Consider the following 288,358-nt stretch of genomic DNA (forward strand, 5'->3'; position numbering starts at 1 on the left):
AGAGAGGGGGATGGGGAGAGGGAACTGGAATAAATAGGGAGAGAGGGGAAGGCTAGGGTCTAGGCCCTAAACGTCAGCTTTTGTGCTCCTGAGATGCTGCTTGGCCTGCTGTGTTCATCCAGCTCCACACTTTGTTATCTTAGTTCAGTTGGCTCCTCTGATAGTCCCTAAACCATCCTGGAAGACTTCTGGGTATAGGTAGTTCTGCTATAATTTGTGTTTCATGAACGTGAATTGGCTGTAATGCTATTGATGGGCAGCAGATGCTGTTTGTATAATGTGAACTTTCTGCTGTACAGGTAGAGCGATTTTTTGTAGTGATTTCCCTATAATGTGATTTTCTATGGCAATTTTCTATAACACAAGGCCACACAAGAATGCAGCTATCATGTTATAGGAGATGGTCAGAAATCACAAGACACCGGGTTACAGTCCAACAGGTTTATTTGAAAACACAAGCTTTGGGAGCCTCGCTCCTTTTTCAGGCATTAGTGAGAGAGACGGTATCAGACACAGAATTTATAAATAAAAGATCAAAAGCTCACACTACTGATGAGGATGTACTAAACAAACCTGAGATGCTTTTAAATCTTTAATCAGTTAGAAGGTTTTATTTGATTAATATGTCTGAGTCAACTCCCGAATTCCTTTCAAGTCAAAGTCCCGAGAGATCTAAAAGGTTTTATCAGTGTAGAGAAGAGGTGACGTTTTAAGTTTGACAATGCATGTTAGGTGTGAGACCTTGTTTAGAATATGTTTGTGTTTTGGTTTGGAGTCAGACTGCTTTTATTTCTAAAGTAGGAATTTATAAAACACCATTTTGACTGACTTGCCTATAAATTGCGTGTTTTTTGAACAAAATAAAATGTATCTGCAAATACAATTTCACATGGGAAAGGTTAGGTAAACCTTGGACTTGGTTACACATTGACTATGCAGGTTCTTTCTTGCGCTTAATGTTCTGAATCATTGTAGATGCCCAACCAAAATGGTTGGATGCGTATAGAGTTCATTCATCAAAGATGGAAATTACAAAAGAAAAAGAGAATGCATCTTTTTCAATATATGTACTCCTGGAAGTGTTTGCCTCTGATAATGGGCTATTGTTTGCCTGCAGGAATTTGAGTCTTTCCTAAAGTAAAATGGTTTTCACCATATTTGGATAGCTCCATATCCAAACCATCCATCATCCAATGGCCTGGCAGAAAGAGCAGGCTAATTTTTCAAGGCAGGTTCAAGCCCGCAGCTTCCCTGTCACAGTTCTTATTTGATTATGGGAGCTACTACAATTGCAGGGTCAGCACCTGCTCATGGGTAGAAGACCCCATACCTGGTTAAATCTGACCTTGGGTGGAGAGTGAAATGGTAGCAGAAATGCCACATGGACACATGGTTCTGTTAAGCAAGAGAAACGGTTGGCTTCAGGGTCAAGGTCTGGTGTAAGAGTCATAGGAATAGCTCTGCTTGGGTAAGAGGCATGGTCAACACCAGCGATGTATAAAACTCATGTCAGTGCACTGGTCCTGTACAAGCACATAGACCATATGAAAGCTACGGCACAGGAGCAAAACATGCTGTGCTCCTCGGAACAGTTGGAAAGGCTGCCTGAGTCCATAGGTTCACCCTCCCCATCAAATGTTGATGAGACTTCTGAATCTGAGATGGACATGACGGATGTAGCTGCATTGATGCCTTTGCCGGCAGAAGAAGAGAGTGAAATTCTACTTAGGCACTTCTGGCAGTAAGAGGCAAGCTCCTGTTTATGTCCTCGAACTTGAGGGGCTTGTGGGAGGGATGTAGTGATTGAAATAAGTCAGCCAGTTGGACCTCAGAATGAGTTCCCTGATTGGGCTGTTAATCTGGTCCAGTCAGACTGATAAAAAGAAACCCACTGCCTACAATGTTGCTCTGGGCCCATCTGGCTATGTACAATTATAAAGGTCATTTGATTTATTTAATCTCTCACATCCTACCTGCATATATTGCAATTGCACAGTAAATATCATACGCTAGATTACAATCTCAAAAGATCATCATGACAGCTGTCATCTCTGCTTACACAGAGAACAAAACAAAATTTCACCATGGCTCTCAATTTACATATCCTGGTTATATCTATCACAACCTCCTTTCCACATACATATAATTATATCTGTAGTAAAGTTCACATGCTGGTCACTTCTTTCAATGTCTCTCATTACTGAGGAATAAGAGATCATTCATTTATAATGGACATTAACTGTCGTCTTCAATTACTGAGAAGCTAGCTTTTGGTCTTTCCCAGTCTACTTGTTCCTTCCGTGATGAAGAAACTGCCCATTCATCTGCTTCTACATGAACAGGGATGGGCCATTCAGCCAAACATTTGATATTTCATTCGATGATGACTGATCTCAACTGCACTTGAACCCTTCTGCTCTGTGTTATTTGGCAGCATTAGCTAACAAAAGTGTTGATGTTACCAGTTGATTCCATGCCTGCAGCTTTTCAAAGCCAGCCTTGTATGGTGTGCCTGGTGATCAGAAACAATATTGATTGTAACACAGTAGAAAGATTTCACTCGTATCATCCTGCATAACTTGATGGCAGGTTTATTGTATTTCACTGATTTATATTCAAGCATTAACATGAGAAGGGACACAGATTGACCTCTATTGGAAAAATGGATGGGACTTCCATGAATTTTGACAAGCCAGCCAATCAAATGATGATCAAAATCGAAAAAAAGCCAATTAGCCGCAAAAAATTAGAATTATCACTGTACTATCGTGTATATCTGACAGATCAAAGCTTAAGACAAAGGTTAACTTCAAGAGGGGGAGAAGAAAGGTAAAGTCACCATACCCCTATTCCACTATTCTCTTACTGGAGAGAGACAACCGTTGATGGTTTAACCTGAGGTTCACCAGGCCTCAGGTGAGTGGAGAGAACGAGAATGAACGAGAACGAGAAGAGTCCTTCATAGTAACCTCAACCAGTGCAGGAATTGAACCATGATGTTGGTATCATAAGCCTGCCATCCAGCCAACTGAGCTGACTGACCGCCCCCCCCAATCAAAATGAAATACGTGCTAAAGCAATAAATCTCAAAGGACATCATCGTCAACATTCATGCCAAAGGAATAATGGATGAAGCTTAGATAGCAAGGTATAGAGCTGGATGAACACAGCAGGCCAAGCAGCATGATGAAGCTTGTCTTGAAAGTGTGACTGAGGATTGTTTAGATTTTCCAACCAATAGGGAATTATGCAAAGAAAAATGTCGTCTCATCTGGGACATGTTCAGATCACACCTTGACCATGATGTTGTTTGTGAATTTAGATTGCAAAACTGTCATTTGCAGTGATTGCCAGTAGTCCAAGGAGCCACTGACATAGCAGTAACATTTTCTTTTAATTCACTCCCAGGATGAGGGCATCACTGGCCAGGCAGCATTTATTGCCCAGAGGACAATTAAGAGGCAATCACATTGCTATGGCTATGGAATCACATGTAGACCAGACCAAGTAAGGATGGCAGACATTATTGAACCAGATGGGTATTTCCAAAAATCAACAATGGATTCATGGTCATTATTAGACACTTAAGTCCAGATGTTTATTCAATTTATGAATTAAAATTCCACCTTCTGCCATGCCAGGGTTCGAACCTGGGTTCTGAGAACATTAGAGATAACAAGGTGAAGAGCTGGATGAACACAGCAGGCCAAGCAACATCAGAGGAGCATGAAAGCTGATGTTTCAGGCCTAGTCTTCCTGCTCCTCTGATGCTGCTTGGCCTGCTGTGCTCACCCAGCTCTTTATCTTGTTATCTCAGATTCTCCAGCATCTGCAGTTCCTAATATCCCGAGAGCATTATCTGGGTCTCTGGGTTAACAGTCCAGCAGTAATACCACTAAGCGATTGCCTCCCCCATCATTGAATATGTAATTAAGAGCCATGGCTAATGTTCTGTCAACAAAGCCAACAGAAAAAAATTCAGTTCAACAAACTACTGGTGATTAAATGTCAGTTGTCATCCAAGCCCATCTGGTTCACTAAAACTTTTTATAGTCATAGAATCATACAGCATGGAAACAGGGCCTTTGGTCCAAGTTTCCCAAACTAAACTAATCACACATGCCTCCATTCAGCACATATCCCTTAAAAAAGCTTTCCGATTCAGGTACCCACCCAAATGCCTTTGAAATGTTGGAATTGTATCTGAATCTAACATTTCCTTTGGCAGCTCATTCCACATACGAACCACCCTCTATGAAAAGGTTGCCCCTCAGGACCCTTTTAAAGCTTTCTCTCTCACCTTAAAAATATGCCCTCTAGCTTTGAACTCCCCTACCCCAGAAAAATAGATCACCTTATCTATTCCCCTCAATTTTATAAACCTCTATAAGGTCACTCCTCCTACTCCTACTCTCCAGTGAAAAATGTCCCAGCCTATCCAACCTCTCCCTATAACTCCGGCCCCAGCAACATCCTGGTAAATCTTTTTTGAAACTTCTCTATTTAATAATATCCTTCCTGTAGTAGGGCAATCAGAACTGTACTTAACTCTAAAAGTGGCCTTATTAATATCCTGTACAACCTCAAAATGACGTCCTAACTCAATGGCTCTTCAGGGAAGGAAATCTGTTGCAGTGAACTGGCCTGGTTAAGATGTGACTCCAGACTTCCAAAAATATGGTTGACTCAATTGTCCAGACTGAACCATCACTAATCCTGGTGTGTCCTTTCCCAAGCATAATCATAACTTCTAGAGGTAGCAGCATACAATTGGGAGGCAGTTGCATTTGGAGTCCTCAGCATTGACTCTAAACTCATGAATTCTCATGGCATCAGGCCAACCATGGACAAGGAAACTTCCTATTGAATTCAACCTACTGCACCCTTAGCTGATGAGTCAGTACTCTCACATGTTGAAAAACGACTGCAAGAAGCATTAAGGCTGGAAAGGGTAGAGAATGTAGTCTGGCAAGGGACTTCAATGTCCACCATCAAAAGTGGCTTGTTAGCATCATTGTTTACTGGTCTGCTTATGTCTTAAAGGGCAATAGCTGTGAGACCAGTCAGTGATAGCTGGTGAGCTAACCATAAGAGGGAAAACCCTTTGTACTGGGGATACCCTCCATTGTGTTGTGTAGTACTACCTCATACAAAACAGATGACTTTGAACAGACCTAGAAGCTCAAAATTGGGCAACCGCAACAACAGAATTGTATGCAGCCACAATATGTAACTTTATAACCTGGGATAACATCCCACCATGATTACTTCCAAGTACTGAAATCAACCCGATTCAAAATGAGAGTGAAGAAAGGTAGGCCAGGAGTGGTACCCAAGTATACCTAACAATAAGATATCAGCCTTGTGAAGCTACAAGACTGGATCATTCCAAACAAAATAAGCAGCAAGTGATAGACAGCACTAAGTCATCCCATAGTCAATGGATTAGATCCAAGCTCTGCAGTCCTGCAACATGCAGTCATTAATTCTGATGGACAATTAAACAACTAAACAGGATGAGGAGGATCTGCAAACATCTCTAGCCACAATGATGGGCAATCACCACATCAGAGCAAGAGATAAGGCTAACGCATTTGCTTCTACCTTCAGATAGTAGTGTAGAGTTGATATTTACCTTGGCAACCTCCTGACATCCCCAAAAATCACAGATACCCAAAACATCAGCTTTTGTGCTCCTCTGATGCTGCTTGGCCTGCTGTGTTCATCCAGCTCCTCACTTTGTTATCTCAGATTCTCCAGCATCTGCAGTTCCCATTATCTCTGATACCAGTCACCCACCAATTTGAATAACTGCATATGATATCAAGAGATGGCTGAAAGCATTAATATTTTAACCCAGTTGGGAAAGTGCACTGACAAACAAAAACAAAATTGGCTTTATGTGCCAAGGGGAAAATAAAAACTGCAAAACTGAGTTTGATAGCACAAGCCTATAGGGTCCATTGAGGTATTCCTTCTGGCTTGCCAGGATGTTATGTTCTTCAATCTCCTTTCTCTAGATTCTTTCACCTGTCTGTAAGAAGCACAAAGCATTTGGTATGCTAACATAAAACCTACTAATTACTGGTTAAAGGCAGCAATTTACAGCAACTGATAAAAAAAAACTGACTTTCTCCAGGATTCATGCATTTTTACCCCAGGGATGTACATGCACAACCTAATCTTCCAACAGTCCAAAGATTTGTCCCAATATCATTCACACCCACAAGCTGTTCATCAGCTGCCCAGAAACCATTCAGAGAATTGTTGTCAGGTTGATAGCATTTTGCATCCACAATTAGTCACAATTGCAAAACAATCAATTACTTGTTGCCAGCCAAATCTCACACAGTATATGTCCCACCCTGATTTACCTTATCAAAATGCAACACCTCACATTTATCTAAATTAAACTCCGTCTGTCACTTCTCAGCTGATTGGCCCATCTGATCATGATGTTGTTGTTCTCTGAGGTAACATTCTTGACTGTCCACTGCATCATCAATTTTGGCATCATTTGCAAATCAACTAAGCATGCCTTCTACATTCACATCCAAATCTTTGACTTAAATGAGAAAAAAGCAGTGTTTTGCCCAGAAGGTGCAAAACAGTTTCTAACCAGCCAATTATTGCCTATCATTATATTCTCAATAATCAGCAGTGATTTAATTTGACTGGATTTGATTTATTATTGTTACATGTACCAAGATACAGTGAAAAATATTGTTTTGCTTGCCAACCAGGCAAATTATTCCTTGCATAAGCACATCAGGGTAATAGAATAGAAGGCAGAATATAGTGCTACATCTACGGAAAAGATGCAAAGAAAGATCAGCTCTAATATATCAGATGTTTGCTTATAAGTTTGATAACAGCAAGGAAGAAGATGTTTTTGAATCTGTTGGTATGTGTTTTCAAACTCTTGTGTCTTCTCCCTGATGGAAGAGAGTATAACTCAGGTGAAGGAACCTTCACTTATGCTGGCTGCTCTCCCAAGGCCGTAGGAAATGTAAACAGTCAATGGATAGTATTTTTGTTTTTGTGATGGACTGGGCAGCATTCACAACTCTCTGTAACTTCTTGTTGTCTTGGGCAGATCAGTTGCCACACCAAGATGTGATGCATGCAGAGAGGATGCTTTCTATGGTCAGAAATCACATGACATCAGGTATAGTCCAATAGTTTTATTTGCAAACACAAATTTTCAACGTGTAGCCCCATCAAGGGAAGGGGCTACACTCCAAAAGTTTGTGTTTTCAAATAAACCTGTTGGACTATAACAGGATGTAGTGCGATTTCTGACCTCGTCCTCTCCAGTCAACACTGGGGCTTCCACTTCATGGCATCTATAAAATTTGGTAAGAGCCATTGTGGACTTGCCAAACTTCTTTAGCTTTCTGATAATTGACGGTGCAACAAAAATCATTTGATTGGACATAATCTGACGCTGGATTTGTGTGCTGCCATTTAACTGCTGATCTTATTGTCGTCTTTTTCTAAACATGGATAAAAAGGCTAACTTAAAGAGCAACGTGAGAGTAACTGAATATTGGCACCAAGACATTCGAACGAAACTGGAATTAATGAGTCAAGACGAAACCATACCACTGATGGGATTCATACCTGGCACAAAGGAAGATGATTGTAGTTGTTGGAGTTCCTTAAAGTTGTGTTCTAAGCCCCACTATCTTCAGCTACATCAACAATAACCTTCCCTCCATCAAAAGGTCAGAAGCAATGTTCACTTATGATTTCACATAGTGCAGCACCATTCATGACTCTTCAGATACTGAAGCATCCTGTGTCCATAGGCAGCAAGACCTACACAATGTCTAGGTTTGGTCTGATAAATGACAAATAATTTTGATGTGACACAGTGTTGAGCAATGGCCATCTCCAAGAAGACAAAATCATCTAACCATCTTTGCTTATTGTTCCATGCTATTTCTATGACTGAACCTGCCTCTTACAACACATTTTGGGATTACCATTGACCAGAAACTAAATTGGACCAGCAATTTAAATACTGTGGCTACAAGAGCATGTCAGAGGTGAGAAATTCTGTGGTGACTAACTCTTCTATTGTTCCTAAAGTCTATCCAACATTCTCAATATACAGGTTTGGTAGCGTGATGGAATATTCTCCATTGCCTGGATGAGTGCTGCTTCAACAACAATCAAGGAGCCCAATACTATCCGTGACAAAGCAACCTACTTTATCGACACTTCATTTGCTATCATAGCATTTACTCCCTCCAACACTGATGTAGTGTATAAGCAGCGCGTACCATCTATAAGATGCACTACAGCAATTCACCCAAACACCGTCAACAGGATCTTCTACAAATCTATAAACTCTACACCAGATATATACACATCTGCCATGGGAATACTGTCACTTGCAAGGTTCCTCCAAATCACACACCATCCTGCCCTCAAACCAAATGCGTCCACCCACTGTTGTTGTGCCAATGTCCGGGAGTGCCCTTCTTAACAGCAACAATGATGTATCGACAGTGAAAGGATTGTGGTGATTCAAGAAGGCAATTCATCTTCAGCTTTTCTGGGGCTATTAGAGTTGGTCAATCAATGCTGGTCCAATCTGCAGGATGGAGGAGTCACTTCTTACTGAGTCATTTGTCAAGAATGAGAATGAATTGTTTCTATTTAGGTTCAAAAGGTTCTGAGGTTGTTCGATCTGCAGTCTGGCATATTTGGAGTAGCAGCATTGTGGAATGTACAAACAAGGAACAGGGGGTAAACCATTCAATTCCTTGAGCTTGCACTGCTATTTAATAAGATCATTATTGATCTGATAGTAACCTCAAATCCACATTCCTGCCTACTTCAAATAACGTTGAACTCTCTTGTTACCAAGAGTTTATGTAGCTCTGCCTCCTCCCCACAGCTGTCATGGTCTCTCAGGATCTTTTATTTCAATCACATCATCCCTTTCTCTTCAAAACCTCAGCATATACAAGCCAGACCTATCCAAATGTTCCTCATAAGGCATTCACTCAATCCAAGTGTAAATCTGGCAAACTTTTTCTGACCTGCTACCAACAGAATTTACATCCTTCCTTAAAAGAGGTGATCAATACTGTGTATAATACTATAGACATGGTCTCATCATTGCCTGTATAACTTTTGTATTCAGTTCCCCTCACAATAGGTTTTATTAGCTATATTAATTACTTACAGCTCCTGCATATTAATATTTTGCAATTTATTTACAGAGGCACCCAGTCCCTCTGCATTTCGGAGCATTGCAGTTTTTCGCCCTTTGCCATAGGTAGTGTTTCTAGAGCTGTGTAATTGAGTTGTTTGGAGTTTTGTGCACTTTCTGCTTTTACACTTACTTCAAGAGTTTTTCACCTTGCATTTGTCTTACTTTTGGTTTTGAGTGATTTATGAATTAACACTGTACAGATTGACTTAGGCAATCAAACAATTGAATAATTTCCTTTCTAACCACCAGATGTGGAAGCTAGTGGTATTTTTTATTTCCAAATAAAGTGGTACATCTTTATTACTCAATAAGCAATAGTACATTCTCATAATGACACTAGTGGCTTAGAAATCCCAGAATCCAACTTCTGCCTCAACTGGTCGAGTTATCACTAGATGCCTTAAAGCGATTTCAGATCGAGTGACCAAACTGCTCCAGACAACTGCAGAATTGAGCCCTTTTTCCCCCAACGTCTTTTAAACCCCTTCTCTTGCTTGTCAAACTGGGTAATACTTGCTCTGGTCCATTTCATTGGTTTTCTATTCCATCACTGTCCCGTTCAAAGTCATCTCCAGACGTGGTCTTCCTGACCCTCCATTCAACGTCATCAATGGATGAAGAGTCATTTAGACTCGAACCTTTAGCTTGCTCTCACTCCATGGATGCTGTGTGACTTGCTGTGATCTCCAACGTCTGTTGTTTTCAGTGACTTAGAAGGAAGTTTTTTTAGTTTGGTTTGGGATAGTTCACAGAAATCTTGGCTGAAGCGGCATGTATAGAAGAGCGGCACCTGAGAAAGGAAGGTTGATTTAGGACTTTTAAGAAAGAGGCTAGCTCTATGTAAGGAATTTAGTTTAAAGTTCTTGAGCAGAAATATTTGGGTAAAAATCTGGAAGACTTGTGTGAAGCTGAGATGGATAAAACTGAAAGGACTGCGGATGCTGTAAATCAAGAACACTGAGATGGACTGCTCAGTCATACAATGACAAATCAAAGAAACCACTATCAGATTCTTACCACTGGGAACAGAAGCCACAGCAAAGTCAATCCCTATGTGGGATAGAGAAGGGTCTCTCTCTCTCTCTCTCTCTCTCTCTCTCTCTCTCTCTCTCTCTCTCTCTCTCTCTCTCTCTCTCTCTCTCTCTCAGGTATGAGTAATAGAAAGGAGTGCTCTTGGAATTAATTTTACTATGTGTTCTGGAAACTCGAAATTGTGTTTCATGGAAATAGTAATTGCTGGAAAAGCTTATCAGGTCTGGCAGCATTCATACAGAGAAATCAGAGTTAATGTTTCAGGTCCTCAATAATTCTGAGGAAGGGTCACTCAACCTGAAACTTAAACTCTGATTTCTCTCCACAGATGCTGCCAGACGCGCTGAGTTTTTTCAGCAATTTCTGTCTTTGATTCTGATTTACAGCAATCGCAGTTCTTTCAACTTTTATTCATATCAATGGTTTGATTTGTTCTATTTTGTCATTTTGGTCCTTAATAATCTTCCGCTTTATTGTTAAAACCTAAGAGTGCAGCATTGCCTGTTTGTGTTTCAGTGAAAAGGTCTTTCTCTGAAACACAAACTAAAAAATACAAAATATCATCAATCAAGCCAGATTTCGGTCTGGGTCTGACTTATCCAGCAACAACATCATTTGGAATTATTTCAAAGTCTACAAAAGAGATTTATTTTGGAAATATTACCAAACGCAATCTAACTAAGAATGCCCACACCCTTTCTCCAGAAGTTTTTTGAATGAGATTAAGTCTTATATGAGAACATTATTTCATCCACCCAAACTGGGCACTATTCAGTCATTGGAGTCAAAGAGTCTGACTAAAGTATCTCAAACCTGTTTATCAATAACTTAACAAATGAGAAACCAGTTTGTGTGGGATTTTCATACGGTGATTTAGCTCCATGAAGAGACAGGATAACTATCTAATTTCATTAAGTCTGCTATCTAATTTATGTTGCTTAATGAAAGCTGTCAATGTTGCGAACAAAAATGCACAATTCATTTCTTTAGTTATTTGTGTCTGTGTTACGCAATCACCTTGATGTTTGTAGTATGACTGGAAATTGTATTCAATATGCGGAAACAGTCTTTGCAAAAATGCTTTGCTTTTACAAAGATGACGAAACACAACATGCTTTTTCAGTAACTCTGCTTCAGTAATAAATACATATCAAGAATGCCCATAGTCATTCTCCACAGTATTTTCGTTGATTTTGTATGATGAACCCTATTGAATCTGATCTAATGCCAACCAGGAAATAGAGGCAGTAGTATAAGCCATACTATTACAAACATACATGTTTCTATGGATAGCAAGGTATAGAGCTGGATGAACACAGCAGGCCAAGCAGCTTCAGAGGAGCAGGAAAGCTGACGTTTCGGTGACAGCTGAAATGTCAGCTTCCCTGCTCCTCTGACGCTGCTTGTCCTGCCGTGTTCATCCAGCTCTGCACCTTGTTATCTCAGATTCTCCAGGATCGGCAGTTCCTACTATCTCTGTTTCTATACATATCAATGTAATGAGGTTAGTCAATCTATAGTGGCAAAGAATTCTTACAAGGCCAGTATTCGTAGCCTATCCCTAACTCCACTTGATATGAATGGGCTACTACATCACTTCACAAGATGGTTAATAGTCATGAACATTGCCAGAGGCCTGGGGTCACATGTTGTCCAGATGTTGTAAAGATTTCTTTCCCTAAAATACATGACCAAACCAGTTGGGATTTTATGACAATTTATGATAGTTTCATGGTTGCCATTACTGAACTACCTTTCAATTCTTGAACAGAGATAATGGGAACTGCAGATGCTGGAGAATCTAAGATAACAAAGTGTGGGGCTGGATCAACACAGCAGGCCAAGCAGCATCTTAGGAGCACAAAAGCTGACCTTCATCAGGGGTCTAGGCCCGAAACATCAGCTTTTGTGCTCCTAAGATGCTACTTGGCCTGCTGTGTTCACCCAGCCCCACACTTTGTTACCTTTCAATTCTTCATCATTTAATCCCCTTTCCACCACATTCATATCTAACTTCCCCTTAAATGCAACTAGAAATTTCAGCTCAACCAAGATTTTGGATGTAAATCTTTACATCCAAAGGAAGCAAGCTCCACATTCTCATTATTTTTTGGATTTTCATCAGAATTTCTGATTTGATTACTTGGTGGCCATTTTATATGAATGGATTCCAGCTTTGCTCTTCCCTACAAATGCAATAATTAAAGGCTGAATTATCAGGTTGGGCTGGAACTGGGCATGGATATGAAACAAATGGATGTATGCTACTCCTATTCCTTATTCATGCACTTAGTCTGGGTAACAGTAACTCAAAATTACCAAATCTACACCCACAAGCAAATTTATTTGGTACTTCCATCGTATTAATCCTACAAGCATTACCTTCAAGCATCCACATGGGTTGTTTGCATGGACTGTTTGACAGTTGGGTTGGAGTAGACAATCAGTTCTCCTTTAATCTGGCCTCTAAACAGATGAGTAGGCTACCATTTCTCAAGAGCTTCAGTTATCACACTGGGGTGCCTTCTCAGATCCCCAGTTTAAGTTTGCAGCCTGCTTGGTCAGTTCTTGGTTGGTCATCTCATTGTCCAGTTCTCAGTGATTGGTCATTTGACAACAAACGTCACATCCTTCAGAACAACAGGATGGAATTGAGACTTTAACAGTAATAGCTCATCAGCGAATAAGGGGTTCTTGGAAAGAATAGCAATCAAAAATGGCTCGGTGGCTCAGTGGTTAGCACTGCTACCTCACAGCATCAGGGTCCTGAGTTCAATTCCAACCTCAGGCAACTGTATGTTTGGAGTTTGCACATTTTCCCTGTCTCTTTGTGAGCTTACTCCAGGTGCTCTGGTTTCCTCCCACAGACCAAAAATGTGCAGAGTAGGTGGATTATCCATGGTATAGTGCCCAGGGATGTTTGGGTTAGACATAGGAATATCAGGGGAATGGGTCGAGGTTGGATGCTTTTTCGAGGGCAGTGTAGACTTGGTGGGCTGAATGGCCTGTTTCAACCCTGTAGGGATTAGTAATAAAAAAAATTACATCAACAGTCTAATTGATCCTTGCCAACATATTATGGGATAGTACATCATAGTAGGAACCACTTCAGCTCATTAAGTCCAGGCTGACTTTTTCAGTCCAGTTAATTCCACTTGCCTTCACTTCCATCTCCAGCCCTGTTTAACCATACACAAAAAAAGTTAATGAGCTTTGAGAAGATTTGTAGCTCAGGTTGAGGTTCTGGATGTGAGTTTGCATATATACACCAACTCATATGGTTGTAGAAGTGGCATAAAAGTACGGGGGAAGCCATTTAATTGCAGCAATCTATAGGATTCACTGAGGTGCTGTTTTGCTTTTTCCAAGAACTTCTGTTCTTCAATCTCCTTATTTCCAATGTTTTTCAGTTCAATGCTTAAGTCACAGACTGGTTCACACACTAATTGTGCAGTCTTTTGTATTGAAAGAAGAATTGTAGGTGGATCCCTGAGTAGGACTGGAACAAGGAATGTTCCACAAACCCCACAAAGAGACAGCCATATCTGGAACACATACGTGCACCTGTAGCATGCCTTTGATTTGGAGAAAGTGAGATGAGTTGAAGGAGAAGTTGTGCAAAGTGAGAACAAGCTCAGCCAGGTGAATGAGGGTTTTAGTGGGTGCTTGCTGTTCAGGCATGCTTTCAAGGAAGAAGCAGAGACCATCCTGATTGGAGATGAATGTGCAGACGGTGTGCACGAGTATGGAGAGGAGGAGACGATTATGACCAAAAAGCAAAAAATTGTGGAACCAATGTAAAGAATTAACAGAATCACAAGCATAAGTGGGGAGGAACTGAACACAGGGGAAGAAATAGAGAGTCAAGATAAGAAGGAATAAGTTCCATGGGGCAGGAACAGTTTGAAATCATGGGTGTTATACTGCAGTCCTGTTTGTGGATTTAGAAAGAAGGTTGAAGTGGACTATGCAGGGTTAGGGGACTATGAGGTGGAAAGTTGTGGAGGTGAAAGCTCCACATGAGATGAGTCACTGTCTTGGAATAACAGCTCAATGTTCAGAGATAGAACAATGAGACCATCAGATATACGAGCAGAATTAGGCCATTTGGCCCATCAGGTCTACTCTGCTATTTTATCATGGCTGATATGTTTCTCAAGCACATTCTTCCATCTTCTCCCCGTAACCCTTGATTGTCTTACTAACCAGGTACGGTCATGATCTGGGAGGATAGAACTAAGTGTCTGACAGTTAGTGCTCAGCATCTGCAAAGTAAATGAAAGCAAACCAGGAGACGACCTTGCAAAGCAAGATTTATAATAAACTCAAGATTAGGCCTGAGAGAGTGCAGTGCAGCATGGGGGGTTGCGGGGGTGGGCAAAGGATTGGAATGTATGAGTGGAGCAGAGAAACCAAAGCAGCCAATGTTGTGGCTGCAATTTTCAATGAAGAGATCAAGTGTCGACCAAAGGGGCCAGAGAGAGAGAGAGAGGTCTAAGTGGAGGGATTGCTTGGAGATGATTGAAAAGGCCTGTGTGGCAGAGAGAGGACTCCTGTCCAAAGATGTGGGCATGGAGGTGAAGATGACAGAAGAAGAATTCAGCATCAGGTGGTGCCCAAACTTCATTGAGGTGGGGGCATAAAGGGACAAAGTTAAATCCTTTGTTGACCACAGGTCGCTCAGTATCAGAGTCGGGGGGGGGGGGGTGGGGGGGAAGATCGAATGGCATTGTGAAAACATGGTAAGAAAAGGGATTAGATGAAGCGATGGAGCCAGAGGAAGTGGAGCAGAGGAAGGATTCAGAAGGGCCTTCAGTTTTTAGAGTTTTTTAATAGCTGAAAGGAAGAGAAAATTTTCCGAATTGAAGTATTGAACAAGACAAAATTTGAAATAGAACTAGGATCAGGGCAGCTTTGAGATGGTGTGAGGTGGTGCTGATAGTGATAATGGTTGAGAGTGAACCTGTGACAACATATGGCATTGAATGTGCATATCAAGCTGCAGTAAGCAAATGAAGGTGTAGTATTGCTCACAGAAATGTGCCATTTTGGTTAGGCTTAAGCCATGTAAGATAAAACTTCAGTTGGTATCTGGGTAAGCACCTTTGTCATGGTTTCCTTTCAGAGCAGTTTTCAGAGCTAGAAAGCAGTAAGGCTAGCTATTAAAATAACACGAAATAATTCCTTATTAGAAACTGCCATTAGTGGAAGTTGGCAGGCACCCAAATCTGACAGAGCCCCATTGGACATGTATTTAAGATCCAGATGCCATTTTGGAAAGTTGGCTGGCGGTATTCACAAGACGATGAGCTGTTACAAATGTTCTCCCATGAATCGATGGAAAATTAACTTGCCAGCACTGTTTCCTTCTCTAAATCTGTAAACACTTAGACCTACAACTTTGGCTCTATATCACAGCATATATTGCATTTACACAGCACTACATCAGAGAAAGACCTATCTTGTTCTTTTTAAAAATTTGTGAAGTCACCCCTTTGGCAAAGATGGCTCTCAACTCTAGCTCAGGTTTTCAATTTATAAACTTTTCATGCATAGTGTAGGTTAGTAGTAGCATAGACTCGGCCAGCATGAATGCCAAAACACGTCTGGATTTACTAATTAAAGTTTTCCATCTTGCACTCATCAGGACTAGGGCACAAGAAACCAGACTGGAAAAATGAGACATCATCTTATATAACTTGAGAAGAGGCAGTTCATTGATTGGCAATCGTTAGCTTGGACGTTTAGCAGGAACAGTTAAGCTTCAATCTTAGTTCTACCAGGAATTCAATGCTATGGAAATTCAGCAGAAATACGGAGTCCTCATGACTCATATTTTCCCAATGAATGTCCAATGCACATACGAAATATTTTTGTCAACCTAAATCTTACCTTCACATCTGACCGACCAAGCAGCTAACCTGCACAGCTGTTGAGTGTGAAGTTACAAGCATCTCGAGAAATTGGAATTCTGTCCAGGAAAACTAAACAGCAAACTCCACAGCTGACCCTGGACAGAGCTCATTATTGAAACTATTCACAGTTGGGAGTGTCAGGATTTCATTGATTAACTAAGTTTTTGTTTTCAAGATTTATAAAACTTATCAATCTTGACTTTTTTTTGTAAATCTATAATAGTGAGTAGGGTGAGGATATTTTTTTCTATATGTTTTACTGAGATCTGTCTCTTGATTAAATTTTTCAATATAAAACCTTAATGTTTAGTTATCCTAGATAAGTAAGACTGTGCTATTTTGTGGATTTGTGGATGAAGGTGTAGAGATAGCCTTTAACAGAGTAATGTGCTCTGCCTGTCAGATGTGGAAAGTTAGGGAGAGTTTCAATGTTCCTGACGATTATGTCTGCACAATGCGTGTTTGATAGCAAATCCTATTGGATCATATGGATTGGTTGGAATGGCAGCTAAACGCTTTGAGAAATGTACAGGAACCAGGGGATGTGATGGATGGCAGTCGCAGGAAGGTAGAAAAACAGCAGATAAAGTTACCTCTAGAAAGGGTAACCTAGGAGAGGTAGGCAGGCAGTGCAGGAGTCTTCTATGGCTATTCCCATCTCAAAAAAGTATGCTGTTTGGGAAAATGAAGGGGGTTATGGGCTCTCAGGGGAATGTAGTTCTGACAGCCAGGTTTCTGGGACCAAGACTGGCTCTGCTGTAACGAGGTGTATGTCAGGTTCCAAGTGGTGATAAGGGACTCTCTAGTCAGGGGCACAGTTAGATGTTTCTGTGGCCGACAGTAGGACATTAGAATCGGATGTTGCCTTCTTGGATGCAAGGGTCAAGTATGTCTTGGACAGGGTACAGAATATTCACAAACAGGAGCAGCAGGAGGCCATTGTATACATTGATACCAATGACATAAGAAGAGAAAGGAACAAGGTTCTGAAGATAGTATACAAGAAACTAGGCAGAAGGTTAAAATGCAGGTCCTCAAGGATAGTAATCTGGATGACTTCTGGTGCCAGGTGCTAGTGAGAGTAGGAATAGGAGGATAGAGAAGATCAATGCATGGATGAGGAGCTGGTGCAGGCAGTAGGGAGTTGCACTTTTGGATCATTGGGATCTCTTCTGGTGTCACAGTGACTTGTATAAGAAGGATGATTTCCACTGAATCCAAGAGGTTCAATATCCTGGCGCGGAGTTTTGCTAGTGCTACTCAAGATGATTTAAACTACTGGGGGGACACAAAGAGATAGTGAGAAAAGAGATAAGTCCAAGGTTTGCGCAGTTGAGAAGAGGAAGAAGTAAAATGTTCAAGGCAGGCAAGAAGAAGATAGAGAAGCAGGTAAGACTGATAAATTAAACTGCATTTATTTTAATGCAAGTGGCTTGATAGGTAAAACAGATGAATTCAGTTCATGGTTGGGAACCATGAGACTGGGATATCATAGCTATTACACAAGCATGGCTCAGGGAAGGGCAGGACTGGAAACTTAATGTTCCAGGGTGTAAATGCTATAGGAAGGATAGAAAGGGGGTAAAGAGAGGAGGTGGAGGTGTGTTCTTAGTTAGGGATAACATTATGGCTGCATTTAGGGAAGATATTCCTGGGAGGATGTATAGTGAAGTTATTTGGGCGGAATGGATGAATAAGAAGGGGATGATCATCTTATTGGGATTGTACCATACACCCTTCAATAGTCAGCAGGAAATTGAGAATCAAATTTGCAGGGAGATCTCAGATATCCGCCAGAATGTTTTGGGATTTAACTTTCCAAACATTGACTGGGACTGAAATCGTGTTAAGGGCTTGGATGGGGAGGAATTTGTTAAATGTGTAAATGAAAATGTTCTTATTCAATCTGTGGATGAACTACAGGAGAAGGGGCAAAACTTGACCTTCTTTAGGGAAATAAGGCAGGGCAAGTAACTGAGGTGTGAGTGGCAGAGCACCTTAGGATAAAGCTGATTTAAAAGTGAAAGCTCTAAATTGAAGTAAGACCAATTTTGATGGTATTAGGCATCAATTTTGAAAAGCTGTTTGGGAAAGGCTATTTGTAGGTAGAGGGGCGGTTGTAAAATAAGATAACAAGAGTCCAGAAGCAGTATTTTCCTATTAATGTGAAGGGCAAGGCTAGTAGGTATAGGGAATGCTGGATGTCTAGAGAAATTAAGGCTCAGGTCAAGAAAAAAGGAGGTATATGTCAGGTCTGGACAGTTGGGAACGAATTAATCCCTTGGAGTACCTGGGCAGTAGGAGTATGATTTAAGGGGGAATCAGGAGGGCAAAAAGGGGACATGAGATAACGTTGGCAAATAGGGTTTAAGGGAATCCAAAGAAATTCTACAAATACATCAAGGGCAAAAGAGTAACTAGGGAGAGAATAGGATCGCTTAAACATCTACAACACTGTCTATGTGGGGAACTACAGGAGACAGGTGAGATTCTAGAAGAGTATTTCTGTCTTAGTGTTTCCTGTGGAGAAGGAAATGGAAGTTAGAGAACTTGGAACAATAAATTCCAATATTTTGAAAGTTGTCCGTATCACATAGGAGGAGATGCTAGAAATCCTGAAATGCATAAAGGTGGATGAATCCCTGAGACCTGGTCGGGTGTAACACCAAACTTTGTGAGAAGCAAGGAAGCCTTCCATCTGAGGAAGGGTCACTGGACCCAAAACGTTAACTCTGTTTCTCCTCCACAGATGCTGCCAGACCTGCTGAGCTTTTCTAGCAACTGTGTTTTTCTTCCTGATTTACAGCATTCGCAGTTCCTTTGGTTTTTGTTTAGTGATTGCCAGGTCCTTTGTTGAAATTTTTGTATCATCGATAGCCATGGATGAGGTGCCAGAAGACTGGAGGGTGGCTAATGTGGTGCCAATATTTAAGAAAGGTAGTAAGGAAAAGCCAGGGAACCACTGAGCGATGAACCTGATGTCAGAAGTAAGTAAGTTGTTCTGAAGGAAAGGACCTGCATACATTTGGAAAGACAAGGACTCATTAGAAATAGTCAACATGGCTTTGTGCGTAGGAAATCGTATCTCACTAACTTGATTGAGTATTTTGAAGAAGTGACAAAGAAGATTGATGAAGGCAGGGTGGTAAACTTCTTCTTATATGGACTTCAGCAAGGCATTGGACAAGGCTCGGCATGTTAGACCAGTTAGCTAGGTTCGATCACATGAAATCCGGGGAGAGTTAGCCATTTGGATACAAAATTGACTTGAAGGTAGGAAACAGAGTGCAATGGTGGAGGGCTGTTTATCGGACTGGAGGCCTGTGACCAGTGGTGTGCCACAAGGATCAGTGCTAGGTCCACTGCTTTTTGGCATTTACATAAATCATTTGGGTACGGATATCGGTGGAATGGTTAGCAAGGTTGCAGATGACACCAAAATTGGTGGTGTAGTGGACAGTGAAGAAGGCATCTCAGAGTACAACAGGACTTTGATCAGATGGACAAATGGGCCGTGAAGTGGCAGATGGAGTTTAATTTAGATAAACGTGAGGGGTTGCATTTTAGTAAGGCAAATCAATGGAGGGCTTATACACTGAATGGGGATGTCCTGGTGAATGTTGCTGAACAAAGAGACCTTGGAGTGCAAGTTCACAGGTCCTTGAAAGTGGAGTCACAGGTAGATAGGATAGTGAAGAAGGTGTTTGATATGCTTGCCTTTAATGGTCAAGATGTGGAAGCATCCTCCAAGGCAGCCTTCGAGATACAGAACACTGCAGATTCACTGAGCGGAAACTGATAGCCAAGTTTGAACACATGATGACAGCCTCAACCATGATCTTGCATTCATGTTGTGCTACATGTGACTCCATCATACTGTTCTGCAGCGATAGAATCTTCCTTGCTGTCCTGTTTTGACACCATCATCTTGATAAATTGTTATGATACCTGTAAATTAATTAGTTTGTACAGTTTTGGATTACTTATTACATTGGTTAGCTCCTCAGCATGTGACTCATACCTGAGATAACAAGGTGTGAAGCTGGATGAACACAGCAGGCCAAGCAGCGTCTTAGGAACAAGAAAGCTGACGTGTCGGGCCTAGACCCTTCATTCATTTCTGATGCAGGGTCTTGGCCCGAAACGTCAGCTTTCCTGCTCCTAAGATGCTGCTTGGCCTGCTGTGTCTATCCAGCTCCACACCTTGTTATCTCAGATTCTTCAGCATCTGCAATCCCTAGTATCGCTCTCCCATGTGACTCATACCTATCATGTTATTCCAGCCATTTGGGTTGTCTCTAGCATCACTTTATTTTTAATTTTTTGTAATTATCTGTCTCATTTCAGCTACTTAAAGGTCATTCCTTTGTTTGTTATTCAGCTGTTGACACCATACTCACAGCACCTGGCACTTTTGATCACATGCAGAGACCCATTTTTCAGCCTGTCGATACAGCATTTGTGTGATCTTTTGAACTCTCTGCCCATTGATCTCTCTGCCTATAAATTCTGTGCCTGTGAGCACCTCTCTCACTTCACCTGATGAACAGGCAATGCTCTGAAAGCTTGTGATTTCAAATAAATCTGTTGGACTATAACCTGGTGTTGCCTGATTTCTGACTTTACTGTCAGAGCATTAGGTTTCAGGAGTCGGGATGTCATGTCGCGGCCATACAGGGCATTAGTTAGGCCACTTTTGGAGTACTGCATTAAATTTTGGTCTCCCTGCTTTAGGAAAGAAGGTGTTAAACTTGAAAGCATGTAGGATAAATTTATAGAATGTAGACAAGGATGCTGCTGGGGTTGGAGGGTTGAACTATAAGGAAACGCTGAATAGACTGGGGCTATTTTCTCTGGAGTGTCGGAAGTTGAGGGGTGACCTTATAGAGGTTTATAAAATCATGGGGGGCATAGATAGGATGAATGGCCAAGGTCTCTTTTCCAGGGTAGGGGAGTCCAAAGCTAGCGAACACAGGTTTAAGAGGGGAAAAATATAAAATGGACCTAAGGGGCAACATTTTCATGCAGAGGGTGTTGCATGTATAGAATGAGCTGCCAGAGGAGGTGGTGGAGGCTGGTACAATAACAACATTTAAAAGGCATCTGGATGGGTATATGAATAGGAAGGGTTCAGAGAGAAATGGACCAAATGCTGACGAACAGGACTAGAAAAATTTAGGATATCTGGTTGGCACAGACAAATTGGACTTAATGGTTTGTTTCAGTGCTGTGCAACTCTACGACTCAATGACACCAAAACAATTTTCTAATGCGTGTTTGAGTTGTGTACTACGCAGCAATTATTGATTGAATATCATTTCAAGATTCTTTTGCTATTAATCTTTGATTAATCTTTAGTGTGAAGCTGGAGGAACACAGCAGGCCAGGCAGCATTAGAGGATTTTCTGAAGAAAGGTCTTGACCCAAAACGTCAACTTTCGTGCTCCCCGATGCTGACTGGTCTGCTGTGTTCATCCAGCTCCACACTGTGTTATCTGTACATAGAATGCCAACAGACTTTCGTTTCTTTGATTTGTTAGATAGTTGGTTAATTAACTCTGAGCACATTTTTTCTGAGTCTCAAATTGCTGTATAAAAAGTTCACTTGTCTAATGGGGAAAGCACAACGCTTTACAAAGTGGATGAAAATGTTGGACAGAGGCTGTGTCTGGTACATAGACTAAGTGGATCACTTGCTGGAATTTGTCACCATCAAGCTGTGGTTTTGAACCCCACACTGGGCAATCGATTTTTTTCTAAAGAAATATTACATGCAGAATATATTATCATCAATTTTTACCAACTCATTAACATTTATAAATTAGAACATAGAACATTACAGCACAGTACAGACCCTTCGGCCCTCGATGTTGTGCCGACCTTTCATATCGATCTCAAGCCCATCTAACCTACACTATTCCATGTACGTCCATATGCTTATCCAATGACGACTTAAATGTACCTAAAGTTGGCGAATCTACTACCGTTGCAGGCAAAGCGTTCCATTCCATTACTATTCTCTGAGTAAAGAAACTACCTCTGACATCTGTCCGATATCTTTCATCCCTCAATTTAAAGCTATGCCCCCTCGTGCTCGCCGTCACCATCCTAGGAAAAAGGCTTTCCCTATCCACCCTATCTAACCCTCTGATTATTTGCAAGTATTGCAAGTATGAAGTGGAGTTGAGAACTCACTTTGCTAGTATCAGCTCCAAAATCAAACTAGATTTGCTTCAAGATACCTTCTTATTGATTTTAATAACTTCATTGTTTGTTTTTAAATATAATTCCACTACACACACATTTTTTCCCCAACAGAGCTGCCCCTTTTATTTTATTCTTAAAGAACTAGGGAAATAATTACCTAATCCAGTCAGGTAGAAAGCTGCTGACAATGGTGTCATTGATGGCATTTGTGCATTTTCACAGAATCAACACATACGCATGCTAATACTTCTTAAAAAATTAATTTATTCCCAAAATTGTGCTTTGAAATCACAATGCTGGAAATAAAAGTCCCATTATTGATTAACTTATAGCTATGTTGTGCAGGAGAGCTCTTACATACAATCACTGATGTATTCCAAGAATTAAGGAAAACATTTTTAATCAGTGCTTCATTTGCAACGATTTCCCTCTCTGTTCTTAGTGTTGGCATTCCTCAACGAGTTATTCTTAGCTCCCTATTATTTTTCATTGACATTAACTCCAACGCATTAACATTTGAAAGGACTGCATCAGTTTTCACATGCATTTCACATTCACATGCCACACCTCAGCTCCATCAACTCAACTCCTCCATTGTCTCTAATTATCAGACACCTTGTCTGAAATTGAGGCCCATAAGAGGGCAATTCATACCTACGTAATGGTTTCACGCCATCACTGCTGGACTTCATAAGACATGGAAAAAGCATCTGCCAGCCTGGCAGATTCTTTGCTCACCTAGTGTAGCTCACCTAATGAATAAGAAGCATATTTTCTAAATGTCGAGCAATTGCAGAGTTCTGAGGTAAAGAGATAGCTGGGTGTCCTACAGTATGAATTGCAAAAGTTTAGTTTACAAGTACAATAAGCCATGATAAAAGCTAATAGAATATAATGATTTATTGCAGGGTGATTTGACTACAAACGTGGGCAGATTGTTCTTCAGCTGTTCAGGGCATCGGTGAGACTTCATCTGGAGTACAGTATTGGTCTTTTTATTTAAGAAAGAATACAACTGTGCTGCAAGTAGTTCAAAGAAGCTTTATGAAATGAAAACCTGCAATGGTTGGGTTGTCTTATAAGGAAAGGTCGAATGAACTCGACATGTATTTGCTGGGGTTTCTCATAGAATTGTTACAATGCAGAAAAAAGTCAATTTGCTACATAGTGCCTGCACTGGCTTTTCAATGATGACTATGAGTTAGTGCCATTTGCCTGTCTTCCTCCATACCTTGAACACTGAATAATTATTTGAATAGAAACAATGTCCTCTTGAATACTTCAATTTACCCTGCCTGTACCAGACAACCAGGTAGTGCATTCCGGGCCAAAAGTATCTGTTATGTGAAAAAGGTTTTTCTCACATATTTCCATTTTTTACAAATCACTTTAAATCTGTGCCCTCTCATTCTTGGTGCTTTTATGAGCCAGAACAGTTTCTCCCTGTTTAATCTAACCAGCATCCTCACGATTTTGGAAACATCGATTGGATTTCCGCTTAGTTTCTTCTTTTCAAGGAGAACACCTCTCCGATCCAACTGAAGCTCCTCATTCCTGAAACTAGCTGTGTAAATCTCTTCAGCATTCTTTCAAATGTCATTACAACCTTCCTATTGTGTTGCACCCACGCTCTACACAATAATCCTACTGCGTTCTAAGAAGTCTCGCTCTGTCCTTATTAATAAAGCCCACAATACTATCTGCCTTATTAACTCCAGCTATCTTGCCACCTACAATGATCTATACACAAATACACCTAGGTCCCTCTGCTCCAGCACCGTCTTCAAAAATTGTACCCCATACTTTATATTGTCTCTTCATATTCTTTGTACCAAAATGCCAATTCTCACACTTCTCAAAATTAAACCTCGTCTAGAAACAGAGGAAAAGGAGTATGTCTATAAAACCTGCTTCACAATTTATTACGAGCATGGTTAATTGAGCACTTCTATGCCTTTTATCCTCTCTGTTCCTAAAAAGATTTATGGCAATGGTAATCAGAAATCTATTGATTTCTACTTTAGACTTAACATCCACAGTCCTCTAAGGTAAGATATCGTTAAATATATTGTCAATTTGGTCCTAAATTACATTTGCCTTATTTTTAAATTGCGTCTCCCTGATTCTCACCTCACTTAACTGGGGCAATATCTTACCTGCATCTACCCTGTCTACTTCTTTATGTACTTTATTGGTTTTAATAAAATCATCATGTCTGGGAACAAGTCTGGTGAATCTTCACTGCACTTCCTTTATGGTAAGAAGATCTTTCCTAGAGTAAGGAGACTAAAATTGAAGACAGTTCTCCAGGTATGGTCTATACAAACTTCTATACAAGTGAAACAAGACTTCACTACCCATGTAATAATCCTCTTGTAGTAAACACGAAGGTTCATACGGTTTCCTAACAGCTTGCTGTACCTACATGTTAGCCTTCTGTGACATATTGGCAAGGACACTAAGGTTCCTTTGCACGTTTATACTTTCCAACATCTTACCATTTACTTTGCATCTGTTCTTCCTAGAATCATAGAATGAACTTGGCCCATCAAGTCTGCTCCAACCCTGCAAAGAGCATCCCACCCAGACCCACCATACCCATGTCCATAACCCCAAATTTACAATGGCACTCCACCTAACCTGCACATTCCTGGACACTACAGGGCAATTTAGGATGTTCAATCCTCTTAACCTGTACATCCTTGGATTGTGGGAGGAACCAGAGCACCCAATGGAAACTCACAGAGACACAGGGAGAACATGCAAACTCCACTCGGGCAGTCACCCAAGGCTGGAATTGAATCCAGATCCCTGGTACTGTGAGGCAGCAGTGCTAACTAACATGCCACCATGCAACTTTTTCTTGTAAATCATGAACTTTTTTTAAAGGTCCAGATTTCACTCAGCCTGCCTCTGCAGCCAGCAACTTATATTTGTTTCATGTATGCCTAGCCTAACGTCCAGAAAATCTGGCCATTCTGGAATTAAGACTCCATCTCTGAGTCACTTATCCTGATTGTGAATGCAAATCTAGGAAATGTTCTGATACTAGATTCCTGATATGAGAGCAAAAATTCAGTCCCAAACTGAAGTCAGTGATGTCATGTTGACTATTAGAAAAATGCTTTTTTATTGTGTTCATCATATGCTCATCACTAACGGTCAGCATCTGTTAAAGTTACACAATACTGAAAGAGTTGTTCTATATTCTAAGAATTTTTTGGTTAATTTCAGAATTCCAACATCTGCAAGTTTTCTGAATCTTTTTTTTTGCACTTTATTACTTTCTAAATAACATTCAAGTAGAAATTATTGCACAAAATCATGTTGCTTTGATGATTTATTCAATGTGGTTGTCACACTGATACTTCATTCACAGCCTACATCACAGAAGAAAATCAGTTTAACATGCTCCCACCTCTGACTTAATGACATTCTAATATACCCTGGCCAGTTTTCAGGAGATATGTGGCTCTGAAAATAGCTCTGAGTCACGATCAAGAGCAAATAAATTAAAAATTTCCTTACCCTTCACACAAATCTTGTTTTTAACCTGTAATCAAAGAGGATTTGTATTTCACGATAACATCAGGCAGAAACTGTACTTTTAAAAAAACATCAGAAAGACAAACTCTATTGTCAGGCATCCACATCTTTGGGCTCCCTGAGTTTCACCAGTTTGGGTTTTCTGTCCCCCAACTGCTCCCCTCAACCTGTTCACATGAGGTGGTATTATAGAAAATTGGTAAGCCCTTTCCTCCACCCTCATGACTGAGTATATGGATATAAATGTATGGGTATCCTTGAGTGCTTCTGTGGCACTGTTCCTTGATTTAGCCATCTTGTTGTTTCTAATCAACTCAAACAAAAGCACAGATCAGGGAAAGCAACTTGAATGACTGGATCAGGGTAGATGGGAGAGTGGGAACGATATGTGTAGACTGGGAAAAAGTAGTTACAAAATAGAGACATGAAGTAACAGAAGGAAATTTATTGCCAATTGCCCTTTTTTTCCTGGAGAATTCCTGTTTGGTTATTTTCTGCCAGTCTGACTTGAACAGGGTACACTGATTCCAATATTCTTGCCATTATTTTGCAAAACCAGAAACAGTGGCTTTAGAGCCTTATTGTTCCAACCAGCTGAAGTCCTGGTTAAAAACGATAGAAGGATTTACAGTTCCTCAATTTGCTGCTCTGTGGTTTGCTCTTCTGCTTGCACAGCCTCCTGCACATAGACAATGAACTCGGATGTTTCTTCGCCCTGAGTGTAAACAGTCACTGTCTCAATCCCTTCCACATCATCAGAAGAGACTACAACTTGCTCTACCAGATGATGACCCTCTCCGAGCTCCACTGAAGCTTGCTCCAAGGCCTGCTGGATCATCATTGCATGACTGCCTGCTGCTTCATCCTCAGCCTGAGGGTAAGAAACCAACCAAAAAGGAAAGAATTAGAGAAATTTCCCTACTGAATTTCCAACTTCAGAGATATCTTACCACAGAATGCTATACTGTTTAATGTCCCCCCCGACTCTTCCAATTTTGTTTCTTCCTCTCCAAAACATGCTGGCTTTTTACGTAAAACTTCAATGACAATAAATGAATGTTCTTCCTGAGTGAGCCAAGGTTGTGAAAGGTAAATTGTCAATCATAGTTGTTACCGCAAGACTACACATGGAACTGCCATGGGTAACTGACTGCGAAGATTGTGTGCAATGAGTGAAACATAACTTCTTGAGGAAGCTCTTAACTCAGGCATGTGCAATGCATGATGGGCCCCACTAAAATTCAAGAATAATGGTATTGTTACCTCACCTTCCTCCTGACAGTGGCAGATTGCTTGCTTATTTGCAATAATATATTAGATAGTCAGGGGATTGCATTAAGTTAATCAGCAATCTCCCTTCCTGCAACTTGACCTTATGCTTTTCCTGGAGATTCCCCAGAAACATCAAAATAAAATTACTTTGCTTTAAGGTTTCCTCAAGTCCTTCAATTTGTGACAGCATATAGTAATATCACTATTTCCAGCCAGATGGACTTGGCTGAGTAATTCCATCATTAATTTAGCCTTGAAATTGCTATAAAGGACTGGGATAGACTGTACCCATATTATTTGTATAATCCTCCACTCAGTGAATATTGCTGGGCAAATAGTTGTCATTTTATCAGAAGCATTTGAGGCAGTTTCAGATATGGGGCTATTTGCTGTGCTGCTTTTTAAATAGATTTTATACGCTGAGTTAATAGACTGTTTGAGGAAGTTTTATCCAGTTTCCAAACCATTCGCTGACACAATGCAAATAATTCAATTCAAATCAAATAAATCTCAGTTTTCTCTCCTTGCACAACCTGAGGGCAAGGTAGAAATCCAGGAGGAGAAGAGGGATATATTGTGACTCTCCAGTGACCGATATGTTAATGACCACTGACAATGTGTATGTACCTGACTCAGTAGGTCTCATTCTAGGTAACTACAGATGTCTGTGTGTGACGTGTCATAATTGCTGATGACTATACAATGGTTAGTATTATTCCTGCCTGTTCAATGACTTAAATTGTCCGTGTCCAAATTCCAAGACCAGGACAATATCCGGGCTAATAGATGCTAATAATTTTCAAGTTCTGAGTTCTGAGCAAGGGTCACTTGACTCAAAATGTTAACTCTGATTCCTCACTACAGATGCTGCCAGGCCTGCTGAGCTTTTCCAGCAACTTTGGTTTCTGTTGCAAAGAATGTTCAAGCCACGCAAGTGACAGGTAATGACAATCTCCAACAAAAGAGAATCAAACCATTTCCATTTGACATTCGATGGCATTACCAATGCTCTGGAGCTTACCTTTGGCCTGAAATTGAACTGGACCAATCATGTAAGTATTGTGGCTAAAAGGGCAGATCAGTGGCTGGGAATTCTGAGGTTAGTAACTCACTTCCCAACTCCCTAATGTCTGTTCCCTAGCTACAAGGCAGAAGTTGAATAGTCTCTTTGTTGGCACCCCATTCGCCAAAGTAAATATTTGCTCCCTCTACTATGATTCATGGTAGCTGCAGTATGCACCATATGTTAGATGAACTGCAGCAATTCACCAAGGCTCCTTTAAATGGAACCCCCAAACCTAAGCCCTCTAACCACCTGGAAGGCAAAATGCAGTACATGCATGAGGAAACCAACAACTGCAAGTTCCTCTTTAAGCCACACAGCATCCTGATTTGGAACGATATTACAAATCCATCAGTGTCACTGGGTAAAATCCTGGGACTCCCTTCCGAATAGCAAATCTTCACCAAATGGACTGTAATGGTTCTAGGTAGCACACTACCACATTCCAAGAGCAATTAGCAGTCGGCAATAAATGTTGATACATTCAAAATAAACACATCTCATAAAAGCTTTAAAAAAATGCAGAATTTTAACTTAGCAAGCCTGCTTCTTCCTACATACCATTAACCAGCTGTCATGATTCAATCTACTGTGTGGTATAAGCAGACCACAACTAGCCTGGTCCGGCTACATCATACTATCTTCCAACTATCAAGATCCATGGAGTCAAAGATGTGTTTGTACCCACCCCAAAAATGCAGTATCCCCACTGATTGTGGAAATCTCTTGCTTGAGACTGTTCAAGTTGGAAAAGACACAGCTGCAGAGGTGCTAATCATTTTTAGTAACTCCACAATTGTAGATCAAGTACAAATAATATGTGTCCAAACACCTGAGTGTCCCAACTACCTGCTGCTTCAAACACCACCTGCACTGTGTGTGGCAAATTGTGTGGATTCAGTTTTGAACAACTTGGCCACCAAAGGACTAAAAATTTCAGAGTGGGGGGAAAAAGGACAGAGACACTGCCCAAGGAAACAATGCTGCTCCTTTCTTGTTGTTCATCACAGTTTCAGGGTAAAGATACATAAGCTGTTTCCTACTATGATTTAGGCTGGTAACTGTGAAGAACAGCAAGGGAACTGGAGTGCAAGAAAAGTGAAATGACTTCAGAGGACTTCATAATCAGTTGTCCACAAGTGAAAGTACACATTGAGAAGGGGTGCTGTGAACAGCAATTTCTCACCTGGTTACTATGATTCAGTTTCAATTGTCAAAGCCATTCTAGCCTGTCAGTTTTAATCAAGCAACAGATCTTGTCATGCACTCGTTATTGGTGATCCCAGAAAATCCTCAATGTTTAGATGAATTCCATGATGATTGGCTTCTAAAGCTAACAATTTATTTGTTAAGAAGCGATAGGGAGGCACAGCATTCCAATATAACCAAGACTGATGAAAATACAGTCAATTGTCTTTCTCTCTGTTGACCAGTTCAATCAAATTCTGGCTCTAGAGGTTATAAGTCAACAGTGCAAAGCTACAATACTAACCAATGGACAATTAGAATCATTGTTGTGAATGGAAATACAGTAGAAGGAGTCTTCTGAACTTGATTCCACCTTAGACTTTATAATGTTTAAAGGGAATGGAAACTTACTTGTTCTACAACTGTTAATGTGCCAGGTGCCATGGTAACCACAGAAGCAACAGCACCATCATGGTGTTCTGGAGCTAAACCGATAATTTGCTGAAGAATATTCACTGCTGTTGAATCCATCCTATCTCCTGGGAATAAAACATACAAAATTAGCAATATGTTTTTCCCAATTTTCCCTTTAACTTCAGGCATTTTGAATCTATTTCGCAATTCCACAGGTTTCAACAGTATTTAAGTACTATTTTAAACGTCAGTAGCTAAACACTGAATACATCTTGGCCATAAAATCACAGCTAAACCAGACTCTGTCATCATCCATCATCCACACATATGCTTTGACATAAGTGCGTATTTACATTGGATAATGATCAAGAGCTGGTTCTGATTTTGTTCTCTAGTTCGAGGGAGGTTGGGCCAATAATAGCAGCACAGTTGCACCATACAATTGAAATATGCAAGTCAGCTTGGGAACCTTAGTATAGGATACCTCTGTTTACTGAGACACCAGGAGGCTGAATCAATATTTGCTAATTATCAAGTATGATACCTGGGAGAATTTCATTTTCAGAAATAGCACATTACATACGGAGTAGTATGATATAAGGTTATACTGTACCAAAACATTAAGCTTGCAAATGTTGTATGTTTGCAGCATTTTATGCTTTCAAGTAAAGTGGGGAATTTTCTGTTGTCTTGCACACACTAAATGAATACTACTTTATCGTTCAGGAGCATAACCTCAGACAGTGTATTTAAATACTCAATTCACACTGTCACCTACAAGTATACCTTGACAGATATGAATGCAAAATATTGTCATTGCAATTTACAATGGTATGTGTTGATAGACAATTCTGAACAGGGATTCATAATTTGCTGAATATGCATGTGCTGCCAGGACAAAGTTGTTAAAAAGAAAGAAATCTAATTTTAAAAGAGTTCCAGATATAATAATGTTCTTTATTACCCCGTTAAGTTATTAGCATTATATAGTATCCTTGTACCCAAGTTGGGTTCAAATTGAAGCAAAGTAAGCTATTTCACAACAACTCACCAATTTACTTTTCTGATACGAAGAGGGAATTAAAGCCATTACAAGAAGTACCCACAACTGGTACTCCCTCACTTACCATTCTCTGAGTTGTACCGTAGGTCCTGAAGAGCTGCAACAGCTGCCTGAGTGCCCTGAGCATCCTCTTCGCTCTCTGTTATGTGAAAGTACTGTGTTTGAGTCTGCTCTGGAGAAGCTTCAAGAACCTGAATACAAACAGAAATACACCCTCAATCATTTAGTGTACTTTACATTTATTGTTCTTTTGTCCAATGAAAGCAAAACTGAATTTCTTGTGGTTAGTAGGGCAGGCAACATTGTTTTGTTTTGTGCATCTGCGATATAGGGGCTGCTCGCAAGGGCAGCACTTTCTCAAGCCCATTTCCTTTTGAGAAGGATCAGCTGCCTCCTTGAACCACTGCAGTCCATATGCTGTGAGTATATCCATTGTATCATTATGTAGGGAGCTCTAGGATTTTGACTCAATGAAATTCAACCAAACATTTTTACAGAGATAGTAGGACCTGCAGATGCTGGAGAATCTGAGGTAATAAGGTATAGAGCTGGATGAAAACAGCCGGCCAAGCAGCATCAGAGGAGCAGAAATGGCTGAAGAGATTATGAAAGAGTTGCAATGGGAGAGAGATCCACTGAGGTTTTTCCGGAGGGGCAAGGGTAACTTCAGAAATTTCTGAAGAAAGGTCTAGGCCTGAAACATCAGTCTTCCTGCTCCTCTGATGCTGCTTGGCCTGCTGTGTTCATCCAACTTTACACTTTGTTATCTCAGATTCTCCAGCATCTGCAGTTCCTACCATCTGTGAAACAATTTTAACCGCACTGCGAAGCATCTTCTAAGGATGCCTACCCTGAAGAAGTTACCCATCCCCCCTCTGGAAAAACATTCTTACTTGTTTTAATACATAGCATTTGCATCAATTATTTGAAAGGACAATGGCTGCATAAGACTGGCAGTTCCCATTATCTCTAAGACTGGCTAATATTTTGTTTTAAAAATAATCATTGAATATTGCAGCCACCTTGAAGCTACTGACTGAAACTTCTCATCTTATCTAATAACGCTATACCTCTTCTGGTTTTCCTTTCAGGCTGATATTTGAATACCAAATCAACATCACTACCTGCACTCCTTATTCACACTTCAAAATTCATCTATTTTGAATCATTCATGAATGAATTCTACAAGCAACAGAGCCAGGGATTCCTGGTTGTAGGGCGAGCGTGGGTCCAGCACAGGACTTGGCATTGGTGAGGTGAGCTTGGCAATGAAGTGATGGCACCTGAAGAGTAGCAGCTCCTACACTGTTGGTACACGTAGGTGGTGGCGAGGCAGTGTAGGAGGAGTGGAGGTACAGTTGTCGTTGGTGAGTTGGCTCAGCACCAATGGCAGAGATGGTGGAACAAAGATAGACTCTCTTTCAGCTTTATCTTTCTATTCTTAATTATTCAAAATGGCGCTGGATAATGACAACAGTTGAAGCTTTTCCCTGCATATTACTCTATCAGACACTGTAAAATACAAGTGACAATAAATCACCATTTAAGTTCTTGTATTGGCATCAATCTAATTCAAATTAGGTACCACACATTCACAACCTTCTCCACTCTATTACAACAATATAACCCAGAAGTAAATAACTTACTACCTTATTCTGATCCTGTTCATAATTTCAGTCCCATCGTCTGTATGAAATTGCAACCGCATGCAAAATTGCCCCTTGTTTCTTCTTTACAGTATCCTTGCTTCCACTAAAGCCTAGTTGAGTGGAGACTTGGCAAATCAAAATATGAAGATATGTACACAAGGTCTCAGAGGTTCGTGAATAATATTTTAACCAATTCCTCATGCATTCTTGTTACTTTTTTTTTTCCCCTGTGCTCTCTATCCCATCAGCAACATTTTCAAAGCTGGAAAATATTCTAACTCATAACTCAAATTACTTCAATTTCATCATGCTAGTTGATGATTTTTTTAAAAAAAATGTCAGTTATAAATAAATCAGGAACAAAAAACTAGTGTCATTATTGATGATCGTGTAAGTACCAGATTTCCGTAAAAACATGTGGTCCATGAATGCCCGTTTGGAAATTAAATCTGCTACCGTTACCAGGTCTGATCCGTATGTGGCTACACCCATAGAAATGTAAATAGAGGAATGGGCAAAGTGGTGACCCCAAAACAGGCAATCAGCATCACCTAGAGAGGGGGGTGTTCTAAGAAGTGGTAAACTACGTAAGAGGGGAGCAGACTTTAAACAGGGCAAGAGAAGAGTCTGCATGAGGAGTGACCTCATAGCTTGGCTCTTACTTCTTTAGAGTAGAAGAAGCTAAGTGGTGAGTACTGGAAAACTTTTCTACTATTCTAATTGCAATAAATAGTTTTTAAAGTTATAAAATGGCAGGTCAACTTGGTCAAGTAGATTGTACAATCTGTGGTATGTGTGAACTCGTAGTATTCATTCATACTTCTGCCATTTCCTGGTTCCCTATTATTATTTCCCAGGCCTTGCACTATAAGAGGCCGTTATTCATCAAGTCTGTCTTTTCCTTTTTATATATTTAAATGAGCTCTTACTATTTGATTTTATATTAATTGTTAGTTTGTCCTCATAGTTTATTTTCTCCCTTTTCTTTAGCCATCGACTGTTGGCTTTCAAACATCCCTGATCACCTGATTTACCACTAATCTTTGCCGTGTTATAATATCTTTTTCAAGTTGTTGTTACCCTTAACTTTCAACTGTTTATCCCCCACCTTAAAGTCCCATTTCCTCGCTGGGATATATCTGGGCTGTGAGTCATGAACCATTTTCTTAAATGATTGAGGAAAATGGCAATCATCTTTTTCTGCTAAACTCCTTTCCCAGTCTGCTTCAACCAGCTCAGCACTCCATCCCTACAAAATCACCCACAGTTTTGGAACAGTTGTTTGCAACCCAAGTTTCTCTCTGTTTTTGTGAGCGCTACATTCTGCAATGTTATGATCGCAGTTTCCTGAGCGAATTTTTTACACTGAGATATTTTTGAAACCTGCCTCATTAAACAGCAGCGTCTCCAAAATGGCCTGATCCCTGGATGAATCAACAACGTATTACTCAATAAAACTTTTCTGAAAATACTCTATGAATGTTTCCACAAGGCTGTCTCTGCTAATTTGATTTTCCCTGGACCCCACCCCAAAGCCTCCTACCCTCCCTCGACCTCTTCAGTTCTAACTGCTGTTGCGACAATTGATCAACCTCTCCACCCCGCTCACCCACTCCAACCTCCGTCTGATAGAATGTGCAGCCCTCCATTCCAATCCCAACCTCACCATAAAACCCACGGACAAGGAAGGCGCAGCTGTAGTATAGCACACACACCTTTACATCACCGAGGCTAGACGCCAGTTATCTGACACCTCCTCCTACCGCCCCCTTGATCATGACCCCACCCCTGACACCAAAACATCATCTCCCAAACCACGCACAATCTCTTCAATTCAAGTGACCTCCCACCCACAGCCTCTAACCTCATCGTTCCCCAACCCCGCACCGCCCGCTTCTATCTCCCCAAAACCCAGAAACCTGCCTGCCCTGGTTGACCCATTGTCTTCGCCTGGTCCTGCCCCATCGATCTCATCTCCACTTATCTCAACTCCGTTTTCTCCTCCTTGGTCCAGGAACTCCCTACTGACGTCTGTGACATCACCCATGCCCTCCACCTCCTCCAAAACTTCCGATTCGCTGGTCTCCAACACCTCATCTTTACCATGGGTGTCCAGTCCCTATACACTTGCATTCCCCATGCAGAGGCCTAAAGGCCCTCCACTTCTTCTTATCCGACAGGCCCAACCAGTCCCCCTCCACTGACACCCTCCTCTGCTTAGCTGAATTCTTCCTCATCTTTAACAACTTCTCCTTCAATTCCTCCCACTTTCTACAGAAAAAGGGGATGGCCTTGGGAACCCGCATGGGCCCAAGCTATGCCTGCCTCTTTGTAGGTTCCTTGGAACAATCCCTCTTCCAAAGCTACACTGGCCCTAACTCTTCCTCCATTAGATCAATGACTGTATCGGTGCCACCTCGTGTACCCACGAGGAGCTCAAATAGTTCATCCACTTTACTAACACCTTCCACCCCAACCTTAAGTTCACCTGGACCATGTCGGATACCTCCCTCTCCTTCCTGGAACTCTCTGTCTCTATCTCTGGCATCCACCTGGAAACCGATATCCATTTCAAGCCTACCGACTCCCACAATGGCCTAGAATACACCTCCTCCCACCCACCTTCCTGCAAAAAGACCATCCCCTATTCCCAATTCCTTTGCCTCCACCGCATCTGTTCCCAAGATGAGGCATTCTACTCCCTGACATCTCACATATCCTCGTTTTTCAAGGACCGCAACTTCTCCTCCACAGTGGTTGAAAACGCCTTCGACCTTGTATCTCGCATTTTCCACAACTCATCGCTCACATCCCCTACTCACAATAACAACCAAAACAGAATCCCCCTTATCCTCACGTACCACCCCACCAACCTCCAAATCCAATGCATCATCCTCCGACACTTCTGCCATCTGCAATCTGACCCCACAACCAAAGACATTCTTTCCTCCACACCCTTATCTGCTTTCCGGAGGGCCCACTCTCTCTGTGACTCCCTTGTCCACTCAACACTCCCAACCAGCCCCAACACCCCAAGTACTTTTCCCTGCAACCGCAGGAAGTGCTACACCTGCCACTATACCTCCCCCCTCACCTCCATCCCTGGCCCTAAGAAGACCTTCCACATCAAACAGATGGTCACCTGCACATCTGCTAATGTGGTATACTGTGTCCGCTGTACCCGATGTGGTCTCCTCTACATCAGGGAAATCAAGCAGAGGCTTAGTGACCGCTTTGTGGAAGGCCTATGCTCGGTTCGCAACAAACAACTATACCTTCCAGTCGCAAACCATTTTAACTCCCCCTCTCACTCCTTGGACAGCGGGTCCATCCTGGGCCTCCTGCATTGCCACAATGATGCCACCCGAAGGCTGCAGGAACAGCACCTCATATTCTGCTTGGGAAACCTGCAGCCCAATGGTATCAACATGGACTTCACAAGCTTCAAAATCTCCCCTCCCCTGACCGCATCACAAAACCAGCCCAGTTCGTCCCCACCTCCCTAACTATTCCTCCAGTTCTCAAGCCCCACCCCCATCTCCGACCCACTAAGCTCATCCCACCTCCTTGACCTGTCCATCCTCCCTGGACTGACTTATCCCCTCCCTAGCTCCCCACTGACATTCACCTTTACTGTCTCCAATCCAGCCTCTTTGACCTGTCTGTCTCCTCTTTACCTACCTCTACTTTTTCCATCTCCTATCCACCTCACCCTCTCTCCCTTTTTATTTCAGAATCCCCTTCCCCTCCCCCATTTCTGAAGAAGGGTCTTGACCCGAAATGTCAGCTTTCATGCTCCTCTGATGCTGCTTGGCCTGCTGGGTTCATCCAGCTCTACACCTTGTTATCTCACCTTATTTCGCTTCTTGCCAGCGTTTTCAGAAGTTTACATACCCCTGAATATTTAGTTCCCAGCTTTGATCTACCCGTAACAAAGTCTTTGTAATGACTAGAAGATCATACCCATCAGCTTATATTTATGCTGTTAATTCATTTATTTTGTTGCAAACATCATGCACATTTATGTAAAGTGCCATTAACTTACATTTTTAACCTTTTGTAACCGCTTTGACCATATTTGCTACCTTTTTAATGTCTGTAAACTTTACCCCTTTCCATCCTACTGGGTGTAATTATCAAACTAGTTGCCTCTGAAGTGCTGACAAATCTTTTTGCTTTCTAGCCTCCATATTTTCTCATTTGAATCCCTACCCTTCCACTCTAATTAGTTAGATGCAACGTTGAGCTGGCACCATCTGAAACAGCATTCCTGTAAGGTTTAGTACATTTGATGAAGAGTTAGTTACCTGTTCTATGGCTTCCCCTTCTATGCTGCCCACAATCTTCAGTCCATGTTTGTTTTTCAAGTGTCTGTTCAGTTCCCACTTGGTACCATAGACAAAACTGCATACTGGACATTTTACACCACCTGTAAAATAAAAAGGGCAAGGGGTCAGAAAGTCAGCTCAGAGCCGAGCAGGATGCCAAAGTTGTGAATAGCTTGGTTCAACAACAACAACAACACAAAAATGACTCATATTTATACAGCATCTTCAACATATTAAAATGTATCAGGAGACTTATAAAGCAAAGGAGGACTCTGAGCCACCTGAGGGGATATTAGGTCAAATACATTGTTGTAAAGAAGAAAATCAAGGTTAAGAGAAGAAGTGTAGTGAATGTATTTCAGAACTTTGGATCCAGGCAACTAAAGGCATGCCCACCAATAATGCAGTGATTAAAGTTAGGGATGTATAAGAGTAGAGGAATGCAAATATTGTAGGGCTAATGGAGATTACTGAGTTAGGAGGAGGCAAGGCAAAGAAGGGATTTGGAAATAAGGGTGGCAATTTTAAAATCAAGATGTTGCTTGTTTGGGAATCAATATATTTCAGCGAGGAAGGGGTGAAGAGGGACTGATGCAAGTTAAGACATGGACAGCAGAGTTTTGAAATGTCTCAAGTTTCTGGAGAGTAGAATGTGGAAGAGTGGAAGGAATGTACAGATAAAGTCAAGACTAGAGGTAATGAAGAGCTGAATGTGGGTTTCATTAGTAGACAAGATAAAAACAGGGGAAACGTCAGGTGGATGCTATGAAGGTATAAATAGGTAGGCTTGATGATGGCATGAAGATGATGGTGGAAGTTTATTTCATGGTAAAATGTGACATCAATGATCAGCCTGAGTCACTACAGAGGAGTGGTCTGGAATCAGTGGCAAAAGTGTTGAGTTTCAGGAATTGGCTAACGATGATGGCTTTGTCAGCTTTATTGATAATTACCTGGTGGAAACTGTAGTTCGTTCAAACTCGAATGCCAGAGAATCAGTCAGAAAATGCTGTCGTGAAGGGACTGTGACAAGTTATGCACTGTTACATGAGCATGTATCATCACCTTGCCCTGGTTCAACAATTATAATCTTTTGCATTTGCACATTTGACATTAAGATGACAAAATTGTAAAAGTTGAGCTGAAGAGGAAAACAGAAAGATCAAATTAAAATGAAGTGAAGATTCTTGATGATGATGGTAAAAGGAGGAAAAAATTGAGTACTGAATTTCAAAGAGTTTATTGGCTGAGTATGTGGCTATCAACGGTGGAGCAGGAGGGAGTGAAGGAAGCTTGAAGTGAGAAAAGTAAAAAGCAGGGATTGAGTGTGCAGACAAATTAACTTTTGAGGTATAGCTGCTCTGTCACATCATAGTTTTTTGATGAAGGTTCATACTTAAAACATTGACATGTCTATTCTCACAACAGATAATGATGGACTTTTTGAGAGTTTCTAGCATTTTCTATTTAGTCAGGGATTTCCATCATCTGTAGCAATGTTTGTTTTTTGAAGATACAAGGTATTGTATATCAGTCAACTGAACTTTTAAACAGCACCTTGCATCTGAGGGAACACATGATTTCCCAGAAAATGCTTCTGATTGTCAATTACTTTTGAAGTATAAACATGGGAGGTTTGTTTTTTATTTTGTAAGATGCCATACTGCTTTAGGAATTGATGTTAATTATAGGTTTCATGCAACAGTTCAAAACAAATCTCTTAATACCTTGCTGTGTCACACTCTCTTGAGCTAGTACACCAGTTCCAGCATTGACATATTCATCATTGGGATGTTTCTTGTGGTAATGTCTCTTCAGTGATCCAGCCATATTACAGGAATAGTGGCACAGTGCACATCGGAAAGGCTGAAGTAAATAAGGAGAACATTACTAATAACAGCAACTATATCAGTCACACAAAAACACTAAATAGGATCAACATCTTCACCAATAACAGGGATGTAAACAACAATCAAACCGACAGCAAGGACAGCGGCAATTTTTGCAGCAAAAATAGGGATAGCATGAACATCTGCACCAATAATTGGGATAGCAGTAACATTTGCACCAACAACAGGGATAGCAGCAACATCTACACCATCAATAGGGATAACAGCAACACCTGCTTCAACAGTAGGGACAACAGTAACATCTGTATCAACAGTAGGGATAGCTTCACCATATGCACCAACAATGGGAACAGCAGCAACATCTGCACTGACAACAGGGATAATGTAAAGATCTGCAGCAAAAACAGGGATAGCAGTGACATCTGCATCAACAACAAGGATAGCAGCAATGTCTGCACAATAGTAAGGATAGCAGCAATGTCTGCACCAATAATAATAGGGATAGCAGCAAACTCAGCACCGACAATTGGAATAACAGCAATATCTGCGCTGTCAACAGAATAACAGAAACCTGTACACCAACAATTTAGGGAGGTGTCAGTGTAGTGGTAAGGTCACTCAGGTAATGCAGAGACCCAAACTCATGTTCTGGATGCTTGGGTTCAAATCTCTCCATTGTAGCTTGTGACATTTGAATTAATTAAAATCTGGAATTAAAAATTACTCTAATAGTGACCATGCAACTACTGTCAATTGTTATAAAAACCCCATGTGGTTCACATAAGTCCTTTACAGAAAGAAATCTGCCACTTGGTCTGTTCTACATGTGACTTCAGGCCTACAGTGACATGGTTAATTCTTAACTGCCTTCTAAAATGGCTTTGAAAGCCAATCAATTCAAGGGCATTTAAGGATGGGCAACAAATACCAGCCTCGCTACCGACAACCACATCCCATACAACAATATAAACATGCATAATAATGACATCTGTATCAACAATAAGGGATGGACCAACATCTACACAAACAGCAATGATAGGAGTAGCAACCACAAAAGAAACATGGAAAAACTGCATCTGGACTTTTTGTTTTTAAAATCCATTCAGAGAGTATGAGCATCTTAGTTAGATCTTTTATTGCCTTTCCTATTTGCCCAGAGGGCTAAGGGGAAGGTAAATTAGGTCACTTGTTTTGGTTGTCTGGGACATCACCACCATTGTTTTAGAAGTTGCTAGGACCTCTAATCTTCATATTTTCCCACTCACCCGTGGCTACTCATATCATCCAAGTCAATTTATAATCCCCATCACCCCACCATTGTCCCACATGCCTACATATCTTGGATGCCAACTTAATGTTAGCATGATTGTACCCAATCCCTAAGGTCCTTTATATCCCCATCCAGTAGCTAGCATATGTAGACTTTGGGAGCCAAATGAAGATGAAAAATAATAAACTTGTAAGAACTTAATATAGATTTCTGTTCTACATATTTGACAAATGTTAATTTCATAAAAAAAAGCTATTCAAAGCTTTCAAATCTCAAATAATTAATCTCTTATCAAAAATAAAAGTTACATTTGGCTTCATTTCATAGACAGCTATTCCTTTGATATACTATTAAATTGGAAGTTAAAATGTGAACCAGAATTTTCTGTTAGTTCGATTGTAGTTTTGAAACCCAACCAAGCATTCAGAATGACTAAATGACAGTCCATGGAAAAATGTTAAGAAAAACTCTATTAAAAATGTTAATACTTTCTTCCAATTTATGTCTGTCAATTAAAACAGTCTGGCAGAGGTTGCTTTTTAAAAAAAAACTCACACTGCTAGTTGTAGCCCTTTGTTTTAAAGAGCAGAGTATTAAAAAAAACTTCAGATCATTTTTAGTTGTACAGGACTCATCCATCATTCAAGGTCATTTATGCAACTCCTAAACTACTGGTTAAGACCATTTCAACAGCAAAAATGTACTCTGTTACAACTTAGCATAGAGTTAAATGGCTTTGTAGAATTCACATTTCCTCCTGTGTGAATTACGCTCTATCCTCTTTCCTTCTCGGCAAAAATTCAATTTGTTGCAAAGGGCGCGGGGACTTCTGTATCTGGCTCCTGTCTGTCATTTTTAAAAGATCCAGATTCTCCCAACTCCAGGTGTATCTCATCTGTTAAATCTCTTAGCCACGATCGCAGTTCTATTTCTTTTTATACTGGACTTTTTCGTACTTTGTTTCATTTATGTTCCAAGTACAGTAAGTTACATGCTTTTTCTTTCCTAGCATTTTCATTGTTTGTCAGAAGCCTGCCCCAGAGCTGGTGGTGTGCTGGCAGGGTGACCTCGGGAATAACGTATAACCGTGGCTCAACATTGCATGATAGGTCTCATTTCAACAGTGGTGAGCTGCTGTCACCTGTTGCTTTTCCATGGGTTAATCTGCTCATTTCACAAAATAAATTTTAGGCTGCTTGACTTGTCGGCGTTATGTGGTCCCAAACTTTGTCCTTAACACACTCAATTTTCATCTGTAAAAGGTACCATTCCTATCTCAGGTGTGCTCAATTTTAATTAATTATTTTCCAAAAGTCAACACTCATGCAACCTTCAGGCCCGCTGCTCTCATATAATCTTTGCTCAATTAGTTTGGCATTATCAAACTATTGTTTTATGATTATATTTTACTTATGACTATTTTCAAACTGAGGTGTATTCTGCATGATGAAATATGATTCCGTAAAAAAATGATCTTTCCATCAGAGGTGGAAATCTGGAGAAAGAACCAATCTTGTATCATATTCCTGCCTCTGCTACATACAGGATCCAGATTTTTTGAGAGTTTAGGCCCTTGATAACCCTAGGGATACACAATTAGCAGCAGTGTGGTCAAGGAGATAGGTTGGCAGGGAAGTGAGCGATTTTCTAGTCTGAATTGGTAGCCATTGCCGTGGCTTCTGGCTCTGCATGGCGATTCAATAAAACAAAAGGATTTCTGCATTCACAGAGTCTAGGACAAATAGACAGCATGGCCCTAGGTGAGGGCAGTGGATTGTTGAGTACTAAAGCTTCTACTACTCCTCAGTATTTTTACATTTGAAACATTTACTTGTTCACTAAATAAAAACTATAGACCGCTTAGCCTGGTATTTTAGGTGATCAAGCTGTTGGAGGGTAATCTGAGGGACAGGATCTACATGTATTTGGAAAGGCAAGGACTGATTAAGGATCGTCAACAAGGCTTTGTGGTGGGAAATCGTGGCTCACTTACTTGATCGAGATTTTTAAAGAAGTATCGAAGAGGATTGATGAGGGCAGAGTGGTAGACATGATCCATATGGACTTCAGTAAGATGTTCCTCATTGTAGACTGGTTAGCAAGATAAGATCACATCAAATACAGGGAGAACAAGCCATACAGATATAGAACTGGCTCGACCGCAGAAGACAGGTGGTGGTGGTGAAGGATCGGTTTTCAGACTGGAGGTCTGTGGCCAGTGGTGTGCCACAAGGTTCGGTTCTGGGTCCACTGTTTTTCGTCATACATATAAATGATTTGGATGTGAACAAACAGCGTATGGTTAGTAAGTTTGCAGTTGACACTAAAATTGGATGTATAGTGGACAGAAAAGTAAATTACCTCAGAGTAAAGCAGGATCTTGATCAGATTAGTCAATGGGCCAAGGAGTGGCAGGTTGAGTTTAATTTAGCTAAATGAGGTGCTGCTTTTTGGAAAGGCAAGCCAGGAAGGGACTTTTAAATTTAAAGGTAAGGCCCTGTGTTGCTGAACAAAGAGACTTTGAAATGCAGTTTCATAGTTCCTTGCAAGTGGAGTCGCAGATAGATAGGGTAGTGAAGAAGGTGTTTGGTATGCTTGCCTTTATTGGACAGAGCAACGAGTATAAGAATTGGGAGGTCACGTTTCAGCTGTACAGGACATTGGTTAAGACATTGGAGAGACAGAATAGAATAGAGCTATTTTCCCTGGAGCATCAGAGTCTGAGGGGTGACCTTATAGAGGTTTACAAAATCATGTGGGCCATGGAGAGGATTATTAAACAAGGTCTTTACCCTGAGGTGGGTGGAAGGCATTGGTTTAAGGTAAGAGGCAAAAGGTTCAAAAGGGACATGAAGGGTTAACTTTTTCACACATAGGGTGATATGTGTAGCGAATGAGCAGTCAGAAGACGTGGTGGTCTTGTACAGTTACAACATTTATAAGGCTTCTGGATGGATATGAATAGGAAAGATTTAGTGGGCTATGGGTTAAATGCTAGCAAATGGGACTAGCTCTATTTCAGATATCTGTTTGGCATGGATGAGTTAGACCAAAGGATCTGTTTCTATACTGTATACCTCTATGACTCTACAAAATTCTATGTGCTGTTTCTGCCCTGTTCTTGTCAAGTTGCAGATTGTCAGCTTCAGAGTGCTTCTAGAGACTGACCAGCTTCATAAAAATCATGGAGGTTCAATAAATGAGCTCTACCAAGATCCCTAATGACCTTAAGCTACCCAGCTAATGAGACAAGCAACTTCATATTTCCATCTTTTCCCATAAGACCATTAGACATAGGAGCAGAAATTAGGCCATTCAGCCCATCGAGTCTTGGCTGCCTTTCAATCATGGCAGATAAGTTTCTCAACCCCATTGTCTTGCTTTCTCCCCATAACCCTTGATCCACTTGACAATCGAGAACCAATCTATCTCCATCTTAAATATACTCAATGACCTGGCCTCCACAGCCTTCTGTGGCAGTGAATTCCATAGGTTCACCACTCTCCGGCTGAAGAAGTTTCTCCTTACCTCCATTCTAAAAGGTCTTCCCTTTACTCTAAAGCTGGGCCCTCGGGTCCTAATCTCTTCTACCAATGGAAACAACTTCCCAACATTCACTCTGTTCAGGTCATTCAGTATTATGTAATTTTCAATTAGATCCTGTCCTTGTCCTTTTAAACTCCATGAGTATAGACCCAAATCCTCAAACGTTCCTCATATGTTAAGTTTTTCAGTCCTGGGACCATTCTTGTCAACCTCCTTTGAAACTGCTTTAGGGCCAGTACATCTTTGGGACCCAAAACTGTCCACAATTTTTCGGATCACTCTACAGCCTTGCCCCTGTCCTTTGTAAAGTTAGGGAAGTTAGGCAAGTTAGGAATGGGGGCAGCAGATCAGCGTGCGGGACATATTTCTTTTCTTTCCCACCTTTGTTACTTCCTGATTGGAGACGGAAAGTCTCAAGTTCTGCCAAGTATAACAGCAATCATTATATCAAGAGTAACAGCAACAAATGCAACGTTACTATGCTTTCTTCAAAAAAAATACCTCACAATTACAGTTACACCCTTTTAGTTTAGGGCCATAAATCAATAGATTTCTTTGATGTTAGTGTCAGGAATGATGCTGAACCAAAGAGCAACAGGACAAGGATCTGGCCATAGCAATCTCCTGTTTCTGATCATTCTATTTTAAGTAGTTGCTGAATATTCATGGGTTCACCATAAGAAAAGACAGCACACAACAGGCCCTTCCAGGCCTCTTTGACGTGCTTCTTGGATTGGAAAAGCTTTCTTTTTAGAGAAAGACGTGCAATGGCGGTTGAGTCAATAATTCACGTAGGGTGAGAATGCACAACCTTCAAACATGATAGTGAAATGTGCCTTCATTCACAAACCTTTTGACAGTCACTGATAATACTTGATTTCTTGATAATCAACAACTTCATTTACTAGCGATGATTCTATATCCTGATTGATAACCTTGGTTAGGTTCCCCAATAATAGCCTCCTCTGAAGGTAATGCCAAACTATCAATGTTTGTACAGTATGCATTTCATAAGATTTTATTACAGGCAAATAATTCTTGCCTTGAAAGCAGCATGCTGTTCCATATGTCGAAGGAGGTTTGGCTTTTGTGCAGCGGTGTAATCACATACCGTACATTTATATTGTTTACCTGGAGGGTAAGAAAATAACTAATATGAGGAAGGAAATATCATCAATAATGGTTGCAATGAAATTATCACACAGAAAATAGCATGTAAATGATGTTTATCTATTCAATAATAAAAACAATAGAAATGAACACAGAGTCAAATAATGTAATTGCTTAAAATAGTTTTCAGCTCTAGCAATGCAAGTCAAAAGTCAAGCAAATAAAAATAATTTGAAATGCAGGTAAATGTTCATTAATGGAAACAAGTTGTTTAACATTTGAGGCATAGAGTGTATCCACAGATTGCAAAATAAATTTTAACAGACCATAAGATCATAAGATATAGAAGTAGAATTAGTGCGGGTTCATTGAGTTTGCTATGCCATTTGATCATGGTTGGTATGTTTCACAAACCCATTCTCCTGCCTTCTCCCCATAATCTTTGATCCTCTTACTAATCCAGAACCTATATATGTTTAATAGTATGGTTATAAACTGGTATGTATTGAATCCATTATTCTATTCTAATATTCAAACTATGCAGAGTGCCAAACTAGTGTAGATGGCCTGTGTCTAATCTGCCATAGTACTTTTTATTCCCAGTTCTTCATAAATGCCTGGATGAGGCTTTAAATCATATATGTGTAAGTTAATGGATTAATACCTGTTTAATACCAGTAAAACTAGTTGCTGGTCATGGGATAGGAAACAGGATTCTTCAGTAGATCCCACAGGCATTGATTTCAGTTAAATTCAGAAACAAAAAGCCCTCCTCTCTGGTCATACCAAAGGTAGTAATGATGACCCAAAATTGATACATGCTTGGAGGAGCCTCTCTGGTCATACCAAGGGTAGTAATGATGACCCAAAATTGATACATGCTTGGAGGAGCCTCTCTGGACATACCAAGGGTAGTAATGATGACCCAAAATTGATACATGCTTGGAGGAGCCTCTCTGGTCATACCAAGGGTAGTAATGATGACCCAAAATTGATACATGCTTGGAGGAGCCTCTCTGGACATACCAAGGGTAGTAATGATGACCCAAAATTGATACATGCTTGGAGGAGCCTCTCTGGACATACCAAGGGTAGTAATGATGACCCAAAATTGATACATGCTTGGAGGAGCCTCTCTGGACATACCAAGGGTAGTAATGATGACCCAAAATTGATACATGCTTGGAGGAGCCTCTCTGGACATACCAAGGGTAGTAATGATGACCCAAAATTGATACATGCTTGGAGGAGCTGCATGTGGAGGTACAACCACCAATGGCAGTTCACATAAACTACACTAATACAAATTGACCTTTTAAAGTCTCGGCTTATTGTAAGTCGAGATATCTAAATAGAGGTATTTTTGGATGCCAAATAACATTACATTTGAACATTCAATACAACTTGCCAGTGACCTTATTGATTCAGAAACACCAGACTGTAAAAGGTTCTGCTGTGTAACATAACTCACCATCAGCAGTGTGCAACAGCTTATGGCTCTTCAGACTGCCCTTTGATTTGAATTTCTTTCCACACAAATCACAGAGGTGTGTCTTCTCAGTGCTGTGACGATTCATGTGAGCTCTCAAATTGCTCTTACTGCGTGTGGCATATTCACAAACTGAACACTTGAATGGCTTCACTCCTGGAAATGAGAAAAAAATGTAAGCACCATTTAATACCTGTGCCAAATAAAGTGAAATATAAAGCTCACAAATTTTCCATGTTTATTTGCATGCTCGAACACAATCTTGTTTGCCAGCCAAAAGTCTTTCAACTTGGATATCATGGGCTTACATTGGACCAAGACGTTAGAAGATCAGTGATAATGGGAACTGCTGATGCTGGAGAATCCAAGATAACAAGGTGTGGTGCTAGATGAACACAGCAGGCCAAGCAGCATCTCAGGAGCACAAAAGCTGACGTTTCGGGCCTAGACCCTTCATCAGAGAGGGGGATGGGGAGAAGGAACTGGAATAAATAGGGAGAGAGGGGGAGGCGGACCGAAGATGGAGGGAAAACAAGATAGGTAGAGAGGAGAATATAGGTGAGGATGTAGCGGGGGGATAGGTCAGTCCAGGGAAGACGGACAGGTCAAGGAAGCGGGATGAGGTGATAGGTAAGAAATGGAGGTGCGGCTTGAGGTGGGAGGAAGGGATGGGTGAGAGGAAGAACAGGTTAGGGAAGCAGAGACAGGCTGAGCTGGTTTTGGGATGCAGTGGGGGGAGGGGACGAGCTGGGCTGGTTTTGTGATGCAGTGGGGGGAGGGGAAGAACTGGGCTAGTTTTGGGATGCAGTGGGGGAAAGGGAGATTTTGAAGCTTGTGACGTCTACATTGATACCATTGGGCTGCAGGGTTCCCAAGTGGAATATGAGTCGCTGTTCCTGCAACCTTCAGGTGGCACCATTGTGGCACTGCAGGAGGCCCATGATGGACATGTCATCTAAAGAATGGGAGGGGGAGTGGAAATGGTTTGCGACTGAGAGGTGCAGTTGTTTGTTGCGAACGGAGTGGAGGTGTTCTGCAAAGCGGTCCCCAAGCCTCCGCATGGTTTCCCTAATGTAGCGGAAGCCACACCGGGTACAGTGGGTACAATATACCACATTGGCAGATGTGCAGGTGAACATCTGTTTGATATGGAAGGTCATCCTGGGGCCTGGGATGGGGGTGAGGGAGGAGGTGTGGGGGCAAGTGTAGCACTTCCTGCTGTTGCAGGAGAAGGTGCCGGGTATGGTGGGGTTGGAGGGCAGTGTGGAGCGGACAAGGGAGTCGTGGAGAGAGTGGTCTCTCCGGAAGGCAGACAAGGGTGGGGATGGAAAAATAGCTTGGGTGGTGTGGTCGGATTGTAGATGGCGGAAGTGTCAGAGGATGATGCATTGTATCCAGAGGTTGGTGGGGTGGTATGTGAGAACGAGGGGGATCCTCTGGGGGCGGTGTGGTGGGGGCAGGGTGTGAGGGATGTGTTGCGGGAAATGCGGGAGACGCGATCAAGGGCGTTCTCGACCACTGTGGGGGGGAAGTTGTGGTCCTTGAAGAACGTGCACAACTGGGATGCGCAGGAGTGGAATGCCTCATCCTGGCAGCAGATGCGGTGGAGGTGCAGGAATTGGGAATAGGGGATGGAATTTTTGCAGGAGGGTGGGTGGGAGGAGGTGTATTCTAGGTAGCTGTGGGAGTCAGTGGGCTTGAAATGGACATCAGTTTCTAGCTGGTTACCTGAGATGGAGACTGAGAGGTCCAGGAAGGTGAGGGATGTGTTGGAGAATACACCTCCTCCCACCTTCTATACTCAATGAAGTGACCAATAAAGGCAAGCACACCAAATGCCTTTTTCACTATCTTATCTATCTGCGACTCTACTTTCAAGGAACTATGAACCTGCACACTAAGGTCTCTTTGTTCAGCAAAGATCCCCAGAACCTTACCATTAGGTGTAAAAGTCCTTTCTTGATTTACCTTTCCAAAATGCAGCAGCTTGCATTTATCTAAATTAAACTCCATCTGCCCCATTGGCCAATCTGACCAAGATCCCATTGTACTTTCGTCCACTACAACTTCAATTTTGATATCATCTGCATACTAACTATACCTTCTATGTTCATATCCAAATTATTTATATAAAAAAAAGCAATGGACCCAGCACTGATCCTTGTAGCACGCCCCTGGTCACAGGCCTCCAGTCTGAAAAACAACTCTCCACCACCACCCTCTGACTTCTACTTTTCAACCAGTTCTGTATCCACATAGTTAGTTCTCCTTGCATTCCATATGATCTAACCTCGCTAACCAGCCTACTATGAGGAACCTTGTCAGACACCTTAACGAAGTCCATAGGGATCACATCCACGTCTCTGCTCTCATCAATCCTCTTTGTTGGCTAATTCACTTCAGTTTCTGGTCAGTTGCAGCCTCTGGGATATTGATAGTAGCAGGTTAAATGACGGTAATGCCATTGAATGTCATGTGACAATGATTGGAATCTCTTCTGTTGGAGATGATAATCACCTGACCTTTGTATGATGCAAATGTTGCTTGCTACTTTTCAGCATAAGCCTGGATATTGTACAGGTCTCACTACCTTTGGACATGGACTGCTTCAGTGTCTGCAGAGTCACAAATGATGCAGAACAACGTGTAAATATCAGTGAATATCCGCCGTTCTGACTTTATAAGTGAGATAAACTCATTGATGAGGAAACTGAAGATGGTTGGGTTAGGATGGTACCCTGAAGAACATCTGCAAGATGCCCTGGAATTGACATGAGTGACATCCAACCATCTTCCTTTCTACCAGAAATGATTCCAACCATTGGAGGGTTGCTGTGAACAAATGCAACTGGCTGGCAACAAGAAGTCAAATGGTAGCTTGTTATTAATCAATGGACCAATGACAGAAGCCTTTTGCCTGTCAACTATCATGTAATTGGTTCTCAGGTAACTGAATAGCTTGGGGATTAGAACAAGTCACAGAGGCAAGTGTTTTAGTCTTCACCAGCACAGGTGCTGCTTCTCTGTTCTCTGCAGTAAAATGCTAACTTAAACCTGACAAAAACCAGCTCACCTTTCCTTCAGCTGCACTTGTAAGCTGTGACTTTTAACAGAAAAACCAGCCACCTTGTGTCTCTTACAAACTGTTGAAGCATCGAAGAAAGACAATGAAAACCAATGTTCAGACCAGCACAAGAATCATAAGCATCACCTCAACAAGCTGTGTACAGGAATCATAGAACTACCTCTCGGCTATCCATCACCCATTACTTGATTCTCCTTGTCTGTGCATGTGTAAGGGGGAGTTTCATAGGATAAAGCTTTTAATTTGTATTGTTATATGCTGTTGGTGTTTCTAACATTTTAACTCTACAGTCTAATTACTTGTAATAAATAGTAATTCTTGTTAAGTACAGAAACAAGTCCTACTTTCTAACAACTTAACTATGAAAATCAGGTAAACTGTGTATTTTATACATTTATTTTAAAATCTTTGGCTCTGCCCAGTCTGCTTCATTGCGAGGGTATCTGCAGGCCATTCTTCCTAGTCAGGAAAAGACATTGCCCTGCCTCTAATGCTCATATCTCATGAATTATTTTAAAAAACACGCTGTGCTTGGATTGTAATGCCATTCCTACGGCAACCTCCTGGAATTCCTTACCTAATGCTATTATGGGAGCAGTATCATCAAAAGATCCAAGCAAAGTCAAAAGCCATCTTCACAGGGCATTAGAAATTAGTAGCTTTACGTATATCTGAAGATCTGTAGTAACAAAAAATGCCTGTTTAATCAAACTAGGGAACTGATTAAGTTGTAGTCTTGCGAAGCTAGAAGGACCACAAGGCATGATGGGTTGGACAACTCAGCTAATATTATTTTATAAGGTAATGTACTTTAGTTAATTTCACATACAGCGTTATTCATTGTCTGCCCTCCCATTGATAATATGGGGCATGTTAGATAGCAGAGTGGCTTTGGGAGAAAGAATACAATTAAGATATATGCTCAGTGTGTTTGTATTCATACCTTCATGTGCCCAAATATGACGCTGCAAATCTGTACCATTCTTCCGGAAATAGCAGTCACAATAAGGACATTTCACTGCTCGCTTTCCAATCAATCCTTTTAGTTGTACTCGTTTCCCCAAAATCTCTGAGATAGTGCTCATTGGGACCTCTGCAATTAGATGTTACAGTGATTAAACTGAAAGTGAATTCATGGCCTGTTGGGCAACATCAACAGCCTTTGAATTAGAACACTGTGTGGCATGAGGCAGATAAACATCAAACACGAAATTTAACTAATGGGGAATTATTGAAAATTTATGGAAGGCCCTTGCTGTCAATTTAAAGGGTTTCAGACGTGAGGAAGCAGAACAGTCTAAATTGGCATGGAAATGGTCTGGTGACGATATTAGAAAACAGATCTATTTTACCTGAACATAAATTTAGAAAGTAACAGCAAATCAGACTTCAAATGAAAACTTATCAGACATATCCTTTTATTTCATACAAAAGAAAGGCTGTTAGATTTTAAATTCATAGAATCATACAGTACAGAAGAGGGTCTTCAGCCCATCAAGTCTGTTCCACCAAAAATATACTACTACTCACATTGGTCCCACTTACTTGCATGAGACCCATAGCCTTGAATATTATGATATTTCAAATGTTTATCCAAGTACTTTTTTAAAGGTTGAGGTTACTCACTTCAACTACCCTTCTAGACAATGCATACCAAATATTCTTCAGATACTTTCTGGGTGAAAAACGTTTTCCTCAAATTCCCTCTAAACCTCCTGCCTTTCAATTTAAAAGGATGCCCACTTATTCTTGACCCATTGACTAAGGGGAACAGCTGTTTTCTATTCACCTATCCATGCCTCTCATAATCTTATATATGCCTGTCAGGTCACTCCGCAACTTTTTCTGTTCCAAAGAAGACAAGTTAAGCCAGTATCTCTTCATAGCTTGATCTATCTCCGGCAAAAACCTGGTGAGAGTCCTTTGCATCCCATTAATGCAATCACATCTTTACTATAGAAGGTGGCCAGAACTGCATCCAGTACCGCAGCTGTAGCCTACCTAAAGTTCTGTACACCTCCAACATAACCTCCTTGTTATAATAATCTATGCCTTGGCTAGCAAAGGTATATGTTCGGTATGCCTTCTTAAGTACCCTACTGATCTGTCCAGCCACTTTGATGAATCTGTGGACAAATACCCCAAGATTCCTCTGAGCTTCCTCGTGTCCTGCCATCCCTTGCCTTGTTACTTCTTTGCCTTACATTTATCAGGGATAAATTCTATCCACCAACCAGTCTATATCTTCCTGTAACAAAAGAGCTTCTTCCTATAAACCACTGAGCCAATCTTTATGTCATCTGAAAACTTAATTATCATGCCCCCATATTCTCATCTATATCATTTAAGAATCTCACAAACAATAATGGACCAGCACTGATCCCTGTGGAATGCCACTGGAAACTGGCATCCAGTAACGCAAGCAGCCTTCTACTACCACTCTCTGTCTCCTATCGCTAAGCCAATTTTGGATCCAACTGTCAAGCTACTGTGGATCTCATGAGTTTCCCATGTGGGACTTTGTCAAAGGTCCTGCTAAAAATTAATATAAATTATATCAACAGCCCTACACACATCTATACGTTTGGTCACCTTGAAAAAGTCAAGTAAATTCTAGGCACAATCTCCCTTTGATAAAACCATGCTGACTATCACTGATGAAAACTTGTCTCTCTAAATGAAGATTAATTTTCTCTTCCTATTTTCTCCAATTGTTTCTTTACCACTGATGTGAGACTCACTGGTTTATTGTTACCCGGTCTATCTCTACCGCTCTTCTTGTAAAGTGAAATCACATTTGCTGTCCTTCAGTCCTCTGGCACCTTCCCTGAGAGCAAAGACAATTTAAGAATCGAAATACAATACAGACCATTGGAACTCTTGAACTGGAGCTGACCTTGTACTAGTAGGAATTAGAAATTCAGGTGCAGAATATGAGCCTTGACTCTCTGCATTCAAATGCCTAGGGCATTCATAATATTCAGACGGGGCTGGGGTGTAATTGCTGACAAAGAGGAAGAAAAGGTAGTGGCTAGATTGGCAGGTACGAAAAACAATTAATAGTTGGGTCAAGTAGTGGCTGGCTTGGGGTAAATAGTAACTGGCAGGGTAGGAAGGATAAAGAGAGGGTGGTTGGGGCATAATCTTTTCTATGCTTCCATGCGCTCTTCCTTCTGGTGACCATCATCTTGAGTTATGAAAGTGGTGTGAAAAATGCTCATGCATTCTTGGAACCAGAAAAATATTCAAGTCTAATGCTCTTCAGAAGATGAACTTGCCATCCTTACAAGATCTAGTTTACAGGTGATTCTACAGAAATATGGTTGACTTTTAACCGCCCTGTGAAGTGATACAGAAAGCCATTCAATTTTAGCAAACTCTATGGAATCAAGGGCTATGGGTGTACTGAAACTAAATGGTGGTTGAAAATAGTGGCTCATCACCTTCTCCTCAAGGGTAATTAGGGATGAATACTAAATGCTGACCTTGGCAGTACTGCTCATATCTCATGAATTAATTTAGAAAAATCACACTATTTTGGCTTGGATTATGCGAGTCTTTCAATGTTGCACAGCAAATTCCTGGAATTCCCTACCTAATGCTATTGAGGGAGTACTATTGTCAGAAGATCCATATGAGGTCAAAGGAGAAGTGATCATCTCGTGGTATTATCTCTAGATTATTAATCCATAGACCCATGCAATGCTTCATAGCAGTTGGTGGAATTTGAATTCAATAAGAATTTGAAATTAAGAGTCTAATGATGATCATAAAACCATTGTTGACAGTCAGGAAAAAAAAACACCTGGTTCACTAATGTCCTTTAGGAAATTGCTATGCTTACCTCATCTGGCCTACATGTGACTCCAGGCCCACTGTAATGTGATTGATGCTTGGCTGCCTTCTGGGCAATTAAGGATGGGTAATAAATGCTGACTTGGCCAGTGATGCCCACTTCACATGAAGGTATTTGAAAAAACATGATTTTATTGATTCCCTGATGCAACAAAGATGGTACTGAGTTCAGACGCTCTCCCCCAACTCCTTGGGAATTACACAAGAAATGGTTCCTGACTGGGGAAACCTTATTGGTTTGCTGTGATTTTAGTGCTTGAACCCAACACTGCCTCACCACAGCTCAGAACCTAAGGTCATGATCTTGCTGTATGCCGCATGGTGATTAGCTTTTGTAAATGGCATGTAGTAAAGGTGATAAGTTTGAATTTGAAGCCTGCAATCTACCTTCAAATGTGGCTGCTCTTTTTCTGGGGGGCATGGGGAAACAACAAGGGGAGAGATTTTTGTTAAATTAACACTTTTACAATCAATGTGGGTGTAAATGAATAAAGAAAGGGATCTAGATCATCAGTTCTCACCCAATAAGGAAGTCTTAGTGCAACTATACAGGAGCCTGGCGAGACAACAACTGGAATACTGAGGGCAGTTTTGGTCCCTTTATTTAAGGAATGATACTGTTTCATTGAAGGTAGTTCAGAGAAGGTTTTCTAGGATGATTCCTGGAATGGAGGATTGTCGTAAGAGGCTAAACAGGGTTGGACTCTACACACTGGAATTTCGAAGAATGAGAGGTGATCTCATTGAAATGTATAGAATATGTAAGGGGATCAAGAAATTTTCCCCTCATGAGAGGGCCCAGATCCAGGTGGCATAGTCTCATAACAAAGGGGCACCAATTTAAGACTGAGATGAGGAGAAATCTATTCTCTCGCAGGACTGAAAGTCTTTAGAAATTCTTGCCACAGAAAGCCAAGGGGACAAAGTCCTTGTGTATATTTAAAGCTGAGAGAGATAGATTTTTAATCACTAGGGGAATCAGAGGTTACCAGGAAATGCAGGGAAGTGGATGTGAGGAATATCAGATCAGCCACAATTCTATTCAACTGTGCAGCAGGCTTGAAGGGTTGAATCGCCCCATCTGTTCCTATTTTGTATGGTCTTATGGAAGCCCGACAGTTTGTGGTTGCTATCTGGAACCATAACACATTTTGCAGCCTCACTAGATGACAGGTTCTATTAGCAATAGCAATATAGATTCTTCAGTTAAATTGTTTGATGTTGTTAATTATCTTTCGCTCTTGTTGTCACGCTATGTGTACTCTTGACTGATTATAGGTAATACTGAGTCATTAACATTTAGAGTGATATAATTTTTATTGGCTGACAATTGTTGAGGTGAGTGAGTCACTGGAATTCCTCTAGCCCATAGTTTTAAAGGATATGATCAATGTAGGGGTATAGTTTGAAGGTCTCAGAACTCTGCTGACATCCAAGTAGCCATGCTTCATGAGTGAACCTAGCCCTTGACTTAAATTATTTAGATCCAAACCCAAATGTTCCTAACCATATTCATACATTTGCATTTTCAGTATATGGGAAAGTGGGAAAATTATTTTCCCTTCTTTAGTGTCAAGATACTGAAGAATAAACCAGCATCTCAATCATTGCATCAGAATGAGGTGATGAATTAACTGTTAACAAAGCATGAGTATTACCTCTTCACATCACAGATTATAGTTTATAGGCTTTACCAATGAAGTTGATGAATTATGAAGTTGACTTGTTAATAATCTGATTATTAAAGAAGAATTTAGCAAGTGTCACTCAGCTTTTAATCTTGGAATTATATGTAATTCAAAACACAAGAGTTTTTGCTCTTGGGTTATTAAGCTGGACTTGAATTTATAAAATAAGAGCCAAAAGAGATAAATTAACTTCATTCAGCTGAAATGTCAAGACTTATCTGTGGTACAGATGTGGCAACTTACCTGGGTGATATGAGGTGATGTGAGACTTGATAAGACGATCATCTGAAAAGGATTTTTCACATACTGGGCAAGTATATGTTTTCCTCTCCTGAAAGAAAGTATTGCAAAACAAGAAATCAGAACCATCTCAACATTTTGTTTACATACATATAACCACATACAAGAAATGTATTGCAACTACTGTGCATTTTGTGTCCTGTTAATCTGTTTTACCTATGTCGGTTGAAGGACATATATCTCTCATGTGACAAGTCACAAACCATCCTGATTTGAAAACCTATATTTGTTGCATTGTCACTAAGTCACAATTCCAAAAATCCATACCAAATAGCATTGTTTGAACCGCAGGGGTCTGCAGGAGTTCAGGAAGGTCCACCACTACCTTCTCAAACGCAACTGTGGTTTGGTAACAGATACCAATCAGAATTTTCAGGAGGCCCACCTCCTGAAAATTCATAATCATCATAGATCATAGAATCCCTATATCTATAACCCTGTGTAAAGAGGCCCTACAGCCCAACAAGTCCATGCCCACCCTCAGAGAATCCCACCCAGATTCATCCTCATTTAACCCACCTAATCTACAAATCCCTGGACCCTATGGGCAATTTAGCATGGCAATCCATCTAGCCTGTACATCTTTGGACTGTGGGAGGAAACGGGAGTACCCAGAGGAAAACCACGCAAACACAGGGAGAATGTGCAAACTCCACACAGATAGTCACCCGAGGGTGGAATCGAACACGAGTCACTGGTGGTGAGAGGCAGCAGTGCTAACCACTGAACCATCGTGCTGCCCCAGAAATAATGAAACTGTTATATGAAACGCAGGATGTGCAGACTGCATAACAACATAACAGATTAAGTCTGGCCTTTGGCACAAGTTGTTCTTTTACTTATGAGTGTGGCAGTTAAGATCGAGATTTATTGCTCTCCCCCTTATATTTGACTGGCCTAAGAGGACAGTTACAGTTAACCATATTATTATGGAGTTGGGGTCACAGACCGGCCAGGCAAAATAATGGCAGCAAATTTCTTCCTGTAAAGCAGATGAGTTTTTGATGACAATTCAGTAGGTTCATCATCACCACTGCTGATACACGCTTATTTCTTAATTCCAGATTTAATCAATTTAGTTTGAATTCCCCAGTGCTAGAGTGAGATTGAAACTTATTTTCTGGGGCCAGTAATTGAAATCTTCATTTCACTAGTGTACCCACAAAACACCACTATGCTGCCATACTCAACAAATCCAGAAGCTGCAAGTCCTCCACATTGATAAATTGCTCTGGCAGTTTATGGAAATTTCTGCCAACATCTAATTGGACCCAGCCAGTGGAATAAGTAATAATAAATTGAATCATTGGCTAATGAATAATTAGTTGAAAATCCATGAAGACCAGCATCCCTTATTTAGGTATCATCTTTAAAAACGTGTTGTGCATCCAGACAAGCTCTCATATTCTGAAGTGGCCCTGCTCCTTGAAGGATTAGAGAAAGATGGCACCATGTTTCTCTGACAAAGAGCTGGAGATCCTGGTGGATGGTCGATCCAGAGGAGAAGTGTCTTTTTCCTGGAGAGCCAGCAGAGGAGGCTGTGAAGCCAGGCCATGGTTTGACATAAACCACCTAGATCAGTGCTGTTCCCATGGTGTAGATGAATGGCTTGCTAATGCAAGCTGTGTGGTTCTTGTTAGCTACATATAGCAATCATGCAAGGAAGCAGTCAAACAAGTTAACATGGTTTTTGCCACACAATAAATGACTGTGGATTAATCATCTTCTGCAATTCCCTTACCTATTTTCTGGGTTTAGCCAGCTGGAAATTAGTAGCTGTAGGGCTGCTACATAACATCAGATTGTACATTAGTCATCGTGTAAACCTTGTATTGCAATTGACGATGTCACCTAAATAAATATCCCAACCATTAATAGTCAGATAAAATGTCTTAAATGTAATCAGACAGCTCCTGACAAGGAATGTTTTTTGTCTCGTTCTACTCATTATTTCTGAATAGCAATTCTGTTGTACTCACATTTAGTGCTAACATCCCCTTCGACAAGCAGACAGCATCTTGGTGTAGCCTTAGCAAAAGGAACTTAGCACATTTCATAACTGAAGCCCTATTGCCAAAAACTAATCAAAATGCAAGATTGCAGCTTATTTCATTATCATGTGCCTATAAGGAGCAAAGATTATGGTCAAATTTCTCACATTAACTGTATTTTGTATGCTTACAAATGGACTACAGCACCATTAGAGCTGTTACAAAGTTCAAGATGAGACTTTTCAAAAGCTCTCTCCTCTTGAATAGCTGTTTTTCTTTGGGAGGATATTCATTTGAATTTCAGGAAGATCAAGTGAATCATTTGGTAAAGGATCACCTGAATTGTTGAGGAAAGGAAAGTAAAGGACAGCTTTTGACTGAAAGTTTTCTATCTGGATTATTAGATGTGCCATGTCTTCATGTAAAGACGATTTAACAATTTTGATAATCAGAAAGGAAATTAGCCATTTACCAGTCAAATTAGGCCCCATGTTCATGTGAAAAGTTTGTGAGTTGGAGTGTAAAATAGAAGGTAATGTAGAATGTATTCAGTCAAAAGGAAAGCATGGTAAACTACATTATCAGGGAGACCCTTATAAACAAGTCATGTGTATAGATTTCAGCAATGATATGACGCCAGGTACATAAGACATCAATCTCAAAAACTGGCGATAGTATCCAACAGCACGATGTTTTGTAGGAACAAATTACTGCAGATACTGGAATCTATACTGAAAAGAAAACATGCTGGAAATCATTGGGGTCACACAGCATTCATGGAAAGACAGCAATCTAATGTTTCAGTCTAGATGACTCTTCATCAGAGCTGATGCGAAATGTGGAGGGGGCAGCATTTATACAATAGTTGTGGGTGAAGTGTTGAGGGAGAGAAGGGGTGCAAATTGTGCATATTAAGTGATTGGAATGTTAGAATAGCAGAACTGCCAAACTGGAAATAACAGCTGCTCCCACGAGATCAAGAGTTTGGGTTGGAGGGGTGGGGGGTGGGGAGGGAGGGAGAGAGAGAGGGAAAGGGGGAGAGAGAGAGAGAGCGCGAGAGTGAGAGAGAGTGTGGTGGTGGTGGTGGTGGCGTGGGGGGGAACATAGTGACAAGAGAATACAATAAGATGAAGTAAAGGGAAGAAATGGGAGTGAGTTCACAATCTGAAGGCATTCAACTCAATATTAAGCCAGAAGATTGCAAGTGCCTAGTCTGAAGATGAGATGAGTTTTCTCCAGTTTTCACTGTGATCCAATGGATCTTTGTAGCATGTTGAGGACGGACAAGTTGGCATCTGAACATGACACTGTGCTAAAATGACCGGTTATGGGAAGGTCGGAGTCATGCGGGGCCAGAGATGTTCTGCAAAGTGATCACCCAGTCTGTGTTTGGTTTCTCCAATACAGCACGAACCACATTGGATGCAGAGAATGCAATAGACCAGGTTGGAGGAGGTACAGGTGAAATTTTGCTTCATCTGGAAAGGCTGGGAAGAGATGAGGGGGCAGGTGTCACACCTTCTGCAATTACGGAGGAAGATGCCATGGGAAAGGGAGGTGGTGTTGGTGGTCATCGGGGAATGGGCTAGGGTGACCCAGAGGGAAGGGTCCCTGTAAAATACAGATGGGGGAGTGAGGAGAAGATGTATCAGAGTTAATAGGAACTGCAGAAGCTGCAGAACTCGAGATAACAAGGTAAAGAGCTGGATGAACACAACAGGCCAAGCAGCATCTTAGGAGCAGGAAAGCTGACGTTTTGGGCCTAGACCCTTCATCAAAAATAGGGGAGGGGAAGAGGGTTCTGAAATAAATAGGAAGAGAAGGGGAGGTGGACCAAGGATGGATAGAGGATAAGATAGGTGGAGAGGAGATAGACAAGTTAAAGAGGCGGGGATGGAGCCAGTAAAGGTAAGTGTAGGTGAGGAGGTAGAGAGGAGATAGGTCAGTCCAGGGAGGATGGACAGGTCAAGAGGGCGGGATGAGGATAGTAGGCAGGAAATGGGGGTGCGGCTTGAGGTGGGAGGAGGGGATAGGTGAGAGGAAGAACAGGTTAGGGAGGCGGGGATGAGCTGGGTTGGTTTTGGGATGCGGTAGCAGGAGGGGAGATTTTGAAGCTTGTGAAATCCACTTTGATACCATTGGGATGCAGGGTTCCCAAGCAGAATATGAATTGCTATTTCTGCAACCTTCGGGTGGCATTGTTGTGGCACTGCAGGAGGCCCAGGATGGACATGTTGCCTGAGGAATGGCAGGGGGAGTTGAAATGGTTCGCGGCTGGGAGGTGCAGTTGTTCATTGTGAGCCGAGCATAGGTGTTCTACAAAGTAGTCCTGAAGCCTCTGCTTGGTTTCCCCGATGCAGAGGGGTCCACAACGGGTACAGCGGATGCAGTATACCACATTAGCAGATGTGCAGGTGAACATCTGCTACCCTGCAACCGCAGGAAGTGCTACACCTGCCCCTACACCTCCTCTCTCACCCCCATCCCAGGCCCCAAGAAGACTTTCCACATCAAGCATTAGTTCACCTGCACATCTGCTAATGTGGTATACTGTATCCAGTGTACCAGTTGTAGCCTCCTCTACATCGCGTAAACCAAGCGGAGGCTTGGGGACCGCTTTACAGAACACCTACGCTCGGTTTGCAACAAACAACTGCACCTCCCAGTCGCGAACCATTTCAATGTCCCCTCCCATTCCTCAGACGACATGTCCATCCTGGGCATCCTGCAGTGCCCAACGATGCCACCCGAAGGTTGCAGGAACAGCAACTGGTCTAGGCCCAAAACGTCAGCTTTTGTGCTCCTAAGATGCTGCTTGGCCTGCTGTGTACATCCAGCTTCACACTTTGTTACCTTCCGCTTAGGAACCCTGCAGCCTAATGATATCAATGTGGATTTCACAAGCTATAAAATCTGCACCCCAACACCGCATCCCAAAACCAGCCCAGCTTGTCCCCGCCTCCCAAACCTGTTCTTCCTCTCACCTGTCCCCTCCTCCCACCTCAAGCTACACCCCATTTCCTACCTACTTACTTCATCCCGTCCCTTTGACCTGTCCATCCTCCCTGGACTGACAAATCTCCTCCTTACCTCCCCACCTACACTCACCTTTACTGGCTCCATCCCTGCTTCTTTAACTTGTCTGTCTCCTCTCCACCTATCTTCTCCTCTTTCCATCTATGATCCGCTTCCCCCTCTCTCCCTATTTATTTCAGAACCCTCTTCCCCTTCCCCATTTCTGATGAAGGGTCTAGGCCCGAAATGTCAGCTTTCCTGCTCCTAAGATTCTGCTTGGCCTGCTGTGTTCGTCCAGCTCAGCAACTTGTCATCTAGGAGAAGATGTGTTTCGTGTTGGCATTCTGCTGGAGTTATCTGAAATAGTGGAGGGTGATTCTTTGAATGGGGAGGCTGGTAGGGTGAAAAGTGAGGATAAGGGGGACCAATCATGCTGTGGAAAGTGATGGGAAGGTACAAGGGTGGAAGCATGGGTGATTGGTTGGATGCGATTGAGGGCGGTAAACTGTGATTATGGAGAAAGGAAGCCACGTCAACGGTGACATAATCCAAACAGATACAATGTTTTCAGCGTGATGCTTTAGCTATTCACATTAAGCACGGTCTTGACTTTATCCACCCTGACAATGTTTCCAAGAATTTCAAAAGAATGTCTAACATTAGATGGTTCTGCAATTGGACATTTGTTACATAATCCTGAATGTGCAATGAATTACATGATAACCAGTTAGGATTATTATAGAGTCATACTGCAGGGAAACAGACTCTTCAGTCCAACCAAGCCATGCCGAACATAAATACCAAACTAAACTCATTCCACAGCCTGCACCTGGTCCATATCCCTCTAAACCTTCCCTATTCATGTATCCATCCAAATGTCTTTTAAACATTGTAACTGTACCCTCATCCACCACTTCATCAGGAAGTTCATTCCACAGGTGAATCACCCTGGTAAAAAAAATTGCCTCTTAAGTCTTTTTTAAATCTCTCTCCTCTCATCTTAATAATGTGCCCCTTAGTCTTGAAATTCCCCATCCTAGGGAAAAGACAACTACCAACAGCTCTATTTATACCTGTCAATATTTTATAAACTTTTATCAGGTCACCTCTCAACCACCTTTGCTCCAATGAAAAATGCCCAGCCTATCCAGCCTTCCCTCATAATTCAAATCTTCCATATCCAGCATCATCCTGGTAAATCTCTTCTGAACCCTGTCCAACTTGATAATATCCTTCTTATAACTGGCACGGTATTCCAGAAGAGGCCTTACCAATGTCCTGTACAACCTCAACATAATGTCTGAACCCCTATTCTCAAAGGACTAATTTGCATACATTGGAATAAGGTTCATCATGCCGCAGGGGCATGTAGAGGTATTTTGTGGCCTTCCTTGATGGAATCTTCCTGTACTGCTGTTCTGTTTCTGGTATTTCCCACATGGGCTCATTGAAAGCATGGCCCCAAGTTTCTAGCCACATTGCGTTGCTGTCACTGTGGCTGCAAGGCAATGAAAGCAAAGACAAATTGAGGAAGAAAAATGCACTGCAGTTGCAGAATAAGGAGGTCTCCTCAGTATGTGGAGGTAGCCCAGGAACCCAGAGACTAACACCCTTGGTACTATTTCCTTCAGATGAGAGCCACCATATACTGAGGATGTCTTACGTCATAGAGGTCTACAACACGGAAAAAGGCCATTTGGCCCTTCAAGCCTGCACTGATTAAAACCAAGCACCTAATTTTTCTAAGAGATAGTAGGAACTGCAGATGCTGGGGAATCTGAGATAACAAGGTGTACAGCTGGATGAACACAGATGGGTTTAGGCTCGAAAAGTCAGCTTTCCTGCTCCTCTGATGCTGCTTGGCCTGTTGTATTCATCGATCTCCATACCTTGTTATCTCACCTAATTATTCTAATCCTCTTTTCCAATTCTTGTCACACAGCCCAGAATGCTTTGGCATAGCAATTTGCACATCTAAATACTTCTTAAATGTTTTGAGGGTTTCTGCCTCTACCACCTTTAGAAGCAGTGTCCTGAGACATAATCATATAACTTGGTTCATATGCTTGAGTAGGTCTGTACTTACATTGCATTTGGAATGCCACATCATAACAAGGCAGGCTTCCTCAACAGAAAACATTTTTACTCAGTAAACATACAAGTCATCTGTGATAATCGGTACTGCAATGATAGAACTGTACAGCATGGAAACAGACCCTAAGGTCCAACTCGTCCATATCCTAAGTTCATTTAGTCCCATTTATCAGCATTTGGCCTATATTCCTCTAAACCTTACCTAATCATGTACCCATCCAGATGCCTTTAAATGTTGTCAAAGTACCAGCCTCCACTACTGCTTCTAGCAGCTCATTCCAAACACACACTATCCTCTGTATGAAAACTTTGCTCCTTAGGTCCCTTTTAAATCTTTCTCTTCTCACCATAAACCTAAGCCCTTGGACTCTCAATCCCTGGGAAAAAGACCTTGGTTATTCACCCTATCCATGCCCCTCATGATTTTATAAACATTCATAAGTTAACCCTCAACCTCTGACATTCCAGAGAAAATAATCCCCGCGGCACAGTGGCTTGGTGGTTAGCACTGCTACCTCAGTGCCAGGGATCCTGCTATGATTCCATCCTTGGCAACTAACTATGTAGAGTTTGTACATTCTCCCCGTGGATGCATGGGTTACCTCTGCGTTCCTCCCACAGTCCAAAGATGTGTAGGTTTAGTGGATTAGCCATACTAATTTTGCTCATAGTGTCCAAGGATATTCACGGTAGTTGGGTTAGCCATGGGAAATGTAGGGCTACAGGGATACAGTGGATCTGGGTGGGATGCCCTTCAGAGGGTTGGTGTGAACTTGATGGGCCAAATGGCCGGCTTCCTCACCGGAATTCTATTCTGTTCTATTCAGCCTCTCCCTATAGCTCAAACCCTCCAACCCCCAGCCTCATCCTTGAGAGGAAGAACAGGTTAGGGAAGCAGAGTGGTTAACGAGGAGCTAGATGAAGGCAAAATGGTGGACATTGACCACATGGACTTTGTCAATGCATGTAACAAGGTCCTGCATGGTAAGTTGGTTAGTAAAGTTAGATCACATGGGATCCAGGAAGAGATAGCAATTCCATACAAAATTGGCTTGATGGTAGGAAACAGCGTGGTGGTAGAGGGTTGTTTTGTGGAGTGGATGTCTATAACTAATAGTATGTCACAAGGATCTGTTCTGTGTTCACTGTTGTTCATCATTAATATCAGATTTGGATGAGAATTTTGGAGATTTGATTAGTAAGTTTGTGGATTACACCCAAATTGATGGTATAGTGGACTTTGAAGGAGGTTATCTAAAAATACAATGAGATCTTGATCAGATGGGCCAATGGGCAGTGAAGTGGCAGATGGAAACAATTAGATAAATGCAAGATGTTGCATTTTGGTAAGGCAAATCAAGGCAGGTCTTATACAGTTAATGGTAGGGCCCTGGGGAATGGTGTTGAACAGAGGGGCCTAGGTGTGTCGGTTCACAGTTTCTTGAAAGTGGAGTCACAGATTGACAGGGGAGTGAAAAAGGCGTTTGGCACACTTGTCTTCATTAGTCAGAGCATTCAGTAAAAGAGTTGGGACATCATATTGTGGCTGTGCTAGATATTAGGGATGCCACTTTTAGAAAAACTACATACAATTCTGATTGCCTTGCTATCGGAAGGATATTATTAAACATGAAAGGGTACAGAAAACAATTACAACAATGTTGCCAGGACTGGAGTATTTCAGTTATAAAGAGAGGCTGGATAGGCTAATAGTTTCTTCCCTGAAGCTGAGGGGTGACCTTAAAGATGTTTATAAAATCATGAGGGGCATAGGTAAGATGAGTAGCCAAGGTGTTTTTCTGAGGGTAGGGGAGTCTAAAACCAGATGGCATAGATCTAACGTGAGAGGGGAAATATTTAAAAGGGACCTGAGAGGCAACTTCTTCATACAGAGGGTGTTGTGTGTATGGAATGAGATGCCAGAGGAAGTGTTGAGACAGGTACAATTACAACATTTAAAAGCCATTCGGACAGGCACATGAGTTGTGAACGTTTAGAAAGATATGGGGCAAAAATAGGCCAACGGCACTGGTTCGGTTTAGGGTGCCTGGTCTGCATGAGTTGGACCGAAGGGTCTGATTCTGTGCTACATGAATCGACAATGTTCTCCCTTTCAATTTGAATGTAAAATTCAATTCTATTGTGATCACTGTTAGATAATGGTGCATTTACTCAGAGGTCATTAACCATTCCTGTTACTTATAATATCATGCTCAAAATGTTAGAATATCAGAAGTTAGAGAGTTTATGTTATTTGAAGTATTAAAGGTTAAGGTGATTTCATTGAAACTTTTGGGATTTTAACAATAATTGATAAGGAAGAGGGAGGGAGAAAAACTTCATCTGCTTATCGGGGAATTTAGAACAAGGAACATAGCATTGAAATAAGAGAAAGGCCTTTCAGGAGAGAAATCAGGAAATACTTATTCACACAAAGGGTCATTGAAGCTTGGAACTCTCTCCTGCAAAAAACAATAAATGGTAGTTCAATCAATAATCTTAATTCAGAAATTGATAGTTTTTTTTTGCTAGACAAAGGTAGAAATCAGATATGGAATCCAGGTTGGTGATGGCACTAACAAGAAGTCCAGCCAAAATCTCAGTAAACAGAGGAAAAAAATTCAAAGGTTGTATGGACTAATCTTTTTGTCTCAGCATTAAATAAATATATCAGATGATGACAAATCCAAAACACTGGTATAGAGAATTCCAAACAATCACAACTGTTTGATTGAAGTAATTTCTCCTTACATCAGTTCTAAATGATCAGAATTCTTTCTTGAAACTGTGCCTCCTTCTTGCTGATTTCCCCAATAAGGAAACAACATCTCGGGATCTATCCTTCAGGCCGTTTCATAATTTTGTTAATATATTCAAGATTATCTTTCATTCTTCTGATTTTCAAAGAATACAGTTGATGCAGCCTCTCATCACAGGACAACACTCTCATTCAAGGGACCACAAAGAATCACAGAAATGTTGCGGTGCATTAGGAAGCCATCCAGTTCATCACATTTGTGTGGTTCTTCAAATGAACACCATTATCCACTTCCAAAATTTTGTATACCCTTGCACACTATTTCTATTCAAATAATCATTCAATACTCTCTTGGATGCATCAATTGAACTTGCCTCCACAATATTTCCAGGCAGCACACTCCATACTGTCACTTTCTGCTGTGTGAAAAAAATGTTCTCATCTCACATTTGCTTCATTTGTAAATCACATTAAATCTGTGCCTTCCAGCTCTTGATCTTTTTACAAGAAGAAACACTTTCTGCCTATCTACTTTACCACCCCTCTCATGATTTTTGAAACTCCTACTATTTTTTCTGTACCTCTAACTTCAAGGAGCAGAGTCAATCTATCCTAATTAATGGAATTTCTAATTCCTAGAATCATTCTTGTAAGTTGCTTTTGCACTCTTTCCAATATGTTCATTTCCTTCCTGTAGTATGGCACCCAGAAATGTACTCAACACTCCAGCAGAGATCTAACAAGTGTCTTATATTTGTTTTCAATTGTGGGCTTTCACTGTACTGCCATCAATGTCAGTACATCCTTCATTAAATACGGAGACCAAAATATGGATGGTATGTGGACGTTGCTGACTAAGCCAGCAGTTATTGCTCATCTCTAATTGCCCAGAGGGCAGTTAAGAGTCAACTAAATCGATGTGGATCTGGATTTATATCCAGCTTAGACTACGTAAGAATGGCAGATTTCCTTCCCTAAAGGACATTAATAACTAGAACTTTTTTGAACAACTATTAATAGTGCTTAAAAGGGTCAATATTGGGCTACCCTTTCCATATGCCATAGTGGGAGTCAAACCCATGTGCCCAAAACCTGGATCAGAGGTAGTAGGAACTGCAGATGCTGGAGAATCTGAGATAACAAGGTGTAGAGTTGGATGAACACAGCAGGCCAAGCTGCATCAGAAGAGCAGGAAAGTTGACGTTTTGGGCTGCCAGAGGAAGTTAGAGGCTTGTACAATTACATTTAAAAGGCATCTAGATGGGTATATGATAATAAAATGTGAGGCTGGATGAACACAGCAGGCCAAGCAGCATCTCAGGAGCACAAAAGCTGACGTTTCGGGCCTAGACCCTTCATCAGAGAGGGGGATGGGGGGAGGGAACTGGAATAAATAGGGAGAGAGGGGGAGGTGGACCGAAGATGGAGAGTAAAGAAGATAGGTGAGAGAGTGTAGGTGGGGAGGTAGGGAGGGGATAGGTCAGTCCAGGGAAGACGGACAGGTCAAGGAGGTGGGATGAGGTTAGTAGGTAGCGGGGGGTGCGGCTTGGGGTGGGAGGAAGGGATGGGTGAGAGGAAGAACCGGTTAGGGAGGCAGAGACAGGTTGGACTGGTTTTGGGATGCAGTGGGTGGGGGGGAAGAGCTGGGCTGGTTGTGTGGTGCATTGGGGGGAGGGGATGAACTAGGCTGGTTTAGGGATGCAGTAGGGGAAGGGGAGATTTTGAAACTGGTGAAGTCCACATTGATACCATATGGCTGCAGGGTTCCCAGGCGGAATATGAGTTGCTGTTCCTGCAACCTTCGGGTGGCATCATTGTGGCAGTGCAGGAGGCCCATGATGGACATGTCATCAAGAGAATGGGAGGGGGAGTGGAAATGGTTTGCGACTGGGAGGTGCAGTTGTTTGTTGCGAACTGAGCGGAGGTGTTCTGCAAAGCGGTCCCCAAGCCTCCGCTTGGTTTCCCCAAAGTAGAGGAAGCCGCACCGGGTACAGTGGATGCAGTATACCACATTGGCAGATGTGCAGGTGAACCTCTGCTTGATGTGGAATGTCATCTTGGGGCCTGGGATGGGGGTGAGGGAGGAGGTGTGGGGACAAGTGTAGCATTTCCTGCGGTTGCAGGGGAAGGTGCCGGGTGTGGTGGGGTTGGAGGGCAGTGTGGAGCAAACAAGGGAGTCACGGAGAGAGTGGTCTCTCCGGAAAGCAAACAGGGGAGGGGATGGAAAAATGTCTTGGGTGGTGGGGTCGGATTGTAAATGGCGGAAGTGTCGGAGGATAATGCGTTGTATCCTGAGGTTGGTAGGGTGGTGTGTGAGAACGAGGGGGATCCTCTTGGGGCAGTTGTGGCGGGGGCGGGGTGTGAGGGATGTGTCGCGGGAAATGCGGGAGACGCGGTCAAGGGCGTTCTTGATCACCGTGGGGGGAAAGTTGCGGTCCTTAAAGAACTTGGACATCTGGGATGTGCGGGAGTGGAATGTCTTGTCGTGGGAGCAGATGCGGCGGAGGCGGAGGAATTGGGAATAGGGGATGGAATTTTTGCAGGAGGGTGGGTGGGAGGAGGTGTATTCTAGGTAGCTGTGGGAGTCGGTGGGCTTGAAATGGACATCAGTTACAAGCTGGTTGCCTGAGATGGAGACTGAGAGGTCCAGGAAGGTGAGGGATGTGCTGGAGATGGCCCAGGTGAACTGAAGGTTGGGGTGGAAGGTGTTGGTGAAGTGGATGAACTGTTCGAGCTCCTCTGGGGAGCAAGAGGCGGCGCCGATACAGTCATCAATGTACCGGAGGAAGAGGTGGGGTTTGGGGCCTGTGTAGGTGCGGAAGAGGGACTGTTCCACGTAACCTACAAAGAGGCAGGCATAGCTGGGGCCCATGCGGGTGCCCATGGCCACCCCCTTAGTCTGTAGGAAGTGGGAGGAGTCAAAAGAGAAGTTGTTGAGTGTGAGGACGAGTTCAGCTAGGCGGATGAGAGTGTCGGTGGAGGGGGACTGGTCGGGCCTGCGGGACAGGAAGAAGCGGAGGGCCTTGAGGCCATCTCCATGCGGAATGCAGGTGTACAGGGACTGGACGTCCATGGTGAATATGAGGTGTTGGGGGCCAGGGAATTGGAAGTCCTGGAGAGGGTGGAGGGCGTGGGTGGTGTCACGGACGTAGGTGGGGAGTTCCTGGACCAAAGGGGAGAAAATGGAGTCCAGATAGGTGGAGATGAGTTCGGTGGGGCAGGAGCAGGCTGAGACGATGGGTCGACCAGGGCAGGCAGGTTTGTGGATTTTGGGAAGGAGATAGAAACGGGCCGTGCGGGGTTGGGGAACAATGAGGTTGGAGGCTGTGGGTGGGAGGTCCACTGAGGTGATGAGGTCGTGAATGGTGTTGGAGATGATGGTTTGGTGCTCGGGTGTGGGGTCATGATCGAGGAGGCGGTAGGAGGTGGTGTCGGAGAGTTGGCGTCTGGCCTCGGCGATGTAGAGGTCAGTGCGCCATACTACCACTGCGCCACCCTTGTCTGCGGGTTTGATGGTGAGGTTGGGGTTGGAGCGGAGGGAGCGGAGGGCTGCCCGTTCTGCGGGGGAGAGGTTGGAGTGGGTGAGAGGGGTGGAGAGGTTGAGGCGGTTGATGTCTCGACGACAGTTGGAGATGAAGAGGTCGAGGGAGGGTAGGAGGCCTGGGGGTGGTGTCCAGGAGGAGGACTTGTGTTGGAAGCGGGTGAAGGGGTCAGTGGAAGGAGGGTTGGGTTCCCGGTTGAAGAAGTAGGCATGGAGGCGAAGACGGCGGAAAAACTGCTCTATGTCCGACCGTGACTGGTATTCGTTGATGTGTGGTTGTAGGGGGACAAAGTTGAGCCCCTTGCTAAGGACTGGCCGTTCGTCCTCAGTCAGTGGGAGGTCTGGGGGGATGGTGAAGATGCGGCAGGGCTCAGTGTGGCTGTCTCCTCTGGGGTTGCAGGCTGTGGAGGTTGTGGGCGGAGCGATGAGGTCGTCGGCCGTGGGCGGGGTTCCGTCAGCCGTGGGCGGGGTTCCGTCGGCCGTGGGCGGGGTTCCGTCGGCGTCGACCGTGGGCGGGGTTCCGTCGGCGGTGGGAGGATCGGGGTGGGCGGCAGCAGCTGAGGTGAGGGTGGTGTGTGGGCTGTAGTACCTGGACGTGGAGGTGGTGACTGCAGCAGCGGTTCCGGAAGTTCTGTGGCCGGCGGAGGCGGATGTGACGTCATCGGTGGGGTCTCCGGCCGTGTCCTCATGGTCAATGGCGGCGGGTGCATGGTGGGGGAGGGGCAGGGACAGAGTCGGGATTTGGGAGGCGCAGGAATCCTCTTGTGGGGGGCAGGGGCCAGTGAGTTTGTTGTACTTACGATTTTTGGTGTCCAGTAAAGCTGAGTGGAACTGGGTGTTCAGTCTGTGGATCCTGCGGAGGATAAAAAACAGCAGAGGTCCTTTGCAGGTCTGGGAGAGGGAGGCTCTGAGCTGGGGCAGGCTGGATTGCAGTGCCTGGAGGTGCCGGCGCATGGCTGCGAGTGTCTGTTTCAGGACTCGCAGGGAGAACCGCTTCTGAAGGGTCTGAATGTTCTGGGTGTAGAGGTGGTCACGGTTGGGGCCAAATTGGGAAGGCTGAAATGTGGACTGTAGTCCCTTGGGGATGATCTGGTTCCGTAGGCAGGTGCTGAGGAAGGTGATGTGGCTGTGGTACCTGGTTTGCTTCAGGACATGGTCGAACAGTTTCAAGGCCGAAGAGATTACAAGAGAGTTGCAATGGGAGAGAGATTCCCTGAGGTTGGTCCGGAGGGAGGAGGGTAACTAGAGGAGACAGCCACACTGAGCCCTGCCGCATCTTCACCATCCCCCCAGACCTCCCACTGACTGAGGACGAACGGTCAGTCCTTAGCAAGGGGCTCACCTTTGTCCCCCTACAACCACACATCAACGAATACCAGTCACGGTCGGACATAGAGCAGTTTTTCCGCCGTCTTCGCCTCCATGCCTACTTCTTCAACCGGGAACCCAACCCTCCTTCCACTGACCCCTTCACCCGCTTCCAACACAAGTCCTCCTCCTGGACACCACCCCCAGGCCTCCTACCCTCCCTCGACCTCTTCATCTCCAACTGCCGTCGAGGCATCAACCGCCTCAACCTCTCCACCCCTCTCACCCACTCCAACCTCTCCCCCGCAGAACGGGCAGCCCTCCGCTCCAACCCCAACCTCACCATCAAACCCGCAGACAAGGGTGGCGCAGTGGTAGTATGGCGCACTGACCTCTACATCGCCGAGGCCAGACGCCAACTCTCCGACACCACCTCCTACCGCCTCCTCGATCATGACCCCACACCCGAGCACCAAACCATCATCTCCAACACCATTCACGACCTCATCACCTCAGAGGACCTCCCACCCACAGCCTCCAACCTCATTGTTCCCCAACCCCGCACGGCCCGTTTCTATCTCCTTCCCAAAATCCACAAACCTGCCTGCCCTGGTCGACCCATCGTCTCAGCCTGCTCCTGCCCCACCGAACTCATCTCCACCTATCTGGACTCCATTTTCTCCCCTTTGGTCCAGGAACTCCCCACCTACGTCCGTGACACCACCCACGCCCTCCACCTCCTCCAGGACTTTCAATTCCCTGGCCCCCAACACCTCATATTCACCATGGACGTCCAGTCCCTGTACACCTGCATTCCGCATGGAGATGGCCTCAAGGCCCTCCGCTTCTTCCTGTCCCGCAGGCCCGACCAGTCCCCCTCCACCGACACTCTCATCCGCCTAGCTGAACTCGTCCTCACACTCAACAACTTCTCTTTTGACTCCTCCCACTTCCTACAGACTAAGGGGGTGGCCATGGGCACCCGCATGGGCCCCAGCTATGCCTGCCTCTTTGTAGGTTACGTGGAACAGTCCCTCTTCCGCACCTACACAGGCCCCAAACCCCACCTCTTCCTCCGGTACATTGATGACTGTATCGGCGCCGCCTCTTGCTCCCCAGAGGAGCTCGAACAGTTCATCCACTTCACCAACACCTTCCACCCCAACCTTCAGTTCACCTGGGCCATCTCTAGCACATCCCTCACCTTCCTGGACCTCTCAGTCTCCATCTCAGGCAACCAGCTTGTAACTGATGTCCATTTCAAGCCCACCAACTCCCACAGCTACCTAGAATACACCTCCTCCCACCCACCCTCCTGCAAAAATTCCATCCCCTATTCCCAATTCCTCCGCCTCCGCCGCATCTGCTCCCACGACAAGACATTCCACTCCCGCACATCCCAGATGTCCAAGTTCTTTAAGGACCGCAACTTTCCCCCCACGGTGATCGAGAACGCCCTTGACCGCGTCTCCCGCATTTCCCGCGACACATCCCTCACACCCCGCCCCCGCCACAACCGCCCCCGCCACAACCGCCCCAAGAGGATCCCCCTCGTTCTCACACACCACCCTACCAACCTCCGGATACAACGCATTATCCTCCGACACTTCCGCCATTTACAATCCGACCCCACCACCCAAGACATTTTTCCATCCCCTCCCCTGTCTGCTTTCCGGAGAGACCACTCTCTCCGTGACTCCCTTGTTCGCTCCACACTGCCCTCCAACCCCACCACACCCGGCACCTTCCCCTGCAACCGCAGGAAATGCTACACTTGTCCCCACACCTCCTCCCTCACCCCCATCCCAGGCCCCAAGATGACATTCCACATCAAGCAGAGGTTCACCTGCACATCTGCCAATGTGGTATACTGCATCCACTGTACCCGGTGCGGCTTCCTATGCATTGGGGAAACCAAGCGGAGGCTTGGGGACCGCTTTGCAGAACACCTCCGCTCAGTTCGCAACAAACAACTGCACCTCCCAGTCGCAAACCATTTCCACTCCCCCTCCCATTCTCTTGATGACATGTCCATCATGGGCCTCCTGCACTGCCACAATGATGCCACCCGAAGGTTGCAGGAACAGCAACTCATATTCCGCCTGGGAACCCTGCAGCCATATGGTATCAATGTGGACTTCACCAGTTTCAAAATCTCCCCTTCCCCTACTGCATCCCTAAACCAGCCCAGTTCATCCCCTCCCCCCAATGCACCACACAACCAGCCCAGCTCTTCCCCCCCACCCACTGCATCCCAAAACCAGTCCAACCTGTCTCTGCCTCCCTAACCGGTTCTTCCTCTCACCCATCCCTTCCTCCCACCCCAAGCCGCACCCCCCGCCACCTACTAACCTCATCCCACCTCCTTGACCTGTCCGTCTTCCCTGGACTGACCTATCCCCTCCCTACCTCCCCACCTACACTCTCTCACCTATCTTCTTTACTCTCCATCTTCGGTCCACCTCCCCCTCTCTCCCTATTTATTCCAGTTCCCTCTCCCCATCCCCCTCTCTGATGAAGGGTCTAGGCTTGAAACGTCAGCTTTTGTGCTCCTGAGATGCTGCTTGGCCTGCTGTGTTCATCCAGCCTCACATTTTATTATCTTGGAATCTCCAGCATCTGCAGTTCCCATTATCTCTGATCTTAGATGGGTATATGAATAGGGAGGATTTAGAAGGATGTGGGCCAAATGCTGGGAAATGAGACTAGATTGATTTAGGATGTCTTGTAGGCATGGACGAGTTGAACCAAAGGATCTGTTTCCGTGGTGAGCAGCTGTATAACTCTATAACATTAATTAACTGGACAAAGGATCTGACGGTTTTGTTGCTAGGTTTGCAGGTGACACAAAGATAGGTGTGTAGGCAGATACTGTTGAGGAAGTAGGGAGGCTACAGTTAGGCTAGAAGAGTGGGCAAAGAAAAGGCTGCTGGAATACATAATTAAGTATGACGTTATACATTATAAGAACAGAGGTGTAGACTATCTTCTAAACAAGGAAAGACTTCGGGAATCTGAGGTACAAAGTGACTTGGGATTCCTTGTCCAATGTGTTCTTAAGGTTAATGTGCAGTTAGCAGTTAGGAAGGCAAATGCAATGTTAGCATTCATTTCAAGAAAGTTAAAATACGAGGACAGAAATGTACTGCAGAGGCTTTATAAGGCTCTAGTCAGACCACATGTGGAACATTGTGAGCAGTTTTGGGCCCCTTCTCTAAAGGAGGATGTATTGGCCTTGGAAGTGTTCCAGCTGACGTTTACAAGAATGATGCCAGAGATGAAAGGCTCATCATTATAAGGAGCAGATGAGGACTCTCAATCTGTACTTTATGGAATTTAGAATTTGAGGGGAGATCTGATTGAAATGTACAAAATACTGAGAGGACTGAGTAGAGAGGATATGGACAGACTAGGACCCAAGGATACAGCCTGAGTAAAGGCACAACTGTTTAGAACTGACATGAGGAGGAATTTCTTCAGCTAGAGGGTGGTAATCTGTAGAACTCATTGCTTCCGAGAGCTATAGAGGCCAGTCAAGGGTTACAAGAAAAAGGCAGGAGAATAAAGGCTGAGAAACATATTAGGCATGATTGAATGCAGAGCAGGCTCCATCTTATCCTCAGAAAATTTATAATAAACCTGCGAAACAGGGTTCTCCTTTTGAGAAATGAATGTATATTTGTTTTAATCATACCATCATCTTTTAAGCACATTTTTAAGACTTCCTTAATAATAGATTGCAGCATTTTCCGATGACTGAAGTCAGATTAATTGAATAGCTTAAATAGCAATGTTACATTTGCCTAGTTCTAATCTTCTGGGACTGTTCCCACATCTAGGAAATTCTACAAAATCATTGCCAATGTATCACTATCTTGGTAGCAAATCTCTTCAAATTCTAGGATGCTAGTCTTCAGGTCCTTGGGATTTGTTGCATTTTAATCCTTTGTATTTGCCCAGTACATTTTCTCTGCTGATAATAATTACCTTGTTTGCCATTGAGGTCTCAACGAATTCTATGGTCAAGAATTAAACAGGGTCACGCCCTGTAAGTGAAGAAATTACTCCTAATATTATTCCAAAATGGCGAGCAATATATCCTGAGAATGTGGCCCCTTGTCCTGGGGTCCTGGCTGCATCACCTGCATCCAGCTAGTCTGTCAGAATCTCATATGAAATTAGATCCCTCTCATTCTTCTAAAATTCAGTCATTACAGGCTCAGTCAACCCAATCCCTTCTCATACAACAAACTTGCCAGGGAGCAGACTGGTGAACATTCTCTTTTCTTAACTAAGGAGACCAAACCTGTACAATATTCCAGCTGAGGTCTCACCAAGGCCCTGTGCAGCTGCAGTAAGATTTTGTTATTTCTGTACTCAAACCCTCTTGCAATGAAGGTGAACAGACCATTTGCCTTCCCAACAGTTTGCTATATATGCATGCCTGCTTTCAATGTTTGATTTAGAAGCTCGCCTGGTGCCTTTTGCATATAAACATTTCTGAATTCACCACAATTTAAATAACACTCTGCCATTCTGTTTTTCCCACCGAATTGGCCAACCTCACACTTATCCACATTGTTGCATTTGCCATGCAATTGCCCATTCGATAAATCATTCCAAAGCACTTTACATCCTCATCACAACTCACAATTGTATAGTTTTTTGTCATTAGCAAAATTGGAAATATTACATTTGATTCCATCACCATTCACATAATTGGGTCCAAACCCTGATCTCTACACACAATACCTGTCACCACATTCCACTCTGAAAACAACCCATTTATCCATTATTCCTTCACTTGGTTTCCAGTCTGCTAACTAACTCCCAATCCATGCCAAGATATTATTCTGATCTGTGGAGAGAAAAGAGAGTTAACATTTCGGGTCCAGTGGCCATTCTTCATTAGTACCTGGGAAATGATGGTATATGTGCGGAAGACAGAAGTGAGTGGGGGAAGACAGTAAATGAGTAGGTGAAGAATAGACTCAGAAAGAGAGAAAGAGCTATGCAGGCTATCAGAAAGATTACGATTACAGAATACTTAGAAAATACCAACAGGATTACACAAAGTCAACATAGATTTGTAAAAGGGAAATCATGCCTGAGAAAGCTATTAGTAATTTTTTAAGGACTTGTAAAATATACAGGGGAGAATCAGTGGTTTTGATGTATTTTGATGTTCAAAATGCTTTTGATAAAAGCCCACAGAAGAGGTTAGTGTGAAAAGTCAAAGCATGTCGGATTAGGATAATATAAATAAAACAAGGGCCTGCAGATGCTGGAAATCTGAAATTGCTGGAGAAACTCAGTAGATCTGGCAACAGCAGTAGAGAGAAAGCAGAGTTAATGTCGCCAGTCCAGTTACTCTTTCTCTGAACTATTAGCAGCAAGGAAGAGGTGGTGTATGTGCTGAGGGCAAGGAGTGGAGTTAGGAGTAAGCGAATCAATAGGGATGGAGCGCAGAGTTTATATACCCAATTGTCCTTCTCTCTGGGGTCTGCCTCCACCTATCGCTTACTCCTTCAGCCCAAACATTCTCTTTGGATTTCATATAATCCTTAGTTTCCTTTCTTAGCCACCTGGTTAATGGGCCACTTCTCTTGTGTTCTTTTGTCCAAGTGAAATGATAATTGAAAGTAGTCCATGCATTCATTACTTATTCATTGCTTTTCCTTTTAATGAAATTATCCAGTCTGTCGCATCTAACTTGCCCATCATACCTTCATAGTTCCCTTTGTTTAGATTTGGGACCCTACATTCAGATAACATAGTTTCACTTTCTACAGTATTCCAATGAAGAATTCTATCACCTTCTTTCATTAGAAAAGTCTTACATCAAAATTATTAATTAACCTCCTCATTGCACAAAACCAGATCTAGGATAGCCTGTCCCCTAATTGGTTCCTCATTGTACTGGTCCAAAAAAAATTGTACACAGTACCGGAATTCATCTGCCATGTTGTTCCTAACAAGTTTTGCCTAGTCCATAGCACCCCTGTTGCATGCACCTCTATTTTCCCCCTTTAATGCCATCCCATACCTTAACTATACTCTTCAAAGGCCTCTGGACAACTCCCAATAATGTTTTACACACCTTGTTGCTTCCCAGCTCCACTCAGACAGATTCACTCAACCAATCTTCAGATCTCAGCTATGGTATTCAACAGCCGTGTCTCCGTAATTGCAATCATATTGCACCTATTTACCACTATTTATGCTGCTAATTTGTCTACCTTATTGAAAATGCTCTGAACATTCAAATATAGTATCGTTAAACTCGTCTTTGTGAAATTTTTACACAACTCTTTTGTACTACAGCCCCACTTGCAACTAGCCCTTACTTCCCCTACCTTCCATTTTTGCTGTCTGCTTTTCTATCATTCATTTCTAATTTTATTTCCCTTTTTAACTGAGACTGCCAATCCATGTCATTCTAAGTTACGTCCTTCCTCCACAGTACTAGCAAACACCCCTGAGGATATTGGTCTTGTCCAGGCTGGGATGCAAGCTATTCATCTTTCAAGGTCCCAGCATTGGCCACAACGTCTCAAGAAACTAGATCCCTCCCTCCTACATCTATTCTCCATCTATACATACAACCGTTCATTCTCCTATTCCTGATCGTGCTTGCAAATGGCCCTGGGAGTAATCCTGAGACTTTTACCTTTGATTTCCTGCTTTTTAATATATTTCCTAGCTCTCTATGTTTTTGCAGGACCTCATTCCTCTTTTTACCTCTGTCTTGGGTACACACACGGACCAAGACCTTCATCTGATCTTCTGATTTTATGATAGAGGGAAGGTCATTGATAAAGCAACTGAGGATGGTTCAGCCTGGGACAAAAGCCAGCAGAGATGTCTTGGAGCTGAGACGACTGATCTGTAACAATTACAACCATCTTTCTTTGTGCCAGGTCTGACCCTAAGCAGCATAGAGTTTATCCCTTGATTGACATTGATTCCAGTTTTGTTTGGGCTCCCTGAGCAACACTCAGTCAAATGCAGCTTTGATGTCAAAGGCAGTCAGTCTCACCTTGCCTCTGGAATTTAACACTTTTGTCCAATTTTGAACCAAGGCTGCAATAGGTCAGGAACTGAGTGGTCCTGGCACTCAAACTGGGTGTCACAGAGCAGGTTATTGCTAAGTGATGGCAATATTGATGACACTTCTAGTAATTGAAACTTAACAGTCTTTTGGGTAATGGGGATAGGCAATAAATTCTGACCTAGCCAGTAACATCCACTTCCCATGAATGAATTTTAAGAAGTTTATCTACGTTATGGGGATGGTCCCCAAATTCTACTAAAAATGGGTTTGATTCTTTTTAACTGTTGTTTCATGCACATAGCTTATTCTTTGATGTAATATTACCATTAAATTCTCTGGCTTTTTCTGTCCTGCTAAATTAGTCTTTACCCAAATAATTTCTTATTACTTCAATTTTACACATGAATATTTAAACTTTCTTTCACCAAAATCCACCTCCTTCTCTGTTGGCTTAAATCCATTTTTCTCCACTTGATCATATTTGCGTACACTCCAATGCTTGTACATTCTGACCCTTCCTGTCACATTCTAGTTACTGAGATAACAAGGTGTAGAGCTGAATGAATACAGCAGGCCGAGCAGCATTAGACGAGGAGGAAGGCTGACGTTTCGGGCCTATTCCCTTCTTCAGATCTAGGCCCAAAATGTCAGCTTTCCTGCTCCTCTGATGCGGCTTGGCCTGCTGTGTTCATCCAGCTCTTCACCTTGTTATCCAACTCAGGACCCTGCTCCCCATATTCTCCATATCTCTTGATCCCTTTTGGCCTGAGAACTATATCTTTATCTTACGAAGGCCACCACAGCAACAGGATTAGAGTAAGGAGCAAGGATGCCTTACTGCAATTGCCCAGGGCCTTGGAGAGACCACACCTGAAATAGTGTGTGCAGTTTTGTTCTCCTTATCTGAGAAAGGATAGAGGCATCCACCGAAAGTTTACCAGACTGATTCCTGAGATGTCAGGAATGACTTGCGAGAAAAGGCTTGATCAATTATGTCCATATTCATTGGCTTTTAGAAGTGGAGAAATATTGACCAAAGTTCAAACAGATTTCACCTCAGAGAGTTTCCAGGAAGAAAGATGGGATTCAGAGCCAAGGATTTGAAGTTAGGTTGCGGATCAAAAATAATTGCCTCAGTTCTCCCTCTCCCAGTTGCTGAAAGTTCTTACTCCAGTAGTGGGGTGTGACAAACATCTGACAAATTAAAGGGAAACTACATTATCAGTGTTGCTTTGGGGTGAAGTGGAAATTATACATTCAGGCAGAGTAGCACACAGTTTCTCTATCAGTTTATTTTTCTTCTTTCAGAATATAGAGCATATTTTTAGTAATTCAGTGATTAGAAAGATAATACTGGCCAACACAGAGGTCAAGGAAGCTAATTCATGCCAATAAGAGTAAGGATAGTAGTTCTGATGCAAAGACTGCTGAATCGTCTGACTTGAGTGCTCATTTTCCCCTGTTCCTAAGTCTAACCTGGACAAATAGAATTTGGAGTGACGATGGAATGAGTGAATTTGAATGTGACTGTGCTGGTGGTGAAAAATCAGTGACGAGAAAGAAAGCTTCAATATCTTTGGCTCCCTTTACCTCCTCAAGGCATTCTAAAATATTACACAATTAATGAATTATTTTTAAAGCAGAGCCCTATTCTTATATTGATTAAAGAAGCAACCATATTTTCACTATTAACAGCAATCAGATATAACAAGTTAATCTGTATTTAGCTTTGTTTGTTGGGAACAGGTGTCAGCCAGATGCCTGCAAGAACTTTTCTTGGAATAATGCCATGAAAGCTTTTATATCCACCATGGCAATTGAACAAATCCCCGTTCTATCACATCTGAACGATGAAAGGTGAAAGTTGCCATAGTCTTACACACAACTGTTCTCTCATTAGCGACAGACTAACTGAAAGTGGTTTAATTTGAGAATTCCCTCACATTGGCTAGCTCAGTTGAGCGGTTTTGTGGTGCAGAGTGATGCCAACAGCAAAGGTACATTTCCCACACCAACTGAGGTTACCGTGAAAATCACTCCTCAACTTCCCCCTTACACCTCTGATAAATCAACAACCACTCATTATTGCACAGCCTTGTCAACCTAAACTACAGACCCAAGTCCTGGAATGGGGATTGAACTCAAAGTTTTCAGATGGAATACAATGCTGTTGGTGACACTTTTCTAAAGTTTAATATCACCACATAATGAAGCACAAATGTAAGTGAGGTTGAGAAAAATAGCTTTACTTAATGGTTGGTTTAAATATAAGATTTACAGACAGTCTATTCAAGGACTTGAAAAGATCTGGCTGCTTAATGCTAAATCCTGGAACCAGCTTTTCGAAGCATCACTCATTGGCCACAAAGAAACAAAGAAGATAGGAGCAGATGAATGCCATTTGACCCTTCAAGACTGCTCCATCATTCAACATGACCACAGCTGATCATCGCGTTAAATGCCTTAATCACAATCTCCCCCGTAGCCCTTTATTCTTTAGCCATAAGAGCAATATCTACCTCCTTCTAGAAAACAGATAATCTTTTGGCCTCAAAGACAATACAGTCTGGAGCTATAGGAATACCGCAGGCCAGGCAGCGTCAGAGCAGCAGGAAAGTTGATGCTTTCAGGTTGGGACCATTGTGCGCAGTTTTGGTCTCCTTATAGAAAAAACATCCTTCTTCAGATAGACTGAGTGCAGTGAACGTTTATCAGATTGATTCCTGGGATAGCATGACTGACATATGAAGAGAGATTGAGTCACTGAGTTTTGTATTCACTGGACTTGAAGAATGAGGGGGTTTCTCAAAGAAACCTGTAAAATTTAAACAGGACTATAGACTAGATGTAGTAAGGATGTCCTTGATGATAGGAAGAGTCCAGAAAAGGATATGGGTAAACCTTGTAGGACTGAAATAAGATGATATTTCTTCAGCTGGAGAGTGGTAAGCTTGTGCATTCTCTACCCAGAAAGTGGTTAAGGGCAAAACATTCAGAGATAGCAAGAACTGCAGATGCATTTGCCCATACACTCAGCCCTTCCAAATCATGCTACAATATCTCTGCATCTTAACCGCTTATTCTTCTATCCAGTTTTGTGTCACCTGCATGTTTTAAGATATTGCATTTAGTTTCTTCTTCTAAATCATTAATATATATTGTGAATAGCTGGGCTCCGAGTGCCAATCCGTTTCGTACTGCATTCGTCACTACCTTCCATTCAGAAAAAGACCTATTTATTCCAATCTTTGTATCCTTATTACTTACTAATTTTCTATCCATCTCATACACTACCACAAATCCTATGTGCTTTACACATTAATCTATAACATGGGGCTTTGTCAAAAGCATTCTGAAAGTCCAAATAAACTACATCCACTGCCTCCTCTTGATCAACTCTGTTTGTCACATTCTCAAATAATTCCAGTATATTTGTCAAGCATGATTTCCCTTTTGTAAATCTATGCTGACTGTGTTTTGTTTCCTGTTTTCCACTGTTTTCTAAATAGTCTACTATTAAGTTTTGAGAAGATTTGTAGTTCAGGTTGAGTTTCTGGATGTGAGTTTGCTTGCTGAGCTGGAAGGTTAGTTTTCAGACGTTTCATCACCATTCTAAGTAACATCATCAGTGAACATCAACTAGCCACAAAACGACATGACCCACTATCACTAGTATCCTTACATACAGATGAGGAAGGACACCACTTTGATTGGGACAACACATCCATCCTAGGACAAGCCAAACAGAGACACGCATGAGAATTCCTAGAAGCATGGCATTCCAAGCGGAACTCCATCAACAAACACATTGATTTGGAGCCAATCTACCATCCTCCGAGAAAAAGAACAGGAAATGACATCACCAACACCAAAAATGACATCACCAACCCAAGGAAACCTAACCAGATAAATAGAAAGCGGAACATAACACCAGTGCTTCATCGGAGGCTCACTGATGATGTTACCTAGAATGGTGACGAAACGTCTGAAAACGAACCTTCCAGCTCAGCGAACAAACTCACATCCAGTCTACTATTAAATTCTTGATAATGAACTCTTGCCCGCTTGTGATATCAGACCCAGTAGTCTGTAATTCTCTGCTTTCTTTCTAACTCTGTTTTTAAATAGTAAGGTTACATTAGCTAGCCTCCAATTTGTAGAAACTGTTCCAAAGTCTAAACAATCTTGAAAAATAACCAGAGGCAAACACTATTTCTAGGTTCATTTCCTTAAATGCTCTGGGATGTAGACTATCAGGCCCTGGGGGTACATTAGTCTTCAATCCCATCAATTTCTCCAATAGTATTTCTCTATTAATACAGATTTGCTTCAGTTTCTCTTTCTCACTAAGCCCTGTGTTCCCCATCATGTCCAATATGTTATTTGTTCCTTATTTGGAAAGACAGAAGGGAAGTAACAATTTAGCTTTGTCAGTCATTTCTTTATTCCCCAATATAAATTTTCCTGTTTCTGACTGTAAGGGACCTACATTATTTTTCACCAATGAACTTCCCTTTATATACCAATCGAAACTTTTACGGTCAGTTCTTATGTTCCATACAAGTTACACTCATAGTCTATTTTCCACTTCTCAATGAATTCCTTGGCCCTCCTTTGCTGACTTCCAAACTGCTCCCAACCTTTAGGTCTACTGTTCTTTTCTTGCAAATTTGTATGCCTCTGCTTTGCATCTAATACATTCTATAAACTACCTCATAAGCCACGGTTTGACCACTGTTCTCTTTGCATTCTTGCACCATATAGGAATAAACAATTTTTGTATTTCACAAATTCACTCTTTGAATATTTGCCACTGCATATCCCCTGTCATTCTTTTCGGTAACATTTCCCATTCCATCACAGCATCACTTATTGGCAGAGAGATATAACACATTGGGTGTGAGAACTTACCAGTTCACCATGGTTTTTCTGGTGTGCCTGAAGCTTGTACTTGTCTGCAGTGGTGTAACTGCATCCCTCAGATGGGCACCTCAGCTGGATGTTGCTGTGTTTCTGCACGACATGGCGTTTGAGGCAGTTCTTGGTGATGGAGGAGTAGCTGCACTGAGAGCAGTAATACAGGTGCTCCCGAGTGTGCGTCCGAATGTGCATATCATAATGGACTTGGTACCAGTATAATTTTCCTTTAATAAGGAGCAGGTTGGGAAGAGAAGAGGCAGGGAAAGGTGGGATTTTGGAGGAAAAAGCATTGTAAATTAAATAACCAAGACTAAAATGCTGGCCAATTTCTTAGGTGTGAAAGAAGCTACTTTACAGCTAAAACAATCTGGTTGCAAAACAGGAAGGTCCAAGGGTCTAATGTATAATATTTGCAAACACACTTGTCTGAAGTACACATAGTCTTCAGTCATTCACGTCATTGATGATTATGTGTGTTTCACTGCTGGGCTTCTATGATTAGAGCGGGCTTATAACAAAATTAGTATTGCCTTATTTAGGCACTGGAAATGACAATGACAAACTCAACCTCTTCAGCCCTCCAAAGTCCTTCTTACCACCTAGAAGGACAAGGTTAGCAGATACACAGAACACCAGTACCAATTAACAGCAATATACTCTTGGTAAATAGGGAACGAAGTGGGCAGTGCTTTTTCTACGTCCTCAAATCAAAAATACTGTACTAATAGTACAAGAACTTTCAAACAGTAATTTTGTAATGGTACAAACACACAGCACACTCATACCAAGTTACTTCAATGCATCAAAGTGGTTAAATGAGAGAGGAGCACAGTAAAACTATTATATAATAGGATAATATACTAAGTAGGAGAGACTGAACAGCATTCAACTATTCCAGTTCTAAAGGTCAAAAATCACACGACACCAGGTTATAGTCCAACGGGTTTATTTGAAAACAAAGGCTTTTGCAGCCTCACTCCTTCTTCAGGTGTTAATGAGGTGGTATCAGACACAGAATTTAAGTAAGAGATCAAAACATCACACCATTGATGAGGATGTGCTAAACAAATCTAAGATGCTATTATATCTTTAATCAGTTAGAAGGTTTTAACGTTAAGTGTAAATCCCTAAATTCTTTTCAAGTCACTGGTTTGACATAACTAAAGATTTTATCAGTGTAAGGAAGGGGTGGCATTTTAGTTCAGACAATGCTTGTTAGGTGTGAGGCCTTGTTTAGAACCTGTTTGTGTTTTGGTTTGGAGTCAAGTAAACCTGTTTTCAAGTAAATCTGTTGAACCATAACCTGGTGTTGTGGAATTTCTGACCTTGTCTACCCCAGCCCAACACCAGCACCTCCACATTATTGAAAATGTTTGAGTGGGAAATTGCCTAATACGTTTGGTTAAGGAAACGTGGCAAATGAAATTAATCCAGACAACCAAGAGATAATGCTCATCAGGACAAACTAAGTTAGGGAGTATACCATAAGCAGAAGGATCTTGAGAGGAATAGAAATGAGAAATGTTTTGAGTGCATATCCGCAAATATTTTTGCATGAAATAGATCAGGTAGATAAGGTGGTTAAAAAAGAGCAAACTGAATACTTTCCTTCATTGGAAGAAGCATTAAATACAATAGTTGGAATGTAAAGCTGGAACAGTGAAAAATGCTAGTTAGGTGACAGCTGAAATTGTCAACTGTTTAGGTATACTGCATTACAGGAAGGAAGATAAGAGTATAGAAGAGATTCACAGGAATGCTGTCAGAGATTGAAAACTGCAGCAATGATGATAGATTCAACAAGTTAAGATTATTTTCCTGTACACAAATGAGGTTAAGGGGTGACCCAATTAATATGCATAAAATTATGAAGGGTCTGGATGGAATAGATAGAAAAAAATTGGTTTCCTTTCAACTACCAGGGGATACAGATGTATGATTGATAGGAGGTCGAGAACAGACATGAGGAAATGCATTTTCACCTAGAATGCAGTGGGTTTCTGGAATTCACTGGCTGGCTTAGCGGTCGAGGAGATATCCTCAATTCTCAAATTTAAAAAGGTACCTGGGCCTCTACCTGCAGTGCTGTAACCTGCAAGATCATGGACCAGGTGATAGAACTTGGTATTAGAATGCATAGCTAGTTATTTTTTAATATAAAACATTTTCTTTCTCTGCTTGCACAGATAAATTGGACTAAATGGGTTCTTTCTGTTTTTATGGTTTTTCCATGAATTCAATGGGATAGGGAAATGGCAAGAAATAAATATTTTGAGAAATTTCAGGATAAAAAGTTGTAAAAAACAACAATCACAATATTCAAATATAGGCCAATTGCTGGAAAGAGTGTAAATTTTGATCAGTACAGACTCAATGGGCTGAATGATCTCCTCTGTTCTGTATGATTCTATGTGTTTTCAATCAACTCAAATTTAGGTAAAATATTTCCTGTGATTCGTTTCTAGGGTTAGTGATTGAGGGATAAATTATTTCAATTGTCAGAATCTTATACAGGTCTGAACAATGTAGGTTATGGTGAGAAATGTGGCAGAATTGCACAAGAAGTTCAGTGAGACCTATCTTGACCTGGAAACAATTTGCTGTATCTTTTCACAACATCCTGCACATCAAGGAAGGATTCTCACTATATGCCAGTGAGTTGTCTAGTAAAGGAATTACTGCTTTCCAGCAACTTTAGTAATTGCACATTTCACCTTATTAATGCATGCAACTACCAAATGTACCACCACTGTGAGCAATATCTCACAGTATGCTCCTTGGGCACTGACCACTGGCCACAAGCACCCCACATCCATTGATATCAGCATGGACATGTACCAGCTTCTAAGAACCTTAATGGCTTCTTCACTTCAATACTTCATCTTGAGTTGCCAGAGTAAGTATCATTGTAATGCTGCAATAAAACATTTTGCACTCAGGGACTTGCGCTTCGGCTGCAATTCCAAGCTATTCATTTGCTCTCTTAGTGCTCGCTCGCTTTGTGCCTACTTGGATGTGAACAGCATCCATGTTTTGCATTGCCTTCCTCATGTTTTGCTTCCTCGAGAGATACTAGGGGATTTGAGGATCACAGAAATATAAGGATCACAGCATTGTTGTATTGTTGTGTCATTTAGCACAGTCACAAATCCAGGAGCTTGACACAGTTGTCAGTTGGCTTCAGTCAAATGAAAGGACATAACCTTTGGGCAGGGGTCCCAGCACAGTAAGTTAAGGGCAGCCTGCAAATCCAGGAGCTTTGACAAGATTTTTCAGTCAGCTGCTCAGGCACACAGAGTCAGGGTGTTCTCCACATAAGAGGAGAGAACCTGAATCATCAGCCTTTACTCTTTCTGTCCTATTGTAGTTTGTTAACCCCTGGAATCACAAAGAAGCAGGTAATAAAGGACAAGCTGGCATAGTCTGATGTGTGGCCCCTCCAGGGCCTTCCCAGTAAAGTTGGGTGCTAATTTCTTTTTGCCACTATCTAATATTAGGAACTGTGCAGGGCAGCTCCAGGAGAACAGCGTGTGCCTCAATACACAACGCGCATTTAAAGATGGCTCTGTTACCACAGGTGGTGATCTATTCCAGGATATCCTGGCAGTGACCAGTAGTTTGAGATAGGGTAATGGTAGAATAGATGTATACTCAGATAAGAGGGGCATCTTAGGGGCAAGATAATTAATGAGGTATGTTTTGAAAGATATGACGATGGAACTCACTCGGCCTCAAGGAGAGAAACCCTCCATGAAACTTGATGAGATAACAAGGTGCAGAGCTGGATGAACACAGCAGGCCAAGCAGCATCACAGGAGCAGGAAAGCTGACGTTTCAGGCCTAGACCCTTCTTCAGAAAGTGAAACTTGATGAAACTGACATTGATGAAATGTAAGATTGAGGTCAATGTTCATGATTTGACTGTATATGTGCATGAAAGAAAAGATAAACATGAATAAAGAATGTACATATGATTGGACTGTTTGTTTGTGCTGTAGAAAAAGTGTAAAGTCCTTGAGAAAACGCAGAAGAGATGTACCAGATGTTTGAGAGAAATTTGATAGAGGTCTGCAGATTACGATAGGTTTAGGTAAGGTGGACAAATTAAAATTTTTCTTCTCTTTAGCTTGCGGTACAAGAACTCGGTTCACAGACTTAAGATTTGAGAAGAAATACAAGAATGGGAGGAAGATCATTTTACTCAGCCAGTGATAATTACCTAGAACTCACTATCCATAAGCGTAGTGGGTGGGAACAATGAATTATTTTAAAAGGAAGTGGAATGGAAAATGAAGTAAAGTCACAGGGCTACAGAGGTCAAATACATGGAGTGGGGCTGAATGAAATACTATGTGAGAAGCCCCTATTGACTTGTTGGGCTAAGATTCCCTCTTTTGTGTCAAAAATTAACATGTAGTGGCTTGGTCAAATGGCCCGCTTCTATGCTGTAACTTTAAGTTTAGTTCATTAATAACATAGTATTTCTATTATTATTAGGTTATGTTTCCGGAAGGAATATATGGTTTAAACTGGGCAATGAATCCTATATTGACAGTGGTCCACCATGCCAAAGTTAAATACGTACATACCAAGGGCTTTTACTCGATTAGCTGATCTTATTTTACAAGTCTTGCTTTGTATCCATGTAGATTATGGCACTTCAAGAGCATACGTAAGTAATTTTTAAATGTGTTGAGGTTTTCTGTGCTTCCACCCTTTCATGCGTCCCAGGTCCCAGATTTCCTTAGCAAAAAAATGATTAATCTAATCCCCCTACTAATTGCTTTAAATCTTTTCCCCCAGTTAATATCTTTGCTAAGGGAATAGGTGCCTCCTGTCTATTTTTGCTTATTATAACTTTGTACACCTCAGTTAAATCTTCCCCAAGGCTTCTCTGTTCCAAAGAAAACAATAGCAGCCTATCTAAATTTACATCAATCCTCAAAATCTCCAGTCCTAGTAACTTGCCTTCTCAACTTTCTCTAGTACAATCAAATCCTTCCCGCAATGTGGTTACCAAAATTCTACATATTACCCCAGCTGCAGCTGAAATAGCACTTTAGGCAGTTCCAGCATAATCTCCCTGAATTTATACTCAAACATCTTTGCCACATCTACTTTCATTAAATTCATGCCAACTGTTTTTGATTACTCTGTGCCTAATTGAACATTAATACTATTCCTGGATTAGCTGGTGGGAAGGTTGCTGATAGAGATTGTAAGATAGTTACCATTTACTGTACATAACTGAATTTAATAGTGACAAAAGTGCTCGTTTACTCAGCAAACTGTGAAAAGCAGGCATACATAAAGCAGAATCAGAAAAATGAGTTATCTCACCACAATGTTTCTAACAAGTAAATGGGATGATGTGAATTTTAAAACATACAGAACTTATAACTCTCCACTATAAGATAAAACGCAATAGTGGCACTTAGAGTTATATCAATAAACAACTAATGAAACTATTAGAACATATTTTCTCTATTGTACCACTCATAAAGAGGCAGTTTTATTTTCAGTTTTGAAAGAGCTGGTCATTTAAACAACTTTAAAATCATTTAAAATTATTATTGGATTAATTCAGCAACTTGATTTTCTACAGAATTTATACTCCCTTCTGGAGCATTTGCAGCTTCTCTAAAGATTCTTAAATCCCATACTACAGAATAAGGTCTCTGCTCCAACAAAAACAGGTCTGTTTGAACAGCCTTGTTGAACTTGGGTTTCTGACACATGGGAGTCATTTCCCATCCCATTTCTCGCTGACCTTGGCAAAAATAAGATCAGTCAGATATGGTGGGTGGGACTGTGAAACCCAAGTGTGTAATAAGTTATAGGAGAAGATTAGTAGTTTCTTTTAAACAAAGTATTCAGGTTATTCTCCTACTCTATTTGAAGCTCATAGCCATAGCCTCTACATTCTTCTCAGCCCAAACAGTCACACCGAAACCTGCTGTTGTGAGCAGCACAGGGCATACAAAGACAAAAACTGCTAAATATGTCAACAAGAAACAAGAATAGGCTGTTCGGCCTTCCAAGGTAATAGTTAATCTGATTTTAACCTCAACTCTACATTCCTATATTTCCCATAAGAACATAAGAATATAAGTACATAAGAAAAAAGAAAAGTAGGCCATTCAGCCCTTCAAGTGTATCCCACCATTCCATAAGATTGTGGCTGACCTGCTCCAGGCGTCAACAATTCTTCATGCCAGATCTGCATAGCCCTCAACTCTGCGATATCTCAAATATATATTTAACTCAAATGCCAGTATATTCTTCTTTATTTAAAGAACAAAACCTGTACACAGGACTACCAGCAGTAGATGTTCTCTCAATGATTTTCATCCCCTTCCCTTGGAAAATATATTAAAAATATCTACAGATCATCCATGAAGCCTGTGATCAGAACACATTTGTGGGCAATGGTCCATACATTTCTACATGCTGGAAATCCAAAGTACCAAATATTCAGTACCATAACGCTTTGACATGGGTTTCAAGTGACAAGTTTGTTCACTGCTGCTGCATTTATCTTCACTAAAATATCATTTAATGAAGATATTGAATCATTTGGCGTGGAATTTCAATAAATAGGGTTGCTGTAATAAATGAACTGGATATTAAATTATTTTCCAAAGATAGATTATTCAAAAGTAATCTCTCCTCCATTCTACTACAGATCTAATAATCCTGACAATGAAGAACAAATCATGCATGCGGAGCATAGCAAGACAATGTCAAGCAGAGAAATGTTAAAAGGAAATGTTGGATAGTTGAATATGTTGTAATGGTGCCACCTGATGGTCAATTGTCACTTGCACATTTCTTCTTAGGTCAGTTTAAATTTTTTATTGATCTGGTAGGATAAAGTCTGAAGCTGCTGAAGTTCTTTGGAAATGTAGGATACCCTTTTGTATTGGATTTTGGGAAATCTTGCAAGGAAGTCAAATGCACATTGGGTAAATAAAAATCCTTTTGGAATTAGTCATAGAGGTGTACTGCATTGAAACAGGCCCTTCGATTTAATTCATCCACGCCAACCAGGTATCCTAAATTAATCAAGTCCCATTTGCTAGAATTTTGTCAATCTCTATTTCATCTTTTCTGATGATGATCTCTTTCACAATGGCACTTCCAATACCTTTTTTTCTCTTCAACTGAGGACTCCAACCACCTTATTATGGTTGACAGGGGTTTCAAGTGTGTACAACCTATTTCATATATTTCTCCTCTTATCTCTTCACAATCCTTCCAGAACTACAACAGGGTTTTCCTTATTTCCACCCCATGCACTTCCATTTATAAGGACTGTCCTCCACTATTACTGACACCTCCAACATGACACCACTATCAAACACATAATCTGTAGTCCCATTAGCATTTTCAAATGACCATTCACATTGTGATAGCTTGGAGTGCTCTCTTCTTCTCAAAGTACCCAAGAGGGTAGAGACAAGTAGGATATTCCCGCGTCTTGGAAGGTGTTGGACTAGAAACTGAAGACATTGGCCTACTTTTTGTGAGACTTTTATGACCGAGACAAGGAGGAATTTCTTCACTTGGAAGCTGATAAATCTTTGGAAATCTGTGTCTTCACGGGTTGTGAAGGCTCAGTCATTGAGTATGCTCAATTAAAAATAAAATAGATTTATAGATTAAATATATCAAGGGATTTAAGAGATAATGTGGCAGAGGGTAGGATCCTAGATTAAACCATCTTCAGCTGTTTGATCAAATGGCCTTCCCTCCACCATAAAATCAGAAGTGGGGATGATCGCCGATGATTGCACAATGTTCAGGACCATTTGCAACTCCTCAGATGCTGAAGCAGTATGCAAGAAGATGATGCACTGTTGTAACAATGCAACAAGACCTGCCAATATTCAGGTTTGGGCTGAAAAGTGACGAGTAACATTATCGCCACACAAATACGAGGCAATGACCACCTCCAACAAGAGAGAATCTAACCATTGTTTTTTGACATTCAATGGCATTAGTCAAAACTGAGTACCTAACCATTTAAATCACATTTCCCACATACAGTTCATAGCTTTATAACTCATGGCATCACCATCTTTTCAAAAGCCACTACGCTTGGGCAACATACACTAGCCCAATAAGCATCACCCTCATCCAAAGACTAAATTTTAAAAAGTTCAACCACGATCTAGTTAAATGTCACAGCAGCATCAAGGACCTGGTCCTGCTTTTATTACCCATGTATTTTTATTCTATCACCTCACACCTCATCTTCTCTAATGTTATACATTCCCATGTAATCCAGTGAAGTGTGACACCTCCTTTGCCTTGTCTCTCCTCATCGTCTAAGGTCCCAGACACTCCCTTCAGGCATAGCAGTGGTTATGTGTCTTTCTTTCAATTTTAGTCTACTTTATGTGTGGCTTGCAAAGTGGTCTCCTGTACATTGGGCAGGTCAAATACAATCTGGGTCACTGCTATGAAGTACCGCTCATCCTAGTCCTCAAACCTGCCTCTGACATTTGCTCAGTTGCCATTTGAATTCAACATCTTGCTCATATTTCCATACTCAGCCTATTGCAGTGTTCCAGTGAAGCTCAACCCAAGGTAAAAAAAAACTTCATCTTCTATTTAGGCAACTTAGAACACTATGGCCTCAATATGCAATTCAAATTATGAACACTATCATCCATTTTGATGTTGTTTGCTGAGGATCATTTTTTGCCTTGTTTCTATATTTTAGCTTTCAGACAGAGTTGACATTTATTCTGCAGCTAACACCTACTCAGAATAATTTTCATGTTTCTTTACCCCCATCATCATCAACACTCCTTTTACCTGTTCCATTTCATGATGATTTTGAAGATTACTCTCCAGCATTCCTCTGTTCCATCTGACCTCAGGCCACTTTATTCAACAACATAACATCTACCATATTTTCACTTCTCTTCAGTTCCAAAGAGTGTCATTGACACTGTCCACCTTTTGTTGAAGTTGGTTGGCTCACTGAGCTGGTTTCTTGTTTCGCAGACATTTTGTTACCATGCTTGCTAACGCTTCTTTGGAGGCTGCAAAGAGGATGTTACCAAGCATGGTGATGAAATGTCTGCGAAACAAGAAACCAGCTCGGCAAGCCAACCAACCTCAACAACCTCAATATGCACAACCTGAGCTACAAATCTACTCCAAAACTTTCCTGCCTTGCCGTGTTTTCCCAGCATTTTGTTTTTATTCCAGATGTCCACCATCTGTAGTATTTTACATTTATATTATCTAGATTATTTTCCATCACGGGAGTCAAATGACATGGGAGGTAGACAGGAAAGTACGGGCCACAATCAGATCAAATTACAAGCAGGCTCAAGATGCCAAATGGCTTATTCCTGTTTTTAGTCTGTATCTTTATACATATCCAAATTCCTGCCTTGTACATTATAATGTGTCAAGACTGCTACTTACATTTTTTAATTGTTTCAGGTTAATTAAATCCAAGGGATCAAATGCAATGCAAATCTGTAGGTATGTAAGGAACAAAAGCACAAGTTTTAATTCATGAGCACCCCAGAAAAGAAATTTGGAAAGGATTCATTTATTATTGGCAGTCTTGGAGGGTCCTCCATGCTTGAACTGATCTAACTCGAGTGTTCGATGCTGACAGTGGGTGCAAAAGCAAAAACATTTGTCTCACACAGAAAAATCTCACTTCTTTAATAATTCAAAATAGATTGTTAGAAATATACAGTTCTTTAAAATAACTGTGAATTAGAAAAGATGGACCAATTTCTGGGTTTAAAACAAAACTTGAGTAATGGCATTTTTGAACTGAAATTCCAAAAAGTCATGTTTATGAGAAGTCAGATTAATTTGTAAATTCAAGATTTTGAGAGAGGTAAGAGTTGGATTTTATGCCTTCACTTGATTAACAAACTTGATTTGGAACAGATGGGGTCTATGTATTGAAAGTTGCCCCGTGCAGTGATTGGAACGAGGTTAGGTCAAAAACAAAGTTGCTGGAAAAGCTCAGACAGTCTGGCAACATTTGTGAAGATAAAAAAGAGTAAACGTTTCGGGTCCAGTGACCCTTCCTCAGAACTCAGTCACCAGACCTGAAACGTTAACTGTTTTTTTTCCCATAGATGCTGCCAGACCTGCTGAGTTTTTCCAGAAACTTTGTTTTTATTCCTGATTTACAGCATCCACAGTTCTTTCGGTTTTTATACAAGATTAGGTAAATCTCAATGAGCACGTAATCCCTGATTGGTTAACCTAGGCTAATCAGGGACCTTTGGTTGGCTGATGTAAACAGGAGATTCAGAGAGTCTCCTCTCTCTCGAGGGGCTGGCTCTGAACTGGCTGGTCAAAGCCCATGCACTGTTCACTAGTTTAAAAAAAAGGATGACTTGGTGCCAGAATACCAGCTGCTGTGCTGTTATTTCAGTGGCGATGAGAGGAAATGGTACGCTTCTGAAGAAAATTTGCCACAACAGTCATCTTTGAGTTGGGCCAAACATTCACTGCATTACCCCTTTATTTGGGAAGCTTGACTAGTTTGGTCCTATCGCCAAAAACTGAGCCCAGTGTGTGGAAAAAAATACAGTACTTTTTCTGGGCAAATGACACTGGGGCAGATGAAAAGCCACCAGTAATCCTTCTGACTGCTTGTAGATCCACAGCATTTTCGGTTATTAGGTGCCTAACTTTCCCTAAGGCACCAGATACTAAAACTGTTCAAGACTTGAGGGATTTAGTAAAAGAATATTAGGATCCAAGCCTCCTCTAATTCTGAGACACTATTGGTTTTATTTAACTGTTCAAGAACCAGGGGAATCTGTACCAGGAGTTTTGAAGAAGTTATGATGACTGGCAGAAGCATGTGATTTTGGGTTAACCCTGAATGAGATACTAGGAACCATTTGGTATATGGGATTAATGATGTAATCATGCAAAAATCTCCAAGGTGAAGCCCAAGTGGACTTCAATTAGGCACTACAACTGGCTTTGTCATTAGGACATGTGGCAAGTGGAGCATGTAAGCTAACAAAGAGATGGCAGACCAGTTGAACAAAGGATGGCATAAATAACCTTCTGGAAATGCTGGAGGACAGACAGTCAAGTGTGGATGAGAAGCTGAAGGTATTCTTTATTAGTCAGGGATTGGTATTAGGGAAATTGATGGGATTAAAATCCGATAAATCCTCAGGGCCTGCTGCTGGAATTTTAGGCCCCTTTTTCTCTCTTCCTCCCTTTTAAAAAAGGGGTTACATTAGCTACCTTCCAGTCCATTGGAACTCTTCCAGAGTCTACAGAATGGTACAAAATGATCACCAATGCTTCCACTATTTTGAGGGCAACTTCCTTAAGTACTCTGGGATGCAGAGCATCAGGCATTGGGGATTTATTGGAAGTTAATCCCATCAATTTCCCTTGATGAGCCTGACAGTGGTGGCACGGTATCGGTACAAGTCAGGAACAAAAACAGAAGTTGCTGGAAAAGCTCAGCAGGTCTGGCAGCATCTGTGAAGGGAAAAACAGAGTTAATGTTTCGGGTCCGGTGACCCTTCCTCAGAACTGATGGTGGCTGGGAAAATGTCAGTTTATATACAGAAAGTAGGGAGCTGGGTGGGGTAGGAAGTAAACAATAGGATAGAGCCCAAAGAGAGAGAAAAACAATTGGACAGACAAAGGATTATCTAATGATCAGGCTGGAAGGGTGAATAGTTGTTATTGGGGACTGTTAGAGACTAACAACAAGGGGTGTGTAATGGCAGGCTATGTGGTAACAAGGCCTGGTGTGGGGGGTGGGGGCTGGGACATGGGAGAGTTTAGGCCCTAAAATTATTGAACTCAAATTAAGTCCAGAGGGCTGTAGGGTCCACAAATGGCAAATGAGTTGTTGTTTCTCCAGCTTGCATTGGGCTTCACTGGAACACTACAATAAGCCACAGACAGAGCTGTTGGCCAGGGAGCAGGATGGTGTATTGAAATGGCAGGCAACAGGTCGTTCAGGGTCTTTTTTGCCAGCAGAATATAAACGTTCTGCGATGCGGTCACCAAGTCTACGCTTCATTTCCCCAGTGTACAGGAGACCACATTGTGAGCAGTGAATGTAGAAGACTAGATTCTGGGAAATTCAAATGAAGTGTTGCTTCACCTGGAAGGTATGTTTGGGCCCTTGGATACTGGGGAGGGAGGAGGTAAATGGGCAGGTGTTGCACCTTTGCGAGTTACAGGGGAAGGTGCGTAGGGCTGTGGGGAGGTGTTGGGAGTGAAGCAAGTGTGCACCAGAGTGTCCTGGGAGGAATGGTCCCTGCGGAAGGCAGACAGGGAGGGGAGGGGAATATGTTTCTGGTGGTGACATCTTGCTGGAAATGTGTCTGATGATCTTTTGGATGTGGATGCTGGTGGCAAACTAGATGAGGATAAGAGAAACCTTATTGCTGTTGCAGGAGGCTTCACTGGAACACTATAGCAAGCCATGGAGAGATGTTCTGCGAAGTGGTTGCCAAGTCTACGCTTCATTTCCCCAGTGTAGAGGAGACCACATTGTGAGCAGCGAATGTAAAAGACTAGATTCTGGGAAGTGCAAGTGAAGTGTTGCTTCGCCTGGAAGGTACGTTTGGGCCCTTGGATACTGGGGAGGAGGAGGTAAATGGGCAGGTGTGGGAGAAGGGGTGAGGGCAGAAGTGCGGTAGATGGGTTGGGCCTGGTTGAGGGTCCTGTCGACAACACAGCTGGGGAATCCTCAGTTAAGGAAGAAAGCGTACATTTTGGAGGCTCCCTTGTCAAAGCTGGACTCATCTGAACATATGCGATGGAGACGGAGGAACTGAGAGAACAGGATGGAGTCTTTACAGGAAGTGGGGTGTGAAGATGTATAGTCCAGGCAGCTGTGGGAGTCAGTGGGCTTGTAATGGATATTAGTCTGAGGCAGCACGGATTCACTACAGGGAAATCATGCTTCACAAATCTTCTGGAATATTTTGAAGTTTTAGCCAGTGGAGTGGACAAGGGTGAGTCAGTAGACGTTGTGTACCTGGAATTTAATAGGCTTTTGACAAGGTTCCATGCAAGAGATTGGTAAGGAAAATTAAAGCTCATTGTATCAGAGATAATGTACTAACCTGAACAGAGAACTGGTTGGCAGTCAGGAATCAGAGTTGAAATGAACAGGTCATTTTCAGAGTGGTAGGTGGGGTGCTGCAGAGTTCAAGCTACAGGACCCCAGCTGATCACAACATACATTAACAAATTGGGTGAAGGAATTGAATACAATATCTCCAGACAACGTTAAGCTGGGTGGCAGCGTGTGCTGCGAGGAAGATGCTAAGAGGCTGCAAGGTGATTTGGACAGGCTGGCTGAGTGGGCAAATGCAATATGATGTGGATAAATGTGAGGTTATCCACTTTGGTTGCCAACACAGTAAGGCAGATTATTATCTGAATGGTGGCAGTTTAGGAAAAGGTGTGGTGCAATGAGACCTGAGTATCATGGTGGAACAGGAGTTGAAGGTTGGCATGCAGGTGCAGCTGGTGGTGAGGAAAGCATACTGGCCTTCATAGTGAGAGGATTTGAGTAAAGGAGGAGAGGTGTCTTGGTGCAGTCATACAGGGCCTTTGTGAGGTCACACATTGAGTATTGTATGCAGTTTTAGTCTCCTCAGCTGAGGAAGAACACTTACTATTGACAGAGTCCAGTAAAGGTTCACAACACTGATTTCCAGGATGATAAGACTGACATACGAAGAAAGACTGGGTTGACTGGGCTTACACCTGTTGGAATTTAGTAGAATGACAGGTGATCTCATAGAAACATATAAAATCCCAATGGGACTGGACAGGCTAGATTTGGGAAATATATTCCTGATGTTGGGGAAGTCCAGAACTAAGGGGTCACAGTTTAAGGGGTAGGTTAATCAGGATTGAGATGAGGAAGAATTTCTTCAGTCAAAGAGTTGTGAACAGAAAGCTTTGGGGCTAGTTAGTAGATATATTCAAAAGGCCCTTGCAGCTAAAGGGATCAAGGGATATGGAGAGAAAGCGGGAATAGGGTTCTGGAATTGCACGATCAGCCATGATCATATTGAATGGTGGTGCAGTCTTGAAGGGCTGAATGGCCTACTCTTGCACCTATTTTCCATGTTTCTGTGCTTACAGGGCATCCCAACAAAAGTGCCCTCACCTGTCCAAGAATACCTGAGTGTAGGTAATCGCAGAGCCTCATGCAGGGCATATCCTGAAAGAGGGACCTTAGGCCAGCCCACAGCAAAACACCAAAACAAAGCCGAGCCTTGGAAAAATGTTTACAAAGTTCTTCAGGACCTGAACCAGCACACCATTGCTGCAGTATATGGACTCAAAACAGCAAAGACCTACAAGGCCTGACTTCATTCAGAGAATTCATAGGCCAGTATCCAGGAGAGTATACACCCTGAGATAACAAGGTGTCGAGCTGGATAAACACAGCAGGCCAAGCAGCACCTTAGGAACAGGAAAGCTTGACGTTTTGGGCCTAGATCCTTCTTCAGACATGAGGGAGGGGAATGGGGTTCTGAAATAAATAGGGAGAGGGGGAGGCGGATAGAAGATGGATAGAGGAGAAGATAGATGGAGAGGAGACAGACAGGTCAAGGTGGCAAGTATAGAGCCAGTAAAGGTGAGTGTAGGTGAGAGGTAGGGAGGAGATAGGTCAGTCCAGGGAGGATGGACAGGTCAAGGGGGCGGGACGACGTTAGTAGGTAGAAGATGGGGGTGGGGCTTAAGGTGGGAGGAGGAGATAGGTGGGAGGAAGGACAGCTTAGGGAGGCAGGGTCGAGCTGGGCTGGTTTTGGGATGTGGTAGGGGGAGGGGAGATTTTGTAGCTTGTGAAGTCCACATTGATACCATTGGGCTGCAGGGTTCCCAAGCGGAATATGAGTTGCTGTTCCTGCAACCTTCGGGAAGCATCATTGTGGCATCCTGGATGATCCACCTATATATGATTGGGAACAGTTAAAGTGCTTAGGAACTCCAAATCAGAACCAAAGTAAATGCCCGGTTAAATGGTCACCTGGTTCTCCTGGAGGGAGAGCTTCAAGCCTACAGCTTCAATCGATACCTGGTTCTCCTGGAAGTCGATACCTGTGCAGCTGTATCAGTGGTTGCCGAACCAGCTTTTATCAAGTTTTATCTGGACTCCAAACCCTAGGTATTACGTAAGACCCTGGCCAGACTGAGAACATACAACAGTGAACTGTCACAGATTAAGATTTCCAACCAGTCTCCAATAGGAAGTAAAAACATATTTGCTGGGAAAGCTCAGCAGGTCTTGCAGTATCTGTGGAGGAGAAAACAGAGTTAACATTTCGGGTCTGGTGACCCTTCCTCAGAACTGATCCGATAAGAAGCAGTTGGCGCAGTTACCATCAACTGTAGGAAGAGGCTGGGGTCCGTGCTTGATGTGGCAGAATTGATTGAGAAAGATTCACCTTGATTGGCTCAACAATTTTCGATAAGAAAATGGCTGCCTGAGTGAAGTCCTAATTAAATACACAAAAGCTTTCCAGGATAGTCTAGGGAGTATCAAAGGAGCCAAGGCCACCTTACATGTTGATCAGAAAGCAAATTTGTGATTCTGCAAGGCCTGCCCAGGCCATTTTCCTTGTGGGCAAAAGCAGAGGCAGAAATCAAGAGGCTGGGCAGCAAAGGAATCATCAAATCAGTGCAGTTTGCAGAGTGGACAGCACTGGACATACTGATTGTGAAGCCTGACAGCTCAGTTTGCCTTTGTGTGGATCTTAAGTACATGGTAAACTGTTTCTGGCAGCTGGATAAATACCCAATCCCTCGCATAGAAGACTTGTACGCAGAACTGGTGGGAGGACTGTCCTTTACGAAGCTGGACGTGAGCCATGCGTACCTGCAATTGCAACTAGATGAGGGGTCCTAAGAAGTATGACACAATTAAAACCCGTAAGGCTTTGTACCAATATACAAGACTGCCATTTGCAGCGTCATCAGCCTCTGCTTTTTTCCAGTGGACAATGGAGAACATTTCACAAGGTCTATCCCTGGGTTGATATTTATCTGAAGATGTGTCAATAACCAGGAAGACCAACAAAGAGCACTTGGAGAACTGGGACATTTTTCACCTTAAACATTTCTCCCAGACAGGCATTTGCCTTAGAAGGGAAAAATGTGGTGTTCCAGGCACTCCAGGTGACTTATAGAGTTAACAAGACTGGGTTACAGCCATTGAAAGATAAAATGAGCATGATCAAAGGTGCCCTGGCTCCCGCACCTATACCGGAGCTGAGGTCTTTCCTTGGGTTGGTGAATTATTACAGAAAATTCATTCATAGCCTAGCCTCCATACTGGCACCATTACACCTGCAATAGCTTGGAAATGGTCATGTGGCTAGGAAGTAGCCTTTAGGAAAGTGAAAAAAAACAGCTATTGTCATCCAAGGTGTTGGCCCACTACAATGCAAAGCGAGAGATGGCGCTGACAGGCGATGCTTCCCATACGGTATTAACATAGTGTTGGTTCACCAAAGTGGTGAGTTCTACAAAGAGGAATGTTAGCATACACTTTCCAAGTTTGGTTGGTGGCAAACGCAAATATGCCTAGGTAGAGAAAGAAAGATTGATGGTCATCTTTGACATGAGCAAGTTTCAGATGTAAATCTGTAATAGTAACGGACTACAAACCCCTGCTCGAACTATTTAAAAAGAGGACAAGTTTGTGCTACCCATAGCTTCTGGTTGAATTCAGCAGTAAGCCACTATTCTCAGTGCGTGGAATTATAAGTCAGAACACCATCCAGGAGGCCAAGTTGCAAATGCAGATGCCTTGAGCTATTTACCACAGGCAGATACCAGTGGTGGGTGCTGCCTCCCCGGAAGAGTCTATTCTGGTTTTAAACTTTCTAGATACCCTTCCGGTCACTGCTGACAATATCTGACTACAGACACAAACGGATCCTGTCCTGGCAAAACTAAAACAGCTAGTGGCGACTGGGGAAACCAAAAAGGCCATCACAGCCAGAACTGAAACTAAAACAGAAACAGATCACTGTAGAGGATGGCATATAACTACAGGGTGGAGATGCCAGTGTTGGACTGGGGAGGACAAATTCAGAAGTCACATAACACCAGGTTATAATCCATCAGGTTTATTTCAAATCACAAGCTTGCAGACTGCCACTCCTTCATCAAGTATCATAACTACGGGGAGCAAGAGCGATTGTTCCAAGTAAAGACTGCTGCCAGCCACTGGCTGAACTCCACCAGGATCATCCAGGGGTTTCCAAAATTAAAATGTTGTCAAGTAGTTATGTCTGGTGACCAGAATTGAATGCCAACATAGCTGAGTTTGTTGGTCAATGCCCAGAGTGCCTACAAGGTTAAAAACTATAGTTAGCAGTTTCCCCAATTTGTGGGAAATGGCTGGGAGTCCTGGACTCGGTTACACGCTGACTATGCCAGCCCTTTAATGGGCCCAATGCTTTTGGTCATTGCAGAAGCCCATTCAAAGTGGTTGGGCGTGCATAGAGTTTATTCGGAAAACTCAGAGATGACGAATGAAAAGCTGCGAGCATCATTTCTGATACACAGACTCCTGTAAGTATTGGTCATGGACAATGGGATGTCAGTTGTTATCAGCAGGGATTTTGTTTATTTCCCAAAGTCCAATGGCATTCAGCATGTTTGGATAGCTCCATACCATTCATTATGCAATGGTCTGGTGGGAAGAGCAGTCCAAACGTTGAAGGCAGGCTTAAAGAAGCAGCCTATAGCTTCAATCGATACCAAAAACTGTCCCGGTTCTGTTTGATGATAGGACCATGCCTCATGCAACTACGGGGATAGCTACAGAAGAGTTGTTGATTGTGGGAAGACTCCGCACAGGTGAAACATGATATTTCCAGACCTTGTGGGTGGTGGGGGAATGGGGTTAAATGAAACTCCAATGCTGGCCACATGCCTCCTCTAAACGAGACAGACAGTTTACTTCAGGAGACAAAGTTTGGTGCCGAAACCACAGAAATGGCCCTGCATGGGTATGAGACGAGGTAAACATGAGGTCAGATATCATGACATGCAAAATTCAAGTAGGTGAGGCGGTTCTGAACAAACATGTGGATCACATGAAAGCTGCTACCTTGGAAACGGAGAAAGAGCAAAACATACCTGGCCCCTCAGAACAGCATCAAAGAAACCTCAGAATCCGAAATGGGTGCAGCCTCAATACCATTACTGGCTGAAGAAGAGGAGGAATCTCTCCCGAGAAGCTCCTGGTGCAAGAGATGGAATACGGTCCAGTACATGCCACCTGTGTCCAAGTCAGAGTCGAAGGAACCAGACCTTCGGCGAAAACGTCCCAGGAAAAGCTACAAGACAAAGAACAGGCCTGCATCCCCGGATTTGGTGGGGTAGGATAGGGGGGATGCAGAAATGTAGTGATTGGAATGAAGGCCAGGTAGATATCATTGAGTATGGGATCTCTGATTGGGGCTGTTAATCTGGGAGTCCTGGCTGACAGATATAAATTGGAGAGTCAGAGTCTCTTTTCTGAAAGGACTGGCTCTGAGCTCACTGGCCAGAGCCAAGGTACTATGTACATGTAATTGAAGAGTGACTTGGTGATGGGATACCGGCCTTTGTGCAGCTAATTCACCTAGCAACATCCTTCTGGAGTCAGTTGCAGTTTTTCAGAAACTTCTGGGCCTGTCAGGATTATAAGAGGCCTCATAAATCTTGCAGCAGAAAGCTAAAGTCTACTTCTCTCTCTCTCTTTCTCACTTGTAAAAGAGAAGAAACTAAAGATCAGATTTTAACTCACTTTCACCTGAACTCCGATCTGTCAGCATTTCAATCTTATTGTCAGAAAATCTGGCTCGAAGAAGTTTTCCCATTTATTTTGTGAGTTCAAACCTTTGGCCCACTAGGATAATTTTTTTTTCCCATTTTGCCTTTTTAGACAGAATAACCTCTGGATAGCTGTTTTGAGCAATCAGGTTTCGTACTTTTACATCCAAAACTCAAAGTTGCTGCTGGGATTATTTAGTGCCCACTTACATTAATGGAAATTTTGAGACTCAACAAGACGATAAATCACTGTAATAGTACAGCAAATTTTGTTTTATCCGGCACCTTAAGAACCAACTCTCTAGATAAACTGGCAAATATTATAGACCTCAAATACCATGTAGTTTACTGTATTATTATATCCAATTATTTGCCTCAATATAAATATTCTTGTTCAATTGAATGGCCACATGAAATATCAACAGCTGATTCAATTTCAAGTCCATTTCTCCCCAAATATTGTGATCTACCACGATGTCTAAGCAGTTAGTTGGGGGTAACAGCAAGAAGGTTCACTGCAATCAAGTTTTATTTAAGACAAAGTTGTATTATTATTTAAGTGATTTATGCCATTAATAAAGTATAACAGAGATGTGTAATTTCCATGCATTACTTTTTATCACTGAGAGTATATTTTTACATTGATCATGTGGACTTCTTGATTATCAGGAATATTTCATTAACTGGCACACTCCTGGTCCCAAACGTGCCGGTAAAAGGCTTGCTGTAACACCAAGCCTCAATGAGAACAGAAGTTTTATCCCATACTAGAGTAGAACTTATTTTTCCAATTGTACACCAGGTGCAAAAAAAAACAGAATATGACAGCCAAGATGGTTACAATTCGTCCCTTAAAAAAAGAATTTTGCAACAGATATCAATTTACTATTATATGTGAAAGAGATAGTTTCATTAGATTAATTTCACAATATCATTTAGATTATTTCTTACCACAGTATCCACATTCCAGATCACCATAGACCTTCCTGATCTTTTCAAAAAGACTGACATTCAGTTGTCTCTTCTGCAAGCTGTCAAGTACTTGCTGGAAGGCTCCAAGATCTACACTATCCTTTTGAGCTTCTGTTCTTGATGGAATTTTATCAAAAGTCAAATGAGTACCAGTTGAGTTGCATAAATCTTTAGCCCCATCAAGCTGGACCATTTCAAATGAGTTTTCATTTTCGACAACACAAGATTCATACTCTTTGAGGGAATCAGTACCATTCTGCTCTGTGGAACTAGACCGACGGTTTGTGCTTTTAGAATCTACCACAGTGTCACTGCTGAGAGGTAAAACTGGCAAGATTTCACTCTTACACTCATCCACTGACCTATGGTCATTGTTTGATGGCATGTTGCTTTCATCCAAAGAAACTTCTTCATGTTGGGTGGCCTTGGGACCATCTGAGGGATTGTCGACGTTCTCCGAATGGACCTGCATAATTTCTTCTTGTTGAGTAAGAGTCTGTATGGGAATGTTTGCACCTTCATTTTCAAGTTCTACGAGAATTTGGTGCCCATGTACATCTTGGTCACAGCCACTGAAGTTTGTACCATCAGCATCCTCCAAGGCCTCTGGCTGAATGTCACCTCCTGACTCCAAAAGATAGAAGCTCTGATTAATGGAGTCATTGAACACAGAATCCTCCCCCAAGTCGCTGTGAGCATCCTTGACATGACATTTTAACTTGACAGAGCTGACAAATTTCTTGGTACACACTGAACAAATGTAGATAAATTTATGCTTGCGAACATGTGCCTCCAGTGAATGGTATTTTGTGGCACCATGATCACAGAGCTCACAGGCAAATGGGCGGTCATCGCCATGGACCAACATATGCCGATCACGGTCTGATTCATTTTTGAACTTACGCTCACACACATGGCAATCATACAGCAGTTGCCGTTTGCCCTCCCTCGTTAGCAGGCGCAGCTCATCATAGACCTCTTTGACTTTCTCTTCATCCATGTCATGGCTCTCATGGATGTGCTTGAGTAAGTTCTTGACATCAGAGTATTTCTTTTTACAGAATCGGCAATGCTGCTTGATCTTTTTGTGCACCCGCTCAATGTGCACTTTCAAGTGCCCTTTGCTGAGGCAGGTAAAGGCACAGTAGTCACAGCTGAACTTTTCCCCCGTGTGTTTACGCATGTGGACAATAAGGTTTGCCTTGATGGTGCTGGCATAGTCACATTGTGAACACTTGTAAGGTTTCTCATTGGTATGAATTCTGAGGTGAGCTTGAAGTGAATGTTTAAATTTAAATACTTTATTGCAATATTCACAGGTAAAAATCTTCAGCTGTGTGGTCCCTTGTCTGAAAGAACAGAAAGATTCCCTTGTGAGTTTGCAGCCGATTTACACAACCTTTTGATTGTTGGTATGTAGCAGAAACCTTGACAATGATTCACTTTAGAACATTAAAAAAGTCAAAAGTTGTAAAGTCAAATCACAATTTAAAAATAATAAAGTGTGAAGCTGGACGAACACAGTAGGCCAAGCAGAGATGCTATTTGGCCTGTTGTGTTCATCCAGCTTCACACTTTATTATCTTGGATTCTCCAGCATCTGCAGTTCCCATTATCTCTCACAATTTAAAAAGTTGAGTAAGTAATCTAAGCTCATGCTCTGGTGTAGTAATGAAAGTGTGCGATCTCTTGGATGAGACGTTAAACTGAGGGTCCGCCTACATTCTCAAAATAACACAAAATATGAGATGACACTATTTGAAGAAGCGGTGTTATAACCAGAATGCTTGTCAATTCTACATTCCTATTTACCTCAACCAATAACATACCCAAAATGTTGTTATTCTGTTATTACTTCAAAATAGTTATTACCTCAATGCTGTCTCTGAAATCTTGATATGTGCATACTGAATCAAAAATACATCAAAACAACATCAAAAATATTTTACTGTAGAGTGCAATGGGACATCAGGAGATCATGAAGGCACAATCAAAGCAAATTTTAATTCTGCAAGCATATCTGGAATATCTTTCTACCTAAATCCTCACCATTGAAGTGTGAAGCTGGCTAGCTATTCAATCAGAGGGAACATCACAACAAAGCACAATTATGTCCTGATCCATTGGTTACACCCAGCAAAGATCATTTGTAAGCACCAAACATCAGGAACACTGAGGAAAAAAAAATCCACAATTACTATAATCATTCTAACTATGATCTTTCAGAATTCTCTAGATACAGGAGTCATCTCACTGGATTGGAAAATTGTGCATGTCACTCTGCCTTTAAAGAAGGGCAAAAAAGGAAAACCAGGGAAATACAAACCAGTTAGCCTAACATCTATGATGGGGAAATTGTTGGAGTATATAATCAAGGGTGAGGTGCCTAAACACCTTGAACATTTCCAGTTAATCGGGGGAGCAAACATGGATTCATGACAAGTTGGTAATACCTGACAAACCTCAGGTGAATTTTTCGAACAGGCAATTAAGATGGTGGACACAGATGTCTATGGATGTTGTTTTATATATGGTTTTCCAGAAGATGTGATAGAGTCCCACATAAGAAACCATTAGCCAAGATGGAAGCCCATGGAACTGAGGGTTAATTACTAACACAGCTTGGAAAGTGATTGAGTGGCAGGTCACAGAAAGTAGGGTATAATGGGTAGTATTCAAATTGGCAGATCACAACCAGTTGTGTCCCTCAAGGATCTGTGTTAGGGCCTCAACTATTCACATTATTTATTAATGGATAATGGCACAGAAAGTCATATTCATCCAAATTTGCTGGTGACACAAAGTCAGGTAGCATTGTAGTCTATGTAGGTGATAGCATAAAACTACAAAGAGATATTGATAGACTTAAGTGAATGGGTAAAATTGCAGCAGATGGAGTTCCATGTCAGTCAGTATGACATTATCCATTTTGGACCATTTTGGGCACTGTCTAGATGGTATGAAGTCAAATACAGTGCATGTCCAAAGAGAATTTGGCATTCAATTACATACATCTTTAAAATGTCACAAACAGGTACAGAAAATAATCAAGAAAGCTAATGGAATTGGCCTTCATATCTAGAGGACTGGAGTGTTATTGCTGGACCGTTAATCCAGAGACCCAGATAATGTTCTAGGGACCCAGGTTCAAATCATGCCATGGCAGATGGTAGAATTTGAATTCAATAAATATCTGGAATTAAGAGTCTAATGATGCCCAGAATCTGTTGTCAATTGTTGGGAAAAACCCACCTGGTTCACTAATATCCTTTAGGGAGGGAAACTGCCACCCTTACCTGGTCTGGCCTACATGTGACTCCAGACCCATAGCAATGAGGTTGACTCTTAACCGCCCTCTGGGCAATTATGGATGGGCAATAAATGCTGCCTGGCCAGTGACGCCCTCATCCCATGATTGAATAAAGAAAAAAATTGCTCAGTATTGAGTATATTCAAGACAGAGATCAACAGATTTACAGATATTAAAGATATCAAAGGATGTGGGAATAATGCAGGGAAGTGTCTTTAATATAGAACATAGCAATGATCAATTAATGGTAGAACAGGCTTGATAGGCCAAATGCCTGCTACTATTTCCAATGTTCCTAAATAACATTCCAAGGGGAGGACAGCCACATTAACATATAATGGTCTCACGCTCTAAGAATGCACTCTTGTGGCAGAAGATTAATCTTTTGAATATCAAGGCTGCTAGAAACTCTATTGATACCTGATACACACTTACTAAACTACTTTCCCATGTTGAATAGCAAAAAAAGCTGCTTGAATACAAAACAGTGTTAAGAAATCCTCTGAAGCCACTTATCAAATTAATCAACAGATTTCTTCTGGCAGAAGACATTAGTCATTGTAGAAACAAAAACAGGCATTGCTGGAAAAGCTCAGCAGTTCTGGCAGCAACGGTGTAGAGAAATCAGAGTTTTGGGTCAAGTGACACTTCCTCAGAATGGGTCACTCGACCTAAAATGTTGAGAAAAGTTGAAAAGAGGTTGGGGGCGGGGGCTCAAAACAAGGACAGGTCTGGACAGATTAGACAAAGCGAAACTGTTTTCATTAACAGATGGGACAACAACTATATGATACAAAATTAAGATGAATGATAATAATATCAAAACAACATTAGGACAGCAGGAACTGCAGATGCTGGAGAATCTGAGATAACAAGGTGCAGAGCTGAATGAACACAGCAGGTCAAGCAGTATCAGAAGAGCAGGATGGCTGACGTTTTGGGCCTAGGCCCTTCTTCAGAAAAAGGGTCTAGGCCCGAAACGTCAGCCTTCCTGCTCCTCTGATGCTGCTTGGCCTGCTGTGTTCATCCAACTCTGCACCTTGTTACAACATTAGGATAAACCTTTTTTAAATGAAGCAAGTGGTTAGAAAATGGAGTACACTGCCTGAGTGTATGGTGGACAGGCAGATTTAATCATGGCTTTCTAAAGGGAATTGGGTAAGTATCTGAAATAGAAAATTTGCAGGGAAGTGGAACAAATTAAATTGTTGTTGCAAAAAGCTAACATGAACTTCTCCCTCTTCTGCAATGTAACCATTCTATAATTCTATGCTTCTCCCATGTACTTGACTACTTTCCTTTAGAAAACATTCCAAACATGTTTTCGATTTCCACATTCCAATAGGTATATACTAGCCTTCAACAATTGTCAGCTCCCTTGACAACTCAACTCCCTTGTTCCTTCCACAGTTTCTATCTGTCAACATTAAGAGAAAAAAAACAGAAGGGAACATCACAAGAAGGAATTGCTCTATGCAGTAAGTTCTTATGCATTGCAATATTAAAGGATTCAATCAGGCACTGGAAATGTAATACTTAACAAGAAGAAATATGCAGCTAAAAATTAACAGAGCAGGAGAGTGGGGCTCCTGGATAACTCTTTAAAGTGCTGGCTCCTTTCTATGCTACATGTTTCTAAATTCTGATTTGCACTTTGCTCCAAAGTAAATGACTATCGTAATACATTGTTAGCCATATACCACCGTTAAGATTTAATAGGGACAATTTTAACTAAACCAACAAGAAACTGAAAATCAGGTGTAACATTAGTTTTGCACTTTGTCAACCCTATTCCATTTAAAAGCAATGAAATTCCCTCCCTTTCAGCAGCTCGGGTATGTCAACATTGCAATGGCTGCAGCGGTTCATGGAGCTGACCCAGGGCCATCTCCAAGGACAATTAGGGATGGGCAAGAAAGAACAGCTTTGTTAGAATTGTCCACATTCCATGAACAAATGAGAAAATATAAGATGTGGTGTAAAAAAAATGCATTCCATCCAATTCCTAGAGGATTTCTGCTCAAATTGCTGGATTATACTTGCCTTGTTGTAACTTCCTGTTTTCAGCTTTTCAACTTACTATTCCTCCTACGAATCTGATTATACAACTCTGTTCCTTTACCCAATTCCATTACTCAAATGACGAAGATTTAAAATTTCTCCTATCACATGTGTAACCTCATCAAATATCTTCTGAAAATCAATGTACATAGAATAACAGAGGAGTGTCTATCCTCCAGAAATTTAACTGGGTTGGTCTGACATAACTTTCTGTTTATAAAGCCATGTATTCCATGTTCAGCACATAACTGTCAAAATTAACTAGCCTTAATAAATTCTAGAAACATGTTTCCTCTGCTTTTTCAAACCCCACACCTAACATTTCTCAAATGACTGAGTAGTACTTAAAATTACCCAATAAAGAGAGACATTTTCTAAATCTACAGCACTTTGGAAAATTATGAATTGTGTACCTTCCAATTTTTAAAAAGAAATTTCCAATTTTTTTTACATTATCAATTTGTCCTATTAAATCCAAAAGGTTCCTCCCATTGACATATTTTTAATGTTCTCGAGTCATGTGCTTTTTGCTTTCATCATCTACTGAAAACATACATTATCATCTGATAAACTGCAAGTGATTTATCCCACATTCCTAAAGTATACAGACCAAGGTCTTCAAAGGTATTTGAATGACTAAGAAACATTCAATTTGGAGTTAATTCTGTGGTCCTCTTCTGTGCTGTTTTCAAAACATCGATCATCTGATCGAAACTGAACACTGTATCTGAAGAAAGGCTGATTGGTCATGAACTATTAGAGGTCAATTAAGAATTGAAAACCTGACACAAATGTTCTGAGGGAAAGTATTTCAATGACAGTGTGGCAGGTGGTAAAATCTGATTTCAATAAAAATCTGGAATTGAAAGCTATCCTAATGGTGACTATGTAATGTTTATTCATGAAACTGCTTCTATGTCATGAATGTCCTTTAGAGAAAGAAAATCTGACTTGTTTCCTTGTGCAGGTCTGGCCTGCATATGAATCCATAGCTGCAGCAATGTGGTTAACTCTAATTGCCTTCTGAGTAATTAGGGATGGGAAATAAATGATTACTAAGCCAGAAACATCCACATCCATGAACGAAAAAGCAATTGTATTCTGCTATGTATCAATATATTTAATTTTATTATTAGCATTCTACCATTCTCTACAGTGATAATGGTGTTGTTGATTAATCATAATGAACTGTTTCTATCAGCTTTTCTTGGTTCACTCATGAAACGTGGGCATCATTGTCTGGCCAGCACTTATTGCCTATCCCTAGTTGTTCTTGAGAAGGTGGTGGTGACCTACCTTCTTGAACTATTGCAGTCTACGTGCACTGAATTCACGCACAATGCCATTAGAGAGGGATTTGGACAGCGTGACAGTTAAGGAATAGTAATGTGTTTTCAAATCACTATGGTGAGTGACTTACAGGGGTATTTGCAAGTGTCCATGTATCTGGTACCCTTGTCCTTCTATGTGGAAGCAGCTGTGGGTTTGAAAGGTCTGCCTAAGAATCTTTGGCAAATTTCTGCAGTGAATATAGTAGATAGTACAAACTGTTGCTACAAGTGTCAATAGTGAGGGATTGGATGTGGTATCAACTAACAGGTTGCTTTGTCCTGGATGGTGTCAAGCCTCTGGAGTATTATTGAAGCTGTACTCAGCCATGCAAGTGGGGAATATTCCATCACACTCCTGACTTGTACCTTGTTGATGCTGGACAGGCTTTGGGGAGTTACTTGCCACAATATTCATAGCCTCTGATAGTCACTGTGTTTACGTGGTGTATCCATTCAAGCTTCTGGTCAATGGTAACCCTAAGGATGTTGATAGTCAAGGCTTCAATGATGGTAATATCAGTGAATGTCCAGGAGTGGTGGTTAGATTGTTTCTTGCCATCTCAGGCATGGATATTGTCCAGATCTTGTTGCATTTGAACTTGGACTGCATCAGTAACTGAGGAGTTGCGAATGGTGCTCAACAGTGCAATCATCAGCAAACATCTCTACTTTGGACCTTACAATGGAGGGAATGTCATTGATGAAGCAGCTGAAGATGGATGGGCCTGGGACCCTATCCTGAGGAACTCCTGCAGAGATGTCCTAGAAATGAGATGGCTGACTTCCAGCAACCACAAACAAGTTCCTATGCACCAAACAGGACTTCGAACATCGGTGAGGTTGCCCTTTGATACCCATTGATTTCAGTTTTTGCAAGGGTCTTTAATGCCATACTCAGTTGAATGTGGCCTTGATGCCAAGGGCGATCACTCTCAACTCACCTCTGAAATTCAGTTTGTTTGTCCATGTTTGAACCAAGGTTATAACGAGGTCAGGAGCTGAGTGGCTCTGGTGGAACCCAGGCTAGGCATCACTGAGTAGGTTAATGCTAATCAGGTGCTGTTTGATAATCCTATTGATGACACCCCCATCACTTTACTGATGATTGAAATTAGATTGATGGGGCAATAATTGGCTGAATTGGATTTGTGCTGTTTTTCATGCACAGGACAGACGTGGGCAATTTTTCACACTATCAGATAGATGCCATTGTTGTAAGTGTACTGGAAGAGCTTGGCTAGGGGAGTGGCAAGTTCTGAAAGACAAGTCATTGAAAGCACCCACCCACAGATCATTTTGCTCCCTTGCCATCCTCAGTGCTTCTGTGAAGTATTGTTCGACATGGAGGAGTACTGATTCATTCGCTGTTTTTGTTTACAACAGACCCACCCGTGATACTAGGGAAACCCCATCAAAAGAGAGCTTTGGGAAGTACAAGTACAAAATCAACTGCTCCTCCCAAACATTTACAGTTATCAAATGTTATGTCTCAATGTACAAATACGCTAGATCCCAAAACTGATGCCAGTACAACCTTACGGAATATGTCTTGGAGACCTGTATGTTGAACTGACACCAATTGCAAGAAAGAAAGACTTGCATTTATATAGCATTTTTTGAAAACCATCAGACATCTAATAGAGCTTCATAGCCAATACAGTACTTTTGAAGTGCAGTTACTGATGCATTGTACGAAACACAGCACAGAAACTTCTATAAATTGCACTGCGTTAATGGCTGAAGAATGCACGTAAACCAGGATATTCTCTTCTTTGAAATACTGCCATGGAATCTTTTACATCAGGAGTGTAGCAAATAGGGACTTGTTTTAACATCTCATTCAAAAGACTACACTTCCACAAATGTAGCACACGTTCAGTACTGCACTGTTGAGCCAATCTTGTCTTTCTGCTCAAGCACAAATGGAACTTGAACTCACATCTTACAACTCAAAATTAAGGACATTTCCTACTGAACCACAATTGAAATATCAAAAGAATCCCTCAGTTCCTCTTTCTAAATCCAGATGCCCATCAATAGTCAAGTAAACTGATTACCGACTACATACGCAGCTATCTCATTTATACTCCTTCTTGATCACCATTACCTTGCATCCACCTGCAATGGTGGAGGTAATAATAAATTAGTTGAAGCAAAAGATTCTGTGTCATCCAAAGCTTTTTTTTCCTGTATATAGACACACCTGAAAGAATTCTGAGGCAGTTCCACTGGTGCTTGCTGTATAGCATATTCCTGGTAACCCTTCCGTAAAGATGGATCTTGGCCAATAGTTTCTGGATCAGCTGCTGCAGTTTCCTCAGCTGGTGTGGCCTCTACAGGAATAATCTTTGTGGCACCTGAAGTACACAAACAGATACTTCAAGTCATCACAGGGGTTAGCAGGCACAAAGCTTTGCAAAAATAACACTTTATTTAGATGTAAACATGGGCATTCCTTCAAACGGATTGATCAGCATTTGAAATTAGATTTTTCTGATAGTGGACTTGAAATTTGAGATGTGCTAGCTGTGGGGCTGGGCCTGATCTGAAAGTGAATGGGCCACACAGATGGAATAAGCTCAGTGCGTTGTTGGTTGCTCTTGAAAAATCAGTTACTTAATTCCGTGCAATGTCCAACTTTCCAGTTCAACCAGCAATGGCAAGCATGATTTGGACATATATGACTTGATCATATCTCTAGTATTTAAGCTGAAAGAGCTGGAGCTGGCCAGAAGATAAGTGAAAGTATTGGAAAGGAGTTCAGACACACAAAGGCACACTTTCACTGTCATTTCCTTAGATATACTTTTGGGGTCTGTAAGTAGATGGAGAAAGGTGCACTTCCATAGCAACATGAATAACAAACTTGCAGATGAAACCATGAAGGCATAATCAAAGGTCTTGGACGCAATCACAATAGAATCATTTAACATCGTCTTGGACTGAATGCAGAAAAGGTTTTAATCACGTAAACAGGTGTTGAAAATATAAGCTTTGTGGCATACTCATTACATTTTGCAGGGTGCATCACCCCACCTCATCCCACCTGTTCTGCTTTATCAGTGCTACTTCATTCCACCAGTTCTCTCACAAACTTGTTGCAGGTAGAATTTTGGAATAGACACAGAACACCATGTCAGCTTTCTAAAAATCAACTAATTCCACTCCCACACCCTTTCCATAAAGCTCTGTAAAATTTCTCTCTTCACTGCTTATCCAATCTCCTGAAAACACCAATCGTATCTGTACCATCAGTGCAATTTGCATCCTAAATACTCAGGCACAACAAAGCTTTCCTCAACATAGCCATTGGAAAAAGAATCAATCAACTTATTTTCTCAACCCTTCAACCAATGCTCTGTCCAGGATTTTGAACATTACTGTTAATTCTCCTCTTAACCTTCTCTATTCTAAGGGGAACAACTGCACTAAGGTATCCAATTAACTGAAATTCTTCATCCCGAGACCAATTCTTGTACATCTTTTCTGTATTGGCCCCAGTGCATTTAAAGTGCACTTCCTAGACTGTATACAATACTCCTGAAGCTGAAGCAGAAATTTTAAATGGTATGTTTTCTACTTTATACCTCTCATTATAAAACCCAGAATTCCATTTGTGTTTTTAACCACTTTCTCAATCTGTTCTGTCAACTTCAATGATTTGTGCACTTATATTCCCAGAACTCTTGGTTCCTGGAGTCCTTGTAGAATACTGTCTTTTACTTTATATTGCATCTACTTGCTATTCCTACCAAGATACATCAGTTCACATATCTGTATTCAAATTTGTCTGCCACATGACAAGCATTTCATCAGCCTAAATTCACTTCCAAGTCCATCACAAGCCTCCTCTCTGTTCACAAGTTTTGTGCCATGTGGAACCTATGAAATTAATAATCACTATCCAATTCATTAGAATAAACCAAGAAAAGGAGTAGTCCTAGTAAGATTTTGGGAGAGAACCAAGGATATACCTTTCTACAAACCAAAAAACAAACATCCATTCCTATTCTATTTCCTGTCACTCAGCTAACATCATACCCATATTACCACAGACCCTCTTATTTCCCAGATTTCAATTCAGGTATCAGTTCAATATGTGGCTATTTATCAAATAGCTTTTATACAACAATCACATTACCCTGATCAATCATCTCCATTAACTCACTGAAAAACTTACAACTTAGTTAAATATGATTTACCTTCAGCAGAGAAAAGAGGGGGTGGGGAATGAAATATTTCTGCATCTACCATTACAATAAAGCTTTTACTTGAATAGTTGTAGTATGGGTTACCTCAAAAGAGCTCACACAAAACAACAGCAACTGTACTACAAGCTCAATCATTGAAGGTCAAGTGCTTTGAAAAGAAATAAGGCAGTAAACAAATAAAAGCTTATTGCTACTCACCTGGAATAGCTTCATGTGCTGCGAGAACTACACTGATAATTGGCTTCTTTCCTCCTGAATTTTGATCAAGATCCTTAAATGTCAAATTTTCGTTCTTTGGTAAGCGTGGTCTTTTCATTGATCTTTCTCTTTCATCATCCAACTCTATTTCAGGATCTGTTTTGTCTACAAAGAGAAACAGAGATCCATGACAGTTTTGATACACCAGAATTTATCCTTAAACCTGTTCCGATCCTACCACTGGAGTCCATGCGGTAAACCTACAGTGCTGCAGGAAGGGAGTTCTAAGATTTAACCTAAGCACAGTGAAAGAACCATGATGTAGTTTAAGGTCACGATGGTTTGTGGCTTGAATTGGTACTTGCAGCTAGTGTTGTTCCCATGCATGTGCTGCCCTGTCCTTCTCGGCAGTAGAGGTCACAGATTTGGAGGTGCTCTCAAGGAAGTTTGAACAGTGCCAAAAAATTTATTTTTGAGTGTTATTGAAGGTTATCCATTTAGGTGATAGGAAATTCTGGACAGATCATTTGGCATTGACCTAAGCACCGGAAAAGACAATGGCAAAAACAGCTATGTCAACCCTGCAAAGTCCTCCTCACTAACATTTGGGGGGTTAGTGCCAAAATTGGGAGAGTTGTCTCACAGACTAGTTAAGCAACACCCTGACATAGTCATACTCACAGAATCATACCTTACATACACTGTCCCAGAGACCACCATCACCATCCCTGGATTTGTCCTGCCTCAATGGCAGACCCAGCAGAGGGGGCAGTACAGTGGTATACAGTCAGGAGGGTATTGCTCCAGGAGTCCTCAGCATTGATTCTGGACCCCATGAAGTCTCATGGTTTCAGGTTAAACATGGGCAAGGAAACCTCCTGCTGATTACCACATACCATCCTCCCTCAGCTGATGAATCAGAACTCCTCAATGTCCACCACCAAGAATGGCTCGACAGCAGGGCTCCTGATTGAACTTGTCGGATCCTAAAGGACATAGCTGCTAGACTGGGTCTGCGGCAGGTGGTGAGGGAACAAATAAGAGGGAAAAACATGCTTGATCTCATCCTTACTAATGTGCCAATTGCAGTTGCATCTTTCCATGACATTATCATTAACAGTGACCATCGCACAGTCCTTGTGGAAACGAAGTTCCAGCTTCACATTGAGAATAACTTCCATTGTGTTATGTAGCACTGTCACCATGCTAAATTGGATAGACTTCACACAGATCTAGCAACTCAAGACTGGGCATCCATGAGGCGCCATGAGTCATCAACAGCAGCAGAATTGTACTCGAGCACACAGATAGTAGGAACTGCCGATGCTGGAGAATCTGTGATAACAAGGTGTAGAGCTGGATGAATACAGCAGGCCATGCAGCATCAGAGGAGCAGGAAAGCTGACATTTTGGGTCTGGACCCTTCTTCAGAAAACAAAATGTCAGCATTCCTACTCCTCAGATGCTGTTTGGCCTGCTGTGTTCATCCAGCTCTACATCTTGGTATCACTGTACTCCAGCACAATCTGTAACCTAATGGCCCAGCATATCCCCAACTCAACCATTACCATCCAGCCAAGGGATCAACTTTGGTTCAGTGGAAAGTGCAGGAGAGCATGCCAGGAGCAGCACCAGGCTGAAGATGAGGTTTCAATGTGTGAAGCCACTAATTATGACTAATTGCACGCCAAACAGCGAAAGCAGCAAGTGATAGGCACAGCTAAGTGATCCCACAACCAACAGATCAGAACTAAGCTCTACAGTCCTGCTACATCCAATAGTGAATGGTGATAGACAATTAAACAACTCACTGGAGGAGGAGGCTCCACAAATATCCCCAAACTCGATGATGGAAGAGCCCAGAACAGCAGAGCAAAAGATATGACTGAAGCATTCACAGAAATCTTCAGCCAGAAGTGCCGACTGGATGATCCAACTCGGCCTTGTCCAGTGGTCCCCAGCATTATAGATACCAGTCTTCAGTCAATTCAATTCACTCCATGTGATAACTAGAAATGGTTGGAAACTGGATACGGGCCCTGACAATATTCTGGCAATGGTATTGAAGACTGGTCCTCCAGAACTTGTGCTCCCCTAGCCAAGCAGTTCTAGTAAATTAACACAGTGAAAAATGTGGAAAATTGTCCAAGTATGTCCTGTGCACAAAAAGCAGGACAAATCCAACCCAGCCAATTACCACCCCATCAGTCTACTCTCAATTATCAGTAAAGTAATGGAAAGCATCATCAACAGTGTTATCAAGCAGCACCTGCTCAGCAATAACCTGCTCAGTGATGCACAGTTTGGGTTCCACTAGGGCCACTCAGCTCCTGACCTCATTACTGCCTTGATTCAAACATTGACAAAAGAAGTTAAGTCCAGAGGTGAGGTGAAAGTGACAGCCGTTGTTATCAAGGCTGCATTCGACCAAGCGTGGCATAAAGGAGCCCTAGCAAACTGGAATCAATGGGTATCAGGGGGCAAACTCTCCATTGGTTAGAGTCATACCTGACACACAGAAAGATGGTCATAGTTGTTGCAGGTCAATCATCTCAGCTCCAGGACATCTCTACAGGAGTATCCAAGGCCCAACCATCTTCAGCTGCTTCATCAATGATCTTCATCATAAAGTCAGAAGTGAGGGATGTTCGCCAATTATTGCTCAATGCTCAGTGACTCCTCAGATACTGAAGCAATCCATGTTTGAATGCAAAAAGATCTGGACAATATCCAGGCTTGGACTGGCAAGTGGCAAATGACATTTACACCACACAAATGCCAGGCTATGTTCATCACCAACAAGAGACAATCTAACCACCATCTCTTGACATTTAATGATGTTATCATCACTGAATCCCACACTATCGACATTCTGGGGGATCATCATTGACCAGAAACTCAACTAGGCTCACCACATAAACATAGTGGCTACAAGAGCAGGCCAGAAGCTAGGAATACTGTGGTGAGTAACTCGCCTCCTGACTCCTCAAAGCCTGTCCACCTAGGCACAAGTCAGTTGTGTAATGGAATACTCCCCAGTTGCCTGGATGAGTGCAGCCCCAACAACAAACAAGAAGCTTGATACCATCCAGCACGAAGCAGTCTGCTTGATTGGCGCTGTAAGCACAAGCATCCACTCCCTCCACCACCAATGCCGAGTAGCAGCAGTGTGTACTATGTACAAGATGCACCACAGAAATTCACCAAAGGTCCTCAGATAGCATCTTCCAATCCCATGTCCATTTCCATCTAGAAGGACAAGGACAGCAGGCACATGAGGACAGCATCACCTCCAAGTTCCCCTCCAAGCCACTCCTAGCCTGACTTGGAAATATATCGTTGTTCCTTCACCTGTTGCTGGATCAAAATCCTGGAATTCCCTCCCTAATTGCATTGTGGGTCAACCCACAGCAGGAAGGCTGCAGTGGTTCAAGAAGGCAGCCCACCACAACCTTCTCAAGGGCAACTAGAGATGGGCAAGAAATGACGACCAGCCAGTGAAGCCCATATGCCACAAATGAATAGAAAAAAAAATTCTGTCACTACAGAGATAGAGGGAACTGCAGATGTTAGAAATTCTGAGATAACAAGGTGTAGAGAGGGATGAACACAGCAGGCCAAGCGGCATCAAAGGAGCAGGAAGGCTGACGTTCTGAAGAAGGGTCTAGGCCTGAAACATCAGCTTTCCTGCTTTTCTGATGCCACTTGGTCTGCTGTGTTCATCCAGCTCTGCACCCTGTTATTTCAGATTCTCCAGCATCTGCTTTCCTGCTATCCTAATGTTGTTTTAATTTTATTATTATTCATCTTAATTTTGTATCATTTATTTGTTGTCCCATCTATTAATGAGAACAGTTTCAATTTGTCTAATCTATCCAAACCTGTTATTGTTTTGAACCCCCACCCAACCTCTTTTCAACCTTTCTCAACATTGTGGGTTGAGTGACCCATTTTGAGAAAGTGTCACTTGACCCAAAACTCTGATTTATCTACACTTGCTGCCAGAACTGCTGAGCTTTTTCCAGCAATTTCTGTCAATCCTGGGTCTCCTCCAGTACCACAATGACACCACCCACATACTGGAGGAGCAACACCCCATATTCTGCCTCGGGAGCCTATGGCCCAATGGCTTAAACATGGAATTCACCAGTTTTTACATCTCCCCACCCTGGGCCTCATCCCATGTCCAACTCTCCCTCTCATCCCCGCCTCTTTGACCTGACACAACCCGTCCTCTTCTCTCCGACCTATCCGCCCCACCCATGCCACTGACCAATCCCACCTATATTCCCCAGCCCCACTCCTCCTCTCTCTATTTATTTCCCAGCTCCCTTTCCCCTCCCTATTTCTGAAGGGTCCCAACCCGAAACGTCAGCTTTCCTGCTCCTCTGATGCTGCCTAGCCTGCCCTGTTCCTCCAGCTCCATACTATATTGTCCCCTTCTCCATCATCTGCAGTTCTTGCTATCTCTAAAAGAAAATCATTCATGTTTTTCATTGTTGTAAAATTATTACTGTGGCCAGGAAAGCATTAGTCTATCCACTGCAGTCTATCCACTAGCCACTGCAGTCAGTGATCACTCCAAAGGCAGCTCCCCCATTTAAACAGCATAAATGCGAGGTCATTGCCATGCCGGTAGCAATTCAAAGGTAAATCTCAAAACTAGGATTAGGTATATAGAGAGGAGCACAACGACTGACTGCCCTGCTCATTGTAACCAAATAAGATGGACCCTGGTTTATATATTTTAAATTTAACACCTACTTTTTTAGGTGACAGCAAAGGCCTGATCTTATATCAAGTTGGACTTGGCTGGAAATTTCTTTAGGCTGCATAAAGCTAGTCTCTAAAACTGGGCCTTGTGGCACGCATTTTACACCCAATAAATGGCACTATAAAGCCAAACATATTAGCCCATTGTCTCAGGCATACCAAAGAATGGTGGTAAAGTAAAAATCGAATACATAGGATCAAAGACACATCTCTCTGTTCTAGAGAGATAAAATATTGTATGATTCGAGAGGCACCACTCTGAATCAAGCAGATAAAAATCAAGGAAGCAGCCCTCAATGAACCACATCACTGGATCTGTTTCATTAATGTCATTCTGCACCACTCTCCAATTGGTATCAACTTCCACATCCGATGCGTAAACAAAATATTCAAAATCAAATCATATTCAACAAAAAAGCTATATTGCAATCTTTAAAAGTGCAAAATTGAACCCAGTGTAATGTTTGCTGATAAATATGTATTACCATCTTCTGCTTCTTCTTCTTCTTCTTCTCCATCATCCTTCAGAACAACAAAGCAGCGATGTTTCTGCAGCTGTCTCCTGTTAGAGAATTTTCGACTGCACTTTCTACAGTCCAAGCTATCTGACTCCTCCAATTCCTCCTCTTCTTGGTCAAGTTTATTCTCTGCGCTCAGGCTGCAATTGCCAGCTTCTCCTAATTCCTCTGCTTCAGTGTAGAATTTTTTCTTTGAACCTTTGGGTCTTCCCCTTTTCCTCTTCACAGCTACTGGCACTTAAGTTAAAAAAGAATTTACAAGACAGGCAGTCAGAATTGTCAATATTTACTGAGATTGCAGCTGATATTTCAAATTAAAGTGAACAAAGGTGCAACATCAGGGAGACACACAATTATTCTTATAAATCCCTATTCTAATTTAAGATTCTTATAATTCTTATAAATCCCTATTCTAATTTAAGATAAAAATTGGAAGTACGGTAGCCAATGCAGACATGAACAATTTGGCTATGGTGCTTAAGATTTTTCATCTAACTTCCATTCCTCAGGATTGTCTCTGTTTGCTTTTTTTGTAAGTTTAGGTTCAATATCATTGTTTATCAAGAGTCTTGTGCATTGATCCTTTTTGTCTTTAAATAATATATTAGAGATCATGGGGTATATGGCAATGCCAACTTTTGGGAGGGAGAGTTTAGGCCTTTATTCGAAATTGAAATCAATTTTCTTTATCTGACAGAAAACGTTTTACTCATTTTATGAGTCAGCCTCAATTTGCGACCTCAGAAATGCATATTTTACTCAGCTGACAACTTGGCACAAGGCGTCAAGCAGGCTATGGTCCATGTTGTCAAGATGACGTGCAGAAGTTTAAGACACACTCACTGTTTAGTAAAGGCATGTTATATTAATAACTTCAAAATAGGCTGTGTTGCTATGGAAGCTTCCGGAACTGTTTTTCCTATTTTTTTCAAAAATGGATACTCATAATATAGCTAAGATGGTTGACAAATGGTCAGGCAACCTTTGCAACTTCAACAAACATCCTCAAGTTTTCAGAAGTTCCTACCTAACCTATTCCAAATAGGAAAGACTCCTTGAATCAACACCCCTTTGTGGAAAATAAACTTGATATATCTAAAAATTTACTCCAAACATACAATCAATGGACTTCCTAGATTTTTCAATTTAACAAAAGAGAACTGGCAGGACCAGTTATCCAGAAGAAAATAAAAACAAAACACTGTTACCTATCATGTAGTGATCACTTTAGATTTCCAAACCATTGTGCTTAGTCAGTATCAGTATCATTCATGTGATCATAACCAGCTTGAGATAATGAGCTTTTATATAAAAACCCAGAAAATCCTTGGTAGTCTGCAGGACCCAAATAAGAGAATCAGTCATCCCTGCCTTTTAAGAGCATAGAGGCTGTTTTCAAGATTATTAAATGCCTTCCAGCTTCATTCTTAAACCTATTTCACCTGTAAAGAAATCTGATCCCCAATACAAACTTCATTACCAGCTAAACCTACAAAAAATACTTTTTTTAAACTCCAAGATCTTGATCACATTTACCATATGATTAGAAATTTTGATGTCTACTTCAACTTAGTCACTAAAGGCAAGATCATTTTCTAAGCACCAGGGTGATGGAAAGTTTGACCTTCATTTGGGTTTTCAGGGCTACCTTTTCATTCTCACTGATGCATTATGAGAATGCAGTCACATAGTGGCAATACTTTCTATTTGTGTCAACATATGTGGTATTTGGAAACTCAGAAAAATAGTTTGGAGAATCGCCTTGATAGTAGACACCTAGATTCCACATTCATTTGCCTCAGTGATTTAAAGTTTACGTGGATCCCAGTCAGCAGAGTTTGTTAATGGTGCTTAGAATTGTTCTGTTCATTCCATGCTCCCTCTCCCTGCACAAATTTTCCACATCTTCCTTATAGCCCTCTTCACGATCTCCAACTCCTCTCACAGCAGGGCCCTCCTACCATACCCCTCCTGCAGTGTTCTTCACCTTCTACACCAATCTTGCAGCCTCTGTTGTCAGTGAAACAGTCCCACTGTTTAGAAAATTCAAGAAAGAAAGCTAACCTCATCATAGTGAGCATGTTAAGTCTTCACTGGGAAGAAAGACATTGAAGGGAGTACAGCAACTATTACTTAACCTTTCAAGCACCACTGAGAAACCACAAGGATATATCACCCATCCCAGAACCCCTTCCGAGTTAAATCAAGTCTTCCTCAATCATGTGGATGGGAGGAAAATAGGTATAAATTCAATATATTGCACATTAGAATTTATGTTGAACACTCAAGCTACTTGAGAATTTTATTTTGCCGTACAATGATAAGGTACAGTAAAAGACTTTACGCGATGTGGCAGGTTGTCTTCCAAGCCAGTGGATGTCTACATAACAGTCACTTCTGTTTCTTGTTTATATTTCCGACCATCTTATCATTTGCAGCCACATTTTTTGGCGACCCTGCGACGACGTTTACATTTACTGCGTTTTCGCACTTTTCGTCGCTTGGAACACATCGCTGTGCCTGAGCTTGATAGTCCAAGGTGTGTAACCATTTTGCGGTGTAGTACATATTTATGTGATTTACAATACAAACTGATTTTTCTTCACAATGTCAACACTATTGTGACATCGTTTAGCTCATTTGTAAAGCAAGTTTCTAAGGCCCAAATATGGCATTTTAGGAGATATTTAGCAATGATTATGATATCAGTCTGATGCTGCAGCCTTATTAGGAATTTGTATTCACAACTGCCACCATCTATATCCTCCCTATTTGCAAAATTTCTATTAGGTAAATTAAAAATCTGCAGAGAAAGGGCAGCCACAATGTAGTAATGCTGCTACACTAGCAAGGTTGTGGATAAGGCACTGTGCCCAGGTACCGTAGGAATGCTACTACACCAGCATGGTCATGGATAAGGCATTGTACCTTTGCAAGTTTACAAAAATTTTACATTATAATAATACATTATTAAATGTATTTGCCATTTTTCCCTTATGAAATAAACACAATTAGCTGATTTGTATCCATCAATGCCCTCACATTTTCTCAAATTTTGAGATAAACCTTTTCATTGTGGATTGCTTTGATCTGAAAGCTCAAAACAGTTGCCTTTCGCAGCACATGGAAGCTGAAAAAAAAGGTCTTCAACTTATTTGGTTTCAATAAAAATTCATAGAGTTCATTTTTATTTGCAGCCACTGTGAAAGCATTTTATTTTCCCAATTAATATGTATTAAGCTTGGTGAACTTACTTTCACTTAAGGGCCAGTCACTGACGAAGGACCACAGATTTTCATTCAGAGACTTAATGTTCATAATATACTAACTGCATCAATTTGCTACATTCTCAAATCACATCTCCGAGTGGCAAAAACATAAATATTCTTCTCACAATTATGTTTGGGAAGGAGATAGTGATTGCACTGATCAGTCATTGTCACTTTGGTAGGTATTCAACAGAAACAAAATGTTTTAATGATTTTCTGGATTCTCTCCCAATGATAGTAATGACTGTGGATAGATCAGTTCACAACAAAAATAGATGATTTGATCTTTTTCATTATTTATGGGGCTTGCTGTTTGAATAATTAGCTACATTGAAACAATGACAATGTTTCAGAAATCTATAAGACTATAAAGAAATTGAAGTAGTCTTGGGGTGTGCTTATGTCATGTAAATACAAGCTTTTTCATACTGGATATACAACACAAAAGAGCTTATTAATTTATTAAGCTTCAAGGAATGGAATGATATTCACTTGCCCAATTTGTGAACAAATTAATTAACTCTCCTAAACTGCACGGTACTTCACAATAGCCAATTGTTCTTACTCTTCATTTTAGTGAAGGAAAGATGGAACTTGGCTTTGCTGCCTCCTTAGAAGCCAGCATAATGTATGGTGACTGTTCCTTCCCCTCCAAAGAAATGAATTACTGTAATTGAATGCTTCCCCTGGTAGTTTGATCATTTTAAAGATGCTGTTTAAGAACTGCAACAGCCATCAAAGTGTTATATATTTCTTTACTGATCATTTAGTTCACAGTCAAAATTAAACACTTACTTCTTTGCCATCAGCATCACTGTTGGAGAACGGTTTTCTTCCATCCTCCTTTACTTAAGCATATCTTGCAATACCAAAGCCATGGGTTCAGGTTCAATTCATTATTGTTATTCATCTCATGCACAGAAAAGCGCCAACAAATATACAGGCACTCACTTGTTAGTTGCCGCTTTGCAAATGCTTGCCAGACTCAAGACATTCTGGCTACTCTATAAAAAGTCTAAATTCAGTGAAAAAGTTTGCTTCTCCCTGCTGCCAGAATAGATACCCCAGAAGATGAGATGGAAATAGTCTTGCGTCAGTTACGTCTTACAACATATTTTTCATTCCTTTGAAAAAAAGATCCATGAGGGGCATAAACCAGCAGAAAATCTAATGTGTAATACATTCTTGAGTGTAATAGCCGTAAAGATCCACTTAGCTGCGCGTCTTTGGACTATGGGAGGGGGCCGGAGCGCCTGGAGAGGACCCATGCAGACGCGGGGGGAATGTGCGGGCTCCAGGCGGACGGTCGCCTGAGGCTGGGGTTGGGCCCGGGTCCCCGGCGCTGTGAGGCTGCGGCGTTAACCACTGAGCCACTGTGCCGCCCCAAATAGGATAGTGGCAATATTGATAACAAAATTGGCTGAGCGATAGTAAACAGTGCATCAAATTGAAATGAATATATTTTGTTGTGAGGAATGTTTATAGCTGAGTGCCTGAAGATTGGGTGTGGGAATCTTGTTTATTCCATCCTAATTTACATTAATGATCATATTCTTGGGGGATAACAGCCAATCTCCAACACCGAGGATGATTCAATTGTGAGGAGGACAGTGGAACATGTCAAGCAGCTGGTGTGGGCAGATAGCTGACAGATAAAGTCCAATGTGAAGAACTGTGAAGTGATGTATTTTGGTAGAAAAAACATGAGCAGTATAAAACAAAATAATCTCCCCTAAACAATGTCTAGGAGCTGAGTGACCTGTGTATATATACATCTGAGAATATGAAATAGAAGGGTCATTTTCCATTCATCTTTGTGGAAGAGCTAGGGCTTTTCTCTTTAGAATGATGAAGGATGAGAGGTGACTTGATAGAGGTATACAAAATGATCAGAGGTATAGATAGAGTGGACAGCCAGGGACTTTTTCCTCGGGTGCAGGTAGCTATTACGAGGGGGCATAGTTTTAAAGTGAGTGGAGGTAGATACAGGGGAGACGTCAGAGCTTTACTTTAGGTTCTTTGCCGGAGAGGGTAGGGAGTCGGCCTCATTAGCGAAATTTAAGCGGCTATTAGATAGGCATAAGGATGAGAGTATAAGGGTTGGATGTTAGATAGACCTTAGGATTAGGTTAAAAATTCAGCACAACATTATGGGCTGAAGGGCCTGTCGTGTGCTGTACTGTTCTATATTCTATTCTATATATAAGACATAGGAAAAAGTTATCTAATCAGCGCGCGGGTGTGCACGCGCGCGCGCACACACACACACACACCTCTAACATATTCAAAGTACAATGTTAGAAATGTTAAAAGGGCAAATGCACAAGATGGTTTTTTGTAGAACAGTGTCAAAACTGACAGTGTTTCATTTTATCAGAGATAATGGGAACTGCAGATGCTGGAGAATCCTAGATAACAAAGTGTGGAGCTGGATGAACACAGCAGGCCAAGCAGCACCTTAGGAGCTCAGTTTTAGCTTGGTTATAAGAATTCCAGAAAATAATGGTAGCAGATCTTCAATATAAATTCTGACTCTATATCTTTAGTTCAACTGATGAACTCCTATATAGTTTGGAGTTTAATTAAACCAGCTATAAGATTTAGCAGTATTATAATTCATTGTCTTAACATAAAAAAGAAAAAAAACTATTATTCAGGAGTAGATACAAGAGTGGGAGCGGTGAAGCAGGATTATTTCAGGTTCCTACCTTCTTCACTTCTCTCAGTGTTTTCAGATGCCGGAAGAGGCCGTAATGGAACAATAAGATCATCTGATGCCAGACCTTCCTCAGCATGTTTCTCAGAGACATGAGTTAGTAACTCATCTTGACTTGGGGAAAACAGGTTGCACAGTTTGCACATGAAGATGGAAACCAGCTCTGAATATGTAGTTGAAAAAGAGAAAAGAAAATTAGTAACAGAAGAAACAATCAGCTCTAAGAAACTAATGTTACTTGGAAAATCTAATGTGTAATACTTCCATGAATGTAACGGCTGTAAAGACCTAGGAATAAGAAAAATTGTAGAATATTACCTAATTCTCTCTCTCTCACACACACACACACACACACACACACACACACACAGGCTGTGAGGCCAAAAGAAACTGCTGAAAAAGAAATTAACAATGAAAATATTGCAGAATGTCTGAGAATCTGACTTCATAATTCCATGTTCTCATTCTGAACTAGCAAATCATAAATTTCAAGTCATAAGAGCAATGAGATTTTAAGATGAGCTTTTTCAGTCTTTTCAGTTTTATAATTTGGCACAAGACATATAGTGGGTGGGTGGGAATCACTTGTTTACCTGTTGACTGGAAGAATGAGGAGGCACAATGCAAGCTAAATGGTATATTATTAAAGGTAAGAACACAGCCCTGGGTTATTTGCACATTGGCTTTTGAACCTCAAAGGATAGGTTAATAAAACAGCTAATAAGCTATATGGAATCCTAGGCTTTATAAATATATGATTTGAGTACAAAAAGCAAACCTATATAGAGTCATACAGCATAGAAATAGGCCCTTCAGCCCAACATGTCTATGTCGATCAACACACACCAAACTACACTAACCCCATTCACCTGCATTTGGCCTATTGCTTAAGTACTCATGCAAATGCTTCTTAAATGTTGCAAGAAAACTCAGCTCTACCATCCTCTCAGGCAGCACATTCCACATGTCTACCACCCTCTGGTAAAAAAGACTTTTCTCAGCTCTCCCCTAAACCACTTGCTTTTCACCGTTTGTCCTGACCACATAACGCAGGAAAAAAGTTTAATCCAGACAGTTACCATTCCATCAGTCTGCTGTCAATCATCGGCAAAGTGATAAATTTTCTTTTTAATTTGATAAGATCCATGAAGCCTTACCTTTTAAAGGTTCACCTAACGGTAATAATACTAACACTATCTCCAGTAGCAAAATTATGAATTTTTGACCTTTTGTCTGCTTCCTGTTTCATCATATGCTCAGCTACTTTTAACAGCTGTCTAGCTAATTCATTCTTTCTTAAGGTGGGCATCCTTCGAAGAGATTTTGCAGTGGGGTTAAAATTGTTACAGAGATAGTAGGAACTGCTGATGCTAGAGAATCTGAGATAACACAGTGTAAAGATAACAAAGTGTGAAGCTGGATGAACACAGCAGGCCAAGCAGCATCTCAGGAGCACAAAAGCTGACGTTTCGGGCTCAGCTTTTGTGCTCCTGAGATGCTGCTTGGCCTGCTGTGTTCATCCAGCTTCACACTTTGTTATCTTGGATTCTCCAGCATCTGCAGTTCCCATTATCACTAACACAGTCTAAAGCTGGATGAACACAGCAGGCCAAGCAGCATCAGAGGAGCAAGAAAGCTGACGTTTCGGGTCGAGACTCTTCTTCAGAAGAGACCCTTCTTTTCTGAAGAAGGGCCTCGACCCGAAACGTAAACTTTTCTGGTCCTCTGATGCTGCTTGGCCTGCTGTGTTCATCCAGCTTCACACCGTGTTATCTCAGATCCTCCAGCATGGGCAGTTCCTACTATCTCTTTCACTAATTCACCCACTTGTTTTAATCTCCTCCTAAAATTTGACATGTAGTGTAAATATATAGTCTCTGAATTTTGACTCACCAATTTCTCCACAATTATTTTCAGTGGTCCTCTCACAACATGCCCAAAAACTAATCCAAATGGACTGAATTTAGCTGATTCATTAGGTGCATCCCGACTTGCAAAAAGTATAAACAGCATTCCTTTATCCCAAAGCTCTGGACAGTCTTGACAACAGTCCCTCAAAATGGTCTTTAACATTTGATGTGACCTTTCTAATGCTCTTTGAAATTCTGGATGGTATGCAGAGGATTTGAATTGTTTTATTTCTAAGCTATCCAACTTCCTTGAATAATTTTGACGTAAAATTTGGTCCTTGATCCAACTAAATTCCTGTGGATAGTCTGTATCTAGTAAAAGATTTGAGTCACTCTTCTACAATCCTTTTAGCTGTGATACTGGGTATTGGAATGGACTCTGGAAATCTAGTTGACATATCCATTACGGTCAACAATTATTGATTCTCGCTTCTAAGGAAGGGTCCCCGGACTTAAGACGGTAACTCTGACTTTTTTCTTCACAGGTGCTTCCAGACCTGCTGAGCTGTTCCAGCAACCTCTGTTTTTGTTCTTGATTCTCACTTTCTGTTTTAGGGAGTGGTCCTGTGTAATCAATTAAGATTCTTGTAAAAGGTCTCTCAAATGCTGGCATGGATATTAAGGGATAATGGGAACTGCAGATGCTGGAGATTCCAAGATAATAAAATGTGAGGCTGGATGAACACAGCAGGCCAAGCAGCATCTCAGGAGCACAAAAGCTGACGTTTCGGGCCTAGACCCTTCATCAGAGAGGGGGATGGGGGGAGGGAACTGGAATAAATAGGGAGAGAGGGGGAGGCGGACCGAAGATGGAGAGTAAAGAAGATAGGTGGAGAGAGTGTAGGTGGGGAGGTAGGGAGGGGATAGGTCAGTCCAGGGAAGATGGACAGGTCAAGGAGGTGGGATGAGGCTAGTAGGTAGCGGGGGGTGCGGCTTGGGGTGGGAGGAAGGGATGGGTGAGAGGAAGAACCGGTTAGGGAGGCAGAGACAGGTTGGACTGGTTTTGGGATGCAGTGGGTGGGGGGGAAGAGCTGGGCTGGTTGTGTGGTGCAGTGGGGGGAGGGGACGAGCTGGGCTGGTGGAGGGATGCAGTAGGGGAAGGGGAGATTTTGAAACCCGAAGGTTGCAGGAACAGCAACTCATATTCCGCCTGGGAACCCTGCAGCCATATGGTATCAATGTGGACTTCACCAGTTTCAAAATCTCCCCTTCCCCTACTGCATCCCTCCACCAGCCCAGCTCGTCCCCTCCCCCCACTGCACCACACAACCAGCCCAGCTCTTCCCCCCCACCCACTGCATCCCAAAACCAGTCCAACCTGTCTCTGCCTCCCTAACCGGTTCTTCCTCTCACCCATCCCTTCCTCCCACCCCAAGCCGCACCCCCCGCTACCTACTAACCTCATCCCACCTCCTTGACCTGTCCGTCTTCCCTGGACTGACCTATCCCCTCCCTACCTCCCCACCTACACTCTCTCCACCTATCTTCTTTACTCTCCATCTTTGGTCCGCCTCCCCCTCTCTCCCTATTTATTCCAGTTCCCTCCCCCCATCCCCCTCTCTGATGAAGGGTCTTGGCCCGAAACGTCAGCTTTTGTGCTCCTGAGATGCTGCTTGGCCTGCTGTGTTCATCCAGCCTCACATTTTATTATCATGGATATTAAGGGTCCTGGTTTATCACCACCTGAGTCTTTCCTATTACCTGACACATGTGACATGTCCGCCAAAATTCAACCACATCTCTATGCAGTCCAGGCCAATAAAAATGTTTTTGTACTTTGCTGGAGATTTCCTTACTCCCAAATGACCCCCTACTAGTAATGTATGTACTGCCTGCAACACTTCCTTTCTATATCCCACCAGTAATACTACTTGATGAACTTCTGCCCATTTTTCATCAACTTGAATAAATGATGGTCTCTATTTCGTTACCAAGAATTCATTTTACGACAGTAACATTATGGGAAGCACTCAGAATCTTCTTCTGTGGGGTTTTTGATACAACCTTTTTTTCATCACTTTGTTGTAATTCAGCAAACTTCTCTGGAGTGAAAATATTCAATTTTTCTTCCTTTTTTTTCTCAACTATTGAATCAAACATAGTTCAACTATCAGAAACTTTTTTTTTATCTTAATGCTTTGATTTCTTCTCCTGTTTCAATCTGTCACTTTGTGACCTTGTTACCACACAGTCAGAAAAATCTCAGGATATATTTCCTGTAACATCTCATTTAGCTGATATTTCTTTTGAAACTTTTTAGCTTCTCCTGTGCTTTCCTTCATCACTGTAACAAAATCCATTTGCTCCTCCTGTTTTCCCACATCCTTTATCCCAGTGTCTTTTTTAAACCACCAACACTGCATCTTCATGTATCCTACTTTATTGGAATGGAAACATCTGAGACATTTTAATTCTCTACCCCCTACATGGCTTGCCTTTTTAACATGTGGTAAACTGTTTTTACTATCTTCAAAGAGCTCTCTTTTTCCCTTACACTTAAGAATTTCTTTTCCCCGATTTCTATTCTTCATTGTTTTAAACCGATGTCAGAAGCCAAACTTTGATTCTGAACTAACTGATAAGAACCTGTTATTTTTGCAGCTAATCTTGCAGTTTTAACTCTCTGCTCTTCAATGATTTCTCACTACTTCAGGAAGTGAATTGTTGAACTCCATCAAAATAACCATCTCTAAGAGTGTCATATGTTTGATCTATTTTCGATGCTAATATCCACCTATCAGTGTTAATTTGTTTGATCCTTTCAAACAGTATGTATGGTTGACCAGGTTCCCTTCTTAGATTCCTAAAACATTGTTTATAGACTTCTGACACTAGAGTCATAGAGCTGCACAGAAAGGAAACGGATCATTTGGTCCAACTCATCCACGCCAACCAAATATCCTAAATTAATCTAGTCCCATTTGCCAGTATTTGGCCCATATCCCTCAAAACCCTTTCTATTCATATACCCATCCAGACATCTTAAATGTTATAAATTTTACCAGCCTCCCACCAATTCCTCTGGCAGCTCATTCCATATACACACCACTTTCTGAGTCAAAACATTGACCCTTAGGTCCCTTTTAAATACTTCCCCTCTGACCTTACATCCTTGAGTTTGGACTCCCCCACCCTGGGGAAAAAAGACCTTCGCTAATCACCCTATCCATGACCCTTATGATTTTATGAGCCGCTATAAGGTTACCCCTCAGCCTCTGACACTTCAGGGAAAACAGCCCTGGTCTATTCAGCCTCTCCCAATAGATCAAACCCTCCATACCTGGCAACATCATTGTAAATCACTTCTGAATCCTTTCAAGTTTCATAGCATCCTTCCTGCAGGGAAATCAGAATTACACACAGTATTCCAAAAATGGCTTAATCAATGTCTTGTACAACTGCAATGTGACCTCCCAACTCCATTACTCAAAGCACTGGACAATAAAGGCAAACATACCGAACACCATCTTCACTATCCTATCTGTCTGTGACTCCACTTTCAAGGGACTATGAACCTGCACTCTAAGGTCTCTTTGTTCAGCAACACTCCGAAGACCTTACCATTAGGTGTACAAGTCCTGTTGTAAATTGCCTTTCCAAAATGCACCATCTCACATTTATCTAAATTAAATTCCGTCCGCCACTCCTTGCCCCATTGGCCCATCTGACCAAGGTCTCATTGTACTCTGAGGTAACCTTCTTTGCTGTCTACTACACCTCCAATTTTGGTGCCAACTGCCAACTTACTAATCATACCTCCAATGTTCACATCCAAGTCATTTATTTAATGATGAAAAGCAGTGGACTAGTACCAATCCTTGCGGCACACCGCTGGTCACAGGCCTCTGAGAAACAACTCGCCATCATTTCCACCTTTTCTTGTCTCTGGAGCTTAGTTCTCTTCTTGAAATCTTAACCAAGGCAGTCATGAGGCTAGAAGCTGAGTGATACTGGTGGAAATCTAAATCAGAGTCATTCAGCAGGTCTTCTTTTGCAAGTGCTAGATTTATTTATTTGTTCATGGGATGAGGGTGTCACAGGCTACCCTAACATTTATTGTCCATTCCTAATTTCCTAAAGGGCAGTCAAGTGTCAAAAATATTACTGAGAGTCTGGAGCCACATATAGGCCGGCCAGATGAAGCAATGCCCTAGAGAACATTAGTGAATGACATGGAAGCAGTCAACAATGGTTATGCTATCACATTGGACTAGCTTTTTATTTCAGACTTCTCTTGAATTCAAATTTTCCCATGTGACGAGGCAGGATTGGAACACGTCTCCAGAATGGTAGTTTCTGGTACTGGATTATTAGTCTGGACACATTGCCACTATACCCCTATATCCTTTTGATAGTGCTGTTGTCGACCCCTTCCATCACATTAATGATGATCAAAAGTAGAATGAGACAGTGTTGTTTGGCAGGATTGAAATCATCCAACTTTCTGTGCCGAAAGCATACCTGGATTTTTTTCTATTATTCCTACATTTTTTTCTTTATTCATTCACAGGATGAGGGCATCGCTGACCAGGCAGCATTTATTACCCATCCCCAATTGCCCAGAGAGCAGTTTAGAGTCAATTACATTGCTGTGGGTCTACAGTCACATGTAGACCAGATGAGGTAAGATGGCAGTTTCTTTCCCTAAAGGACATTAGTGAACCAGATGGGTTTTTCCAACAATCAACAATAGTTTCATGGTCATCATTAGATTCTAAATTCCAGATTTTTTTAAAAATTGAATTCAAATTCCACCATCTGCCATGGCTGGATTTGAACCTGGGTCCCCAGAACGTTATCTGGGTCTCTGGATTAACAGTTCAGCAATAATATCACTTGGCCATTGTGTCCCCAGCAGTGCCAGCCAGATGCCAGTGGGGGGACAGACTAAAAAGGCTTAGTTTGGGGTGCAGCTAGTTCTAAAGCACAATTGTTGAGAACTATATCCAGAATGTTATTAAGGCTTTGCATTAACCAGTTCTTCAGTCAAATTGGTTGAAGATAGGCATCTGTGATGCTGTAGATGTCAGGAAGGGGTGCAATGCATTATTTGCCTGACACTTCTGACTGAAGGTAAGTGTAACAGATGCAAATACTTCAGCCTTTTCTATGTGCTGGGCTCACACATCACAGAGCACGGAGCTAGTCAAAAAGTTCCCACTCTTCTTAGTTGATTAAATGTCCATCAGTAGTTGTGACTGTATGTGACAGGATTGAAGGGTTCAGATGTGATCCACTGGTTGCGAAATCATTTAGCTTTCTCTCTTCCACTAGTTGGCATGCAAGTAGTCCCGCAAAAATGACAGCTCCCCTCCAAGCCACACACCATTCTGACTTGAAAAGATTTTGCAGATACTGCTGGGTCACATCCTGGGACTTTTAACCTGAAAGTACCATATATGTACTGTCACCAGATGGACAATGATAGGTGCAGGTATCTGTATTTTGACTGCAGTGGACAAGGTCATAAATCGCACGACACCAGGTTATAGTCCAACAGGTTAAATCAAAATCACAAGCTTTTGGAGCCTCACTCCTGCTTCAGGTGGCACCAGACACAGAATTTATAAGTAAAAGATCAAAGTGTCACACCACAGACGAGGATGTATTAAAATGCTGCTGTTAAATCTTTAATCAGTTAAGAAGGTTTTAATTAATTAAAATGTATATGTGAATCCCCAAATTCCTTTCAAGTCACAGTCCTGACCGAACTAAAGGTTTTGCCAGTGTAAGGAAGAGGTGACATTTTAGGTCAGACAATGCATGTTAGGTATGAGGCCAAGTTTAGAATCTGTCTGGGTTTTGCAGTCAGACTCCTCTTTAATACACAAGCTGTCTCAGAAGCGTGCACGCACACACACTAAGTCCACCTCTCCCCCACAACCCCCTCACACACACCCGCTCCCGCCATAAATACTCACTCCCTCTCTGCACACCCCCAACACACTTGCTCCCTGTCCACTCACCCCCCCACACACATAACCCTCTCTGTCCCAACACACATCCCGCGACACATGCACACACCCTCATCCCCAAACCCCCAATGCATGCACCCTCATCCCCAAACCCCACACGCACGCACCCTCGTCCCCCAACCCCACACGCACACACCCTCATCCCCAAACCCCACACGCACGCACCCTCATCCCCGGCCCCCAAACACACGCACCCTCGCCCCAAAGCCCACACAAACGCACCCGCTCCCCCACACACCCTCATCCCCAACCCCCCCATACATCCTCTCCCCCAAACCCCATACAACCTCTCCCTCAGCACCCCCTCATGCACACTCTCTCCTTCCACCCCTGTACATCCTCTCGCACAGCACCTCCTCAATGCATGCACCCTCTCCTCCAAGCCCCACACACCCTCTCTTTCTCCCATCCCACCAAAAAAAATCTCACATACATTATTCAATGACTAGGGGTTTGACAGGTTGGAACTGTCCATTAAAAATAGACAAATCTATTAAAGTTTCACAGAACGAGAGAGGTGATTTTATTGAAACTTAAAAGATCTTGAGTGTTTTTGACATGGTGCAAACAGAATTGGAAGACACATTTAAAGGAAAGGCTTCCCATTTAAGATGTGGATGACAAGAACTTTTTACTCTTGGAGTCATTAGACTGTGGGATTGTAATGGAGTAAGTAATAGAGACGTCATTATTTATTCAAGGTGTTGATTACATCTTCACTAAACAGTCAAGCACAAGAGAAACAGTAATGAGGAGCTTACACTACAATCAATTGGCCATTATGTTTTTGAATAATTGTTCCTAATGTCCTACGAAGAGAAAATTGTTGTTTAAAGTTAACCAGGTTAGTCAATACTCATTGGAGTTTAGAAGAATGAGTAACTCGATTCAAACATTCAAACAAGCCGTTCGAGGCTTCATAGGAGATCTGAACAGATGCTTCCCCACGTGGGAAATTAGAACTAGGAGGCACAGAACAAAGGAGTCTAACATTTAAGACAGAGATGAAGTGCAATTCCTTTTCTCAAAGGGTCTTTAATATTTGAAATTATCTTCATAAGAAAGGAGGCTAGAACATAAACAAAGACAATTTTTGATTGACAAGCTCAGTCTTCCATATAATCCTGGCAGATTTCATTCAGTGCCTGGTTCCACATTCTAGCCTGTCCTTAGAAATACTCCATTCACTTGTAAATCAATAAACAGACAACACAAGAAAGTGAATTTATTGCCAAAAGCAGATACACAGTACTATCTGCTGCAGATGGACACATTGCTAAAATGGACAGAAGTATCTCCTGCTGCAGATGCACATTCTGGATACTCTCAGGAGTATTTCCTGATATGGATGACAAATTGATTTGTGATACTCTTGGGGACACTCCTCCACCCCCCCAACGAACACGGCCGATACTCTTGGGGATACCCCTCCCTTCCACCGCCCGGCAGACGGACACAGCCGACACTCTCGGTGACGCCCCTCCCGCTGCTGCAAACAGACACGGCCGATACTCTCGGGGACACCCCTCTCTCCCCCTGCAGACCAACATGGCCGATACTCTCAGGGACACGCCTCCCTCCCCCTGCAGAAAGACACAGCCGATACTCTCGGGGACGCCCCTCCCGCTGCTGCAGACAGACACAGCTGATACTCTTGGAGACACCCCTCCCTCCCCCCGCAGACAGACACGGCCCATACTCTCGGGGGGGGGGGCACGGCCGATACTCTCGGGGGGGGGGGGCACGGCCGATACTCTCGGGGGGGGGGCACGGCCGATACTCTCGTGGGCACGGCCGATACTCTCGGGGACGCCCCTCCCCCACACAGACAGACACGGCCGATACTCTCGGGGACGCCCCTCCCTCCCGCCCGCTGCAGACAGACACGGCCGATACTCTCGGGGGGGGGGGGGGAACACGGCCGATACTCTCGGGGGGGGGACACGGCCGATACTCTCGGGGGTAGGGGGGGGAACACGGCCGATACTCTCGGGGACACGGCCGATACTCTCGGGGGTAGGGGGGGGACACGGCCGATACTCTCGGGGGTAGGGGGGGGACACGGCCGATACTCTCGGGGGTAGGGGGGGGACACGGCCGATACTCTCGGGGGTAGGGGGGGAACACGGCCGATACTCTCGGGGGTAGGGGGGGAACACGGCCGATACTCTCGGGGACGCCCCTCCCTCCCGCTGCTGCAGACGGACGTCTCAGGAACAATCGCCCGGGGGCGGAGCTGAGGAATCTCGCAGCCAATCAGCGCCAACCAAGGCCGACCGTTGACGCGGGTGTAACGACCACACTTTTAAAAAAAAATTCTCCAAAAACTTCTCGCTTTTTTTTACATTCGTTATCCGCCGTTCTGTTTGCGCAAGTCGGAACAACTTTTTTTAAAAATAAAATGTCGCCGTTAGAGTTTGTTTTGCTCGGATCTGGCAGCTCGCGCTACTTTTACCTTTCAGAAAAACAGAGAAAAAAACGGGAAAATAACCCGGTCGCCAATTCTTACCTGGAGTTCGCTGATCCATGGGCTTCCATACAAATGCGAGCGTTTATAAATTCGACTGATATTTAGCCGTTATCCTCGGGGCTGCCATTGCGGTATTTTTTTTCAGAAATATTAATATATTTTCACTTTCTGACGAATCTGCGGAAGCAACATGGCGGTTCCCCTTACCCGGCGTGCATCCCGGCGCCCGACGAGGCGGTTTCGGCGGCAAGAGTCTCCAGCCTGAGCGCCTCCCAGAGAACGGTCCTCCACCCAGCGCTCGAACTGGAGGAGCGGTTTGAATTTTTCGACCCGCAATCCCGTGGGTGTGGTGCTCTGGTGGGAGTCATCGTTTGGGTTGTCAAACAAGTTGTGAGATTAAAAAATGATAGTGTTTCTATATTTTTAAAGTGGCTTGAAGTGTATGTGCCTCCCGCCCCCGTTTATTTTTGGATTTAGTTACACAGAAAAACGCCCATCGTTACTCATACCTCGGTTCCGGCCCGATTTTGATACCTAGTGTAAAAATAAAACAAACAGCTGATAGTTTTTTTTTGTTTTGCTTTCTGCTTTTAAGAACCTCAAAATTGTTAGGGTTCAGGAGGAGGCCATTCAGCCCATCGTGTTTTCGGTGAATGTAATCATACTTTCAGATTTCAAAGTGCTGGAGTTAATTCGGGTTTTTGTTTGTTTGGTTTGATTCTCCCTGTTGGCTGAAGACTGACGCATATTTGCTCAGAATGATGTTTTACAAATTACCACACACGAGGCTGCTTAATATGATAAGAAAGAGAACCATTGTGTTGGGGGTAGTAGTGATAATGGGAACTGCAGATGCTGAAGAATCCAAGAAAATAAAATGTGAAGCTGGATGAACACAGCAGGCCAAGCAGCATCTCAGGAGCACAGAAGCTGACGTTTCGGGCCTAGACCCTTCATCAGAGAGGGGGATGGGGGGAGGGAACTGGAATAAATAGGGAGAGAGGGGGAGGCGGACCGAAGATGAAGAGTAAAGAAGGTAGGTAAAGAGGAGAGTATAGGTGGGGAGGTAGGGAGGGGATAGGTTAGTCCAGGGAAGACGCACAGGTCAAGGAGGTGGGATGAGGTTAGTAGGTAGGAGATGGAGGTGCGGCTTGGGGTGGGAGGAAGGGATGGGTGAGAGGAAGAACAGGTTAGGGAGGCAGAGACAGGTTGGACAGGTTTTGGGATGCAGTGGGTGGAGGGGAAGAGCTGGGCTGGTTGTGTGGTGCAGTGGGGGGAGGGGGCAAACTGGGCTGGTTTAGGGATGCGGTGGGGGAAGGGGAGATTTTGAAGCTGGTGAAGTCCACATTGATACCATTGGGCTGCAGGGTTCCCAAGCGGAATATGAGTTGCTGTTCCTGCAACCTTCGGGTGGCATCGTTGTGGCACTGCAGGAGGCCCATGATGGACTTGTCATTGAAAGAATGGGAGGGGGTGTGGAATTGGTTTGCGACTGGGAGGTGCAGTTGTTTATTGCGAACCGAGCGGAGGTGTTCTGCAAAGTGGTCCCCAAGCCTCCGCTTGGTTTCCCCAATGCAGAGGAAGCCACACCGGGTATAGTGGATGCAGTATACCACATTGGCAGATGTGCAGGTGAACCTCTGCTTGATGTGGAAAGTCATCTTGGGCCCTGGGATAGGGGCGAGGGAGGAGATGTGGGGGCAAGTGTAGCATTTCCTGCGGTTGCAGGGGAAGGTGCCGGGTGTGGTGGGGTTGGAGGGCAGTGTGGAGCAAACAAGGGAATCATGGAGAGAGTGGTCTCTCCGGAAAGCAGACAGGGGAGGGGATGGAAAAATGTCTTGGGTGGTGGGGTTGGATTGTAGATGGCGGAAGTGTTGGAGGATCTTGCGTTGTATCTGGAGGTTGGTGGGGTGGTGTGTGAGAACGAGGGGGATCCTCTTTGGGCGGTTGTGGCGGGGGCGGTGTGTGAGGGATGTGTTGCGGGAAATGCGGGAGATGCGGTCAATGGCGTTCTTGACCACTGTGGGCGGAAAGTTGCGGTCCTTGAAGAACTTGGACATCTGGGATGTCCGGGAGTGGAATGCCTCATCGTGGGAGCGGAGGCGGAGGAATTGGGAATAGGGGATGGAATTTTTGCAGGAGGGTGGGTGGGAGGAGGTGTATTCTAGGTAGCTGTGGAAGTCGGTGGGCTTGAAATGGACATCAGTTACAAGCTGGTTGCCTGAGATGGAGACTGAGAGGTCCGGGAAGGTGAGGGATGTGCTGGAGATGGCCCAGGTGAACTGAAGGTTGGGTTGGAAGGTGTTGGTGAATTGGATGAACTGTTCGAGCTGCTCTGGGGAGCAGGAGGCGGCGCTGATACAGTCATCAATGTAACGGAGGAAGAGGTGGGGTTTGGGGCCTGTGTAGGTGCGGAAGAGGGACTTTTCCACGAACCTACAAAGAGGCAGGCATAGCTGGGGCCCATGCGGGTGCCCATGGCCACCCCCTTAGTCTGTAGGAAGTGGGCGGAATCGAAAAAATTGTGTTGGGGGTAGTATATTGGCAAGGGCAGAGATTTGGTTGACTCGTAGAAGTCTGTCACTAGTCAAGTTTCACGGTGCTTAGGCCACAGTTATCGACAGCATATATCAACAGGTGGAAGTAAAGCGGACATAGCCATACCAGACCATAGTACAGCTGATGGTGGATTAATCTGATGGTCACTACGCCTCATGTGAGGGAAGAGAGCCAGCAGGTGATGTGCTTCGTGGTAATCTCAGCCAGCGTGGTAATTTAACCCAGGCTGTTGGTTTAACACTGTGTGTCACAAACCAACGCTACAGCTAACCAACTCCTGACCCTGATATGTATATAATAAATGATATGGACAAGGGAAGTGAAAGCGCTACGGCCAAGTTTATAGTTCACAGATAAATAGGTGCAAATGCAAGTGGTGAGGATGACACAATGTGCAGAGGGATGTAGACTGGTTGAGCAAGTGAGCAAAAACTTGCGGGTGGAATACAATGTGGGAACATGTGAAGGCCGCTTTGCAGAACACCTCCGCTCAGTTTGCAACAAACTACTGCAACTCCCAGTCGCAAACCATTTCCACTCCCCCTCCCATTCTTTAGATGACATGTCCATCATGGGCCTCCTGCAGTGCCACAATGATGCCACCTGAAGGTTGCAGGAACAGCAACTCATATTCCGCCTGGGAACCCTGCAGCCTAATGGTATCAATGTGGACTTCACCAGTTTCAAAATCTCCCCTTCCCCAACTGCATCCCTAAACCAGCCCAGTTCGTCCACTCCCCCCACTGCACCAGACAACCAGCCCAGCTCTTCCCCTCCACCCACTGCATCCCAAAACCAGTCCAACCTGTCTCTGCCTCCCTAACCTGTTCTTCCTCTCACCCATCCCTTCCTCCCACCCCAAGCCGCACCGCCATCTACCTACTAACCTCATCCCACCTCCTTGACCTGTCCATCTTCCCTGGACTGACCTATCCCCTCCCTACCTCCCCATCTATACTCTCTCCACCTATCTTCTTTTCTCTCCATCTTCGGTCCGCCTCCCCCTCTCTCCCTATTTATTCCAGAACCCTCACCCCATCCCCCTCTCTGATGAAGGGTCTAGGCCCGAAACGTCAGCTTTTGTGCTCCTGAGATGCTGCTTGGCCTGCTGTGTTCATCCAGCCTCACATTTTGTTGTCTGGGAACATGTGAAGTTATGCTTCAGTGGAAGAATAGAAATGCCGCATATTGAGATGATGAAAGATTGCAGAAAACTGGAACAGACATATTTAGGAATTTTCATGCATGTATCACAAAAGGCCAGGAGCCAAGTACAGCAGGTAATGGGGAAGACAAATGGAATGTTGGCCTTTATTTCAAAGGGAAGATAGTTTAAAAGTAGGGAGGTTTTGCTAAAGCTATATAAGGCTCCAGTCAGACCACAGTTAGAATGCTGTTTTGGGCCCTTTATCTAAGGAATGATGTACTGGCATTTGAGGCAGTCCTGAGAAGATTCACTCGATCGGGAGATACTGACTTATGAGGAGAGGTTTAATGTGTTGGAAATTTAGAAGGAAAAGAGGCAATCTAAAAAGTTCTTAAGGAACCTGATAGGGTAAATGCAGAGATTTTGTTTCCCTTGTGGGAGAGTCTGAGACCAGAGGGCATAATCTCAGAATAAGTGGTTGCACATTTAAGACAGAGATGAGGAAGAATTTCTTCTCTTATAAGGTGGTGACTGTGCATTTTGTTTTCAATTTGAGAGAGCTGTTAAGGCTAGGTCTTAAGCCTAAGACAAGAGATTTTTAATTAGCAAGGAAATACTCTATTCAAGTTAATAAAATACCCCAATCGCATGTGATCTTACCTTATGTATTGACCCTTTGTGTCTTTCTGTAAATCCAGATACAATACATCACCATTATCCATTGTTACATTAGAACTCAACAAATTAATCAACAAGAACAAATTAATCAAAATTACCCTTCACAAAACCATGCTGGCTCCAATGGATTGTGTTTTGACTTTCCAAGTACCTGTTATGACTTGCTTAAAAATGGATTCATATAATTCTGCAATGATAGGTTGTTAAACTAACTGGTCTGTAGTTCTGTATTCCCTTTTGAACGAGCATGCTACATTAACATTAACGTACGAGAGCCTTTCCCACATCCAGGGAACTTTTAGAGTATTATTACCATAGTTCCACTATCTCTGCTGCCACTTTCTTTAACAGCATAGGATATAAGTAATCAGGTGCTAGAAACATGTCTGCCTTCAATCCACATAGTTTGTTCCATACTTTTTCCTTAGTGATGACAATTGTTCCATGTTTCTGCCTTCCTATAACCTCTGCATTACATGTTATTATTAGGATGGCACTGGTATCCTTCGTTGTGAAAACTGAGGCTATAGAGAATGTAATGAGGTCAGCCAAGTGGACCTCAGAATATGAGTTCCCTGATTGGACCAGCCATACAACCTCAATCAGGGAGCCCTGACTTACAGATGAGAACAGGAGTGTTGGGGATTCTGTTCAATTGAAGTGCTGGCTTTGAGGCAGCTGATTAGGGTCAAAGACTTCCCACATGTAAATAAGAGGTGACTTGGTGATGGCATACTGATCTCTGTGGAGTTACTTCAGCGGCAACATTTTGATTTAATGCCTCTATTTGTGTTCTCCCCAATTAATTTCTTAGTCTCATTCTCCAATGTACTAACATTCACTTTAACTATTCTCTCCTCGTTTATTATATGCTTATCGAAGCTTTTGCTGACCTTTTTTATATTTTGTACTAGTTTTCGATTCCAGCTTCAGGGAATTGTCTGTTTGAAATCTGCGCATTCTCTCTGTGTCTGTGTGGGTTGCCCCTAGTTGCTGTGGTTTCCTTCCACAGTCAAATGATGTGCAGGTTAGGTAGAATGACCATGCTGATACTACCCCTTAATGTTCAGGAATGTGCAGGCTAGGTGGATTAGCCATGGTAAATGTGCAGGGTCAGGGTGGAATGCTCTTTGCAGAGTTGTTGCAGACTCGATGGACTGAAATGCCTCTTTCCCAAATGTAGGAGTTCTGTATCTCTGTGAAACTGTTGTCTATGAAAGGTATTCAGCATTCAGTTCAAGGGGCGTAATAGACTACTGATCGGCATGTAATTGCACTAATACATTGAATTGAATCATTTTGAATTTGGATGACTGAAAGATAATATAATCAGATCTCATCAGTGATGGGTTTGTCTTGGGCATAAGAGATCCTGCCATGATAACATGTCTGCTGAGAGAGCAGAAACTTGCTTTCAAGAAAATTTTCAACATGTGCAGAAACTCTGAGGTTGTCAATCTCAGCTATTGTATATAATGGGAGAAAAGGCAAGCCTTCACGTAATGCTGAGGGACATTCCAGGCTGAATGAGAATAACAGCTTAGGGAAAACTAAGAAAGATTTGCAGAAAAGTAATCAGAAAACTGACAATCTGAGGATTAATGTTAATGTTGCAGACAACATCATACTAAAGAGAAAGCTGTGCTTTAACTGCAGTCAGCTGAAACACTTTAAATGTAAGCATTCAACTCTGAAAATGTAAACCAAGCCTTTAAAATTTTATGGTTGCTGGAGAGATATTAGCTGATGATTCTGAAAATCATTTTATATTATATAAAGTTTTGACTGTAAGAATGGTGTCTTCAAAAAGAGTCCGTCAAACGAACATGAAGTCTGATCTGCATTATTGTGGGTTTCACAGCCCTGTGCCGAGTGGCAAAAAGTGATGACCCTCATAAGTATGATTGAAGCTGTATGATGGAATTAAACTCAAGCCAAAAGGGCAAATGAAGCTGAGCGTCCAATATAATGTGAAGAATAAAGACTCAAAGTTCCAGATATGTGAAATCCATTCATCACAACAGAAAAAAAAGGATAAAAACAGCAAGTGCTGGAAAGTGCAATAGGTCTGGCAGCATCTGTGGAGAGAGAAACAGAGCTAATGTTTCTAGCCCAATTACTTTTTCAGAACAGAGTAACATGAATCATGTCAAAAGAGATTTGCAGCATTTTGCAGGCCCCTGAGGCATTGACTGTCAAACAGATCCTAGAAGATTAAAAGGATGATTTTACAGATCTCTGATGTTTTCCCGGTGAATATTATCTTGAAGTGGATGAGAGTGTGACACCAGCACAGCATCTGCTGAAGGCAGTTCCACTTGCCCTCAAGTCCAACCTGAAAGTGACAACATCTACAGGCTAGATCAGTGACACAATCATGAAAACACCTGGTCAACTGAGAGTATGAACAGATCCTAAGGATCTAAATAAATATTTTGACCATCTCACTGTTTATGCCAATCATTGAAGAAATTTTGACACAGCTTGCCAAAGAAAAGGTTGAATCTTGATATGAAGATGAAGCTGAATGTAAGCAGAAATTTTCTAACTCTATTCTGCATGTTATTCAGAAGATACTGATGATTGTAAATACCATTTTGAATTTCTACTACAAAAAGATATCAAATCAGACAGCACAAAATGTTCAGTGGTGTTCTTCCTGGAGTGGAAACTTGTGGATAGTCTCATAGTCAATGGATATGAAATTCAGTGGAAGAACTCGTTGTAGATGGTGGTCAAAATCTAGTGTAATAGCTAGAAAGAACCTACCACGTGAACCTGAAGGTGAACAAGATTAAAATACAACTTTAGATGCCTGAAGTCAATTTAATAGGTCATGTATTAACAGCAAAAGCATTTTGCTCAGAACCTGATGATGTGAGAGCAATTGCAGAGATGCAGTAGCCAATGAATTTGAAAGCACTGCAGTGATTTGTTGGATTTGTGAATGGCTTTGCAAAGTTCTTGCCTGATTTATCAGAGTGTGAATATCTATGCAAGCTCATTGCTAGGGGTATGTAGTGGCATTGAGCGCAGATAAAGGAGTAGCTTTCAATAGAATCAAATACAGCAAGCTTTTTATTAACCTGCACCAATGGGACCTGGAGTGTGCTGGTTGAACAAGAGGTCCACATAATCAATGTAAAAACACACACTAGATAACACTGTCGCATAATGTGCGGGAATTCACATCATTGTGATACTTTATTCACAGCATAAATCATTAAAATAATAAAGCAACTTTGCCTTAAATTTAACTTAGTGGCAGAGAGCCTTTTCAACCGACACCTCAACCGACTACTTAAACATTGCAGAGATCATGATAATAAAGTTCTAGTATTTCCAGGATATAATTTTTGCTGGTTTATTAAGAATGCTGGTTCAAAAGAGGCCAGTTAAAATTTGCTGTAACTAGTCATTAAACTGGCAGTGTAGAGGTACCAAGATGTGAATGATGAAGACACCTTGCTGTACGATAACAGTGAGTCAGGACTTGGAGCAACTTTTATGCAAACTGAACAATGCTATATTCAGATGACAAAAAAAAAGCAACCATTAATCTTGGAAGTCCACCGTTCCTCAGCAATAGAATTGACATAGTTGTTGCTAATGCAACAGAACTTGCTATAGGAACAAAACCCCCCACAGTGAAGTAAATTAACCCTAGAAATGAGCAGATACCAATCAAACATTTGACAGAATTGCATATAAATACCATTATGGGACCCTGTGTGCAATATATGTGAAAAGACTAATAGAAGTGAAAAACCGGTAGTGTAGTGGTAATGCCACTGGAATAATAACCCAAAACCCTAGACTAATCTTCCACCATGGTAGATTTAGTAAAAATATGGAATAAAAATACTGGCCTCACGGTGACCATGTAATGACTGTTAATTTTGTTAATGTGTTTTTTTTGTGACTGTGCATGTTGGGTAACTTGCCTTACTTTTGACTCCAAATGAGAATGTATGCATTGTTTTTATGTTCAGGGGTATTTTTGAGGAATGTAATTGTACCCTCAGTATACTGGCTGGCCTGGCCCCACCTAAACTCTGTGTCTGCTATAAGTGCCTGTTGTGAATTATCTGTGACATGTATTAAATGCATATAACTTGAAAATCAGTCACAAGTTATGTTACCATTTTCAAGACAATCAGCATCCATAACTTCTACACTAATCCTACAATGGCAATATCACCACACACTAAAATCCCAGACTGATTTAGTGACTGATGACACATATACAATAGAGTCTATAAATCTACCAAATTAATTCTTGAGCATTCACCTAATACATGACATGAGTGATTTGCAAAAAATAATTTCTTGAGCGATTTAAATGATATTCCCCAAAATAAACATTAATGCTCAAAAGAATCTGATGAGTTGAAAACAGGAGCACAAGTATATGCACACTTGTGTACATATACAAAGTTTCTTAATAATTAATTTGTATTGCCAAGACTTCAGCTTCAGAAATGATTTCTTGTAAAACTTGTAAAAGCAGAGTACAGGTTACAAGCAGTAAATTTGCCAGCAGTAAATTTGCCAACAGTAAAACAATGTGAAACAGTAAATTTATCACAGGATCATGGTATAGTCGCAGAGTCTAGCATCCAAATGCATCTTCTGTAGCAGTTTGATGCAACTGAGTGGCTTGCTGGGCCATTTAAGAAGGCACTTAAATGTCAACCACATTGATGTGGTGTTGGAACCACATAAATGGCAGGTCTTCCTCTGTAAAGGATATCTGTGAAGCAGTTAAGGTTTTATGATAATCAGCCACCTTCAAAGCCACTTTTGATGTTACCAGCTTTTAAAAATAAAATCTGGATTGATTTAGATTTTTGTATGAACTGAATTTAAATTCAAATTCTGTAGTGGGAATTGAACTTAAATTCTATGTAATTATCATATGAGCCTTTCTTTACTTTTGGAAAACCTCAAAATCCTATTTGTGTCTTTGCTGATTTCCCTCATGCCTATGCTTCCACAGTCTGTAGGCATGGAATCAGTTTTGATGTATCTGATCAAAAACAAAAATTGCTGGAAAAGCTCATCAGGTCTGGCAGCATCTGTGAAGAAAAAGTCAGAATTAATGTTTCGGGTCCAGTGACCCTTCTTCAGAACTGGATTTTTTTTTCCACAGATGCTGCCAGACCTGCTGAGCTTTTCCAACAACTGTTTTGGTTCCTGACTTACAGCATCTGCAGTCCTTTCGATTTTGATGTATCTGATGATGGAATTCAGTCTGAACTCTACCATTGTCTCGACTCCATCCATCCAGCTATTAGATTACTTGTCTGACATCAGGTTTGGCTGAATTAGGAGTTCCCATTCGAAGTCCTACCATAAGTCAATGGAAACCTCACCACAATTTGATCAATTTAGATCTTCCAATTCAACTTCTTCAATTCCCTCACTACTAGTGCCCCAAACCTGCCCAAGCATTAAATCTAGTTCAAACACCCACATTCTGTCTCACACTATTCCTTTATGTCCTCTTTCTTCCAAACTCCTTGTCCTCATTTATCTAATCCTCTGTGAGCTCACCCAGTTCCACATCTAGTAACCATCTATAACTGGAAAACAACTCATGCTTTTTGATATAGAACATAGAACAGTACAGCACAGAACAGGCCCTTCAGCCCACGATGTTGTGCCGACCACTGATCCTCATGTATGCACCCTCAAATTTCTGTGACCATATGCATGTCCAGCAGTCTCTTAAATGTCCCCAGTGACCTTGCTTCCACAACTGCTGCTGGCAACGCATTCCATGCTCTCACAACTCTCTGTGTAAAGAACCCACCTCTGACATCCCCTCTATGCTTTCCTCCAACCAGCTTAAAACTATGACCCCTCGTGTTAGCCATTTCTGTCCTGGGAAATAGTCTCTGGCTATCAACTCTATCTATCTATGCCTCTCATTATCTTGTATACCTCAATTAGGTCCCCTCTCCTCGTCCTCCTTTTCTCCAATGAAAAATGTCCGAGCTCAGTCAACCTCTCTTCATAAGATAAGCCCTCCAGTCCAGGCAGCATCCTGGTAAACCTCCTCTGAACCCTCTCCAAAGCATCCACATCTTTCCAATAATAGGGCGACCAGAACTGGATGCAGTATTCCAAGTGCGGTCTAACCAAAGTTTTATAGAGCTGCAACAAGATCTCATGACTCTTAAACTCAATCCCCCTGCTAATGAAAGCCAAAACACCATATGCTTTCTTAACAACCCTGTCCACTTGGGTGGCCATTTTAAGGGATCTATGTATCTGCACACCAAGATCCCTCTGTTCCTCCACACTGCCAAGAATCGTATCCTTAATCCTGTACTCAGCTTTCAAATTCGACCTTCCAAAATGCATCACCTCGCATTTATCCAGGTTGAACTCCATTTGCCACCTCTCAGCCCATCTCTGCATCCTGTCAATGTCCCCCTGCAGCCTACAACAGCCCTCTATACTGTCAACGACACCTCCAACTTCGTGTCGTCTGCAAACTTGCTGACCCATCCTTCAATCCCCTCATCCAAGTCATTAATAAAAATTACAAACAGTAGACGCCCAAGGACAGAGCCCTGTGGAACACCACTCACCACTGACTTCCAGGCAGAATATTTTCCTTCTACTACCACTCGCTGTCTTCTGTTGGCCAGCCAATTCTGTATCCAGACAGCTAAGTTCCCCTGTATCCCATTCTTCCTGACCTTCTGAATGAGTCTACCATGGGGAACCTTATCAAATGCCTTGCTGAAGTCCATATACACCACATCCACAGCTTGACCCTCGTCAACTTTTCTAGTCACATCCTCAAAAGAACTCGATAAGGTTTGTGAGGCATGACCTGCCCCTCACAAAGCCGTGTTGACTGCATTTAATTAAGCCATGCTCTTCCAGATGGTCATAAATCCTATCCCTCATAATCCTTTCTAACACCTTGCAGACAACAGACATGAGATTTGCTAGTCTGTAATTGCCAGGGATTTCCCTATTTCCTTTCTTGAAGAGAGGAATTACATTTGCCTCTCTCCAGTCCTCAGGTACGACTCCAGTGGAGAGCGAGAATGCAAAGATCTTCGCAAGTGGCGAGGCAATTGCATTTCTCGTTTCCCAAAGCAGCCGAGGAAAAAAACTGGTCCGGGCCTGGCGACTTGTCAATCTTAATGTTTGACAAAATTTTCAGCACATCAGCTTCCTCTATCTCTATCCATTCCAGCATGCACACCTGGTCTTCAAAGGTTTCATTCACTACAAAGTTCATTTCTTTCGTAAAGACAGAAGCAAAAAACTCATTTAGGGCTTCCCCTACCTCCTCAGACTCCACACACAAGTTCCCTATGCTATCCCTGATCGGCGCTACTCTTTCTTTGACCATTCTCTTATTCCTCACATAAGTGTAAAATGCCTTTGTGTTCTCCCTAATCCGTTCTGCCAAGCCTTTCTCGTGCCCCCTCCTGGCTCTCCTCAGACCAATTTTGAGCTCCTTCCTCGCCTGCCTGTAATCCTCTAGAGCTGAGCTTGACCCTAGCTTCCTCCACCTTATGTAAGCTACCTTCTTCCTTTTGACGAGAAGCTCCACCGCTCTCGTCATCCAAGGTTCCTTTATCTTACCCCTTCTTGCCTGTCTCAGAGGGACATATTTATTCATCATATACAAAGCCAAATTGCTGGAGAAATTCAGCAAGTCTAGCAGCATCTGGAGAGAAATCATTCTGAAGAATGGTCACTGGACTCAAAACATTATCACTGTTTTCTGTTCACAGATGCTGTCAAACCTGCTGAGTTTCTCCAGTAATTTATTTTTATGTGTTTCAGATGTCCAGTATCTGCAATTCTTTGTTTTATGTTTGTGCGTTTTGATGCTATTTTTCTGCATGTTCTCTTCCCACCACTGGTCCCTAATTGCTGATGCTCTTTTTCCTAAGGCTAAAGCATTGCTAATTGTCTCCCCACTTTCAAAGTATACTCTAAACCTACTTTTCTGTCTGTGATTCAAAATTCTTTCTGCTGCTGTTCACTGATTCTTACCATAATTATTTTAGATTTAGAAAGCTGTAGAAGTGCAAGTTTCATTGCTGTTAGCATCTGCTTTGTCATTCCAAGTTGTATGATGATCACTCATTGCCCTATGTCAATTTATATATACGTGGCTGGTGGATGTGGTGCTGATCGAGCAGTTTGTTTTGTCTTGGATTCTCGAGTGTTGTTGGAACCATATTTACTCAGGCGTTTGGAGATGGATCATATCCAATAAAAACAAAGTTGCTGGAAAAGCTCAGCAGGTCTGGCAGCATCTGTGAAGGAGGAAACAGAGTTAGTGTTTGGGTCCAGTGACTCTTGCTCAGAACTGTGTTGGGTTCTTTTAAAAACTTGAATTTGAAGAAATTTTCTAGGACAAAATTCCAAACTACAAGTTTTAAGATATGTCAGCTCCTTGTGGATTGTAAAAAATATAAAATGGATTAGCTCGGGAAAGAAAAAGTTGCTGAAACAGCACAGGTGAGGTTACAACCTAATTATTTCAAAACTCACCCTACAATTACCAGACATTCAATACTATTAGAGTTAATTTTGCTTTTTGCTGTCAAATGTAAACAAAGAACAGGGTTGTGTTGCAGCCAACATCATCTTGATCTGTTTTTCCTACAGCTATCGGAAGGCCAACTCCCTACACCCTCAATTTCCTCTCCGAACATAGTGACTTCTGCTCTGGAGACAGATTTCCGGCTACTGTCACCCTACAGTAACTTAAGCCGTGTGGCCCTTGTTGATATATGTGTATATATTACTTACCTGGTTTTAACAGCTTAATGAACCCCATCATATTTCAGCATAAAAAGAACTATCTACCAAAGGATATGAGTGGGAATTGAGCTAATTCTCTTCTCACTACTGGAGGCTAACTTAAATAAACTCAGTAGCTGCAGCGAAAGTTAGGTGTGATGAGACCTTCAAGTCTGTTTAGTGTCACTAATTTAAGCGATGATTTCAGCCTTCAGTCATGATTCAATTTTGTTTTAATGAAAATAAAATCATCACACTGTTACTTTTAAAACTTCTTTTGTCGATCATTCCAGCAAAACCACAGAAGGCTGATTATTGACTTTTACTAATTTTACTCTACTGTGCCATGTGTCTAGGAAAAATTTTAATGCAGGTGCAGGAACACACACACTTAGGAGTTCATATATCTATGAAGAAGGGGCGACTAGCTCGTATAGTGTGTAAAGAAGTTGGAGAAAAGTTGTATGGTTCCTTGCTGTGGGTGGGGTGGGCATGGTTTGCGGGTTAGAGTGAGGCATTTAAACATCTGTGGGTGTCCTTCTTGCTATCTACCTGGCAGCAATTTTACAGTGGATAGGGAAGGCCTAAGGTGCGGGGGATTTCTTGATCATGGCCCCACCCCCACGCTCTGATCACTGGCCTCTGTGATATCTCTGCCCCACAAAGTGAAAACAGACAAAATATTGATCGTTCCCTATGCCTTCTCATTTTCCTTGATAAGACCTTGCCTGTTCATTGACAATCTTCAATTTTTCTGAGTTTTCAAACTCCTTTACACCAGATGATTTTTTTTTTTAAAATTTGCTTTAATCTCAAATCTTAAATTTAACTTAAATTTCTCTACTCTGCTAAACAGCTCAGGCCTTTCCTTCATTACTTCAAGTTCTGTGGGGAGCACATCCTGTTAAAATATTGCTCATTGTTTGCTGTAATCATATCTGATCATTATCCATGGAGTTTGCAATAGTTTTACTTTTGATTTTGCCTTGTTACATTTTTGGTTTAATAATAATTTAAAATTAGAACAAAAACTTGTGATCAAGAATATTGCTGAGGTCATGACAGATCACACCAAAGGTTAGGACAGCAGGTAACAAATATGCTGCAGTATGCCTGGGTTCGATCATTCAACATTAGAAAAAAACCTTTTGCTTGTGGTTGTCCAAGAGTTCCTCCTCCTTTGTAGTGCCCTGACATTTGAATATGAAGGTAGTCATTGCTGAATCCTAAGCTAAAGTTGCTAGCCAGGACCACTGTTGAAGCCACCATGAAGCTGACTTACACTGAAATGGTCCAGAAGGTTCTGGGGATTTTGAAAAAAAATCCACAACTCTGATTTAGAGCCAGAGGCTTCTAACTAGCTTACTTTAATAGTTTCCCACATGAGGACCACCTGTGGCTCTGACCCCTCCTACATTTTGCAGAATCTGCAAAATCCCATAGAGGCTTTTTAAGGTTTTAGCAAAGATTTGTAGCTCAGGTTGTGGGTGAGGTTGTTGACTTGCTTGCCAAGCTGGCCTGTTTTTGTTCAGACGTTTCGTCACTATGCTAGGTAACGTCATCAGTGAGGCCTCTGATGAAGTGATGTTGTTCTACTCCACTTGGAATTTATACTGTCCGGTCCGTGATGTCAAAGGATACCATAATCGCATCATTGTAGTGTCATTTCCAGTTTTGTTCTCTATGGGTTTGTATATGGTGTCCAATTCTATATGTTTGTTGATTGCATTATGGGTTGGCAACCATGCCTCTCGGAATTTCTGTGCCTGTCTATGTTTGGCTTGGGTTACTATGGTTACGTTGTTCCAGTTAAACAGATGGCTATCATTGTCCGAGTATGCTGATATTAAGGAAATTTTTTTGTGTCATTTTGCTGCTAGCTGATGTTCCTGTATTCTGATGGCTAGTTTCTTTCCTGTCTAATGTTTGTGGCAGTCATTGCGTGGTATTTTGTAAATTGTTTTGGTTCTGCATATTGTGCGAATCAGGCCAAAAACATAAAAATCAGCAATGATGCGATTATGGTATCCTTTGACATCACAGCATTATTCATGTTAGTTGATATCCTACTAGCCAAAGAAACACTAGACGAAGCAGGAATGCAGATCAGCAGCTGTATCAGCAATGACAATGTACTCAACCTACTAGACTTGTGCCTCACCACACACTTCATCTTTAATGGTCAAGTATACAGTTAGATCAATGGCACACTTATGAGGTCACCATTTCAGGACTCATTGCAGAGGCAGTCATATAAAGACTAGAACACACTACCCTACCCCTCATCCAACCTAAGGTGTGGATCCGGTATGTGGATGACACATTTATCATTATTAAATGCACCAATCTAGAAAAGACTCATCACCTCATCAACGGGATTAAATTCACAAGAGAAGACGACAACAACAATCAGCTTTCATTTCTGGACATCAGAGTTGAACGCATGACCAACGGGGAGTTCCAAACCTCGGTATACAGCAAAGTAACCCACACTATCCAAATCCTCAGCTTCCACAGAAACCACCCCAAGGTCCACGAACAAAGCTGCTTTTGGACACTATTTAAAATGGACCACCACTCACTGAAACACGCCAGAACCTTGGAGGAAAGAGGAAGAGCACCTACACAAAATCTTCATTATAAACGGATGTCCCCACAACTTCATCTGCTGATGCCTACTAATAAACAACATGTGGACACAGTATGCCCTAACACACTGACCACACTGCCCTACATTAAGAACTTAGCAGAACTGACAACAAGACTCCTATGACCACTAGGAATCATGGTAGCCCATAAGCCCATAGCTACTCTACGACAAACACTTACAAGGATCATAGATCCCAAAATACTTCTTAGGATTCAAAGTTCTCAAAAATGCAGTACCAGCTTACAGTACTAGCTCTATAATTTATTGGGAATAAAAATCAGATGGTTTCCCCCAATAAGTGGTCAAATCACAATGTCAGCTGTCACGTTGAAATTCTATCCCTTCAGAGTTATATGCAATTTCATGGGCTTATAAAATTCAGTAACCTGATTTTGACTTGAAATGGCCAGTGATTATCCTGGGAGAATTTAGCACAATGCCTTGGCTATTTAATTGCTCTGAAATGTTTTCCATCCAATGCAAATAGGAACATGGCAAGGTCAGCAGGTGGAATTGAGAATTTGTACATGGTTCAGGATCCAAGCAAAGGGTACACTGAAGAAAGTTAGTGATGGGAAATTCTTCTTTGGGTCTTCCCTCAATTTTTTTCCTGGTTCATCTTCCAGAAAACAACTCCCTAATGAGATTGCCCTCTGCAAGAACTGCCTGCCTATGACCCTGGGCACTTGTTAATATCTCCTAAGATGCTGCTTGACCTGCTGTGTTCATCCAGCTCTACACCTTGTTATCTCAGATTCTCCAGCATCTGCAATTCCTATTATCTCACCTACTGTAGCAACAGTTACATATGATTTCAACACACGGGAAATACTAGGGGAAAAACTCAGTTTTGTACAGACACCAGTTTCAATACTGCCAGCCTGAAAATGACCCATTTATATCTACCCCCTGCTTCTTCTCAGCTTACCGTGCTAATATTTTACCCCATTAATTTTTGTAGTAAACTTCTGATGGCAACTTGTCAAACGTTCTCTGGAAACCTACATTTACTGTTTTTTTTTATCTACTTTGCTTGTCACTTCTTTAAAGAACGCTAATAAATTAGTCAAACATAACTTCCCGTTCAGAAAACCATGTTGACTCTACCTGTTTGCATTACAATTTTCTAAACCCCTCACTATAGCCTCCTTAATAGTAGATTTTCCACCATACTATTAATGCATTGCTAAGGAACATAATCATTGGAGACAAATCCAACTTGGCAATTACCACCCTATCAGTCTGCTCTTGATCATCAGTAAAGTAATGGAAGGTGTCATTGACAGTGCTGTCAAGCAGTACCTTCTCAGCAATTGCCTGCTCAGTGATGTTCAGTTTGGGTTCCACCAGGGCCACTTAGCTCCTAACTTCATTACAGCCTTGGTTCAAGCATGGACAAAACAGCTGAATTCCAGACATTTGGTGAAAGTGACAGCCCCTGACATCAAGGCTGTATTGGATTAACTGTGGCATCAAGGAACCCTATCAAAATTGGAGTCATTAGGAATTGGGGAAAAATCTCTGCTGATTGCAGCCATACCTGACACATGGTAAGATGGTCATGGTTGTTGGAAATCAGTCATCTCAGTTCCAGGACAGCTCTGCAGGAGTTCCTCAGGCAGGTGTTCTATGCCCAACCAATTTCAGTTGCTTCATAAGTGATTTTCCCTCCATCATAACGTCAGAAGTAGGGATTTTCGCCGATGATTGTACAACGTTCAGCAAAATTTGTGACTCCTCAGAAGCAGTCATGTTCAAATGCAACATGGAGTAGACAATATTCAGGCATAGGCTATCAAGTGGCAAGTTGACATTCATGCCATACAGAAGCCAAGCAATGACCATAACCAACAAGAGACAACTTAACCACTGCCACTCGACATTCAATGGTTTTACAGTCACTGAATCCCCTGCTATCAACATCCTGGGGGTTACAATTGACTAGAAATTGAACTGATCTTGCCATAGAAATACAGTGACGAGAAGAGCAGGTCAGAGGCTAGGAAAACTGTATTAACTCACGTCTTGACTCCCCAAAGCCTGGTCATCATCTACAAGGCACAAGTCAGGAATGTGATGGAATATTTCCCACCTGCCTTGATGAATGCAGCCCAACAACACTCAAGAGGCTTGACATCATCCAAGAGAAAGCAGCCCACTTGAGTAGCACCACAGGCACAATATCCACTGTCTCCTCCACTGACACTCAGTAGCAGCAGCGTGTGCTATCTACAAGATGCACACCAGAAATTCACCACAGATCCTCAGACCGTACCTTCTAAATCCGTGGCCACTTCCATCCAGAAGGACAAGGACAGCAAATACATGGGAACACCACCATCTGCAAGTTCACCTCCAAGTCACTCACCATCCTGACTTGGAAATCTGTTGCGATTCCTTCACTGTCGCTGTGTTAAAATTCTGGAATTTCCTCCCTAACAGCATTGTAGGCAGCTGGACTGCAGCAGTTCAAGGAGGCAGCTCACTGCTACCTTCTGAAGGGCAACTAGGGATGGGCTATAAATGCTGGCCAGCTAGCAACACTCACATCTCATGAATGAATAAAGAAAAGGATTCAAATGACTGATTTACACAGCATAAACTAGCAGACCTTAGAAATATGGGATATTCAGCTGACCAGCCTGTGGTTTTCTGTTTTCTGTCTCCTTCTTTTCTTGAGCAAAGCAGTCACATTTGCAATCCATCACCTCAGAAAACAAAACTCAAGAATCAAAAGAAAACTTAAGGTATCTCGAACCAAATGCATCCCTTTTGGTTTTCTCACTTCATGAAGGATATCAATAGTTGGTGAAATTTGGGTACAATATATTGCATCTATCACTAGTTATTTTCAGTGCCAAGAACATTGGGAAGTGAATTTTGGATGGAAAATATAATATCAAATATTTTACATCACTTCCTAAGTTGATTTTCACCCTTACGATATTTAAGAAAGGACAAATCTCCAGTACTTTTCCTTTCTTAACATTTGAATCAGATTGAAAATGCACCTCAATGCCATTATTACAGTAAACAGCGCACAAGGCACCTTCTGTTCGTGTGTGACAGGTATACGACCAACTTACCACTAAATGTCTTGATTTACAATTTGTTCCTGAACATAAACTGTACTTCATTAAACATTTTATAGGGTACATAAAAAAAAGGATTTGAACATGCAAACTTCTGATACATTTTTTTAATGTTTTGAAAGCAATAAGAATGACCTTGTGGGGGTTCTAACTTCATTAACTATTGCCAAAAGGTTAAAGTATGTTATTAGTTTCAGCAATTCATCACAGTATGTGATTACATCTTTCGACCTTCTTCTACATTTCTGCTTCTCCCAACTAAATGTTTTAGACAATTGGTTCCAGCAGACCTTGACTACCTGACATTCATGTATCTGCTCAAACATTAACAGGGTAGAAATGAGCATTAACAATGCATATTACTGCACTGAGCTAATATCAAATTCTTCCTTTTGCCCTTTTTATCAAACACATTGGCTTAAGCACAGGCCATATATTATATCCATTATTACATTGCTGACAGTGAATTCAATGTTATATTCCAGAAAGCCAACGATACTGGAAGCAACCTTTGCTCAGTCTTATATTTATTTACAATGTGAAACATTTCAAGCACATTTTTCCTAATTCAACTACTCACAACTGCACTAAGTGTCTCTCTATTTGTGCTGTAGTGAAAATTACTGCACCTCCACCTGCACATAAGCAAACATATTTGATCTAAGATTAACATTCCTCACAGACCTAAACATGAAGCTGCATTCTTATGGCTCAGTATTATGCTAAGCAAGCAGATAGCTACTGGCACACTGGGGAATAGAATGAGATTCCTCACAGGTATTACCAAAAATAATAGTAATAATTGGCTACAATTGAATATGTGAGTTTGATAATTTAAGGATGAAAGATTCAAATACATTTCATCTCATTTCAGTCCACCATTCTATTGTTTATCTTTAACTTTCAACTGAACACTGGGTTGAGCTGTCAATTTAACATTTCACACAAAGGAGATCCCTGTAACAATGCTATGTACGCTCACGCCTGCGCCAGCTGGATTAACACCAAATTTGAGTTTTAAAAAATCACATGTGCCATGAGGGAAACAGGAGGCTGAATTTTCTTATGTTTTGGGTAATTGTCAATTTTGGGGAATTTCACAAATGGTGTCCCTCCATGAGCCCTGGTGACTGTCTCCACACAATTCTTGGCATCTCTCATCATTAAGTATATACGCTGTCATATATACTGACAGGGTATATACTTAATATACTACTATTAAGTATATAATACCACTCTCAATACAGTCGTGCGCTCGGCAGCAATGGAAATGCTCACAGCATTCACACCGCTGGAGCCATGCTTGAACCCCAGCTGCACACCATGTGAAATGCCAGAAGCCATTGTACAATTCCAAAGGAGGAGTCTGAGAGAGGGAAGTTCAGACCTTACTTTGTCAACAGTGATTCTGGGGTGGATTGAATGGTGGAGAAGAGGGCTATAAGAGGAAATCACAGCATCGGAGACTGCCAGCCTGGTATCAAATAGCCAACTGGATCAGAGCCATTTCTGCTGCCCAGAAGAACAGAGAGCAGTGCATGAAAGTTAATGACTTGTGCTCCACAAGGGTAAGTGACACCATTTTTTTTGGCTGACCTCATACTCAAACTTAGTTACTGCACCCACCTCCCACAGAAGCTCATACTGTACACTGTCACTAGTACAAGCAGCATTTTTACTCAATTACTGTCACTCATGCCATTGCCCCCTAATCACTAACCTTGTCCTCTGTACTTCCTATTCACTCACTCAGGACAGCTCATTAACTTGCTTCCTCCTCCTCCAATATCAACAGCTTTGCCAGCCACTTTCATCTCATTTATTTCAGGAGAACATGGAACACAATAGGGCTAGAATGGCCAAGACTAGTAGTGATATGGCTGATACTCACCTCCTCACCCTGTACAAGAAGACAATACCTGAGCATAAGCAAGAGGATCTATCCTGTTTGTTTTGGGATGCCAAGCTTTCCCTGCCATGGCAATCAAGTAAGATTCATCGTGTTGTACTAATCTCCTATTACCGCCACAGCAAATGTATTGTTAACATGTTCAAGGGGTAAAGTAACTCCACAAAGGCCAATATCCCATCATCAAGTCACTCTTTATTTACATGTGAAAAGTCCTTGACACTGATTCAGTTTCCTCAGAGCCAACTCGCAGAGTAAACAGAATTTCTGACATTCCTGTTTATATCTGTCAGCCAGGGCTCCCTGATTGGGCCAGATTAACATTCTCAGTCAGGGAACTTATATTCTATGAGGCCCACCTGGCTAACCACATTACAGTCTCTACACTCAGTATCCAGCTGTCCTCTAAGTCTGGCACATCTTTCTTAGTCAGCTGTGGAGATGTGGCAATAATGCTGTCACCAGAATGTGTTCCTGACTTTAATCTAGCAAACATACCCATTGAGATGTCCATATCTGAGCTGGCGGGGGAAGGGGGGGGCGGGGGTGCAGGTGACTGCCTTCCCACTGCACCCTCTGACTGATTGACAGTTTCCTCAGAGGTGGAGTCTTGAGAGGCTAGTCTCCTAATGGTGGTGACCACATAGATGGTGCCTGCAGAAGACAAAAGAGTGAATGTGTTGTGAAATAGGGATAAATGCTTAGGCAGGTTAAGACATCATTCACGGAGACTGTAGTGGGAGAGCAGTGCAGCACGAGACAATAAATCTTAAGTGGCTGCCATAATATGGATGCCTTGGCAACTTCACATGAGCAGTCACAGTCCCTTTCCTCTAGATCAAAGACTTCCTCCTCCTGGGGGTGAGAATAATAATATTGGGCACCTTGTCAACTGTCTTCATGCTATCCAACCTACTGTAGGGTTCTTTGCCTCCTGCAATGAGACAAAGGGACAAACTGAGTGATACAACAGTGGCCGGCACAGCTGTTAGTGCCTGTGCAGGAGGAAGATAGCTGATGAGCTGGCCAAGTGAGTGAGCAGAACATTGCAGGCTAGTAGACTTGGGGGTTGGATGGGTGAGAAGATGCAAGGGAAGATGGTTTATGCAATTGTGAGAGCAGTAGATCATGAGGTTTAGTGGAAGGTGGATGCAATAGCAGAGTTACAGGGTGTGATGAAGCAAAAAGAAGATCAGAGTACAGAAGATCATCTTGTGGCATTGCTGGGCATTCCTCCAGATTGGGTCAGTGCAGGTTGACTGTGGTAACTAAAGGTGGTCTGGCACGATTCACTGGTGTGATCTCCTGTAGTCATTCTGAGGAAGAAGGACAGATCTTCTCTCCACCATCCTGTCCACCAGGAACTCCACACCTGTGCCAGTTAATCAGAGTGTTAACGTGCCTTTGTTTGCCATTTCTGGGACGGCTGTTCCAAAACTGCACCTGTGAAGGGTAGCTCTTTGGCTGGCAGCAAATAATCTGGAGTATAGCTGGGGTTTGAAGATGGCACTGGTGGTGGGCATGCCAGTTAGTCCCAGCTCTGGCAATACTTCCACTGCAGATGATACCATGAGTACAGCTCCATAGATGAAGGGTACGTACATACTGAGATGAGCAGTGTAAAACTGCATGAGAAAACTTGTTCAGTTTCAGGGAGCGAAATCCCCCAAGTACTCCACAAAATTGCCACTTAGCTGATTTTAATTAAAATTCAGTACCTTGGATTTTCAAGTGCTGTCTAATTTCTCACCAGTTTCTGGGAGAATATTAACCTGTATAAAAAAAGAGGTAAGATTAGGTTATAAAAATATGTTGATATATGCACGTTGTCAGCTCACCTATGATATTTTCATTTAGTCTTTCTAACCTTATTCACTTTTCTTTAGACCACAGATCTCACTTTTTTTTGCATTCTCACAATATTTCCCCAACTTTCTCACCATTGACCACATTGTTTAGAGACTGGGAACATTCCACCGACGCTGTCTGCAGTTAAGCTTAGAAGTTAGAAACTGTCGATAATTGAAACTGTACAATTTGTCTATACATGATAACACCTACATATTTCTTGACAAAATAATTTTCAACCATATTCCTAAAGCCTAACCTGCAGTGTCTGAGTGAAAGCCAGCCCTTACAACTTTCTATTTCAAAAACTAACAATCAGTTAGGCCCCTGCTTTATCTCGTTGTTTGAAAATCATTGTGCAAGTCTGGAAACCTGTGCAGATTGCGTCAGATTATCTTTAATTTCAAAGCTGTTTGAACTGCTGTCAAGACATTTTGCTTCAAAAGCCCAATTATTTCCCATCTTGTTAGTGGAAAAAATGTCCAAATCACCTTCAAAGTGCAGTCACCTATTATGGCATTTAATTTGCATACAGAAAAGTGCTGGGAACAGCAATGAGACAAAAAAGAACAAGGGAAAAGGGGCAGGCTTTTTAGCCTTGCTAGCCAGCTTTGCTGTTAACCCTGTTGGCTGAATTACAACCTAACTCCATTTACCCACTTAGCCCCGCTTCATATGGTCTTCTGGGTAACAAAAATCTATCAATCTCAGACTTTAAAGTTAGAATTGATCTTGCATCTCTTGACACTTTCAGAAAACACCTGAAGATGTCTATAATTGTATGGTGTGCATTAAGAATTCCAAATTTCCACCATCCTTCGTGTAACATTTTGTTTTCTAAGTAACATTAGTTGAGGAATGTTGGCCAGGATACCTGATAAATGCATTCATCCACTTCAAATTGTGCCGTAGATTTTCTTTTTATGCGGTTACCTGAGGGAGAAAATTAGTTTAATATTAAACCCAAAAGTCCACTACTCTTATAAATTGAAATTCTGCAGTTTGCATTGTTATGAATCATGACAGGTCCAAATATTTACTTTAACCTTTAGAATGACTTCTGTGACTAGACAGGGTAGATGCTGGGAGGATGGCGGATATGTCACACCACCTGCAAGGTCACAATTTGAGGATTTGTGGTAGATCATTTAGGATGGAGATGAGGAGACATTTCTAAAAACAAAAAGGGGTGGCACGGTGACTCAGGGGTTAGCATTGCTGCCTCACTGCATCAGGGACCCAGGTTCAATTCCACCTTGGGTGACTGTCTGTGTGCAGTTTGCACATTCTCCCCGTGTCTGTGTGGGTTCCTCCGGGTGCTCCGGTTTCCTTCCACGGTCCAAAGATGTGTAGGATAGGTGGATTGGTAATGCTAAATTGCCCATAGTATACAGGGATGTTTAGGTTTAGGTGGGTTAGACATGGGAAATGCAGGGATAGGGGAATGGGTGTAGGTGGGATGCTCTTCGGAGGGATGGTGTGGACTTGTTGGGCTGAATGGCCTGTTTCCACACTGTAGGGACTTTATGACTAATGGTGGACACAGAAACCACACGACAATAAGACTCAGGAGCAGAAGTATGGCTTTCAGCCCAATGATTCTGCTCTTCACTCAATGAAACCATGGGTGATCTGATAATCCTCAAATCCATTTTCCTGCCTTTTCTCTATAACACTTGATGCCCTTACTGATTAAAAGTCTGTCTATGTAGGCCTAAATATATTTGACAACCTAGCCTTTACAGCCCTCTGTGATGAAGGTTCACTACCCTGTCAGAAGAAATTCCTCTCATCACTGTCTTAAATGTGTTATCCATTATTCTGAGATTATGCCCTCTAGTTCTCGACATGCAAACAAGAGGTAACAGCCACTCTGCATCCACCTTACCAAGGTCTATAAAAATCTTGTGGTTGGTTGGCTTGCTGAGCTGATTCATTGTTGTTCTGCAGACGTTTCAATACAGTGCTGAGTAACATCATCAGTGCAGCCTCGGATGAAGCGCTGCTGTGTTTTCCTGCCTGGTTTTTAAACTCTGGAGTCTATTGAGCTGGATTACCTCACTTCCAGTTTTCGTTCGCAATGGAGTGCATATGGGGTCGAGTTCTACGTGTTTGCTGATGGCTTTCTTCATGGAGTACCAGGCTTCTAGAAACTCCTGTGCCTGTCTCTGCTTTGCTTGTCCCAGGATCGCGGTGTTATCCCAATTGAATTGGTTGTTTTCCTTATCCATGTGGATAGAGATGTGAGTATTGGTTGTCTTTTTGTAGCCAATTGGTGTTCATGTACCCTTGTTGTTAATTTCCTTCCTATTTGTCCAATGCAGTGTTTGTCACAGTCTCTGCAGGGAATCTTGTATATAACATTGGTCCTGTCCATAATGGGGAGAGGGTCATTGGTTCGTATGAGCAGTTGTCATGGGATTGATGTGGGTTTACGTGCAACTCTAATGTCCAGAGGTCCTAGGAGTATTGTGGTTAGTTCCAATGTGTTCCTGATGTAAGGTAGCATGAGGAGTGTGTCGGGGCACGTAGTATCTTCCTGGTGTCGTTTGTGTAATAGGAATCTTCCGACCCAGTTTATTGGATATCCGTTGTCCTTGAATATCTGGAAGAGGTATTCTTCTTCTTCTCAGTGTTCTGCATGTCCGATTGCTCGCTGAGCTACAAGGTTAGTTTTCAGACGTTTCGTCACCATTCTAGGTAACATAGTCAGTGAGCTCCAACAAAGCGCTGGTGTTATGTCCCGCTTTCTATTTATCTGTTCAGGTTTCCTTGGGTTGGTGGTGTCATTTCCTATTCTTTTTCTCAGGGGATGGTAGATTGGCTCCAAACCAATGTGTTTGTTGATGGAGTTCCGGTTGATGAACATCAACTAGCCACAAAACGACATGACCCACTATCACTCGTATCCTTACGTACAGATGAGGAAGGACACCACTTTGATTGGGACAACACATCCATCCTAGGACAAGCCAAACAGAGACATGCACGAGAATTCCTAGAAGCATGGCACTCCAACCGGAACTCCATCAACAAACACATTGGCTCCAAATCAATCTACCATCCCCCGAGAAAAAGAACAGGAAATGACATCACCAACCCAAGGAAACCTAAACCGATAAATAGAAAGCGGGACATAACACCAGCGCTTCGTCGGATGCTCACTGACGATTTTACCTAGAATGGTGATGAAACATCTGAAAACTAACCTTCCAGCTCAGCGAGCAAACTCACATCCAGAACCTCAACCTGAGCTACAAATCTTCTCAAAACTCGCTCTTCTCAGTGTAGTTCTGTGCTGCTGGAATGTGTTGCTGCCTGTTTAAATAATGTTCCCACGCAGCTTCATTTGTGTGTGTTAGGATGTTTACTGTTGAAATTCAATACTTGGTCAGTGTGTGTGGCTTTTCTGTGTACTTCCATTTGGAATTCCCCATTTGTTCTGCGCTCTACCATGATGAGAAGGAATGGAAGCTGTTTGTTCTTCCCCTCTTCTCTGGTGACTTTGATTCTGGTGAGGGTTTATTAGTTGTTTATTAGTTTTTGTGTCTCCTCTAGTTTGGTCCGTTTAATAATGACAAAGCAGTCATCCAAGTAGTGTATCCATAGTTTTGATTTGATTAGCGGAAGCGCCGTACTTTCCAGTCTTTGCATCACTGCCTTGGCTATTACTCCGGAGATAGGTGACCTCATGGGTGTCCCATTGATCTGTTCATATGTTTGGCCATTGAAAGTGAAGTGGGTGGTGAGACATAGGTCCAGTAGCTTCAGCATGTTGTCTGTGGAAATTATTTCACTGGGGTCTTGTTCTTGTTCTGGTAGTGCTGTCATTGTTTCCATTGCTAGTCGTATATCTATTGATGTGAATAGGTCAGTGACGTCTAACGATACCGTAGGACATAGAACATAGAGCATTACAGTGCAGTACACGCCCTTCAGCCCTCGATGTTGCGTTGACCTGTGAAACCAATCTGAAGCCTATCTAACCTACACTATTCCATTATCATCCATATGTTTAACCAATGACCATTTAAATGCCCTTAAAGTTGGCAAGTCTACTACTGCTGCAGGCAGGGCATTTCACACCATTACTACTTTTTGAGTAAAGAACCTACCTCTGACATCTATTCTATATCTATGACCCGTCAATTTAAAGCTATGCCCCCTCATGCTAGCCATCACCATCCAAGGAGAAAGGCCCTCACTGTCCACCCTATCTAATCCTCTGATCATCTTGAATGTCCTATTAAGTTACCTCTTAACCTCCTTCTCTCTAACGAAAACAGCCTCAAGTCCCTCAGTCTTTCCTCATAAGACCTTCCCTCCATACCAGGTCTCATCGTCATCTATCTTTATGTCATTTATGGAGTTGAAGAATTCTTGGTCTGAGTGGGATGACTTGGTGATGTCACTGCCCTATTCATATCAATGGACATACCACCAGCAAGAAAAAGAAATGACAGCACTACTCTTAAAACCCAGGTGGGAAAATACAATGGCACTTCATCAGAGGCTGCACTGATGATGTTACCCAGCAGGGTAATGAAACAGCTCCAGAACAATAACAAACCAACTTGGCGGGTCAACCAACCACAACATCGACAACCCGAGCTACATAAGAATCTTATATACTTCAGTAAGGTCTCTTCTCATTCTTCTAAACTCCAATAAGTAAAGGTCCAAACTATTCAATGTTTCTCATAAAACATTCCTTCCTTCCTGGTATCGGCCGAGTGACCCTTCTTTGGACCGCCTCTGATGCGAGTGTACCTTTCCTTAGATAAGAGGCCCAAAATTGTTCACAGTATTCAAGCTGTAGCCTGAGTAGTGCCTTGTTTCGTTTTAACAGGATTTCACTATTTTCACACTCTATTTCTTTTGAAATAAAAGGCCAACATTCCATTTGCCTTCCTATCTGTCAGACTTGGGTGTTAGCTATGTTTTATTATACATGAGGATGCCCAAATCCCAGTGTGCTGCAGCTTTCTGCAATCTTTCTCCATTTTCATAATATTCTACTCTCTATTCTACGTGCCAAAGAGCATACTTTCACATTCCCCACATTATTTTCCAAGTTTTAATCCACTTTTTAACTAGTCCAACCTATTTCTGTGTCATCTCCAGACTTAACTATTGTACATTCACTTCCCTCATGCAAGTCATTAATATATATTGTAAATAATTGTAGTCACTATGGCACACCATTAGTTACAGTTTGTTAGCCTGAAATCGAACCCCTTATTGCAACTCTGTATTAGTTAGCCAATCCTCTATCCAAGCCGATATACTAGAATGGATGGAAGATTTGCAATCAATCTGGATGCATTAACAAGTAATTTGGTGTTTCTTTTAGAATGTCTTTTACTTGGGTATGTAACTGATATGTGTAGCTGAATTATTTTCTTGAACAAAACTTTAAAATCAGAATGTATATAATGGCAATAATTATGACAATTAGTAACTGTGGCAAATTGAATTCGCACACAATGTCATAGAGTCATCAAAGTCTACAGCATTGAAAAAGGCCTTACAGCCCATCAAATCTGTGCCAGTCAAAAGCAACTACTTAACTTCTAATTCCATTTTCTGCATTTGGCCCATAGCCTTGTATGCTTTGGTATTATCAGTTTACATCTAAATATTCTTGTAAGTTATGAGGGTGGAGCCTTGTTCCACCTCCTTTTCAGGGAGTGCACCGCAGATCATTATGTTCCAACACAGGGGTAACAAGCCAAACAAAATCAACCTCACTATTAAAATGCAATCAAATTAAAACATTCAGTGACCCTCAAAACTGTTCAAGTGTTCCTACCCAAACTTTACATCAACAGATTTGGACACCTAGTCTACACTGAAACAAAATAAAAATTAAGAATGTAATTTTTGCAGAACACAGATAAAATACAAGGCAATCTAATTAATATCTCTAATCTAAGCCCAATCTTGTTTAATAATAAAGCCCCCACTCACATGCTAATAGACATACAGACAGACACAGTTAAGGGATAAATTACAAAACAAAATTTTAATGTGGTTATTCCATAATTGTCTCAACAATGTTCAAAAACCAGGCCTTCATAAAATCCTTTGACAGTAGATTATATTGCAGGCATTTAGCATTGTGTACCTCGTGTGAATTCTGAAATCACTGGTCAATGCAAACAAGTTTCACAGACTCTGGAGACTTTTACTTATTTCTGACTGGCTAGGATTATTTTCTGAGAACTTTCAACAAGTAAATAACTGGAGAATAACTAGAGGGAGCAAAAATCAAAACAACCCCAGTCCAGAAGCTTCTCAAACAAAACTCATCCTACCCAGTCAACACCAGTTTTCTCTTTCTTCCCTTTACTTCAACATTCTCTGTGGTTGGCTGAGCAGCATTGGTCCTACCTTCATTGACAAATTCAACATCCAACCACGTTTCTGTCCCTGAGCATAACCATCTCAGTTCCAGAATATTTACAGCGTCCTTAGAACAGACATTAACCCTCATTTCCTTTCCAAGCCAGATTCCAACACCAAACTTCTGTCTTTTGTTTTCTTCATTTTTAAACAAAAAACAAGCTGCTATTCAAAGCTCAAAAGTCAATTTGCAACTTCACAGTTCCAAACTAAAAATGAAAAAAAAAGTAATGACGGACTCAACAGTAACGAGTTGCTGTCTAGGTTTTGCCAATATCTTCAATCAGTTTTGATGAATGATTTACATTGGAAACATCAACCATTCTGTTTTTTCAAACATTGACCCCCTCTGCAATATGTTTGCAATATTTCCTGCAGAGCAGGTTGATTTTGGATCTAGAAGCTTCTTTATTTCTTTTATCTAAATAGATCTTCCTGGTTTTAGCTTAGATAATGTGTGTGGGCAGATTGATTCCATATTTGGCAGAGTGACTGCTAAGTTCTCTAAGTGAAAAGTTAACCTGGAAATAAACCAAGATGATTGTCGGGTTGAAACATTGCCTTTGCTCTATGAAGCACAAGTACATGTATAAAGTAGTTATTTTTCTATTCAGGTGGACAAAAACTCCTTTAAAAGAAAATACTAAGATTTCCACAAGGTAGTATTCTTAATGCTGCCATTTTGAAATAAATATTTCTAATTGACCTGTTAAATATGTTGTGTCACACCTCTGGAGCAAGTAGGATTTGAACCAGGCCTTCTGGCTTAGAGGTAGGCACATTATCATTGCACCACAAAAGCCCTTATTTTTGTGAATATCAATACAAATATTTTCAATCAGCAAGCTTTTAAATCATCAGAGAACAGTTGGATAGTTTAATCATGGCAGCACAGGGCAGTTGAACTTGTATTATCTGTAATTGTACACTTGCCAAATCACTTCGGATTACTGATGCTGCAGCAACAATCACTTCAATCCAAGAAACATCTATCAGAGAATCACAGAACTGTTATAGTGTAGGAAGAGGCTATTCAGCCCATCATGCCTGCACTGGTTCTATTAGTTAGTGCTGATCTCCTCATATCCATGCACACCAAACCTATCTAAATAATGATCCAATCCGTTCTCATTAAATATATCTACTTGAGTCTTGAAAGGGACATTGATGACTACAAGTGTCTGTTAAGCAATTCATATCCAGTTCATAGTGCCTTCTCTATCTGTATCTTGACAAATTGTCTGAAAAGGAGTTGGAGCAGATAACCTAATGAGCATGGGCATGTTCAGTGGATTACAGTTTCCATTTTGAGACTTGGGTGTGAGCATTCCAAGCAGGGTGTGTTTTTACTGATGTCATCCAGCAGTATTTAGGATCAAAGTGATGTTACAATGAGAAATTTAAGTGTTGCAATGCTTAAACAAGAAAGTGATCATGTAAATTTGCGATTTAGCACAAAAAAATGTACCTACAGAGTCTTGTGTGTTAGTCAAAGTTAGCAATGCCAGATAGTTAACAAGATTTCTTCCAATGATTAGAAAAAAACTTTGTTGGGCACCAAAAGAAAGTCACAGATTTCACACAGGCTGTTACAATTCAGTGCTCCAGCTGGTTCAAATGTGAACCATATAATGATAGTATTTCAGAGTAATTCATTGTAAATGAATCACTTTGGGGGCTTCTAAATGGTGTGATAAGGCATTGCATTGACATTCAACCTCATTTTAATTCTCGGTGTAGTCTATAAATGAACAGAATGGACCTCTGGGTGATAGTGCAAGCAGAGTATTTCACTGGCTAGAGAACTGATTGAAGCTTGGGTAATCGGGGATAAATATTAAATTGAAATAGTATCACTGCCTTTACTATGTGTTTATGGTATAAATATAAGTTAATGCTCCCAAGAAGAGGGATATTAGCATAAATTTAATAGGGACATGAGCAAGATATTAAATGAGAGATATATTGATTCAATGAGTGGTGATGAACTTGCCAGGGAGAAGCCAAAAGAGATGCTGGAGTTCTTATTGATAGTACGAGATGGGAAACAGCAGTGAATTTTACACCTTACCTGATGTCTTTAGACAACAATTGAAAAGTAAGGTGCAAAGTACAAACCTGAGGCCTTCAGTTTGAAAGTGAGACCGCACTTTAGCGTACTGCTCAAGTCATTAAGGCAAAGTAGATGAGACATATAGACAAGGTTAGCACAAGTCTAAGCAGAACGATAGCTGCAGTATAAAATGGGATAAAGATTACAGACATAGAATAGTGTGTATGAATGTTAAACAAGCATAAGATTATGTTATGGTGACTCATAAAGGTTGAATGGCTAGTCATAGGGTCATAGAGTCATATAGCACAGAAACAGACCCTTTGGCCCAAGTCAGCATTTCCTGCTGAATCTCACACATCAACGATGGCCACAGAGGAAACAGTTGCATAGTATTAAGCACAAATTGAATTAACTCCCTAAGCAAGATGTTAATACATTTAAGAAGAGGAAAGAGAAAAAAGAAAAGGACATCTAGCTTATTCAGGGAAATAGAGACTAGCTACATATAAACTGGGGAGAGTGTCCTGCAGTAGCTTGCAGCGAAGCAGGCTGGAAGATTGTCAAAACATGATGTGGAAAGATCCTTACTAGTTAGATGAGTACGGTCAGGTGAGTATTTATACTATTTATATTGCATATAGTTTCTAATGTCTTTATTTTGGGGTTATAGTTTGTAAACACAATAATTTGGAGGTCTATAGAAGAAGGACCTGAGATAAATTAATATTATTTGATTTTAAGGGTATTCTAAGTGTTTAATTTAAAAAGGTAAGTCAGGGAAGGAGAACAAAATGTGAGAGTTAGGCACAGTTCCAGAGCCAGGTACTAGAATGTGTGTCCTAGTGCAGCTCCTCGAAGCCTGTGTTTTGGAGCTGGAGTGGTGGCTGAGGACGCAGTGGAAAATATGGTACAGGATAGCCTGTACAGAGAGGTGGTCACTCCACAGACAGACAGGGAATTGATGACCATCAGTCAGAGAAAGTGGATAAGGCAAGTAGTATGAACTGTTGTTGTCGTGGCCATTCCCCTGTAAAACAGACATAACATTCTGAATAGAGTTTGTGGGAGTAGCCTCTCAGCAAAATGATTGCACCACAGTTGCCTCAGCTGCAAAGGAGAGGAGGAGTACATTCAGGGAGAGTATAGAAATACACAGTTCAATTGTAACAGGAATAGATAAGTGGTTTTGTGCCAACAGTGAGGCTCCAGGAAGGTATGTTGCCTCCTGTGTGCTTGTGTCAAGGATGTCTTGGAATGGCTATAGGAATCTGCAGTGAACAGGTAAACAGCCAGCAGTCATTGTACACATTGGTACAAACAACATAGCTTAAAAAAAAGTGTTGAGGTCCTTAAAGCAGAATACAGGGAGTTAGGAAGCAAATTAAAAAGTAGGACTTCAAAGATAATGATCTCAGAATTACCAGCAGTGCCATGTGCTAGTTAGATTAGAAATAGCAGGATCTATCAGAAGAATACATGGCTGAAGAGGTGATGTGAGAGGGAAAGTTTTGGATTCCTGGGGCATTGGGACCAGTTTTGGAGGAGGTAGGACCAGTCCCAGGCAGGCATGAGATTGATGTCCAAGGAGGAGTATTTGTTAGCGTGGTTGGAGAAGCTTTAAACTAAAATGGCACGGGAATGAGAACCTATACAGGTAGACAGAAGACAGTGAAACAAAGACAAAAATGAAAGACAGAAAAATGATAGGATGACAGTTTAGGAGTAAGGCAGTTTAAGGGCAAGAATCAAATAGGGCCATGATGTAAGAATAATATGAATGGGACAAAAAGTGTTAGAAAGACAAGCTTTGCATCTTAATGAATGAAGCATTTGCAATAAAAGAAATGGATTAGTCATGCAAATAGATATAAACAAGTCTGATATAGTTGGGATTATAGATACTGGCTACAGGTTGACCAGAGATGGGAAGTGAATATCTAGGAGTAATTAGTTTTTTGAAAGATTAGACAAAGAAGAAAAGGGGGTAGGGTGGCTTTGCTGGTTAAAGAGACCATTAGTGTAATAGTGAGGAAGGATAGTGACTCTGATGAAGTGGAATCTGTATGGGTAGAACTTATAAACACCAAGGGAAAGAAACAATAGTGTGTGTTGCACATAGATTGCCAAAGTGCTAATGTCGAGGAAGGTATTAAACAGAAATTAGAAATGCAAACAAAAGGTACAGTTGTAAGTATGGGTGATTTTAATATATATTTAGTTTAGGCAAAACAAATGCTGTAGAGAAGGAATACCTGGAATATGTATGAAATGGTTTTCTGGATCAATATGTTGAGTAATCAGCTTGAGAATAGATCATCCTAGTAGTGAGCAATTAGAGAAAAAAATGGCAGACTAGCTGTGTGAGGCCATTTGGAGGAGAGTAACCGTATATGAACAATTCATCATCAAAATGGAGAGCCACGCAGTTGATTCTGAGACTAGAGTGCTGAAAGTAAATAAAGGAATCTACATGGTGTGAACTAGCAATGATAAACTGGGGAATGTTACTTAGAGAGATGATGATGGGCAGACAATGAAAAACATTCAAAGAATGCATGTTGGAAAAACATTACGCCATAACTGTTGCAATGAAAATCCATTATGTCTGCTAATGTTTCATGAGCTGTGTGGCTGCAAGGTTCTACACATGACGATTGGCGTCAGCATGCCAAACTTGACAGAGACATTAAAGGTCTGTGTAGCTGGAAAGAAAACTAGAGGGAATGCTGATGTCTCCACTGTGGAAAATAATGTATTTGGTAATGAAGGAGTTAAGCTTTTTTTATAGCAAACATATACATGACAATAGGAACCAAATTTATTGGCACAGAGAAAAGCACATACTGATGTGCTTTCTTATTACAATTGTTTTTATAATCAAATGGCTATTTAGGTCATCGCAGAGAGAAATTGCATGTCATTTATATAGAATCAGAATTACGTAACAATAAGATTAATTTGTTCTCTCCATCACAAATTTTTAGCCAACCAGTTACATTCTACTAACAATCCTGTAATTCATTCTCATACTAGCACACATACAATCAAATATATTGAATTCTGTTCTGTAATTTATGATGGAGGGTTGGTTAGCTCAGTTGATGAAACAATTAGTATGTGGATCAGATTAACGCCAACAGCACCAAGTTCAATTCCCCATTCTGACTGAAGTAACCTCAGCACTCTCTGTCCTGACCGTAGTATGAAATCACAATGCTTTATTGTGGTTCAGCAAACAATTTTTAAGGATCTGCCATTGAGCAGACAACTGAAGAAGAATTAACTACAACTTACAACCTAGTCACTTGGCTGAGCATACATTGAATATTGCTGAATAAAAAGACATGCTGTTGAAGAATTTTGTCTTGCGCTCACAGGAGTAGACACAAAAAGATTTAAAGTAATTTAAAGTGACATGCGAACAAAGCATGGACTGGGAGCAGTTGTTCCATGGTAAGGGAACTATAGACATGTGGAGACGGTTTAAGGAACAGTTGTTGGGAGTGCTGAGTAAATATGTCCCTCTGAGACAGGCAAGAAGGGGTAAGATTAAGGAACCTTGGATGACGAGAGCGGTGGAGCTTCTAGTGAAAAGGAAGAAGGTAGCTTACATAAGGTGGAGGAAGCTAGGGTCAAGTTCAGCTAGAGAGGATTACATGCAGGCAAGGAAGGAGCTCAAAAATGGTCTGAGGAGAGCCAGGAGGGGGCACGAGAAAGGCTTGGCAGGAGGAATCCGGGAAAACACAAAGGCATTTTACACTTATGTGAGGAATAAGAGAATGGTCAAAGAAAGAGTAGGGCTGATCAGGGATAGCATAGGGAACTTGTGTGTGGAGCCTGAGGAGGTAGGGGAAGCCCTAAATGAGTTTTTTGCTTCTGTCTTTACGAAAGAAACCTACTTTGTAGTGAATGAAACCTTTGAAGAGCAGGTGTGCATGCTGGAATGGATAGAGATAGACGAAGCTGATGTGCTGAAAATTTTGTCAAACATTAAGATTGACAAGTCGCCAGGCCCGGATCAGATTTGTCCTCGGCTGCTTTGGGAAGCGAGAAATGCAATTGCTTCGCCACTTGCGAAGATCTTTGCATCCTCGCTCTCCACTGGAGTCGTACCTGAGGACTGGAGAGAGGCAAATGTAATTCCTCTCTTCAAGAAAGGAAATAGGGAAATCCCCGGCAATTATAGACCGGTAAGTCTCACGTCTGTCGTCTGCAAGGTGTTAGAAAGGATTCTGAGGGATAAGATTTATGACCATCTGGAAGAGCATGGCTTGATCAAATACAGTCAACACGGCTTTGTGAGGGGTAGGTCATGCCTTACAAACCTTATCGAGTTTTTTGAGGATGTGACTAGAAAAGTTGATGAGGGTCGAGCTGTGGATGTGGTGTATATGGACTTCAGTAAGGCATTTGATAAGGTTCCCCCTGGTAGGCTCATTCAGAAGGTCAGGAGGAATGGGATACAGGGGAACTTAGCTGCTTGGATACAGAATTGGCTGGCCAACAGAAGACAGCGAGTGGTAGTAGAAGGAAAATATTCTGCCTGGAAGTCAGTGGTGAGTGGAGTTCCACAGGGCTCTGTCCTTGGGCCTCTACTGTTTGTAATTTTTATTAATGACTTGGACGAGGGAATTGAAGGATGGGTCAGCAAGTTTGCAGACGACACAAAGGTCGGAGGTGTCGTTGACAGTGTAGAGGGCTGTTGTAGGCTGCAGCGGGACATTGACAGGATGCAGAGATGGGCTGAGTGGTGGCAGATGGAGTTCAACCTGGATAAATGCGAGGTGATGCATTTTGGAAGGTCGAATTTGAAAGCTGAGTACAGGATTAAGGATAGGATTCTTGGCAGCGTGGAGGAACAGAGGGATCTTGGTGTGCAGATACATAGATCCCTTAAAATGGCCACCCAAGTGGACAGGGTTGTTAAGAAAGCATATGGTGTTTTGGCTTTCATTAACAGGGGGATTGAGTTTAAGAGTCGTGAGATCTTGTTGCAGCTCTATAAAACTTTGGTTAGACCGCACTTGGAATACTGCGTCCAGTTCTGGGCGCCCTATTATAGGAAAGATGTGGATGCTTTGGAGAGGGTTCAGAGGAGGTTTACCAGGATGCTGCCTGGACTGGAGGGCTTATCTTATGAAGAGAGGTTGACTGAGCTCGGTCTCTTTTCATTGGAGAAAAGGAGGAGGAGAGGGGACCTAATTGAGGTATACAAGATAATGAGAGGCATAGATAGAGTTGATAGCCAGAGACTATTTCCCAGGGCAGAAATGGCTAGCACGAGGGGTCATAGTTTTAAACTGGTTGGTGGAAAGTATAGAGGGGATGTCAGAGGCAGGTTCTTTACGCAGAGAGTTGTGAGAGCATGGAATGCGTTGCCAGCAGCAGTTGTGGAAGCAAGGTCATTGGGGTCATTTAAGAGACTGCTGGACATGTATATGGTCACAGAAATTTGAGGGTGCATACATGAGGATCAATGGTCGGCACAACATTGTGGGCTGAAGGGCCTGTTCTGTGCTGTACTGTTCTATGTTCTAAAGCAAGGATCATGGGGACAAAATGTTTTCATTTAGCAAGTAGCTAGGATATAGAATGCACTGGCTGGAAGTGTGGTAGAGGCAGGTTCAATCGAAGTATTCAAAAGGGCGTTGAATGATTATTTGGATAGAAATGGCGTGCAGGGATATGAAGAAAAGAAATGTGCTTGATATTAAGTTATAGATCTATGCAGGCGCAAGGGGCTGAATGGCCTCCTTCTGTACCAGAACAATTTTGTGATTCTATGATGATATACAGGATACTGATTGGTTGGTAACTTGAATTGGCCAAGGGGAATGCACCAGTGACCAGATACCCCAAAGAATTTCTGCTTGGCCCAGACATACTATGTTGAAAACAGCAAGAGACAGAATCCCCCAAGCTTTTGTTTAATTGAAAAGGCTAAATGCCTGGAAAAATGCCTTTGTCTTCCAAAGGACCAAGCCCTGGAGATGCATATTTGTTTCAGAGACAGTAAGAACTGCAGATGCTGGAGAATCTGAGATAACAAGGTGTACAGCTGGATGAACACAGCAGGCCAAGCAGCATCAGAGGAGCAGGAAGGCTGATGTTTCAGGCCAAGACCCTTCTTTGGAAAGGGGGGAGGGGAAAGGGGGTTCTGAAATAAATAGGGAGGGGGTGGGAAGTGGATAGAAGATGGATAGAGGAGAAGATAGGTGGAGAGGAGACAGACAGGTCAAAGAGGCGGGGATGAAGCCAGTAAAGGTGAGTGTAGGTAGGGAGCTAGGGAGGAGATAGGTCAGTCCAGGGAGGATGGACAGGTCAAGGGGGCGGGATGAGGTTAATAGGTAGGAGATGGGGGTGAGGCTTGAGGTGGGAGGAGGGGATAGGCGGGAGGAAGGACAGGTTAGGGAGGCGGGGACAAGTTGAGCTGGTTTTGGGATGCGGTAGGGGGAGGGGAGATTTTGAAGCTTGTGAAGTCCACATTGATACCATTGGGCTGCAGGGTTCCAAGCGAAATATGAGGTGCTGTTCCTGCAACCTTCAGGTGGTATCGTTGTGGCACTGCAGGAGGCCCAGGATGGACATGTCATCTGAGGAATGGGAGGGGGAGTTGAAATGGTTCACAACTGGGAGGTGCAGTTGTTTAGTGCGAACCGAGTGTAGGTGTTCTGCAAAGCGGTCCCCAAGCCTCCCCTTGGTTTCCCTGATATAGAGGTGGCCACAACGGGAACAGCGGATACGGCATACCACATTAGCAGATGTGTAGGTGAACATCTGCTTGATGTGGAAAGTCTTCTTGGGGCCTGGGATAGGGGTGAAGGAGGTGGTGTAGGGGCAGGTCACTGCCTCCTGCAAATAACTAATCAGCAGCCTCTTCTTGCAATTTATTTCCTGTAGAAAGATTTAACTGTTAATACTCAACCTGTTTGGTCTCATTATTAATATACATGCCTTAGCCACGAAAGTGGGACTTGTACCAAGATCTTCTGGCTCAGAGGCAAGGATGCTAATCTCTGTCACAAGACTTCCTAGACTCTTAACTGTAGCTCACCTAATGAGAACTCAAACATCATCAGCTGGAAGCTGACTGCAAGATTCAGCATTGACCCTCTTGACATTTTCTTAATCTATCTTCTTTTATTCAGTATTGTTTCTGGATTTATTTTCTGTGGGAAAACGCAATAATAACATTTCTCTCATGCTCCCAGGAGAGTATGTGGCTCCACACAATTCAAACTTTTGGTTAATACAGTAGACTTGTAACCATTATGGCTAAAATCCATCAGCTCACCGGAAAACAGAATATACTGTTATCTGGAGCAATATACTATGAATAGTCCCTCAAGCGAGCTGAGAGAGGAAATGTGGACATTATTTCATGTTTATCTCATCTCGTACCATAGCCCCATGAGAACATCCATCTAAAACTCCATATATGAACATAGCACAACATATGCTGAATGCTGAAGTGCTTTTTAAGAATCCTTTTCCCTTTATCTTCTAAAGAGCTTGGCCCCTGGCTAAATAATGGCTTTATGTCACCCTTGGTACTTCATCCAAGCAGCAATATTCAAAGAGGAATCTAGCGTGTCAGCAGGCAATTCTACCACTGGAGAAATTACAGTTGACAGTTATTTTGGGCTTAACCATCACTACAGCTACTGGCCAGCAGCAAGAGGCAGAGACCTTGACTGATTTCCGCTCTCTAATGCAGGGGCTACCTACATTTGTGTTTAAATGCACACTGCATTTAAGTAACTTAGCACAGATCTGGGATCAATTTAGGTACCTTTTCTGCTTTGTCAATACATACTCAAAAACTATGCTGTCCTAGGCAGTCCAGTTAGGTTTGTTTGAATTCTTAACAGCTTTGTCCTTCCACCAGCACACTGGGAAAAGGCAAATTCTAATGTCTTACAATAACTTGGCAACAATGATTGATCAATGGGCAGCATTTGATCAAAGTTGACCAATTGGTTTCCTAGAGGAATGTTTTCCTGAATATTTAATCCAAGCAGTGCCTGACCTGGGCACACTAAATACTAACATTTGGTATGAGCAATAGAACGGTAATTTATTGTCTAAATAATAATTAAGGTCTTAAGGCAGGTGATTTAAGTTAGGATAATGCCCTGTGACTATCAGCAGCACTCAAGTAACTCATTAAAGTGTCCATTCTTCAAGCAATGAGGGCTGTACAGGATATTTGACTGAGGAAGCTCACAATCTTGCCCTTAATAGATGCCTATACTGAAGCACTACCATCAGGGATCACAGAATAGACAGCAGAATTTGGAATGCCTGGAAATTTTTCTTTCATTTGTTCAAGTCAGTTAATATCAGAAACAAAAACAGAAATTGCTGGCAAAGATCAGCAGGTCTGGCAGCATCTGTGGAGAGAAATTAGAGTTAACGTTTCCATTCTGGTGACCCTCAGAACTGATGGTAGACAGGAAAATGTCAGTTTACATACAGAAAATAGGGAGGGGAAAGGGGGTAAGGAATAGAGCCCAGAGAGGGAGAACAGTTGGTCAGACAAAGGAGTGGATAACGATCTGGCCAGGAGAGTGAACAGCTATTAATGGGGACTGTTAGTGGCTAACAGTGGATTGAATGTAAAAGCAGGCTATTTGATAACAAGGTGTGGTGTGTTGGGGTAGGGGAAAGGAAAGTTCAAGTCATAAAGTTATTGAACTTACTGAGTCGAGAAGTCTATTGGGTCCCCAAGTGGAAATGAGGTGCTGTTGTGTCCGCTTGCGCTGAGAATCACTGGAGCTCTGTAACATGCCTAAGACAAAAATATTGCCCAGGGAATAGGGGTAGTGTGTTGATGTGGTAGGCAGCTGGAAGCTCAAGGGTTGTTTTGTGGACAGAACGTAGGTGTTCTGCAAAGCAGTCACCCAGTTTACGCTTTGTTTTCCCAATGGACAGGAGACCACATAGTGAGCAGCGAATTAAGCAGGCTAGATTGTGTGAAGTGCATGTAAAGCGCTGCTTCACCCAGATGTATGTTTGGACCCTTGGACACTGATACTTAATATTAGCATCTCTGAGATAGGATAAATTTAACAGGTTAGGGGTTATATCGAGTGACTTCTTTATGAATGAGGTCAGTTTCACTACATGCAGCTTATTTACCAAGTGAAATATACATATTTTGGATCTAATGAGTCTAAAATTAATGAGTTATAAACAGCCAATCCTTCTCTGCTCATGGTTGCCTGTTGTAGCAGTATAAAATGAGTGACGACAAGTAACAATCAGGCATAATTTCTGCCATTAGAGAACTTTGCACACTTAATGGCTCATGATAGTTTTCAGTAACTGCGTCAGTGGTGGTGGAAATACTTCAAATGCATGAATGCTTTTTTAATATATTAATTTGGGTACGTGCAGGAGTTCAGTTTTTAATCACGCCCAGGAGAAATGGATGATCAGGGTTGCTAGGCAGTGTTAAGTATATAGGGTCACAGAAAGGACACAGCAATGTTAAAGTAAGTGCATTTTAGACATATTCAGTGGAGCAAAGATGGCTGGAATTTATTAGTGATTTTTCAGATTATTAAATGTTTTGAAAAGAAAGAAAAACAATTTCCTGTAACAAGGGATCATTAATTCAAGATTGTCACCAAGAAAGAGAAGAGAGATTAGTTGAGTTTCTTTACACAATTTCTTGATGAGGCTTGCAATTCTTTGTCACAGGGAGTAAAGGGAGAAACCACTGTCTCTATTAAAAGTGAAATACTTAGAGCAGGGAGTGACACAATAAGTCACATGGCCTCCTACAGCACTGAAAACATGTATGGTCGTCTATCTTAATGAAAATCTTATTGCTTTTCCTGCTGGCAATTACTCAAATCATATTATGCCAACCCTTTAGTAGTAATGATGGGTCAGAGACAAGGTAAAAGAATGGACAGTCAAATGGCAGAGTGGATAGGGAGAAGTAATATAGAGTTCTAAAGAATGTACAGTGACAGACAGATCTGGGTGCTCATATGCAGAGATCTTTGAAGGAGGCAGGATATTTTGCGAGAAAAGTGAGCAAAGTACATGGGACCCCTGGCTTCATAAATAGAGGTATTGAGATAAAGGTGAGGAGTTTAGTTCAACTTTTACAAAAGTCTTTTAAGGCCACTGCTAGATTATTGCATCTTATCATCACACTTTAGGAAAAATGTGAGAATCCTTCAGAGGATGCTGACGAAATTTACCTGAATGGTTAAATTGAAGAAGCTGAGGTTGTTCACCTTGGAGCCAGGCAATTTTCGGGTGATTTTGACAGAAGTATTCAAGATTATGATAGGAATAGGCAGACAGATAAAGAAAAAGTGTTCCCTCTAATCAGTGGCTCATGTACTGGCTGATACCGATATGAGGTTTTTGGCTGGAGATGAACAGGAAATGTAAGGAAGAACCATTTTGCATGCAGTTTACAATAATTATAATATTCTTGATCTTTGTACTTTTAAAAACGTCTGGTGGGCCACGAGGTATGAAATGTGTTATCTTTCTTGAAGAAACATCTCAACATGGCCTCACCCTACTGCGAGGTTGCAGGAATGAGCAAAATCATGTGACATTGTATCACTTTCCTTGATTATGTAATCTATTGCACTAACTTAACACATTTAACCTTTGATGTTTTATCTTTCCCCAAGCCTCTGATTCTACCAATTATATTAGAGAAATGACCTGGCATTCGCTGTCTGTGAGGGTGTTAGAAACAGAAACTGTAGTGATCGTAATAAGGTCAGCCAGGTGGCTCTCATAGAATGAGTTCCCTGATTGGGGCTCTTAACCCGGTCTCATCAGGGATCCCTGGTTGACAGACATAAACAGAAGTGTCAGATGTTCTGTTCACTCTGGGAGTCAATTCTGAGCTGGCTGGGTCAGTGTCATGTACTATGCATATGTAAGTTAGAGGTGAGTTGGTGACAAGATACTAGTCTTCATGGAGTTATTTTAGTGGTGACAAGAGAAAAACACAGCCCTGAAGAGATTTGCTTGCAACAGTCATCTTTGAGTTGGGTTAAGAATTTCTAGCATCTGCCACTATTTGAGAAGCTTGACTCATTCAATTCTGCCATCGAAGACCCAGTATGTGGAAAGAATGCATTATATTTTCTGGCAAATGACATTGGGGCAGATAAAAAAATGAATAATTCTCCTGACAGCTTGTAGATCCACAGCTTTCTCAATTATTAGAAGCCTGATGTTTCCTGAAGCACCACTAAAACCTTTCAACAGTTGACCAATTTAATTAAGGAATATTATGACTCCAAGCATCCTCTAATTCTGAGACACTATCGGTTTTTCTCAGCAGTATGAGAACCAGGGAAATCCATGTTTGGATTCATGATGAGGTTAAACAACTGGCAGAGGCATGTGACTTTGGTTTAACCCTTAATGAAATGTAGAGAGACTGCTAGGTTTGTGGGATTAATGATGTAACCACACAAAAGTGTCAACTAGCTGCAACAACTGACTTTTTCATTAGAAAATATGGCAAGTAGAGCAAGTTACAGGGTATGCCAATGGAAGTGGACACCTCACCAGGCCAACAGAGCTTGAAGTACACCACTTGACTGAAGGCAATTGCATAACCTCACTCAGGACAGACCTGGAACAGATGGACTCTTGGTCAACCCACAGCAAAATCTCAAAACAAAGCCAAGCCTCGGCCAAATGGTTAATATTTTCTTCAGGATCCAGGCGAGCAAGCCATTATAGTTGCTGCCAGTATGCGGATGGGAGACAGGAAAGAGTTCCACTAGGCCTGAAAGGAGTAAGAGAAGTCATAGACAGATGTCATGTTGCGTGCACACCATGGAAAATCCACCTAAAGCTGGTTTTGAACAGTTAAATTGCTTCCCTACATCCAAATCAGGACCATTCAAAATAAGCATCTGGTTAAATGGTCACCCAGTTGTAACGGAGGTAGTTATCAGTGCAGCTGTATCAGTAATTGTTGAACCAGTCTTAAAGTTTGCTCTGGACTCCAACCCTTAAGTTTACATATGACCTTGCCCAGGCCAAGAACCTATACTGAGTAACCCCAGCACATTAAGAATACAACTTTGGTTCCAGTCTCTTAGGAGAAGCAGCTGGTTCAGTTGCCGCTCATTGTAGTAAAAGTTACGGGCCCAAGGTTGATTTGGTGACATTGAATTTTTCTCAACCAATTTGATTGTCTCATCATTTCTCAATTAGAAAATAGTTGCCTGACTAAGCCCTAATTAAATCCCTGGGGGATTTTCAGGAAGGCCTAGGGAATATCAAAGAAGTTAAGGCACCTTACATGTGCAAGGCCCACCTAGTGCCATTTGCCTTACCTGCAAAAGTAGAGGCAGAAATCAGGAGGCATGTTTGTTTGAAACAGGGTTGGAGGAACTGGGTGTGGTGCAAAAACTGCCCTAGCAGAAACTACAGGAAAAATAATGTGCCTACATCCCAGGGGATGTAATGATTGTCATGAGGTTGGTCAGATGGACCTCATAGAATATGAGTTCCCTGATTGGGGCTGTTAATCTGGTCCAATTAGGGAGTCCTGGCTGACAGATATAAACTGGAGTATCAAGGGTTCTGGTCACTCCAGGAGAAAGCTGAGCTGGCTGGTTCAGTGTCATGTACTATGCATATGTAAATATGGTGAAGGGATACCAGTCTTTATGGAGTTAATTAAGAGACAATCAATTATTTCAAAAATAAATTTAATCGGCACTTGAGGGAAATAGATTTTCAGGACCACAGGGATAGAGTGGGGCATATGACTGACTGGATTGCTCTGTGGAGAACTGATGCTGATCCATTGGGCTGAATGGCCTCCTTCTGCATCATAATGACTCTATGAGAAAAATACATGACAAGATGGCCAATTATGGGCATAATTCAATTGTTTGTGTGTTTCCATTTTTAAAGGTCTTAAAAGGTCCTGGTAGTTTTGGGCCCCCTTTTGTTGTCATTTATATAAATGATTTAGATGAGAAAATAGAAAGCATAGTTAGTAAGGTTGCGGATGACACCAAAATTGGTGGCAGAGTAGATAGTGAAGATGGTTTTCTAAGATTACAAAGGGATGTTGATGAAATGGGTCAATGGGCTGAAAAATGGCAAATGGAGTTCAATCTAGATAAAGGTGAGGTATTGCATTTTGGTACAACAAACAAGGGTAGGGCTTATACAATTAATGGTAGAGCCTTGGTAGTATTGTAGAACAGAAAGACCTAGGGGTGCAGGTGCATAATTCTTTGAAGTTAGTGCCACATATAGACAGGTAGTTAAAAAGGCATTTGGGATGCTTGCCTTCATTGCTCAGTCTTTTGAGTATACAAAGTTGGGAAGTCATGCTGAGTCGTATAAGACATTGGTGAGGCCTCTTCTAGAATACTGTGTCCGGTTCTAGTTGCCCAGTTATTATGAAGATGGAAAGGATTCAGGAGAGATTCACTCGGATATTGCTGGGTATGAAAATTTACAAAGAAAAGCAGGATAAGCTAGGACTTTTTTCATGGGAGTGTAGGAGATTGAGGCGACCTTATAGAAGTTCATAAAGTAAAGAGGGGTACAGACAGAGTTAATGTTAGTTGTCTTTTCCCTAAGATGGGATTTCAAGACAAGGGGGCACATCTTTAAGGTTAGAGGAGAGAGATTTTAAAAAGACATGAGCGGCAATTTTTTTTAATACAGAGAGTGGTTCACGTGTGGAATGAACTTCCTGAGAAGTGATGGATGTGGTACAGTTACAATGTTTAAAAGATATTTGGACAAGTATATGAATAGGAAACGTTTGGAGGCGTATGGGCAAGGAGAAGGCAGGTGGGACCAATTTAGTGTGGGACTATGTTCGGCATGGACTGGTTGGACCGAAGGGTCTGTTTCCATGCTGCATGACTTAATGACTCAAAGACTAACTTGGCAATGATCATAGGGAACATTTTTCTCAGAAAGGCAAATGTGGAGATATGTCATTTGCTCCAATAGCTGTGAAATTGGACAAGCATATGGACATACATGGAATAGTGTAGGTTAGATGGGCTTCAGATCGGTATAACAGGTTGGCACAACATCGAGGGCCGAAGGGACTGTACTGTGCTGTAATGTTCTATGTTAAATTGGTAAAGCCAATGATGATAATGGTAAGATATGGCCCGAAATCTAGCCCCGTTTTGTTTGCAGGCATTCCCCAATTATCTATGAGGATAAGATGTGATGTGGCATAAGCTCATGTTGTGACACTTCATAAGCAATCACAAAGGAAACTAAATAAAAAGGACTACTCAATCACTTGCTGCAAACTAATTTTAGTTTCTTGGGTATCCTTTCCCTCCACTTCTTCCCCTCACTTCTTCAACCCAAGCTAAACTTGGGCTGAGATAACAAAGTGTACAGCTAGATGAACACAGCAGGCCAAGCAGCATCAGAGGAGCAGGAAGGCTGATGTTTCAAGCCTAGACCCTTCTTCAGAAAACCTTGGGTTGAGACGCTTTTAGGCTCTCCAAATGTTTTTTGTCCTTACCCCTTTAAAGTTCACTACAATATAATTTTCCAATTCCATCCAAATGTGCACTGTATTTCTGCTAATAAACTGACCACAGTTCTCAATCACACTATAACACTAATAGCTATTCTAGTCTAAAACATGTCAAAATGGAAAATTTAGGCTATCATGTCCATTATCTGATAATCTGTGGTTCCAATGATCTTCCAAATGTTAATAACTTTTATTGGTATAAAAAGTAGAAAGGTTGAGATTAAGATTAAAAACTAAAAAGATTAAAACTATTAATAGTACACAAATTGCTTACATACATTCCTGTAAGAGAGCTGTGACACCAACTCCATTTATATTATCTGTACATTGGAAATATGAATGTTCCAAATTATTAAATTTGTAATCTTTCAAGTTTCTTATTTTGAGGGTGAAGTAGAAATAAATGATGTGCTTTACCAATGTAATACTTGAATTCAACACAGATTATAAAAAGGGGTGATCCCTAGGTTGTAATAAATTTGAAACCCACAGTGATTTGACTATTCTAACCTGGGGCAAAGGAAGGGAACCTTCAGCATACAGGACTAAAGAGAAATTGAATAATCCTCCTGATTGGTATCTAGCAATCCTCACTGTAAAACATAAATGTGTAAATATTTGAGGACAACAATAGACTTGTCTGTCATGAATTCTTGTATGAATATTGACCATTTGACGGTTAATTTTCTCCATTCCCTTCATGAAGATGGTGACTTTTTGCTAGGGTAGAGTTCAAGTCATCTAATATCTTCCTCAAGTTAGTTATTATCTTTATGTGAACTTACTACTAGCATTTGCTCACAGTTGGAAAAATATGGACTTATTAGGAACAGGCAGCATAGCTTTGTGCAGGGAAGGTTGTGTCTCAAATTGAATTTGAGTTTGTTAAGAAAGTGATAAAGATGACTGATGAGGGCAGACTGGTAGATGTTGTCTGCAGAGACTTTAGCAAGGCCTTTGACAAGGTCCTTTTAAGATGGACTGATACAAAAGATAAAGTCATATGGGATCCACTGTAAAATGGATACAGAACTGGCTTAGTCATAGAAGACACAAAGTAGGGGTGGAAAGGTGTTTTTTTTTCCTCCTGTGACCAGTGGTGTTCTGCAGGGATTAGAGCTGGGACCATATTCTGTGATTTGAATGGAGAATGTAGATGGCCTGATCAGTAGTTTGTAGATGACACAAAGATTGGGGGCACTGTGGATAGTGAGGAGGATTGCCAGAAGATACAGCAGGATATAGGTAAGTTGGAGACTCGGATGAAGAAATAGGTGATAGAGTTTAATCCTAACAAATGCAAGGTGAGCATTTTGGAAGATCTAATGCAGGAGGAAAGTATATGGCAAATAGCAGAATCTTAATACCATCCAAGGGATCTAGCCACAAGTCCATAGTTCCCTGAAAATGGCAACACAAATGGATAAGGCGGTCACGGTGGTGTATGGTAAGCTTTCCTTTATTGGTCGGGGCATATTGTATAAAAACTGTAATTTCATGTTGCAGCTGTCTCAGAATTTAGTTAGGTCATATTTGGAAAATTGTGTACAGTTTTAGTTGCCACACTATCAGAAAGATGTGACGCTTTTGGAGAGGGGACAGAAAGTTTACCAGAACATTACCTGGTTTGGAGGTTATTAGATATGAGGAGAGATTGGACAAACTTGGTCGTTTTCACATGAACGTTGAAGACTTAGGGGTGCTTGATAGACACTATGAGAGGCATGGATGAATGGATAGTCAGTCTTTTTCCCAGTGCAGAAAAGTTAATTACAAGGGGACATATTTTTAAGGTAAAATGGGGTAAATTTAAAGGAGAGGGGAGAGGCAAGTTTTTTTTTAACACAGGGTGGGAAGTGTCTGGAATGTGCTGCCAGAGGAGGCGGATACAACAGCAACATTTAAGAGGCATCTTGGCATGTATATGAATAGGCAGGGTATAAAGGGATATGTATGAGGGGCAAAAGGGTTTTAGTTTAGAAAGGCATCCTGTATTGGTGCAGTCTTGGTGGGCCAAAGGGCCGATTCCTGCGCTGTTCTTCTTTGTCCTGTTTCTGCTCCTGTTTTCTATGTTTCTATGAAACATCCTGACTTATGAAATTGTTTTTCCACTGAGCTTTCTACTTAAAATAGCTAACACGCAAATATAAAATTACATATCTCATCATATGGCTATAAAAAGTCACATTTTGTGAAAACTTTTTGTCTTGCACCCAGCAGGATACTTCACAAGAATATGAATTCAAGGGGAAAAAGCAACATTTATACTGCACGAGAGGATAGTGCTGCTTGTTCGGCAAACGGGCTTTGACTGTTGCAGTTCGTGCCATGGCGAATATACCAATTATTGATGATTGACTTAATTTTCAGGCTTTATTTGAACTTTAAACCAGGAAGATTGACTTTGATACATCACAATATTGGCCTAAATAATAAAACAGCAGATGTACGCTACAAATAGTAAGAACTGCTGATGCTGGAGCCAGAGGTAACACAGTGTGGAGCTGGAGGAACACAGCAGGCCAGGCAGCATCAGAGGAGCAGGAAAATTGACGTTTCAGGTTAGGAACCTTCCTATTTTGTTAAACTAAAACAGGTGCAATCCACGTGGTACACTGTATCCATTGTATCCGGTGTGGCTTCCTCTACATTGGGGAAACCAAGCGGAGAATTGGGGACTGCTTTGCAGAACACCTCCGCTCGGTTCGTAATAAACAACTGCACCTCCCAGTCGCAAACCATTTTAACTCCCCCTCCCATTCTTTAGACGACATGTCCATCATGGGCCTCCTGCAGTGCCACAACGATGCCACCCGAAGGTTGCAGGAACGGCAACTCGTATTCCGTTTAGGAACCCTGCAGCCCAATGGTATCAATGTGGACATCACCAGCTTCAAAATCTCCCCTTCCCCCACTGCATCCCAAAACCAGCCCAGCCTGTCTCTGCCTCCCTAACCTGTTCTTCCTCTCACCCATCCCTTCCTCCCACCTCAAGCTGCACCTCCATTTCCTAGCTACTAACCTCATCCCACCTCCTTGACCTGTCCCTCTTCTCTGGACTGACCTATCCCCTCCCTACCTCCCCACCTATACTCTCCTCTCCACCTATCTTCTTTTCTCTCCATCTTCAGTCCACCTCCCCCTCTGTTCCTATTTATTCTAGAACCCTCTCCCCATTCCACTCTCTGAAGAAGGGTCTAGGCCCGAAACGTCAGCTTTTGTGCTCCTGAGATGCTGCTTGGCCTGCTGTGTTCATCCAGCCTCACAGTTAATGTTTCAGGTCTGGTGAGCCTTCCTCAGAACTGATGGTAGCAGGAAAAACATCAGTTCATATGCAGAAAAAAGGGGAGGGGGATGGGGTAGAGTGTAAATGATAGGATAGAGCCTAAAGACAGAGGAGAGCAGTTGGACAGAGAGTTGGTAGTCATCAGACTGGGAGGGTGAATATTTGTTAATGGGGGCTATTAATGACTAATAACAGGTAACATGTAATGGCAGGCCATGTGGTAACAAGGCCAGGTGCATGGGATGGGGGGGCTGGGACATGGGAGTGTTTAGGCCCTAAAATTATCAAACTTAACATCAAGTCCGGAGGGCTGAAAGGTCCCCAAGTGGAAAAATGAACTGTTGTTCTTCCAGCTTACACTGAGCTTTGCTGGAACACTGCAGCAAGTCAGAGACAGAGATGTTGGCCAGGGAGCAGGCTGGTGCGTTGAAGTGGCAGGCAACTGGTTGTTCAGGGTCTTTTTTACAAGCAGAATGAGGTGTTCTGCGAAGTGGTCGCTAAGTTTATGCTTTGCTTCCCCAATGTACAGGAGACCACATTGTGAGCAGTGAAGGCAGTCAACTAGATTCTGGGGAGGGAGGAGGTAAATGGGCAGGTGTCACAAGTTCACCGGTTACAGCAGGAAGGTGCTGTAGGACTGTTGGTTTGGGGGGGGGGGGGGGGGGGGGTGGTGCTGGGGGTGAAGAAGTGTGGACTAGGTTGTCCTGGAGGGAACAGTCCCTGCAGAAGGTGGAGTAGGGAGGGGAGGGAATACGTGGCTGGTTGTAGCATCTTGCTGGAGGTAGCAGATATGGCACCTGATGATCTTCTGGATGTGGATGCTGAAGGGACGATAGGTGAGGACAAGGGGAACCCTATCGCTGTTTTGGGAGGGAAGAGAGGGGGAGGGTGGAATGCAAAAGATGGGTCGGACCCAGTAGTCTGCGGAGCTGGGTTCAGTTGAGGAAGAAGGTAAACATTTCAGGGGCTCTCTTGTCGAAGTTGGCCTCATTTGAATATATATGACGGAGACGGAAGAACTGAGAGAATGAGATGGAGTCTTTACAGGAAATGGGGTGTGAGGATGAATAGTCCAGGTAGTTGTGGGAGTCAGCGGGTTTATAGTGGATATTAGTAGCCAGTCTATCCCCAGAAACGGAAGCAGAAATTTCAAGGAATGGAAGGGAGGACTCAGAGATAGACCAGTTCAAAGTGAGAGGAGTTGAGAGAAATTGTTGAGGATGAGAATGAGTTCAGCCAAGCGGTGGTGGGCAGGGATGATTCAGGTCTTTGCTCCAGGAAGAAGCAGCGAGCCCTAAGACCCTCCTGGTGGAGAATGGAAGTGTAAAGGGATTGTACGTCCATGGTAAATAGGTGGTGGCTGGATCCAGCAAACTGGAAATTTTGAAATTGGAATAAGGCATCAGAGTAATCATGGATGTATGCGGGCAGAGACTGGATAAGTGGAGAGTCAAAGTAGGAAGAGATAAGTTCTGTGGGGCTGGAGCATGCAGAAACAATGGGTCTGCCTGGACAGTCCCGTTTGTGGAATTTGGGGGGAGGTAGAAGCAAGCTGTGAGGGGCGGGGGGGCCTATCAGCTTGAAGGCAGAGTGGGGAAGATCACCAGATGAAATGAGATCAGTTACCCTTGTAGATTCAATGGCCTGATGTGTTATGGTGGGGTAATGGTGCAGGGGAAAGTAGGAGGAGGTCAGAGAGTTCGCGCTCAGTCTCTGCAAAGTAGAGGGCAGCACACCTGGCTACAACAGCACCATCCTTATTAGCAGGCCTAATAACAAAGTCAGGGTTAGACCTGAGTGCATGGAGTGCAGCCAGTTCAGAGGAAGACAGGTTGGATTTGGTGAGGGGGCACAGAAATTGAGGCAATTAATATCACATCGACAGTTCTCAATGAACAGATCGAGTGCAGGTAAAAGGACGGAGGGAGGGGTCCAAGTGGAGGGAGAGTTTTGGAACTGGGCAAAAAGGGTCTGTGAGATGGGAGAGGTCTCTTCCAAAGAAGTGAGCACAAAGGCGAAGATGGTGGAAGAAGAGATCGGCGTCATGTTGTGTCTGAAAGTCGTTAAGGTGGGGATGCAGAGGAATAAAACTGAAGCCTTTGCAGAGTACAGAACGTTCAGCATCAAAGAACGGTAGGTTAGGAGGGATGGTGAATACCTGAGGGGAGGGTGAGGGTTTGGAAAGGGGATGGAGTAGAGGGAAGGTGAGAAGGCAGCTCCATTCTATCACTTACTCCCTACCCCATCCCCATCCCTTTTTTTCTGCATATAAACTGATGTTTTCCCAGCCACCATCAGTTCTGAGGAAGGGTCCCCGGAACCAAAGCGTTAACTCTGTTTTTTCCTTCACAGATGCTGCTAGACGGTTTTCCAGCAACTTTGATTTTGTTGCAAGTGTACGCTGATTGCATGTAGTCAGTCTCTTGGGTGCCATGAACAGCTAAAGTGTTTTTGGTTCGATAGCATCCACCAATCTTTGGGAGCCAAAATAACTGCCATCACGCCATCATTAAATTCATATACCACGTGCTCAAGTGTGTGATGAGTGGTTGACCTCAGAACCACTTGTGTTGCTACTGCTAAAGTCTAAGTGACCTATTGAGGAAACAGAATGGGTTAAGCACTGTCCAGGGTTGAAAAGATACAAATGGTAGCACATTTCCCCATTTCCATGACACAGTAGGAAATCATGAGGTTCTTGGGGATGTGGGCATTCAAAAAATATTCATCCCAAACTTTAGCACAGTAACTATCCTGCTGATAAACCTAGTTGAGAAAAGAAAAACAGATAGCATGGTCTGAGAAATGCCAGACAGCTTTGAGAAACTGAAGGACATTTTTAATAAGTAAGCCTATATGTACAGCTCTGAACTTCAACCAAGCATTTAAAAGTAGCCATTAATGTAAGAAACATTGGCTGTCTCCCTTCAGGAAGGGAGATGAATCTAGAATAAAGACACCATCTAATTACTTCTCCAAAAGACAACACAATGGTAGTCCACAGTAAATGGAAGAAACTTCCAGTTTATCACCGACTCTCAATTACTTTGTGGTATTTGTTCAAAATGGATGTGAGGAGACCAGGGTACACTAACAATAGCCCATTAACTTTTGTGGAAATGCTTAAAACCCAGACAGCCAGATTATTTTTACTGAAGATTGTTTTTTTAACCCTATCACCTAAAAACTACGCACATTTTTTAAGATTAGATTACCTACAGTGTGAAAACAGGCCCTTCGGCCCAACAAGTCCACACCTGCACATCCTTGGACTGTGGGAGGAAACCGGAGCACCCAGAGGAAACACACGCAGACACAGGGAGAACGTGCAAACTCCGTACAGACAGTTGCCCGAGGCTGGAATCGAACCCGGGTCCCTGGTGCTATGAGGCTGCAGTGCTAACCATTGAGCCACCATGCCGCCCCACATTGTTATAACCCAAACTGAATGTGTTGTCTAGACCCTAAAGAGACCGGTTTGAACTGAAACAATGATATTGACCCAAGGCTCGAGGAAGTAATCTGTATCCAAGGTTTTCTTTTAATGGAGGAATGGAAGAAAAATCAACAAAATCAATCTCATTTCATCTGCTGTGCGGATTATGGATCATAATGCCAGATCACCAATAAGAATCTTGAGCTTTCAATTACAACAAAGGTTTCTCAAAAACAGGTGTATAGCTAAAAAAGACTGAAAATCTACATTCTGCACACCATCAGTGAGTGGAAGGTCTGTGTGGATTATCTTCAGTGTTGAGAGACAGTCTGTAATTTAACACCAAACAGGTACCAAGATATGTTCTTGTTGAAGCTGAGAAGAAATACACTACTAATTGAACTGTAATATCCTATGAGTTATTTCAGGCTGTGAATATGAGGAAGAGTATTCTGGAAAAAAAAACTTCCCTAAGAGTACACAAGGACAGAGATTAAAAGAAATCTCTGACTCTAGTCGGTTTGCACTAGTGAGTGTGATGTGTACTGAGAAAGTCATTATTAAATAAAACCCCTAGTCATCCCTGTACTGCAGGCAGTAAAAGAGAGAAAGGTGAGGTGAGAGAGATAGTCTTTGATATCAAGGCTGTATTTGATAAAGTGTGGCATCAAGGAGCTGTAGTGAAACTGGAATCAATGGGTCTCAAGGGCAAACTCTCTGCTGGTTGGAGTCATGGAGGAATATGGTTACGGTTTTTGGATATCAGTCTTCTCAGTTCCAGGACAACTCTGCAGGAGTTCCTCAAGGTTATCTCCTCAACCCAACCATCCTCAGCTGCTTCATAAGTAACCTCCCCTCCGTCGTAAGGTCAGAAGTGGAGATGTTTGCCAATGATTGCACAACATTCAGCACTATTCATGACACCTCAGATACAGACAGTCCACATCCAAATGCAAGATGATCTGGACAATATCTAGGCTTGGGCTGATGAGTAGCAAGTAACATTCATGCCAGAAATGCCAGGCAACTACCATCACCAATAAAAGACAATCTATCCACCCTCCCTTGAATTTAATGATGTTACCATCACTTGAGTCCCCCACTAACAACATCCTGGGGGTTACTGTTGACCTGAAACTCAACTTGCCTCGACACAAATAAAAAGCAGGTCAGAGATTAGGAATACTGTGGTAAGTAACTCATCTCCTGACCCCCCAAAGTCTGTCCAACATCTACAAGATACAAATCAAGAGGGTGATCCCCAATTGCTTGGATGGGGACAACCAGGAGCTTGACATCATCCAGGACAAAGCAGCCCACTTGACTGGCACCACATCCACAAACATCCAGTACTGACACCCAGTAGTAGGCACATGTAACATGTGCAAGATGCACTGCAGAAAGTCACCAAAGATGCTTAAACAGCACCTTCAAAACCCACAACCACTGCCACACAAAATGACAAGGGCAGCAGACAGGGAAGAACACCATCTGCAAGTTCCCTTCCAAGCCACTCACCAGTCTGACTTGGAATTATATCACTGTTCATTCACTGTTGTTGGGTCAAAATCCTGGAATTCCCTCTCCAACGGCAATGTGAGCCAACTTACAGCACATGGATTGCAACAATTTAAGAAGGCAACTAGGAACAAGCAATAAATGCTGATCAGCAAGCAATACCCACTTCTCATGAATGAATTAAAAAGAGCCTTTTTCTTTTAACTGCAAACTAGAAAGAAGTCAAAATGGGACAAAACAAAGGCCTTTCAGCTGGCTTGTAAAACAAAGCACCTTGAAGCCTATTGCTCACTTACGAGCAAACGTGCTAACAGTATTACTCAACATAATAGCTGCAACATCCCATCATCTACTCCTCAGAGAGCTGAGAGACTGATCTTTTTTTTAAACTTTGATCTTTCTTTGGACTTTACACACATTTCTAATCAATGAGTGTACACTTTCCATTATTACTTATTTTTGTATTTAGAAACCAATAAACTAATCTGGTGTGGGATAAAGGATTTTTTAAAATTAACCTCATTGCCACCACCGAGGGGGTGTGTAAAGAAGGGGAACCAGTTTATCTATTCTCACTGGGAGAATGAAAATTTGGCATTTATCTGCAAGTGTAGGAAATTGGGGCATCTCAGCCAGGCACTGGTTGTTTTGTTAAACTTAAGGAAACCTATCCCATTGACTCCTATATGATCACAGTGTATGACAATTAAATACTTCCTGAATTGGCGAGTGCATACTTTCAAACAAAAAACCTTGCTGTCAAATGCAGAAAGGAATGGTTTTCATACCATTTTTACAATATACAGATTACAATAGAATCAAATGAACTTATAGGATTTTCTAGTTATAACAATATACAAAATAAAAGTCAAACCTCATTAAATTCATTTACTCCTGCTTCCTACAAACGAAACTCAGTTCTCAAATAAAGGCACGAAAGCTGCCTGACTTCCAGAAAATGCATTATACAATAGTGCACACCACATGTGGATATTAACTTTCTGTAATTAACCTAGTTGTTTCTCCATTTCTTATAATGGATTTTTCTCAATCCCATCAGTTTTTGTTCCTGTCTCCATTTCTAAATAATGATGGGATTTCTGAAGGATTTTTAACAGCATTCATGCTTTTATCCCCAAAAGCATTACAGTGTCATATTCAGAACAGGACAGATAGTTTGTACAGTTTTTGGTTGTGAGCTATGATAGTGAGGTGCTAAAGATGGATAAACAGCCAGATTGCTTCTCCCGAATGACCAAAATAGGAGACTAAATTACCCATTTCAGTCAACTAGCACCAAATGGGACAGAGTCATGAGCCTAACTTGTATACAATTTCTCAATGTGCATCAGCAGGCTTCTCTTGCCACAAAGAATCACTTTCCTAATTGTGTTGCATGGCTTTGGATTTCTTTTGTTACCTCACTGATTCCCCTGAAAAGCAGGACAATGTCTTTACAAATCTGTTTCAGAAAGACTTAGTTATTAAGAAAAGACCTGCAACTAATTATCATCATCTTTAGACAAAAATGATCACAACCAATGGGTTATTTTCTAAACAGCAATCAACATTCAGCCTGAACAGACAGAGGATGAAATTTGTGGAAAGCATAGTGATAATAACACAAATTGTCACAAACAGGAAACAAGCAGAGTCTGAAACTGGTAATTTAAATGGAAAACAGAATGTTCTTAGGACATAATCAAAACTCTTTTCCTTTAAATAATTTAATGGGATCCTCACTTGTCCACTTGACCATACAGTATAATATCTCAATTAACGATCCCACTTTAGAATTTGTTTAAAGAATGTAGGACTGCTTCAGTACTGCACTAATTTATTTGCACAAATTCATGATGGAACATATAAATTCCTAATTTTGAAGCATGCAGATATGTTATCAATGCAGCATTCATTGATTTATGGATTACTTTCTCATGTGCACCATCCACCCCATACTTTATTGACATTATTAGAGCCCTCAAAAATTGCATGAACTGCCATTTGTGTGTTTTCAGGGAGCTCTATCAAATCTGCTAGAAAATGCATGTGGCAACTCTGAGGATTAATTTTCTCAATGGAAATTGTTTGCTTTTCCACTGTAAATAGCTTACTTCATTCAATCCAATTATTATCCACACAAATTACAGTTAGGCCTTCCACTTTGATTTGGCTCCAATCGTCAAAGGTATTTTTGAGCTGTATTCATAAATTATTATTCAATAAATCTTATCGATTGCAATCAGAGATGCAGAAATGTTCTGTATTCACTTTTCTAAGCAAACATCCTTGGCTATGCCAACACTTATTGGATTTGTTTATTCATTCATGGGATCTGGCCATCACTGATCAGACCACCATTCATTGTCCATCCCTAACTGCTCGAGAAGATGACGGTAAGCAGTCCTCTTGATCTGCTGGAGTTAGATACATCTACATTGCTGCTGGAAAGTAAGTTTCAGGATTTCAACTTACAGACAGTGAAGAACAGCGATATGGCTCCAAGTCAGGTTGATATGTGGGCTTGCAGGAAACAATGCAGGTGGTACTGTTTCCATGAACATGCTACCTTTAGCCTTTGAAAGCTGCTGTTGAAGCAATCTGGGAAACTACTGCACACACCTTGCAGATGTTATACAATTTGCCACTGCGCATCACACTGTTGGAGGAAGTGAATATTAAAGGTTTTTGCCTGGGTTTGGAAGGCAGGGTATGGGGATGGGGTTTTAAAAGGTGGGACTATCCTCTTAAAATCTTCTCAGGATTTCCGCAGCTTTTTTACCAAATAAAAACAGATGCGCAGGAGAAAAATAAAACAAAAGAACTGTGGATTCAGCATCAGAAACAAAGTTGCTGGAAAAGCTCAGCAGGTCTGGCAGCATCTGTAACGGAATAAACAGTTAACGTTTTGGGTCCGCGACCCTTCCTCAGCAGGAGAGCTCTGGCACAAAAAAGGTGAAGTCACATGGTATCACGGATAACCTGGCAAAATGGATACAGAACTGGTTTAGTCATAGGAAACAGGGTACTGCTGGCAGGATGCTTTTCGGAATGGAGGGCTATGACCAGTGGTGTTCCACTGGGATCAGTGCCAGGGCCTCTGCTGTCCATAGTCTATATACATGATTTGCAGGAAAATGTAGCTGGAATAATTAGTAAGATCATGGTCGATACAAAAATTGGTGGAGTTGCAGATAGTGAGGAGGATCGTCACAGGATCCAGCAGTATCTCCAGAAGAATGAGGGGAGATCTTACAGAAACATAAGATTATGAAGGGAAGCGATAAGGTGGAGGCAGGGAGGTTGTTTCCGCTAGCAGGTGAAACTAGGACTAGAGGGCACTGCCTCCAAATAAAAGGAAGCAGATGTAGGACTGCAATCAGGAGGAACTTCTTCACTCAAACGGTTGTGAATCTGTGGAATTCCCTGCCCAGCAAAGCGGTTGAAGCTACCTCAATGGTTTTAATGCAAGGCTGGATAAATTTTTGAACAGTAAAGGAATTAAGGGTTATAGTGAGTGGGCGGGTAAGTGGAGCCGAGTCTCAAGAAGATCAGCCATGATCTTATTAAATGGCGGGGTAGGCTAGAGGGGCCAGATGGCCTACTCCTGCTCCTAGTTCTTATGTTCTCAGGATATAGATCACTTGGAGGCATAGGCAGAAAATCAGCAGATGGAGTTTAATCCAGAGAATGTGAGGTGATGCACTTTGGAAGATTAAGTACAGGTGGAAATTATACAGCGAAAGGGGAACACTTGGGAGTATTGATATGCAGAAGCATCTGGGTGTGCAGGTCCACAGATCATTGAAGGTAGCAGTGCAGGTACTGAAAGAGGGGCGGAGAGAATTTTTTCCTTCGTTGGAAGGGAAATTGAGTACAAAAGGATAGACAAGTTATGCAGCAGCTTTATAGAACTTTAAATCAGGCCACACTTGGAACTTTGCGTACTATTCTGGTTACCTCCTACTACTAGAAGGATGTGGATGCTTTGGAGACAGTACAGAAAAGGTTTACCAGGATATTGCCTGGTATAGGGGATTTCAGCATTTGTTTTCACTGGAACACCGGGTGAGGGGCAATGTGATAGAAGCTTATAAGATTGTGAACAGCATGGATAGATTGGAAAGTATGAGGCTTTTTCCCTGGGGTGGAGGAGTCCATTACTAGGGGACACATGTTCAAGATGCCAGGGGGAAAGGTTTAGAAGAGATGCGAGAGATAAGCTGTTCACACAAAAGGTGGTGAGAGTGCGTGGAACATGTTGTCAGAGGAGGTGGGGAAAGCAGCATCTGGACGAATACACAAACAGGATGGGAATAGAGGGACACGGATCACGTAAGTGAAGAGTTTTGGTATGGAAGGGCAAAATGTGTTAGTGCAGGCTTGAAGGGCCAAAGTGCCTGTTCTTCTGCTGTATTGTTCTTTGCTCTGTAACCATGGCAAAACTTCCATGAACCAAAATCTGATTAAATTGACAGTACATTTTATATTAGTACAGGAAAAAAAATCTCAAAAGTGATTCTCTCTCTCATTGGGGGAAATTAGCATTTTATGTAGAATAATTGAACTTATTGAATGCTCCTGCTTATCTCAAAATTGGCAAGGCTTCTCCTGCAATTTAGCTCCAAGTTCATTCTGAATAGCTGTCTGATGTTTGATTGGACAAAACGACTGTGGGCAGGGGCCGATGGCAGATACTGGAAGTAGGTAGTTGTAGTTTCCACTGTCTCCCTTGTCATTGCCTGAAACGTGGCCCTCTACTGACTCAGCTTTTCCAATCAAACATCAGATAACTACTTAGTGCACGCATGGTAGGAAGGAGGCCAGTTAGATAGGGAGAATTACCTCTGAGGTCAATCAACACTACAGGCTAATTGCAGCAGAAGGGCAATGTCATGAACAAGAAATCAGTTAGAATTATAAAAAGGTCCCTTGCCCTCAGATTCAGTATCATTTTTTTTCCAATGATGGCCTGAAAAAATAGAGAGAAGTCCACATTGGGGCTACCAACACATCCACCAGTTTCTACAAGTACATTCAACCATGGTTCCAGTAGTAGATATTCGCTTCCACCTTCGTATCACCTCACTGGCCACTAAAACACTCAATATTTTCGCACGTGACATCAGAAAATGTAGCCGGCAGTGAAAAATTGAAGATGATTGGGTTGTTAACCAGTCTAATGGCTCGACAAAATATTGCCAATTTCCACACCCACTCACTTTCATAATTTAGAAGACTGGTGTGATGAACATCATATTGCTACCACAATGTTATCTCATCCGCCTGTTTTTTTTAAAACGACAAAGGAGGGATAGGTAGGTGCATTACAGTGCGTCCGCGACACAAAATCTAGCTCAATCTAGTTTAGGGAGGTGGAACACAACACTTATAATGCTAAATCCTGCAAAGGCATGGTGGGGTGGAGATGTGTGCGCAGTTTGCAGACTAGTATGCTCAGGTAAAGTTGTGATTCTACACAAAACACAATTCAAAACCTCAACCATTTCCAAAACATGCATTAAACTATCCTTGGAAAAGATACAAGATTAGAGCATATGTTATTGAAACAGGCAAAGGAAACAAAATTCTAAATTCATTAGAACCATTTCTGTGATACTGCTTGGCAACTTCACCATATTAGTTCAAAATTTGACTCGTGATCCATTTTTTTTGCAACATTCATTTGCCTTTACAGCATGTTAGTGCAAAATCTTTAATTTCTAGAGGCAACAGCAAAAGATAACTTACTAGATTTACACAGGCAGTTACTGGGAATCTAATTTTCTTATAATGGAGTTGACCTTGATGACAGCCATCATCGATTCTGCCTGTTAGTGATCCAGGCAATAGGAGCTATGGAATTAAATCTGATAAAAAAATGTTTTTAATTTAATCAGATTAAGCCACCACCAACAGTAACCCACTATATTATTCAGTTCAAAATATCATTAATCACAATTTGAATTTAAAAGCAGAAGTCTTTTTTTGCAAAAAAAAATCTATCCAAATGAAAAGGCGTGTTTTCTATAGTTCACGTACTCTACAGAAATTCTTATTGGGAGGTGTCTCTAAAATTTAGCATTTCTCTTTAACATAATACCAAGCAAGTAAACGAATCAGCAATCTGCATCAATTCCTTCATTCAAAAAAAAACTTTCGTTTATGGGATATGGGCAAAGCTGACAAGGCCAGCATTTAATGTTTATTGCCATTGTCTCAAGGTCAGTTAAGCAATGAGCCTACCTCTTGAATGACTGAGGTCTTTGGGGCATAGGTGAACCCATAGTGTTGCTATAGTGGAGTTCTGGAATTTGGTACATATGATAGTGTCATGACAACGGATCATAATCCTGAAGCACCTACAAACAAAGTTTAAATTCAAATGACTTCTCCAGCCAAACGGATGGCTACGAATGTGGTGTGTGTGCGCGCTAGTGAGGGGGAGAGAGAGAGAGCGCGCGAGAGCATGTGTTGGTGTGCTGTAAAGTCAACCACTCACTGGTCCCCTACATTGTTGGTGAAGCGTTTCTTTGACTTGGAATGCAAGAAGCCAGATAAAAAGAAATAACACAAAAGAATTTTGAAATGACTTTAAAAAATTCAAAATCAACTGCTGAGTTATCAACATTTTATATTATGATGCGAAGTGTGAGATTTATTTATACCAAAACATTAGAACTTCGATTTGAGCTAGTGGTATGGCTTTTAATCTGAAGGAGTTTAAATGATTAACTACATTTCTGTAGGCAGGATTTTAAAAAAGTCAGAAATAGTTCTTGGATGCAAATAGGATATTTTCACATTGGGAGGTTTTTATGAATAAACAATTATGCATTTGATTTTCAGTTTATAAGCTCTGTTTTTGTCCCCTCTCTTGAAAAAGGGAATGCCCATAGCTTAAAAAGCACTATTGGGACTTAGTGGAAGTCTTGACAAAAGCTGGATGTGCAACATCGTTCCTCCACAGAAAGGAGGCTAATTTAGAGCGGATAAGGAGGAGGTCAGGTTCATTTACACACCCCATCTGGAGTTAAAAGATCAGAAGTTTAACCTAGGAAAGGCTTAAGGAAGTGGTGATCAAATTCGCCAAAGCAGAAATTGAAGGCAAATCTCAAAGTGATGCTGAAGAGAATTCTCTCTGGTGGTTGAGTACTATGGAGTGCTGTCGTGATTAATGTGACTGTAGGTCACCATTTGGTCTGAACTCTTCTAAAAAGTGTGTTGGATGCAAATAGTTTTGTTTATTCTATTTGACCATTTCTTTTGCACAAAAAGAAACTTTTGTTTTCGTGTCAAAACAAAATCTACATCGTGTGCTTGTATTTCATTAAAACCAGAACAAAACAGACTATCAAGCTGGATTTCAGTCAGAGGTCTGATTCGTTCAGTAATGACATCAAGTGGTGTCATAAAACTCAATTCCAAATGAATGTCTCAGATTGAACTAGCTTTTAAATTTGACCTTTTTGAACCCACTTATTTTTCATGTCTAATCTATGTGGAGGAGTCTTATTTCTTTTTGCATTCGGTAACAATAACTCTTAATATTCTAAGCTAATAATCACAATTTTGTCAAACAAGTCTGAAGTCAGTCCCTTACAAAATAGAAATTTATTTAGTCTGGGAGTAAAGTATCAACAAGGAATGGGATCCTTTGTAGATTAATCTTGCTGTGCCTGACTGGTGGGGACTTGGAAGGGTAGGTGCAATAAGGGAAGACAATTCATCCCACCTCACTAGAGAGTTTGATAATTTGGGGTATCCCATGAGGAATTGGAATAATTTAGAGACCCTAATCTGAAGTCTGACTGTAAGATCGTAAATGAATAGTGATATATTCCCAAGTCAGGATGTGAAGTAGATAAGAACCTGAAGGTGGTGGTGATGCGTTATGCTTACTGATCCAGGAACAAGTCTGGAAGGCTTTTATTGAGAAGTGCAAGAAATAAAGGACAAACACAATGAGTGACTTCAACTCTCAAATCCGTATGGTATAGAAAGAGGCCATTTGGCCCATCGAATTTGTACAGCCCCTCCAAAGAACATCCCACCTCAACCAGATTGAGTACAGAAGCAAAGGGAGTAAAGTGACTGACAGCTAAACATAATTGCAGAATCTTCTATAGGTATATAAATATCAAAGGGTGATAACAGATTTGTAACCAAGGAGGATTTACAAAGGAAGACAGGGGACTAGCAGAAGTATTAAAGGAACACCTTGTATGTCATCACTAAGGAAGATGATACTACCCAGGTACAATAAGAGAAGGTAGTTAATACAGTAAGCATAAATATGATAGGTGGAATACATTACAAATATTTTCTTGTACTTAAGTGTTGATAAGGCACCAAGTCTGAACGAGATGCATCCAAGAGAGGAAGGGGTGAGAAAATTGCAGATGGACTGGTCATAACCTCTCAGCTTTTCACTCAAGGGTGACGCCAAAAGACTGGGGAATTGCAGTTGTCCAAGAGTATCAACATGCCCAACAACTACAGTTCAATCAACTTAACTTTACGGATTGTGAAAATTCCAGAAATAATGGAGTCACAATTACATAAAGATATGACTTGGTTGAGGAAAGTGAATATGCTACTGGCAGGACAGTGCAAAAATACATGAAAAGTTGTAGTGAAGATGGCACAGAGACTACAGCAAGGCAAACGCAGGTTAAGTGAATGGGCAAAAAAACTTAGCAGGTGGAATATAATATGGGAGATCATGCACTTTGGCAGGAAGATTAGAGAATCGAATATTGTTTAAATGGAGGAAGACTCCCAAAAGCTTGATGGCTTTTGAAGAGGCACACAGGATTGAAAAAAGGTAAGGCTTTTGAGGCTGTGTACATGGTCTTCCAAAAGGCGGTTAAAACACAACAGACTAAGCAAAATTATAGCTCATGAAATACGAGGAAAAGTAGCAACACGTATACAAAGTCGGCTGATGGACTGGAAATAATTGTAGTTACTGAATATTCTTCCTGCAAGAGGTGGTTTGCAGTGGAGTTCCCAGGGTTCATTATTAGGTCTCTTGCTCTTTTTGATCTATGAATAACCAAAAAGGCTAACTTTTTTACATTAGTGCGTATGAAAATCAATGCAGGGAAAAAATGAGAGAGTGTTAGGAAGAACAAAAACTTCAGAAAATGAAGGTCACAAAGGAGGTTTGACAGAGCAAATTGACTGTACACATGCACAAAGAAACTGGCAGGACAGGTTGACAGCACATTTAATTAAGGCTGTAGTATGTGAAGCTTCTTTAATAGGGGTAGAGCATCCAATAACAGAGATTAGGTGCTAAATTTGTTTCAGGGAAAATGGTGGCAAAGTGGTAATATCACTAGATCAGGGAGGCAGAACCTCAGGCTAATGTTCTGGGGAACGGATTTGAATTCCACCATGGCAGTTGTGACATTTGCATTCAATAAATTTTGAAAGCAAAAGCTAGTCTGATGACAACCATGTAACACAACTGAAAATTACTACAAACATGTTTTCATCATTTATGTTCTTTACTAAAAAAGTATCTGACATCTTCTCCAGGTCTTACCTAAACGTGGCTTCAGAACAACAATGTGCCTGACTCTTAGCTGCCCTCTGAAATGATCCAACAAGCCACTCAATTTAAAGGCAACTGGGGATGGACAAAATGCCATTTTTGCATCCTGTTCTGGACACCACTGTTTAGGAAGGATGTGATGTTATTGTACAGCACATGGAAAACAACATTCATGGCATTAGTTCCACAATACTTCAGTTACACTGGAGAAGCAGTCATTTTCCTTATTGTTGAGAAGACAGAGGAGATTTGATAGTGGTATTCAAAATCACAAACGGTCTGGATACAGTAGATATCAAGAAACTGTTTTGACCTATGAAAGGATTCGGAATGAATGGGTATAAATTTAAGCCAATTGGCAAAAGAAGCAAACATAACAAGTAGTAAAACAATTTTCTCAAAAGTAAATGGTTACGATCTGAAACACACTGCCAAAGAGTGGCAGGTTCAATCAAAAGTAAAATTACATATTACCTGAAAAAGGAAAAAATGTGCAGAATTACAGGGGGAAGTGGCTCTGGGTGAATTATTCAGAGAACCAGTGCAGAGTTGACATGGTCTCCTTCCATGCTGCAACACTTGAGATTCTAAATATTAAGCACTGTAAAAACTGAGGTATGCAATGACTTGCAAAAATTTATTGGAGGAATTGTGGTTACAATTCAGATATATTTTATGATTCAAAAGATTCAATAAAGGCTATTCTCATCTACATGGTTGCCTCAAATTCAGCAATGGCACAGATTATTAATTCACAATTATTTTCTTTTATATCTAAAAATGCAGAGGGTTCATTACAACAAATAGCTGGGCAATGACCAGTGGTTTAAGAGCTGTGGTTTGGCATTATTTACTTAATAATTTTGGAATTGTGCCACTCCTGCATAAATTGACTCTCTTGGGAAGCTCTGATCCTAACTTCTGAAAGGCAATGTCAACAATTGAATGGAAAACAGTGCAAGAATTTCACAAATTGTTTATTAATGTATGACAACAAAATACAGACCAAATACTGCAATTGCTGCTTGAGTGCATACCACATCTACCTCAAAGAGAAATTTTCTCTGGCTTTAAAATGTATAGAAAATTTATGGGCATGTGTAAAATGCTCAAATTGCACAACTGTCACAAATTATAAACAAATATTAGTTCAAAGACATTGACAGTCTAAAACTATTTTTTACCATTACCAAACAGGGTTGAATTAATTAAAAGCAAAATTTGAAAAATGATGGAAATACTCATATTAGTTAACTGTGGGGGAAAAACACAAGTTGATATTTATGGCATGGAACTTTATCAAAAAGAACAGATTCATTACCTAGGAAGTTTAAGAAAAGTATTTCCTCCAGTAGACTTTGTCACCTAAAATTGTAACTCACATTCAATGGACATAATCAACATTTTCACAAACAGACAAACCGAGTGCACCAAAAGTTAGAATTTTGTCTGGCTACATACACATTTCTATAAATTGATAAAGTCAATCTAATCCAAATCACATTTTTTACAATATCTATGATAGCTACCATTATGTCTCCAGCATTATGGCTGCTTAACAGAACAACTGTTTGATTAAGAAACTCTGTTGACTCAAATGTAAATTATCATTGCAATCCTTTTGGAGAGTAACTTTCTATAACAGTACAAACCTATTAGTTGATAAACAGGTCAAGGATGCATCTGGAGTGATGACAGTGTGCATTTTAACAAAGCACTTTGTGATTATTAGCAGACAAAAACCATGTTAACTTTAATTGGGTAAACAGTCAGTAGTTTGATAGGACTTGTACTGTTTATGGGCAACTGCATTAAAATGTGTTTGGGATAATTTGAAGCATTTATTCTCATTTATTGTGGGACAAGATCCCTTCAACGGAAGCACTATGCAACTGTCGAGAGAAAAAGAAACTATTTTTAATTGCCCATGATAACAAGGAATTTAAGATTGCCTGCTGTTTGTTATTCATTTTCTCAGAATTTAAATACATCAAGGTTTACATTCTTAGAATAGAATAGTCCAGTACCGAGGCTACTCAACCCATCAAGTGTGCACCAGGAACCCAACTGTTAGTTTATGTACTGAAATTCAACATTGATAGTTTTCTGAAACTGCTGTATTTAGCAAACAACATAATCATGCTATTACAGTAAAATTAGACATTTACAAAAGCGTATCAATACAGCCAAGTGCAATATTTAATTGTAAATTTATTACAAAGTTGTTCATTGCAGCTTGTAAAAATTGGATGTGTAAGATAATTTGTCAAGTTGGTTTAAGTGGAGATGCAGAAATTCTAGTCAAACCTTTTGTCCTTGGAGACTATAGCTTATTTCAAATCCTGGAGATGATACAATACTGAAAATTTAAACTAGAAATAATGACAATTAAATTCTAGTTGTTGCATGTCAATGGTTAGCACTGCTGCTTCACAGTGGCAGGGACATGGGTTCGATTCCACCCTTGGGTGACTGTGTGTGGAGTACGCACACTCTCCATATCTAATTGGGTTTCCTCCTGCTACTTTGGCTTCCTCCCAGTACTTTGGTTTCCTCCCACAGTCCAAAGATGCGCAGATTAGGTGACTGGCCACGCTAAATTACTCAGTGTCTAAGGATGTGCAAGCTAGATGGGTTAGCCCTGAGAAATGCAGGTTACAGGGATTTGAGGGGTGGGGTGGGATGGTCTTAGGACGGTCGACATGGACTCAATGAGCTGAATGGCCTGCTACAGTACTATAGGGATGGTATGATTCTATGACTTGGTCTTTTGCTTTTCTTTCCTGCGTACACTTTTTCTGCTCTTACAAAAACGGTGCTACTTGCTGTCATATAGAAGTCAGAAGGACTTCACCAGCTAACTCTAGTTTTTAACATGTAAAAAGTCTTGTCAGAGAAGATTATTGACTATGAAGAGATTAAAAAGAAAAAAATTCTTAATGTCAAGCAGGAGGAGGACAACACAAAAAGCTATTCAGCCCATGCCATTTTTCTGAAGAAATCCACCCTACTCAATTGCCCAAGGAGTTCATATACCCGTCAATAGATAACAGCGACTTAGGGCTGACCAATTTCTCCTCTCTCTTCAACCCCACTAGTCACCAGACCTAAAGACTCTATGGCCAATTCTATCGTGCGAGCTCATGCAGACATCAAGTGTGTGTGCGCACGCATGTGCATCAGTCATACCATACAAATTTAATGTGCCATCAAAATACTATTTTCACTGGGATATAAAAAGGCTCCATTTTCTCAAAAAGTATATAACTGATATTAAAAATAAACTCCAGCCTTCAGGAAATATCATTTTTTAAAAGTGATATTTTGAAGATATGCAAAATATATCAGGTTATATTTTACTTTGGTTTTTGATTCCAAGTTAATGTCGGTTCAGCATATTGGAAAACTTGCCCAGGAAATGCTGATAAACTTGAGTTTTGAGTTACTTGGACTGTAAAATTCAACTGGGTTATTAGGTTTTGCATATAGCAATGCAATTCTGGTCCAAATGATCAGATATTGTCCGCAGTGCACTTCAAATTAAAAATCAAGTTAGTACTTGTTCCATACAGAGCTGACATAACAATGTTTTAATGCAACAATCAAATCATTCTTGGGAACATATCAACACTGAGCCTTGTTACTTTTCAGCATCTTCTCTGTCTAAGTAACAAAGCACCTTTTCAGCCTCCTGTTAATTCATTGTAGTTGACCTGCTTTGAATTTTTATGATTAAATTTAGCTTTCCTTTTGAAGATATCCTAGCTCCATTTAGATGCTAACAATAAAAAAATTGGGGTCTAATAACCACAAGTGAAACAAACTACATTTCAGATAGAGTCACAATCATACAGCACTGAGACCAACCCTTTGGTCCAACTCGTTCATGCAGACCAGATTTTCTACAGTGAGAAATGGAAGAAAGAATTTCTTAGCAGTAAAATTTTCAACCCAATAGTAATGTACTTTTCCTTCCACACCCTGAATACTGCCAACAATTCACAACTCCTGCCATACAGCTCAACATTTTCTAAATACCTCTTATTTTCTAATTTATACAGATCTGGAGAAGTTATCATCCAAACATCCTCCAAAAATCTTCTCCAGAGGCATTCTTCATTTGAGAGTTGCTGTTCCATGCCAGTTAGAGTAAACAACCTTCTCTCAGCCTATTTGTTCTTACAGCTGAGTGTAGGATGTTTACAGTGCCTGGAGTTCAGTTGTATACGGTCAAGCTTTCATTGGCACCGAAATATACAGAAACTAGAGCATTATCACCCACTAAAATGATTAGTTTCTTTAATAAACATACAAAGCTATTCATGATTTTAAAGCTAGACTGATTTACATGTGGCATCTGTATAGTCTAAAGAAAAGGCAAAATACCATAGATGCTGGAAATCTTAAATTAGAAAATATTTGGAAGTGTTTAGCATGTCTGTTGGTGCAGGCAGAAATATAGGCTTGAACTTTAATCAAAAAAATGCTAAGCGTTAATCTTGTGGCGTTGCATGGAGGGTTTCTCACTATGAATTCTACTGTATGTTTTCACACAATTCTCGACATTGTGCCTCATCTTGTATGCACTACGTTTCAAATGGCACCTCATTCGTATTATGGTGCGCTCTGATAGTGGAAGCACTTGCCACTGACAGGAGTCTCTGGGATTCTTGCCACCAGCAACATATTTAAAGCTCAGCTGTCCACCTAGTAAGCACTACAAACTGGTTCACATGGCAGGGAATAAAAATGTCAGTCGAGGGTACATAGACTGTAGGATCACCAAGTGGAAAATCAAACGCCATTTTTTTCCAGATTGCAGTGAAGCCTTTGGGGCATATCAAACTCAATAATTTTAGGTAACAAAGTGTGGAGCTGGATGAACACAGCAGGCCAAGCAGCGTCTTAGAAGCACAAAAGCTGACGTTTCGGGCCTAGACCCTTCATCAGAAAAAGAGGATGGGGAGAGGGAACTGAAATAAATAGGGAGAGGGGGAGGTGGATCGAAGATGGATAGAGAAGATGATAGGTGGAGGGACTGAGGAAGGCGATGTGGCTGTGGTTTGCTTCAGGACATGGTCAAGCAGTTTCAAGGCCGAAGACAGTACAAGAGAGAGGTCTGAGCATCTTCTCCAATTCCTTACCCCAGTGCTCATATAACAGACTTTGACATCACATGGGCTGCTATCACAACCATCCCATTGTCAACTATTAAACTATCCCAATTAGCAGCTACTGATTTTCCCAGGCTGACTTTACCCATTCCCTTGTCTGTCCGACTACTGTTCTCTTGCTCTGGACTTAGCTTCAGCATTTATACCAACTCCATCAAAACTACACAGTTGTGAAGAAGGGTCACTGGATGTGAAAAATTAACTTTGCTTTCTCTCCACAGATGCTGCCAGACCTACTGAGTTTTCCCAACAATTTTTGTATTTGTCTGCATTCCACACAAAACTTTATTTCACTTACAGGGTACTATAATTACAAACGTGTTCACTAGGATTAACATAACTGCTCCTCCAAAGACCCTGTCACTCAATTTTAAAAAATACATACTCCATCCTCGCTGCTATGCTTGTGCCATTTTACTTTCACATTTATGATTTATATATGGATGGAAGGCAATGCAGGTCACATGTTCAGAAGAGTCACTTGACTCGAGATGTTAACTGATTTCTCTGTCCAAGTAACAAAGCACCTTTTCAGCCTCCTGTTAATTCATTGTAGTTGACCTGCTTCAAATTTTTATGATTAAATTTAGCTTTTCTTTTAAAAGATATCCTAGCTCCATTTAGATGCTGACAATAAAAAAAATTGGGGTCTAATAACCACAATTGAAACAAGCTACATTTCAGATAGAGTCACAATCATACAGCACTGAGACCAACCCTTTGGTCCAACTCGTTCATGCCGACCAGATTGTCTAGTGAGGAATGCCTGCTGCATTTATCTAGCAATTTCTGTTCTTGTTTGTTTCAGACATCCAGCATCTGCATTTCTTTGCTTTGTTCAGCTCCCTTTGGACTTCGAGAGACGACCATCTAGTTGACGCACAACATGTTTGCCATACAAGCTGTTGGCACATGGTACTAGTATGAGACTGATGTAGCATTGTACATACAGTAACACATACATAATGTTCACTGTTGACAACTAATAACCCTTCTGCATGACTGTGTCTGTGCCAACAGACAAGGCAAGACAGAATGATAGCAAGCCTGTAAGTTTTAATTTAGGCAGAGCAATGCAAAAAAAGCAAAGCACAAATGCTATGAGAGTCTAAATGGACACAAAGTGAGTGAAAGTCAAGATAGCTGATGAGGGTTTCTCAACTGACCGTTGGGTAAGAAAACTCTCTTTATGTTAAAGGTAGACAGACAGGAGGTTGGAAGAACACTGCAGGCCTGAAGAAGGATAATATCAAAAACACTGACTGCTCCTTTCCTCCAGATGCTACCTAGCCTGCTGTGTTCTTCCAGCCTCCTGTTTGTCTATTTTGGATTCCAGCATCCGCAGTACTTTTTTTTGTCTAAGTTAAATTGGAAGGATTCAGAAAAGGTAAGAGGATCTGCACACTTCACCTTGCTGCCTAAGCTCACAGCCCCTGCTCCCATAGGAGTAAGAGTATATAATTTCACCCCTTAGCGATTTCCATCCTTCTCAGAGTCAGACATACAGTATGAAAACTTCAACCTTCAGTCCAAATTGTCCTAGCTCCACAGTCACTGTTAGGTAAAATAAATGTTTTACATTTTTTGTTTATATGTGAAAGGGTCCTTTACAGATAAAGGGCACATTTCATCAATTATAACTCTCAGGTCATTGGATTACCAGCCTTTAATATTAGCATGCTACAGTACCTGTAAACTACTTGTCACAGGTAATTACGAGGAAGAAACTGCAACACTGTTTAGAAAGGGGATTGATAAGTAATGTGAAAGGATACATATAGAAGGATATAGATAAAAAGGGAAATAAGTAGGATGAGGGTAGATAATTACATATAAAGATCAGTACTCGTAAACTGAAATCTGCAGAATAACCTCCTGTGTGTGCGCGCATTCTAGCACGTTCTCAGACAGTTCCTACAGCACCAGCACAACTGCGATATAACGTGAGGCCGGATGAACACAGCAGGCCCAGTTGCATCTCAGAAGCACAAAAGCTGACGTTTCGGGCCTAGACCCATCAGAGGCGGGGATGGGGTGAGGGTTCTGGAATAAATAGGGAGAGAGGGGGGGAGGCGGACCGAAGATGGAGAGAAAAGAAGATAGGTGGAGAGGAGAGTATAGGTGGGGGAGGTAGGGAGGGGATAGGTCGGTCCAGGGAAGATGGACAGGTCAAGGTGGGATGAGGTTAGTAGGTAGGAGATGGAGGTGTGGCTTGGGGTGGGAGGAAGGGATGAGTGAGAGGAAGAACAGGTTAGGGAGGCAGAGACAGGTTGGACTGGTTTTGGGATGCAGTGGGTGGAGGGGAAGAGCTGGGCTGGTTGTGTGGTGCAGTGGGGGGAGGGGATGAACTGGGCTGGTTTTGGGATGCGGTGGGGGAAGGGGAGATTTTGAAGCTGGTGAAGTCCACATTGATACCATTGGGCTGCAGGGTTCCCAAGCGGAATATATGAGTTGCTGTTCCTGCAATATATGCATTTTAAAAAAGAACACTCAATATATTCCAGAATGCTACAGCATGGGAGGAAACCATTTAGCCAACGCAACTGTGGGGGCAGCTCTTTGATAGCGTTATCCACAATTTGTCCGTAATTCCCTAGTTTTTCTTCTTAGCATCACAGTTATTCCCTTTCAAATGTTAATTCCAATGTACTTTTCAAATTACTCAAATCTGTTCCCATCAACCTCTAAGACAGTGTAGTCCTGATGACAACTTGCTATATTTAGAAAGAAGTTTTTTTTTTGGTTCATTTGCCATCACTGAAATAGGAGTCCTTGATTTCCAGCCTTATATCTCTGGAAACACTTTTTCTTTAACTAAGCTATCAAGATAGTACTCCTTTGTTTTCACCACTCTGAAGGACATTAGCTTTCTAAAAAGCTCATTTTATTTGTTCACAGAATGTGAATGTTGTACTAGCATTTCTACAAATTCCTAACTGCCAGAATGGCATCAACCACACTGCTGTGGATCTGGAGTTATATGCAGGCCAGGCCAGGCGAGGGTGACAGATTTCCTTTCCTAAAAGGATATTAGTGACCAAATAACCACTGTGGTTCACTATTAGATGATGCCAGACTTTTATCAATTCAAATTTTAACCATATGGTAAGATTCCAACCCATCTCTTCAGAGGTTGAATTACTGGATTGGAGACATTACACCTAAGTCACCGCCTCCCCGGCTTCTTTAGGCACTTCACATAAATGAAAAGTAGATAATAGTCTAGAAAATTTCATCTACATCCTTTCCATCATTTCTGGAACATACTGCCCAGTATACTTGGCTACTCTAACCAGAGTTTGTTAACAGTTTAGACCATGACCCCACGTACTCAAAATAAAACATTCACCAACTTGGCCTAATAATATTGACGTTTTATGTCCATAGATCCATGCTAACTCAAACTGTTCCCCATTAAAATTGATATTGACTCTTATTTTTCCTACCAAATGCATAATTTCATACTTTAGGCCAAAGACAAGAGAAGTAGGAATTTGGCCCATCGCATTTGCTGTGCCATTCAATAAGACCATGGCTGATCTGATAATCCTCAACTCCACTTTCACATCTTATCCCATAACCCTTGATTCCTTTAATGATTCACCGCAAAACTTATTTTGAAATGTTTTCCCATTTCACCAGACCAACACTTCAAAGTCAGTTAACATCCTCCTCATTGAATATTAACTACTAAGTTTCAAACTTTGTACAAACTTGAAATTGTGTCTTGGTCCTAAAACCAACTTCTACAGAACACCTCTGTACAATTCTCTCCAGAGTGAATAACTACTAATCAGCACTATTCCCTGCTTTCTGTCCATAAGTTCATCTTGCCTCCATACGGTCAATGTCTTTTTAATCCCTAGGGTTTTAATTTTACTAAGTTTACAGTTAGGGGTCTGCCAAATGCCTTTTGAATGTCCACATGCATAAAATCAACTGCATTATTCTCATTAACCGGCCATGTACTTCAAACTTGATACAACTTTAAGAAACCTGGTCAGACTTTATGGCCCCTATTTTACTAAATGCCAATTCTTTTTTCAACATAATTATCTTCTCAAAGATTTTCTAATGCAGTATCCTTAAATGATTCAAAAATATTCTCTTGTAAATCTTTCACAAATTCCTCCCTTTTTGTCCTTTACATTGACTTAAAGTCAATATAAGAACACTTGAAATCTCCCATTATTCTTACTCTAAAGTCTTGTAAAATTCTATAATTTAATTCCTATTTTCTTTGCCATTATTATAAGCAACCAAATAATGGGCAGTGGTGTAATTTTTTTTCCTATTGTTCCTTTATTCAGACCAAATAATTTCTTCAAATATATTATTCCTTCCAATCAAAGCCTTGATCAATACTGTAAGCCATTCTTTAATCTCTTCCCTCTCCAATTTTCCCAGAATATCATGCTGCCGGTATTAGGTTCCCAATCCTACCTCTTTTGAGCAAACTATGAGTTATAATTTCTGCAATGCAGTTGATTCTCCACCAAAAATGAACTTTGAAGCAATGCTTATGTTAAGCACATCAAATTCAAGACATAGAAAGGCACATTTAAAGGACACTTACTACTGAATCAAATTACCATATTGGGATTGCAAGGATACACCATTCAGCTGACAGCTGTGTTTAAATTTAAAACTGTTGCATCTTGGACTAGTACCAAAAACTTTCCTGTCTGACGATGTCATGGAAAAAAAAGATCAACAACTGAATCCAAAATCAAGATAGTATTGTGCCTATCTAATCCAACAGTAATGAAGCTTGCAATCAATCTCTACTGCAACTTCACATCAAATGAGCAACTGTTGAAAAAGTGAACAGGTGGGGAAAACAGCAGTGATAATTTTTGAAATTCAACTGAGTGAACTGAAAGAAAAATGGCACTGAGAACAAGGCATATCTTTGATTAGTAGGATTCTTACTACCATGCAGATCCTGGCAATGTCTCAAGTACGAGCAGTAGCTACTCAATCACTGACAGTCATAGTTGAGCACTTCATCGCATAAAGGTCACCTTGGTCCGATCCAGGAGAGATAAATTCCAAGATCTCAAAAGAGTTTGCTTAGCTTCTTCACCCATTAGGGCCAAACATCAGAAAACCTTTAACACCTTTTATTCTAAATTACTCAGAACTGGTGACTATCTTGAAGTAACCTTTTAAAGGCAGTTATCCAGGAGTAATTAATTTTTACTTCACTTAGACGTAATTAAGAAAGAAAAACATCAAGCAACTCCAGGCATTTTGAAGATTCTGTTTAGATGTAGCCGGTGGTCGCAAACATCTGACTGAAAGCTGGAGAGATCATTTACAGCTTCCAGTCGGGGATGTTTACAACAACAGACCACAACTGCATTTTCACCAGAGGTCCAATGTGAAAATGTACTGTTACCAAAATTTCAGTAAAGCAGAACAATAATGTTTGAGATATTTATGTTGTACCTGTTTGAACTGTGGAAAACATTCTGCTGTACAATTAGTAATGTGTCTCCTCAGTGTTCCATTTGGTCAAATGCCGCCTTGATATCACACTCTGACGTAGCTTGATGACGTTATCAGTCACTCCTTACTGAGTGTTAAATTGCTGAGTTAAATTTGTCCTATTTTCTTTTTCCTTTTCCTCAGTAATGATGTATCATCATCTACTTGAATCCTGATCTTGTTTCTCTACAAAAGGTGCTGCTCGTGTTGAGTATTTACAAAGTACGTTTAATATTAATTTTTTCACTATTGAGGAATATGGCTACAAGTAGGTGCATTCTATCATTTCAGAAAAGAGAATCAGAGCACAAAACAGTGTCAAACACAAAGGTACTGGAATATGCAACACTAGCTGTTTGGAAAACGTACTAACATATGAATTAGGAATAGAAGCAGACCCTCCAAGCCTTGGACAGAATTCGTAAAAATCATGGTTAATCTGCCTGCTCCAAATTCTGTATTCCCACCTATTCCCGATAACCTGTGATGCTCAACCAACAAGAATCTACCTACCTCCACCTTAAAAATATTCAATGACTGTGTCGCTTACTGTCTTCAGAGGCAGCGAGGACTGAAGTCAGAGAACCCTCAAAAAACACTCCTCCCATTGTGTCCTGAAACAGTATCCCTTAAAATTTTTCTTTCTCCCCTCCCCGCCAAGAAAAGTGCTCCAAGTTAAGGATTCACCCACAAATTAAACATCTTTTCTAAATCTACCTTGTCGAGTCCATTCAGTCAATTCAACCCTTGCTGGTGTAAACAAGTGCAGCCGGTCCAATTTTTTCCTCTAAGACACTTTCATTTCAGGCATCAATCTCTAAATCACATTCAACATGTTCATATCCTTCTTTAAATAAGGAGACCAAAATACCAGCCAGTACTTGAGACATGGTCTCATCAATGCCATGTATAACAGGAGCTTAAATACTTACTTTGATCATCGATTCCTTTGTTGTAAAGGATGGCATCCTATTAGCTTTCACAATTGGTTGCTGTGCCTACTTATTACATTTCTGCACCTCACGCATTAGACCAACTACAGCTCACTGCACCCTGAAATTCTGCAGCTGGTCATGAGTTTGCTACCGAATTTTGTTTTTTTCTAAAATACATAAAGATCTAAGAATTTAAAAAAACTTAATATTTTTACTTCCCATCCACAGGCTACAAAATCCAATATCTAGTAATTCCTAGATTGTAGGCAACACAGAGCACGATCACTAAATAAGGCATCATGGGAGTCATGGAGAACACACAAAAGTCCTGAAAACGTACAAAAGCAATTCAGTCCGCACTCAGAATTATAGAATCCCTACAGTGTGGAAATAGGCCATTTGCCTCAACAAGTCCATACAGACTCTCCGAACAGCATCCCACCCAGACTCACCCCACTACCTTATCCCTGTAACCCAGCATTTCCCATTATTAATCCACCTACCTATACATCCCTATGCACTGTGGGCAATTTAACATGTCCAAACCACTTAACCTGCACTGTGGGAGGAAACCAGACCACCTGGAGGAAATCTGCAAAGACACAGGGAGAATGTGGAAACTCCATACAGTTGCCCGAGGCTAGAATTGAACCTGTGTCCCTGGCGTTATGAGACAGCAGCGCTAACCGGTGAGCCACCATGCTGCCTAGTTATCTATCATTCTGTAACGAATATTATGATTAGGAATCACACTTAGTAAAAATCACTTCTGGTCCTTAGTTGAGACAGTACATGTTACTTGTTCACCTGTAAATTCAAATATCTAAACAACTTCCAGGGAGGAGAGAAAGAAACAAGACAAATTAAATTTATAAGTGACTTTTCTCCTCTCGTTCAGGAAGTTATAATCAAGTATACAGGAATGATTTCCATACAAATGCATTAATGGTGCTCTTGCACTTCATACATTTTTCAGGTCTAAACAAGCAGGCCATTAAATCAATTTTACATTCATACAGCAGGAGATCCTATCTCTCTAAACCCACCATGGTAACAAATGCCATTTACATTAGGATTTAATCTCCCAGCTCAATCTTACTCAAACTGGTAGAATTGAAAGGAGCATGGCCAGGATTTAAAAATAAAATCATTTAGCTAGCCATAAAATTTACTTGCATATACTTATCCTGTTATTTGCCACTCACCATTTTTAACAAAGGTTACACGCATCATTCAACATCAATTCAAAATTCTCTGAAAAGAACAAAAATTTTCAATGAATGGCTGTGACGAGGAAATTTTGTTATATGAGAAACAGTGACAGTGACATATTGAGTTTTTTTTGTTCTGCTGCATGATTGTATTTTGGTAGGCAGAAGGTAAAAACTAGATCCAAGCCATCTGAAGAACTTTCGATCTACTAGGATATATAACAGCAAAATATATTCACCGTGTACAAACCTCAATTTAAAAATAAATGTGTCTTTACTTCATTTCTCTATCCTCCAGTCTACTCTCACAAAACTAACGTGCATTTTAATCCGTCTCCATGTTTTAATTTACTCCATGATATGCAAATGTTTAATTCTAACTCAAATCACTCCCCATCACCTCAATGGTTTCTTTCCCCGCTTTCATTTCTATTAGTTGAATATTTCATGTTCATGATCATGAAGCTTATTTATATCCTTTAGCAAAAGCAAACTCACTTCACAATCATTAGTTTCCAACATAATTGCTGAATTGTCAAGCATATCAAATGAACGTGACTGTATCTCTGTCTACTAGCATTTCCAGTTTTTAAGTGTATGTACGGAAGCTCTGTTCTTTGAAAAACAGACTAAATCTATGAAAGCTTTTGTTTACCATTTCAAAGTCAATCATAAAGCATATGGGTGATCAACAGTTATGCAAAACTACCATGCAAATACAAGTTCCAAAATGAGAAGAGGTGATTTATACCAATAACTCCAAGAGACCATTTAGAACTTAACTTGTTAACGAAACTGAATAGATCATAAACACAAGAAACCAGGTGCAGACATAGGAAACAAGCTCAAACTTGCTGCTCCTTACCTTTAAGGCTCCTTGCAATTTTCAAAGAGGTTGGCATCACCATCTACCCTCCTCTATTTTCCAACATTTACATAACATTGAGAAACAAAAGTCTATTTTTCCACATATTCAAAGGAAAAATATTTTTGTTCCACAATTATAAAAATTGCAAATAGATATAAAATTGAAACATCAAAAATTAAGTCATTGCACCATCTTCCCCTAAAAGTTGTTGAAATTTTGTGCAAAAATGAGGGGATCACAGAATGCATCTACATTTGCAGGGGAAAAAAAATTAAAAAAATTGTTCCTGCTTGCTGACCCCAAGGACTCTGGAAATTATAGGGAACAGTACTATATCCCCCCCACCCCTAAATCCTTTGAGCACTCAAGACAATTCTAAAAGACTACATAATAAAAGTGGTGAGGAGGAAAAAAAAACACCAGCCACCAACTTACTCAGAAACTGGTTTGAAAGGGAAAGAGATCAGCTTATAACTGCAATTAAATGAATCCGGAAGTTAAACATTTTCCTGTAGTTATTTGAGATTATCTCCTTTTCTGGCCTTTAATTGCTCCCCCAATTTATCACCACAAATTGTTCCTGCCAGCATACCATGAAACCTGGCAATATCAGAGCTACATAGCATACTACTAGTTTGAAAAACAAAAATATAGTGCCACTCTACCACCATCAATAGATTAGCAGTCCAGATATCGAGGCTAATGCTCTTGGACATGGGTTCAAATCTCACCAAAGCAGCTTGAATTTTTTTCCTGAGAAAAGGTGGTTTAAGCAGAATCTTTGAATATTTTTAAAGCAGAGGTTGTTAGTTTCTTGTTAAGCAAAGTTTGAAGGATTATCAGGAGTATATGGGAATATAGATTTGAAACTGCAATCAGATCAGCCATGATCATGTTAAATGGGGAGCAGACTCTGTTGAATGCTCTCCTCCTGATTCATATATTTGTGTGTCAGTTTGTTTAACTAATAGTGTCCAACTGTGGACACAATAGATCAGAAAGGTCTCAGGAACTTAGAAGAGGTCACCAAAGGAATTTAGCCAAGTGCTCCCTGGGGTGAAGGCTCACAGTTACATGGATAGACTGGAAAAGCTGGGGTTCTTCTCCTTCTTAGAGCAGAGGGGTTTTGGGGAGGGGGTGAGGTTTGGAAGAACTATTTGATATCAGGGTTTGCAGAGTAAACGCAATACTGTTTACAACCGGTGAAGGATCAGTAAGCAAAATTACAAGGACAGGAGTCATGGGTGAGGTATCACATGATTATTTTGCATGTTTTTAAACCAAGAGACAAATGAAACTGAGGTAATGGGGACAAAGCATGAAAGGGAAGGAGTGCTGCCCAGACAGTTGGTTACTTGAAGTTGACAAGGCAGCAAGACCAGATGAGATACAGCCAAGTACGTGAGCGAATGGAGAGTGAAAAACTGCAGGGGTACTTACCGTAAACTTTCATAATTTCAGGGAAAGTTCCAGAATAGTGCAGAACTGCAAACATCACAACCTTATTCATAAAAAGGTTATGGTGATAAACCCAATTAGAGACCAGTCAGTTTAAATTTCATTGGGGAAACTTCAGGAAACAATTAGTAGTCACACAGAAAACTGTGGGGGGTTTAAGAAGAGTTGGCATGGATTTCTAAGGGGAAATCATATTTCAATAACTTGGAATTTTCTTTGAAGAGGTAACAGGAGGAGTTAATGAGGTTAGTGCCCTTTGAAAATAGTGTACATGGACTTTCAAAAGGTGTTTGACACAATGCTATACAACAGGCCTGAGGAACACAAGTCATGGAATAAAAGTGACAGTAACAATTTGGTACAAAATTGGCATATTTCATACAAACAGAAAACAAAGAATAACAGTGGATTTCTTTTGGCCGGAAGAACATTTGTAGTGGAGTTTCTCAGCAGTTTGTTAGGACCATTGCTTTTCCTGCTACAGATCAGTGATTTAAATCTTGTTGTGCAGGGAGCATTTTCAAAGTGCGCAGACGATATAAAACTTAGAAACATTGTGAGAAGGTCTGTGCAAAAAAACCTCAAAAGACCATAGGTAATTTATGGAGTGGGTAGGTAGGTAGGTGCCAGAAGATATTCAAAACAGAGAAATGCAAGGTGATGCAATTTGGTAGGATGAAGATGGCCAGACGATATGAAATAAATGGTATAATTCTAAAGCAGGAACAAGGGTATCAGAGATCAATGAGAATAGCAGCATTGTTAGCAAGAGCAGTTAAAGCATAAGCAATCCTCGGCTTAGTTAACAGGGCTTACAGTAGGGAGCTTATAAATTATTGGTTAGGCCTCAACTGAAATATTGTGTATAGTTCTGGGTGTCATACAATAGGAAGAGTGCAAAATCACTACTTATGAGACTGATTCCAGAGATGAAGCAGTTCAGATAAGCTTGGAGACATTGAGACTATTTTCCTGGGAGTAGAGAAGGCTCAAAAGGAAATTCAATAAAGTTTTCGAAACGAGAGATCTGGATGGAGTAAATAAGGGGGAAACAGTCCCTCTCTTCATGGATCAACCAACAGAGGATACAGTTTTGAATTATTTTGCAAAGAAAACAAATGAAGAAAAAAGAAAAAAAAATTATCCACAGCAGTGAGACAACTGGGATATGGAACTCCTGGCAGTGTGATTCACAGAATCACAGAATTCCTTGTGTGGAAACAGGCCCTTTGGCCCAACAAGTCCACACCGACGCACACAGCATCCCACCCAGACTCAACCCACCTAATCTACACATCCCTGAACACTATGGGATTGGTAGAATTAGATTTAATTAGGGCATTCAAGGTACCCTCTTAGTTACTGATGATTATTTAAAATAGAAACAATGCACAGGGTTACGGTAAAAGACAGGAGAAATTGGTACAAAGTTAAAATGTTCAGAGAACCAGTGAGATGAACACAATGAGATGAAAAAGACCTTTATCTCGAACTGTCCGAGATTCTGCAATTTAAGGATGTGGGTATATGGAGTTAGGCTTCAGATCAGTCACAACCTCACTGAATACTCAACAGGCTCAATTTTCCAGGAGGTGTAGTACTTAGAAAGGATGATGTTCCTATGAACCTGTTGCCTTTCCCTTGCAAGATGGTGGAATTGGACGTTTGGAAAATGTCAAAGCAGCCTTGGCAAGAATCTACAGTGGGTCAACCGCAGAGTCCAACCTCCAGAAAATTACCCACTGAAGATAATTCGATTAGATATGCTGTGTTAAAACTGGAGTTGAAGGAATGCAACTAATTAGTGGGGACGTGTTTCTGGATGGATGGTCATTGAAACAAGCAGGCTTAATTGACTAGAAGAATGAAAACAAGTGAGGAAAACCTAGCAGCTGAAATGTTACTGTTCCTATGTTGCTGACATATCTAACAAACTGACAAGTGCAACTTTTCCTTGCAGGAGTAAGAAAATTTTTGGAAATGTCCTTTTACCATTCTGTAGTCAAGTGATGACACTGCCTTCTAACACAATGAGCTAGGAAATTCTGGTTCTAGAACGTAAATAAAATTTCAGTGTGTCAATCTGGAGTTCCCACTCCAGTACTTGTGCACTAAAACTATGTTGTCTCTGCAGTGCACCACAGCGAAAGCAGTACATTCATAAATGCTATTTTTCAGATGAGATTTTCAAACAGAGGCCCTGCTTATTCTTTTAGGCAAGCACAATACTGTAGCACTGCTTCAATGGACAGTGGTGTAGATTATCATGTGTCCTGACAAAGTTTATTCTTCAATCAATATTGCAAAAGCAGATAAGTTGGTCATTATCACATTACTTTTGTAGGAAACTCTTTCCAAATTGGTTGACATCTCTTACACTCCAAATGGTGAATAACTTCCAAAACAAAAGCACTTCATCCAATTAGAAAACGATTCTGGACACCTGGTTGTTGTGAAAAGCATGATAAACTTTATTCTAAGTTGTAAAATCACTTTTCACAAGACTTTGTAGTAATGGCTAAAATTGACATTTAAATAAGCAATTAACTGATGCTCTTAATTGATGACTGACGATCTTAACTCAATTCTCTTGAATAGATTTGGTGCTCAATTTAAAGAGAGGGTATCCTAACGTGGCCCAAAGTACAAGCAAAACCTCACTATCCACAGTCTCAAAAGGATTTTTAAAAAAATTAATGCACGATTGTTGACACCATTGGCTTGGTCAATGTATATCACCCATCGCTAACTGCACAGAGTGCATTTATGAGTCAGCCACATTGCTATGGGTCTGGAGACACATTCAGGCCTGACCAGTTAACGATGAAAGATTTCCTCTCTTAAAAAGGTCACTAGTGAACGAGGGTGGGTTTTTATGATGATTGGTAATGGTTGCATGGTAGCCAGCTTTCTTTTAATTCCGTGTTTTGATGAACGCAGATTTCACTCGCAAAGTACCAACAAAACTCCACTTCCTTCAGTCTCAATGTTGTGAAGTGAATTTTGCCTTGCTGTCTTACAGTTAAACATGACTTTAATGTACCTGAATGGAGACACTGATTTGCTATTGAAGGTCTCCAAAATAAACTTAAAATTCTATAAATTGCATGCTAACAAACACGAGTATGTTAATTCAACAAGTGAGTCACACGCCTATCTTCCCATTCCGCTGTACCGGTTCTGTATATGGCAATTGCTTTCTGTATTAAGCAATGTAGTTTGGTGGTTAAGAAAATCCTCACTTTATGAAATGGTTCTTTGAAACAGGATGGATGCCTGGATATTGAAACTCCCAAGGGCTGACTGGAGGGATTGGGGCAGTTATGAGAGATGGCTTGTTCTCAGCAAGTTCGAAAAAGTCTGACACCAATATGGACTATTTGATGTTTCCCTATCTCTGGGTTGGTTCAGCAGTTGGTCTGGATGGAGACTGATGCCCTGAAATATTGCTGATGATTGTTATAAGCCAGTTTAAAAGAGACTTAATTGTACATTAAAGCTGTCCTGCCTCAGAAAATGAAGCTATTGGTCAACTATACAAGCCTCTGCTGTGACAAGAAATGTGCAAGTAATATGTTCAGCTTTTTCCTCACCACTGTCAAAGGCTGAACAGTTTCCATCTTCACTATCTCAGATATATCCCCAGTACGTCTTGGCAGGACAGGGTCACCAACGCAAAGATCCTTGAGTGTGGCAATTCCAATTGCATTCAATCATTGCTACACCAACAACATTTATATTTGCTAAGTCACATTAATTGATGAAAGATGGCCATATACCTAAAGATCTTTTGTACCGTCACTGGATCATAACATCCTGGGCATCCATAACTTCATGGAAGGGACATCTGCAAGCAAAATATGAACACTAACAGGGAGTCAGTTACCGAAAGCTATGGCCTCTGGAGTCTGACCTAATATAATTTAATAGCAAGAGCATTGGGAAAAAAAGCAAAGTAGAGTTCAGTTGGAAGAATTGGGGTCTATAGAAACAGTCCACTGTTTTCCAGTACAGCAAACAAGCTACACACTGCCTTGTCAGAGTGGGGTTTGAGTCACATCAGGCAATGCTTTGCATAGTGTTGAATACCATCACCTTATGAAACAGGCAACTCTGAACTACTGAAAAATATTTAAAGTAAAATAAACTGTTGATGTGTTTACTACACTGATATTCTTTAATTTTCTGAAAAGTCTTATGTAAGAGAAAATGCAGCCAATTCCGATCTATCTTATTGTATATCCTACCCTTAGATGTCTCTCTTAAAAAGTAGCCTATCGGATAGCATTTTGTTGAAAATTCTCAGGACTTCAAGAAATAAATAAAACAATGAATCCTATGTGCTGCAAGTTTATCAAAGTACACTGAACTTACCTCCCCTGGATCAGGTGGCTCGCTGCTAACTTCTTGTTCAATTCACGTTGGCACCAACATTAAAATCAGGATCTTCACCACAGTCCAAAAGGTAAAATATTATAAGTGTTGAAAATCCAAAGCAACAAAACTAAAATACTAGAAATACTTGGGTTACACAGCATCTAGGAAGAAGAAATAGAACAAATGATTCAGAATGAGTTTGGAGGAAAAAAAAACGGAGAATTTTGGAGGAAAGCAAAATAGGAATGGAGGGATGACAATAGCAGAAAATTTGGAATGATTTTTGGCATTTCCCTAAAAGGGAAAATGAAGCAGCAGTATACTATTCCAACATTCCTTCCAAAATTTAATAATAAAAAGCTTACTTTTGCAAATTCTAATATGCTCTACTGGACAGAAATCAGCAAACGCACATGAATGATGGTAGATGTTTTTAAGTATGCAACTACTGCTCAAAATATTAGACAACATGCTTCAGCACAAACTCCAAAATGCAACTTGATTGTGGCATTTCAGTGATATCCAAAATTTAGTGTTTAATAATCGGAGGGCATTCTCCAGCTGTTAGTGACTTCTGCAATAATTTTTTCCCTGAAAGAGTGTTTCAAATTTGATGCAAGGTCAGTGCACTTAAACTCTTCAACGACCACGTATTCAAAAGGATACCAGTTGCAGTACTGCACTTCAAATTGAGCTGTGCATCAGTAAAAATGAGATAATAGAAAAGTAGTGATCAAACGATTCGTCAGGAATCTCACTTGCAATAGTCAGCATCAACCAGAACAGAAAGTGTGCAACAGGGAACGTTAGACAAAGAAAGAATCAAAGTCAGGAAATGTGCCCAAGAGCTAAGCTCTATCATGCCAACACAACGAATGCCAATTTAGACAAGGCTTTGGAGAATAGTTTCAGTTTATTGAATCACACCTTAACATTAGTTGGCTCCCTCAGAAAGGAAAGAAAGAAAATCTGAATCATGAAAGCATTTTAATCTCAAATAAGAACACTATATGCATTTATACACAGTAATTCAGAGGCTTTGTTATTTAATGACAAAAAGATGTCACACACATGAACAGAATGCATAGATATCCTGAAACAAAATCCTAAATTAAATTAAGTAACATGAAAACCGTTAAGGCATTGAGGCAAGTGAGGACAGTAAAGAACACTTGCCAACACACAAAACAAACTGCTGAATTTGATAAAAACATGGAACTATTTCCAGTTTGACAGGAGTAGCAAGGGAGGAAGGCGGGAATAAACAGAGATCATAGAAAAGTACCATTCAAGCTTTGGCAAGATATGGTTAATGTTGTAGAATCTGCATTCCTTCCTAATATCTCTAAGTTGGCCAAGGAGCACAGTTTTCAAACTCTCAGGCCATTATAAGTAATGGTATATCTGGAGTAAGTATATTGACTAAATCAACACATAACCAAAACTATATAGTAAAAATAGCTTTTTTTAATCTATTTATATTAGCATACACCCGAAGATGTGTCAAGCTTATCCCTATTATTCTTTTCAAAGCAATAGGAGAAGGTCAGCAATTAGGTTTTCATTTGCCTACTTGCTCCATGTTCTTCTATTCTAAGCATCATTGCATTTAGTACAGAAACATACTTTAAATAGAAAAACTTACTGCCCATAACAATAAAATTAATGTAATTAGTAAAAAGACATGAGCAACATTTATTACTGCAAGGTCCTCTGGAACTTTGCCCCGTCTCCAAAATTATGCAGACTAATTTCTGGTGATAAAATTCAAAACAGATAGGTGGCTTCGCGTGGCACAATCAGAATATGGAAATACACAGATGTCAAGAATGTGCCACAGAAAGAATATTGAGAGAGTTCATGAATATCTTAGGAGGTCAGGTGTACTAATACTTTTTGTAAGTACACTGACATGTCCTGTACTGTCATCAGTGTAAGCAGCTTTTATACTGCCAAAATCCAAAACCACCAGAAGCTCAATACTTTGGTTTTGAATCAGTACAATAGAAATACGAGTTGTAATGAAGTTGCTGTGTCATTGGTCAGTCATTACAACATTTAGACAACCAGTTGACTTCTCAAAATTGGGAAAATTAGAACAGTCTTTGCCTATAATTTATTAATTCAGGAATACAATGCACTTAAGTTGGAGTAACAATTTTAAAAAAAAATTCACTTGTCTGGAAAAAACACACTTCATGGCATGGTAGGCTAGTAAGCCATATAGTGTCAATTTTTAATCTTCACTTTGTTGGGAATTAAAACACTTGGAATCCAGTCAAAACAGAAGTCCAATCCTATGTTCCATTCCAAGAAAACATTAAAGCAATTACAAGTGAATAAACTAGATTTGCATTTGTTTGGTTTTTGTCAAGATAGTGTTTACTACGAAGTTACTTTATATACTCAAATTTATCTAGCCTAATCAATTTCACAGATTAATCCAAGGACACAAGTGAAAGGAATCCAACAAGGGCTTCTGGAGGCCTCTCATTAATGCATCAATCGTTCTGAACACTAACTGAATGGTGATTGATATCTGTAACAATAAAGCACAGTATCACTGATGCAACAAAATAGAAAGCATGCTTCAAAATCAAAGAATTATAGAATGCTACAGTGCACACAGGAAAAGCAGCTAATTCGGTCTGTGCTAGTTTGTTTCTCTCCATATCCTAATTCCACACACCAATATTCAAAATAGAAAAATCTAGTGCACCTTTAGAGCAGCATATGGACTTGACATGAACCATTTAGATAAGGCAGAAAATATTTTATCGCTTCAATTGGGATGCCATGCAAATCAGGAAAATATCAAATATTGAAAAATAATTCTTGATCAACCTGTTCAGGCATGTCAGACATTTCCCCGCCAAATAATGTTTGCATGCTCTGTCCCACAAGTACAGACATTATCACTGCTCCCGAGACCCATTTGACAATATTAAAGCATTATACGACAACTTTAGCACAAAACGAATGCTACCTATACAAGGATAGTAGGAACTGCAGATGCTGGAGGATCAGAGGTAACAAGGTTTAGAGCTGGATGACACAGTAGGCCAAGCAGCAGGAAGGCTGAAATTTCGGGCCTAGACTCTTCAGAGAGAGAGTCTAGGCCCGAAACGTCAGCCTTCCTGCTCCTCTGATGCTGCTTGGCCTGTTGTGTTCATCCACCTGTACATCTTGTTATCTCTGCTACCTATACGACGAATGAAAATCAAAGTGACCTGCAGGGGCCATTATTGTGCATTAGGGAAACTCCTGTTGCACTGTGGTAGCCGATGAATCAGGAGGCTTGGATTCAAGTTCAAGCCCTCCCTGTTCTAATAGGCTGGTTAGAAAGTATGCAGAATCTCACAAGGACTCTTATGGCAGTGGCAATGTCTCTGCCTCTAGGTCAGCAAATTCACGTTCAAGTCCCATTTACTCAACGAAGTGCATCATGTGCCTGAATGGGTTGATTAAAATAACAATAGAATCTCACCACAACAAGTGCTTAAGGTGTAGTAGTATCCCCACCTCTAGCCAGGAGGCCTGGGTTCAAGTCCCACCTGCTCCAGATGTGCGTAATGACATCTCTTATCAAATGGATTAGAAAATAGCTTCAAACTTCAGATGTGAGAAGGATAATGGTGACCTGCTTGCCTAGGAAACGGAATTCAATTGTGTCCGCTGGTTAGAAGAGAGCTCAAGGCAGAGCAATAGCATCCCTACCTCTGAACCAGAAAGCCCAGTTCAAGTCTTACATCTGTGTCCTAATATCTCTGAACTGGCGGATTAAAAAATACTAAGAATCTCATCACCCAAGCTTTAATAAATAACTCATTAAGAATGAATTTGCATTTATTAAAACAAGCGCAAAACAAGACAGTAACACGTTATTTCTTAAGCCAAGGTCACCTCTACCCAGATAATGGCTTACAGATTCAAAAAAAATCAAATGAAATGAGGCATTGCAACATACTTCAATCAACTTCATTAGTTTGTTTTTCTAGAAAGTCTGCTCACTCACTCATTTTGAGAACATGCCTGGAGACACACGTACCAATTCAATGGGGCGAGAAAGTTTACAAGCATACCAGACTGACCCAAATTTCTGTAACTCTAGAATTGAATAAGAAGTGGTCATGCCCTCAACGTTAGATCAAAGGATAAGTGAATTTAATATAAGCAGTTCTTCCAAAGAAGGCTGAATTCACCATGGGTAACAATTCATTTTAAACTTACATCTGTTCATTTAAAAACGGTGGCTCCATTTAAATGCCCTCCTCTGTCCATCACTGTTCCTTCACTGTCACTGGGTCAAAATCCTGGAATTCCCTCCCTAATAGCATTGTGGGTCAACCCACAGCAGGAGGAATGCAGTGGTTCAAAAAGGCAGCTCATCACCACCTTCTCAAGGGCAACTAGGGGTAGGCAAGAAATGCTGGCCAGTCAACAATACCCACATTCCACAAAGTGAATAGAAAAAAGACTCTGGCCAAAACATTTCCATTCAAAAGACATATTCCACATACATTGCACTGCCAAAAAGTTGTCAGCCTTGTTGTAATGCTCTTCCCTCCAATATTATCGGTTCAATTTTACTCCAGAGACGTAAGCGCACAAGCAAGAATGACACCAGAGAGTGCTGCACTGTGAGAAATGCTGTCTTTTCAACGTGACACTGAGAAAAGTTCCAACTGGCCTATTCGATGAAGGAGATTCCCCTTTCCTTACAAATATATATCTCGCAACCAACACAAAATTGAGCTAGAGATAATGGGAACTGCAGATGCTGGAGACTCCAAGACAACAAAATGTGAGGCTGGATGAACACAGCAGGCCAAGCAGCTTTTGTGCTCCTGAGATGCTGCTTGGCCTGCTGTGTTCATCCAGCCTCACATTTTGTTGTCACAAAATTGAGCTATATCTTTTATCCAATTGCTAAGATGCTACTATTCTCAAAGTGGCTTCAAATATGAAGTGAAGGCAACCTGAAATTTTAAGAGGTATTTTACAGATAATTCAACTGAGTGTAACCATTGCTTTGTCCTTTATTTTGTCATTGGAAGGAAGAGCGTAAATTGTTGGGAAGATTCAGAGACCAGAGCTAAAGGCAGGCTTTAACAAGTGCTTACCTTCATTATCCAACACCTAAACAGTTCCAGTTACGTAAGTAACTGTTCTTTGTTGCAAAACCTAGTCTGCCTCACATCAGGCTGGAACATACTTGTCTTCAGCTGGTGGCTATGTGAACACACTTGCATTTGCCACCAGTGTAAAAAGGCTGAAGATCTCATTTGGTAGCAATTCTCAAAAAATGTGATAGAGGACAAATTACTCTTACTTGTCAATGAGTTGGTAACCAGAGGGCACAATTTTAACATTGCGAGCAACAGAGTTAATCAGGAATTCCAAGGTATATTGTTAGAGCATCTGCTAACAGATCAGTAGCAGATAAATTCACAATTAACAATAGCTTTTATAATGAAGGAATTAGATTATTAGATTTTAAAAAAGGAAAGCTTGGAGTTATTGAACTATATGTAGAGCTAGCTCCAAGACCTGGTTCAGGGAGGTGAGCCTTACGGATTATGTTTATCTCAAATTTTAATCAGAATAGTAGGTAGGCCCAGAAAAAAAAAATAAAAACAGGGAACTTTCCCCCAAACAACTAATGGGTGTTAGGCAAAACAATGAGTTCCAGCCTCATGGAAAAACATGACAAGAAATTATCACATTATATAGGATAGCTAAAATACAAAATCGGCCTGCTCATCAATCTAAGTGCTAGAGATGTTGAAATAAATAATTTTCTTTTCTAAGTTCTTTTAAATCGGTCTTTTCCATTTAAAGGTGGTAGCCATGAATGGCAAACTCAATCCTACTTGTCAGGAAATCCTATATTTTGACGTGCTATATTAGTCACAATAACTAGGAATATACCTGATGCATAGCTCTCCAAGATTTTTTAAACTCAACTGAAGTATGCTTGACCAAACCACTTTCAGATTCATCAATTACTTTTATCCTTCATTCAACCATCATTATAATTCATTTGCAGACACCACAAATTCAGTCCTCACCACACAAATTTCCACAAAAATTGTTGCTGGATAGTAATTAGGACTAATAACCATGAATTTTTCTCTCATCAACTTCCAGGAATGCCAAGACCAGCTGTGAAAACCTTACCATCCTCAGGGCAAGGACAACATTGACACAGTTTTACTTATTGTTTATTGCCTCCTTGAACTGCTGCACTCCTCGTACAAATTTAACAATGTGTGTTAGGTAGCTCTTTTCACCCAGCAATAAAAAACACTGTTACATGTTTAAGTTAAAATAGTGTGCCACAACGGTTACAATGCTTCAACACTACTCTGCCCTATCACAATGCTGGAGGTCACAGGACTGATAAAAATACATTTTGGTGAAATATATAGTACATTCTTCAACTACACTGAATAGCACAAGCAACAATCAATTGACTTCTCAATCTTAGACAGCACAGAGCCTTTTAAAACATTATTTATCCTTTTTCTTGCTCAGGCCTCAGCACAGTTGTGTCCAGAGCTGAAAGCAAAGTAATAACAGCTACATTTTAGATTTTACGAAGAAAAGGCAACTTATGAAGCTAAAGATGGTGAGGTTGAGGGTACTTCACTTCGGTCAAAATGCTTAGAGAGATCTATGCATCCGGTATGATTCTAGTCATTGAAATCAACTGCGTGGCTAATGAAGTATGTCAAAACAGAGAACTTCTTGACCAATATGGCTAGGTGCCACACTAAGCAATGTGCTAACGACTACAGTATTTTCAATATAATAAAGCATCTAAAATACACTATGGAGCATGATAAAATATATCATTGAGCCACGAAGAGATTTAGGTTAGATTACTAAAATATTGAGTAAGCATGGAATAGTGCTCATGGATTAGCAATCCAGAACCCTAGGCTAATGTTCAAGACATACATTCAAAACCCACCATGGTAGATAGGGAAATATGAATTCAACAAAACAAAAATCTGAAATTGTAAAAAAATTTAACAACGACGCAACTACTGTTGACTGCCGTCATATTAACTCGTCTGGCTCACTAATGGGGAAATAAATATGACATTTTCTCTATTTTGGTCAGCATTGATTCAGTAATGTTGACTTTCGAGTTCTTGAGGTATACAACATTTACAGGCCTAGCTAATGATGCCCATGAACAAACAAAATAAATTTAGGCAAAGAGTTGGTTTTAATGAAATATCTTAAGAGAAGGTACAGATGCAGTGAGGTGTTGGGAGAGAATTCCAGAGCTAAGGATCCAGACAACTGAAAGCAGCCAACAATAATACTAATTAAAACTGGGATGTTCACAAGTCCAAAGATAGATAAGCATGGAAATCTCAATGGTTGCTGGGATAACTGACAGGAAGGAACAAGACCATGGAGCAATTTGAGAACAAGGATGAGAAGTTAAGAAGTTGTTTGACGGAGCCAGTGTAGGTCAGCAAGTATGGGTTTGATAGGTGAGTGAGACTTGGTGTTAAGATTACAGGAAGGAAAATTTTAGGTGATCTCATTTCAAAGAGAAATGATGTGTGAGAACTCATCCAGTATGGTGAAATAGTCATATTCAGGTAAAATGTATGGATAGGATTTCAATTATGATTTTAAAAAATTGCACATGAAGTGGTTTTAATCTTACCACTGACAGTAAGAGGGATGGAATTGGTACAGAAGTGTTTGGAATTGAGACAAAATGCATTGGCTTCAAACTTCTCTATTTAATTGGAGGAAATCTCTGCTCATTCACATTGGATAGCAGCTACGCAATCTGACAATTCACTAGTATGGAAGGAGTTTGGAGAAGTGTGGATGACAGAGCTATTGCATACACGTAAAATCAAATAAAAAAAACTTCAAAGATAATTTATGTGCAACTGTTCATCAATTACCTTTAGCTTTCATTCAAATTTTCAATCCAAATTTGTATCTTCAAATATCGCATTGTTCACTTGAAGCTGGACTTGTGGTGATATGTTAGGCAGGTTAGACTTTCAATTTTAGGTGTAGTCCTCTCCCAGTCATGTCCTACAACTGAGACAATAATTTCAATAAATTAAGAAAGAGTCATGGCCATGTTGTTAATTTTTGTTTAGAAAAGTAAAATATGTAATCTGGCTTGAAACGGATAAAGCAGCTCAGAAAATGGCTGAAATGTCACATGACTACGTCTGAAGATTCGGCTGGTACTGAGACTAAACTACACTAATCTTAGGCAGATATCACAAGCGACCTTTTGAAATTCAATTAACTTTTTCAAGGGTAAACAGAAACTCCTTCACAATATTTCCCTGGAGACACTAATAGCTCTCCCTATCTGACTGCTACCAGATAATTAGAGCCGTCTAAACTAGTGAAGTTTTAAAAAAGTTAATTACCTCAAGTTAAAGGCAGCAGAAGAGTCTGTGCTCCAAAACTAAACTAACAACACCTATTGGGCTTCTGGTCCCTAAGTGATTCCAGAGCGGTCTCCCAGCTTTGTGAACCCGGAGGCGAAGGCTGGCATGGTTTGGAGTCAGGCAGACTGGGGGCTAGATTCCAGCATGGACTTGTTTTTTCTCCCTTTTATAATTTATTCCTAAAATCTGCAATGCTGGAATTTTTTGATATCTCTATTTTTCTAAAGAACTGTGACTGAAGAAGCTGTATTTATGGACCTTTGTAAACAACCCATGACAATAAAGCTAAATCTAAATTAATTTTTGGGATGTCACTTTTGTTGGTTGGGCCAGTTATTATCGATTCCCAGCTGCTCTTGGGAATGTGGTGACGAACTGGTTTCTTGAACCACTGCAGTCCATTTGGTATAATAAAAGGCAGTAAGGGAGGGAGTTCTAGGATTTTCATCAAGTGAAACCAAAGGTTCAGCAACAGCTTGACGTCATGAAGGTTGGTGAATTAGTGGGAAACTTGAAGGTGGTGATATTGTGTTTTTGCTGCCTTTGTCATTCTAGATGAACAATGGTTAAGGATCTGTAAGGTGTGACCCGACAAGTCTTAGTAAATTTCTGCAGTGAATCTTGTAAAATGGGCACACTGGTGTAATTGTGGGTCAGTGGGAGAGGCCGTTTACTAGCGTGGGGCCAATCAAGTGAGATGCTTAGGCCTGGATAGTGTCAAGTTTCTTCAGAGGTGGAAGTGCACTCAACCAGGCAAGTGGCAAATATGTCATCACTCTCCTGGCTTGTAGCTTTTAGATGGTGAACAGATTGAGACTTAGGTGGTAACTTACTTGCTGCAGGGTTCTTAGCTTTGGTCAATGGTACCCCCTAGAATGTTGATAGTGGAAAATTCATTGATGATAAACCCATTGAGTGTCAAGTGACAACAGGCTGGTTCATTTCTTGGAGATGGTCACTGTCTGATGCAAATATTACTTTCCATTCATCAACACAAACCACGATATATCTCAGGTCAGACAAAGGCCACTTAAATATTTGGGGAGTCACAACTGAGGCTGAGTGTATCTGCAGGGAAACACTGTAGCTAATTTGCAGAGAAAATAAAAGACAAATCAATTTATTTTGATAGCATGAGTTGAGAAATAGCCATTAGTCAGGGCACTGCATAACTGCTTGCTTTTCACATGATCTTTTGCATCCATCTGAACAGGCAAATAGGTCTTGGATGCCATCTTGTCCAAAAACTGGCATTGTAGTATCCCCATTAATGTGCAAGACACCAATCCAGATCATGAACTCAAATCTTGTCGGGCGTCTTGAATTGAACTTCTAACTCAAAAGAGAAGAATGCGCTGCCACTGATGAAGATTGTCAGTGACAGTAATACACTAAGAAAGTGTGAGTGTGCATGCACATGCGCTGCACAGCATGTGTTGTTGGGGGAGGGAAGAGACGCAAAATGCCTTTGAAGAGATTTTAAAACGCAACATAAATAGAACTTGTCCTTGTCAGGGTTGACAGATGATAAAATAACATGCAGTTCAGAAGATAACAAAAATGACATAGTTATGACTGACTTATGGCTTGCTTTACTCAATGCTATTTATCATAGTCAGCCATGACATAGCATCAACATAAATTAGTCAATTTGAAAAAACCACTGTATCTCATCCAAAGAGTCCATTTTTACTTCTAACGCGCCACAGGTAAAAGGCTAACAGATCAGAAAACTGGAAAAGAAATAGGGTTTTGGGATTCACTCCAAAATCTGCTTAAAAAGATAAGAAAAATATAAACAAGTATTACATTTATAAGTCTTTTCTCATCTCTACTTTGAAATCAATATGAATAATGCAATACAACCTACCTTGAATAACTCACTGTGCTGAACCTAAATCAAACTCCACAACTTCTTCAGCTATGACTGATGTTAGCGGTCAGGAAACATATGGTGTTGACCATAGCAAATTTGCACAAAATTCCGCTGTAACTCAAATTGCAGGACATGTATTCCAGTATCAGTGCCCTCTCTTGGGGTAACAGAGATAATGGTTACTGACAATAAGATGTGCTGAGCCAGTCACACCATCTGTATACCCGACAGGAGACATCCAAAAGTGGGTCTTTACCCCGAGTTCTGTCTCAGCAAACAGTTCTCCAGAGGATAATGGGAATTTTTGAACGATGTCCTCAAAGTATTCTTATGGAAGAAATTTTAAAAAAAACCATGCCCACTGACTTGATGGGAATCTCTTGCTCAAGAACCACCCAGGCTGGAGAAGCAGAACTACAAAAGGTGCCAACCATCCTCAGCATGTATGACAGGCTCAAGTAAAGGCTGAGTGCAAAGAACCAAAACAGCACGCGAACACTTGGGCACCCCATCCCTCCTCCTCTTTAAACACCACTTGTCCCATCTGTGGCAGGGTGTGCAGATGTAGCAGCCAGTTTAGTCACTTCAGGACCCACAACACCAGATTGGAAGAAAGTCATCCTCAGTATCGGTGGAACTGCATTAGAAGGGCAAGAAAAACATGGGCATTAAATATTTATCATTTGCTACCTCCAGCACTTCACTGCTGTACCACTGCAAGTTGGTTGTCAAATTCTGAATTCAACCTCTCAACTTGCAACATTGATTTTATAGGCTTAAGGTTTCAATCATGTTCTCCATACAGTGAATAAGGAGAAAAGCTAGAAACATATTCCCTTGGTTTGTTTCTAGGAGTAAGGTACAAGTATTTCGTATTAACATAATGCAATATTTGCAGGGACTTAAAACAGCTTTAGTGAGCAGAAATTGCCTGTACCTACCACTAAAATTTTTTTAAAAGGTTAGGTCGCCAGGGCAGCTCAGTGGTTAGCATTGCTGGCTCAGAGCACCAGGGACATGATTCAATTCAAACTCTGGGTGACTGTCTGTGTGGAGTTTGCATATTCTTACCACGACTGCTTGGGTTTTCTCAGAATCCTCTGGTTTTCCTCCCACAGGCCAAAGATGTGTAGGATATGCGAATGGCTATGCTAAATTGCCTGTAGTGTTCAGGGATGTGTAGATTAGGTGGGTTACAGGGAGATGAGTCTAGGTGGGATGCTCGGAGGTTCAGCATGGACTTGTTTGACCAAAGGGCCTGTTTCCACACTGTAGGGATTCTATGATTAAAGGCCAAATGTCACAGTACGGAGAAAGGACTGAGTGAGCAAATTAGATAATCTAATTTTCAGGTTTTAAGTACAGCAAACTATGGTGAAAAAAAGACAATTGTGAAATTCACTACATCCTCAAATCTCTTGTTTGATTGAGAGCTGTTTGATTTTTTGAATTGAAGATATATCAATGTAGATACAAATTTAAGCACCACTGTAACGTATTCATTTTAAAAAGGTTCCTGTTGAGCTTCAATTGAAAATCTAGGTGGACCATATATCATTGGGTTAGAACACACCAGTCTGAATCTTATAAAGAATGAAGACAAATCACAATTTAGGATTTTATGAAAGAGGTCTTCAATACATAAAGAGATAACACTCCAGATGAGGCTATAATTCCAGCCTCCTTTCATCGGTTTCCAGCTGTGCATCTCAAAAATAAAATCAGAGTTTCTGCTTCCGCTTCCATCACATTGCTGAAAGACTTCAGAGAATCATTGGATACGATGCAGGTGGTGGTCATTCAGCCCTCTGCATTTGTGCAAGTTCTCTGGGGGCCTTCTTATGGTGCAGAGGTAGCATTCCTACCCTCTTGGACCAAGAGACCCAGGTTCAAGACCGACTTGCTCCATAAGTGTCGGAAGTAACATCTAAACAGATTGATCAGAAACATAGGTTGTGTTAGGTGTCTGCAATACAAGCTCAGTTAGTCCTACTCTCTCAACTTTCCATGCAGTCTTGAAGTATTTTCCCCTTCGGATGACAATCCAATTTTCTTATTGAAGCCTGGATTTCACGTTCCTCTACTCACTGCTTTAAGAGCTTTTCCCTCATGTCAGCATTGTTCTTTTGACAATTACCTTCAATCAGTTTTCTCCGATTCTCTATCATTCCACCAATGTTAATCATTTATCTGCCCATCTTCAACTGCTTCCTCATTTAGTTAAGATTAAAAAAATTACACTCATGCATTACAGACACTAAAGCTCAAAATTACTATCCTTTGTGCTGATCCAGATATTAGTGACTCCCTCTGGCTCAATGTCCAGGTTAAAACCTAACTGCCATGGTGGTGTGTCACAACATTTCTGAACAAGAAGATTAAAAATAAATGTAAAATATTAATTGATACAGCTTCAACTGCCTTTTGAGAGTGTTCCATAATTTTACCACTGTGTTGCCAAACATCTCCACTGAATGGCATGGCTATGATGCCGCATGATCCCAAGCATCCCCCATCAATGTGGAAAAGCAGTCTATCTTATCACTTCCTTTCAAAATCCTAAAGCCTTCCAACAAATTTACCTCTCAATGTGCTATGCTTATTAAACTTAACGCTGGTTCAACCTCAGATATTGTACTCAGTTCGAGGTACCACATTTCAGGAAAGGTGTGAAACTCTAGAGCGCAAAGACCACAACAATGGTTCCAGGAATTAGGAACTTCTGTGATGCAGGTAAGTTGTGAAAGGCTAGGCTGTTTTCCTTAAGAGAATGGAATGAGAGGAGATTTAAGAAAAGGTATTTGAAAAAAAAAATCACAATAAAGGTAAGGACAGAAAAGATAAGGAAAAAACGATTCCCAGTGGGTGGTACGCTTAAGAACCAAACCACACATATTAAATATAACAAAGTGTGGAGCTGGATGAACACAGCAGGCCAAGCAGCATCTTAGGAGCACAAAAGCTGACATTTCAGGCCTAGACCCCTCTCTGAAAAAGGGTCTAGGCCTGAAACATCAGCTTTTGTGCTCCTAAGATGCTGCTGGGCCTGCTGTGTTCATCCAGCTCCATACTTTGTTATCTCGGATTCTCCAGCATCTGCAGTTCCCATCATCTCTGAGCACATATTCAATGTATGACAAAAAAAGGAGACATGGGTGGCACAGTGGCTCGCACTGCTACCTCACAGCACCAGGGATCCTGGTTCAATTCCAGCCTCAGGTGACTGTGTGTGGAGTTTGCACATTCTCCCCTTGTCCATGTGGGTCTCTTCTGGTGCTCCTTTCACAGCCAAAATGTCCTTTAAATGTTGTGGTGTCCAGGAAAGAGCACTGCATTTCAGATATGGTGCAAGCAAGGTTTCGTATGAGTACAAAAAAATTCCATTTTCTAACTGCCTAGAAAAGAAAACTGACAGACTAAATGAGTGAAACTTTTTGATTATTTTTGTGCATGACTATATTTCCTTAATTTATCTATACAGGACCCTAAAATGCTGTTGGTGTCCATTGTAACAAAGGTTCTATTTTTATTAAATCTAGGATCTAGCCCTCTTTGGTTTAAAGTGAATGGCCTCACAGTTACTGTGATGCATTTTAAGTTTTGTTCACTTGCTTAGTCTATCAACACTTTTTGTAATTTTGCGCTACCGGCTTCGTGATCAAACTTCGTCATTGCAACTCAGACGTATGCTCTATTATCAAAGTCAGTATTACTGACTCACCAAGTCTCTGAAGCAAATCTCATTCAATACTAGGCACTTCCCACTAATTTGAATATACATCTATTATTCATACTCTATACCTTCTACCACATAACTAGGCCAATAGCCTGCCTTCAATTCCACAAACTTAACTAGGATGCTCAATTTCTGTACCCGCAATCAAATGCTATATACTTCCAAGTATTAGCAAAAATGTCTATTACTTTGAAGTCAGATGACAGTTATTCATGTGAAACTTCACCAAACGTTTGCCCTAGGCTAGGCACGACCGATAAAATTCAGTTTGTGTGCAGGGTCACAGTAATGCACAGTTTTAAACTGGACAGAGGCCATACACGTGATCTGTGTTTAATTTTGTGTTTTGGCTGTGGAGTAGAAGGGCCCTCTTGTGGTACAGTGAGACTGTCCCTCCACCTGGACCAGAAGACTTGGGTTTGAGTTCCACATGCTCCAGAGGTGTACAATAAGACCTCTGAGCAGGTTGATTTGAAAGATAGATAATTAAAAGTAGCTGTGGAGCAGAGTTTTGTGGTATAGTGGCAGCACTTCTGAGCCAGAAGGCCCAGGTTCAAACCCATGGAGCAGATGGGACGAGTCATAACACCTCTAAACAGGTTGACTGAAAAATACCTGGGCTGCAGAGCAGGAATTTGTGATGCAGTGGGTTGAGTTAGCAAGTTTGGGTTCAAGTCTCACCTGCTCCACAAAACAACAATGAACAGATTAAATAAAAATTATCTAATTGTAGAGAACACTGTTCTTTGGAAGAAACCTCACGGGACATACTTTTGCTGCTCTTCTAGCAGTGAAATGACACCAGTGATTAATGTCTGTGAAACAGTTACTCAGCAGACTGTTGCCAATTTATGGCAATTGTAAATAATATTAAACATGTCCAGTATAACCTTTGGAGTACTTTAAGAAACACTGTTTTAACCATTTTTGTTTCTGTTTGTCGTTAGCAGAACATGTGATTGCCTTCCTCAGTCAGAAAATTAAGAGTTCAATTGAATTTCAAGACTGTGGGCAAATAATATACAAGATACGTCATGTCATAACTTGTGTTTTCTGAGGCACATTCCCCAAATAACTGAAAATAACAATACTTCTTGCCATTACTTCCAGGGCTGTCTCAGTAAAGGAAACTGTATTCCTTCCTCTTGGGAACTAGGAAATTCCTGGCTACAAATAAAAGGAAACAATTCCCAGCCTCTCTGGATTAAAAAAAGAACTTCCTTGCAAAAAAACTTAATATGACTCTTTACCCAACTGGCCATCGCTAAGTTACAACCCTCTATCTGGAAAAACAGACATTAATACAGTAAATTGAGAAAAAGAAAATAATGTAGCACTGCCCAGAGAAAATTGGACCAGCATAGGTATTGTAAAACCAAGACTAAGCATTAATTCCCTTCCTTCGAAAAGTGGCAGTGTTGGTATACATCAAGGTTAATTGTCGTCATTAGCAATGATGGTTTAGCATTAACTATATTTTCCCAAGGTTTCTCCAAAGTTCAGCTCACAGCTGGCAACAGGCAAGACTAAAAACACATTTTTCAAAATGAAGGAAACAAGATAAAAGGATTCATGCCTAAAACCTTTCAAAGCCTTAAGCCATCTCAGAAGTATTTCAGTCAGTCACTGTATTACTTTGGAAACGTATTCACCATTGCCATGCAAGGAAACAGTACAGCAAATTAATACACACCAAAGTCCCATAAGTGAAATGGCTGACAATACCAGTACAACAATTTTTTGGTCAGAATAACAGAATTCCTCTCGTCTTCTTTAACAAGTGCCGTGGGTCCTGTTAGAATCGCGCAAGAGGGAAAATGGAGCCTCGATTTAGTGTCTCATTTGAAAGGTGGCAGCTTCAATAGTGCAGTGCACTATTACACAGGTGTAGCCCAGATTATGAATTTAAAATCATTGCAACAGGGATCGAATGCACAATATTTCACTCAAGCTAATGTGTTTTTCTGGAGTCAGGGTCAGAACATCAGGGATTAAAAATGTTTAACAAAAAAAACCTTTGTTGCTGAAGTCTTTCTACTTTGGAATTCTATAGCTATTTTTTTTAAATCACATTCGATACCAAAGATTCTGCACATTGTAAAAGGGTATATTAGCTCATACATTTAATCTGAATAGATGATTGAAGATCTTACTCAATCACAATTACAACATTACTTTTACAATAAAGTCAATTCTGATTTTCTAGCACATTAGCAGGGAGCTGAATATTTTTACACAAACATGGAAAACAGATCAAATTTCTAATACTCTTCCAAATGTGTAACAACCAATGGCTTGAAGACTAAATATTACAAGCACTTCCTAGTCTCCAAAACTCCTAGACAAGATAATTAAATGATTGACCTTAGCTTGTTTACTTCACAATTAGAGATTTTGTGGCCTCAGAAACGTAGCTCCAGCTTAGCAGCAAAACACTCCTGTCCTCATGAAAGTGAATCATCACAAACAATCTTACAGGCACAAACATATTTCCTGCTCTCAAACTCCTAATTCATGTAAAGTATAAACAAATCATAACAAAAGTTTAAAGAGAAAGAGTACTGTTATTTCATGCTATTCCTTGATACCCAGGAAATCTGGCCTACTGAAGAACATAAGAAATAGAAGGAGCAGTAGTTATTTGTCCATTTCTGTGAAGAAATGCAATTCTGCTATTAAAGCGTCAGTCATGCCAGCAATCATTTTATTTAACTTCATACTCCTGCCTGTCAATAACTGTCAGCTTCTTTGCATATCAAGCATCTGAAAGAATTCAAGGCTGAATTAGACAGGCATTCACTGCTTGTTGGTGGATAGAGAACTTTAAAGATTAACAACTCAGAAGAAATTCATCCTCACCTCTGCCTCAAATAAGAAGCTCACTATTTTGAAACTGCGTCCCTGGTACTAGATTCCTTCAAGAAAAAAAAGCACTCTCTCAACACTTATCCTGTCTAGTCCTGTTACTATCTGATGCATTTCAGGAGGATCATCTTTAATTCTTCTAAACTAGACTGAATGCAGGCTCAACATTTCCTCACAAGACAAACTTTCATTCTGAGAGCAAACCTGAACTGGACACCAATGCAAGCTTAATCCTCTTTAAATAAAAGACTAAAGAGTGTCCAGTACTCTCGGCGAGGTCTCAACAATGTCCTGTATTGTTGTAAAAAGACTTCCCTACTTTTATGCTCCACTGTTCTTTTAATGAAGACCAACATTCCATTTCCCTTCTTAATTACTTGCTCTATGTGCTTACTTTTGTCTTAAATGTACAATAACACACAAATCCTTCTGCACTACAATGCTCTGCACCTTCTTACAGTTCAGTAGTATTGCACTTTTATTTTCTTTTTTGCTAAAATACACATCAGTTTCCCACAGACTGTCAAATTTCCACACACTCCCATAACCAATCTATGCTTTTTGCAGATTCCCTACATCCTCTTCAGGACTTATTTCCTATCTATCTTTGAGCCAAAGTTGGCAAAAGTGCTCTCGGTCCCTACACTGTATTTTAGATCCGGACATAAACGGTTGAGGTCCCGTGATCCCTCTGGCACTTGGTAAGTTTAGTTTGATGACCTGACGACCTCCAATTTATTGCCACTCTGTGTTCCCAGTCTGTCAGTCAATCCTGGATATAACATAACATAATACCTCCATTACCCAACACCATGAACTCTTAACTCTTGCACACGAGCAAGCAACCTTTTACCTGGGACGTCACAACGAATTTTGGAAATTCAAAACATCTTTTAGTCACCCTTTACCCAGACTGCTTGTTACACCCTCAAAGGAACTGAATAAGCTTGTGAAACATAATTTCAGTCTCATTATACAACAAAACAGAGCTAATATAGTTTTCCAAATGTCCTTCTATGACTTCCTTACAATTGTTCCAGCATTTTCTAATGAACAATTTTATGCTTAATGACCTTTAGTTTCTATTCTCTTTTGATTAGATATGGCATTTTTAATGAATTCTGGAAGATTACAAATAACATATTCACTAACCTTGATGGCACTTCTTTTAAGATCGTATGGATGCAGGCCATTGGTCCAGTGTAACAGTGAGCATTAGCACTTCAACTTTGCAAGTTGAAGTTTTAAACCTTTAAGTTTCTACATCCCTTTTGCCTTCAATTTTCTCCCATTATTGAAATTTTATGACTTTTAGTCAAAAGGTTGATACAAAATACTTTTCAACATACATGTTTCTTCATTTATTACCATTAATTCACTAGTCTCATCCCTGATGGAAGAACGTTCACTTTTTAGCTACTCGCTTCCTTTTTATGTACTTGCAGAAATGGGCACCACTGAGTAAAATAACACCCTTTACTCAAGTCTGCACTGGAAATCAACTTGGTTTTTTAAAAAGGCACATGAACACAAATTCTAACCCTCATCCTCTGAGACTGATAACAAAGCTAATCTCAATTACTCATGACACAACACTTCTAAACATCCAAACTCGGTATGCAGCCTGACCGCTGCCTGAATGGAAAGCGGGAGCAGGAAGAGAAAGTTAAAAATATTTCCAATATATCCAACGCGAGTGGATGGGAGGAAAAAGAGGCAGAAACACTTAAGGACGTCGCTACAAATGCCAACTAGTTGACGCTTTCTCGACGAAATTGGATCACAAGTTAACGGGAAACAAATGAGAAACAATACATTGGATTAATAAGTTAAAATAACTTGGGGGGGGGGGCGAATTTGGAGAAAGGCAAGAAAAAGCAAACGCCGGAGAAAAGCAAAACCTTGTACTTGTATTTGTCCATAACAAAATACTGAGATACACTAAATCAACTCCAGAAAGTCAGAAATTATGTCCAATAAAGAGAAAGTCAAACTTCTCGCGTCCTAACATCAACAAAAGAAAACAAAATCGCTGTTTGCTCGTGCGCAAATAACTTGAAGATCTAGTTTGGGGAGGGGGGTGGGGAAGAAGAAGAACTGAAGCTAGAAAAGATGACTGAGACATCGGAGGAGACGGGAAAATTTTCAGAGCCTTCCACAACACCAACTGCCCTTCTCCGCCCAAATGGTGGTCAATTTAAAGCGGTTTCTCGGCTCCACTGTGTTCGCCTGAACACACTGAGGTCACTTACGAAAGGCCCTGCTGGAGGAAGCGGCCTGATCCGTCCAGCTGTCGCCCGGCCCAGTATCAATCACCCACCCGCTCCCTCCCACCCTCCATCCCAAACCGGCTCCCACAGCAAACAGTGTCATCTTCAAAATTTTGCGAGATAAAATGTCACGATTAGATTGTTTACGCTCCCCGTTATCGAGCCCGGTCTGTCTCCGAGTCGTCTCCGTCTTTGATTTGACCTTTTTCCTCGCTCTCGCTTCTCCCCGGTGTGTTTTTTTTTCCGGCTCTCTCCAAGCTACTGTTTCCTCTCACAACAAAAATATCACCTAGGCCCAAAACCGTCATCGCCCACCGCCCCCCCCATCCAACTACCTTCAAACGCAAATACACCCCGCCCCTACGCAGACCGACAGCGCTGTTAGCCAATCAAAAGGCAGTACATGGAGCTGCCCGCCCGCCTCCTTTCGATTGACGTACCCCGAATCCAATGGACGCCCCATATGTCTCCGGGGCACCAGCTAATCGGCGCGGCGTAGAGGCGGGATCTAGGTCCTGATTGACAGGGAGTGAGAGGCAGGGTAAGTGACATTCCAATGAGGTCAGCGTCCCGTCTGCATTTCTGATTGACATCCCGGCCACCCAATAATGCCTGCTTGATATAATTACGTAATTCTGTCACCAACTTATTTTCTAGGCACTTGTTATTTCGGCTTGCACCGATTATCACGTCCTTTGATGGTACACCACCTTTAGTCTTTCACCTTATTACCGACCTTCCCTTCTAGCCTTCAATCTTCCTTCGTGCCTATTACTTTTCAAACTGTTCTCGGTTGTGGCCATCAACCCCAAAAATGTTATCAGAGATAATGGGAACTGCAGATGCTGGAGAATCCAAGACAATAAAGTGTGAAGCTGGATGAACACAGCAGGCCAAGCAGCATCTCGGGAGCACAAAAGCTGATGTTTCATGCCTGGACCCTTCATCAGAGACGGGGATGGGGTGAGGGTTCTGGAATAAATAGGGAGAGAGGGGGAGGCGGACCGAAGATGGAGAAAAGAAGATAGGTGGAGAGAGTATGGGTGGGGAGGTGGGGAGGGGATAGGTCAGTCCAGGGAAGACAGACAGGTCAAGGAGGTGGGATGAGGTTAGGAGGTAGGAAATGGAGGTGCGGCTTGAGGTGGGAGGAAGGGATGGGTGAGAGGAAGAACAGGTTAGGGAAGCGGAGACAGGCTGGGCTGGTTTTGGGATGCAGTGGGTGGAAGGGATGAGCTGGGCTGGTTGTGTGATGTAGTCGGGGGAGGGGATGAACTGGGCTGGTTTTGGGATGCGGTGGGGGAAGGGGAGATTTTGAAGCTGGTGATACCATTGGGCTGCAGGGTTCCCAAGCGGAATATGAGTTGCTGTTCCTGCAACCTTCAGGTGGCATCATTGTGGCACTGCAGGAGGCTCATGATGGACATGTCGTCTAAAGAATGGGAGGGGGAGTTAAAATGGCTCGCGACTGGGAGGTGCAGTTGTTTATTGCGAACCAAGCGGAAGTGTTCTGCAAAGCGGTCCCCAAGCCTCTGCTTGGTTTCCCCAATGTAGAGGAAGCCACACCGGGTACAGTGGATACAGTATACCACATTGGCAGATGTGCAGGTGAACCTCTGCTTAATATGGAAAGTCATCTTGGGGCCTGGGATGGGGGTGAGGGAGGAGGTGTGGGGGCAAGTGAAGCACTTCCTGCGGTTGCAGGGGAAGGTGCTGGGTGTGGTGGGGTTGGAGGGCAGTGTGGTGGGGGCCAGCCCAGTTCGTCTCCTCCCCCCACTGCATCACACAACCAGCTCAGCCTGTCTCTGCCTCCCTAACCTGTTCTTCCTCTCCCCCATCCCTTCCTCCCACCTCAAGCCGCACCTCCATTTCCTACCTACTAACCTCATCCCACCTCCTTGACCTGTCCGTCTTCCCTGGACTGACCTATCCCCTCCCTACCTCCTCACCTATACTCTCCACCTATCTTCTTTTCTCTCCATCTTCGCTCCGCCTTCCCCTCTCTCCCTATTTATTTCAGAACCCTCACCCCATCCCCCTCTCTGATGAAGGGTCTAGGCACGAAACATCAGCTTTTGTGCTCCTGAGATGCTGCTTGGCCTGCTGTGTTCATCCAGCTTCACACTTTATTATCCTTAACCCCAAAAATGTTTACTGCTTTTCTCATTCCACTGATGTTGCCAGGCTGGTTCTGTTATGGTTTCAGATTTCTGGCATCCACAACATTTCACTTTTGTATTTAGCATGCATTCTGTGGGGAATTGCAAAATAGAGTTTTAGAAAGTGAGGACACGAGGTGGCATTAAGTTTGGCATGGGAGAAACCAAGGGTCATGGAGGCTGATTAGGAGATAAGTTGGCATTGAGTTGCACAGAGGGTATGGATAGGTATTGAGTTGGCATTAAACGTATATGGGGCCATGGAGCATGTGTGGGAGGGTTGACAGGGTGTGAGAGGTGAAGGACAGAGGGCTTAACTGTTGTTATCACAACTGTGATAAAAATCACAGAGAACTAACGCAGAGAACTGCCCAGGATCCATTTCCAGCGTCAACAGGCCCTTGAAAGCAAGTCCTGAATCTGAATGGGCACTTTCAGCTGAGGTGCATTTATTGAGCTGTGGAAACTTCCAAACAAGTGCCACTCAACTCAGAGCAAAAACCAGTTTTGAAAATTTATGGATATTAAACAAGTGCAGGGTGGAAAAAGAACAAAAGGGAAGTACTGTTGCAGGGCCAAGGCAAATAGCAATGGGGCAAGCAAACCTTCCATGCCAACACAATGCCAATTTCACCTAGTATCCACCGTTAGTTGATATCAGAAGCCATGGAAGTATGGTATAAGATAAATATCTACAAATCCATGCTCTCTACCTATATAAATAAAAACTGAATGAACTGTGGATGCTGTACGTCGGGAACAAAAATAAAGTTGCTGGAAAAGCTCAGCTCTGGCAGCATCTATGAAGGAAGCCCTGAGGAAGCGTCACCAGACCCGAAACATTAACTCAGTTTTTTTCCCTTCACAGGTGCTGCCAGACCTGTTCAGCTTTTCCAGCATCTTTGTTTTTGCTCTCTACCTACATAGCTGATACTGGAAAAAATCCAATCATGAAGTGTTTTTAAATCTGTTAAATAACAAGTGACTAATTTCTTGTAAATTCGTACTCATCTTCATACATCACATCAAAATCAGTTAATCCTCAAAGACTCCTTAAGCTATGAATGCAATACTCTGTGTAGAGATTTCTATTGGAAAGTCTGCCAATAATAGCCTTTGGAAAATGTATTTTTTCTACAATTTAAAGATAGTGCATGAAGTCAACATAAGATCATGGTAATTAAACAGTCCATATCCACGGTTCAAGGACGTTTGCATGTACTCCATGAATTTATGATTCCTATATTGTAAGTTTAGGTGCATAAAACTGCCAAAAAGGATTTGTTTGACCCCTGAGCAGGACTCCCATTGTGTTCTGGACCTTAGTATTTATTAATATTTAATGTCACTCTAGAATCTCATTTTCATCTGTTGCATAATTAATTAGTACATAAAAATGTTAACCAACAACATGAGACAAGGACCGAAGAAATTCCAAAGCTAAGCTGTTGGAATCGATATGTTGACCCTTTTCTTCTGTCTATCTCCACAGATGTTGCCAGATCAGTGGCATTTCCCCACCAGTTTCTTTTAGATAAGCTATACCCATCAAGATATAAAGGACTATTTCTGGGAGGAGCTAACCTGAATTTGAAACATGTCGTGACAATGTAGTTTGACGTAGGTACCAGAATGTTTCACAAGCAGTACAGATAATGTGAACGTACTAAGTCATGCTTAATTGCTCACCAGAGACTATCATGTATCCCAGATGTCAATGTAACTAGCTATTACATAATATCCAAAAAAGTCACGTACTGTTAGACAAAATTGAGCCTTCCTCCTGCCCAAGATGTCATATGGACATCCTTCCCTGTTGTTGTGTAGACAGCCTTTACTATTGCCAATCCTTCTTATGGGTGTTAGTATACATTAATGTATACTGCAGTCTAACAGTCATAAGAAGGATGGGCAGCATTGAATCTACAGAATAAACAAACCTGAGATAAATTATGAGATGGTGCCAGATGTTGACATCTGAAGATGTAGTTTAACCAAACCATTACAAGATTTGATAGTGGTGAGGATTTTATCAATTATTAGCATTCTGAATTTGAACTCTACCCAAAGCCAGCAAAAATTAAATCACTATTGGTCTATAAGATTGATGAGGCTATCAGGGACTATTTGAAATGGCTGTTTGCAAGGCAATGACAGATCTGCAAGGCTCAGAATAAGTGGCCTGAGGAAGGGAGAAGCCCACGTGAGTTGGTTAAACTTTAACAATTCTCCTGATGTTTCCAGAAATTGTGGAATCGTTTCCAGGATACTGCTGCAAGAGAAAAATTATAGAAACTTTTAGGAAGATTGTATTTTTCAGTAGCTTTTAAATGTGATCAGTTCTAAAAATTATGAAAGATGGAGTAATAAGGCTGTGTTACTATGTGTTTCTCTCTTCACCTTCTTGGCAGCTATACAATTGTATCCTGCACTTTATTCTGTTACCCTGATGTACTTGTAAAGCAGGTAAGGCAACACTTTTCACTGTATCTCGATACATGTGGCAGTAATAGATCAAATCAAATTTTGAAGAACAAGTTGCTTTTCCAAACATCTTTATGTGGCTGGAGGTTGGACTAATGGTGAGTGTTTGGATCAGACAGAATGGTTTAATGTGAAAGATCAGTTGGTAAAACCTGGCTGAAGAAACATAACCAACCTAGAATATACAACACAGTGCCCAATGCATTTTTGTGCTGTCCCACTGGCAGGACAGACCTAGCAGAGGTGCCAGCACAGTGATATACAGTTGGAGAGTGTTGCTCTAGGAGTCTTCAACATTGACTCCAGACACCATGAAGTCTCATGACTTCAGGTTAAACATGGGCAAGGAAACCAACTGCTGATTATAACATAGATAGTAGGAACTGCCGATGCTGGAGAATCTGAGATAACACGGTGTGAAGCTGGATGAACACAGAAGACCAAGCAGCATCACAGGAGCAGGACGTTTTGAGTCGGGAACCTTCTTCAGATTATAACATACTGCATTTATAACATACTGTTTTCCCTCAACTGATGAGTCAGTACTCCTCCATGTTGAACAATTCTTGAAGGAGGCACTGAGGATGGCAAGGGCGCAAAATGAACTCTGGGTGGGTGATTTCAATGTTCTCAACCAAGGGTGGCTCAGCAGCAGTACTACAGATCGGGCTGGTTGTCTCCTAAAGGACATAGCTGCTAGACTGGGTCTGCGGCAGGTGATGAGGGAACAAACAACAGGGAAAAACACACAACTTCATCTTTACCAATCTGCCAGCTGCAGTTGCATCTGTCCAAGATAGTATCACTGAGAATGACCATCACATAGTCCTTTTGGACACGAAGTCCAGTCTTCAAATTGAGAATAACTTCCACCATATTGTGTAGCATTATCATCTTGCTAAATGGTACAGACTTCGCGCAGATGTAGCAACTCAAGACTGGGCATCCATGAGGCGCTGTGGGCCATCAACAGTGGCAGAACAGTACTCCAGCACAATCTGTATCCTCATGGCCTGGCATTTCCCCAGTCAACCATCAAGCCAAGGAATCAACACTGGTTCAATGGAGGTTGCAGGAAGGCATGCCAGGAGCAGCACCAGGCATACCTGAAGATGAGGTAACAACCTGGTGAGGCCACCAAACAGAACTACTTGTCTGACAAACAGCGGAAGCAGCAAATGAGAGAGGAAGCGAGCCCACAACCAACAGATCAGATCAAAGCTCTGCAGTCCTGCCACATGCAGTCATGAATCGAAGTGGGCAATTAAACAACTCACCAGAGGAAGAGGCTCTACAAATATCCCCAATGTCAATGATGGAAGAGCCCAGCGCATAAGCACAAAAGATAAGGCTGAAACATTTGCAGCAAACTTCAGCCAGAAGTACAGAGTGGGTGATCCAACTCAGCCCCCTCCCATGATCCCCAGCATTTCAATACCATCTTCAGTCAATTCAATTCTCTCACATGATGCCAAAAAATGGTTGGAGACACTCGATACTCCAAAGGCTATGGGCCCTGACAACATTCCAGCAATAGTACTGAACGCTCATGCTCCAGGACTTGCCACTCCCCTAGCAAAGCTTTTCTAGTACAGCTACCATACTGGTAGCTACCCAGCAATTTGGAAAATTGCCCAATTAGGCCCTGGACACAAAAAGCAAGACAAATCCAACCCAGCCAATTACCGCCCCATCAGTCTATTCACAATCATCACTAAAGTGACGGAAGGTGTCATCAGCAGTGCTATCAAGCAGCACCTGCTCAGCGACGCCCAGTTTGGATTCCGCCAGGGGCACTCAGCTCCTGATCTTATTACAGCTTTGGTTCAAACATGGACAAAAGCGCTGAATTCCGCAAGTGGGAGGAGAGTGACAGCCCTTGATATCAAGGCTGCATTTGACCGAGTGTGGCGTCAAGGAGCCCTCGTAAAACTGGAATCCGTGGATATCAGGGGGATAAACTCTCCGGTGGTTGGAGTCATACTTAACACATAGGAAGATTGTCGTGGTTGTTGGGAGTCAATCATCTTAGCCCCAGGACATCTCTACAGGGTAGTGTCCACAGCCCAACCATCTTCTGCTGCTTCATCAATGACCTGCCCTCCATCATAAGGTCAGAAGTGAGGATGTTCGCCAATGATTGCACGATGTTCAACACAATTTGTAACTCCTCAGATACTGTTCATGTTCAAATGCAACAAGATCAGGACAATATTCAGGCTTGGGCTGACAAGTGGCAAGTGACGTTCATGCCACGTAAATGCCAGGCTATGACCATCATCAATTATAGACAATCTAATCACCGTCCCTTGACATTCAATGATGTTATCATCACTGAATCCCACACTATCAACATCCTGGGGGTTATCATTGACCAGAAATTCAACTGGACTCACCACATAAACACCGTGGCTACAAGAGAAGGTTAGAGGCTAGGAGTACTGCGGTGAGTAACTCACCTCTTGACTCCCCAAAGCATGTGCAACATCTCCAAGGCACAAGTCAAGAGAGTGATGGAATACATGCCTAGATGAGTGCAGCCCCAACAACACTCAAGAAGCTTGACACCATCCAGGACAAAGCAGCCCGCTTGATTGGCACTACATCTACAAGCAACCAACCCCTCCACCAACAACACTCAGTAGCAGCAGTGTGTACTATCTACAAGATGCACTGCAGAAATTCACCAAAGATCCTCAGACAGCACTTTCCAAACCCACAACCACTTACATCTAGAAGAACAAGGGCAGTAGACATATGGGAACAGCACCACCTCCAAGTTCCCCTCCAAGCCACTCACCATTCTAACTTGGAAATATATCACCATTCCTTCTCTGTCGCTGGGTCAAAATCCTGGAATTCTCTCCCTCATGGCATTGTGGGTCAAACCACAGCTGGTGGACTGTAGCGGTTCAAGGCGGCAGCTCATCACCGCCTTCTCAAGGGCAACTAGGGATGGGCAAAAAGTGCTGGCCAGCCAAAGACGCTCATATCCCACAAATGAATAGGAAATAAAAGGAAAGGATGAAACATTCCTGCTCATTCTAGCCTTCCAATAACATGGATGAAAATAAAAGCTTTCCTGTGCCTCCTTTAGCATGACTCCTTGTTATATCCAGCTTCTACAGGCTGAATACCACGTGAACCTGAGATTAAAACGGGGACACAACACTGCAACATAATTCACCCTCCTGGTCCTATAGAGTTACCTGGTCTAAATCAAAGATTGGATCTTTCAGGAATGAGAGAACCAGCCATGAGAGACCATCTGCTCAAAGAGGAGAAACTGACTCTCAAGAGAGTTTTCAGCTTTGGCAGCAGTATTCAGATTTTCAATCATCAACTAGAGAGTATTAATGGGAGAACAGATGAAACTTTGCTTTATGCCAAGAGTCATTTGTGGCCAAAGGAAAAAAAATTGCAAACTAGGAAGAAATAATATCAGAAAGATCAAGGCCAACTGACAGAATGTAAATATAACTGGGGATGTCACATAATAGAAAAGGAAACATGTCCAGAGCAATTCCTTAATCTCAAGAATGTGAATCACTTTGCAAGTAAATTTTATTTAGAAAGAAGCAAAATAAATCTGCTGGAGAGATGCTAGCCAATAATTTTGACAAATCACTTTACACCAGACAAGACATTAGTAAAGGTGATAAATGGACTGTGACTTCAGGAATGATAACTGCAGAAGAGAGTATCAACTAAATGTAAGGTGTCAGATAAAAAACTGCTGCTTTGAACAACATCATGAGCATTGCAGGGCTGTGCAAATTTGCTCAAAATGGTAACATAAGAATGAAATTCTTTAAAGCATAGTTGAAGCTAACCGATGGAACAATATTCATGCTAAGTGGAAAAATTAAACTGAGAGCCCAGTTTAATGAAAAAACAAACATCTGGACTTCAGATAGTAGATGTTGAACAAAATTCAAACAGCTGAACTGAAGCAAGTCTGAAATTTGGACTAGTAAGCTTATATGCCAAAGGTAATTGCAGAGTCTTGCAAGACGTTAAACCATTGACTGCCAAATAGATCCTGAAAGATTACAAAGCTGTATTTAGAGGCCTCAGGATGGTGGCATAGTGGCTCAGGGGTTAACACTGCTGCCTCACAGCTGCAGTGACCTGGATTTGTTTCCAGCCTTAGATGACAGTGTGGAGTTTACATATTCCTGCCATGTCTGTGCAGGTTTCCTCCCATAGTCCAGGGACATGCAGGATTGGTGAGTTATCTAGGTATAATGTGGGATTATAGGGTAGGGGTGTGGGTTCGGTGGTTTGTTATTCAGAGAGTTTGTATGGACTGAATGGCCTGCTTACATACTGTAGGAATTATGTGTCTTCCTGGCATGAATATTAACTTTAAGTCTTAGCATCATCGCATCATACAGCTTGAAAGCAGACCAGTCCATGCAAAACATAAACCCAAACTAAACTAGTCCCATCAGCCTGCTCCTGACCCATGTCCCTCCAAACCTTTCTTATTCATGTACTTATCCAATGGCTTTTAAATATTGTAATTGTGCCCATACCCACCAATTCTTCCGGAAGTTCACATCATTTTCTTTTCTAAACATTTGTGTCTCATGTCTTTTTTAAAACTTTCTCCTCTCACCTGAAAAATATCGCCCCAACTCTTGAAATCCCTCATCCTAGGGAAAATATACTATTAACTCTATCAATACCCCTCATGATTTTATAAACTTCTATAATGTCACCTCACAAACTCTTACGCTCCAGTGACAAAAGTCCCAGCTGATTGTGAATGAATGTGTGAGACCATTGCAGCAATTACCAAGGATGGCTCTAGTTGCCCTGGAGCCCAATCTCGAAAAACAAGTTGGAAAAGAAAGGAGTCATCAAGGAAGTGACACCTCTTACAAATTAGATTGACAGCATAGCAGTAGCAAAACGAGCCTTAAAAACTGAGAATATGTATGTATCGATATGAACTCAATAAAAACCTTTGAGGAGATCTCGCTACCCCATGCCAACTATTGAAGACGTTTTGCCAGAACCTATCAAGCGTAGGCCTTTACTACCCTTGCTTTGAAGAAAGGTTACTGGCAAGTGACATTGGAGGAAAGTAATAGCTTTTGAAATACACTCTGAAAGCCTTTTGAGAAATGCAAATAGTTGTGCATGTAGTTTGGCATTTTCACTGCTCCAGAAGAATATTGCAAGAATTGCCACAGTGATCTTATCGAACATAAATTAAGAACAAAGAACACAGAAAATTACAGCACAGGAACAGGCCCTTCGGCCCTCCAAGCCTGCACTAACATGCCATCACAACTAAAACCATCTACCCTTGTGGGAACTGTATCCTATTCCCATCCTATTCATGTATTTGCCAAGATGCCCTGTAAAAGTCACTATTGTATCTGCTTCCACTACCTCACCTGGCAGCAAAATCCCGGCACCCACCACCCTGTCTGTAAAAAACCTACCTCTTACATCACCTTTAAACCTTGTCCCTCATACCTTAAAGCTATGTCCCCAAGTAACTGACTCTTCCACCCTGGGAAAAAGCTTCTGACCTTCCAGTCCATCCATGCCCTTCATATTCTTGTGGTCATCCATCAGGTGTCCCCTCAACTCCCAGCATTTCAATGCGAATAACCCAAGTTTTTAAAACTTCTGCTCATAGCTAATGCCCTCCACACTAGGCAACATCCTAGTAAATCTTTTCTGTACCCTCTCCAAAGCCACCATATTCTTCTGGTAGTGTAGATACCAGAATTGAACAAAACATTCCAAAACTAGCCTAACCAAGGTTCTATAAAGCTCAAACATTATCTGCCAATTTTTAAACTCAATGCCCTGGCTGATGAAAGCAAGCATGTCATATGCTTTGTTGATAATTTTTCCATCTGCATTGACACGTTCAGTGACCTGTGTACCTGTACACACAGATTCCTCTGCCTATTAGTATTCTTAAGGGTTCTGCCATTTACTGTATATTTTACATCTGGATTAGACCTTCCAAAATGCATTACCTCACATTTTTCCAGATTAACCTCCATCTGCCATCTCTCTGACCAAGTCACCAACTGTTCCATATCCTACTGTATCCTTTGATGGTCCTCACAACTATCTGCAATTCCACCAAACTTTGTGCCATACACAAACCTACTAATCAGAGCAGTTACATTTTCCTCCAAATCATTTATACATATTACAAATAGCAAAGGTCCCAACACTGTTCCCTGAGGAACGCTACTAGACACAGCCCTCCATTCAGAAATGCACCCTTCCACTGCTATCCTCTGTCTTCTATAACCGAGCTAGCTTTTTATCTATCTTGCAAGCTCATCTCTGACTCCATGCAATTTTACTTTCTGCATTAGTCTGCCATGAGGCACCTTGTCAAAAGCCTTACTGAAGTACATGTAGACCTGCTCCTATGATGCTGCTTGGCCTGCTGTGTTCATCCAGCTCTACACCTTGTTATCCACTGTCCAACCCTCATCAATTATCTGCGTCACTTCCTCAAAAACTCAACCAAGTTAATAAGACACAACACTGCCCTTCACAAACCATGTTGCCTCTCACTAATACACCCAATTATTTCAAAGTGGGAGTAAATTCTGTCTTGAAGAATCCTCTCCAATAATTTCCCTACCACTGATGTAAGGCTCACAGGCCTGTAATTACTGGATTATCCTTGTCACCTTTCTTAAACAAAGGAACAATATTGGCTATTCTCCAATCCTTTGGGGCGTCCCCTGTAGCCAATGAGAGTTCAAAGATTTCTCTCAAGACCCCAGCAGTTTCCTCCTTTGCCTCCCTCATATTCTGGGGTATATCCTATCAGGCCCTGGGGATTTGTCTACCTTAATGTTTTTCAAGACTCCCAATACCTCCTGCCTTTTGATCTCAACATGACCCCAACTATCTACACACCCTTCCCCAGACTCACCATACACCAAGTCCTCCTCTATGGTGAATACAGACGCAAAGCATTCATTTAATATGCCACCCATTTCCTCTGTCTCCACACATAAATTCCCTCTCTGTCCTTGAGTGGGCCAACCCTGTCCCTGGCTACCCTCTTACTCTTTATATATGTATAAAAAGGCTTGGAATTTTCCTTAATCCTGTTGGCCAATGACTTTTCATGACCCTTTTTAGCCCTCTGACTCCTTGCTTAAGTTTCTTTTGATTATCCTTGTATTCCACCCTCGCTTCATGTGTTCCCAGCCTCCTAGCCTTGATAAATGTTTCCTTTCTGTTTTGATTAGGCTCACAATACTCTTGAATTGTTCCTTAAACATGCCATACTTATCCTTCACCCTGACAGGAACATGCTGGCCCTGAGTTCCTATCAACTTACACTTGAAAGCCTCCCATATACCAGATGTCGATTTGCCCTCATACATCTGCATCCAATCTACATTCTTCAGTTTCTGCCTAATACTGTTGTAATTTGCCTTCCCCCAATTTAACACTTTCACCTGACAATGACACTTATCTTTATCAACCAGTACCTTAAAGTTTACTGAATTGTGATCATTGATCCCAAGCTGCTCCACTACTGAGACATCAACAACTTGGCCAAGCTAATTTCCCAATACTAGGCCTAGTACGGCCCCTTTCCTAGTTGGACTATCTACATGCTGTTTCAAGAAGCCCTCCTGGATGCTCCTTATAAACTCTGCTCCATCCGTGCCCTGAGCACTAAGTGAGTCCCACTCAATGTAAGAGAAGTTAAAATTACCCATGACAACAACCCTTTTATTTTTACATCTTGCCAAAATCTGCCTACATATGTTCTTTTATCTTCTGCTGGCTGTTGGGAGGCCTGTACTAAACTCCAAACATTGTGATTGCACCTTTCCTGTTCCTGAGCTCTACCCATTTTGCCTCACTGCGTGAGCCATCCAAGGTGTCCTCCCACAGAACAGCTGTGACAACCTCCTTAACATGTATTGCAACTCCCCCAACCCTTTTACATCCCACTGCATCCCATCTGAAACATCTGTATCTTGGAATGTCAAGTTCCCAATCCTGTCTTTCCCTTAATCAAGTCTCTGTAATAGCAACAACATTACAGTTCCAAGTACTAATCCAAGCTCTAAGTTTATCTGGTTACCTGTCTCACTTCTCGCATTGAAACAGTTGCACTTCAGTCCATCAGACCCACTTTGATCAGAAACCACACCCCACTTTCTCTTCCTCTGAGTTATACTGGCCCTATCCTCTTGCCTTTCAGCCTAAATTATTGTAGATAATCTGCCAGTCTGTGAATGTAAAAAGCTGCCACAGATCACAGTCAGAACAATGCAACTGCTGGAGGTAATTTGCCTGATGAACTTGAAGTTGAAAAGAAAACATTGCAATTGAAGGTGCCTGAAGTCAAATGCGTAGATATGTACTGACAGTGAAAGAACTTCATCATGATCTCGATAAGATGAGAGCTGCAGCAGAGATGCAGTGACCAAGAGATACCAAAGCAATACAAGGAATTATGAACTATTTAACAAAGTTACCATATAATTTGTGTTCAGAGTGTAAACCTCTATGCAGGCTCACTGCTAAGGCTGTGCAGTGGCATGGGGGCACTGAACAAGAAGTAGCCTTCACTTGAATTGAAAAATCAACAATGATGACAATGCCAGTACTGAGTTACTACCCTACATCAATGATGAAATTACCTTGCTGTGCAATGCCAGTAAGATTGGGCCTGGAGCCAACCCCTGTTAGAATGACGTGATAATGGGAACTGCAGATGCTGGCGAATCCAAGATAATAAAATGTGAGGCTGGATGAACACAGCAGGCCCAGCAGCATCCCAGGAGCACAAAGCTCTGATGAAGGGTCTAGGCCAAAAACGTCAGCTTTTGTGCTCTTGGGATGCTGCTGGGCCTGCTGTGTTCATCCAGCCTCACATTTTATTACCCTGTTAGAATGACTGTTGTTTTGCATCCAGGACATTCACACAAACTTGATGCTGCCACACCCAGATAGAGAAAAAGCAGTGGCTATTCTTTTTGTTTGTGAACATTTTAATTGATACGTGTTTGGGATCAACAATGGATGTAATTTTCTTTATTTCCAAGTTTCATGGTGACCTCAATAGGAGAACACCAGTAAAAAACTCATACGAACTGACAGGCAAAGGACAAGTGAGTTTCTTGGCGAGTTGAAAGCCTTCACCTCAAATCTCCAAAAACCAGAAATTGCCTGACAACGAATTGCCAACATGTCAAAAAGAATAGCCACTGCTTTTTCTCTATCTGGGTGTGGCAGCATCAAGTTTGTGTGAATGTCCTGGATGTCGAGAGCTGAACTCCCTTTGACAAAAAGTTCAAGACACAAAAATTGAATTGAGAAGCTACAGGTTGACATGAGCTGAAAGTCATCAAGGACATTAATGGAACTTTAGTTTTTTGAGACGCTCAGAGTTGGGAGATGGTTTTCTTGTGGTGATAAAGTTCATCACTTGAACGTGAACAAGTAAAATGCCAAATTTTAGTGACGGCTAGGCGGGAAGTTATGGCCCCTGCACAAATCTTTCAGGCTGCATTTTAGGGATGTCATATTTACAGGCACCAGGACAGCACTTTACTCTTTGCAAACCAGACCCATCAATCAAACTTTGTTTGTGACCCCTATCTACTACTGGAGATGATTAAACCAAACAAAAAGACAGTGCCACAATTTCAAGATTCCTCCTTAGAGGTTCTCCTGAAGCTTGTCTAAGAGATAATGAAAATTTTTTTCCTGAGAATGGAACCATGATCATTTGACTGACAAAGGCATATTGGACAGAGAAGGCTGTAGTGGTCAGTGCCAGTGAACAATATTCATGTGCCACCAGAGAATGGGTGTGTGCCATGCTCTGCCAGGATATATATCACGATCTATTCAATGTTTTTGTGAGTGTGAACTACATTGATGCCACATCCTGAAGGCTGTCACACAAAAGAGTGGGTGCCAGTCACCTCCATCAGATGTCTCATATGCAAACAATGCCTGCTACTTCATTGCAGATATCAATGTTTCACTGTTTGTACCAGAATAATATTGCATTTCACACATTTGTGACAATGCACACTTAAAATGTAAAATGACCTATAACAATCCAGAATACAAGCACCATCAGCTCAATTACTTTTCATCACAACGAGAAGAACATTCATATCTGATAGCTTTTTACTAAAGGCTACCATAGGCCAAGGATACGGCCACAAAAGTGGCAATTGCGTTGACTCCCCTTTTGAGGTCAGCAACAGTCTTGCCTCCGTCAGTTTTGCTGAGGCCAACCAATGTGATTGCTTGGCCCAATCAGGCTTCACCCTTTTCCACCTTAGACATGTAATAATAACAAGCTAGAGTGCATACGACTGAGACTTCTCATGAGCTGATTAACATGGAAAGGCTTTATGTCTTACACTTTAAGAATTTGTGCAATAATTTTTTTGGTGAAGGAGACAAATAACAGAAGAAGTTTGTACTCCCCTGAGTATTGAGGAAGCAGTCTATCCTACCAGGTGCACATCAAGTATATATTTATACACACACATATATATATATAGTCATCTTTGTGAACAACACATGCTCCCTGTTTCTGGTCTACAAATCGCGCTGTGAATGTAGTTCTAGCCGGCTGGGGTGTTAATGAGTATTTATGACATGTTAATGAATGCAAAAGTGTTCCTGACCATAAACCTCAGGAAAGCTGACCTACCTGCAAGACTTTGAAAACTTAACAGCAATATATAACCCATCGTCAGGAAAATGAACTTTTGCCTTCCAACCAAAGCATTGTGCCACAGCCCTCAAACAAACCCTTCTGTAAGCCCCAAGCAGTCTTGAAAAATTCTGTGTATTGAGTCTGAAAAACAAATCAAGCAAACAGATACAACGCTCTGAGTGCTGCAGGGAACAGTGATGGGAGATTAGACTGAAAGCACTGATGATACACCTTGTTGCTATAAACCTTACAGGGATGAAATGATAACCCATGTTAGCATGTTTGTCAAAGGAAGTAGAGTTATTTTCATCAAAAAGATGGGAAAAGAGATGCTGAGCGCATTCATGGTGTGAGCCACTATGGAATTAAGTCTAGTCTAATGAAGGCAGGAGAACTGTTTTAATGGAGAAACGTGAATGATGAGATCCCGGACCATGACAGCCATTGCACTGGGGCTATTAACAGCTACCAAGCTTGGTGAATCCAAAAGGCAAGTTACAACATGCAAAATCCCAAAGAGACCCTTGATGAGATTTGGAGTCTTCATTCTCACAGGAACTGATTATCCTGCCGCTGTTGACTTCTAATCGGATTACTGGAAGTTAGGCCAGCTGACATCAATGACTACCAATGACGGTAGATTCCCAGAAAGCACACTTCATTCAGTATGGTATTCCCAACATTATGATGAATTACAATGGCCTTAACTCACAATAGAATGTCTCATTATTACTGTCGGTCCCTCACAGACAAGGATGAATCTTGTTCACTCAGGGTGAATCCATAGTTGGTTGTACAGGCCAATGTGCATCTGCAGGCTCTGTCACACGTGGTGCAGAAGATGGTTGTGGGAAGAGTTGGATGGGCTATTTGTATGGCAGCAAGATCTTTACAATGTTTTCACCCACCTTCCACATTTTTCTGACATCAAGTCTCAAGGTGTATGATGCCTTCCTGGATGCTCCTCCCCTACTTGGGACAGTCTTGGACCAGTGATTCCCCAGGTGCCTGTCGGAATCCTGAACTTGACCAGTGAGGCTTTGAGGGTATCACTGAAGTGCTTCCTCTGTTCACCTGGGGATCATCTGCCATTTCAAAGCTGGGAGTAGAGCAACTGTTTATGGGGGTCTCATGCCAGTCATGCAGATGATGTGCCCAGCCCATTACAGCGGATCAAGGGTGGTCAGTGGCTCAATGCTGGGATGTTGGTATGGTCAAGAATGCTGGTGCCAGTGTGTCTTTCTCCCCAGCGGATTCACAGAATCTTGCACAGGCAGCATTGGTGGTATAGCTCCAGTGCCTATGGTGTAGACTGTTAGTTGTAGACAGTCCATCTTTCAGAGCCATATAGGAGGGTGGGAACCACCACAGACTCATAAACTATGATCTCGGTGTCAGATCTGACACTGCTGTCCTTGAGCATCCTGCTCCTCAGATGGCGATAGGCTGTTCTAGCACACAGGAGGCAGTGCTGGATCTCTTCCTCAATAGCTGCTTTGCCTGACAGGGCACTCCTGAGGTATTGGAAGTTGTCAATATTCTCTAAGGATATTGATGATTCTGGGTTTCGCTCAATCGTACTGGACCAGGTTGGTGGGGGACCTTGGTCTTATAATGTTCAGGGTATGACCAATTAAATTCCTCAGCCACTGAATAAAGCGTTGAGAAAACATTTTCTCTACATATCCCGAGTCCAATTGAGAGGCTAAGGTGGCATTGGAAATCGTAAAAAGTATGATAAAGAAGTTGAGTGAATACAGCACAGACTTGTACAGGGCCATCCTTGTATTAGAAATGTACTTACTAAATGCATGGATTGTTGTCCAAAGATTAATGTAAGAACACAATTAAACTATTCTTCCAAAATTACTGAAGCTGGAAGTAATAACTGATATGAGTGACAAAACTAAGGTGAATGTAAAAAGACCAAATATAATTTGATAAAAATGTCAAGCCTTTGATGTGCATTGAAAAGTCAAACAGAGTTCAAACATTCAACATTCTCAACAAGAACCAGAATAAATGAAACTTGTGCCCTGCATTGAACAGTTGTCAAACAAATTGTATATATCAAATGTATGACCAAATATATTTCATCATTATGGCAGATGTCAATATGCAACAGGAGAAGCTGCAGGTTCACTGCGAATAGTGAATCAGGAAGAACTTATCTCGCCACCTACAATGTTTACAGAATGACTCACAGTTCCAGAGACCCACTGTTTATCTGCAACAGAAATGGACAACAACAACAACTACTACCATGACAGCAACACACAGTATGAGATTGATACTTACTGGAGAAGAAAGGAATGAGTGGTTAATAGAAGAACAGCCAATGACAATACAAATGCATGCAGTTAGGAGCCAGGCACAATACGTGGCCAGAGACTCACTAAAGTGAAACTGACGAGAGTTAATACACTCAGAGATAGCAAGAACTGCAGATGCTGGAGTCAGGAACAACATAGTGTGGAGCTGGAGGAACACAGCAGGTCAGGCAGCATCAGAGGAGCAGGAAGGTTGAAGTTCTGGGTCAGGACCCTCTTGTTAAGGAATGATAATTTTCTTTGTGACCATGCATAATGGTAACTTGCACATCATGTAACGACAAAATGATAATGCATGCTCTTTTTATTATTTTTGTAGGAAAAATGAGAATGTTTGTAGACATCTAATTGCCCTTCTGGTGTTCTAGCTTGCTTACTCATTGCCATATGATCTCTACTTCTCCTTTAAATGCCTTTGTGTGCCATCTGTAGGAATCATTAAACAATCTGTTAGCAACAGTGCTACAATATTTTAAGTTTTAAAGGATTTTTACTTCTATTTGAAATTTGGCTTTTACATAAAGTTTGGAAACGGGATTAAAATAAACACCTTTTTTAATATTCATTCACAGGACGTGGGCATCGCCAGCTAGGTCAGGATTTATTGTCGATCTCTAATCGCCAAGAGGGCAGTTAAGAGTCAACCATATTACAGGGCCTGGAGTCACATGTAGGCCAGGCCAGTTAGGGATGACAGTTTCATTTCATAAACGGCATTAGTGAGCCAGATGGGTTTTTCCAAAAATCAGCAATGGATTTATGGTCATCATTAGGCTTGGAATTCCGGATTTTGTTTTTGTTTATTGTTGATTTTAAATTCTACCATCTGCTATGACAGGATTCCAAATTGGGTCCCCAGCACATTACCTGAATCTTTAGATTAACATTCCAACAATAATACCACTTTTCATCTTTCCACATGTGTTTACCCCCATTGCCATTTATCCCATTGTTAATACACTTGCTTAAATTCAGGAAAATAAAAATTATGATGGGAGTAGTTTGTTTAGAAGGGCAATGACATATATTGTGAGGGAAAGCATACTACACTGTGCATAACGTGCTTTGTCTTGAATTAGAAGATGCTTCAGAGAAACACAGTATTCATATTTCATTCTTTGAACAAAGTTAAAAAGCAAAATCTTATTCCCATTTCTCAATTGCATCATCTGAAGAGTAGTGTCATGTTTCAAACTCATCTTGAAGATGCCCATCTCAACCTCATTAGCATCTCTTTTGAAGCCATCACTCTTGCTAAATTGTCAGATTTCTCATCCCTTAAACAGAACTTGAGGAGCAAAAATCTCCTCCAGGTGAATATTGGAAAGCATAATCTATTATATTTGGATAGGCCACTGAACTTCATTTCCTAACTATCAATTCCATGCCACTCCCTGATAAATAATTGAGCTTGTCTTGCTCAGCTTGCAAATTATGCATGAAGTTTTATCCCTAGATTGTCTTCTGACGACATATTTGCAACACTGCTAACACCACCTATTTCCACTTCTGTAACAATGGCCAACTTCAATGTGACAAACCATTTGCTGTTGAAACACTTATCAATGCCTTTGTTACCTCTTGACCACCTCTGACTGTGCTCCTAACCTCTGTAAACTTGAGGTAATTTAAAAGTCTGTTGCCTATGTCTTAACTTGTCCCCAGTCCTATTCACCTATCATCCCTATACTTATTGATCTGCAATGGTTCCCAGTCAAGCAACATCTTGATCTAAAAATTCCCATCCTTATTTTCAATTCCCTCTGTGGCCTTTCTCATCCATTACGACTCTAATCTTGTCCAGCTTAAAAATCCTTTGAGATATTTGACCCTACAACCCAGAATTTCCCTCCTACAGTGCCTTGATACTTCCTGTTCTTCTTTAAAGACATTCATTAAAACCTAACCCTTTGATGAAACTTTTGGTCATCTGATCAAATATCTATGTGACTCAATATCACATGGGGACAGACAGGTTGGTCAGATGTGCGGGCAGGTGGCAGATGAGTTTTGTTTGGAGAAATGTGAAGTAATTCATTTTAGTAGGCAAAACGTGGAGAGATAATAAATAAAGAGCACTAAATGAGGAACGTATGCATTCCTAAGTCACTGAATATCCAGGATAGCTTAAGAGCCTATAGTATCCCAGTATTTACAAAATAGTAACAGACTTCAACAGCGGCGTAATTATGTTGAACTTGCATAACAAACTAGTTCTGCCTCACCTAGAGTAATATGTCCAGTTCTAGGTGTTGCACTTTAGGAAGAATGTGAAGGCATTGCAAAAGTCTAGAAATGATTCAGGAGAATGAATCCAGGGATGAAGAACATCAGCTATTAAAACAGTTTGGAGAAATTGGATATGCTTGCTTTCTAAGAAACAAAAGTGAGAAGATAGTTTATCAAAATCATGAGACACTTTCACAGAGAAGGTAGGGAGAATCTGTTCTCACCTGTGAAAGGATCGAGACTTCAGGAAGTGGAATGGATGGCACACCCCTGTCTGCATCCAATGGCGCTGAGGTGGAGATGGTTGAGAGTGTCAAATTTGAGAGAGTAACAATCACTAGCAATCTGTCCTGGTCCATCCATGTTGACACTACAGTAATGCCTTTACTTCCTCAGAAGGCTGAGGAAATTTGGCATGTCCATAAAGACACTCATGCATTTTTGTAGATGCACCTATACGGATGGATCACAGTGTGTTACGGCAACTGCTCTTCCTAAGACCAAAACAAACTACAGAGAGTTGTGAACACAGCCCAGTACATCACGCAAACCAGCTATTTATCCATTGACATCATCTTCCTGCTGGCTTGAAAAAACAACCAATATAATCACAAGCCCCTCCCAACTTGTTATACTGTTATGTCGGGCAGAAGATATTAAAGTTGTATGCCCGTGTGAGCAGCTTCGAGAACAGCTTCTCCCCTGCTGTTATCAGACTTTTGAAAGGTCCTCTTTAATGTTAACGTTGATCTCTCTCTGCACCTTCTGGGCAACGGTAACATTGTATTCTGCTTAGTGTATTCTGTTTAGTGTGATCTGCCCACAAAGCACATAAGACAACAATTTTCACTGTACGTAGGTACATGTGACAATAATAAACCAAATGAAATTTAAATTTATTGGCAAAGAAAGCAGGAGAGATATCAAAGAAAGCATTTTTTACACACCAAGTGTTTAATGATTGAAACATGCTGTCTGAGATTGTGGAGGAAGCAAGATCAATTGAAAATGTAATTAGATTGCTACCTGTAAAGGAAAACTATACAGTATTACGGGGTTAAGGTGAGAAAATAGCACCAACTGAATTATTATTAAGAGACCCGGTGCAAACATGATGCACAAGATGACCTCTTTCTGTGCTGTAACATTTCTGTGATTCTGCATTATATTATGTAATGCCTTTCAGGATTTTTATTGCATTAACAATAAATTAATTATTGCTTCTGTCATTTTTTTCCTAAACCCCAAAAATGCAACTGTCCACTATCACAGAATCTTTCATTGAAGTACAGATTAATTGAATCTTTGTCTTTTTTTTAAAAAACCATTGGCAAACTAGAGGACTCCATATCTCATTTTGGTGAACTTTCCTCCTGTTTCTTGGCTTGTAAACTAGACATGGTCCTATTCTAGATAACAAGGTGTGGAGCTGGATGAACACAGCAGACCAAGCAGCATTATTGGAGTAGGAAGGCTGACGTTTCGGGTCTGGACCCTTCATCAGAAATGGGGGAGGGGAAGGGGGTTCTGGAATAAATAGAGAGGACGGAGAGGCGGATCAAAGGTAGATAGAGGAGAAGATAGGGGGAAGAGGAGACAAACAAGTTAAAGAGGCGGAGATGGAGCCAGTAAAGGTTAGTGTAGGTGGGGAAGTAGGGAGGAGATAGGTCAGTCCAGGGAGGATGGACAGGTCAAGGAGGCGGGGTGAGGTTAGTAGGTAGGAAATGGGGATGTGGCTTGAGGTGGGAGGAAGGAATAGGTGAGACGAAGAACAGGTTAGGGAGGTGGGGGTGAGCTGGGCTGGTTTTGGGATGCAGTAAGGGGAGGGGAGATTTTGAAGCTTGTGAAGTCCACAGGTTTCCTCAATGTAGAAGAGGCCACACCGGGTACAGCGGATGCAGTACACCACATTAGCAGATGTGCAGGTGAGCATCTGCTTGATGTGGAAAGTCTTCTTGGGGCCTGGGATGGGGGTGAGGGAGGACCTAAACCCCACCACTTCCCATTACATTGATGACTGTATCGGTGCTGCCTCGTGCTCTCACGCGGAGCTCGAACAGTTCATCCGCTTTGCCCACACCTTCCATCCCAACCTTAAGTTCACCTGGACTATCTCTAACACATCCCTCACCTTCCTGGACCTCTTTCTGTCTCCATCTCGGGCAACCACCTACAAACCGATATACATTTCAAGCCCACCGACACCCACAGCTACCTAGAATATACCGTCTCCCACCCACCTTTCTCAAAATTGCCATTCCCTATTCCCAATTCCTTCACCTCCACCACATCTGCTCCCAGGATGAGGCATTCCATTCTCGTGCATCTCAGATGCCCTTGTTTTTCAAGGACCGCAACATCCCCCCTGCAGTGGTCGAGAACATCCTCGACCGTGTCTCCTGCATTTCCCGCAACTCATCCCTCACACCCCCTATCTACAATAAAAATCAAAACAGAATCCCCCTCACCCTCATGTGCCACCCCACCAACCTCCAGATCCAATGCATTATCCTCCGACACTTCTGCCATCTGCAATCTGACCCCACAACCAAAGACATTTTTCCTTCCCCACCCTTGTTGCTTTCCAGAAGGACCACTCTCTCCGCAACTCCCTTGTCCACTCTGCACTCCCTACCAGCCCTACCGCACCCGGCACTTTTCCCTGCAACCGCAGGAAGTGCTACACCTGCCCCCACACCTCCTCCCTCACCCCCATCCCAGGCCCCAAGAAGACTTTCCACATCAAGCAGATGTTCACCTGCACATCTGCTAATGTGGTATACTGCATCCGCGGTACCCGTTGTGGCCTCCTCTATATCGGGGAAACCTGACGGAGGCTTGGGGACCGCTTTGCAGAACACATACACTCGATTCTCAATGAACAACTGCATCTCCCAGTCGCGAACCATTCAACTCCCCCTCCCACTCCTCAGATGGCATGTCCATCCTGGGCCTTCTGCAGTGCCACAATAATCCCACCCGAAGGTTGCAGGAACAGCAACTCATTTCGCTTGGGAACCCTGCAGACCAATGGTAGCAATGTGGACTTCACAAGCTTCAAATTCTCCCCTCCCCCTACTACATCCCAAAATCAGACCAGCTTGCCCTCACCTCCCTAACCTGTTCTTCCTCTCACCTATTCCCTCCTCCCACCTCAAGCTGCACCTCCATCTCCTACCTACCAGCCTCATCCAGCCCCCTTGACCTGTCTGCCCTCCCTGGACTGACCTATCTCCTCCCTACCTACACTCACCTTTACTGGTCCCATCCCCTCCTCTTTCGCTTGTCTGTCTCCTCCCCACCTATCTTCTCCTCTATCCATCTTTGATCCGCCTCCCCCTCTCCCCCTATTTATTTCTGAACCCCCTTCCCCCTCCCCCATTTCTGATGAAGGATCTAGGCCTGAAACGTCAGCCTTCCTGATCCTCTGATGCTGCTTGGCCTGCTGTGTTATTCCAGCTTTACACCTTGTTATCGCAGATTCTCCAGCATCTGCAGTTCCTACTCTCTCTGATACTATCCTATTCTCTTTCTTTCAACCTGGATCAATGGCCTGTACTGTGGGGTTTCTCAAAAGAAAATTCTGTTGGTTAAGTAAAAGATATCGACAAGTAGCTAAAAATCACATGGTTCACTGTAATAGGGCTGAATTACCAGGAAACTGCTCTGACTTCCATGTTGGGGGTTGTTGTCACTTCGATTCTAGCAGTGGTTGGGAGAATGGGAAACTAAGACCATAAGACATAGGAGTGGAAGTAAGGCCATTCGGCCCATTGAGTCCACACTGCTATTTAATCAAGGCTGATGGGCATTTCAACTCCACTTACCTGCACTCTCCTCGTAGCCCTTAATTCCTTGCGTGATCAAGAATTTATCAATCTCTGCCTTGAAGACATTTAACGTCCCAGCCCCCATAACTACATATCAATGAGATGAGATTAACTATCAATGAGATGTTAATACATGCAAATAGCCCTCTTGCCACTCACTGATAAGAATATCATCCCATTATTAAATGCTTGGTCAGAAAATGTGCATTTTTGCTCTTGATATTGGGAATCTCTTTACTGCCAATCTCACCTGAGTTTTGAATTTTATTGGAAATGCCAAAGTTAATCACAGCTGGGAAAATTCAACCCATAGTTTCTTCATTAGTTTTCTAAATACATCCTCAATCCTCCTTCCTTTCCTGCACAATCCCATGACGTCATTGTATTGTGATTATACACTTTGTTTTGTGAAAGTTAAAACAAAATAAAACACATTATCGTATATTTTACAGTTTATCCTGGTGTGCAATGTGATTTATATTTAGAAATGTGGTTTGTTAAAAAAAAGTTTGTTACTGCACAGGTTTACTCAGAATTATTTTGATGACTCCAGGGAGCTAACATTGCAAAACTACTCATCCCAGGCAGGGAGCTTTGCTGCATAACTGTTGAAATTTATGGATTTATTTAAAATAGGAAGTTGCCCTGCCCCTGACCATTTGGCATAATTATGTTGCATGTAAACATGGAAAGTTCAGTTTGATGAATATTATCCAAAATGTTTTGACCTGTTATTTCACAAATACTGACTGATTCACTGTGCCCTTTCTTTTTTTTAACTTCAATCTTTCAGCATCTGCAGTGTTTCTTTTTATGTCTGCAGTTTTATCTCATTTATGCAGCCTAATTAGTGCAGGATGCTTGGCATTTTATTTCATTGTGGCAGATATTGGCGTATGTGTGAAAAATGATTTTAGTTTTGTGGCCTATTATGTTTTGACTCAATATCCAACCCACAAATAGTTACTAAATTGAAGCATCCATTTCAACACTAATTATTATTCTTTCTCTCTGCTATAGCGGTATTGACACTTCACTGGCTTAGGGGTGGCCATCTGTACCTCATTTAAGTATTACATTGGATGTAAAAAAAACTTGACAGTGAGCATTGACAGGTAAAATAACAGATCTATGATCAAAAAAAAGCAAATCTTGATGAAATGCCAGTGACCTAAAACACTTCCAAAAAGGTTAGTTGTCCTGCTACTGGGACTGAAAGTGAGACCTAACAAAGTGCAGACAGGTAGTGGGACATTTTCCGGGTGGTCGCTAATTAAGGAGCCACCGCTGGGAATGCTGTCTATCTCCCAGAACTGCTGGCCCATCCAGAGATCCATACCCTTCAGTAGTACTACTCATAGCGATCCCTGGTTATGAGTTGCAAGAAGAAGAAGTAGAGTGCACCTCTATGCTGAGACACCCTGGAAAACCAGGCCCTTTTTTTTCATTCATTTGCAGCATGTGTGTGGTGCTAGCTAGGTCAGCACTTGTTGTCCATCCTTAATTGCCTAGAGTTTAGTTTAAAGTCAACAACATTACTGTGGGTCTGGAGTCACATATAGGCCAGATCAGGTAAAGACAGCAGTTTCCATAAAGGACACTAATGAATCAGATGGGGTTTTCCGATAAATGGCAACAGTTTAATGACCATCATTACAGCTGTAATTTCAGATTTTTATTGAATTCAAATTCCACCATCTGCCATGGCATGATTCAAACCCAGGTCCCCAAAAAATTTCCTAGGTCTCTGGATTAATAGTTGAGCGATAATACCACTAGTCCATTGTCTGAAAACCCTAATGTGGACTGTGCAGTGGTCAGAATGGATGGGCCACATCACCAAAGGAGCTAGCATGGAATTCCCAATGCGGTAGCAGCTGCGCCTGGTAGTCATAAAGTACCAGACATAGACAGTAATTACCCATTTAATTGTTTAATTGGATGTCCACCTCTAGTTGCTCAGAGGCTATGCCAGTCATCATTGGAAATATCCTGTGGCAACTTCTATTACCATATTCCTTTCACTTCCCAGTGAATCTCCAGCAGGCTGATAAAATCCAATCATTAACTTTTGTCCCCATAGGTGATGCTTGACCCACTGTGTAATTCTAGCATATTTTTGTTTTTACTTCACAAGTCTCAATCAAGTCATTTTTAATGCCGAGCCACACATGATTCAAACTAATATGATTAGATCATAATGAAGCAGGAGCTCTAACCTGTTCAATCTAAAGATACCAAAGCCAGTTGTTCACGCCATGAGTTGACATCCCCTCAACAACAAAGCTGGACTTTCTTGATGTGCACAACTAATATCTACAGCAGCAGTATATGTTTCACTTTAGCCATTGGGTTTTTTTTGTTTGCATTACCAGTATTGTAAGCAAAAGAATAGTGTGCATTATTGACTGTGCAAGGTTGAATTACCAATTACCAAGGTTGAATTTCCACCAACACTAGATCATGACAGAAAAGATTCCTCATACTAGCGCATATATTGCATTTGGTTCTTAAAATCTGGACTTTAGTGGAGTGAAGGGACTGTTGGCAACAATTGTTCATGATTGACAACCAGTGATAGCAGAAATTGTTTCAGAGATAGTAGGTACTGCAGATGCTGGAGAATCTGAGATAACAACGTGTAGAGGGTCTGGGCCTGAACCATCAGCTTTCCTGCTCCTATGATGCTGCTTGGCCTGCTATGTCCATCTAGCTCTACATCTTGTTATCTCTCATAGCAGGCATTGTGTTTGTTAATGGGTGTCAAAGGAGAGAAGGAATAGTTTGGGGGCGACTCCCTCATCCTCGCAACCCCTTCCCCTCAACAATAATTTATTCTTATAAAAAGCAAACTGCTATCTATTAATGACTGTTGTCTGAAGTAAACATAGTAAATGTTGGATCAAGTAGCATCTGTGGGAGAGAAATCAAGTGAAAATGTCAGTTCAATGACTTTTCATACAAACCAGGAAGAAGTTGGCTGAGTAAAAAGAAATGGTATTGGTCGATAGGGGATTTGCCCAGGGCTTGTTACTAGGAACACTACTTGATCTGTATTAATGGCCAAAAGTTGTTTGAAAGGCAGTTTCTGCACTGTATTGATTTGTATTAACGGCCTAAACTTGTTTGAAAGGCATGATTTCAAAATGTGTTGAGAACTTTTTTACTTCATTTTTGGGATGTGGGTATTATTAAGTAGAAGTGTAAGATTAAGATGGGCTGTGAATTAAAATGACAGGTGACTGGAAGCTTAGGTGACGCTTGCAGACTGAGTGGAGAGTCTCTGTTTGGTCTTCTCAGTGTTGAGGAAATCACATCATCAGCATTGAATACAGTGGGATAAATTGAAAGGAAAAAGTAGTAGATGTAATCTGATGCTTAATGTCAAAGGAGTGGCCTAGGCTTTGGATGACGGAGAGGGAGAAAATAAAACGGCAAGTGCTATATTTTCTGTGTTTGCATGAGGTCCCCTACTGTTGTGAGGAGAAGTTATTGTGGGTGGTTGAGCAATGAGTCTGGCTATAGTAGAGTGAAGACAATGAGGGAAGAGGAGGTTGTTTTTGCTGGTGCTAGCCTAGAAGTAGTGGAAATTGTTAATTATTTGTATTTGAAATCTAGTCGACAAAAGATAAGGACAACACAACTCCTGTTGTAGGGGTTAAGGTCAGTGGTAATAGGATAAATCTGGAAAATTGAGCAAACACACTTTTGGGAGTTTGAACATGTGGCATATTTAAATTAGGTTTTCACTGGGAGAACATGGCAGTAAAATGAAAGTAGATGCTGTCAGCTCAAGAACATGTTTTAGAACAGGTTGGTTGAACTGGGTTTGTTTTCACTGGAACATGGGAGGTTGAGGCGTGATCTAACAGAAGTTTAAAAAATTGTGAATGGCATGGATAGAGTGGAAAATATGAGGCTTTTTCCCAGGATGGAGGGGTCAGTTACAAGGGGACACAGGTTCAAGATGCGAGAGGAGAAGTTTAAAGGAGATATGTGAGGCAATTTTTTTACACAGATGGTGGTAGGTGCCTGGAATGCTCTGCCAGAGGTGGTGGAGGAAACAGATACAATAGCATCATTCATGAAACACTTGGACGAATACATGAAGAGAAAGGGAATACAGGGATATGGATCTTATAAGTAAAGACAGTTTTCGTATGGAAGGGCAAAATGTGATAGTGCAGGCTTGGAGGGCCAAAGGCCCTGTTTCTATGTTGTATTGTTCTTTGTTCTAAGACTTAACACAATAAGAAATAGGAACAGGAGTAGGCCGATTGGTCCCTCAAGCCTGGAGCACCATTTAATAAGTATCACTGATCTAACATTCCGCACATCCACCTTCCTGCCTTTTCTTCGTGGCCTTTAATTCTTCTGTTGATCAAAAATTTACCAATCTGAGTTGTAATAAATAATAGGACCTTCTTGTGGACCAGTAGCAATAGCAGTTCTTTCCTTGCCCCCATAAGAAAGCCATCTACCTTTCACTGGCTGACTTGACAAATTCTCTCTGTGCTGCCTTGATCAGTGACCTTTCCCACTTCAGGCCTCACCACTGACCCTCCCACTCCTTCAATGTTCTCTCGCCTGTCCTAACCTGACCTCATGTTCCATCTGTGATTCTCGTTCCTGGGCTTTGTCCCCCTTGTACCCTGACTGCAGCCACCTACTTCCAGTTAGCCCGCCTGTCTGACCAGATACCAGGCAGGAAACAAAAGAATATTAAAATGGGCCTCCTTGTTCTCAGAGAAAATCAAAAATACTATGGATGCAGGAAATCAGAAAGAAAAATTAGAAAGTTTTTGGAAAAGACATACTAAACTAGAAACATAAATTTGGTTTCTGTCTTGACAGATGCATCCAGACCCATTGGGTTTCTCCAGCACTATTTTTACTCCTCATTCTTGGCCTTCTGTGCTTATATCCCAATTACCGTACATTAATGCACTGCCCCCATTTATGGGTCATTATTCTAGACTCTGTGCCTACATCAGGCAGTGCAGCTTGAGCCCAAAATTTTTCAGCTCAGTGTTGCAAGTTCCACTAACTGAAGAATGCTAGTTTGGAGTAATTAGAGGGACAAGCTCAAATTTCTTTTGTTTTAAGTTGTTGAGTAGCTTCTACTAAAGATTGTAACAAGGAATTGCAAGATAGATTGTGGAGACTGTTGTAAGAATCTGAATGGGTTCTGGCACAGTTAGCACTACCCATTGTAACAATAATATTTTAACAGGATTTTTTTTCTCCTTGCGGTTTTTGATACCTTCCATTTCATTTCTGGGCTGAATTGTTGGTCTTGAATTTCTCATCTTGGGGTCCTTTCCAGTTAAGATATTAATTTACACATGGGATTTTGCTGCAATTATTATCAAACTCTCTAGCAGCTAGAGATTTTGTCCTCTAGGCATACTGAATGACAAACTTTTGGCAATGCAGCTTTAAGTGATAGAATATTTCTACACTTCAAACATTTTGTAAAAATGTATTCATAACAGATCAACTTGTCTTGCATGCCATTGCTCCTCCCATGTGACTTATAATTACCTTGTCATTTGCCTGCTTATTTCTTTATGCAATAATTAAATGGAGATCACATTCTGCCTCTTCAGGCAGAATGAGGAAAGTCCCTTGCCTTTATTCTTAAAGCAGATAGTAGTCTGCATCAGCATTCATCTCTCCATGTAAATTTAACTGTGCAAACAACTATGATTAAATTACACAGGTGCATTCTTGATTGCAAGTCGCTTTGGGATTTTGAGAAAATGGAAGATACAACGTAATTGCTTCCTTATGCTTCTGAATTTTTAAAATTATGTACGCCCACATGTGCCTTTCTCACCTGAAGTGCAGAATCCTAATTGAGTTCTGTTGCAACTATATCTGTTGCCTCATGCATCTCATAAAGTCATAAAGTCATAGAACTGTACAGCATGGAATCAGAGTCGTCAGTCCAATCCATCCAGGCCAACCAGATAACCTGTGTAAATCTAGTTCCAATTGCCAGTATTTGTCCCATATCCCTCTAAATCCTTCCTATTCATATACCCATTCAGCTGCCTTTAAATGTTGTATTTGTATCAGCCTCCACCACTTCCTCTGGCAGCTCATTCCATACATGCACTACCCTCTGCATTAAAAAATTGCCCCTTAATATTCCTTTTATATCTTTCCACTCTCACCTTAAAACTATGCCGTCTACTTTTGGACACTCCCACCTGGGGAAAAGACTGTCTGTTCACTCTACCCATGCGCCTCATAATTGTATAATTCTCTATAAGGTTACACCTCAGCCCCCAATGCTCCAGGGAAAATATCCTCTCCCTATAGCTCAAACGCTCCAATCCTAGCAACATCCTTGTAAATCTTCTCTGAACTCTTTCAGATTTCACAATATTCTTTCTATAGCAGAGAGACGAGAACTTCATGCAGTATTCCAAAAAACAACCAAACCAATGTCCTGTACAGCTGCAACATGACACCCCAACTCTATACTTAATACACTGACCAATAAAGGCAAGTGTACCAAATGCCTTCTTCACTATCTTGTCTACCTGGCAATCCACTTTTAAGGAACTATGGATGCACACTCCAAGGTCTCTTTGTTCAACAACACTCCCCTTACCATTAAGTGCACAAGTCCTGCTCTGGTTTGCCTTTCCAAAATACAGCACCTTACATTTATTTAAATAAAACACCATCTGCCATCTCTTGGCCCTTCGGCCCATCTAATCAAGATCTTTTTGCACTCTGAGGTAACATCCTTCGCTGTCTGCTCCACCCCCAATTTTGGTGTCATCTGCGACTGAACATATCTCCTCTGTTCACATCTAAGTCATTTGTATAAATGATGAAAAGCAGTGGATCTAGAGCCGATACTTGTGGCACAGCATTGGCCACAGGCCACCAGTCTGAAATGCAACCTCCACCACCACTGTCTTCTGCCTTCAACTCAGCTCTGTATCCAAAAGGCAAGTTCTCCCTGCATTTTATGTAGTCTAACCCTATGAGCCAGTCTATGAGGAAACTTGCTGAATTCCTATCTGATCTCCACATAGATCATGTACACGCCATGGGCTCATCAATTGTCTTTGTTACTTCCTCAAAAAACTCCATCAGGTTAGTGAGACATGATTTCCGAAAGCACAAAGCCTATCCCTAAGGATTCTCTCCAACAACCTGCTCACCACTGATGTCAGGCTCACCAGTCTATAGTTCCCTAGCTTTTTCATACCATCTTCCTTAAATAGTGACACCACATTAGCCAACCTTCAGTCTTCTGGTACTTCATCTGTGTCTATCAATTATACAAATATCTCAGCAAGGGGCCCAACAACCATTTCCCTAGCTTTCCACTGAGTTCTAAGGTACACCTGATCATGTCCCGGGGATTTAACCACCTTTATATATTTTAAGATCTCACCAAATTATTGGATGGTCATTTGGATAGACATGTTGTGCAGGGGTATGGGGGAAAGGCAGGAGTTTGGTGCAAGGTTATAGAACTGATGTAATCATTACAGGACGAAAGGCTTCCTTCTCTACAATAACAGTTCTGTCATCCTACAAAGTGAATGTTCACCTTTTTATAAAGTATTTCATAAACTGTTAATCAAAATAGAATGAAGTACAGTTGGATATCCTTATGCCCTGGCTGCTTTGGTTACTGTGCAAGTGTGCCAGGAACCTTAAATATTCAGCAGATAAGGCTATAGTAAATAGATCCTCAATGTCTGAACAGATTGTGGAAGATTATTAATCTAGAATATTAATTCTTCTGCTGGTAGATGGCTCGAGCACGATAAAGCCCTCAACTGTCTTGATTTCCTTGTCTTTGGAGGAAGGTTTCAATTAGCCAAGGTCCGTGTGGAGGCAACAGCACAAGAGTGTCTCCACACTAAATGATGGTCATGCACAAGCATCTCCCAGTCAGTTCATCCACCAAGGCTTTTAACGCAAGCAAATGGATGCAGGAGTAGGACTGCATTGTCCGAAAGCTTCCAGCATTGGTTTTGATGGAGATGGCAGTTATGGCTATTGTTATGGGCCAGACTAGACCATACCCCATCCACCTCCAAAGTATATTATGGAGATACCTTAGGCCTTGTCTTTTTTAAAAATGCAAAAGTGTAAATCTCTGCTTTCTAGAAATGATTCAACTGGTCCACCACCAAGCTTTAACCAAAACACACTTCACACATACGATACAATTAAAATACAATAAAAAAAAGAAGAAATGGCAAAGCTTTACTCTAGTTAACAAGAAAATGCATTACTTAATTACTAATCATCAATTGTTCCAATATATGCAGCATAACACAAACACCCCGTTGGCAAAGACAATTCAGCAACACAGTTACTATTCTCATAACAAAGTGTGGAGCTGGATGAACACAGCAGGCCAAGCAGCATCTTAGGAGCACAAAAGCTGACATTTCGGGCCTAGACCCTTCTTCAGAAAAGGGGGATGGGGAGAGGATTCTGAAATAAATTTGGGGGGGTGGGGGATGCAGACTGCAGATGGATAGAGGAGAAGATAGGTGGGGAGGAGAGTATGGGTGGGGAGTTAGGGAGGGGATAGGTCAGTCCGGGAAGGACGGACAGGTCAAGGGGGGGGGGGGAGCGGGATGAGCTTAGTAGGTAGGAAATGGAGGTGCGGCTTGAGATGGGAGGAGGGGATGGGTGAGAAGAAGAACAGGTTGGGCAGGCTGGGACGAGCTGCGCTGGTTTTGGGATGCAGTGGGGGAGGGGAGATTTTGAAGCTGGTGAAATCTACATTGATGCCTGGATGTGAGTTTACTCGCGGAGCTGGAAGGTTAGTTTTCAGACGTTTTGTCACCATTCTAGGTAACATCATCAGTGAGCCTCCGGTGAAGCGCTGGTATTATGTCCCGCTTTCTATTTATTGGTTTAGGTTTCCTTGGTTCGGTGATGTCATTTCCTGCGTTGGTGCTGTCATTTCCTGTTCTTTTTCTCAGAGGATGGTAGATGGGCTCCAAATCAATGTGTTTGTTGATAGAGTTCCGGTTGGAATGCCATGCTTCTAGGAATTCTCATGCGTGTCTCTGTTTGGCTTATTCAAGGATGGATGTGTAGTCCCAATCAAAGTGGTGTCCTTCCTCTTCTGTATGACTGGGAGGTGCTGTTGTTTACTGCGAACTGAGCGTAGGTGTCCTGCAAAGCAGGCCCCAAGCCTCTGCTTGGTTTCCCCATGTAGAGGAAGCCACACCATGCACAGCGGATGCAGTATACCACATTGGCGGATGTGCAGGTGGACATCTGCTTGATGTGGAAAGTCATCTTGGGGCTTGGGATGGGGGTGAGGGAGGTGGTGTCGGGGCAGGTGTAGCACTTCCTGCGGTTGCAGGGGAAAGTGCCGGGTGTGGTGGGGTTGGAGGGGAGTGTGGAGCGGACAAGGGAGTCTGCTCCCTCTGCTGCAATCCCAACCTCACCATCAAACCCATGGACAAGGGAAGCGCAGTTGTAGCATGGTGCACTGACCTTTACATTGCTGAGGCCAGACGCCAACTCTCCGACATCTCCTCCTACTGCCCCCTTGATCACGGCCCCATCCCCGAGCACCAAACCATCATCTCCCAAACCATCCACAAACTCATCACCTCAGGTGTCCTCCCACCCACAGCCTCCAACCTCATTGTTCCCCAACCCCGCATGGCCCGCTTCTATCTCCATCCCAAAATGCACAAACCTGCCTGCCCTGGTCAACCCATTGTCTCCATCTGCTCCTGCCCCACCGAACTCATCTCCACCTATCTGGACTCCATTTTCTCCCCCTTGGTCCAGGAACTCCCTACCTACGTCCGCGATACCACCCATGCCCTCCACCTCCTCCAGAACTTCCAATTCCCTGGTCCCCAACACCTCATTTTCACCATGGACGTCCAGTCCCTATACACCTGCATTCCCCATGCAGATGGCCTTAAGGCCCTCCGCTTCTTCCTGTCCCACAGACCCGACTAGTCCCCCTCTACCGACACCCTCATCCACCTAGCCGAACTTGTCCTCATCCTCAACACCTTCTCTTTCGATTCCTCCCACTTCCTACAGACAAAGGGGGTGGCCATGTGTACCCGCATGGGCCCAAGCTATGCCTGCCTCTTTGTAGGTTACGTGGAGCAGTCCCTCTTCCGCACCTACACTCGCACCAAACCCCACCTCTTCCTCCGTTACATTGATGACTGTATCGGCGCCGCCTCATGCTCCTAAGAGGAGCTCGAACAGTTCATCCATTTCACCAACACCTTCCACCCCAACCTCAAGTTCACCTGGACCATCTCCAACACATCCCTCACCTTCCTGAACCTTTCTGTCTCCATCTCAGGCAATTATCTACAAACCGATGTCCATTTCAAGCCCACCAACTCCCACAGCTACCTGGAATACACCTCCTCCCACCCACCTTCCTGCAAAAATTCCATCCCCTACTCCCAATTCCTTCGCCTCCACCGCATCTGCTCCCAGGATGAGGCATTCCACTCCCACACATCCCAGATGTCCTCGTTCTTCAAGTGCCGCAACTCCCACCCAGCAGTGGCCGAGGACGCCCTCGTCTGTGTCTCCCGCATTTCCCACAACCGATCCCTCACACCCTGCCCTCGCAATAACTGCCCCAAGAGAATCCCCTTGCCCTCACATACCACCCCACCAACCTCCAGATACAGTGCATCATACTCTGACACTTCCGCCATTGACAATCCAACCCCACCACCAAAGACATTTTTCCATCTCCACCCTTGTCTGCCTTCTGGAGAGACCACTCTCTCCAGGACTCCCTTGTCCGCTCCACACTCCTCTCCAACCCCACCACACCTGGCACTTTCCCCTGCAACTGCAGGAATTTCTGTACCTACCCCCTCACCATCTCCCTCACCCCCATCCCAGGCCCCAAGGTGACTTTCCACATCAAGCAGATGTTCACCTGCACATCCGCCAATGTGGTATACTGCATCCGCTGTACACAGTGTGGCTTCCTCTACATTGGGGAAACCAAGCAGAGGCTTGGGGACCACTTTGCAGAACACCTACGCTTGGTTTGCAGCAAACAACTGCACCTCCCAGTCGAGAATCATTTCAATTCCCTCTCCCATTCCTTAGGCGACATGTCCATCCTGGGCCTCCTGCAGTGCCATAATGATGCCACCTGTAGGCTGCAGGAACAGCAACTCATATTCCGCTTGGGAACCCTGCAGCCCAATGGTATCAATGTGGATTTCACCAGCTTCAAAATCTCCCCCACCCCCCTCCCCATTGCATCCCAAAACCAGCCCAGCTCATCCTAGCCTGCCGAACCCGTTCTTCTTCTTACCCATCCCCTCCTCCCACCTCAAGCCGCACCTCCATTTCCTACCTACTAAGCTCATCCCAGCCCTTTAACCTGTCCGTGCTCCCCGGACTGACCTATCCCGTCCCTAGCTCCCCACCCATACTCTCCTCCCCATCTGTCTTCTCCTCTATCCATCTTCAGTCCACCTCCCCCTCTCTCCCTATTTATTTCTGAATCCTCTCCCCATCCCCCTTTTCTGAAGAAGGGTCTAGGCCTGAAACATCAGCTTTTGTGCTCCTAAGATGCTGTTTGGCCTGCTCTGTTCACCCAGCCCCATACTTTGTTATCTTGGATCCTCCAGCATCTGCAGTTCCCATTATCTCTGATTACTATTCTCATATGCTGTCTTTCTCCAATCCAGTAGAAAGGCACACCAAAAGAAATAATTTGCCCTTTTTGATTTTTAAGAGGAAGCCTCTCTGTGTAAGAGTTCACTCTAGCAGCAGAGAACTCAAGCACTTCACTCCAGAAATCAGCAAAACCCTACTCAACTAACTGAAAGCAAAACTAAAGTCTTACAGGTCTGTGCAAGCCTGACCCCATCCACTTACAATTCTTTTGTCTTAAAAATCACCCAGGGAGGAGAACTCAAAGCTGTTTACCAACTGTCTGTCTGAAGGAGGTATTTCAGCGCCACTGTAACACACCAGTGAAAGAGAAACAGGTCAAAACACAAATTTTAAAGGCACAGTATCATCACACTGCCTAGCACTTTCTCTAGCAGTAGCTGTGACTGTGACTAAGCAGACCTTTTTAACTCTACTTCTTACCAGGAGTAAATTATAAAAAGAGTGCCGTCATCATACCTGCATCACTTCTTTGGTCTGATAAACAGAAAGGATAGATATGTGAAGTTTCCTGTGTTGCTGTCAGGCAGTGGTCAGTGTTCTACAATTAACCGTTTATCTCAATGCAAGTTGTTCCACTCATTTCTGTAATACCACTGCGACCAAGTATCAATGTAATTGACAAGTATCATACCCATTTGGTTCCCATGTAACAAATGTTGCTTTGAACTAATCATCAGTCTTTAAATGTTTCTGCAATTTCATCATTTGAATTATAGGATTAGAAATCTCAATGATAATGAAAACACCACACTCAAGTACATACTGAATATGTTGATCTCAGCGAAGTAAAAAGGGATATCATTTGGCATTACACATACTCTGCTTGCCCAATTCAGATACCAGGTGACGACTTTTGCTATAAAATGCATACACATGGACATTACTGCAGAAAAACATATCAGTTAGCTTACAAGCTGTGGGAAATTTTTCAGCTCAAGACTGACCATTTAATTAGATGGGTATTAGACCTTTTCATCTTATATAGACATCTCTTGGATTCAATGTTATTTTTAGTACAGTGTGTTCTCCAAAAATAATATGTGATTATTATGAAAATGGAAAAAGTTTCCTTTCTAAAAATACAAAATGTACATTTCTGTAACATCTTTCACAAGCCTGTGGCTTCACTGTCTGGTGTTAATTGTTAAATAAAACTATTTTTAAACTATTTGTTTGTCTGTTTCCAAAAGGGTGAGCTCTTGGGATGACTTGTTTTAAAAAAATGTTTAAACATTATTTATTTTGCAGTTTGTATATCTATGTAGCTTGAGCTTTGCGTCTATTTCTGTGCCACCCTGCACCCAAGCCTTTTACTCTTTTACCAAGCTTTTTGTTAAAAGTTACCTTTCCATTTATTCCTCAGGTACCTCTTTACAATCATAATGGCCTCTCTTATATCTCCTCTCTCATGTACTCTAGACTCTTGGTTCCCTATCCCAAACTGCCACCATACTAAACTAGGCTATTTTCAGATCAGCTTTAAAGTTTCCTTTATATCACATTGGATATTCTCTGCAGAGCTTACTGAAGTAATTAGTGATGGCTCATTATGTGCACACAGCACCGTTTCCCCTCTCTACTACATGGATCTTCTTGCTCAGTTCTCTCACTGTCGGCTAGTCTTGTCACTTTGTCCTTACTCCATCCTCCCACCTTTGGATTGACCCTGTGGATTCTGATAGTATGTCAGCTCACTGGACCTCTAAGCATCTTCCTCCAAATTATCTATTCATTTGTGAATGAAGCGAGAATAATATAGACATGATGGGCCAGATGTTGCAACATTGCTCCCCCTATGCCCCTGTACTAAAGGCCTTCTCCTCCTGGTATCAACTCATCATGGTCTCACCTCTGACTCTCCCTGAATCTCTCCCTCCATGTCAACTTACTGGTGAATGTTCATGGGCTCTCCTGGACCTTGCCATCTCACATGATTTTTCATATTGAGCCAGTCATAGACAAATGAATCTGATTATCTCCTTATAAAGCTTTCCATGCAGAAATCCCTTGAATGGCCCAATCTTACCTTCTTCCGTATCCATTCCTGAAGAACAAACAAGCATTCTTTCAACCTTAAAACTGCACTTCCAAAAAGTCCTGAACTTGCCACAGCATTTTTACAGCTATTGATTTCTTCACACTCATCTCCAACTTTAATGCCCTAAACCATTATTCTCTATCAACCTTGCCATATGCACGGGTAGAGCAGTCATCGCCACTCTTAAACCCAAGGGACACAAACTGGATAGATGATAGCATAGAGCTGGCTTACTCATTTATAGTCAGATCTGCCTGAACCATATAACACATTATTGTGTTCTGTCCTCAACTGCATAGACTGTTCACTGAATTCCAGGGTCATCCTGGAATGTAAAGATAGACCCAACTCTTTTCTCCAGTACATATCATATTGCAAGATTCCAATAAGCCAAAAATTGAGGAAATTTTAGCAATTTCTAGGACTGGAGGAAAAACAGAGGTAGGCAAGTGAAAGCGATGAATGAAATTGATAACAAAGAGGACCTTCTTAGAATATAGATTCTTGTCTGTGAGCCATTGGAGATCAGGAGGTGAAGTCAGGTAATCAACCTTTTATTGGAATAAGTTTGAGGGAGAAAAGGCTGGACTCGGACAAGGTGAACTTAGATGGGCATGAGGAGAGATAACAGAGAAAATAGAAAAAAGTACAAGATCCACAACTTACAATTACAGATGACACTGCAGGAGTCAGTGAAGAGAAGTTTGAGAAGATGGCCTGCACTTGTTCTACTATCCTGTCCAGATTTCTTAGGTTTTGAATACCCTAGTCACGTCTCTTTCAACCCCCTTTCCTCCAAAGAAAGCAATCTCAACATGTCCAATCTATGTGGATAACAATATTCTCAGTCTTGGAAGTATTCCTGTGAATCTTTTCTGCATCCTTAAATGTCTGCCACTGATCATCAAATGTCCTACTTTTTTGTCTTTCCTCCCAGTCCACTAGAGCCAAATGTTTCCTCATGCCTATGTAATGACTTTTGTGTAACACCACAATGCTCATGTGGGACTTAAGATGCTCATCTGCAACTGAATTTGAAATTCTATCATGCTATGATCACTCTTGCCTATGAGATCATAAATCAGTCCCATCTTATTACACAATATTAGATCCAAACTAAGCTACTCTCTAGTTTAGTCTCAACGTATTGCTCCAGGAAACACAATCTCTAATATACTCTATGATCTCTTCCTTAAATCTATTCTTGCCAGCTTTGATTATTGCACTTCACAGGATATTAAAATCACTCAGGTTTATTTTTGTGCCTTTCTTACAAACTCCTAGTATTTCCTGGTTAAAGCAGTATAGCTACTGTTTGTGGACCTAATAAGTTATGCCCACTAGGGACTTCTTTACTTTGCTATTTCTCTCAACCAAAACTAATTTATTAACAAAGCTACACTTCCTCCATTTCCTCATTGTGTAGCCTTCCAAAACACAGAGCACCCTTGGATAATCAAATTCCAATCTCCCTGCAACCATGTCACAGTAATTGTCATACCCATTCGTCTCTACTCTGTTAATGCACTAATATTATTTTGAATGCCATGCACATTCAGATGTAAAATCTTTTAGTCCGATAATCAATTTTCCTCCTCAAGTGTAAATCTTGATACATTATGAGAATTACAACCACTCTTCCTTCATTTCATTTTCTGGTATGAATCAGCTTTATCATTAACCTGCATGCCTACCTTCTCCTCAAACTTTGATTTTTCTAATTTTCTATACAACCAATGCCCCCCTCCTCTGTCCCCAGCTATAACATTTAATGTCCTTTTCACCACCTTAGATACGTAATTCACTGTGAGTCTGATTGATATGTATCTGCGCCAATTAACTCAAGCTCAGGTAGCAATCTGCAGATTATTATCTTTATGTATTAGCTTTCTAATTTAGTACCCAGCTGCCTGTATTCCCTTAGCAGAACCCTTTTCTTCATTCTACCCATATCAATGGCTTTTACATGGACCACAATATCTAGATCTTTTCCCTTTCACTCTAATTTCCTCTGTAGTCTAGGTGAGATATCTTTAGCCCAAGAACCTAACAAGCAACATGGCTTTCAGGACTTCTGGTACAGTTACAGAGAACAGTGACTATTTCCTAACTGCACTATCTGATTAAGACTACATTCGTTCTTCCTTCCCACCCCCCCACATCAATGGCTCCCTGTACCACAATCCTATGGTCAGTTTGCTCATCTTCCCTTCTCTCGCCTACACAGGGAACAAGAACCGTTGGACAAGGAGAAGGGATGAGGCTCTTGCAGCTCTATCTACCTGACTCATAATCACACCCTCCTGTTCTTGATCAAATTCAAGGGCGTTAACCTAAGCCACCTGAAACACAATGTCTGGGTAACAAACACCTCCCTGATGTGTCACAGTGTTTGATGCTTAGACCCTGGCTTTTCAACCATGGCCTGAAATTCCTTGCATGTTCCTTGCAACCGACACTTGCTACAGATGTATTTACTATGAAACACAATGGGGCCCTGCAGACCCACAATTTGCAGCCACAACACAGAGATGCAGGGCCAGGCAATCTTATATAATTAGATTTTCAATTTGACTTCTAATTTACTTTTGATCATCAGTTGTTAATCTGTCAATTTTTCTTCTATTTAGTATTAGATTCATAGACTTATAGTCATACAGCATGGAAAAAGGCCATTTGATTCAACTCATTCATACTGACCAAATTTCTCAAATTAAACTGATCCAACTTCCCTGCATTTGGTCCATATCCCTCTAAACGTTTCCTGTTCATGTACTTATCTAAATGTCTTCTAAATGTTGTAATTGTACCTGCATTTAACACATCCTCTGGTAGTTCATTCCACATACGACCCACTCTGTGAAAAAAATGCCTTTCAGGTCCTTTTTCACCTTAAAAATGTGCTCTCTAGTTTTGAACTCCCTTACCTTAGGGAAAAGGCTTTTTTCTATTCACTTTATCTATGCCCCTTATGATTTAATAAACCTTTGTAAGGTCACTCCTCAAATCTCCTGCACTACAGTGAAAAAGTCCCAACCTATCCAGCCTCCCCTAATAACTCAAACCCTTCAGTCCTGACACCATCCTTGTAAACCACTTCTGGACCCTTACCAATTTAATAGTATTCTAATTTGAAAGCAAAACAGAATAGGTAGAAGAAGAAATACTCACCTACTGATCATTTACCTGTGATGTCACACAGGCTTATCTGCCACTCCTTGGTCTGCTCTTTCCCCCACTGATCTGTGGATGTGGTTTGGAAGATGAGACACAGAAGTAGATTCTCCCCCATGTCACCCCCTCTATATGTCACCAAATTCCCATATTTACCAAAATCCCAAGTTTCACTCTTTGCAGCATGCATTTCATAAAAATTGTATTCAAAGCCTTGTTTTTAATACACTGCTTCTTGAACCAATTTTAGCCAGCATTTTAATTGATAGCCCGATTAACTACCAAAGCTATAGCAATCCCACCCACTAGGAGAGCTTGTTTTCACTTTCCTTATGTCTAACAGGTACATAAATGTCTATACTGGATATTAAACTCAATTAAACAGTTGATCTTACCAAAGCACTGCCAGCATTTATTACTAGGTTTTAAGAAAGCACCAGGCTAACTCTTATACTCCCACCTTTACCAAACTCCCAAGTTCCACACATTGCACTCTCTGGTGTGATGACACTCTATTGATAAAGAAAGAAGGTGAGATGAGGTGAGGGTGCTCAGAATGAGAATATTAATTGTCATAAAGATGAGATTGTGAAGTAAAATGGTTGATAATTATAGAGTTGGACAGAATGAGATGGAGGATTATTAAAATAAAGGTGAGTGCTCATACTTTGAAGTTGTTGAAGTCAATGATGAGCCCGAGAAATTGTAAAATGCCTAAGTGGAAAGTGAGATGTTGTTCCTCCAGCTACCATTAAGCTTCATTGGAAGTCTGCAGCAGCTCAAGCAGCTCAATGACCATGGGATAAGGGGTTAGTTGAAATGGCAAATGACTTGAAGGTCAGGACATTAGAACAGACAGTGCAGAGGTCTTCAACAAAATGGTGACCCAGTCAGTGTGTGTATAGAATGCTGAATGAATGGCAACACACTATGAAACAAAAGGAACCAAGGGATCTTGGGGTGCTTATTCACAGATCCCTAAAAGTGGCAGGACAGATTAATAAAGCGGTTAAGAAGGACACTTGTTTTTAGTTGAGACGTAGATTAGAAGGGCTGGCAGGTTGTATTGGAGCTGTACAGGGCTTTAGTTAGACCAAAGTGCAAGGAGTACTGTGTGCAGTTCTGGTTACCTCATCATGGGAAGGACATGAATACTCCCTGTGGAATGCTGACAGTGGAGAGAAATGTTTGGTGATGGCTTCCTGCTGGAGGTGACAGAAATGGTGGAGGATACCATGCACGTGAGACCAGTAGGGTAGAAAGTGACAACAATGGAAACATTTCGTTGTTCTGAATGGCAGGAAATAGTTGAGGGCAAAATTGCATCTAAAGGTTTGAATATGGCTAAGGGCCTTGACAACTGTGGTAATGTGGTAGGGGTTGAGGTCCTGGTGGGTGGGGGCCCCAGCCTGAACTGAAGCTGTTTACCAAAGACTTCTCTCATCTTAGTAATTCAGAGCCTGCGTTTCAACAGATGGGATTTGTCACAGGGAATTTGTGAGTGACTTCCCATATTCCCATTTCTTCACCAAAGGATATCTGCTGGTGGATCTTGTTCAGGAAGGTTGCTTCATAGTGAGTTGCTGGGATGGAAGTTATCAGGAGGTTACTGAATGGCTTCAGTTAGAAATGAATTCTTCAATGAAGCTCACAAAATGTAAGAAGGTTTTCCATTTCCTGATTACAAGAAAAGAAAATACCTGCACATGGAGACATAACAAACAGGTTAACAATCCTTATGTTTAAAGACAATGTGAAGGAGTGTAACCCTTTCTACAGTTTCGCTGTTATGGCATTTATTTACGATTATTATCCTTGTATACCAAATTGAATCTTGATGTCCTACTGATTGCTTGATTAACAGAAAAGCCAAAATAAGTAAAGATTGAGGGTAAAATGGAGAGCGGAGGCAAATTTTAACCTCAAAAAGCATATGGGTTTGGATGCATGTGAGGGTTAAAAGTGACAAAAATATGCAGTTCCGGAAGCCAGCTCCAAGTGCCTTTTAACTGGAGCATGTTAAGCTGATTATGTATAACCTGCTTGGAGAGGTTGGTTGGCTCATTGTCATTTGCTACTCAGTCAACTGGAAATGTATTTCAGCAAGCTTTTAAATTTCACATCACATCCATGAGTTTCCCCAATTTCCTGAAACTTGTCAATGAGAGTGAGGCAAGAGCACAACAGCAATTGAGGAGACTGACATTAAGAAAAGGAAACGTTGCAATAAATGTTTTCACAGCTGCTTTTTTTTAACCTCCTGGTGATAAGTGGTTAGTGCACACTAAAGCTGCAACAGCCTGGCTGCCTGTTAGATATGAAAATCTGTAGCAGAAAAATGCAGCAGAGGAGCCGGTGTGTCTAGTGGTCAGAAGGAGAAATCACAAAGGGCAAATTCCTGTTGGTTAGGGGTGTGATGTAGCGATGGGTGTGGAGGGAGAGGAGCATGCAGCTGGGTAGTTGGTTATCCAGAGGATTACCTGAGAAAACCAGGGGATTGCAGATCATGCAGATCAGACAATGGATAGATTATGCCAATGTTTACAGGACGGCTTGTTGGCCTTGATTCACAAGAAGTGCTGTAAGGGCACTTACATTATGGCTCCAACACTTCTCATCACTTATTATTTGTTACATTTCCATAGGCCCAGGAAACCTGGCTTTTGTGAATTAATAACAGAATGTTTTTTGAAATGGAGGTTTCTTTAAAGATTTCAATGAACAACCCATAAGATCTGAAAGTGGATTTATCACCTCTTTTTAAGCCAGAAGTTAGAGGTTTGCTGTTGATTCTTTCTAGGCTTGAAATTCTTAAGAATGGTGTCTGTTTGGAGAATTAATTACTGACAGAAAGAGAAGAAAAACGAGTGCTAGTAACGCTTGCGAGCAAAGTTACAGCTCATGGAATAAAAGGGGCAGGAGCAATATTGATACAAAATTTGCAAAGTGGTGGGAAACCATAGTGCTCAATCGATATTTTCACGCAGAATAGAACAAGAGAATAATTTTAAAATTATACATATTATTAAAAAGGGCATTGAATACAAGACCAAGGAAGTTGTGCAGAATTTGTAAAAGATGGGTAAGCCCAGCATGTTAGTGCAAAAGAGAAAGCTAAAGCATTTAATTTGATTTTCAGGCAGAGGTTTTGAGTGGATGATACATCTCGGCCTCCCGACATCATAGATATCAGTTTTTAACCAATTCTATCCATGTGATATGGCTGTATACACTGGATACTGCAAAGGCTACAGACTCTGACAACATTCTGAAAATACTAATGAAGATTTGTGTTCCAAAACTAACCATGCATTAGCCAAGCTTTTCCAGTACAGTTACATACTGGCATCAAGTGGACGATGTGGAAAGTTCTGTCCACAAAGAGCAGCACAAATCCAAAGTGCCCAGTTACCTCCCCATCTCTCTTGTAATTTGATTGTAGGTGCTTTCTACATAGCTATTGAGTGGAACTTGCAAAGGAATTAGCCAAACACCCTTGCTCAGTTTGGGTTCTACTGGGCCACAAAACTCCTGACTTTATTGCAGCCTTAGCCCAAACATGGACAAAAGAGTTGAACTCCAGAAGCAATGGAGAGTGACGTGATACCAAGGCAACATTTCACCCAGTATGGCATCACAGAGTTCAGGGAAAACTGGAGGTAATAGGATTGAAGAGAAAACTTTTTTGTTGCCATAGCTAGCACCAAAGGCATTTCTGTGGTTGTTGGAGGCCAATCATCTCAGCTGTAGGACATCTTTGCAGGACTTCCTTAGGATAATGTCCTGGGCTGAATATCTTCAGCCACTTCATCAACGACCTTCTTTCCATTATAACAATTTCTCTGATTCTGTAAGGTCTAAGAAATGGTCTTCAATTGATCTGATGTTGGAAACATTTCTATTTATTAAATACTAATAGCCATTGGCTGAACTGGTCCATGATTGATGTTCATGCTCCACACTGGTTTTCTTCAACTTAAATTGATTATGCACATTTGATCCATTTCAGATCCCTCTCCTCCTCTTTTCCCACTGTTAGCACCAAATTCATACTATGGAAGAAAAGGTGCTGGTTGGTCAACATGTCTTGGGCACTCATGACATTCAGGTCTTTTCCGATTAAAACACAGAATTGTATGGAAAAATAAACTCTCATTGATGTCAGTTAAATATTCAAGGTGAACTCCAGCCATGGTTATTTCTGTGGTCAAACACCATCTTTGAACATCAACAAATTTGCCCGACATATTGAGATAGTTCAATAGTAGGCTATTCTGCATTATTAGGAAAGAGTTATTAGTCTTTCAAGTTTCAATCCCTTCGCGTACTGAGTGTGTTGGATCAATTTGAGTGGTCAGCCTATTCACATCAGTAGCGGCAGTGCATTTTACTCTCTTGTGCTTTAGGATAACACAGGCAGGATCTTGAACAAAGTATCAGAAATTCCCTTGCTGGCTGACCTCAGAGCATTCAAACATCTGATTTTAATATCTTTAGCCTATTGTGTTTTGCTTGTTTGGCCCATCACTTGCAATGATTGGGCGAACAATTCAAGTGGTCAAATAAGATCTAACAATAATCCTTTTCATTTCTAAAACTTTGAATTTGATGTGATTAACAAAATATGCTCTGTGTTCTGTGATCTCACTTAGTGGATTAACTGCCAATGTATACTTTTCTTCCAGTTTAAGAATATTATGATGTTCTTTCACCCTTTCAACCTCATGCGGCATTGTTTCTTATTACTGGCCAGTAATCTACATTGTTCCTTTACTTCCTGTTGTTTGCATTGGCCTTGTTCCTGCTCTTCTTCCCCGGTTATATCATACTGCTGTTCCTGTCTTAAAAAATGAACATCATCCATTAGGTAAGTGTTAATACTGACACAGAAATTGTCTCGTGTGAGAAGGGGGAGCCCCACTGAGCTGTTGGATGCAGGTTTGTGGTTGTGTGTTCTCCATACAGAAAGTTCCTAGTCCTGTCTGAGTCACCAGCAGAAGGCCAGGTGCATTACCACAGCAAGGGAGGAAGCATCAAAGAGGTAGTCACCTTGGCGATGCTATGTACAACATTTAGCAGCTGCTTTCATAGAGATATCAGCAGTGCAGAATACAAGATAAATAAGGCCTGTCAAGCTTAAATATGAGACAATGCATAACTCTGTGGGTGGATTACGACTGTCAGTATAACTGGATCAAATCACTACTGTTGCTTCAAAGTACAGGATATGCATGTCTTTAAACTCTGATATGACAGGAACATGTCAGTGATTTGTTTTAAATATGTCAATCCAAATGCCAGCCAGTTTAAATTTGAAGCTTTTACTTAACAAGGCATCTCTACCTGAAACATACACTGCTGTTGACATGTTAACTAGAAAATATAGGTGACATAGAGTGTTCTTTTTGTCATCATTACTGCAGAAACATAATCTTCAGTGAATATTTAGGTTGTAAATCTTGTCAAAGGTATTTTTTGCGGTGATGGTGAAGATCAGATCAGATCAATTTTTTTTTAAAAGGTAGCTGGAAGAATTGAAAAAATAATGATGAAGGATGAGTGTCATTACTGCAAGGCAGGACTAAATTTAACAATATAAGGAGAAGTATCAAAATGCCACTAATGGTTAGATGGCATTAGTTTTATATTTTCCCCTAAAATTAATTGATTGAAATAAAGATTGATGGAAACAACTAGATTATATTTAACTTGGCAGTTTGGCAGAAGTGAGGCAGGTGTAGATTTAAAATTGTGAAAGTTCATGACATTTATCTTCCTGTTCTTGATGAAGTCAGGAAGACCAGAAAGATACCATGAAATGCTATCTCCCTCACCTTATCCAGGGCAACAAAGATGAGCAATAAATGCTGGCCTAGCCAGTGACATCCATGTTCCATAAACCAATTAAATAAAACTGCTTGTTGGACAGAATTAGCCTCTGAGCCACTTTGTATTGCACTAGCCAGGATCAGCAACAGAATATCTTTTCGGAACATGATAATAAACTGAAAATGCAGAGATGGATCATGTTTTCCATTTCCCCACAGTATTGTTTAGTCAGTCTGGGGCGGGATCTTCCCAGTCATTCAATGACATGGGCCATGGCAAGAAACTTGGCAATATGCTTAGGGTGGCCAGTGAGGAGTTCTCAATGTTCAGAGTAAAGAGTCCCATTTTCCAAGAGCTGAACGGTGAGACAAGATACTCACTAATGAGTGGCAAAAGGTCTATTTTCATTCATTACCATCTCATTATTAGTTAATCAGAACTCAGGTATGTGGGCATCATCATGGCACATCTCTGACCCACTTAAAAAGGCCTAATACTTCAATGTTGCATTTTAGAGCATATCCACACCTTTCATGACAATGCTGGTGCAAAGATACTTTGCATGGAGGGTCAGACACCTATATCACAGATTCAACTAGGCTACAGCTCAGGGATCCTTATTTACTCTCTTAGCACTCAATCACTCTGTGCCTATTCCGATGATCACAACATCTCTATCCTGCCTTGCCTTTTTGTGGCTTCCCTGCTCAGTTGGAGTTTAAAGGCTCACAGTGGACCATAACACCATAAGACCAGAAGATATAGGAGCAGAATGAGGCCATTTGACCCATCTAGTATGCTTCTCAAACTTATTCTCCGATCATCCCGTTAACTGTCGATCCCTTACTAATCAAACAACTATTCATCTTTATCTGAAATACACCCAATGACTTGGCTTCCATAGTCTTCTGTGGAAATGAGCTCCACAAAATCCCCACCCTCTGTTTGAAAAACTTCCTCCTCATCTCAGTTTCTAATGGGTCGTCCCTTCACTCTGAGGCTGTGCCTTTGGGTCTTAGTCTCTCCAATTAATGGAAACATTTTCTCCACTTCCACTCGATCTAGGCCTGTCAGTATTTTGTTAAGTTTCAACCAGGTACCCCCCTCATCCTTCTAACCTACACTGAGTGCAGGTCCACAGTCCACAATTGCTGTTCATATGGCAGTCCTTCATTGCCAGGATCATTCTTGGAAACTTCCTCAGGACTCCTTCCAACACCAACACATCCATTCTCAAGATATGAGCCCCAAAACTTCCCTCAATATTCCATATGCGATCAACCAGACCCCTAAATTGGGACCCCTGGTTCAGGACACTTTGGTCATCACGTACATCTTTTCTGCATTTACACTGTCTAGTTCTGCTAGGATTTTATAGGTTTCTATGAGATTCCCCTTCAACCTTCTCAACCCCAGTGAATATAATTCAACAGATCCAATCATTCTTCATATGTCAGAGCTGCCATCCTGGGATTGACTCCTGGATAACTCTACTATAAACTTTCCCTCACCCCCAAAGAAATCCAGCAATTACCTCTCAATATTTCTTGTTATTCACCTAATTCTTCTTCCATTTTATTATTGCCTCTTTTTAATCTAGGAGCTATAATTATGCTAACAAGTCCCCCTCCCATTCCTCAGACGACATGTCCATCATGGGCCTCCTGCAGTGCCACAATGATGCCACCCAAAGGTTGCAAGAACAGCAACTCATATTCTGCTTGGGAACCCTGCAGCCCAATGGTATCAATGTGGACTTCACAAGCTTCAAAATCTCCCCTTCCCCCACTGCATCCCAAAACCAGCCCAGTTCTTCCCCTCCACCCACTGCATCCCAAAACCAGCCCAGCCTGTCTCCGCTTCCCTAACCTGTTCTTCCTCTCACCCATCCCTTCCTCCCACCTCAAGACACAACTCCATTTCCTACCTACCACCTCATCCCGCCTCCTTGACCTGTCCGTCTTCCCTGGACTGACCTATCCCCTCCCTACCTCCTCACCTATACTCCCCTCTCCACCTATCTTCTTTTCTCTCCATCTTCGGTCTGCCTCCCCCTCTCTCCCTATTTATTCCAGTTCCCTCTCCCCATCCCCCTTTTTGATGAAGGGTCTAGGCCTGAAACGTCAGCTCTTGTGCTCCTAAGATGCTGCTTGGCCTGCTGTGTTCATCCAGCTCCACACTTTGTTATCTTGGATACTCTAACATCTGCAGTTCCCATTATCACTTTTCTTTATCTTCTCCTTTGTTAACTAGATAGCTCAGGCTTTAATTGTCCTGCCTCTTTGATTGCCACAGCAATTGCCCAATATGTTTTATCAGCTTGTTTGATTGAGAGCTGGGTGGAAGAACGAACAGTCCATGGCACTATGGTACAAGAAGCCATTCAAGTGGAGCGAAGCAATAAGAAATGTCATCATAAGTGATCGTACAGTAAAGGGAATTGACACTGTTTTCCGCAGCAGAGAGTGATAGCCCTGATGGCTGTATTGTCTGATTGTTGCCAGTGTACAAGATGTCTGCTCAGGGCTGGAAAGGAATTGGGGGAAATCCACTGGTCCTGGTGTGCATAGGCATCCATAACATAGATAGAAATAGCAAAATAGTTTTACATAAAGAGTATTAGGAACTAGAAGCTAAGTTGAAAAGCAAAGGGCCGAAGGGCCTGTACTGTGCTGTAATGTTCTATGTTCTATGTTCTATGTTCTAATTTCAAAGTCTTTATTTTCCTGGCATGAAGGAGTGCTGAAGTCTTGCTTTAATTGTATTGAAGATTGGTCAGACTGGATCTGGAGCACTGTGTGCAGCTAATGTCTCCTTATTTCAGGAAAGATATCATTTTGATAGAGAAAATGTAACAAAAGCTTATAAGACTTGTTACAGTGATAGTAGGAACTGCCAATGTTGGAGAATCTGGGATAACAAGGTGTAGAGCTGGATGAACACAGCAGGCCAAGCAGCATCAGAGGAGCAGGTAAGCTGGCGGATCTAGACCTGAAACGTTAGCTTTTCTGCTCCTCTGATGCTGCTTGGTCTGCTGTGTTCATCCAGCTCTACACCTTGTTATTTCACAAGACTTGTTCCTGGAAAATGGCACTGTTGTACGAAGAGAGATTAGACAATTGGATGAGAGGTGATTCATCAGGACCTGCAAAATCCTGACAGGATAAACAGGGGATATGTAGGTAAGATGTTTCCTCTAGGTGGCAAGTCCAGGGTTACAACAGAAAAAGGAGATACCACTTAGGACTGAGATGAGGAGATTTCTTTACTCAGAGTATTGTGAATCTTTTGAATTTTCCACTCCAGAGGGCTTTGGAATTATAGTCTTTGAGTATGTTCAAAATGGAGCTTGATTGATTTCCGATTACTAACGGCATAAGAGGTTATTGGTACAGTGTGGTAAAAAGGAATCTTTGATCAGTCATGGTTGTATTAAATGTTGAGCAGTCTTGTTGAGCTTAAAGAGCTACTCCAGTTTCTGTGTTCCTGTCGAGATAGATTCAGTGAATGGACAAAAACCTGGCAGTCTTAGTATAATGTGGGAAAATGTGAAACTGTTCACTTTGGCAGGAAGGAAGCAAAAGGCAAAGAATGACTAAAACAGAGGGAAGTTAATGCCAATTAATGAGAGGTGATGTATTTTGGGAGATCTAATAAAGAAAGGATCTACACAATGAATAGTGGGTCCCGAGGTGGTTCTGAGCAACAAAGGGGCCTTGGTGTACAGGTCCATAGGTCCCTTAAGGTAGACAAGTTTGTGAAGAAGGCATATTGGAGAAGACCATGAGACCATAAAATATAGGAGCAGAATTAGGCCATTTTACCTATTGAGTCTGCCCCGCCATTTGATCATTGCTAATATGTTTCTTAAACAAATTTCCTGCCTTCCTGAACCCATTACAAATCACAAACCTATCCACCTCCGTCTTAAATGCACTCAATGACTTGGCCTCTATCTCTTCTGTTCCACAGGTAAAACATCTTCTGGCTGAAGAACTTCCTCCTCATCTCAGTTCTTAAGACTTATGCCTTCAGTCTGAGGCTGCGCCCTCAGGTCCTAGTCTTTCCTACTAATGAAAACGTCTTTTTCACGTCCACTCGATCCGTGCCTCTCAGTGTTCTGTAAGTTTCATTCAGACTCCACTCCTCACCCCATGCTTCTAAAACTGCATTGAGCATAGACCCAGAGTACTCATCTGTTCATCATAAGACAAGCCTATCATCCCCAGAATCATTCTTGGAATCTTCCTCAAAGCCCCCTCTAATACCAGCACATCCTTGCTTATATATAATAAACACCATGCCCTATCCTGGGCCTCAATTTATCTTGTTGTCAACTCCTTGTCTCCGGTCAGTTGAATCTGAATGTCTCAGAACACCACCACAAAATGGTGTCATCTGATGGAGCAGGGCTTGTGACCTGAAGGGGTAAATGACCATCCAATTCTGGTGATTGTAAAGGTGGCAGCTGTGCTTAATTTTTAGGAAATTAGCAGCTTCTTATAATCCATTGGGGACTTTTGTGGGGTCTCTCAATCCTCAACTCACAAATGTATCAAGGCTGTTATCAATGCAGTGCATGCAAGATCACACTGGTTCATCTCATTTTCCTGTGGTCAAGTCAGTGGTCCAGCCCACGCAGCAGGCTTTTCCAACGTAGCTGGCTTCCCAGAGATGAAGGCCGCCATAGACTGTACACATGTTGTGTTGAGAGTACCATGAGATATGAATACACAAAAAAGGAACAGGCTTAGTCTGTTCAACCCAGCAAACCTGCTCTTCCATTGTTTCAGAGATAGCAGGAACTGCAGATGCTGGAGAATCTGAGATAACAAGGTGTAGAGCTGGATAAACACAGCAGGCCAAGCAGCATCAGAAGAGCAGGAAGGCTGACATTTTGGGCCTAGAAGGGTCTGGGCCCGAAACATCAGCTTTCCTGCTCCTAAGATGCTGCTTGGCCTGCTGTGTTCATCCAGCTCTACACCTTGTTATCTCTGCTCTTCCATTGATTGGGATTATGGCCGATTTGCTCATGTTTCATTTCCACAGTCACAACTGCCTCTGATAACCCTTGATTCTAATGACTAACAGTAATCTATCTACTTCTGTCTTAAAAAAAACAAGTTTAATGACCCTATTACCACTGCCTTTTCAAAGGTCACACAATCCATTGAGAGAGAAATTCTCCTCATCTCTGTCCTGATTTTAAGTAGTTGTGGACTTACCAACAAGAAGAAGCATCCTTCCCTTGTCCACCTTTTCAAGATCATTCAGGAACTTTTACATTTAAGGCAGATCAGCCCTCACTCCTCTCAACTCCAGTGGAAACAAGACCGACATGTTCAACCTATTCTTATGAAGCAAACTGCTTCTTTCAGATATCAATCTTGT

At 41.6% G+C, this 288,358-nt stretch overlaps 1 protein-coding gene and 1 long non-coding RNA gene across 14 annotated transcripts; both read right to left on the bottom strand.

Moving 5' to 3' along the window:
- Window positions 1-25,562: 25,562 nt before the first annotated feature.
- On the bottom strand, window positions 25,563-135,178 carry LOC125451740 (zinc finger protein ZFAT-like). Of its 4 annotated transcripts, none has more exons than XM_059646180.1 (17): window positions 134,365-135,178; window positions 129,161-129,216; window positions 123,963-124,133; window positions 117,953-118,222; window positions 112,695-112,859; window positions 110,489-110,642; window positions 101,563-102,932; window positions 81,772-82,004; window positions 55,043-55,130; window positions 50,200-50,349; window positions 46,154-46,327; window positions 44,615-44,703; window positions 38,634-38,772; window positions 36,886-37,007; window positions 30,994-31,120; window positions 29,864-29,991; window positions 25,563-26,800 (listed from the first exon to the last, which is right to left on the bottom strand). In XM_059646180.1, the coding sequence occupies exons 2-17, from the start codon at window positions 129,171-129,173 to the stop codon at window positions 26,555-26,557; spliced, it is 3,639 nt and encodes a 1,212-aa protein (XP_059502163.1). In that variant the 5' UTR covers window positions 129,174-129,216; window positions 134,365-135,178; the 3' UTR covers window positions 25,563-26,554. The 4 variants fall into 4 exon arrangements, with proteins under 4 accessions (XP_059502163.1, XP_059502164.1, XP_059502162.1 ...); XM_059646181.1 differs by lacking the exon at window positions 134,365-135,178 and adding an exon at window positions 129,637-130,232; XM_059646179.1 differs by lacking the exon at window positions 129,161-129,216.
- Window positions 135,179-138,679: 3,501 nt separating this feature from the next.
- Window positions 138,680-236,822, bottom strand: LOC125451774 (uncharacterized). Of its 10 annotated transcripts, XR_007247387.2 has the most exons (7): window positions 227,625-230,625; window positions 225,248-225,389; window positions 217,305-217,468; window positions 216,710-216,777; window positions 210,599-210,647; window positions 157,870-157,928; window positions 155,323-156,919 (listed from the first exon to the last, which is right to left on the bottom strand). It is a non-coding gene; the product is annotated as an uncharacterized LOC125451774 (long non-coding RNA). The 10 variants fall into 10 exon arrangements; XR_007247386.2 differs by lacking the exon at window positions 216,710-216,777; XR_009445785.1 differs by lacking the exons at window positions 210,599-210,647; window positions 216,710-216,777; window positions 217,305-217,468 and adding an exon at window positions 138,680-143,462 and having other exon boundaries at window positions 146,741-156,919.
- Between the last annotated feature and the right edge of the window lie 51,536 nt (window positions 236,823-288,358).

This window comes from Stegostoma tigrinum, chromosome 5 (assembly GCF_030684315.1).
Source record: "Stegostoma tigrinum isolate sSteTig4 chromosome 5, sSteTig4.hap1, whole genome shotgun sequence".
Classification (NCBI taxonomy): Eukaryota; Metazoa; Chordata; class Chondrichthyes; order Orectolobiformes; family Stegostomatidae; genus Stegostoma; species Stegostoma tigrinum.

Coding starts and splice junctions, on each gene's coding strand:
- LOC125451740 (XM_059646179.1), bottom strand. Junction 102,933..110,488: donor CTGCCTCAGAATTCTTTCAG/GTGTGTCTATAT, acceptor CTGTTCTTTCAG/ACAAGGGACCACACAGCTGA. Junction 46,328..50,199: donor TCATATTTGGGCACATGAAG/GTATGAATACAA, acceptor TCTCATTTCCAG/GAGTGAAGCCATTCAAGTGT.